This window comes from Anser cygnoides, chromosome 7, assembly GCF_040182565.1.
Source record: "Anser cygnoides isolate HZ-2024a breed goose chromosome 7, Taihu_goose_T2T_genome, whole genome shotgun sequence".
NCBI classification, from domain to species: domain Eukaryota; kingdom Metazoa; phylum Chordata; class Aves; order Anseriformes; family Anatidae; genus Anser; species Anser cygnoides.
The window spans coordinates 17,206,737-17,495,094 of NC_089879.1; the positions used below are offsets into that span (position 1 = coordinate 17,206,737).

Here is a 288,358-nt window from a genome sequence, read left to right on the forward strand (position 1 = left end):
GGGGATGTCATAAAGAACATGGAGCCAGGCTCTTCTCAGTGGTGTCCAGTGACAGGACAACAGGCAATGGGCACAAATTACAATACAAAACAAAACAAAACAAAACCCATTTAAACATATATATTCTTTTCTGTTTTTTCAACTGTGAGTGTGATTGAACGCTGGAGCATGTTACCTAGAGAGGTGGTGCAGTCTCCATCTTTGAAGATGTTCAAAACCCCAAAGGACACAGTCTTGAACAATCTACTCTAGTTGGCCTGCTTTGAGCAGGGGGCTTGGCCTAGATGACCCTTCAAGGGACCAGATATGCCTACCAACCTCAGCCGTTCCATGATTTCCAAACAACTCTGAGTTGACTATGAGTTTGAATGAATGACCTGGGCAATGAACCTCCTTGATGCTGTAATGATCATTTGTTTTATGGCATTCATGCGCAGAGGTGAACTGCTATTACAATGCACTTAAGAGCTGGATGCATTTCAGGAGCTGATCTATTTTGGTGCTAAACCTTTTCAGAAGGAAAGTAGCAAATGCAAGTTTTATTTACTGTGTTGCTTTTTTTGCACTAGCCTATATTGGTTTTAATGAATTTATTGCTAGACGACTTCAATCTCAAATTAAGATCTTAAAATTGGTTTTAAAGAAGTAGGATTTTTATAGAATAAAAGCCATCAGTGCAAATTGCTGTTTTTATTTAAATCTTCTACTATTTTTGTAGCTTAAATAGTTTGTAACTGTGCTGGCACAGCTGTGTTAAAATCACACTGGGCTAGACATAACTGGGGGTGTTCTGCATGCAGTACCCAGAAATCCAACCTGCTGCCTTCTCTGCCTGCACTATGCGGAGCAAATGCTGCCCTTATGTGAGGCGAGGAAGGGCTAGTTCAGTTCAGGACTAACTGGGTTTATATTTTTTAGTTCTCACTAAACCTCCACGATGCAAAAGTGCTTCAAAAAGCTTATTTGGATAACTCAGAGTTGGATAAAATAAATGGATAAAGTTCTTATAATCTCAAAGAAAACTCCCACGGCTCTCCACAAAACTCACATAATTGCTTTGTCGTTTGTACCTGTTTCTGTTAGAATTTCTGAAAAGTCACTCTGAAGAGTCAGAGACAGCGCTTGCAGGCAAGGTGATGGAAACCTAACACCAGAAGATTGCTCACCAGGCACACAGACCCAGACCAGATGATTCATTACAGTACTTTACTGTAAAGTACCTGTCAGGTTTATATCTCAAACTGTAATGTAGCACTGACTTGTTTCTCGGATTTATAATGACAAAAACTGTCTGCTTAAATTCTGGATGAGGACTGAAAAGAGTATTTCTTTGAAAAGAATAACCCATGAAAACTCTCTGTGTGACAAGTGCTGGCTATACAGAAGGTGGCCCCCTCTCTGCACTTACAACATGAAAAGCAACTTAGATGAATACCACTCTAGCTGGTATTGTAGTTTATTTTTATATATGTGAGTATATAGCTATGTATTTTCTATATGTGAGTCAGAACGGTCAAATTGTCCAAGCTCCGTACAACTTTTTTTACAGACTTTGTGCTCCGGTAAGATTCTATAGGAGGTGCTTACTGCTCTACTGCTGGCTGCAAGCTGGCAGCGTGCTGGGGAAAGGAACAGCTAGTTCCTAGCATAGTGTTACACAGACGAGGCTTAATCTGTACTTGAAAGAACTGCATAAAACATTGACTTGTCACATTTATGCAGCTACTTAATTTTCCAATCTAGGGCAGTCTGACTGCAAATTACATTTGCCTACTGGTTAGTTTGGGCAGCTGCGCTGTCATTTTGGAAGCGCTCTCCTTATTCAGAAAAGAGGGCTGTACTTTACAAACAGAACGTGGAAGCTTTCAAGTTGAGACAAGCCTGGCAGTTTCACTGGCAGTTTGACCAGGAGCAAACAGAACACTTTATGTATCTTGGCATAAACAAGCACTGCCCTTAGTTGTTCTGTTCAAAGCCAGACACACAGGGCAGGAAAGGGGGGGGACAGAGGAGGGTGTTGCAGTCTCCTTGAAATTGTCTATGGTGCAATTTTGCTTTGGGTTTAGGAGTGGCAGAATTGTAAAATAAATATAAAATCTGTATATTTAACAAAATATAAGGCTATAAAAAATAGCCCAAAACCATGAGAACACATTAAATTTCATTCTGTGCCTGTAGTATGGATAAAATGCTTTGGCTGTTTTTCCTTACTAAAAACCAAGTCAAAGTGCTGCTTCTGCTGTTGCTGGCTCCAGAGGTAAGCTACCTAATGCCGTCATTAGGTAAGAGACAGGACCTTTTGTGGGTGCTTGTGCTGTGCAAGCCTGGCCAGGGAAGTGCCAGGTCTTCCATCTGAGAGATTGCCACCCTCAGGATGGTTGAGAAGCACGTTTTCCACTGCTGCTCTTCAATGACACTTCTCTGGGGAAGGATAGCTGCGGCTTCTTGTGGCGATCCAAGAAACAGTGACCTATAAAAGCTGTCCCAAGGTACAGCAAAGTGTAAGCTTCTGGTGAAAGCAGTGGGCTTCCAAGTGCATTTGCACTTCCTTCTAAATTAAGTTAAAGTTAAGAATAATTTGTGAAATAATTCTGGCCATATTAATCAAATGCTAGCTCCTAGATAATGAACTACTTATAGCCTCTGGTGGATTAGCATAGACTATAAAAAGTCCTACATCAGAGACAAGGAAAGCTTGAAATAGTTTTTATGACTATCTTGTGTGAAAGCTTAAAATATTTTGTGTGAAATAGCTTGTATTTACCATGGAGTACTCATTTTGCTAAAGGTATATATTTCATTTCCCTTTGTTAAAAATAAACACTAATTATTTTATGCAACTAAAAGATTAGTGGGAGGGTAAATCTCTTATTGGAGATTCCTAAAGATAAATTCCAATTTCAATTATTGATAACAGCTCAACTTGCTCAAAAGGGGAAGAATTCTAGAATTCAAAATTTATTGTGTTTCTTTTTCTCTGTGCTCTTAGATGGGTATAGGGGCTGCTCTACTTCCTATTTGTTTGGGCCAGCTCCCCCTTCTGATTCTTCTGCGTAAAAATACAGACAGCATTGCTTTATTTAAGGAAAATATACTATGAGGAAGTGGTTAAATGATGTTCCTATCCCGCTAACCACTCTATAAGGCTTTCCATATGCACATTGAATGCCTTTCCCCCCAGACACCCCCTCCGTCTCCATTTTGACCTCTGTGGATGCAGCTGGTGCACGCAGCAGCTCTTTCACAGAAGTGCCACTGCTCGTAACAATTAAATTTTTATGGGCCCATGGAAAGAAAGCTGAGCTGTTCAAATCGGTGCAGGACTGGGCGAGCAGGGCTTCAAACCGTGCTGTACGGAACGGCTGAAATAAAAGGTCAGTTATATCGGTTAAAGTGCAGCGCAAATCCTCCCGTGAGCGGGCGGGAGGAGCTGGTACCATGAGGCAGCAGTCTCGTGTAAGCGCTATGTACTTTTTATTACGGGCTCTCGGGTGACGTTTCGGCGTCCCTGCAGAAACTCCCCGTCATCCCTGCCCGCACGTTTATCCCCTTTGAAGAACGCCGCCGCGCCAAGTCTGCCGGCGGCGCCCGCCCGCGGCCTGCACCGCCGCTAACGGCGGCTCCGCGAGGGCCCCGGGAGGGCTGCGGGAGGGCGCCGGCAGCGGGGCCTGGCGGGGGGCGGCCCCGCCGCTCTCTCCGGCGCGATGCGGGCTCCCCCTCCCGAGGCGCCGCGGCCTCGCTCCGCCGAGCCGAGCCCCGGCCGCCCGCCCGGGCACGGCACGGCACTCCGGGTCCCCCTCAGGCGGCCACCGCGGTCCGAGGGGACCGCGGGGCAGAGCCGGCGGCGCCATCCCGCCTGCCCTGAACGGGTTTGGCTCCCGCCGCCCCGCGGGCGGGGACGGGGACAGGAACCCGCGCCCCGGGGGCACCAGGCGCGGTTCGGCCCTCATCCCCCGCCCCTCGGGGGCACGGCGCTGCCGCCCCGGCCGGGGGAGGGAGCCGGGCGGTGCTGGGCGGCGGCACCGCATGCGCACCAAGCCAGGTGCCTGCCGGCTTGCGAGGAGCCGGCGGCATCGCGCGCAGCCCGGCGTCCTCATGGTGCTGTCTCAGGCTGGCGAGGTTGCTGCTGTCCCGGCTGGGACAGACAAGGAGCTGGAGGCGCCGCCGGGGCTGGAGGACGATGCGGGCACGGGGCAGCCCTGCCTGCACCCGGCACCCGGCACGGAGGCGGCGGGCGCCGAAGAGCGCCGCGTTTGCGGCTGCTGCTCGGGCTCGCCCTGGCCGCGCTGCTGCGAGGCACCCGGTGAGGAGGGCGGCAGGGTCTGGGGCTGGTGGCAAGGGGGCAGCGCCCTCCCGGCGGGGCTGCCCGCCCGCGGGGTGACATTGCCGCCGGGACGGAGGAAGAGGAAGCGGCCCCGGGGGCCCCGGCTCGCACCGCACCGCACCTGGCAGCCGGCGGCGGCGCGGGGCACGGGGCGAGCGCCTTCGGCCTCGCCCTCTTCCTCCTCTCCCCGCTGCCTGCCGCTCCGGGGCTAATACAGGTGTTGGGGTTCGCCTCTTCTTGTGAAGTGAGGCTGATCTGGGGTGAATCCAAGCTGACAGGCTCAGCTTGCGGCGCTGTACATGTTTTGAGAAGGGACATCGCTTCCCTCCTGAAAGTAACGGGGAGGGACTCTGCTTACAGCAGTGACTTCCCTGGTAATGCTCACCGTACTTTTGTGTGACTGTATTCTTCTTCTCTATATCAGTCTCTCACTTTACTCTGTTATTTTGAATTGATGAAGCCATAGCTTTAGTGCAAAATATGCAACAGCGTGTTTTTGTAGGCTCGTTGTGGCTTCCATTTAAAACATAAATGCTAGCTTAAAATAATTTTAAGTCATCTGAAGTACTTAAGCATGCTTAATTTTTAAGCAACTACATTGGGGAATAGTTCCTATTAAATATGGACTATAATTAACTTTCCAGTAGAAAATGTATAGAATGGCAATGCTTGTTAAACAGGGAGCTATGGAGAGACCAAAAGGGATGGCAGACCAGTGAAGTTTACATTAGTACTGAGGCAAAGCTTGGAAAAAACAATATTTGAAATCCCAAGAAACTTGCAGTTATTTGCCAAAGAAGAACTTTTTTTTTTTTTTTGTGTAATCTGTCTAGCAAAACGTTGAGTCAATGGCTGAACTTTATGACTCATGCCTGGATCTTGTCTGCATGACCGTGGTTAGTTCATAAGCAGGCTGTTGTGCCCCTGGTGCTTTCTTGTGGTCCGAGAGAACTGTTCTGGTCCTTCTTGTGTGAAGAACAGATCACCTTCTCCTGGCTTTTCTGAAGGTCTGGGAGAATCAAGTTCTCACTGACCTCTTTCCATGTGGCCAGTCTCTGCTACCGCTCTTAAGGTGCGCATGTATGTAACAGGTGTTGGGTTTTTTTTGCAATATATATTTTTCAAGTACAAAAGATGTTGGAAAGCATGACATTAAAATGCAAAGAGAATTTGCACAGGTGATTGCATGCAGTGGGAGGCATTTGACTAGGACTTCAAACAGGAGTGGAAGATCGTTTGAAAGCCTTATGCATGGAGATAGCCAGGGAATGAAACTGGAATGCCAAGTCTCAAATCTATAGCCACTCAGAAGAGAGGATGGGTACTAATTGAAACTTTTTATTTTCAGACAGCTACACTTTTAATAAAAAGTGTGAGTGCTTGGGTGTCTTGATAGCATGGGATTAGAGTTTGGAGGCCTAGCATTCTGTGGGGTGGGAATGTTATCTTAACCGAACTTTGTCTTAGAACATGTTTTGAAATAAGTACTTTGGAACTGCAGTTCTTGTTTTTGGTGGAAGAACTTGCACCATTTTATTTTTAAAAGGAAATAAAACTCTCACTGTGTTGAGCATGTGCTTTGGCAATATGAAACGATGGTTTAAATTCTAGTATTACAAGATACCCTTTCTGGTAGGTTAGGTGTATTGGGTAGCTTACAGAAATGAATTCCTTTCGGTTTTTCTTTTAATCCAAAGCTTAATTCTGGGTGTAAGATCCTTTTAGCTTGCTTTGCTGTAATTTGACTGGTTTTCCATTTCAACGCTTCCATTATTTAGATTGGCTTCATTCTGTAGTAATCAGGCAAGCTATCGTGCCTGAAATAAGATAATAGCTCTGTTTGTGCTGTGTTCTCCCGTAAGCCAGCCTGCATTTGGATTTCCCATTTTGGTCATTGGCCAGTCTGATTCCCCTTGCTTTAATATTAGCGACTTTGTTGATTTTGTATTTCTTTTGCATGACTGCGTGGATTAGGACATTATGTAATTCACGAACATTTTAAAAATCTGCTCTGTTTGATAGCTGGTAGACGTCCACGACCTGTGTTGGTTAGTGGCAATTTTAATAGTTCCTTTTATGTGAGTGACTGTTGCTAAATAGAAATATTTCTATCTAGTAGAAACTGCCATTCATTTTCAGCTGTCGTGTGGCTATATTTCTTGAAAAGTAGGCCTTGTGCCTATATTAAATCCTGTTTGCAGTTGTAAAGGCTGGGTCTTTAGAACTGTTAAAGCAGGAATCAATGCTGTACCGAATGTGTCAGCCCACAGTTACAGCTCTTAGACAGTAAGAAACAGGCCCTCAGTCTTGAGTGCTGATCTCAGGGAAGATCGAAATGGTTTGTGACAAGTTCTGTTAATTAACAAAATACAAAACAAAAAACAACCCTCAAAACCATATGTAGTTGCTAAGCAACTCACAGCAGTGCCCTGCTGATAATGCTTCAAGGGATCCATGAGGCTCCGTGGCTGCCGTGCTGTGTGAGATGAGGCATCCTTTTATCAAAACACCGCTTTGTGGATGTGGAGTTCGCTGTTATCTTTAGAGGGTGTTGTAGAAGAAAGGGCAACCCCCGATATTTTAAGCAGACACAAAGAAAAAAGATAGCGAGGTAACATCCCGCTTTAATCTTGAGAGAGGTTCTCTTTTCCATGGCGCTCACCTCTGGGTTCGGTGGCAGGACTGTTCCTCTTATGCAGCAAAGTAATATTGAGGAAAAAAAAAAGGCTGGTTTCTTTGGAGACCGCATTGAGGTAAGCAGAGGCTCACTCTTTCTGTTTACTTTCACTTTTTCTATTTTCTTTTTATAGTAGAGGGTGGAGAAGATGGGTGGAACGAGGAAGAGTATGTCACTGAAGTGAAGTAGGCCTGAGGCAAGCTTGAATAGAAGCCATTAGACTTAGGAACTGCTTCGGGAGGAGGAAGTCTGATAGATAAGTGTAATCAAAGGTGAAGCTAAGGTCTTCATGGAAGTTTTATAATTATCAGCACTCTGTAGGAGGCCGACGGTGTTTTAAAGCTAAACACCTTCATTTCTTCTGGTTTAAAAATGTATGCTTGATATTTATTTGAATAAAAAACTTATATAATATCTTGCTGAAAGAATCTAAAACTGCTGTAGTTCTAGATCAAATTTAGGGTCATCTAGCTGTAAAATATGTGTGAGGTATAACAGAAGTGTGATTCTTTACACAGTTTTCACATGTACGCATGTGTGAGAAAGGAAACTGAATTGTTGCTTAGGAACCTTAATTAACTTATTCAATAATCCAGTAATGCCCTGATAATGAGTTTTTGTATTTCATAATCTGACCATGGGTCGTTTTGCAGTCAGTTTCATTTAGTGACCATTGGCGCCAGTCAGAATCACACAACTAGTCCTATAATGGATACCCCAAAGTGCAGTCATGCCTCAAAGAAGCCTGCTAACTGACACAGGGCTATGAGAAATGTAGGAATGGTTTTGTATCCAAAGTGTTTTAGAGTTCATCTTTTGTCTCCAGTTTTAAGGAAAAAAGGAGGGCTGTGGTGATTAGTGGAACATGTTTTCAAGGTAGGGCTGGTAAATAAATGTGGTATTTGCACTTGTTGCTTTTGCTTACCTCTTTGTGTACTGCAAGAATGGCTACAAATGTACACAGCACTACAGTATGTAAAGACATCTAAAAAAAATCCACTGATAGCTGGACAGATCATTACTAACTGGAGTTTTATCTGTTGCAGGAACAAAGAAGAAAGCTGCCTGTCCAGGACTGGGTCTCTTTTATACCTTACTGTCTGCCTTCCTTTTCTCAGTGGCCTCTTTATTCCTTAAAAAGATAGAAGATGTACATTCAGTGGAAGTGAGTGCATTTCGATGCATTTTCCAAATGGCATTTGTTCTTCCTGGTTTAATATACTACAAGTAAGTGTAGAAAAAATATAAATTTAAAGTTATTTCTTAAAAGTAGATATTGGAACTATCATTCAATAATTTGGATCTTAAATCAGACTGTGATATTATTATAATTCTGACTTTGTATGCTTAACTGCATTGTTTTGGATTAATTGATAGTTTCTTATTTCAATTCAGAAAACTGAAAATCTTTCACTCCCTGAATTGTAGAAATTACTTCATGGAAGACCAATACCTCTAATATAAACCCTGTAGAAGTGTTCTTAAAAACAGGAGATAATTTGTAAATAATGTTGGGGTTATTTTGCAAGCACAAAATTAATACTAGAATAGGTTCCTGACACTAAATGTGATTGGCATGTGGTGATGGAAGTAAACAGCTCTGTGATCAAACATTTAACAGTATTTTGATGTTTGAGATATGTCCCTCATTCGGGAAGTTTTGTACATTTAAATGTAAATGGATGTTGGTCATGAAATAACAAAGCCAATGACATTAATGTGACACTTTTGTTTTTCTTAATTTTCAGAACAGGGTTTTTGGGACCAAAAGGTAAAAGAATTTTTCTTTTCTTCCGAGGACTCCTTGGCTCTAGTGCAATGATTCTTCTCTACTATGCTTTCCAAGTAATGCCTCTAGCTGATGCCACAGTTATAACTTTTAGCAGTCCTGTTTTTACATCGTTGCTGGCATGGATCTTTCTCAAAGAGAAATACAGTATTTGGGATCTTCTGTTTACCCTCTTCACAATCACTGGAGTGGTTCTTATTGCCAGACCACCATTTCTGTTTGGGTCGAACGTTATGGGGATTGAAGGAAGTTACACAGATCATCTTAAAGGAACTATTGCAGCAATTGCAAGCACAGTGTCATCAGCTTCAACTTTTGTTATACTCAGAAAGGTGGGAAAATCTGTGCATTATTTTTTGTCAATTTGGTATTATGCAGTCATTGGTTTCATTGGATGTGTTATAGCACTGTTTGTTATGAATGAATGGCGTTTACCATATTGTGGTAAAGACAGAGTTTTTCTAATATTGATAGGCTTATTAGGATTAGGGGGTCAGATATTTCTCACAAAAGCATTACAGATAGAGAAAGCTGGACCTGTAGCCATAATGAAAACAATGGATGTGGTATTTGCTTTTATTTTACAGATTCTTTTTCTCAATCATCTACCAACTTGGTGGACTGTGGGTGGTGCTCTTTGCGTAGTAGCTAGTAGTTCTGGAACTGCCATTCGTAAGTGGCGGCAAAGCTCAAAAAAAGCTAAACAAAATGAAATCTAACTACACAGACACTTTCATTACAGAAATTAGCAATCTTGAAATATATAAAATATTTATTTTTATTTATTTTAAATATTTCATGAAACTATAGTATCAAACTATACCCAATAAAAGTTGATTTTTTTAAAACAAAAAAGAAAATGCTTTAACAACTGATTAGGTATATGCTTTTTTCTTATATTTAGACATGCAAATATGTGAAGTAGGAAAATATTTAAAGGTTGCTTGCTTTCCATCTAAACGGGACAACAGTTGCTGGGCTTTTATTTTCCTAAACTTCATGTACCTACTTCTCCACTTTTTAGGTCCTTTCTCTATTCTGAGCTGTGGAAATAGAATTCTCCAAAGCTTATTTGGTACTATCCTGTGCTTGATTACCAGAGGGATTGCAATGCAAAGAAGTTAGAAGGAAATAAAGAATTTTAATCCTAAAACGGTCAACTTTTTTAGAACAGATAAAGCTTGCACTCTTACAAGCTTTGTAATTTATTTTCACAAAACAGAAACCAAATATATAGGGATTTATTTAATGTAATTCTAAAAGAACAAATGATATTTAATCTTTCCAAGTCATGTCAACAGAAATAATTTTTGAAACTTAATTTTTCAGATTTGCTTTTTAAAAAAAAAAAGTTTATACCTACTTTACAGACAATGAAACAATGTAATCCCTCTCTTTTAATATAATGTTCTCAGTAAACATGACTGTAGTTGCTGCAGTCTCGGGAGAGACAACAGTTAGCTATATACCACTGGTAAATGAGTAATTTCTTGTGGTATGGAATGTTATGCTGTAGCTGCACTTTTCTTTATTCTATGCAAAAGATTATATTTTTTAGATATTTAATATAGGTTATTTTAAATGCTAAGACTGATTTGTTTAAATTATTCTGTACAAAAATTCTTTGTGAGACCAAGTTTGTTTTCTTGGCCTTCATAAAGTTAGGCAAATGCTTTAATGTAAATCCTCCTGTTTCATGAGAGTTTACAAGAGAATGCAGACAAATTGAGGTCTCACAGAAAATGCAGATTAGCCAAGGTTGTGGCAAAGGTTTTATAGAACAGGTTTGAGGAGAGCTTGGTGGGAGGGTGGAGCTATGCATATGCATCTGCTGCATGTTGCATCAGGCAGTGCTAGTGGGCAGCTTCAGCCTTATTTCTCCAGCTGGCCTTTTTAAATCTGCATTTAGTTATTTCTCTTACGCAGCTTTTCATTTTGATAGCTTTTATCATGATGGTGACAAATACTAAGGAAAAAAGCTTGTTATTGATCTCAGTGTCCCTCCTGTTTGAGAGGTAATACATGTTTAGTGTAAGGTAGGGGTGTTTTCCCAAATGAATTCTTGTGTATTTCTGAGTCATGTTTCAGTAGTCCTTAAAGAAAAATTTAAGTTGGATCTTTATTTGATCCTTTGCTTCACAAGGCCTTTCAGATATTTATTTACACACTCTCATGTCTTCTAAAGGAGCATGTTGTGGCCAATAAACATTGCATCCTGGCACAGCAGCTCTAGGGGAGTTAAGTCCTGAAGAACTGGAACATGTATGGTACTTTGGGATGTATTTAGATAAGAGGAGCTATCTTTGTGCAAGATTCTGTACTTAAACCAACACCCTGAATCTATGTATGTTTATGGACACGAGCAGATTCCATCCTCGTGATCCAATCAGTTTCTGTGTATGGCTGTCTGATCTGTTTCTCCTGACAGCTGAAGTTCAGCTACTCCTTACGTGGTCAGGAATAGTATGAAACTTGCTTTCACATCTTTTTAAAACATGGTCTAATAATAAAACTTCCATTTTGGCCTTCATTTTACTTAATACTTGAAATTGTAGACTGGGATTCTTTCTTCTGCTGCTCAGCCATCACTGCCATTGAGTAACACCTTTCAAGGGAGGAACAGAAAATAGACTGCATTTTTTTTTTTTACTGCTTCACTTCATGTTTACGTACATGTATTTATAAGTTAACATTCATAAAGGTGCAGTTCCAAAGCAGTTCGTATTGATGTAAATTTGAGTTGTCAGCTAGTCTTGGTTCCTCCCATTGGTTTGATGCTTGTGGTTATGTGGTGAGCTGCTTCAGCTGAGTAACTTTTTTGTAGGGTTGTTGGAGAGGGCAAAACCAGAGTGTCCTGAACTTGATCATTATGTCAAAACACCAAGAAGGGGAGTTAGCCAGTAGTTTAAATTGTGGTGTGTGAATGCTACGTTGTCAGTACAGAATAAAAATAAGCTTATATTGAAAAATCTTTAGCTCATGTGATTTCAATAGTTAAGAATCTTATTTACACATGGTTGAGAACACACTACTGAAGAAAGGACTATTTTCTTGCACTAAGCATATATGTAAGTGCAGAAAATAAGCTGACCTAAAGTCAGCAACTTGGCATAGTAACTGGTAATTCTTTTTCTTGAGTTGGTAGCCCTGAATAGAATGAAATTATGCAAAAGGACAAGGATTTTTCTTTTTTTTTAAAGTAATTGAAGGTTTGGTGTTTTTTACAATGGCTAGTAAGATGGTCAAATTCTGTTCTTCCCTTCCCTGCCCCAAGCTTACTGTTTGAGAATCTGAAATGAAATTGGCTGAGCCTTGATTATTTCAGATCACTTTTCCTCTTTTTCCTTTCTTCTGATGTATTTTTTTTCCCCAGTTTTCATATAGCAAATTCCTCAGGGTCAAATGTTACTTTTTTCTAAGCTTTATGTCAGAAATATATTACTAATGTTCCTCACCTCTGTCTTACGATCTTTACAGTATTTAAGTTCAATAAATGTGCTTTCCTAATAGGAAGCTTTTCCTTTGTAATACGATGGAATATTGTTGCATTGTAACTGCTGTTCTATAAAGTTACTCTGGAATTACAACTTAATTAATTCAACATACTGATTTCAGTGGATCTTGAATATAGAAATAAGTAATTACTGGTTGTTTTGCACATAAACACAGTGTTAAAAGATTTAGTTGTTACTGATTAATCACAAACGTGTTTTTTATGTTCTTTACTATGCAAATCACTGTAATCATCTGTTGTCTTCAGTGAGACTTTATAGCCTTAAAGCCTTATGTATCTGACTCTTATACAAAGCTGGTAGCTGAAAAAGCTGTGTACTGTCACTGTGCAGCAGCCATTTTCAGGTTAAGCTGGTTGTCAAGGTATGCTCTAAAAGCCCTCAAGGTATTTGTACACTAAGAATATGACAAGTTCCTTGTGTGGACAAGTGCATTAAAAAGGATTTCTTGCAGTTGTCAAACACCAGACATGAAGCAACCTCAGCATAACAGCATTGGTGAAATGACTAATTCAGTGTGCCATCTTCTGAAACTAGGCTCTTTCCCCATTCCAAAAGCTGTTCTAAGGTGCATCTTCCTGTAATCGATAACGATAAGATGGGTAACACATATTTGACCATCATTTAGTATAAAAACACCCCTACTGCCCTAATTTTCTCTTCCTTGAAGAGCTCTGTTCAGGAGCTGTCTCTTGGAGGAAAGTTTATTTCTAAAGAGACAACCTCCTAAAAAAGTTATTTCCTTGCTAATTGGCAGTAATTAACCATGAAGAATCTGTTTTCCAGTTCTCTGTTAACTGTTGTAGGCTCATCTGTCATCGATTGCACAAGGACAGTAGAAGCATGATCTCTGTCTATGTGTGTATTCAGGGTTCATAATGCTGACAGATGTGCAACACTGACTTGAGCAGGGCTTTGCAGTTAACAATAGAATGTTTTCATGGTCATAACTGCCTGTCCATCCAAAGAAAAGTTGTGGCTTTATGTTCCTGCAGATGCAGGTAACTTTGGGACGAAACATACACGTTTCTGTAAATCGATGATGGTAGCACTTCTGTATATCAGAATGAGCAATTTCGTATTTTATGTGAACTGTCATTTGACAATAATGAGGTATAAATACCCTCAGCATTAATTAACAGATTTTTACTGTGTCCTATATATTGTTAAATATATGTTAAATGATACGTTTTGTAGAATTTACTGGCTTTGTTATGTAGTAGTATATTTTTATAGATATTTCTTACATATCAAAATGTCAAGAATATTTTCGTATGAGATTTATATTCATCATTGCTAATAAAATGAACTTGAATTAATCTCTGGCTTTGCATTGATTAGTAGAACATACTTGAATGTAGTGATCGTAAAAGCTTTGTGAAAGAACTGTTAATGAAGGAGTCCCTATTAAGTATGAACATACGCATCAAATCCTGCTACTACTTGTTAGCATGCTGTGTCACTGTTAATGCCTTAAAAACAAGCTGTAGACAAAAAGAAGCTCTATCAGCTTTCTGCATACGGTAATATCTCAACTGGAAAAACTGGCATGGATGGGTCAGTAAAGTTGTATTTTCCTGTGTTCAAGTGGCAGTTTTTTTCTTCCTTCGTACGCATCTTGATTTGAATTCAAGTCTCGTCCCTTCCATCAAGTGGTAATACTTAATGCATCCCAGTACTTCCCATTATCTACTATTTCAATAATTAACTTCTCACCAAGGAGGAAAAAGCAGAAGAAAAACTGATTATCTTGTTTGCAAAATTGCCACCATTGTTAAACATGACAAAAAGATTATAGTTTTTTTTTTCTTTTAATTTTTATTATAACAGATTCCTCCTACAATAGTGTCTGGTTGTGTAAGAGCAGAAGATAGCAGATCTGCACAAGAGTATTTGCCTGTTTGAGAGATTTGTCCAAGTAATGAATCTTTATTTCTGTGTGTGACTTGGCATTATAGAGGGGAAAATAGAAGAAGGAAGACAAGTTCCATAATGGGGAATTACTAGTAGTAATTCTCTGTCCAGCCAGCACCCTCTTCTTCACTATATATACTCAAAATTAACTCACTGTAGGATGACTTGACACCATTTGTTTCTTGGGCTGTAAAGAAACAGCAGTACACTTCCATGAGGGCTTACTGAAGCAGGAGTAAGCAGAAGACTGCTTGTGAAAGAATTTTGTGGAGAAGCTCTGCAATTTTCTCTTGGGGGTCAATTATATATATACACTGTATAGAAATTCAAGTTTCAAGGGAAAGGAGGAAAAAGAGTTTTCAATAGAAAACATTTAAAAACCTTCCGTATTTGCAACCTGATAGTCACATATCCCATTAAGTGATGAGGGCTATTATGAAATACTGAGACTTTTGGAGCATGACTCTTAGAACAAAATTCTAGAATTATGTCTACGCATTCCATGAGAAAGGATCCCAATTATTACTTGGAAAACAAACTTTTGCTGAAGTTACAAAATATTTCAAGGATAACTCAGGCGTCTCTTTATAGACTAAATAAAGCAGTCTTAGAAGCCTTAGAAGGAGGTAAGAAATGAGATAAAATATACAGATTGACCGTTGAAATAGGTTCCAGTTGGTTCTTCTGTTTTCTTAATTAACTTTGTATTGAATTTTATTTTCTGACGCTATGCATTAAAGTTCCTATGTTATTCTGTAAAGTAGGAGTAATTTCTGGGAAGGATAATAAGAAACTACTCTGTCATCTGAGCTTAAATATTGAGCAAAGGGAAAATGAGAAACTTCAGTTATTGCCCTGCTGGTATAAAGCGATTCTGGGGTCTGTATGAAAGGCAGTTGGAAAGAAAACTCATGTTTTCTGGCCTGCAAGTATCAAGTTAATTTTTTCCTGGGTACTGTGGCTGTTCTGTCAGTAGGTGGGGCTCTATTTCTTAATTTATTCCTTAGCACCTAAGATTAAATCATGTTAAAAACTCAAACCCACAATTTTAGACAATAAAAGCTTCCATGTAGTGTGATGTACACAATGTTAAGTAAATATCATTATTAATACTGGATTTTTCTGAGTGTTGTACTATCTGTATATCTAATGTATGTCCTAAGTGTTCTTAAAAAAATAAAAAAGGAGGGTAGGGGACAAGTACATTCTCCCACTGAAATTCTTTGGGAGTAGTGTTTGATGGGTTAGACTGAGTTTAGAATAATTCTAGTTTTGCATGAAAGTAGAGCAGGTGTGCTGTCTGAGCAGTTGACAAGCATGTTGTATCTACTGCTCTGTTTTTCTCCTGTTTAGGGGGGTTGCAGAAACATTGCCTGTTTGGCCATGACTTTTACTGGGGGGACGGGGATTGACACCTATGAGGTTCCCAAGCAGATTCTCCGGTGCGGGTGCTCAGGCAGAGTATGTGCATCTCTTTGCTCCTAATCCCCAGGGCCCCACTCCCGAATGTTTCCAATGTCAGGGTTCTCCAGGAGCTGCTACGCTGGTGGCTGTGGCACAGGAGGATAGACAGGACCAGGTCTGCTGGATGAGTCTCTTCGTCAGACCCACTGATGGAATGGAAAAGTCAGGCAAGCTTTTGAGCACAGCAGCGCAGTGCTTGAAGCGTGCTTGAGTTCAGGAGCAATTGTTCCAACTTCAATTTAATTAAAGGCAGGGAAATATTAGGAAGAGAGGAGGCGATACGTTTAACTGCTCTGAGCTAGGAAAAATACTCGTCAATCTGCTTTCCATTGAAAGGTTAGCCGGCAGATTTTTCGCTGGGGTTAGCTGGCACTAGTAGGTGTTCTATTTAATAGGAAGTACTGTAAAGTTTTGGGGAAGCTAAGGAACATTAAAGGAGAGATTTTTTTTTTTTATATAACTTGGAAAGGCTATGTGGCAAATCCCTTTTCTTTCATATAAAGTGCAGTGTGAGTCAGATACTAATGTTTATTTTATACTTTCCCATTTGTAATTTATTTCTTAAAACAAATGTTCCTTTACATTACTGTGAAAGCTGTTCAGTCACTATCATGTTCTGATCAGGAAGTGGAAGAAAAAGTGGTATACTTTTCAAAAGTAATCTTGATTGTGTACTGCTTTCACTCTACCAGAAATATTTTATGCCAACCAGTGCCTTGTAATAGATGTATTCAATTTCTTCATTAACATCTTTATATGGTGTGAATGAGACTCTGCTTTCTGCTATTTGTACTAATGTATGTAGGAAGTCCATATGAAAACACTTAGCCGACGTTCTTCACTCTTGCCATATGGCAAAACATTTCTTCATTATTAAAAACGGTGAATGACAAAGAAATGCTACAATCCAAAATCTCCCGTGGGAGTTTTACAAATAGCAAGGTAGGCTTTCCTGTCCCAGAAGCCTGGTTTGCTCATGTCGTTCATCTCGCTATTCTGCTTCCCTTGCAGGAACCACACAGTTGTATTTCCCCTGCAATTCATTAGTTCTTAATCTGAAATAAAAAACAGGTAGCTGATTGCAATTTATGATGTTATTAGCGCAGTTAGGCTATGTTGTATTTTTAGGGAAGGCGGGTGTGAAATATACTTTTTTTTTTTTTTTTAAGATAAGGAAACTGTAGGAATTAAGGATTAACCATATTTCCTGCATCAACAGAACTGTCAAATATTAATGCAAGTTTCTATTGTACATCATTTTGACACACATACCTTTAGCCTGCCCTGTCTCATCTTCACTAGGAAGGGTTGTGGGGAGAAAGAAGGGAAAGGAAAAGTCAGGGAAAATCTTTGTTCTTTCAGTGGCAGCTCTCTGTAGCAAAGCCCTCGTGATGAGCCCCGTCTGTCTCACTGGGTACAGATTTAGGGAAGAAAAGGAACAGTTCGTTCAGTTCGTTCTCTTCTGATTATATAAGAATACCCTTGACAGTGTGTTGCTTACTTCAGATTACAACTCTTATCCCAGGATTAGAATGGAAGAAAATAGGAAAGCTAGTGTTAAACACTTTTTTTTTTTTTTTAATATGCCTTTCTTGAAACCTGGAAACCTTCTAGGTTTCTAGGCAGTGGGTGTTATTTTATGTTAGCCTGTAACATTCTAGACGTCAGAGTTTTGCTCAACAAACTCGTATGCTGTTTTCCTCAAGGGGAATATACTTGGCAATTTGATTTAGCTCTTTAAAATTTTCTAGAGGACACTTGTCTTTCCAAGTTCTGTGCTTCCACAGACATTTTGTAATGTTTTTCTAATGTGCCTTTAGTCTCCTGTTATTGGATATTTAGAGCTTCATTTCAGGATTGAAAGCACTTCTCTACAGTCTTTGTTGATCAATTTTTGAGAGAAAACAGATGTCCTCTTTCATATGTACACTTAAAAATATCTTCCAGATAGGTAATTAAAGAAAAATCATTGTTCACATTTAATTTCCCTCACATAAGTCTTGGTGTATTAGGAACTTCTTGACAGAGGCATGCAGAATTAAGCTGCATTTTTTTAACATGCAGCCTAGTTCTTCCCTTGAGGTAAAGGGATCTTTTTAGACCCTCTGAATTTTATAGAGATCATACTGTGCTTTCATACAACTTCCTCTAAAGTACACTGGCCACTTACATCTTCTGAGCTGTGCTCCCTGTTATCTGTCAGAGGTGGGAGTGAACGCAGGGTCTTGTGCCCTCCAGGGTAAGGGAGCACTGTGTGTGCAGAGTTCAGAAGCTGCTGGTGTAGTCCTGAGCTTGTGTTTAGTTTTATCCTTTGCTTAACATCTTTACCTGTCAATTTTGTTTTTGTGGTAATTTCAGGTGCACTTACGTTGATGTGTTACCACGCTTTGAAGAATTTTTGGCTAGATTGTTCGAGATTTTCAGTATTAGTTGTCTAATAACAGCATGTATATATTTTCTTAGCCCTAGCATATGATTCAAGACGTAATTAGTGCCCCAGTATTACAGGGTAACAACATGTCCATAAAACACAGTGTATGGTTGTTTTGATGAAAGGAAATTTGGAGATATTGCTTTTATAAACCTGAAAGCTGCAGAGCAGATGTGGAAGAATTACTGCAAGGAATCTCAGCTGGCATATAAAACAGAAGCTGAAGTTTATTTTCTTTTTATTATAGAAGAAAGAACACTTTACTAAGGTTCTGTTCTATTTAAGATTACACAGATCTGAGTTGTTCAGGACTAGCTATGAAATTACGTGCACTGATGTGGCACTTAATGGAACAAGGCAACCTTTTTTTTTTTTTTTGCTTTAAATAGTACAAGAAGTTCACACATTGATTGTAAAATGCATATTTTTAGAATTTACAGTAATTTTAATAATGTTCCCCATCCACGGAGAAGGATGTAATAGATATTGAAAAGTTCACGTCCTTTTTTAATTCTGCAAGAAATGAGCAGAATAGTAATTACACTTTTTGCAGTCTGACTGTCTGGCTACGTTGCTGGAAAGTCCTGGTCATACATACTCATTTCTGAATAACCATTAAGTTAACCACAAATACTCCCATACTTTCACATTTTCAACACCTAATCAGCCAACCTGAATTTGTAGAAAACAGTAGATTATTATTTACTTGTCTTTTAACGATCTCAATAAAACATTGAAGTGCCAACCAGGATAAAACATGGGTGTTATGACAATGCTGAAAGATTTTTTCTCGCTTTATTTTCTTTTTCAATTAATTAATAAGTGTAATGCTACATCAGAATTGCAGAAAAGTGTGAAGTGCTTTTTGTGACTTTTCAGAACAATTTGGGCAGTTAATGGACTTACTTGCTTTTCATAAATCTAAATTTAGAGCAATATGATTGTTACTTTTTATTCTATTGTTAGCACTTCTAAAAAGATGGTATGGTGAAACCAAATCGACAAATAATAGGTTTCCACATACATCTTTTATGCCCCTAAGTACCCAAGAAATTGCAATAAATTTCTGCACCAATCAAGTGCTGCAGGTGGTGTCACTGTGTTGCTGGGGCAGCCACAGCTGCAGGAACTTAATCTAAGAAGTGGATTGCTTAAGTGTAACATCACAGAAAGTAGTCTTCCATCACTGATGGAGAAGACGGATACCACCTGTCAGATGTTTATTTTGTCCAGAGTTCCCATGTGCTAGCAAATGCCAACCAAAGCTGCCACAAAAACCAAACAAGAAGTAATTGGTTGCACATTGGGCTATCTGAATAGTCCAAATGTATGCTTTCTCAGTAAAATTGATACAGTTTTATTTTTGTCAAGCTGTAATAAACTAACTGCTTAAATACATGTTTTGAATCTACCTCAGTTTTATTGTTTCAAAGGAGAAAAACAACAGCAATGCCTTCTCACTCAGGAGATACGCTGGAAAAAGACACATGAGGGGCTGGGCTCCTCAAGCGCTGCATTGTGCATGCAAACCCGCCTTGGTTTCCTGAGCACCATGTGTGTTATGCTCCGGGTTTGGAAGCTCTCCATGCATGACAAAACGGGGGATTCCAAAATGCAGAGTGATGAGGGGGAAACTGGCTAGCATTAGGTGAACTCCTTGTAAGATGGAGTTCCCAAGTTGCACGGTGGAGACAGGACTCAGCTAGCTCCATGAAGGGCTCCCTCACTTCCAAATCCCCTTTATTTGTAATTAATTCCTTGTCAATTTACTTCCTTTACTTCCTTTTGTCCTCTTCAGACACTTTCGTCAACATCCATACAGATCCCTGTGTTTGTACTGCCTCTTTTTCTAGGATGTTAGTTCCCCCAAACCTTTGCGTGGTCGTATTCCTAAAACACATCCACTTTCCTAACGTAATGGCAGAGTTAGCAGTCATTCAACCAACCAGGGCATTAGTAGCAGATCAAAGTGCCTTACATGTAAGGTCATTCCTCAGAAAGAGTAAAATGCCTTCTTTAAAGTACTACACTCAGGTGGGAGAATATGATAAATATGAAGCAAACACATGATGAAGACATTCAGAGTATGGGGTTTCAGAAAAATGCTTTGCAACAGATTGAACATCAAAAGCTGCCAGTTATTTTTATTTAGACTCTATCCTAATTCATGAAAATGATATGAAAGTTTATAGAAGATAACTCTGGTACATTTAGACTTTATTACATAATACTTAATGTCCCAGCCTCAATATTAGAACAGGCTCTGAAAAGCACTGCCTCGACGTTTACTTGTAGGATGAGGCAAGCTTTCACTGAATTGTGTACGTCAAAATTATATAGAGCTTTTCTCCATCCTGTGGACTTTGAATGACAGCAATCTGAGTTATTGGAGAGGTAGAAGGAACATATATGTTTTATATATATATATATATACATACACACATACACATGTAACATATATCTATATATATAAAAGGTTTATAATTTCCATACTGAAGTAGTCTTGGAAGAGTTGGGTAATGCCCACGTTAGCACCGTGGAACAGTTGTCAGTTTCTGCAAGGCACAGTTTCATTTTGATATTACTAATTTCAAGAAGGTCATGTATTATACACGTGTCAAATACCCTATTTTGATGTGAAGATTGCATAGTGTTAGCAAATAAGATTTGCTTTTTTCAAGTATTCAAACTTATAAAAGATTTCTCTTAGTCTTGAGCTGATGAAGTTTCATTTACAGGCATGTCCTTTAAGAACAGCTGGAGAAGAAACAAGCACAAAATGTTTGATAACATTGAACTTTGTGTGTATGTGCAATAAATACATAACTGTGGCCTTATTTAGCTGTAGTATGGACAAGCTTTCTGTAGCACAAAAAATAAGTGATTCTAGTGATATTAATATCAGAATTAAGTCCTATGAGAACAACAGCCTATTGGAAAAGGCAACAAAACTCCTGGCAATTTACACAATTCCATTCCCATTTCCTCCATGTTATTAATCGTTAAATCTCTGTATGTGCGTGTATTGTATATCCATGCAAAGCAATAAGTTTCAACAAATTTCAAAGGAAAACACTACAAGATTTTGAGATACACTTTTTACATAGTGGGCACTTTGAATAATCCTATGTGAAGTATCTGAACGTTAAGAAGAACAAAAGTATTAATTCTGAATTTTTAAACTAATTTAAAAATATTTTATGGCTTTAACAGCTCTGGCTGGTTACATAAGCAAATTGTTGCATTGGTTCTTGAATTTGCTCAAATATACACTGTGGCAGGTTGCCAATAAAGGATCTGAATGCTAAATTGGCCCTGTAGACAGGTTGTTGTTTAGACATGGGCATTAAAGAAAATGGTTTTATAATAGAGGTTTTATAATTTATTATATGAATAACATATTGTGCTGGCTGCTTGTTTAAAGTGATGACAGAGCACTGGCAAGTTAGCTCACTTGTTGGTTTCTGACAAATCCCTGCATACAATAATAATTTTGAATCCAAAGTAAAGGCATAATTAGGAGGTGATAAAAAACTGCCTTTTGTTAAAACTCCTTTGAAACTGTAAATCAGGAGGAAAAAGCCTAAAAATAAAACACTGTTCAACAGGATTAGTCAGGTGAACTTGAACAGTAAATGGGATTGTACAAAGATAGATGAATCTCATTAGCTTAGACAAATCAGGCTTTATTGTTTGGATGCTCGGGACAATACTCCATCCTGGTTGAAACATGTAATTTCATTCAAGAAACAACTCACTTTATAATTACTAATTTATCAAAGACTTTCCTGTGCATTTGAGAAACTTTAAATCTGAGACTGTATGAGGAAGCAATAAAGCAGCCATCTCAATACTGAAGATTTTCATTACGGCTGTATAATTTGGTCTGGAATGTCAGTGTTGATTACTTACTACTGCAATATTGCCAATTTTTATGTACTATTCTTTACCCCCAAGTTCTCATAGATTAGTCCATTCATCAATATGCATTTTCCATCTTTTGTTTTTAGGAAAGATTAACAGAAAATTATGGTGTAATGCCTTTATTCATTTGGTAGTGTTAATACTTTGACTTCCATTGTTTACAGCACGCCCTGAATTGTAATATGAAGTAAAGCCAAGTTGTTCCTCTGGTGTCTAAAAGACTTGTATTCTAGTACAATTTCTAGCTTTAAAAATAAAAATAATGAAATAACGGTGTAGCAAAAAATCATACCAAAAATAGATCTAAGTTATATGGTAAGAATATAGCTGAGGCATAAAAGGCCTTGTTAATTGGATCTGTATCAGGAGTTACTCCACTGAAATATGAAAATTGTCAGATTAAAACTTATGTAGCCCTCCAAAAAGCCATAATGCAATGATTCCATATTTATAAAGTTATCCTTAAAAGAAATACTTTTTCTTAGTGATATGTAAAAACAATGCTGATTTTCTTTCAAGTTTACTTCAAAATATTTTGTAGCTCTTCCAAAGATTAATTGGAAGACAAATTCGCTAATGATTCAAAAGTCAAGCAGCTAATGTAAATTCCAAAGAGCTACATTAAGCATTTCATCGTATTAGTGATTTTAAGAAGTTATTTATTTTATCATTTTTATTCTTTCTTCCTAATTGAAATGTCAAAAATTTTCAAGCGTGGTCATTCAGCTTTCAGGATGACCTCTGTGGCAGCTGCTGTTTATAACAGTCAGCTGGGCAAATCAAACCTCACATCACGTAAAGGGACACTAAGTCTTTAATATAGTCGCAAAGCCCCTGGAACATAAGAAACCTCCAGTCCAGAGTTAATCTTTTAAAATCAGTTCCTGAGATTCAAATATTTTGTCTTCCCTATGTTAATTTTATTGAATCAGCAAAAAAATGACACAGATTTTGATTATTTGTCTAGCAAGCACAATAAAGTAATTTCAATATCAGGCATTTACTGAAATAATAGCTGTTTTAGAGGAAACTGTCATTCCATAAAGACTTTTCTGCTGGGGCAGAGTCACCATCTGCTGAAGACAGGGCTGTGCTTTGCAGAGAGTTGGGCTGTGCTGCCGGAGCCGTCTTTGCAGTGTTTCTGCTGCCTCTGTCTGTGTAGACCGAACCATTGGGCTGAAAGAAGTGAGGAATTCACTACAGATAAGGCCTGCATGTTCCTTCGTAAGAAAAAATGCCTATCCATTAGTAAATCACTGATTTTTTTTTGCTGTACTGAAACCAGAGTGCAGTTAAGAAGACAGTCCTTATTTTCATGTGTTTCTAATTTTCTTTTAGAATTCATTTGCATGAGTGCGTGTGCGTGCTTTTCTGCAGTCCTAGCTGAAGGGTGAATTTTGGAGCTAAGCCTGAGGAAAAACCTTTGGGCTTTTTTTTTTTTTTTTTTAAATTAAAAACATATTTTACATGTTTTTTGTAATTTGTTAAATAAATTGTTTGAAAATATTGTTACAGAATACCATGATTAAAGACAAAATACCCCTTTATACATTAGGTTTTAGGCAAGTGAAGTCGAGTTCAGAATGTGCACACACACACACACACAAAAAGCCAGGTATTCTTGAGCACTGATCCTAGCACTGTAGCTGCTTTTTCTTCTGGATGCTGCGAAAATTGCCTGAGTAAGCTTGCACAGCTTTGGTTCCCCCCTCTGTGTAATGCAAATAATACTTACCATCTTGCAGGGATGTGTAGAATTTAATATTTATGCATCACTTGATGTTGAACTAATTTTTTTAACTCAAACTCCAAAAACATGGTGGGTTACTTGTTAAGAGCTAAAAGACACATCAATATTTTCTGGAAGTCCTGTATTTTTCTCTAGCTATAAATATTCTGTAGAACCCTAGATTAATAAAAAAATGTATCTGAATCTCCACCTTGAGCGTATGTGGTTGCTTTTTGTCACTGGTGGATCTAGCAGCATGGTCAAACGGAAGTGGATTTGTTGTCTTTCTGTGTTGTCAAGCCAGATAGAGAAAGGTACAGTGTGATGAGTAACAGCTAGTTCTCATGAAAAGCTGGGGAACTCGTGTACAGTGAGAGAAAAAGGAGAACTGAAGCATTCTTAAAGCACTTTCTGCTTGGTCAAGAAAGTTAAAAAGAAACCATGCTCCACAAGTCCAGTCTGGTTCAGCAAAAAACATAGTTGCTTCATATGTGTAGTGCTGAGGTCATGCAGCTCAAAATTCACTCCTGCAAAGCTGGGTGTTCCTAAGGAAATCTACTTGCAGCACCTCAGAGGACCACGTACTTCAGCTGGAATGGAAAGGAGATGACTTGCTTCAGCCACAGGTGTGTAATGACTGCAGACTCATCTTTCTCATGATTTCTGTATAACTTCTAACTTGGATTCGAAGGAATAAATCACATTAAAAACTAAGTAGTTTTTAACTGGCATGCTCAGTTGTCCCGCTGCTGTGTGTTTGAAGTTACACAGACGCCTAATTCTTTTGATTATGATCAAAGAATCCTGAGTCAAGGGTACGGTGACTTCTCCAAATTTTCCATTCTGTAAAATGTATCACTTTCTTTTCAGTACAGTATACCTTTTATTGGTGGAGTATTGCAAGCTGAGAGAAAGTGCGAACACATTGTGAAGGAAAATTTATATATATTTTTTTCCACTGGAATAATGTGATAATAACTTTCCTGCCCTTTTAAAACAACTGGAAAAGCAGGGAGAAACTGGAAAAAGCTTTCATGGAAAGGTTCCTGTTGCCTGTGTGTTTAGAGGATAATTCATTGTCACTGTTGTAATGCTGAAAATACATTGCATGATTAGTTATAAGGTAGTTACTGTGCCTCTGATACTAAAAAATGTAAAGTACAGTAGCATATTAGTAATGGACTGTGTTCAGGGTCAAAATTCAGTATACTGAAAGAATACATGAAAAAATATAGATTCTACAGAACATGAATTGGAAAGGACTGACTAGACCAGTTTTACTTTTTGCAAACTATTGTGTTACAGCATTGCTATGCAGTGAATGGAATCTGGGCCACACTGGAGGCAAGGGGAAGGCTGCAATTTTTTGAAGGACACAGATCTTATCCGATATGTACTGTACTACAGTACAGAATGATTAATATTACAAGTTAATTAGCTGATTTAGGTCAGATTGTCCATGTCTCTTCTCCTAAGCAGCAACTGATTTTGATGTTTTGCTGCTAAAAAGATTGAAGTGTTTTGCCTTGGTGGACATTTTCTCTCTTTATTCTGATAATCAGAACCTGTAGGCCACTGCAAGAACCAAATTGACTAAGTGTAATTCCAGGCAGTGTTGAGCGACTAAATACAATCACACTGTGTCTGGCATGAGTTATTAAGAGAAACAACATAAAGTCTTTGAAAATACATAACTTCCGTAGACTTTCTGTGGGTAATTTCATTGGCTGTTTGACATACTTCTTCAGCTGTTGTGTTATCCTCACACAGCAGTTATGACAATGAGGTGCAGAGTGTTTGCTGAAGTTATGGAGTACAACGTATAGCAGTAAATCCGCCTTTCCAGTGTTCAGATTTGTTCTTCCCTTAGAAAACAGCATGACGAGCTCCTTGCATTGGAAGGGAATGAAGTAAATTAACTGTAAGTTTTACAACCCTGTACTAGGACACAATCTCCACATACCTTAGCTATGAGAACTGGTGCCCTTCGTGTAAAAACGTCCAAAATAAAACCGTGTTATCTATGGCCAACTTACACCTCTTAAAAAAAGTAAAATAAATAAAAAAGGGAATGCTTCCTTCAAACTGAAACTTTTTGAGAGTTTTTGTTCTTGTTTTACCCTGCATGGAAAAGATCGCATGCAAAGATGCACAGCTGACTTCACCGAAACTGTATTTTTCCACCGTGCGGCTGGAAGCCGTGCAGGGTTTCCCCCACACCCCTTCCACAGGCTCCGCTCTTTCTTCCCGGAGATAATGGCTGGCACGGGCGCGCAGCGCACGGTCCCGAACCCGCTCCTCAGCTGAGCCGTTGTTTCCACTCCCGCAGCCCGCGCTCCTCACCGGGCAGCGACCAGGGTGCTGACGAGAGACAGAAAAGAAAATAACAAGAAGGAAAGAGAGCACCTCGTGGGCTGCTGCCGGGCGGGGGTCGCGCCGACATTCCGATGCGCTGAGGCAGCCGCGGCCCAGCCCGCCCCCGGCCCAGCCCCCGCTCCGGCCCCGGCCGCCGCTGAGGGGGGGGGCGTGAGGCGATGCCTCCGGGCCGGCTCCCGCTCAGCCACGGGCTCGGGGCCGGCGCCGGGCGCTTAGGCGAGAGGTAGGTGTCGGGTCTCCCGCGGTCTGCCCCTCAGCGCCCCGCTGCTCGCAGGGCTGGGGAGGGGGGGTGGGTAGATAACGGGACCCCCCGGTGGGTACGGCCGGCCGCAGCGCCGCCCCCGGGGCCGCGGAGCGCACCCCGCCCGCTGCCGGACACCCGCTGGGGGCGCGGGGCGGGCGCTCCCCGGGGATCCCGCCCCGGCGGCCCCGCGGCTGAGTCAGCCGGCGGCGCTGCCCCGGGGCACCTCCCTCCCTCCTCCTTCCCCCCTTCCCTCCCTCCCTCCGCCGCCGTCCCGCAGCCCCCGCCCCCGGCCCCGTCCCGCCGAGGCAGGCGCTGGGCTCGCTCCGCCGCCACGGGCAGCGGCGGCCGTGGAGCTGCGGGGGCGGCCCCGTCCCGCAGAGCCCGCCGCTGGCCCCGGGAGGAGGAGGAGGAGATAAAGAAGATGAAGATGCCGGGGGCACGCTGAAAGGTGCGTGCCCTGCTCGCCCCGCTTGAGCGGCCGTCGGGCTCCCTTTCGGCCATGTTCCTCGCCCCCCGCGGGGCTGCGGAGCCCCCACATTCAGCCGCCGCCCGGGGGGCGCTGCCCGTGCCCTGCGAGCCCTTGCGGTTCCCGCTGGCTTTCCGCTTTTTTTCCTCTTTTATCCCCGCTCTTCGCTATGGAAGCGCGGGGGTGCTGCAGGGGCCCTGAGCCCGCAAACACTAGGACAAGTGCCTTGGGTGAAGTGTTTGTGGGATCGGGGCCGGGGAGGCGGGTGCGGGGCTTATCGGCGCTGCCGCACGCTCTTGGGATGCCACCGGCATAGGTGGTGTGGGGAGGAGCCCGGGGAGGCGGCTCTGAACCGGGTTTCTGGGGAAGGAGCTGTGAGAGCGGGCTTGAAGGGTACGGGAACGCGTAAAAAATCAACCGTGCTTCAAGGATCAGTCAAACGCTTGGTGTTCCCCAGTTGAGGAGCTTGTGTGAAGAGTAGAATTAGGCTTGCTGTTGTATTTATGCAACAAAAGTTTGCTAAATATTTTAATCCCGCGCATGTTATACACTTGCGTGTTTGAAAGGGTGTTGGAGAACCCGCCGGTTGTGGAAGAGCCATTCAGCAACTGTTGCGGGGCAGCGATCGCTGTGTGGTTTAAGAAGTCATGTGTTTCCAACTACAGATAATCCCCTCTGATCCCTGATACCTCATCCTGTGAAAAGTCAAAGGCAAACAACCTGTGTCTGTGATTGTTACGAAAACAAAATGAAAAACGCCTAAACAAATCTGGGAGCAATCAAACAAGGTGAAAGCAGAACCAGATGCAACGTTCAGCGTGCTAAGAAGTGCTTGGTGTTTTGTATGGCCAGTGAAACACTACAGAGAGAAATTCCCAAGTCATAAAAGACTATGTCCTCTCTGTACATAAGTTAGTAAAGGTTTACTGAAATCTCTTAGTTGTATAGAGTCTATTCATGTTCTGCCATTTTGAGGTATTAATGTAGTATGTCGAAGAGAGCTCATTCCTGTTTTCGCCCATGCTAAAAGTTTGTTCTTAAGACTCTTTGTGACCACAGACCGGAGGGTGCAGCTCCTGGCCTCTCAATTCATGATGATTTCATGTGATTTAACTTACCCAATAAAAGTGTACTGTTCAAGCCAGGGTTCTGATAGTTTAATAAAGGGAAAAAAAATAAAAGTCTCACTTTGTTTGAGAAACTTGAAAGCCATACTACAGAATGAAAAGTTTCTGAAAACTTTGTCTGCTGGAAATCATAGAACAAGTTCGTGAAAGAGTTGATGAGATAACTTAAGGTTTAGGAAACTTATAAAATGAGGAAAATAAATTCTCTATAGTAAAAGTTAAGCAAAATAATGTTGTGAAACAATTTGACCACTGTTTTTAAGTACCTGCAGAAGAAAGTTTTTTTTTGTGTGTGTGTGTGTGTATGTGTCAAGGGACAATTTTATTTAAGAGAAATGTGAATATTAAGATCCAGTGAATAAAACTTGCACCAAAATCCAGAATGGAAGCAAGACATTTATGGAGAAGACACTGTGTAGCTGTTCATGAAGGACTGTGGTAGATATTTGATGACTGGAAATATTTAGCTCAAGATAGCAACTCTTTTTTGGAGAAGAACAGTTGTAATTTAGCAATAGTTCTTGGATTTGAAACAATAATTAGCTAAAGGAAGACTTGAGTTATAAAGGAGGCAAAAAGTAATTAATCCATGTCCATGGTTTGCATAGAGATTTTTCATTAAAGATTGCTTAAAAATAGTTTAAATCAGCTTAATTTACCTGCATGTAGTGGTTCTTTGGTGGTTTAAAAGAAGAAAATCTTAAAGACAGCAATTTGGAAGAAGGATTGTCATTTTGTTTTCTGTTTGTATGGCACCAACCACAAAATGGATGCTGGTTCATGACTGGGAGCCCTGGACTTTATAAGTGACAATAGTATTATTAACAATAATTCACATCTTTTTTTTTTTTTTTTTTTCCTTTTTCCCATGTACTTTTTGAAAATTCCACTAACCCAAACGCTGGAGTGAATCATGCGGCTCCAACAGGGACAGACTTAGCGTCTCACCTGTTCACACTGTAGCCATTGGTGGTTTCATTTCAGCGAGGGCTATCAGGTTGTGTTGGTACCTTTCGTGGGCAGTCTGATTAATTTTTAAAGAACGCTGGTCATCACGGCTTCGTTATAGAAAGGTAGCATGCTAACGTGAAATCCATGTTTTTCCTTAGGTTAATTTGGCCCCTTCTCGAGCTGCCTTTACTTGCCTTTAGAAGAGGTTGCTGCACGTGTACTTGAGGGCCTTTGTGGCTGAGTGCATATTAAATGAGAGCTGTGCCGCTTACTCTGCCTTCTGCTCTATTTGTCTTGGCGGACCTACACGTGTATCTGCTTGTGGGTGGGGTTTCCATAGTTGTGGTTCTGCCAAATATTGGTCATATTTCGCTCTTAGATTTTCTTGAGCAAAGCTTCCTCAATTTACGGAAAATACAAAAAAATAATGGGATTTGTGTTTAAGAGTTGAGGATAAAGTGGTGGCATTGGCATTTCCCTTGCATTTCCTATATCGGGAGCTCTAATATATTCACACCCCGCCCCCATTCTTGAGGTACAGGATTTTGTTCTTACTTGAAACAGTGGAGTTAATTTTTTAGATACATCACTGTGGGGTGAAAATCTGTCCCTTGGTGGTCTCATGTATATCAGACCACTCTCCGTGGGACAGAGTGGCATGCTGACATCTTTGTGCAAGACGTAATTAATGTCACTGGTTTTAAGCTAGGCCATCTATGGTACTCCCTTCTTCAATGCCCAGTCATTCATAAATCATCCAACATGTTCAAACAAATGCTACACGTGCTTGCCATCAGTTACCGAAAATGGGTGAACTGTCAGAGCTAGAAGTACTGAGCTCAACTTTAAGTTCTTTCCACCAGATGTATCCTTCTTTCAGATCCCACTACATTTCTTGAATTTACAATCTGCCGGTAATGGAGCCTCAGGTAATCCTGGCTCTTTCAGTGAACAGTTTGAAGTAGCAGAGACCCAAACCTTGTGAAATATGTGACGTGACAGAGAGCCGCCTTCTGTGCTCTTGACATCCGAAATTCTTCCCAGTATAACTTCTGAGTACTGTGACGATACAGGCTTCAGTCTTGTGCAAGGAAGTATATTCTGTAGACCAATATATTTACTGTAACATTTCATTCATAGTAGTTTGAGGCATGTCTTAATAGTTTAAGTAGGCTGTCAACTCTTGGATACTTTTTGTTCTACATTGCTACCACTAATTAATACTTAATTTGGTATAACATTTTCAATGGAGCAGCTCATTTAAACAAATTGAATATTATTAGATTTTACAAATGTTGTACCACTTCATAAGTAAAAAAAGAATATTGAAAATACCTGAATATTTCTTTTTTCTTGTTGTTCATACTGAAATCTTTTAAATTAGACAGAAAAAATGCAAACATTGAGCGCAAAGGCAAAGCTACCATTTAAAAACATTTATTTTGGGGGTAATGGTTTTATTCCATTAGTATGCACAAGTGCTGCATAACTTGCATCTAATAATAGTATGTTTTCTTAAACAGATGACTCTCCAGTTGCATTGACCTTGCCTTGTGTCGTAGGACCTTGCTGTCTGTTGTTTCAGACAATGCGCTGATGTGAGACCTCTCCTCCCACAGTATTTTTCTGCATCTGTGCTACAGCACACAGCAAGAATGCTGCTGCAGCGATCTCTGGTATTTGAGGTTTTCGTTACACTGCATCTTCGTTCTAACATTTTTATAATGCATTCCTTTATTCCAAATACAAAACTCTATTGCTTGGATTAGGTGAAATTCTTCATGTAGCAGCGCAAGGATCTTTCAGCAGTATTAATGGCATTTGGTTTCCCTCTGGAATTCAGCAAGATAAAAAAGGGTCATGTAGCAGAGGAGCTACTGCTTTGTCCACTACCAGCAACTCGCATTAAAGAACAACCTGTAGATTTCCTCTTGTAGAACTTCCTTGATGTGAATGCCTCCTTTTAAATTCCCTCAGGATTGCTATGATTGTTTTGAATTACAGCTACCTACCAAATTGAAAAGGAAAAACAAAACCCAGTGTTTTAATATCCAGGCTGAATTGCCTTCTGAAGACAATATTCTATTTTTGTTCTAATTTTATGTAGTTTTCATACTCTTAACATTTCATACCCTTAACATTTTTCAAACACATTTTTCTAATGTGTAAATGTAGATTATAGTTAGTTATTCAGTTTATGTTAAAATGTATTTATAATCTGATTATGTTGTCGGTGGGCAGAGATTTCTAAGAATTGGTATTACTACTAACTTTTAGCAACTAAAATTCTGATATTTTTCAAATATATTGGATGTTCTGTGAAGGTCTGCTTTATTTCTTCTGAAAGCTATGGGAAAAGGATCTAACTGCAGGTATTTCTTGTGAAAACTTCAAGTCTCTGCTCAGTCTGTCTGCACCCATTTTAGTTCAACAGGCTTATGGGAAGTGGTGAAAAACGAGGAATATCTCTCCAAGGCTGCAACTGCCCAGATCCCAGACTGTAAGAGAGGCCGTCTCCCTGTTTGTTTCTGTAATTCGTGTTCACGCTTTAGCTGTGCTGTGAGCTGCTTTTCTGTAACATCTTGAGTGGCAAAGGTGTCAAAGTGTACCAGGCAGATAATGTTCCTTGAAGTCTTTCATATTGCAATACTTTGCATTTTTCAGATGAATAATACTCCGTAACGTGACTCCTCTAGAGCCCTTGACATTTTTCAGTGTAGCTGTTACTTTTGTGAATGGTCTGTTGTTTGCATGTTTCCCCAGAGAACAAGGTGGGCATACAAAACGGGGGGAATCTTACATAACTACCTTTGATTTGTTGTGATTGCACCTTTTCTTTTTTCTTTTTCTTTCTTTCTTCTTCTTTCTTCTCCTCCTTTTTTTTTTTTTTTAATAATTGTGCATTTATGGAAGAGGCAGCAAAAATGGGAACTATAAAATCAAACAGACAGCTGTGTATATTGGAAATATTTTAATCTTAATAACCACTCAAAATGTTGCTGTTATAAGTGATTTGAATATACATCTGCTCTTATTCTGTGCTTTAATTTAGCGAAGTATAAACAAGAAATCCCACTTTGGTAGTGGTGTTCACTCAGTAGACACAGAAATGAAATACACACAAACATTTTATAAAAAAGAATGGCTTCATACATGTCTTTAACTAAAATCTCTATGGCTGCCTGTTTAGAGACATTCCCAGTATCATCAGTCTGAGCAATTTAGGTATGTGAGGCCAATTACAGGGCTTTTCCTTTGTATGTTTTATTTTCCTAGGATGAATTGGGAAAGTAGCTATCACCATGTCATCATCTGCCACTGAAAGACAATTCTGGCAAGTGACACCATCCAAATTAAATACACTAATCTTTGGATGGTCTTGATACCAATATGCAATATGTAGACTCAGTGGTTCACTTCCAAGACTGTGTGTTTGGCCTTGTTTTACTTTTGTTTGTTACAGAATGATCTGTTCTTGTAAGGTAAGGCTGTTGGGGGGCACTTCTAGTAAGTACTGCGTGGTGCTCCCTGCACACCAGTAATTCATCTAGTTTCAAATTCTGCTCATTCTGCATTGCTTTCCAGCTTCACCTTCATCTCCATAGTGCCAAATCTTGTGTCCTTTTATCCAGAGTCAGATGCTAAGCAGGCGTGGTTGATACTGGAGGAGGGTGACACCTTTAGATTCTTTTGTCTTTGGTACTTTTGGTTTGACATAACCGCAGTGTGGTGTTAGTGTATTGCCAGATGTTACTTCAGACTGTGTTATGTGGAGTTAGAGATGGCTTTCCACAAGAGAAAATTCAACGGTTGCATGCTGTCAGTTCCTGCAGCGTGACTTTCGGTGAATGGAAGTGAGGAATGTCTCTGTTTCCAGGGTGTGTTTCTGCGTGCCTATCAGGGATGCTTGCCTCAGTGAGCACGCCTTTGCATTCCTGCAGACTGGACACCTGCAGAAGCTGGGCCCAGCTTCTTGAGAAAGAGTCAAATCTAGTAGAAGGTTGTCTGTGTGTTTACACACTGCGAAGTCTACTCATCCAACAAGCATGTCGCTTGACAGCGCTGTTCCCGCTCCCTGCACGAGACCTTTCAGGGAGCCAGTATCCAGCCAAGCAGCTCAGTCATGCCTTTCCCCTGTGTTGCAGAAAGTCTGCAGTGTTTCCGAAAAAGCAGAATTATCGTATCTTACTGTGAAGGAAAAAGTAGACATCTTTTTCTTTCCTAAGCATTGAATCTGCTTTGTGTGTACTCCTCGCTCATACCTAAAAGCGCTTTGCCTCCCATAACTTTGTAAATACGGGATCTGCTATACCATGTCATAGAAACCCACAATCCTTCCTGTATTTTGGGTATGTAGTTCATGGGATATGCCTTAGTTTCAGTCAAAATTATAGAATAGTTAGCATGAAGATGTTACCATTCAACTAATTAATCATATTTAAAGATGCCAGCTGCATGTATAGTGTTGCCTTGTATCTGAAATGTTGAAAGGGTTCCTGACTTTATATGAAGTCATCATTATGACTTTTCAGATTTTTTTTTAAGCAAGAGTAAACCTTGGGTCTGTGCTGTGTCTGTCAAGGTATTTCTGGATAGTTTCTTCTTGTCTCTATTGAAAATTATGCTAGTTTAGCCCAAACCTATGTAACATAGGATGCTGTTCTTTTTATTGTGTTACTTATTCTGTGTTGGCTGAAATACAATGTATATAAAAACGGTTTTTGCTATCCCATCCCCTTTTGGTCTCCTGTTAAAACAGATTTCAGAGAGTGTTATAAGATTCAACTACAGGGTTGGAACAACTTGCAGTCTGAAACAAAAATGTTCTTTTTTAATTTAAAAAAAAAAAAAGGACACAAAAAATGAAGGAGAAGGGGCTTTTTACTTAAGCCAAACTTCCTTCTTAGTACTTATCCAGAAAACATTTGTAGATGAAGATCTAGAGTTTAAACTTGTTTGGGAATACAGTTGAATCCCAAAGTGCATGACTCAATTTTTTCTGTTCACATCTAACTTTCCTGAAATCAGATGTAAGTTAAGTATGTCCATAGTACCCAGGTACCAGAATGTCGCGTTCATTAAAAATTGAGATTTAGCGGTCAGTTTTGCTGTATAGCAGCAGTGTCAATTTATTAATGTTCTTTCCTGTTTGTGTTGAGCAAATATTGCCAGCTACCAATGTAGTTGTGCAGATTAAACTTGATACTGCTTATATATAGTTATGGAAACATTTTGGATTTGTTATGGAGACAGAATATTTATCTTTTAAAATGTCAGTATAGGTAAGAGGGACTTATGAATCTTTAAAATTATTAAATGCATTATTTTTCTAGTGGTCTGCTGAGGTTCTTCTTGTTCCAATGAATTCTGAGCTATAGTAGTGTTTTATTTGTAACTGAATTTCTGTCATTCAATTATGAACATTTTTTTGAAAAGTGTTTTGCTCGTTGTGATTATGCTTGTGCAGCAAATTCTGTAACTGCCTTATGTCTTAAAACTGTGTAACAGGAGGTATAATCAACTGAGGTTGATGCAGAAAATATGAAATATTATTTTTTTTTAAGATTTACATATATGAAACAATAGGAATTTCTTGGAAATCAGCAAGAATTTAGGCTGTAAATGGACCTTTCCCCTTTTCCAAGATAAGAAAATACTAAAATTTTAGATTTCTTTGGTAGAATCAGAAAAATAATAGGTAATTTGTGATATTAATAAATGAATCATATTTACACTTGAAATTAATTTTCACAAATTTTTAGTCACTCTAATCAAGTCCATTCTAGGGGTATATCAACAAACTGATTTTATTATGAAAACTGTGTTTTCATAATAAAGAAATAAGAATATTTCATAATAAGAAAAGTGAAACCTTACTCTTTGTCTTAAAGCCCTTATTGTTCCCATTTTCCTATTGTTTTTATAACTAAATATTCTATTTTTAAAAGTAATAGTATGAGTAATTATATAAAAGTACAACTAGTGGCTTCTAGAAAAAACAGTGCATTTTACAAAACTGAGTACATGACTGCAAGAATTAGCAGTACTGTGGAGCCTATTTAGAAATTTAATTCTCCACACTATTTGAACCGTGTTCCAGACTTGCAAGCCAGGTTCAGTAGTGGTTTGCAGAAATAAACAGTTCTCTAGACAGCAGGCTATAAAACAGGTCAGCATTAAAATATGCAATAACATCTTTCAAATGGCCATATAGTAATGGACTACTATGGCTGCCTGAATTCTTTTTCAGGATCCAGATCATAACATCTGTTTGGCGTTTTGTTACCTGACAGGCATAAGAATGGTGGTGGGGGGGTGTAGACAGCAGTGGATTTTCAGGGTGTCTTTGCAGCCACCCCTCCAGAAGAGTAAAGTTCGTGTGTTCCCTTAAAATTTGAAAACGGCATTCTCCACTTAGCCAAAAGCTTCCTCCATGTTTGTGTCATCCACTCGTTTTGTCCCACATACTATTTATTCTGCTGTGCAAGTTGCTAATTAATTTTTTTTATCCTTAACAGGCAGTTATTCCAAGTTGCGTAGGTTCATAAAGGCTGTTCTTGAGGCCCAAAATTCTGAGGACAAAAGATAATGTATGGTAGTTATAATGGTGCAGCACAGGATTATCCTGTGTAACAGCTATGCGCCCCTGGACTTCATCTCAATTGAGTGCTTTACAGAAAGGTGCTTGGGTTTGATTTATGAGTTGGGGGAGAGCTGTAAAAATACCTTGAGGAAGGTGTGTGCAAGGCAAAATTGTTTGGTATAACAGCTTTTGAACTATGACAGCCAATAAAGTTTCTAATCTGTACGTGAGTCATTCTCTGCTTTAAACTCGTGTGCCTTCCTCTGATTTGACATGATGCTCTGATTACTATTCTTTTGTGTGTATATATATATATATAAAATAATAGTTATATAATATATAATATATATAATCATAATGCTATTTTCAGTCTTTTATCAGCTTTTCTGTTTTCCCGAGCTCTAAGGACAGTATTGTGGATACCAGAAAGTCCCCAAAGAAAATAAATAAATAAATAAACGCCAAAATAATAAATAAATAAATGAAACCCAAACCCTTCCTTACTCTCCTTGCTTGAATTTACATTTACTGTTTTTTTAAAACATTTCATGTGCACTTAAATTATTAATTTCATTGAGTCAAAAACCTGATAGCCCACTTCCTGATAGTTTCATGTTTTCCCCACATAACCCATCTTGCTTACAGTAAAGCTCTATTCTGTTAGCAACCATATGCATCCCAATAAAGGTTTTGAAGTTTGAATTGAGACAGAGACTGTCTCAGCTCTTGGCCAGCAAATGCAAAGGAAGTTGGCCATGTTCCCTCTTCTTGCCAGAAAAGCAAGAAAGCTGGGGCCCTTCCTCTGTCAAAGAAAAAGGGAAGCTCTGATCTTTCTTCGTATGGATTTGCACGCACTGAGTCCCTGACCTAATCTTGGTAGAATTTGTCAGTCTCCTGCTTGCGAGATGTGGCCCAAAGCCCCCAAGAAAACAGCTGTCACGTACAGGAAACTTGTAGAGCTCAGTCTGTGCTTTCTCCTCTGACTACTGGTTTGACAGTGCTTTTTCCTCTCTAGTTAGTCATAACATATCAACAAAAATCCTCTCTACACTAATATTATGGTTTTTATGCATGTTGCTTTACTCTGTTACTCTTTATACTAAATTTTACTTCATTTTTTAGTATGTAATGTACACATGAATGTATAATTAAAAGAACTCAGATGTCATCATCTAGTACCCTACTATTGTGGGTTTGGGTGTAGGCAATTTCTATGTCTGGTCTTCTCCCATACATAGCTTTAAAACTTTCACTATTCAGATAATCTGACAATCCATTAAATGATATGTGACCATATAAAAGAAAGTAAGAACATTAAGAAAAAAGGAAATTATCAGTAAAGAGTAAAGCTTAGGCTCATTTTTAATATATACTGGTACGTTTTATGAAGGTTTCATTCATTATTGTCAAACATTTTTTAAAACCTTAAAAATCAGAATGTTGAGTTTAATAATTGTACAGTAATAATAACTACTGGAATTTATTGCTGAATAGAACTGACAGATAATCTGAACCCGTTCTGTCCATATATGTTAATTACATGCTGGAAAGTAACTAAAGCACTGACATGGAGATTTGTATCTATTAATTCTATGAACTGACATAAAATTTAACGCATGCAAATGCATGACATGAAACTGCAGCATGCAAACCATCAGGATAAAGGTTCCACACTTCGTTGTTGTTGTTGTTTGTTTGATTCCTGTTTCAAAGAGTTCAAAATACAATTTAAAGGGTGAGTCTGCTGCAGAATTTACTTTTCATTTCTGTTTCCACTTTGTATATTTGGTCTGAGCTCTTAAATTCAGAGTACTTTATTTCTGCCACGCTGATTATCACTGTTAACAGTTATGCCAACAGTTAATTGATCTCAGACTTTTTCTAATTGTTTTGTGGCTTCAGAGCCACAAAAAAGTGGCTCTTAAAAACTATAAACTTATTTTGTTAAAAAGGCAACTGCTGTTTGGACTATGCACAAGAAGCAAATTGGTTAATTATAGAATCATATGATACCTTTTTTGTGCCCTTCTTAACATAACTCTACTGAAGTACATATTGAATTTGCCATGTAATTTTTTTCTGGTGAGTGAATGATGAAACCAATTTTTAGGTGTATTTTGGCCTATGAACCATCATAATTATAGACAATTATGTACACCTGAATTTCATACAACCATTGCACAGTTATATAATTAATGGACACCTGACTGCTGGCTTCTTCCTCTACAGTTATGTGATTTTTTTTTTTTTTGGTGAAAAGCCTTTTTCACAGAGAAGTTACATGCAAGATAAGTGATGAGATGCATATATTGTAGTTTTAAAAAAATATGTTGAAACATTGTAGTACTATTAATGTTGCTTCACTTCCTGCTTCTGCTTTTATAATTACATTAGAATGCTTAAAGTCAGACAGTGTTAATGAACTGTTAATAAAGCCAGAAAACTACGCAGAATCCACTAAGACCTTTGTGGGGGGAGCATGCTGTCTGGTTCTAATTTAGCCTGTTCTCAGGTTGCTCTTGGGAACTGCTCAAAATTTGTCAAAAACTCAGAGAGACATACAGTAGATTTTGGTTCTGGAGGCAGAGCTTGCTTTGCCTAAATTAAATTTCACTCTACTGATTTTCTTTTTCTTAAAGGAGGTAAAAAGTGAAAGCATTTCTAATAGCTTTGGAAGTCAATAAAAAGGTATTTTGAATATATAGGGGGTCAGTGTGTGACAAGGTCTCTGTTGACAGGAGCAATAAAAGCAGGTGTAAGGAGGTACTAAACAGTTTGCAACAGAAATCCATTATAAAACAGGTGCCTGTTTTGAGGTGTGGCAGTAGCATGCCTAAGAGAACAAATGAACAAGATTTGAAATCTTAAAGGACAGGTTAGTCTGCATTTACCTATGCTGGTTTTATATGTTGTTTTTTCATAGTTCATTTGCTGTTATCCATGAACTTTATTCTAGATTTCTAGATCGTATTATTTTCCTTGTGTATGATCTGCTTCTTCCTTGTTGGCTTCCCAACAACAAGCAAATGACATACAGGAAAGCAATGGCATCCATAATGCAGATTTGTGTCATAGTTTGAAAACCCTAGATAAGTGGTGTTTCCTTATTCTGTTCTTTTGAGGGGTTACTGTTAAATGTTCTGAATGTTTTACATTTTCTAATTGTTCCTAAAGGAGACTAAACTATGTTAGCTTTTTTATTTTTTTTAAAGAGCTATTAGTAGATTCTACTTGTTGAAGAAGAGCAATATTTTCCTTTTATTCTCTGCACTGAATGCTTGATATGTTTTGTTTCTTTCACCATGTTGGCTGTTTCAGTTAACATTTTTGTCTTGTCAAAGGTGCTGTTGCCCGTTATTTTGACCTGTTGTTTTCTTAAATGTATAAATTTTTTGGCTGGTGTTCTCAAGAAACTCTTCTGTGGGGTTACTTTGTTTTATCTTTGTTTATTTATTTTTAATTCTGTAGCACACAGGTAGCCTGTTTTTAATCAATTACATAAAGTTAATCTCATAGGGATAAGTCGTTGCTCAATTCCATCTTTCTAGAGACAGTCTAAATTTCTGCAGGTCTATTTGTAGACTTTTTTTTTTTCCTTTTCCTTTAGAGAGAAGGATAAACTAATCTCCCTCCCTCCCTCCCTCCCTCCCTCCCTCCCTCTCTCTCTCTCTCTCTCTCCCCCCCCTTCTCTCTTTTTAATTGGTTGAAAGGTAGAGAGAAGTATCAGTAGTGTAGTAGTAGCTGAAAGTTCAAAGCTGAAGTTTGTGTTATCTTCCTTCTCCATCAGGGGGTACAGAGACTGCTGTAGTTCAGCAGATTGACTGAATAACTGTAATACAGATTTAACTTGCAGAATTTGTAGTGTAATGTCTCGTGATTGATTTTTGTCAATGAAATCAATAAGAAATCTGAAATCTTTATTTGAAGAATAATCTCTGAAATCTTGATTTAAATCTGTATTCAAGGTGGTAAACCCAAAGATTGACTAGATAGAAGGAAGACTACTTCATCATAGTAAGTGACTGGGAGATTAAGTTATTGCTGTAATCCAATCCAAATAAATAAATCTACCTACATAAAATAGTGAATAAACTCTTTAAATTATAAGAGTTCTGTAAAACCACAAATAATTTTATCAGCAGTCAAAAAACCCTAAAATTGTTGTTATATGAAGCTGTTTTTTATTTTAAAAACACATGAGATACTAGTTAGAAAAACTGAGAGCTGTTGAAGGCCCAAGAGATAATCTGAAGTACTGGTATAGGTGGTGCTTCAGGTAATAACCTCCTTGAGTAATCATTTAAAACCACTTTTTCTACTTAACTTCAACAAATTTGACAAGTTATGGCATGCAGCTGATACATGTTGCATTACAAACTGTTTTGAAATGATTTTGTTTTTATACTGTTATGAAACATTACATACAATGTTTTTGTTGTAGGCAAAGCGCTGTTGTTAGCTTAAGCAGATTTTTTGTTGTTTTGTTTGTTGGTTTTGAAAACCGTGTAGATCACACAGACCATTAGTTTTCATTGCTGCCTTGCCTCTCCTCAGGGATTTCTCTTCATTCCAGATACTGTTTCATAACCCTCTCAGCTGCATGCCAAGGTCACTGATTGCTCCAACCATCAGTTCCCCAGGTGAGCCTGGGTATCTAGTGTACAGTTTTTTTCCTTAGCTAGATGAAGTCATTATTGCCATCTTGCACAAGAGAAGCTGGATTACAAGACTTTGTGCTGCTCCTTATCTTCTAGTTTGCCACCTGATACCGGCCTGATAGTGTTTGATTGCGCACTTCAGAATAACCTCATCACTGTTCTTGGCCTTCCCGTTGCTGGTGACGTATAAACGTCCATATTCAGTGTGCTGTTCTGTGTTACTACATCATAAGTTTCCTCAACAGCATCTTATCACTTGCCAGGAGAACATGGTCCTAGCTCGCAATGGGTCAAAGACCTTCCTGGCAAGGAGCCGCAGGCGAGGGCGGCGGGAGGCCGAGCTGGGCCTGGGGCCCTGTCAGCAGATGCTGAGGGCAGCGCGAGCTGCGGGGTCGGGCCCGGTGTCAATCTGACAAGTCTGGTTGGAAGGCAAAAACTGGCAGAGGGCTTTGCCCACTGCTGACTAGGACACAGCTCAGCCTGGGGGGGACAAGCCTGAGCTAAAAGGGCACCTGGGGTGGCAGGAGGGAGTTGCAGGTGAGGCCGGTGTGACAGTTAAGTACTTGGTGCGCACAGGGCCCTGACACTCCTTCTGAAAGAGATTTGTGCTGTCCTGTCCTGGGTTAGCATCACAAGCTTTGTGCTAGTCGCAGCATTGGTTTGTCCTTATCATGTCCAAATATGCTACAGAAAGCAGTAGTTTTATCCCCATTAACTGTTACAGCCAAAATAACCTTGAGCATTTCAGCATGTATTTGCTGGTTTATCTTTTCCCGTACTTTTGTGGTTGGGTTCTTTGGCTTGTCTGACTGTGCCACTGTTTTCTTTCTTGTGCTTTCCCTTCTTTGCTGGATCTTGGGATATCTATTGGGCATGTGTATATGACTTCTGCCTTCTAGGATCTTTTTGGGCTAAACAGTAAGTAACTTGTTATCAACAAAGATGCATAATCAAATGGACCTAAAATAATCTTCCTGCTTGACTGAGAAATTGTAGCCTACATATGTAACAATCATTTAACATAATATCTTATTACCTAAGCATATGGCTATTCGAATATACTAGATATGTATATCTAGTTCAGGGGAAGAAACGAACATTCCCTAGTAGCATTTTCAAATTTTAATGAAGCAGTGTTGTTTGGATACTAGCAGAGTCTCTGGCACATATTACTGCTTATGTCAAAATAAAATAGGGTGTTCCAGAGAAGGAAATGTCCTTTTCCAAATGATGACTGCATTTTTAGCCTGTTTTTTTTTTTTTAATGACTTTACAAAGTCACACTGTGTCTCTTTATGTCTTTTCTGCCAACTTTTGAAGTTGGCCTGTAGCAATCAGTTTTATTACAAAAGTACAAATCTCAAAGATGCTAAAGACAACATATTTCATGTCAGTGTTATTCAGGTACAGAAGTTCTATAAATTATTCTGGCTATGAAGGAGTTGCTCTGAGAGTTCACACTAAGATAGCACAGGGTCCATATAGGAGCTAGTCCTTAGTAATACCCCAGTTGTAAGAAAAGCTTCAGTTGGAGCAGGTGTCTCCTTAGACATAATTATTCAACTTAGAGAAAAATCTGAGAAAAGCCAGAATTTGTTACTTTTAGAAGTAACTGAGGTATATAATCCTGTGTTCTGTTGTTTTTAGCTACTGCTTACTCCACAAGGACGTCAAATATTCTCTGAAATTTTTGTCCATTAATTTTGCCAACAACTTCACTGTGTTAAAATCGCCTTCCATCTATTCAGCTAAAAGTACAAGATCTTTTAAGAAATATAACACTTTGAACAAGCGATTGTTTGCATTAGATAAATATAGAATTATCTTTTGGCACACATTCTTATTCCAAATAACTATATTGTGAAGACTGAAGTAGACTAAAGATTTGGGATCAAGTCCCATCTTATCAAGGGAGATGATTTTCATGTTTAGAATTCCAACTTCTTACTATTCTTGAAGCAAGGAGCTTGACCTTACTAGCCAAAAGTGAGTTGTTTTATGATGACTGCACTTGTTGAACGCTTGCTGAAGGTTTTTTTTTCTCCCAAAAGAAAGGATGAAACCCAGGTGCACAGAAATAAGTCACTGGTTCTAAAGAGGAATCTCACAAGCAGAAGAAAATGCTTAATGAACTACTTCCATAGAGGCTCTGCAAGATAACCAAGAAAAGCAATAAACGTGCATTTATTCAGCAGGAATGCAGGAATTCGTTGCAATTATTTTAAAGATCCTCAAATAAAGGATCGCCTAAGTGTATTGTAATTGTATATGGAGGCAAGCTACCTTGGTCTTCAGATGCCTCTCCTTCAGAGGTTAAACTGTTAAAGAAATACAAGCAGAATTTAAGGAACATGGAAGTTGCTGTGAACATGCAGTTTTCTTTGTGTCTTATTCCATTTATATTAGTGTGACAGCATATTATATAGAAACTTAACTGTCACCACACGTGTATTTCCATTTTATATATTTATTGAATAAGATTGAATTACTAGTATCTATAATGAGAGCTCCAATGATAGCTACAAGAGCTTTTAAATATCAAAGTATTTAATTTAAAATGATCACTTAAAATAATTATATGGGCAATGACCTCTTATGTTAACATAGTAAATATCTTGGAATACTACTTAAATTATTTGCAGTTGCATGGTAATTTGCTGCTTGCACATTTAATTCTAGCAAGAGCCAACATCTTAGAGATTACTTCATGGCTTGAATAAGTCAGATGTCAGGGTGGGCTTTCTCCGAGGGAATGATGTGGTGGATAAAGCCATCGTAGGCCAAAAAAAAAAAAAAAGGCAGTATGGATTTGCTGAGCAAATATTGTTTGCTGTATTTGGGTAGTAGTGTTTTCAGTGTCACTGTGCTTAAAATGTAGAAATGTTAGAACAGTAGCGGTGGTATAGAAATTATTTCCTGTGTTTTCAGGGATGCTTGATCTGATGAAAGTGACACTTCTCAAGCAGATAACTAATCACTTCTTAAGCAAAACGACTTTTTTTCTCTTGCGCTCTCTATAAGACATGATAATAATATGCAGATGAGATGGCAATAGTCTCTTAAAATTCTTTCTTTCTTTTGAACATATATTAAGATACTTGAATGAATGGTATGAATAGGTCAAGAATGATACACAAAGAAAATAATTTTGAGAAAGGACAAGTCTAGCACAGTAATTTCATAACATTAGTCTTCACCATTTGAAACATTTTTGTATGCTTTTCTATAATTAAAGTATAAATGTATAGCTCTGACAAATGACCGAACTCTTTTTCACTTACAGATTATCTTTTCATTTTTATTTGAAACACATACTGAGATTCCAGTTTTAATAGACTTCCTTTTGTTATAGTTATGACAGCTGGGCTATAATATATGTTATTACTCATGTAAAGGTTTTTAATGGGACTACTGTAGTATAGCATAATATGAATATAAGTGTTAGTGTAGATTTGTAGAAGATAAACTCTGGTGATGTAAGCACTTCTAACATGCCATCAGACTTTGAGCAGTTAGAAATATTTTTATTACAGATTTGTTCTGTTCTCATCACATGACTAGTGGCATACATGCAGGACTGTGAGAGGGGTTAATGAGAGGATACTTGAGTGCTCACACAAAAAAAATGCAGCAAGGAAGGAGGAACAAGATGAGGAACCTGAGGTGTTCTTTTTTCATCATTGTTTGACCTGGCTTGGAGTAATATTAAAGCTTGAGTAAGGAGACAGTTTTCATGGCAATGTGAAGTAGTAGTTTTCCAAAATGTGTCACTGTGTCACTTCATGTACCTTAAGAGCATGGTTTCCCATTGGGCAGAAATGAAATACTACATGAGCTCAGATGGGAAGGCTACCTACCAGCGATGCTTTATTGTTAACTGGACTAGATAAGAAAAGGGATTGCCAGAACTGGAGATTCTTGTTAGAGGGGCAAGTATTTCTGTCTTGTGATGCTAACCTCTCTGCTACCCCTTCAGGAGAGGGGAGGATGAGAGATAATGGTGCTGGTAAGAACCATTTCCTAAATGCCTTGAGTCTGAAGTGTTGCTCAGTTAAAAGCTGCTGAGCCAAGACTTGTAGATCCTTAGGATTAATACTTGTTCTTGCAGTGTCCAGGTAAACAAACCTACCGATGTGCTTGTTTCTTTCACTGCCGAAGCTTGGGTGCCAGTGGAGACACAGATGGTGCTTCAGGCAGAGCGTGGAGTACGGCAGGCGTGCTGTGATGTCTCAGCCCTGTCCACAAGTCTGAAAAGGTCAGCCTGCTGTAGGGCTGGGCTGGTGGCTGGCTAGCCAAGGCACTAAATTCTGAAGGCTTGAAGCAACTTAGACATACAGTATCCTTTGATTAAGGTGACATCTGTGAAAGCATCACTGTACCAAAATGTGCTAGCAAGAGAACAGGTTCTGAGCATGAAACACCAGTTCCGTCACTGGTTTACATTTCTGAAATTGTGTGTGTGTTTTTGTTTTGTTTCATTTTGTTTTGTTTTTCAAGTGAGTGCCTGCAATCAGTCTCCTACTTAATTTTCCTTAGTATTCAGGACCTCATCTGGCTTTCAAATAATGTAATCTCTTCCTGTTCGCAGGAAGAGTTTGATAATGATTCTTTGAGGAGTGATAGTTTGATAGGAGGGAGTATGAATGTTTACAAATGACACTTGTATGCAGTCTGAGGTTCCCGTTGACTGTTTATTGTTGTGAACAGTTAGTATTTCAAAGCGGCAGATTTTGAATCTGATAAGTTCTCAGAACAATAATGCTTGTATGCAAGTTATTCTGTTCTGAATTAACATTTTGAGGCCACAGAGGTGACTGGCAAATGACAGGAAATACATACAGTCATTCTTCCCATATTTATTACTTCTATTTTAATGAAAGTCATTGTTGTCATTTGTATTTTAACAGAAACACCATTCACAGTATTTTGAAAGATTTGAGATTAATTGTGTACCAAACTCTTGCACCTCTGCTTCTGTTTTCTGGATTTATATTCTTTTTCTGGATTTTATCTTTTCTTGCGTTGTGTTGTGTTCCCCACAACATTCTCCTCAAGAAACTGGCTGCTCGGGGCTTGGACTGGCGTATGCTTCGCTGGGTTAGAAACTGGCTGGATAGCCGGGCCCAGAGAGTTGTGGTGAATGGAGTCAAATCTGGTTGGAGGCCGGTCACTAGTGGTGTCCCCCAGGGCTCGGTACTGGGGCCGGCCCTCTTTAATATCTTTATCGATGATCTGGATGAGGGCGTCCAGTGCAGCCTCAGTAAGTTTGCAGATGACACCAAGCTAAGTGTGTGTGTCGATCTGCTCGAGGGCAGGAAGGCTCTGCAGGAGGATCTGGATAGGCTGGAGCGATGGGCTGAGGTCAACTGCATGAAGTTCAACAAGGCCAAGTGCCGGGTCCTGCACCTGGGGCGCAACAACCCCAAGCAGAGCTACAGGCTGGGAGATGAGTGGCTGGAAAGCTGCCTGGCCGAGAAGGACCTGGGAGTATTGGTTGATAGTTGGCTGAATATGAGCCAGCAGTGTGCCCAGGTGGCCAAGAAGGCCAACAGCATCCTGGCCTGTATAAGAAGCAGTGTGGCCAGCAGGTCTAGGGAAGTGATTGTGCCCCTGTACTCGGCTCTGGTGAGGCCGCACCTTGAGTACTGTGTTCAGTTTTGGGCCCCTCGCTACAGGAAGGACACGGGCGTGCTCGAGCGAGTCCAGAGAAGGGCGACCAAGCTGGTGAGGGGTCTGGAGAACAAGTCTTACGAGGAGCGGCTGAGGGAGCTGGGGTTGTTCAGCCTGGAGAAGAGGAGGCTCAGGGGCGACCTTATCGCTCTCTACAGTTACCTTAAAGGAGGCTGTAAAGAGGTGGGGGTTGGTCTGTTCTCCTACGTGCCTGGTGACAGGACGAGGGGGAATGGGCGAAAGTTGCGACAGGGGAGTTTTAGGTTGGATGTTAGGAAGTACTTCTTTACCGAAAGGGTTATTAAGCATTGGAACAGGCTGCCCAGGGAGGTGGTGGAGTCACCATCCATGGAGGTCTTTAAAAGACGTTTAGATGTAGAGCTTAGCGATATGGTTTAGTGGAGTACTTAGTGTTAGGTCGAAGGTTGGACTCGATGATCTTGAGGTCTCTTCCAACCTAGAAATCTGTGATACTGTGATACTGTAATGGTGAAGTTACTGCTGTCAAAAAGTAGGTTACTTAGCATGAAATGCAAGTAATCACTGAACAGAAAGACTATTTAAAGATGTTATTGCAGATCAGATCTAGAAAGAAATAAAGAACTGACACTGACAGTAAGATAAATTCAGTCATGGGTTCTCTCAGTGCTTCTCATACAGAAAAGGAAGATGTACAGTAAAGAAATGAAGTTTGGAGCTGGTATCTGGCAGTGACTTCAGATTCTGCCTGATGCAGTGGTGAATGATGAGGCAGTTGACCACCTGGCAGCCATTTGCAAAGCGTGAGACGTCTAATAGTTGATCATGTTTTGATTAGTATTCTAGAAATTAGAAAAAAAAACACAAAACAACAACAACAAAAAACCTCTGACTTGACAGGATATACAAATACTGTAGTTCTTCGTTTTTTTTTTTGTTGTTGAAACACAGACACTGGTGGTAAATCTGAGGTTCTGTGTGATGCTCTGTGCCAAGTAAAATGTTGTTATAACTTGCCTCCAACTGCTCGAACAGAGTTTGTGCACATCTTGAATGATTCTTAAGAGTCTGGCTATTTCCTCCTTACTGTTGCCTTTGGTTCCCTGGGCAGAAGAAAAGTTCAGAAGACTGATAATGACATGTTGGTGCCCTGTTCTTGTACTGGTCTGTTCTGCTTGTTTCTGAGATAAGGCACTATAGTTAAAAACTTTAGTGTGCATGCTACAGGGTAAATTAGAGGTGTTAATAAATGTGGTTTTCTTATTATCTCCAAGAACTTTGGGACAAACTATAGTTTACTTAAAAAAAAAAAAAAAGCGATAGTTAAATTTACTTTTATTGCAAGTGGATAGTTGTAGTATACTAATAACCTCATGAATCAGTTGTTTTCTTAAGAGCTTAAACTGAGATTATATTGTTTAAACACAGTTTTGGGGGTGGCTTGAGATAATGATTTAAAGTTTTGTATCCGCTTACCCTGTGCCAAATTCTTCCACTAGTTTGCTTTTTCCAAAGAATCTCTTACTCGTTGATGGTTTATACCATGGGCACTGTATCCATAATTATTAATTTGAACTAATTAATATAAATATTTGATTTGTGTGTGTTTTCCGTGCTGAAACTCGATTTAGGATTGATAGTCACCAAGTATATGTAACCTGTAGGATTCAAGTTGGATAAATAGCTATAGACATCCCAGCATAGACTAGGAAGAAGGGGGGATTTTCAGGCAGTTTCCACGTGCCCCTCAGCTGTCTTGAATTACTTTTCAGCCCAGTCTAATAGCAGTTTGCCCATGAAAACCATCAATGTGCATTTCATATTCTCACATATCTTGTCTGTCAGTCCCCCTCTTTCTCTGCACCTTTGGCCCCTACCAGGCATTCACCCAGTTCCCGGTAAATCTCCCACAGCATCCCGCATACTGAATTGAATTCGGCATCTCCGACAGCATGCAACTTCTCTAAATAATTCCCATCTTTACCCTTAGTCCTGCTTGCCAGGGTAAAGAGGCAGTTGCTGCTTCTTCCCACAGTCCAGCCAGCATCCTCAAATACTTATCTTATCATCTTTCCCTTGACAGCGTAGGGTTAAAAGGCTCTAATTTACCGCATTGTGTGACCGGTCTGATCCTTTAGATGCCTTTACTTAGACTAAATAGTGCAGTACTTGACATAATGTTTTCTTCTCTGAAACAGCATTTCTCTGGACTTCAAAAAGAAATTAGTCTGAGTAATGTACTGAAGGTTAAATTGATACTAAATTAATACAATTTTATAGTCTTATGTTTATTGTATTTTCTGCATCTTAGATTATGTTGGAAGTTTTTTTACCCAGTCTGTTATCGTCTATAATCCCAGATAGCTGAGGAATAAGGAATTATTAAACATTATTATTATTAATAGTAACTAGAACTGGCTTGAACATTGTCTTAAAGTGTATGCAGCAGTGAAAAAAAGTAGACAAATTAGTTTCATGTCACATGTTTTCAGACTTAATACATTTTGTGAATGTGTGTACTGAAAGGTCACTAGATTGTTTATTTTCATTATTTGCCTGTCTTTGTTGGCTGACCTCTGAAGTCAGGATGATTCACTAGTGCTGGATCTAGTTTCTTATATTTTTACTTTCCTTTACTGGTCAAAGGAGCACATTACATTTCTGACATAACTTAAGCCTTGTAAAATGAACCAGTGTAGTTATTAATGGATTTCATCAGCTAATCTAGTGGCTTTAGAAAATGTCAGCATGTGTTGAGTACAGGGTAGGTTTAATCATCTAGTTCAAGTGCTTTTACATGCAGATTTAACTGTGGATCAGAGTGCTTTGAGTTGAATGTGCAACAGGAAGAATATGGTTTTGAATAATTTTATATGCAAATGCACCCATGTTTGTATGAAGCTTTTATACGAGGATCTAGGCTTTGGCCACCCATGTGCAGACATGTGAGTATAGGAAGCCAAGGGGAGTGAAAGTTCTGCAATTTTACAGAAAGTTACAAAATACTATTTTATCGGTTGAGCTTATGAGTTTTACACTTGATAGCATTTATTGCACTGTTAACACGCTTCATAACAAGTTTAATGAATTCCAACAGTTTAAGGAATTTGCTGGACACAGTGAATTGAATTCTGTTGATTACAGTGGAAAGCAGAGACTGGGAAGAGAGTAATGGGGGACACATGAAACCCTCGTCATCTGTTCAGCCTAGCTGCAGCTTCAGATATTTTTGCAGTTGTCCATAAATCAGAGGCTCTACCATCACACTTCCTACTTGCTATTTTATGAGATTTTGGCATACTGATACACTAGATAACTTCTCTTAGTCTATGATTTTATCTTCAGAGTGTGTTTAGACAGCATAGCAAACACTTAGACATCAGATCTAAACTGAAGCTACTACTGGGATGTGTGGTCCCTACCAAGCATTTCTAATATTTCCTTTCCTCCGGATGTAACGATCACATGGCCACAAGGTAAGTCAGTTCATTTGGATGAAAAGAAGAATTTCCTGACAAACTGGCTGGCTCAATCAACTTAAGCTGGTGGATTTGTGGTGTCAGATGTGTGAGATGAGGGGAAATGGGGATGGAGGGCCAGGTGTGAAGGTAGAAGGGAATCTGCCAGGTTTGGTGGTAGCCAGCTGCTAGAGTGACATACCTGAAACATCAAACTGCATTTGCAGATAGCAGAGGTGTGTAAACTGATTGAAGCAGCCTTTTTCTCCCTTTCCCTTGCTGCCTGCTTTCCCCCGTCGTGCTGTTGTAACACACATGTTCATACAACCATACGTGTACTGGATTGGGAAAATGATCTAGCTGTAAAGTAACTTGAGCAAAAAATTCTTGAGGTGGATCAGTTCCCTATCATATTGCAGTGCCCATTAGAGGATGGGAACAGCTGGACATAGGCAGGGAGCTTCTTATGCAGACATGATTCTTGAGGAAACGTATTTCAAAGAGGGCCCTAAAGAAGAGTGATGGTGGTGTATAGAAGGGGCAGTCACATAGCCTCTGGAGCTAAGGAGAAGGGTGAGCAACAAAATCTGTGGTGGGGAAGAGTTGAGATGAAAGTTTCTAGAAATGAAAAGATCTGAGAGAAGTGGCTTGGAGGGGGCATGTGTGGAGACTCTAATATAAGAGAAACAGGAGAATAAAGTTGAAGGAAATTTTTGGGAACACTGTGGAAGAGCAGTCCTGGCCTCTGAACGAGCTTTGTGGACAGTGTCCGGGATATAAATGGACCTGTGGTTATAGCAGCTTTCTATTTACAGAAGCAAATCAGCAATACATTTATTTTTTTCAAAAAAGTTTTTCTGTTAAAGAATGATGTAAAAAACGTCAACGTGTATGGCTGTTTTTGTGATCTTGAATTCATTGTGTAGTTGGAGTTGTGTAATGAAATTGTTGTTTTGTTTTCCCTGTAGAGTGGTGATGTTTTGTAAGAATTTCATTCAGCAGTCACCATGATAAACTATATATTCTTTGCAGTAACAATCCATTCCTTTAACATCTATTCATGGCTCAGCAATATTACAGGGAGTACATTTATGAATATATTTCAATTATTTATGTTTTCATTGGATTGCCTGGAATCTTTCTGTAGCAAACAGGAAAGATGAATCAGTAGACTGAGATGTTTTGATTAGATGAAAGAAATCCTTCAAAAATCAGTACCGAAGACTAATACATGTATGTGTTTTTTACCTTTTACAAACTGTTATTGTTACTTCGTATAACAACAAAGAGACTTAGGAGTAAAATAAAAGATCAAGAAAAAACAGTTTTCTCTTGTCCAGGACCTGAGTCCCATCTTGACTATCCTCTGGCTGCTCTGGCATGCACATGAGTTTTGTAATGCATGGAAAATGTAAAACTTGTGGCTCTTTGTTCTGTCAGCATCACTTTCCTTTATAATCCTCCCGGGTCTCTCATCTGTTGTTAAACCAGTAAAGTTGAAGTCTCGATTTAAATATTAATTTTTTTTTTGTGTGTGCGTGCATAAACTCTAGTGACTTTCTGGAAGAGAATGCTCTTCACTGGCTAGCAAACCTTAAGTCATCCAATTTATAGCTAAATGTAACTTTTCAGTAAATTTGTTTTTGCTTTCTCCTGAGATGGATCAGGAAAGCTGATGCATTCAGTTACACTGCTGCGTTTCTTTGTGTAAGAAAACGGCATGTTAAATATCCTGTTAACTAAAGAGTGTTTTATCTTTTGATTTGCGCCAAACTACTTTAGGATATAAATCAATAATAAAATGTCAACTTCCCTTTTTTTTTTTTTTTTAAGGTCAAAACAAAGTTGTTTTATTTATTTATTTTTTAAATGAATATGGGTTAGTCTCTTGGCTTGCTGCTTGTCTTTTTCAGTGATAAACTTATGGCAAAAAAATGTGTTTTGTTCATGATTGGAAGGTAACTTTGTAAAGGTTACTGAGAACAGAAACCATGTAACACCAAAGCAGTTGCAGTTGTGATAGGGTTCAATTCTGAACAGGAAAAGAGTTAGTTTTAAAACACAAAATAGGTTTGAAAATAATATATTTCTGTTGTATTGTCCTGGCTATGAGTCAGAGAGATTATATAAAGCACATTGCCTTTTTTCTCTTTATATACATTCACTTGTATGTTCAATTCCAGTATTACAGTTTCAGCAAAATTATTTTTCTGCAGTTATGTAGCTTTCCATAGTGATGTGAATTCAGCTTTTTGAACATGCAAAATGTGACTGGACTTTTTCCAAATTGTAAATAGAAACTGTAAGACATTTACTTGTGTATTTTGTGATTTTGTAGGTCTCAGTACAATTATCTTCTGTTGTTTTGTGTTTCTTCTCTTTACATAAAAGCAATTTTTTGTTATAATTGTGATGATGGATTTTGTGCCATGGATTCTGTTCAATACATATAATACATATATATATATATATTTCTTTTCTTTACAGAAGACCTCAACTTCTTGAATGTCCCATGGGGGGATGCATCTCTGGAATGGATTATGTGTTTGGTCTTTTTCTGCAACCTGAGGCAACAATGTATGTGCAACGTAAGGTAGAAGAATTAATTTTAGGAAGAGACGAGTCAAACAGCTACATCACATTAAGAAGCTGTTTTTAAAAATGTTTGCATCTCGTGCCAGTAATCCACAACTGGAAAAGCCTGGTAGTCCAGTAGTTAAAACAACAACAACAACTTGTTACTTTTTTTCCCGAATTCAAAAAGAACAAGTAGTCAGTTTGTATTTTACCATGTGTTTCTTGATTATTTAGCACTGAAACTTTTATTACACTGAAATCGTGGTGTGAGGATTGCTAGACACTCCCCTCCCCAGCACACATCCAGCAACTAAAGACTGTGGCAAGATGACCTCTGAGGAAATGACAGCTTCTGTTCTTGTCTCTGTGGTACAGGGTAAAGTGATACCTGCTCAGTCAGCTGGAGATGAAAATACTGAAAATGCTTTGGACACCAGTGTTATAAAAAGACATACTGCCAGTCCAGGAAGGCAAACCACACGCGCGCTCTCATACTTACACAGACTGGAAGAAGAAAGTCTTCGGGGCTCAGTGCCCAAAATATTCACTCTGGCAAATGAACAAATGACTGATGACAATAGTAATGAAAACTTCTGGGAGAGAAACAGCTCCATCCCTGATTCAGTGGAATTTCTTAACATTAACTGTAACATTGTACAGAAAAACTACAAGAGCAATATCCCGTGCAGCCAGATGTATAAATCTTGTGGCACATTAGCAGGGGGAGAGGCATGCCTAGAAACTGGAATTCCTGTTTCACTGGAAAGAGCCATGCTTGCAGAAATTCAGTTGAAAATGAATGGACCTTCTTTAAGAAGCCAGACAGCAATAAATAAGAATGACAGCAATGATACTGATAAAGTAGCCTTTTTTCACTTTCATTGTGCTAGTGAAAGGAATATATCAAAGGCTTTGTGCAATTTACACAACAGCTTCATTTTGGATGACTGCTTGCAGCCAGTAAGTGTTGGCGGTAGTAACACCACTGGTTCCGCGGCCTGCACTTGCACGTTAGTGGAGTTGACAAACAACTGTGAGGATGAAAATGGGCAGCAGTTGTATGACGACGCTTTAAGGGATAAGTACTTCTGTCTGGAAAGAGCACCACGAAAGGTTAAAGTGGCATGCTCAGGTCACAACTTCTGTGGAAATAACTTTACTGGAAGAATGCCTTCAAAGCCCTTTCTGAGCCATTTTGAAGACTGTAATGATAACTGTGAAGAAGAGATGGAGGAGGATTTTTTTAGAAACAAAAAAGAACGTTCCACATTATTAATAAGACGTTTCTGTAAAAATGATAAGGAGGTTAAAAAATCAGTTTATACTGGAACGAGAGCAATTGTTAGGACTTTACCTTCAGGGCACATAGGAACTGTTGCTTGGAATTATGTTGAGCAAAGGAGAAACAACAGTGGCTTGAAGTGTTCTAGGATTACGACAGAACAGCTAACTATAATTCAGTCCTTAATAAACTGGGAATTTAATTCCTTTCTTGAGACCTCTTTATGGCACGAGGTAAGCTTTTCATAGTTTCACTTGTAAGAGTTTTGCTAACTTGATGACCTTTCATTTAAAAAGATGCCTTCAAATAGTAAATATATGGTAACAATAGGACATTTCACTTAACCATTGAACCTTATATTGAGCACTGCTTTTCAGAAGAATGTCTTGTCCTTAGAAACTCATTTTGGTTTAAGATTGGCATGAGGGAAAGTATAATTTTATATTTATGTAAAATTTATACGTGTGTGTGCATATATATACACATTCATATGTGTATTTGTATAAAATGTTTATAGGCATGTTTTTCTCTACATATGTATGTATAAATTTGACTTGATAGGTTTTTATATAAATAATGTGTGATATACCTATATACAGATATTTCTGTATACATATACATTTTATAAATGTTTACATATAAAATATAATATACATTTATATTTATACATCTGTTTTAATATATATTATAGATATGCATACATTGAATATATGTGGCATATTTGTGTTTATAAAAATCAATTGTATAGAATGATATATGGTAGTATTGGATCACAGTGACAAATTTTGTTGCTTTGAAAAAGAAAGCATAGTATTTTCCCTGAAATTACAGGTATTTATAATCCTTCTACACTTGCAAAGAATTTAAGAAAGAAATTTCTTAAATGTTATTCAACTATTATGAATGTGCTGTTATTGCCCTAATTCTTATTTTCTTAAGATAATACAAAAAAAAAAACACAATTAGAATGAAATCATAAATGCCTGAGATATTATTGTAGAAATGACATAGCACATCTTCTGTATATTATTTTTATAAATACTAAAAGATTTTCTGTGGTGGTAGCAATGAAATAGTTGTCAGTGGGATCTATAAAAGAGGGTTTTGTCTGTTGGTACTCAAGAAGGATTAATCTGAAACATGACTACTGAGAAAGAATGGCCAGCAGGATGATCACAGCAAGAGAAACTGTTCTGAGAGGAGTAAGAGAAGAGAGGCTTCCTGAGCTTAGCACAAAAAATAGGGTGTGATTCTTCTCCATTAAAATGTGTGAATAAGGTCTAGGGAGGGGAAGACAACCATGGTAGAGGAGACTGCGGTCGGATAAGCAGCCATGCTTATAAACTGGTCCTGAATAAACTTAGGTTGAGAATTGGGAGAAGCATCTACCAATTAGTAATGAGACTCTGCAACAGCTTTCTGTAGGACGGAAATGGTAGAAAAATTAATTACTTTCTATGGTGGAACTTGTTAAATTGATGAAATGGGTTGTATGAAATTTTGTCAGTGATAACAGAAGAAGGGACTTGATAGCTCAGGAGCTCCATGACAGTTTTGCCCTCCGGTAATATTCCTCATATTCATCCAAAACCTGACACTTTTCCATTTAAATAGACAAATGAAGAGTTGTGCAAACAGGTATACACTTTTATTTATTTATTTTTTATTTATTTATTTATTTTACTAGGTGGCAAAGCTTTATGGTGCAGTTTATTCTTGTGATAGTCACTGTCCTAAATGGTGGAAAGCACGAACTTGCTGGTACAACATGTGCCCTGTATGGTGTGTGGTCACACTTCCACAAAGGAATTAAGATGAGCCACATATTTACCTAATGTGATACCTAATGTGATACCAAATGTTTGCATTTACATTATAAGCTTTTTTTTTTTTGGAGTAAAAAGGGAAAATATTTTGTAGCTGAGGTCTAGGGTAACTTCTATTTACATACATATGAAAAGGTAAGGATGCATTTAGGTTTCTTCACTGGGCATTTCCAATTTGACTTGAATTCCTTGGCTTTAATATGCTTGAATTATTCACTAGTTTACACCACTGCCATGTAATACTGAATGCATATCATCTTAGGGTTTGATGGATTTAATTAGAAGACTTCTGTGATATATAAACTAACTCAGCAATAAATGTAATACATTCTTGCTGAATAATAACTTAAATAGGAAATATTCTGTCTCTGAACAAAAGAAACAGGTACAGTGAAGCAGTCTGCATAACTCCAATTCAGAGAATGTTTTATTGTCAGAAAAAGTTTATATGTGCATATTTCTAAACTTTTTTTTCTTTCAGATGGTGGCTTCAAATATTTTCCTTCTTACCAATTGCTGTATTTGATTACTTTATGTATAATGTGCATCAAGCATTCTTAGCGTTTTTTCTGTTATTTTAGTATCATGTTATTTTTGTAATAATATGGCTGTATTTATGGCTTATATTATTAGTCTTATAGATTTTTTTTTTAACACAAACATGGAAATTAACTCAGTGGACGTGACAAATACAGACCTGTTGTCCATACACTGTGGGTTAAAATAATTCAATGAATTATGGTCATTTGTAGGAAGCTTTCATACCAATAATCAAATGAAGGATAAAGTAGTAAATGAATGTAGTAATTTGTTCTTTCTTTCCTCTTATCTCACCCTTTGAGCATGCATTCTGTTTGAAACAGCTAAATGAACAGTAGTACTGTTCTTTTGGGGGGGAAAAAGTCAGAGAAATTAAGTTTTCATAGCAGTGCTGGTGTAGCGTGGAACAATAGAGACCTTTATGTTTTAAGTAGGAAAATGTGGGTCTCATTTGTGCATATCCCTTACATAAAAATTCTAGTGCTAATAAAGGAAAGACACTGAACTCTTTCCTTGCTACTTTTTTTTTTCTTTCTCTTTGTAGGAGGGTCGAGATGAGGCTTTGAATTATATAGAAAACATGTATATATTTAATGTATTTTTAATGATTATTGTTTAGAAATATTTTATATACAGACTTAAACTCCTCTGTTCTGACCTTAATGTATGCATTGCATAAGAGTTTTTTTTTTTTTTTGAATTATTTTGAAATTTTGCATTAGTTTTTGCAGCTGTATATAGTGCAGGGTTTACCCTTATCAGGTGGATGCACGTAATATGACTGTTATAACTCTGTGAGAAATCTACTTTTCAGTGTTGAAACAGGGAATGAGTAGTAGTAGTTCATCATAAAGGTGTCCCAAATATGAAGAATTTGTTGTAGAAGCAAATACTGAGAGCACAAGTATTGGTGTCAGCTTTGCTTGGCCTGACTGCTTCTTTGGGCCACCTCAGCTGCATCATATTAGCAGTCTGCATAATCCTAAAATCCAAAGTTTCTAGAATCATTGAACCACCAGCATCTGTGAGATGTTAGCTTTGTAGTGCTGAAGTCGGCTTCTTTTTCTGTTGATACGCTGCTTTTGTGGTGGTTGCAATGCACTATGACTCAAGTATCCACGTCCACCAACGACTACGATGTTAGACTCGAGTAGCTCGCTAAGCTACCACTGGGTGATTCTTTCAAACAAGGTAGGTGACCTCAGGATCTCCAGATGACAGCTGCAACAACATAGTTGCAATCTGTAATAGCTGAATTCTGCAGCTAAGCTAATTTTGTAGGCGTCAGGGCCGTCTTTGCTGTGTCATTACATTCCTGATGCCAGTAGCTTGAGCTTTAAGAAGCAAGAATTCTGCTGGCTGTCTTAACTCTGGTCAGCTAAATGTTAGTGCAGTAGCGTCGGTAGCGCAGTAACTCTTGGTAGAACCTAACATCTAAGAACGTCAGTCATGGAAATGACATCTGTAACATGGTGTTTCACTCAGATGACTGATACAATTTTGAAAGCTTGTGAGCGTGGCCACATGAAGGCACGTGGTGATAGGAGTTGTACTAGTAAAGTTATTCTGCCAGCCTCTGTGAGTTTCCCAAGCCACAAAGCAGAAAACAAACAAACAAACAAAACCCCACCACCTTATAGGTTTTCACTTTTCAGATTTTTTAATTTGTTTTTGTAGGAAATTCAGATCTTGGTTTGCTATGATAGCATCATTCTGATATGATTATGTGGTTTTCCCACAGTTTTTTTTTTTTTCTTTCTTGTTCCATACTTAAAAGGTTGGAATTCTTTAAATGGACTCCCTCCCAGTTTGCATGCATACCTAAAATGCAGCACTGCTCTTTATACTAAAGTTTATGCTATACTCATAATTCTATAAAAGAGATAATCCACAATAATTGCAAACTATTGCACAGATTTGGGGTTTGATTTTTTTGTTTGTTTGTTTTTTGACTTTGAAATAAAATTTCTAGTCCAACATGGAAAAGAACTTACAAAAAAAATAAAATGACATGAAGCAAATAATCTGCAAGCTGTTGGGGTCCCTTCCACACTGACAATAATTTTTTCTCTGTGTATAAGGATTTTGCCTGTTACTAGTGTTGGTAGTGTTGGTATGTTTTTAAACTTAAAGGTTTATGTTCATATTCATATGTTAAAGTAGTTAGCATATATGAATGAGCTGTTTGCTATCTGGACCTGAGTTTCTTTTTTTTTTTTTTTTTTTTTCTTTCATGGGAGTTAGTCTTTTGTTTAAAGAAAAAGAAAAGTGAGCAAAATTGGCTGTTTAGAAAAAAAAAAAATTCAGGGAAGCAAAAGAGAAGCCAAATAGGCAAGAAATTATGTTTTCCTTTCAGTAAGTGCTGTAAAAATATATTGAACTTTGTTAAATGGAGCTCTATGCTTATATTTGCTTTGGGTTGAGTTACTTCAGTTTTATAGGCTAGCTTTAAAAATAGGAAATTTAGCCTCTGTCTGTAGAAGTAGTCAATGTTATTACCATAATGCGTGATAGAGTTAGAGATAAATCTCTAGATAGTTTGTGTCATTTTGTAGTTGACTTAGAGCTTTAACAATCTGGGGCCAAATGATGAACAATAAGTTTTAGCTGTGAGCACACTTAAGTATTCAGAGCCAATAGTGTGGGAGTCTTGGCAAGAGCAATGTATTATGCCTTCAGTTTTTCCACATTTTCTGACTTTCCTTCTAGTGACTGCTCACCAACTGTAAAGAAGCATGAAGATCTGTTTTAGAAAATCTCCCTGCAGCACATTAAAGTGTTCATTTTAGAGTGTTAGAGTGTTAAGGTTGGACACTGTTCTGAATTCTTTCTCAGGTGAAACTAACTTATCTCCATTACGTATATGAACTGTTGAAAAGTTTGAGTAGCTAACTCTGGTATGCTTGAATAAAAGCAGTGACATATAAAGATCACTCTGGCAAGTGAATAATTAAAATCTGAACTTAGGAGGTTTCATTTATATTTTAATTTATCCTGCAGTCTTCTGGGACATTTTTAAAAAGTTTTGTAAAATAAAATAAGCTTGGGTTGACAGTAATTGGTAGGCATATAACTTATTGTTATGAAATTTCAAGAAAACTCTATATTGTAAAATGATACTTGCCACAATATTTAAGGCATCTTCCATGAGATGTAAGGCTATATGGTTTATTTATGAAAAGCGATTTGATATCGTATGGTTATGAGCCCCTGGACACAAGGAATTTTGGCTGAAAACACAGACTGGTAACAGCTTGAAAAAGGAATAAAAATCGAACATAATCCAGCTGTCAGGTACTATCCAAAGACATACGAGCTGCAGTGTTAAGGGGCAGGAAAGCTCCGAGGGTGCTCCCACAGCAAGCAGAGCCAGTGACATCAGTGCAGCGGCTGGATCCGGGGTGACTCAGGGCAGCGAGACAGCACACAGCTTTCTGCAGGAATGTCGGAAGTGGGGCAGTGCTGGAAGCAAACATTCAGCCCTCACATTTGTAACTACATTTTTTTCTTCTAATAATTTCACTCAAAAATTGTCTCATTAAAAGCTGTTCCCTTCCTGCAAAACACGCCTCAGTGCTGTGAATTGTGTGATGGTATCCATTTTTAATATTTTGAAACTGTAACTGGATGCAGTCATTTTTGAGCTGAGATTGAAGCCTCATTTTTGAGATGCACTCATCAATCCCCTAGCTGAGAGAGGAAAATATGTTGGATTGGCTTGTGATCATTCTTACTTACCGATGTTATTCTTGTCTTCCCATTTGTATAAGATTCAGAAGAGTCTTTTCATCTCTGTAGTCATAACCGTTGCTGTACAAAGTTATGATTTCCTTAGCATAATAAATAGATTCCTACAGATAAGTGTGCCATCACAGTATGGGACGTGCAGCAGTAGCGAAAAAAAAAAAAGATTGAAATCATTTGTGGTAGGACTCTGAATAATTTAACTCCTATGAAAATAAAAGCTTTTTCTTTGTTTTTTCTTAGCATTTCCAGTAACTGTAATATTTGTTTATTTTTGCAAAAATTTGGACTTCAATTCTGTAATAAAATAATGTGAGCTTCTTTTAAGATGATTAGAGGTGATTCTTGTAGTCTCCATGATTATGGTGATTTTATTCTCCTGACACTAAAAATTGTTTTCAAGTAATCAGCAGTTTTACTTCATTAGTAAAACATGGGCAAAACAAAGGATTATTATTGACAGCACTAGTTTCATGTTACAGCAATTTTAATTCTTAGAGTTCAGGAATTGACTTCAAGTATTAGAGAATGGGTGAAATACTGGTCATATTGAAATCGATTTAAAATCTACTATTGAGGTAAACTGACTTGAAGGGAGAAAAAGAAGTATGTGGATAATGGAGCTATCGGTTTCATGGGATCCATAATTTTGTGTCAAATACTTTAAGAACAAGACATACACCAAACTTATATTAAGCAGTTGTTTTAAAACTACAGTTTTAAACAACAACAACAAAGTTGTTTATATGAATATTGAAGATGAATTGTGGAAGCTGCAATTATTAACTTGGTGTATAAAACCTCTTTCAGTACGCTTCCATTGCACATAGCTACTTACTGTTCATGTTACCACACTGCTTGGAAGCCTTTCTTCTGGATTTGGATCTGTTGTCCTTACTGTTTTACAACCCTTAAAGATCTCATCTGCTCTGCAGACTTAAAGGCACTTGTTAAGGAGTTCACTCAGGTGCTGGAGGAGACATATTGCTCCCAAGCACTTCCCTGTTGTGGCTAAATTTTCTTTTATCTCAACAAGCTTAGGTAGTTGTGCCGCACTGTAGTCTGCAGAAGAGATGTATCCTGTTTCCAGTAGTTTAAAAAACAAAAACATTTTTTTCCCCACTCATTCCAACTTTTAATATTTGGTAATTTGAGATACATGCATAAAAGTAAAGAAAAACCAAGGTTATTGTTGTTACTTTTTAATATGTAGCCAATCAACACTAAAATACTTGCAGGCTGAGTAAAGGTCTAAATGATTATTCTGAATAGTTTGTCTTTCAGCAAGAACTTAAGAAAGTATCTGAACTGTGGAGAATTGTTTTAAATATTGCTGTGAGATGGATCAAGAAAAAGGCCCCTGAGAGACAAGTCATCAATCTTTTCTGTTTTAAAATAGGAATTTATCTGAGTAACTTTGCAGACTTAAATCATCATGCTACAAACCTGGTGCAGTTATAGTCCTGACCCTGTGCGTATGTCAGCTATTTCACTCTATATAAGCACATTACAGTTGCTGTGGGAACCATACCATTGGACTTCCATTCTGTTGTTTACAGTCTGAGAATTGCACTGGGTGAGTTGTGTTTTAAATGTAAATGTATGTGTTCCTAAAGGGGAAAATATTATTTATAAACATTCAGAATGGCTCCCTGTTTTGAAATTTACTTGTATTCTGGCTCACCTACAAATCCTTTTGAAACTTACAATACAAAAGAAGGGAGAACCATAGAAGTACAATATATTCTGATACGTGAGCATTTCTTTGACATCTCAATGGTTTACCATGAGTGTAAAGGAGACTTTGGTCTCTGCTGGCACGAAGTCACCCAACAACTTGAGCTGTGTAAGTGATACATAGGGGTAACAAATGATACATCAGAGCTAACAAGTGGGAAGTATAGCATGGATCATATTTAAAATGGCAATGTATCAATTTTCTCAATTCTCCAGCAGTTCAAAAATATAAGTTTATTTTTGTTTGTTTTTGTTTTTTACTTTAACCAGCAGGTTGAACTTTCCTTTGAGCAGCAAAGTTCTTTAGGTTTTCTGATTAACAGGCATTTGTGAATCATTTCATATTAAGTTTAGCTTGCACATTGTTTCTGTGCCATTGGTTTGGGAAGACTGGAGATCCAACCTTTGTAAATGATGATAATTTTTGACTCATTTTTTAGTTTTGAACACATTTCTCATCGCACTTTAGCTCTGACCAGCTGTTTCCTGTTTTTCCTCCCAGTGGTTCAGCTATTGAGGAGATAAAATGCATCAATGGTTTGTTTCAGAGTTAAAATTACCTTTATAAAATGATGGGAGATTAAAACAAATAACCTTAACTTTTAAAGGTGTCCAACTTATGAGAAAAGTTCAGATGAAATTCAGAAGATGAAGGTTTGTTTGCTGTGTCTAGGAGATCTTTCAAAGATCACAAAGCTTTTGATACACAAGGAGCTCTTTTGATACCAGAAAATTAATCCATCATCAGAAACAGCAGGGTGAAGCTTGTGTGGGGAATTTGGGTGTGGGAGACTGAATTTTTCAGGCAGTGTCAAGGTTTTTTTTTGTTTGTTTGTTTTTTGTTTTTGTCCATATGGGAATATTTTGATTTATCTGATCTATATAATGACCTGACCATTACAACATAATTGTTTTTCCTCCCTCTCCCCTAGTTTATTAGACTGATTTGGATTGAGAAATATATTTGCTTTTGTAATTTTTTTTTTGAATTCTAGAACTGAGTTTGTACATATATTTTTCCAGAATAAAGCAGGGCAGTTCTACCAATAAAGATGGCGCAAGAGTTGGGATATTACCTTTCTATTAGAACTGGCTTGTGCAATACACTTTGTTTCTTTTTGTTTGTGGTAAAGTTGCTCTGTGTCCAGATAGCAGCTCTCTTATCCTCGCTTCAGACATCTTTCTTCAGTACCTTTAAATGAGTTATAAACACCCTTTGGTTAGTAAATGTGTTTTAGCATTTTTCCTCTTCCTTTCCATGTTTTTTTTCTTTTTTTTTTTTTCCCCATGAAGTTTACTAAACAGGGTTTAAACTTCATATTGAACAACTGAGGTGCACATGGTTGTAGTATTACACTTTTAGACTGGAATCAGCTTTCCAAAAGAACTGGTGTTCTTGGCTGAAGTTAACTGTCCATTTCATCATACTATTATAGAGAATAGTAAGTTTGTTGCTTCTTTTTTCTGTTGTACTCATCAGGAAGTCTTTATATTAAGCATTAATGATCAGATTCCTCTGATACTTCCTAATTTTAATTTCTCCAGTCTGTCATGAAACATAAGAAAAACAACAGCCAAGATGAAAGCAGATTCACAGGAAATACCCATGTGGTTGTGACTCAGTGGATCTAAGAGAACAAAAAAAAAGGAAGAAAACTTTTTCATTAAGTGAAAGAAGTGGGAACTGATTTAACAGTACAGAACAGAATTTGCTAATGAGATATAAAAGATAGTTAACTGAAAGAACTAGTGAGAAGGAGCCAGGGTTCTATGAAAAACTTGGAAGGAAAATAAAGGACACTGTTCACAAAGAGTCCTTTGAGTTTTGGGACTTTAAAAGTGTAGAGAGAAAAACAACAACAAAATCCTATTTCTAAACCTACCTTTCAAGCTAACAAGAAATAAACCTATCTAACAAGAAATAAAACTTTCACAGGTTTTCTATTGAAATAAGACCTATGTAAACTAGTGCTACTAGTGCTACTGTGATGGTAAAATACAAAGGTTATGCTTCCAAGTAGAAGTGCTAGGAAAATCAAAAGAATTTGGAGAGAGATTGTTAGTCATCATTTGATTTCTAAACCATTATGGACAGAAGCACTCTGTCAAGGGTTGGTATGACAAGGTCAAGCATGTGTGGCAAGGCTCAGTTGGGCTATTTTGCTAACTTCTTCGTTTTTTCATTATATGATACTTCATAGTGTTGCCTTTTTTATTTTTTAATTTATTTTTATTGTTTCCCCAGCAGTGTTTTTTCCTACGGAAAGGATCTGATGAAAATAATGTACTTCTCAAAAAATGGTTGTCGGTTTAAAGAATTCAATTCTGCAAGATGAGCAAATGGGTTTCAAAATATCATGTCTGAGAAAAATTAGTTTAAAATTCTTATCTGGTAAATAAACAAAATCTCTTTACAGTAAAAATAAACTTAATTTTGGAAAATTTAGAATAATAAAGATTATTAAAATACTAAGATGAGGCATATCAGAAAATTCAACACTTCAATTTGATATCTTGAGTCTCCATGCTTTCCAGAAGCTTAGACGTCCATCTCTCTCCCAGGAGGGGCAGAGATCCCAAATTCATCATGCTTATATATTACCATTATCGTGGTAACAGCAGCACTTGACATGTGTATGCAGGAAGAGTTGTTTGGCTGCTGAGGTGACATTTAAAGTATATGCACCGCAGTTTGCAAACCCATGACTGGATGCACAATTTAGTTAGATCAAATATTGTAGTTTTCAACTGAGATGAGTTTGTGCTCATGTTCTCTTGGTAAATGTTATATTGCCCTAAGTCTAAGACAGACTAGACTGTACTACTTTAATTTAATTTAATTTTTTTTGAAAATGGAAGGAAAAGTTGATGTTAAGTGTACTTTTTAAAAGAAATTAAAATGAAAAGCCCCCAAAGACCTTTATAAGTAGTGTCATCATCTTGTAGTCTAACTCCTGCCTCTGCCATCTCATCCTGTTTCCTCACCTCCCTCTCCTCTGCCATACAACCTACAGTCTAGAAAACTTTCACCTTCAGATATTAAACTGCTACCTTCTGCCCTATGGCCTTCTTGTCAGATGCACTGATTCCTTTCGACACCGTGAATAGGCTGGGGGCCTTTGAGCCCACGGTCCAATCCCGCTAAAACTTTGGTTTGCTGAAACTATGGATCTGAGTGATGTTATTACTGGGGGCTCACAAACCTTTTAGAGCTGCCATTTAATGTCCAGATTTAAAAAGGGGAAAGGAAACGATATTCCACTCATCAGCTGCTCATCTCTTAGGCTTGGAAGAAACACATCCTTGAGCTTCCGTCTGGGCTGTTTGTCCCTCTGTCAGCTTCAGCTACTCAGGAGGGGATCCCACAGCTGTATTAGGGGTCTGGAGCAGCCACAGCTGTTAAGTGAGCAGAGGTTGGATGGCACAATAAGCCTGCAGGATAGGAAAAAAGTTCAAGTTTTCTAGATGTTTATTTCTGGAAAAACAAACAAACAAACAAACAAAAACCCTTGCCACATTGCAAGGCCACAGTGTTAAGGTTTGAATATCTTCAAGACTCCTTGAGATTGGGGAGCAGCTTCCTAATGAATTGTCAAGATTACCTACCATTTGTGAGAAAATAAATAATTTATGGCAACTGCCATATAACAAGAAATAATTGATTGGAACATATTTCTGTAGAATAGATTGGTCATTATTGTCTAACACTGAAAGGCTTTTTTTTTTTTTTTTTTTTACCCCTTCTACATACTTGCCTCATTCTGAAGGCTTTTTTTTTTTTTTCTTTTTCTTCTTGCAAGAAGAAAAGTCCATAAAGTTATGACTTGTCAGGGCTTAATGCATTTTAAAAGGGAAAATTGAAACTACACTGTTTCTTTAATGTATTGGAGTGGTGTTGCCACTGAGCATCCAGCAGTCTTAATTTCTTCTTTTCTGATGTTTAACTCGCACATTGTATAAGCAAGCAAGCATTGTAAGCAAGTCGCTGAAATCTGTCTTTACTACAAAGCTTATTGAAAAACATTACTTGTTTTTCTTTATCTGCTCTTCTGTAATAAGAGGTTCTCCATATTAGTTAGTCTGTTAACACATCATCTAGCTGTTGATCCTCCAGAAGACTTAGGTAAGAATTAAGGACATAAAAGCAGTTCTGTTTTGTCTTTTCTGCCAAAAGCAAGTTCTTGCAAAAGTCAAGTAGGACTTGCTGGATCAAATGGCTCTAGGACCATGAGACTTTGTAGATCATCAGCTCAGAAATTTGCCAGTGCAAATTGCTACTGTCCAACCAGCTGTTGGCATGATGTCTAACGTGGGGTCTTAGTCATCGCCTAATACCATGGACAGGTACAAGTGATCTGACCAACATCAGTCAGTCATTGAAAGCAAGGTAGTTATGAACTATTCTTTATCAGAGTTGATCCCCCCAAAACAGGAGGGGGATGATGTGAAAAGCTTTGTAATTTTCAATATACTTTTTGGAAGGTAGAATCCACACTTTAGTGTACTATTCAAAAAAGCTACAGCTAACGTTTTTAAATACAGGCATTGAAATTGGACACTAAAGATTCATGATTAATTTACTGGAAAAACCATCATGACTTTAGAGGTGCTGGATGCCTGGTATTTTTCATATTCAGACCATGAACATTTAGGACTCTTAGGGATTTTTAGGAGGCCAATTTGAAAAAAAAAGATGGGCCTACATTCCACTGAAACACTGTCTGAAAATGTTGACCATACTTATTTCTGTTTGGCTACAATATCTGCATAACTGTCATCACTGTTTCCCAGTTAGATCTGGTTTGCATATGTGTATATGTATACACATGCACATACAAACAGATAGGTGTAAATATCCAGATCACAAGTAATTTTGAGTATGATATCTGTAACAGTAAAATCTTTGTCTTGCTGTGGTCCTTTGACAATACAACTTGTTTAATTAGAGAACTTGGACAAACTGTAGTCGTATAGTAGTATATGTTCTTCTACCATCTTTATCCTGAACCACATCTCTGCAAGGATAGTTTTGCAAGTATAACTTTCCTGGTAGAACTATATTAGCACCTCCTTGCTTGGAGAGAAAAAGCTGAGGTTTCAAAAGAGCTCATGACTGTGGAGTTTAAGTGTGAAAACTCATCATTATTCAGTACCTTGGCTACAGCATGTCTTTTATTTTGTCTAAAAGTGTATAATTTCTAAACTGTCATTGAAATTTTACATTAGAAGAAAAGAAATTGGAAAGGTCTGATCTTCATGCATATCACTGAAGTTGACTTTATTAGAAGCAAAGTGTGAGGCATATGCCACCTGGTGGATAAAAGTATTCATACAGTTTTATTGGAAATTTGATATATTTAGAAAGCAGCTTCTATTAACATTTTAAATTTCTGTGTTATGCTGTGTTATCACTTTTAATTGGCATTGGTGGATATTTCTGTAGTTGGAAGTAAACAGAAAAAAATGTGGAAACTGAGTTCCTTTGTTATTTCAAAGGCAAAATGAAGTTGTAAGCTTGGCTTTGGTGTATGACTAATGAACTGCTTCTTACTGTTGCTAGGAAAAAAAACACAGAAAAGTAACCCATTTCCCCAAATTTCAATATTAATTCTAAAGGTTTAAAAATATTTCTTATTCAGAGACTCTGATACGCCTTACTGAAGCTTATGCGTTATTGCAAACTGTAGTCTGTCTGACCTGTTCTTTGCAAAAAGACTAGATGTTGCTGTGTGTCTGCACTGACATGGCAGATGAGACTGGAGTGGCCTTTCAGAGCCCCTAGGCTCACGTCGCACAGCTGCCTTCAGGTTCTGCTGCCTGCAGAACAGAACTGCGTCTTTCCAGCAGTTTGGGGCACTCGTTCATGAAGCACAGTTTTATACAGAAAGCTGTGCTTTTAAAGATGTTAGATTGCTCGTGGATGTGAGTGTAGACCTGAGGAGTATTTGAAAAACCTGGATAAGTCAAATACTGTAAAGAGTATGTGGCTAGTGTTCAAATACTGCTCTTCTCACACAGACAGACCTGTGGCTTCAGGACTTATGTTTCAGAGTTGTTTGCAGAGTTAGCATAGTGCAGAGTAACAAGCAGCAGAGTGGTCAATGTATATGGATTGTGTTATAGAACTTATGTTATTTGTGGGGATAATTTTTATTCTCCATTTTAGTAGACATGGAGGAATCTAGCATCCTGTTATACACTGGAAGGCAGATATTGTGACTGCCTCATTTTTTTCTTTAGACTGAACAAACCTAGTATATTCTCTATATTTTTTTTTCTAAGCTTATTCTTAGCACATAAGGAAAAAAATCGAAAAAGTACTTCACGCTGTCCTTCATACCATAGCTTACTACAGATTGGATCAAATAAAAGCAAGTTAGTGCTTATAGTCTGAAAAGAAATAAATTACTGAAATACATTGTATACAATGTGTGTGAAGTGGAATTGTCATCACCATGTTATGTACAGTTATGTTTCCATTAGCTAATGTAATGGCAAGGAGAGAGCTGAAATATGACACAATGGAAAAACCAGGTAATGCTATGCTTCGGTGCACCCCTGGCCCCACAGCGCTGCTTCAGGTGCCCGCACCGTGCTGCGCTGAGTTCCCAGCTCTGAAGCGTTATTAGTTCAGTCACGGTGCGCAAACAAGATGGAGATTTAATGGCACATGGAAACATTCATGGTTTGTTTTAATGCGGGAAGTAACTGGCTTCTTCAAAGTATTTAAAAAGATGCTTACTTCTTGACAGTAAATTTACTTCCAGTAGACTCAACAGATCTGTTGTATGTGACTCCAAACCTTATGGCTCTGTTACTACTCCTGTAACTAGTTTATTTCTTAACATTCAAAGATAAATAACATTTAAAAATCTAGAAGAAAGCACTCACATTATTGGCAAAAATTACAACTGTACAAAAATTACAAATTACAATTTTATTCTTTTTCTTCCCACCTTGCTATAACACAGCTTATTTCTGAACTAAGCTTCTTTGGCACTTTTCTGTGTCAAATACTTCATGAAGGAACAGCATGTACAAGCTCACCCCATTTTTAACTGTTTCACTGGTTGGGAAGCTCTCCTTCAGTGGAGCATTGCCAGCTTGGCTACAGGTTTATATATCTTCACATGGTCCTGTATTCTTTCAGAGACATGTATGCTACATTATTTCATTTTGTGCTATGACTTTTACTGTGTCTAAAAGGTTTTATGTGATTATTTATCCTAAAAGGCTCACAGCACTTCAAAGGGTTCAACAGACATTGGTGTCTGAAGTTGCTTTGAAAAGATCCTTTCCTGTCAATTTTTTAAAGTGTTTTCCACATATTGTTTTCTTCTTCCTGTGACATTCTGAATGACTCCTACCATATTACATTTAAAAAAAAAAATAATTCCCAGTCTGATTGGAATGGTGGTCAGCCAAAGGAAAAATACAAGTAAATTCTGGCATGAATTAGGCCAAGAGAATTAAAAAAAGAAGAAAGGGGGGGGGGGGGGGGGGGGGGGGGGGGCAGGGTAGGGGAAGGTACATACATTTTTCTAATGTTCTTGTGGGGTAGAGGGTAGGTATTTTTATGGTATTTAAAAGGTATTCAAGGATGCTTTCAGGCAAGTTCTGGTGAAGCACTCCTCCACTTTCGTTGAAAAGATGGGGAAAAGTTTTTTTTTTTTTTCTTGTTTTTATTTCCAACTTAAGAGGTACACTTAGGGAGCCAGGTCTTTTCCCATGCTTTGAGACCAGGTGAAAGAGTTTGGTCAGTCCGTTTTATCTTTTTACAGGCTTTATGATAGCATGTAGGTCAACCGGTCCGTATCCCTTTTTTATTTAGAAGAGTAAGGTCCATGGAATGGACCTTAAGTATGACAAACCTTAATTTAATGATTTTTTTTTTAATGAGATGAATATAAATAATAAGATTTATTCTAAGTAAATTATATGAATATAAAATATTCAATTTGCTTTTTGTTGCATCAGATATACTGTATATTCATACATGTATTTGAAAAACATTTAGGAAAGCTGTATTTATGACATTGTTGCTCTTGTAAAGCTCTTGCTTCATGTAAAGAGTGGTGCAAGCACTAAATAAGATAGATTGTATAAGATAAAATTTAAAAATTGAATTTATTTTTTTTCAATCTTCACTGTTCTGTATTTCAAACAAGTTTGCTTTTAAATCAGAAACTTTTACAAAAACTCAGATTCCCTGTCCAAAATACTCAGTTGTGTATTTTACTTTCTACTAATTGGATAAGATTGTGGGCAAAGCTTTTATGCTTGTTTGTACCATTGTCATGGTTGTAGAAAACAGTTTTCCTACCAGTAGGTGGAATCTGATGAAAATCTTAACTGTTAAACACAGTGTAACTGTTTTATCTGACCAACAGTAATCATCTGAATAGCTGCAGTTTCACAGTTCTCAAATAACAACAGCTTTCTAAAAAACTGTTTAGCTCAGATGAATGAAAATGAGGTTGATATAAAGTTAGCCTTTATGTTTAAGAGTAGTATAGCTAACTTTGATTCTGGTTGCCTGTGTGTACTTTTGAAGGGTGCTCCTGAATGATTTTAAAATGTTGTATTATCATATCATGTTTATCACTGTCAGACTGCAAACATCCATACAATCATGTTCTAATATTTTTGCATTGCATGAGTGAAAGAAAATCCTGTTATTTATTAATATCCAAAGCTGTCCAGTAGGCAGTTTCTTCCAAACATTTTTTTTCCCACCCTTAGAAATGTAGAACTATAATCTTCTGACTACAAATACTGACCTAGACCTATATGGTGGGGAAAAAAAAAGTGCCAAAAAACTTAGAAACATGTGAACTTTGTAGACAATATTTTAGAAAAGCATTCTGATCACCTTTTAAGTTTTTTAGAATTAGGTTTTCTTTCAGTTATTTTTTGAAGAAAGTTGGCATTATAATTTATTTTCTTTGTAAGTCTCAGCTGCATTCATTAAAAAACAAACAAACAAAAAAAAAAACAGAAAAAGAGGAAAAGGTAGTAAAGGTTTGACAGCTATTTCGTGTGTGAAAATGTTTGGCAGTATTGATTCTTTACTAATTTTATGTATAATTATTGAGAAGATAACAAGGTTTCATATATTTGCATGTGCTTTGAAAAATAGGAGTTTGTGCACAAAACCTTATCTAAGAGTGACTGATGCATACACCATTTTATCTTTACCCAACTCATCAAAAGAGGTATCTAAGGAAAGGACATACAGTAGAGAGTGGTTCATCTAGCCTTGTAATTGTGGCAGCTGAATTGTTGCTTAGGTAAGCAACAATTTGCAGTTGGTCTTTGTCAGGTATAAAAAGTGCAAGCTAGACTTGAGTCTGTTTTTATGAATTCCTCTAAAATGGTCTCCTGAATTTTTGTCTTCCTTCCTTCTTACCAGTAATTTTATGAGCTGGAGAGTTCCCATTTATGTTCATGGAGGAAATAATTTTTCACAGGAATGTTTTTCTCTTTTCACTGAGGAGCAGCCTTCCAGGAATGGTTTGGATCAAATCATGCAGAATATTTGTGATGAAAAGCATAAGTTACTGGAGCTCAAAACATAGCTCACTCTTTCTCAGCGAGAGGACAGGAGTACTTAGCATACATAGCGTACATTGCAAATGCTTGTCTTGGTACAGACCCAGGTTCCAAAACGTCTAAGAAGTTAAAGCTCTTTGGGAAAAACCTACATAAACAAATTTAATGAAAGGTGTGTAAAATTTGTAATGCCTATGTTGTGCATCTCTGAGTTTTTCTGCTTTGGGACAGACTTGGCAAGTAGACCAAAAAGGATTAGTTGGTTGTTGTCTTTGTTTTTTAATGTTTTTTTTTCTTTTCTTCTTTTTTTTTTTTTCCTTTATTTTTTTTTCCTCCCCCTTCAGGCTACTTCTGTATGCTGTAATACCATTCCTTGCAGATTTGTACTGTCCTCAGTTTCCATTCATATGGATAAGTAGAAAGCTAATAACATATGTATTTAATGATTTGAAGGAAATATGTACTTCCATGCTATAGCACAAATTCTCTGCTCTTTGCAGTGTCAAAGAAGGTCACTGTGAAATTAAAGCTAATTTAGAGTTGACAGGCTCTTAATTAAGAGGTAATGGAGTCAGTCTTCTGCCGAGATGGTTTGTTCTCCTTGGAAGGAGAACAAAGCTGAGTAATAGTGCACCTTCAACATTTTTGTAAAGAAAATCCTGCAGCTGGGGTGAATGTCATCTTCTGCTAAAGCAGGTTGCCCCATTTATGCCTCATGTGTTGGCAAACAAACTTTAAACTGTCATCCCTCAGGCATTTTGCAGTGGTTTGTTTACCTAAAATTCCTTGACATTATTGAGAAAATATAACTTTTCTTCCTGGCACTGGAAGAAAAACAAATAACAAAAAGCTGTTGATGTGGGTTGGAGGGAACGACATTGTTCATCTGATGAATTCCACAGAACAAGTGGAATCTATTGTAGATCTTCTCACGCTATTAGGTCCATATGTTTTGGCATTGAAAAAAAAAACACACCACCCTAAAAACAAACAAACAAACAAACAAAAACAAACAAAAGACAAAAACCCAAGTAAAGTGTATTTGATAGGAAATGCATTTAGTTTTCTTGCTAAGACAAAGAGAGCAAGAATGGTTTGCCACTGCCTGACTCCTGACTGGTTTAGGCATGTCATCCCTTACCTCTTGTCCTGCATCCGATACTTGGAGCTCTTGATGAGATCTTAGAAGCAGATCAGGCCTGAAAACCTAATGAGCATAGGCTTGTCAACCACCTCCCCGTCTTGCCTTTCTTTGTGTGTGTGTAAGGAAGGTATAAGCACTTTAGGGTGCTGTGAATTCAGTTAGTTCAGCAAGCCTGTTTGTGAAGAGAAGAATACGTTCAAGACTGTGGGGACACAATGATCTTCAATTCAGCTGGTAACATTACCAAACTATACATGGAATTTAGATACTGTTTTGATCTTCTGCATAAACCTTAAGTCTCTAAAGAGAAAAGAGAATTTCATTGTTTATCTGCCAGAAATGCACTTAAATTGTATTTGTTAGAAAATCTGTTAGATGTTTGTTTTGTTGGGACTGCCAAGAACAGATTGGCTGTCTTGAAGTGTTTCTTTGCATAGTGGATCACACTGTACATTAAAGAAGCTTAAAAGAGTAAATCAGTTTCTGTACTAGATGGTATCAGGGTTCACACTATCTGGGTAATGATGTGGTCATAGGCACTTAGGCTGAAGAATTTATAAAGGACACCAGAAGTTTGAAACTTTCAGTTCAAATTATACTTTTCATTCAGGTGCTGTGTTCTAAATTTTCAAAGAATTCTTTTGCAGCTATTGTAGAGTAATAGCTATGAAATAATGTGAACTTTAGCAGCATAGTATAGGTAAAGCTACAAATCCTAGAGCCGCTTAGCTAAATACATTGCATATTTATAAGTCATTATTTTTTATTTTAATAGTGTTTCTTATCACTTCCTTTTTTCAAAACCATTTTGCTAGCAGATTGCTAGTATGTCCTTTAAAACATCCATATACTTGAAAATGTTCATACTTGAACTAAATGTCTGTACATGTTTGCCAACAAACTTCAAGTGTATCTTTGAATAAATTCCATTGTAGTTAGAAAAAGCAATTAAAACTACGTGTATGAACTTTATTACATTCGCTAGTTCACTTAATTCAGGGTGACTGCTCTTCCCCTACTTTACAGGGGAAATAGAAGCTGCTGCTGGAATTGGAATGTTTATAGAAAAGTTGGGCATCTTTTCATTAATACCTCCTACGTAAACATGGGGCTACCCATTATGAAGAAAGAGGTTTCAGTGAAATGAAGGAACAGACTTGTTATTTAAGATGTTCAGTTAGGGGATAGAAATGAGGCAATCAGTAGACATTTCTCTTTGTTTCCAGTAAAACTTCTGGTAGGCCAGGTGAGGAAGAATTGCTGCTTTTTGTAGCTTGCAGTTATAGGGCACATAAAATTATAGAGGGAGCTAATCTGTGCTGCAAACCTCAGCTTGGTTACAAGCGTATCCGACATGTTTTCAGTGGGAGAGGTATCTTTAAATATTTGTATGTCTCTGTCTAACATCCTTAATTTTGACTGATACACTTCAACAGAGTATATCAGTAGCTAGAAAACAGAAAGTGAAGTCTATGTACCTACCCCATTGTTGTTCTACCTGGGAACAAAGTCCTTATTGGCATAAAATAGGCAAAGAAGGAATAGACGTCAGCCATCTCAGTAATGACCCTGGCTCTCCTTCCAGTGTATGTTTTCTGTTGCCCTTCTGCTCAAATGTTCTTGATCTATCCATATTTCCAAATAGCATAATGACATGGCTGCGGGTGGAAAAGGTGTTTACCCTGTCTTTTTGTGCTTGGGAATTCCATGATGGGACTTCAGCAAGTATTGATACTACTAAAATGAATAGTCTTCTAGACACAAATCCTGACAGGAAACGAGAGTCAAATTTTAGAATATCTTGTAGTCATGCCTTGACATACAAAAGTATATTTTTACTGACAGTAACAGGTAGGAAACTTATCCTGGTTTCCAATGCTTAAGGAAATAAACCAAAACTTATGAAATTTTGGGTGCCAAAGCAAGTGGTATAATATCAAGGAAATACCAGGAAATTAGTGAGTAGAAACAGAGAAACTATTTTCTTGAAAGAATAGTTTTCTGTATGCAGTCACTGATAGTTCATTATTTTAGTAAATGTAAGGATTCCATAGAAGCATAGATGCAGATCTTGATCAACAAAACCATGCGTTTGAAATCATTTATGCTTCAGTTTTGGAATAATGAGAAAACTGTATTGTAACAGCAGTTATAATGATAGAGCCTACACTATTTAAAGTGGCTGTGTTGTCTTTAGAGCATTTTTGTGATTTTTTTTAGACTATTTTAAAATGTTTTTACAGAATTCTGCTATTTTCCACTGTCTTTATGTTATTTGCTAGATGATTTGGTATATTGAATAATGATAATCCTGTTAATATTAAAATATTTGTTACAGGGCTTGTTTTTTTTCTTTTTTTTTAAAGTAATTTTGTGTGTTTTCAGTGGATAGGAAAGCCCTGGTCTTTGCCATGTGCCCTTTCTCTGTACTTGCTGCTGTCTGTTAGTTATTGTATGAGCACCCTGAAGGAACCTATCTGGTTTGGCTGATAGTTGGATATTTTCCATATTGTTCACTTTACCTACACTCTAGCATGCAACTGTAGCATCACCTTTTCATTGTTTTTCTTCTGCATTATTTTTTTTCCATAATAAAGTAAGGGAAAGTATTTTAAAGACAGTAAGGGGGTTGTGATGTTATTTTAAACATGTTTTCAAAAGATATGCAACTGTCACATTTCCTGCATTTTTTGCTAGCCAGTGGCTTTCCTACTACCTTTATTGTCATTGCCTTTATCACATATTGCTTTTTTTTTATTTCCCACCTTCCATGGCATGTTATTCTCACCTATCATTGCTCTTCAGTCAGTGTTTGTCTGCAGTAAAGTTATTCAAGAGTGGTATTTGAGGGTAATCTTAATAATAGCAAGGCCCGCTTCTGAGATAAAGTTACCCAGGTTACCAGATAGAGATTTATGCGAGAAGTCTATGTGAAGTGTGGCCTGCTTAAAGAGTCTTCATGAGGAGTATATGGCCATGAAGCCACAAAATACCCAGTGTGCTGTAGCACTTCCATGTTGGCTTCTTCATCTATACTTTAATCAAAAAGAAAATGAAATAAATGAATTTTTAATACTGCCTATTTCAGTTCCTGTGCTAGGAAAAATTCTCTTTTGTTCACTTCATGTTCCTCTGCAACTCTTAAATACTCTTCAGGTAGCACACGGTCGTCTATGGAATTTTTGAGTTTACAGAAATTACACGTGAAACAGGTCTTTGCTTTCCAAATTGTGCCCCCTTGTGAAGAAATAGGGTGGTGAATGGGAAAGGACATCTGCGACTTCACAGCAAAACACTGTGCAGCAACCTCAGCAGCATGCTTGGGAACTGTTTCAAGAGGATAGTAATTAGAAATCATCTCATTGTGCTGATATAATTTGGCTCAAAGTTTGTATCTATTAATCTGTGTGTTTTCTGCAATAATGTAATCGTATTAGTAGTTTAGAGCTGAGAAATCTAATGTGGAAAGAATTATTTTACTTTTACTTACAATGAGTTTGCATTGTACCAGTGACATTATTTTCTGTATTTGTAAACAATTTTTAGAAATTGTTTAATAACTAACATTGTAAAATATTCTTTATATAAATTTGTGTAATATCAGGAGTCTATAGCAATGCTTTCAGATAAATTTAGCATTGCATCATTTCACTTTGCAGTAATATAAACACAAACTCCAGCATGTCAGCACAATTAAACATAAAATATTTCAGATTTTATTATCTATGTGTCAGTGGTTAAACTAAAGTGCTTATGGAGTTTTTATAATGAACACATTTCCACTGACCGTTGGAAAAGTAGCCTTGTAGGAGCTGCAGAGGTGAAGCAGGACCATGTGAAAAGCAGTGAAGGGATTACGATTTGGCAATGCACGTCTTTTCTCTCTGGGCTCTTAATCAGTCTCTGTAGACGAGAACAGACTGTCGTCTTGTATTGCTGAAAGCTAACTTGCAGTTTCTGCTTGTGTCTGCATGTTTCAAGTTCTATACAACTTTGTCATTTTTACTACCAGTTAATAACGATATGGATATGGTGAAACACAAGGGGAAAAGGTATGGTTCATGTAAGATAAAATATTTAAAAGTTTTTTTTACTACAGGAATTACAGGAAAGTTTTCCTTCAGAAAGAAGAACGTAGAGCTGCAGAAGAATATATTCTTGGTGTATTAAACAGAACATTTATTAATGGAACACACTTCTTTTTCAGTCGGTACTTTGCAGATGTAAACTATTATTAATTTCTAAAAGTCTGTGTTGTTTCACTTTTGTTCAAGTTAGGCATACTGCGTGTGAATGTTTATTAGTTTGTTGTGGTTAAATGATTGTAGTCACTTAAGAGATGTTAGTATTTAAAGTTATAAAACTTGCACAAAATTTTGCCCACTTGTTTGCTTAGGATTATATTCTAACTCTAGAAATAATATATTTACAGTCTTTGCTTTTTCTTTTTTCTTTCGGTAAACAAAATTCTTGTTTTCTAGACACAGTTAATGATGTCAGCAGTGAAGCCCCTAACAAATACTTTGCTGTTACTGTATATTGATAAAGAAATATTGCATGTACAGTGAGGATTTATAGAAGATGCTTACAATTCACTAGAGAAGTGTATTGAAACAATAAACTGAATATATAGTGGTTTTTTTTGAATATTCAGTAAACAGATACATGAAAAGTAAATTCTATACCTATCGGTGTAAACAATAGAAAAAGAAGAAGAAAAAAAAAGGTTTTCAGTAGAAATACAATCAGGATAACATTTGATTATTGTGCTTGCTTTTATACATACTAAAAATATTCATCTTACTCTCACATCATATATGTATGAAACTAAAATTAAAGGCAGCTCACACTACACAGTGTGCTAGTGAGAAGTCATTCACTTTCCTCAGACGCACCGCACTTTTAAATAGTTGAAAAAAATTCAGAATTGTGTAGTGTTTAAGTATACCAGACTGGTCTTCCAGTTGAAGTACTGTATTTCAGGAATTTAAACTATGAACAGTGCTTTTGACTTGACCCAAGCAATGTATTGTGTGGGTTGGTAAGTGAGGAACACAAGTACCTACTTTTGGAAATAATGTAATAATGTTCTTTTTTGTACATGTGATGATTAGTAGGAGTAAGTTGTGTTATTCTTAACACTTGATAAATACAATCTGTAGCTTTGTGATACCTTGTCTCATTTTCACTCATATAGCGGGAGGAGTTTTGCCTCTCTAATGCTTCTGTAGTTCAGTGTTGTACCTTTGCTTTATTAAAATAAAATAGGATGGGAATATTATGACAAAGATTTGAGGTCTTCAGAAAAGGGTCCAAATAGCAATTTTTTTCTTTGTGCCACTATGAAGTTGTTGTCAGTAGGTTTTACAAAAGGTAATGGAAGGTTGATATATTATGATTATTATAAAAAGTCATGTATACTGTGTTAATTTCTGGTATCATAAGGCTGTGGGACTTATTTTACAAGGATCTGAGTAAACACATAGCAAGATAATTGTTTTGTTTTAAAGTGTGTACACAGTCAAAGAATTGGTAAGCTGTGGCATATAACGCTATTACATATTGTTAAATTATTCTAATGCTTAGCAGCATGTATGGGCTTTTTTTGTTGTGTTAGTAACTGCAGAGGAGTAATGCCCTGTAAAGAAAGTAAGTACAGAGGTAGCCCATCAGGCAATTAAAACAAAAACAAGCAAGCGAGAAAAAAAAAGAAAAAAATAAATAAATTGCAGTAACATAAGTTTGTCAAGTGCAAATTGAGAGTGCAGGGTTAGCAAAACCATCTTAATGTAGTTAACGGAATAGCATTTGCTTCCATCTTTACTCTTCACTTCTCTATTAGTTTTGAGAGAGACTTTGATTCTTAAGAAGTGACATTTTTGTATCAGTTATTTTAACAATAATACACTAGTGCCCAAACTTCCCATCTTAAATTTTGAAAAGCAACTGAACTTCCATCATTGCTTCATTTTTTGTTTTCATATGCTCTTTGACAGATAAATCTTCATAGATGGGTTTCATTGTAGAAGAATGTGTTAGTCCAGTGTGTAAGTGTTGACTTTTGGAATAAAAAGAAGTACATCTATGAAATTACTTTTTCAGTAAAAAAGTACATAGTGTACTTCAGGAACAGTATTGCTTTTTTCTATGCTGGTATTTTAATAGATTTACATAGTTTATGTGGATAAAATATTTTTGGGTTGATGAGACCTCTTATAAAAAGCATGTGAAATCTTTACCTTCCATGGGAATAGATTGCCCGTGATATGCTGCTGAGAAAATAGGGGTCTGGAAATTCTGTTTGTTTATTCTGTGCTACAGTAAAGATCAATTAGATCCACGTAACCTTTATAAAGGATTTTTTTTGTTGTTGTTTTGGTCCCTGATGCCGACTCAAGTTCTTACTGTAATGCTGTTTGAACAAGAAAGGATTCCTGCTTATTCTCAGAATGATGCTACTGTGACAAAAATGCCATCTAGAGATCTTAACAGTGTACTTGTGTAGTTTAGAGTGTTTGAGACTTTAGAAAAATGTTATGCTACCGCTGGAGTTTTATGGAAACATACAGTGCTTTCAAGGTTTTTCTGTCCTTCAGTGATAATTATTTAAAACTATAGAGCAAACAAGCATTTTTGCGTGTTCACTGAAACAATACTACAAATTCTCCTCCCTCAAGTACGTGCATACTTCATTATGCACATGAAACCTTGGTGCAGTTAATTCAAAACAAATCTGTACTCAGCTCTCCCAAAGTTATTCAAGAGCACTATTTCTTACCAAGATGAACCTTTAGAAAGTTTTAAAAATCTTAAATTGAGCATATGTAATTACAGATAAATGAGTCAGTTTTTTTTTTTTTTTTTTTTTAACTGCTGTGATGGTATTGAAGAAAAGCTTTTGGTTGGAATGTAATTTTTATCCTTCATTTTGAGAGGATAAACACATACATAGATCACTTATGCATGTAATTCAGTGTAATATAATTGCAATTTATAAAAATGATTGCACTGAGAAGGATGGCTATGAATTCTGGTAAGGAAGCTGTTGTATATACAAAGTTTAGTTGAAGCTAAAGCAAAATAAATCTCATGGATGACTAAACTGTAGTCCCTGGGTCTGTAACAATCCCCAGAGAATAAGGAAAGTTAATTTAAAATATTTCTGTTCTTCTGGTCTTAAGCCAGATGCCTTAAATTCTGAAAATCAAGCCTCAAGTGACATTCCACTCCAGTGGGAAAAGAAAGAACATATACTCTCGTCCTGCAGAATCACATTTACTTTATTAACAGCTAAAAACCATAATTTAAATACTAAACTAATGCAGTCTTGTTCCTGCTCTCACACCCTTGTTTCTGCTCCTGTTTGTTCATGCTCTCATTATCTCTCTGGTAAAGCAAGCATATTTACTTTAAGAACATCTTTTAATCTGATGAAGGAATTAGAATTTTTGAAAACTGCAGAACATTGGATTATCTATTTTGTGGATTTTGTGTAAGTAGAACTGAACTGGAAATACAATGAATGAATAATCATCCCTTGTTTAGATCTTGAAATTGGTTTCCAAAACTATTTGGAGACAAAGAAGAAACTCAAGAATTTTATCCTAATTGTAGTGTTGCTATCATTTCATCTTTTTAGCAGATTTGGATTAAATTCAAAAACTCTTCTAGTAACAATTATTTCCATAAATACAATTTTATTCTGGTATACATTTTAATATGAGTATGGCTATTAGTGTATATTAGGTATCCACCATCAAGGTTGTGTACCATACAAAATATTATGTGAAAATTGAACATACTGCATTCTGCAGTGCAGTTATTTAGTTTAAGGGAGCATTTGAACTTACCAACTGAAAATGAGGAACAGAGGAAATTAATTCTTTAGGTCATTGCATTGTGTATTGCCTGTTGACAGCTGCCTTCTTCTCTTCTTAAGCTCTCTATTACTTGAGATGTGTTCTATAGATACGGCATGCTTTTCCTGAGCAGCTAATGGCTAGGGAAGATAAATAGTGTTGAAGGTACTCCTACTGATTCAATATCAACATCAGTACAATTGCTTCATTGTACTACTCTGGATTATTACAATTGTTTATTTTTAGCCAAAAGTTTTCTTCTGAAAATTTACAAGATAGGACCATACCCCTACCCACTTTTTTTTTAAAGGATTTTTATTAAATGTTCATTTTGAGCAGTAATGAATGAAGACTCACTCTATTAGTAAGCTAAGATTAAAGGTGTTATTTAAAAATTAAATTCAGTTTATGAATGTTCTGTTCTAACTTTGGTCAAGGAATAGTGCCTTTTCTATTTCTAGGTAATTTAAGAAAAAAAAAAAAAAGACTTTAAGTGGAAAATGCCTCTTTATAGAACAAAGTTATTTTGTTTCATGAAATCATGTTCTGTAGCCTGACCTAAAAGTCTATTAAACAATTCAGTCATGAAAACTCTGAGAATTTCCTGGCCCCTAAGTACTATCCAAAATAATCTTATAATTATTCATGTGACCCTATGAACCCAACAGCTGAAGTACAAGCAAACAAATAGGCATGGATTCAGCGTCTACAAAATTAGAAAATGAGAACTAGATTTCCTGTGCTAAGGAAAATGCTTCAAGTTGCTCTTCTGTTAGCTATATGCCATGATTAGAGATGCATAAATTTTACAGCTGTAGTAATATACCTCTGAGTCTTTTATATCAATATCAATTATAACAGGTTTTAAATGAAAATATTTAAAGATACAGCAAAGTTCTGTAGTACTTCTCATTTATGAAATACTTAAGTTTCTGATAGGTTGTAGCTCTAAATTGCAGACTGTTTCTGGTGAATTTGGAATGCTTTTCCTTTCAGTATAAATCCACAGTGTATGTTAGCATGAGTGTTTCATTGATGCAAGTAATAATAGTGGTTGTATGAACATGAATATGGTTTTCTTACAAATATTTTATCTTAAAATTATAATCATTTAATTATTAATTATAAAACTTTATTTTTAAGATGGTTTTTCTGATAGGAGATATTTTATTTTTCCCTTGTACTGTGGGTTATCCCTCAAACTTACTATCACTTTGTAGCTCAGAAACATGCTGCGAAGCTCATCTTTCAAAGCTCTTTAAACAGTTAGTTCACATGTGTGTGGGTGCAGTTATTTTTAAGTGTATGAGTTCTGTGGGAGTCTTTCCTCAAATGGGAAGACTGCTATTAGTAAGGTACAAATGCATATGGATTTCTGCCTGTATCTGACGCCTGGTTTTGTTGTTTGTTTGTTTTGTTTTAAAGAAAGTGTAGGCACACTATCACACATAGAATAAGTGCTGAAAAAAAGCAGAGGTGTGGGAAGTGGGCTGTTCGGCTCCCTTGGTGGGCCAGACGGTGGTTTTCTCTGCATTGAATGCTCACCATTCATCTCTCTTGAATACACCTATCATACTGTCAGTGTTTGGGAGACAGTAAAAATGAACATGAGGCTTGTTTGAACTAATTAACTTATCGAGATAATTAAAATAATTAATTTATCTAGCTTTGAAAGAAGTAACCCTATAAGAAGGAATTAAATACATTTTTGATGGTTTCTGTTAGTATTTCTTCTTATTTTTATCTGTGTTTGAAAAGCTCAGGGAACCTATTTTAACAGTTGCATCCCATTACAGTCTGTTGTTCCAAAGATGTATAACGAGAGGTGGAATTTACAATGAACATCTGTGTGATCATTCTTCAGTTGAAATTATTCAATCATGGCACATTTAATTTCTAACATCTAAGCAATTTAACTGTGAATGATGTCAGTTGGCTTTCTGACATGGAGTTTTAAACCTAGTTACTGCCTATTTTAAATAATGTACTTAGCTACAGTAAAATTCTCTAATGAAGAGTTGACCAGCTAGTCTTTTCCTTGTTTTAAATACTTTTATAACATACCTATACTCTTTTAAATGAATAGAATATCTTTGGTTTTAATCAGTAAGTTACCAAAAGACATTATTAAAATATAAAAAAGGTAATATGACTTAAGAACAAAGGTATTTGCAGCACTCATGCTTTTGTGTTAAAATCTTAGTAGACAGTTTGGAAGTTGATAACTCAAGAAATTCCATTCTACATGATAAGGTGTTCAAAGACACGAACCACATCAGAGTAGTACAGCTATGATCTTGGTAAAGAAAGGTATGCATTACCTTTGTAGTTGCTTTTAGACTAAAGCTGAAGTACCAGAAATGTTTGAGCACAATATAGTTGATTTCTTTTGCTACAGATTGTTTGTAAGTGAAATTGTTGGTAAAAACTCAGAGGAATTAAATAAGCATTCAAAATAAAAAGGGAAAACTTTCTGCAAGAAGAATTAAGAGTATTCATTTATCTCAGAAAACTAACTTAAGAAGTATTAGAAAAATAGAAAAATTATGATTTAGACTGAAGAAGTCATCAAGAGATCTTAGCAATTAAAAGCTATTAAGAAAAATATATTTTCATTTATTCGTCTGTGTCAACAGAAATATGAATAGAGAAGCTGACCAGAAGGTGACTGGCCTTTTCTGGGTAAGATTAGAGAAGTCTCTCTTGCTGATAAGGGCATTGTTTCATGTTGCTGAAAAATGAGGCTGCGTTTTGTTTGGTGTCATCCTTTCAGTTTCTCCTTGATCAAAACGAGCTTTCAAGTACTTATAAGCAATCTTTTGAATGACAGTTAATTGATGTGTCTTTTTGTCAGCCTCTGTTTTACATCTGAACCTGACTGTTCTTAGTAGTTACTTGGATCTAATGTGTAGTACCTGCCATGAGAAGTAACAAGCTCTGTTGTACTGATCCTTCTGCAGAGGACTGACCATTCTGTAGGAGCGGGACATTCTGGGGGTGGAGATGCTGAGGTAAATATCTGCGCCATTTATATCACATTGTTTTTGTTGTCTTCCAGGTCTGTAAGGTTCATTTGTAAGATCTTTGTCTGTATTTGTTCCATGCTAATATACTATGAGGAAAACCATTGAAGTCATTATTGTTTCTTGAAGATCTTGAGAATTTAATCACTCAGTGAAGTAACAGCTGCCCATGAGACGATAATTTACTTTGAATGTTTATTCCTCTTGCTGTTAAGGAGATCATCTTAAGAAGCCCATCCTTCCTTTGGTAATGGCTTTTTAAATACTTAGCAGTGTTGTCTTACCAAAATGGAAAATTGGTAATAGCAACCAGGATTTATCGAAAGTGAAAATGACAACTTCTTAGAAGTTTAGTCATGACTGTAATGATTTACTAAGTCCAACTCTCAAATGTTCTTGGGGGAGGTGTGGTGTTTTGTTTTGTTTTGTTTTCCTGGTGTTTTAAAACTCTATCATCATTTTCAGGAATTAAAAGATTTCCTTACTAAGGCACTGATGGTGTACCAGAACTGCAAGAAGATGACTGATATAATTTCTGAAAAATGTTGAGTTACGTTTAAGGTTTGCCTCTGCAAGACAGTTTGATACTCGTTAAAGTCAGTTTCTGCTCCTTGAAATGATCTCATCCTTAACAGGATGCAATTCATAAGAAATATTGGCGGGTGAGGTAATGCACATCCTGTAATTGCAACTGAAGCTGCAGAAAGTTCACAGAACATCAGTTAATGAATATTACCATTTGAGCACATCTGTGCTTGTTCGCTGTTGGCAGCCTTCCAGCTGCCATTGATGCTGCTTCCCATGTTGCCAGGACAAACTCATCTGTTTTCATGTGTGTCTTCTGCTGCTGTGTGCTGCATTGCCCAGTTAAAACTTACTGTGTAAAATTTAATACACAGCAAAATTGTTGCTGAATAAGTGGACATTATTGCTCTATGGAAGGGTACTCTATCTTGTGCTCTGTCCTGGCATTGTAAAAATCTGCATCTTAAACATTGAAGAGACAGAGAGTTTGAAAAGCCCTAGAGACAGACATTGCAGACATAGCAACAAGGTTATGGACAAGACAATTGCTTGAAGTGTGACCAAAGGATACAGGTCACTGCAGTATTTCATCAAAATTATTAGAACCTAAAGCTCAGACAGGAAAGCAAAGGAAGACATTTGTGCCTCTTACAGTGACTGTAGCACTGGCTGTTGTTAGAAAAGCAGGATTTTGTCATGTGCCATGAGTGCATTAGAACTTGTAGTGAGTATGCTGGAACAAGCATTGACTCCTATGATGAAGAGGTGCCTGAAGGCCTTTATTCCTTTCCTGTGATGTGTTCTTTCCTTCAGAGGTATAAAGGGACCAAAACAGACACTGCTGCCCATATCTCATTTGTAGTCCCACACACTCTTGGGAGGACATCTTCCTTTAGACTCAGTAAACTGATCCCAGTTTATTCCCTGCACTCTCTGGGTTTCTGGGCAGTGAAGGTACAACATACAACATGTTTGCTTTTACTCACTACCTGCAATTGCAAATGATGCTAGCAGAGGTCTTTTTTGAAAATCAGAGTCAGTTTCAGCACCACACAAAAACCTTACTTCATTTTACCATGTTTACTTTCTTTCCTCTTTTACCTGCTCATTCTGTGGACTGCATTCAAAACTTCATCAATGCAGTGATATTTAAGTCCTTACTACCTCAGTTATTGACTGAGAAATCTTTCTCTTTGCCTTTCCTGATTGTTCCTGTTTTTCTTCTTTTTATTGTCCCAGAAAATATGAACAACGCCCTGAACATGTCTGTACCACCCCATAGAAAATAGTGCACTTGTCAAGTACTGGGCAGAATAGTAGCATCATTGATTACTGTGTGTTTGTGACATTTTAAGCAACGTTTTCTTGCTCTTTTTTTTTTTTTTTCCCCTCCCAAGTCAGACAACAGTGTTCCTAGGATGTTAAGAGGTAGTTTTCAGATTGTACCATTGCACTGTATTCTAGGCATTCTTTCAAATGCAAAACAGCATTTCAACAGTCCAGAGATATTTTAAGGAATTTTTCCATTACGACAATTAGCATCTCAGCAGTCAAGATATTCTGTTTAAGCACCATGTGAAAACACATAGAGATAGCAAGATATGAGAAAATTAAGATGTAGAGAACACTGTTAACCCCTGATGTTCTGAACAGTCTTTGCACAATTGCATATATTTCACTGCAAACGTGTGTTTATAGCTCCAGCTTTCTTGCTGATAAGCTGCTACCGCAGTTCTGAGATGACCTGCCTACAGACCTCCTGAGGCTAGTCTTTGTCATCCTGACATGCTGTAGTGCATGATGGCCGTGTCACACTGTGCCAAAACAATCCTTTACTGCTGTTTCTTGAATGCAAACGTGCCAAATGTCCGTGTTTCAGCAAAAGTTCCTTCAGGTGATGGCAGTTCTCTTTCTCCTATGGGTAAAGCTGCAGACAGCCTAGATGGCAAGTTATCTATTGCTGAAATTGCTACCAGCTCTGCTTTCTAGGGCCGTCATTGGCTTAGAGCCAACCGAAAGGCAAAATTCAACTATATCTCCAAAACTTCTGAGTGTGAATAAGTGTCATGATGTGTAACACATTTCATTTTATTTTAATTTATTTCATTTCATTTTATTTTATTTTATATCTGAGATGGTTGTTAATAGTTTAAGAATGTTGCCTGTTAGCCAAAAAAGATGGGTCATGAAATTCCGGGAGAGGATTCATGGGAATTTTCGAGCTTGACCCCAACTCGCTAAACTGCAGTTGCTTCCAGATAGCTTTTCTATATTTGCCACAGTATACCTAGGGAGAAACCCTGCAACAAAGTGTTCTGCCAAACAAGAAATCAAAGGATGTTGGGATACGTAGTGAGTCTCATGCAAATCTGAGTGGCGGTACAATTTACTAATGCTCGTGGATGACTTTGTCATCATCTACTTCACCTTGAATAGTAAATTAGGAGTGGAATTTAGTTAAATATACTTTTTATCTTTTGCACTATTTGTCTTGTAAAATACCAGAACCCTGTGAGACACATGGCCAAAAATTTGATTGGCTGTATGTGCTTATTTGGTCACAAGCCATAGATAGCTGAGTGCCATCAAGAAGGTAATGCTTAAGGAGTCTAAATGTTTAACTTTTTATTCTGAACATTGAAAAATACTTAAAACAACAACAACAACAACAACAAAACAAACCAAAAATAAAAGCTCAAATCGATTTCTCAAAAGGGTTCTAAAGCCTTCACATATTTGGTTACTGATGTGAACAAGACATGTCAGTGAACAGAGCTCTAAAACAACCCTGACCCGGCAGACATTTTGCTGTTTGCAGCATCATCTCTGTCAAACACAGTAAAATCCTTTAGCTCTGAACTGCATACATAACTGTTTGGGATATGGGGCCCTGACATATCTTCTTGAGAATATAAGTACATGATAGAGATAAATATAGATATATACAATATTCTAGACAAAACTGATGTAACAGAAAATGCATTCAGTGTTTAATATATTTCTGTTCTCATGTTTGATAATTTAATAAAAAATTGTTGTAGCAGATTCATGTTTTAGACAGTCCACTAATTAAAGATTTCCTTCTTCCTGTAAATCAGGAAAGTATACATACTAAAGTTGTTACACCCTTGTTCTTCAGTCTTCTTCTATGAAAGTCATATAGGGATCATCAGTCTTTTTACGATGCAGAATATTTGCAGTGATAAACATTTGAACCCAGTGTCTCCTGCTAATATCCATCTGTACAGAATCTGATTTTTTGCTGTTGTCTTAACCAAATTTTGTAGTGAATTTCTCTGCAGAGATGCCAGAGCATTATGAGAACACAGAGAGGAAGTTGATAAAGGAAGCATAATAACTAGATTCTGTAGTGCTGGAAGCAATAACCATGTACAAGCAAGTAAGCCTGCCCAGAAGCGGGATCTCTTGTGAATACAGTGCTGAGAAATGGGTAAATTGTCTTAAGCTAGCTTAGGCCAGAAAGCTGCAGTGCTTTTCCAGAGCTGTCCTACAAAGTGTCATCCTAGTGTCTTTGTACCTGTAGCTTTTACTTAAACCAGGTAATTGTAAATTACATAGAAAAGTAGAGAATTGACTGTATAAAATAGTGTGATTCCTTTCTCTTTATGCATAGCAGAAACTATTTCTAAAAGTATGTGGTGGATGAAAAGCAAGGTCAGTGATGATTCCATATTGGTTTAGAAATCTGTTTGACTTGACATGACCTGACTTTAAATCCCCAATCATTGGCAGACCATTTTTTCATAGATTGGTCTGATTTTCAGTATTTTTTCAGATCCTGTTTGGCAACTGTCTCTTCCGATGTCTGTGAAAATCAAGTCATTAGCAAATTAGCATTGTAGTGTATAGACAGTAATGCAGTGACTGATTCTACCACAGTGAGTTAGATCAATTGATCCATGTTAAAAGTGATGTCCAAAATGGCTTTTGCTTTTGTAGCTAGAAGAAATGCTCCTCAGAGTATGGCCTCACTCTTTTTTAAACAGAATATAGTTGGGTAGTATTTTGAGGTGAATGAGGTAAATAACTTTGCAGGTAAAAATGTCAGGAAAAGTAATTTATTTCCACTTTTAAAATAAAAAAAATAATTTTCCACTTTTAAAATAAAAGCATTTTTCAAAAGGTGATAATAGAAGTAATAATTTCACTTTGTTTTCTTAAAAAAAAAAAAAACAAAAAAACAACTAAACAAGAACAAAAACACCTCACAACATCTTTACAAGAAAGCTTTTCTTAATCTATTCTGCAGTGTTCCTTTAGCAGTGATCTTGAAACATCATGGGCTAACCAGTGTAGTTAAGACCATAACTTGAATGAGTTTAAGTCTGAGAAAATGTAAGATTCTTCAGAAAGAAATGTGACTGACAGTATCACCCTTTTTTCAGTTTTATTAAAATCAGTGCTCTAGAGCGTGATGTTGGCACGCAATGTTGAAAGACATAAAATTGAAGTATTGAGCAAGTGCATTAGTATGTCTGGTTCTTTTTGTTGTTCTGAGCAAATTCTCATTCTAGTAATTGCTTTCTCTTTCAGTCACCGTCTCATCTGCCCAAGTTTGCTTTACATATTCCTTTTTCTCTGCCCCAAATGTTTTATTGTTGTGGTTTTGTTTTTGTTTTTCACAGCAGAATGCTATCAGATTCCATGCTCTAGATACTTGAATTGTACTGTTGTTGAATAAATACATATAAAATCTTATGGGATTGGTCCTTGGACATGACATCCAAGAGATCACTGTTAACTTCACTGAATCAATATTTCCAAGGGTATAGTACTCTTCTGAAAATCCTGCCGTGCCAAAACAAACAATCACTATCAGAATTCATTCGTATGAATGGAATTTTTCTTGGAACAGCAGAAATTTTGAAAGAGCAATATTTCCTGTGGTGTTAATAGTTGTGTTTAAGCTCCCCTGTTCTGTAAATCTTTCATGTTTTCAAAGGAGACATTTAAGTGATCTTTGACACATGCTGTCCTGAGAGTTATTACTTGCTAATCTGCCATTCTGGTTTACAGGCATTTAAAATGGTTTTACAAAACTATAACAAACAAAGGCGTTGTGTTGCAGATACACTGCACAAGGGCTGTAGGCAGCCCTTCCATCGTAGAAGCGTTCTATAGGTGGTGACTTCAAGAGTAAGTTGTCAGTGTGTTACCCAGAAGTTGGACTAGAGTGCATAGTACCATCTGAGCATATGCGTACCTCTTTCATTTCAATGTTTCATTTTGATCATTCTGGATATATCAGTGAAGGTTTTTTTTTTTTTAAACACTGGACAGATACCCATCAGAAACAATGCATTGAACTGTTAAAGCCCCTTTAGGGGAACATTTTCTATTATTTTTATAGCATAGTAGCAATAAGCATAATTTTGCATGGCTGTGTGCACTATTTGGGCTCACGTATTCTTTATTACTATAATAAAGTTAGAGAAATTAAGCTTGTTTCATAGTACATGGGGATCTTTGGTCTGTTCTTAATTCCAATTTCTGGAGTTCATATGGGCTGAGCAGCTGCTAGATGTTTGGCAAACTGATTACATGCCCTGAGGTTCTAAGCTAAATACCTGAGGCAGAAAAAAAATACAAAATGAGAAACAGCAAAGCCATTACAGTAAACAGAAGGAGATACATGTAAGCTTAACTAAGAAATCATAACAATTATTTTTGTGAACTTCTATATCGAATGTTTCCAGTACAGCAGTACCCATGAACTGCAGCTTCATTTTTGGGGAATATCTGTATTAAACTGTAAGACTAAGAATGGCCGTGGTATATGGGTTTCTGCCACTTTTATATGGTAAATCTACAGTAATGTGTGAAGAGAAGGACATAATGCAATTTGCATTTGCTGTGATGATTAATCAGAAGAAAAGACTATAAGAGAAAAATGCTGAATAGTTTCAAGGTCAGCATGAATTCCTTGTTCTTATAGTTATTTTTAAAGAATATCTTAACAAAATATGTCTGTTGTCATTGTAAAGAAGTTTTATCGCCTGAAGGTTATCAATAAGTTAACTTGCAGATACCATTTTAAATTACTAGAAGCAAAACTGAGTTTTCTTAAAGTTCTGATGATTTATTAGATACATTAGTAACAGCTAAAAGATGTATTTTGTTTCCATGTATTTTCCACATATGGAATTTTTTGAAAGCCAAATGGATGGAATTTGGCCTGAATTTAATCCTTATTTTAAAGCTAATTTTCATTTCTTAGTTGGAGGGCATGTTTTTCTTCTGCAGTCTTGTGGAAAATTTCATATTGCAAGTAATTTTTGTATTCTTTTTATTTACCATTAAAATCTTTTAGGCTTTAAAAACAGAAGAAAGTAAAAATCTTTCATAGTCACAGAATACTTTTACTGGAATACTGCTGTATTAGTACATAGAGTTGCCTGCTTTAGCTCATTTATTTAAAAAGTATCATGTAAAAACATGAGAAAAGAAAAAAAGATTAGAATGTATTGCTTTTATTTTCTAAAGTAAAACTTGGGGTAATGTAGTTGCATTTAACTTCTACCATTTACACATGTGCTCATTACAGTGGTACAGAGAAGAATGTCCACCCATACAGATCAATATAACTGCTAATAAATGTCAATGCTCTTTTTGAAACCACTGATTTATGTTACTAGTTAATAAGTTATTAAATTTTGAATAAAAGTTTTCTATTCTTCCCAAGAGGTCATTAATACAAAATTAAACTCCATCCTGTAATGAAATTAGCACTTTACTCTGCACTATCTACAAAGAAGCTTAAAGTATGTTTAATATTGCAACACTTTTCAATCCAGATACTATCCTCAGTTTCTTGTGAATTACTGTTTTATATAAACTGTGCGAGATATGGCAGCATCAGACTGCAGATGGCTTTGAGAAGGCAAAAGTGAATCAGGAGTGATATGCCCTTAAGAGATATTGTTTTTTGGTGAGTGGCTATCAGTTTAGTGCTGCATTTTATCCTTCTTGGTTCATATTCATTCTTAATTACAGTAAACATTCTTCGGTGGAGAAAATAAGTGATACAGATCAATATAACTGTATCTGTCAGGATGAGCCATAAGCCCTGGTTTGGAATCAACTGTTTTATCTCCCAGGCAAAATTAGTCTTCTACATTGTCTGGTGCAATCTCACTGAAAGAAGATTTTCTATATCAATTACCTGAGATAAATTAGAATAGAATAGTTTAGTTTAGTTTAGCTTTTAGGTGAATTGAGTTGAGTTGTGTTGGCAGGGACCTTCAAAGATCACCAAGTCCGACTGCCTGACCAATTTAGGGCTAACCAAAAGTTAAAGTATACTAATGATTGTATAGTCCTAATGCCACTGAATATGTTCCTATTGTGATGGTTTCCGTTCATTTCAGTGGCTGGTAAGTACATACATTGTAAGTCTATTTTTTATTTTTGTTTTTTTGTAACCTCATCTGTGTGCAGCAGCAGTAACACATTCAGAGCTTTAACACATCAAAACAGACACTATTTGAAAATGTTTTATGAAGCGCAGAGTCTTTGGAGACAGCTAGTGCCCTGAAGTCTACTTTATACAATAGAGATTAACACCATTATTCTCTGTATAATCTCTCCAGCAAAACACTGTCGCCTATTTCTGTCAACAAATGGTTTCTTTGCTTTGGCAGCTGAAAGAACTTTTAGTTGTGTAGGCAACAAAACATGCTTTTATAAGTTGCAGAACCCAATTTTTAAAATATTTTGGAAGGTAACTGTGGTTTTGAGAAGTTATTTTCATTAACTAAATATTTTTTAAACAAGCTAAAAAGACTAATTATGTCTGCTATGTGTGACATGTTCATAATTTATGAATAAGGCAAGTTCACTATCTCACAGTGCACCTTATGGAAAGGTGCATCATATGGACACATATGCCACAGTTCCCTGCAGGCGAATAGCCTGCAGATTAAAGGTCTGCACATATCCTGTCCAGATAGCGTACGCTCTAAGAGTGTATTTTTAAAGGTGGACATGAGCAGTGTTCTTAGTGAATGAGTCCATAAAACTCTTATGTAGCAAAGAAAAAAAGATAAAGAGGCTCAAGTAAAGGCTTAACATTTCAAGAAGCATGAGACCAAATATATTTTGGAAAATTAGCAGGAAAAAAAAAGTTAGATACCACAGCATTTCACTATGCAATGAATCACAGAAGCTGTATTTCCAATGGAATTGAGTTATATGTCATAGTCACCGTGCAAAAGAAATTTCTTTTTAAATGTATGTGTATGTCAATGCTCTTTTTGAAACCACTGATTTATATTACTAGTTAATAAGCTATTAAATTTTGAATAAAAGTTTACTATTCTTCCCAAGAAGTCGTTAATACAAAATTAAAGCTGAGATAAGAAATATGTACATTATTGCATAGTGTTTGATATTTTGTGTTCTGGAAAAAAAAAAAAAAAGAAAGAAATTGTCATTGAATTTAGTAGCTGAATCAAAGCTTCTGCTATTCTCACAGGCTTTACCTGAGCAAAAGAGTTATATCACCCTTCACAGTTCATTGAGGGTCAGATACCTTGTGGGGATTGGGCATTGGAACCTCCCCAACTTAATGACTTGGGATGTGCAAGGTTAGGACAGAAGTGTACAAGTGCAGATCTGTGCACTGGGGGCTGCTGGCCTCCTTTTTTGTGTTACTGGGCATGGATCTGTCCCCTGGTGAGAGTGCCAGTGCTGCAGCCATGTGACTTGCACAGACTGTGCAAACAGTGTCTGATCATTTGCCTGAGCACATGTGCTTGCAGTGTAGGATTGGATGCGCTTTCTGCCATGTCAATGGATATCTGTATTTTTTTATGTGAAGGGAAGGACAGCAAAAAGAAACAAGCCATTAACCAAAAAAAAATAAAATAATAAGGCATCAGCTTACTCCCTGTGCACCTCTAAGGACTGAAGACAGCAATATTGTACATTTTGATTTCCTACATTAACAATAAAGCTTGTGAAGTTGGATGAAAACTGAGTTTTAAAGTAACTATTTCAATCAAAACCAATTTATTGGCTTATGTGACAATACTGATTTAACGATAAGGTGCCATTTATATGCATTACTGAGTGTCTGGGCAACAACCCCCTGAGAATTGCCTCGGCACCTGTCCCAGCAAGAGTTATAATGACCATTTCCTATGTTAATCTTTTAATTTGGTAGTTTACACTATGCAATTAGAAAACACAGAACATTGAAACAAATTATTAATGTTAATCAGTAAGTCAGCATGCAAAAATGCAAAGAATCAAGTCTCTCCGTGCATACGAAATGAAAAGATTTCTTCCAGATTCTTGCTTTGATCATTATAGTCTTTTAAATAAGCAAACATTACTTAGTTGCTAAGCCACAGACTGAAGTTCATTAGTGTGTTAGTACAAATATTGGAAAAAGAGTACTAAAGCAATATTAGATAGAGGACCCGTGCGTAGGCTGGAAGTAATGCAATGAACATGACACCAGAACATTTTGAATGATTGCGTACAATGATTAAAACCATTTCTGTTTACAAAAACCCGCCCCATTCGGCAAGCAAAAGTGCAAACCCTGAGTGGATCTGTTTTTCTGCTACTGATAGCTGTAAGACTTTACTGGAAACACAAAATATTTGATAGTTTTGTAATAGATTTTGTGTATGTTCTTTATTTGAAATGTTGACCACAGATGTCTTGCTGTGGCACCTTTTTGTGTAATGATGATCCTTAAAATTGATTTTCATTAGAATGCTATTAATCATAGATTTAAAGCCAGAATGTTATCTTATTTAAGTAGACAGTGTGGAAACCTGACTCAAAATCTTTGCAAATCAGTTCTGGATTCTTAGAATCTTTAGGTTTAATGCATAAATGCAGTGCTTTGACACAATGCCTTCTTGCTATTGATGTTTACATCAATTCATGCTAGCTTGGAATTTTCTGATATTCAGTTTATTATCCTAAGCAAATGAACTAATTTCATACTTTTGTATTTCTCACAGATCTTCAATACAGTGAGAGAAGAAGGAGCAGAAGACAGTTTTGAATATTTTCCTCGTATTCTGAGAAAGCTCCCAGCTTTAGATACAGACTATGTATGCAAAGGTGATGGTTTTTGTGTAGAACCATGTGTAGCAGGTGCTTACTCTCGATATCGTGCCACTTTACAGAGGACTGCTCTCTCTAACTATATAACTGGTGCTTTACTAGAAGCAACTACATCATTGGGAGCAAGAAGCGGTCTTCTAAGTATCTTCGGAGGATCAACTGGAAGAACAATGCTTAAAGGTAGGAAAGATTTAATTTTTTTGAAGCCTGTCCACTTTAAATATAGCAAGTATTGCAAAATATATACTACCATATAATATTCTGTACTTTATATACTCATATATTAAATTAACAGATAAATAGATTTTCATGTTTTCAAAGATTTTTCTTTACAATTCATTCTGTGTCATAATAACTAGGATTATTAGTTTAATAAAGTAAAAATGCATGCAAAACTGAAAAGATTATTATAAAACCAGACAAGTTTTTTTTTTTTTTTTTTTTTTTTCTTTTTTGAAATGTTTCTGTTAGTGTTGAAATGTTCCAAAGTTAATGTTGAAGCCATTGTAGTTTTGGTGTTCCTTTCTGTAATATTTGTCATTTATGTAGAGTCCTGTTCATGGTCTGACTTGGTTTAGGACTTCAGAATGTTGTATATACTACACTCAGTTCTTGTTGTTGTCATTTAACAACTAGTTGTCAGCAGAGCAATATGTACTAAGTATATACAATTGATAACTGATTTACTGTTGGTCTTCTACTGGATTCCTCACCTTTCTAGGATCTGATCATTTTGAATAATGTGGGTATTGTCTGTTTGGATAATACTTATTGAGGATGGATGCTGCATAATAACCTAAACCTAAATAGTAAATAATAAATACCAGTAAATAATAAATAAATAATAGCAATAAATAAATAAAAAACCAATAGTAAATAAATAATAAACTAAATAGTCTTAGTATGCAATAAGGATACCATACTGTGATTTAGTTTGGTCACTTCTGGAAGTTAAACAAGAAAAAGGCATTCTTGGTATGAATACATTGCATTAGAGCAGGATTTTGTACAGAACATTAACTGCATTTTATAGTAATTTGTAATTAATTCCTAGAATATTTCCTAAGGTACTCAAGCATCTGGGGATTTATCAGCATGTTATCCTGTAACTAAAGGAAGTAGTATCTCAGTTGTAAACTGTAGAATTGAAGCATGTGGATATTACGTCTTGTTTAAGGTTTTATAAGAATATGACAAAATCAATAGAATTCTCAGTGTAGTTCCTTAATGCAGATACTGACCTCATTTTTTCAAACAAAAAGTCTTATAGTTTGTACTCCGATCAGGTTATCTGATGTGTGGCACTTTCTAGTTTTAATTAGTCTATCTTTAGGTAAATCAAATGACAAAGAATATGTGATGGTAGAAGAACAGGTACAGATGGCAGACTGTAGCACCGGAATGAAATTCAGTAGTACGTTTAGATGCATGACTAAGCTTTACATATCCCCAGAGAGACAGAGGTATGTACAGTGTGGTATCCTATTTTGATAGGTTTTTTCTTTCCCTTTTGTTTGTTTTTTATTTGTTCTGGGGACAGGAAGATGATTGCTTTAGAAAAATAAACATACACATTCCTGTGACAATGATGGAAGTCAAGGTTGAAAGAACTGAACCGCGTTCTGGGTGGTACAGTGTGATGGACCTTCTTCCTACAGACTGGGAGAAGAGAGCATGTCTTTGGAAGGGTTTGATGTCCTAGACCTGCCTGATACCCTAAGGATGCTCAGTCCCCTGATTACCAATGTCATCCTCCCATGGGGCATGTTGGTGCGGTGCTCAAAAAGCCCAGCTGGTGACTGTCGTCCCAGAGCTGAGGCAGCACCAACTGAGTTCTGAAACTGGAAGCAGCAGCAACAATTAGCTCAGGCTCAGACATGCTAATGTGGTTGTACCTTTTTTTAGAGCCTGAGCTAGTACCTGCACTTGTGTGCTTTGTGTACCAGCACACTTCACACTAGTTTGGGGATCTCTGCAATCCCCATATTATATGGTATATGCTTGTGTTGATATTCTGAGCCCAAGCAATTGAGACCTTGAAGAAAAAGACCAAGATCTTGAACTTGATTTACAGTTCCAGGGGAAGTCAGTGTAGAAAGCAGAGGTTAGATTTCATTTGCTGTAGCTGTCTCTGTTGAGGAAGATTTGTATGTATGTGTTGTAGCTTTAGGATATTGACATTTTCTGGATGTGGAAGGTTCATGTTCAGGTATCACAGTGATATAATATACTTGAGAAATGTCAAATATAACAGTAACAAAGTCCTTTCTAAAAACATTTACAGAGTGTTACTTGGCAACATTATCACCTGAGACATCAGCATCAGCAAAGAACCCAACACTATTTTGAAGTCAGGGTTGCATTTATCATTCATGGGTGTGTGTGTACCTTTCAAGAAAGAAAATTGTCTTGTACATGCTGGTTCTTAAAGACGTTATTATAATCTGTCCAATGCTTTCTTTTGCTCTTGGATTTAACCTCAAATTTAGATGGGATTAGTTTATGGTTGAAAGGTTTTAATTGATGTTGATAACAACTCTGATGTCAAATGCAATGGAGGATTTACTACAGGATGCAGCATGTCATCTGACCAGTTCACTTCGCTGTTGAAAAGGAAAATAAATATATTGGTCCTGGTGTGGTTTAGTAGTAAAGGTAAAATTTCCACTAGCTTGTGTCTCTTAGCCCTCCAGAAATGGTTCAAACTGTTCTATCTAAGCCAAGTGTGATAAGTTGCAGAGAGGCCAGGGAGATTAAAATAAATATCTACTTTGACAGTCAAAAGTTGTGAGTGCCCATGTAGTAATTTCAGTGTTGTGTACAGCTCTGAATTAGTAATAGCAACAGGAAATTAGCATTGTATCTCTTTAGGTTGTATTTCTTCATGTTGCTTAGGCTGCTGAAGAAAGGAGAGAAGACTCCTTGGATTTTGTTTTTACTATTTTGATCAGGAATAGCAAAATCTTTCTTGTTACTATATTTCACAAGCTGTGACATGAAAGGACAGATTTTTCAAGTGTTGTGTTAGAACATAAGTCTTACAGCTCTTCCTTTAAAACAGTGTTTGAGAAGGGATTTACAGTTTAGGAAGATGTGATAATATGATAATATATTGAAGGTCTGAGCATAAAGATCCTGTTAGAAGTACAGGACAACACTGATTTGTTTATTTCAGAAAGAAATTACAGACATGTCTGGTTTGTGCAGCACTGTGCAGTATAGAGACACTTGACCTGTTGCTGACTCATTCAGACACAAACTGGAGTGCTCTCATGATGCAGGGAAATCCCCTATAGTGATTGGTTTGAAAACAATATAGGCAGCTGCAGCTAACAGTCCTTCAAAATATGATCCTTTCTGGTGATGGCAGCAGTTGAGATGGTGGTAGTTTGAGCATTATGGCACCATATTCACTGTATGGAAGTAGGCGTGCCCAGAAGCCCAATTATATTAATCACTTGAACTAAGAAAAAGGGACCACTAGCAAATGAAAATTTAAACAACAGCACTGACATGGGTGGAAGTAGAATATCTTATGAAAGCAACGGATTATATACATTTATTTTAGTATCTTCATAAGTAATTTGAGATGTTACATAGGCATAAATAAAAATTGGTGGACTACCTAGTTACTATTCTGCCACTCTGGAATTTGAACTCAAAGTTCCTTTCTCTTATAAACATTGTGATATTTAAAGACATGCCAAATAAATGCTGAAAGAAATGATAAATTATTATGAAGTAATTATAATAAAACATTTTGTGGTGAATCTGGTTTGATAGCTATTTTACCTTGGGAAAATTAGTTACATAAAGGTGCTATTGAAGACTTGCCATGTTGCACTTTACTTCCAGAATTTGACAATGACAAATACTCTTGCATATTAGAGTAAAAGCTTACATATGTGAGGCTCTTTACTGCCATTGTAAGTGGCAATTCCAGTGTCAACTTTCATCACCCCTGTCTTCCTCCTGGGTTCTTGTTCCTAGAAACTGATTTCACTTCAGAAAAATCCTGTAAATGAGGGGACAAATAGGGGCAAACTCACCCTGAACTAATATTGCTACTGAGTGCTTCATTTTGTCAAATCATGTTCTGAGTTTGAGATCTCTAAATTGCCTTAGGTATTTGTATACATCTTGTGCACTTTGTTCAACTGGACTTCATCAAAATGTTTACTTGTAACATAGGCAAAATTCTACTGTGTTAAATACATGCTGTGATTAATATTTTAGTTTTCAATGCCTATATACATCCTCATGCATTTTATTTAAACATATCATTACCTCTGTGCAGGCATCGTCCAAATATATTCTTAAGTGGAAGAGAATTAAATTTATATTTGATGGAAGAGTATGGATTATCTGGGTAATTCTAATCTTATTTTGTAAAGCACTTGGGAGTAGGAGGTTGCATATGCATCTCACTCTAAAATTACCTGTGACAAATGATTTTGAGTAAAAATGTGTTTTAATAAGGTATATGAAACAAGAACTATTCTGAACTAGGAAGCAGGTTGGACAAACCCTTTATTCAGGGCTGGGGAGTATTGTCTACTGACTGTGTTCTAAGTTCTTTTCTTTTGCTGTCAGAGAAACATGACATGCTGGAGGAAGTAGAAAGCAACAAATGTATGACTGTACTGAAAGGAAAAGTTGAGTAATCCACCTATGTAGTTTTTTCATTGAGAGTGACAGCTCTCTGTTGAGAAAAAGTTTCCATCTGAACCTAAAAGGTAGGATTTTTATTCTGCTTGTAAAAATAGTTATCACAAACAAGTTAGTTAATCTTTTAGTGCTGATGGGTTTTGTTTGTTTGTTTGTTTACGGAGTTCATTTACAGGTTCAGTGTAGTCATATATTTAACTGCATCATTGTAAAGTGTAGTAGAGTGTCAGTGGACGTTAGGCTAGGCACTAGGTGTAGAACCTGTTTGCTTCTCCTCATGCCTTTTGATTTTGTGGGTACTACCTTTTCAGTGCCATTTTTTTGACTCAGTGGTACTCAGAATTGTGCTGAAGTGCTTCACTGACACAACCTTTTTACTGACTTTTTCTGAAATTGTGAAAATATACAAAAATATACTTATTTTTTGTCTAGAGCACAATGACTTACTGCCATACCTTAACAAAATGTTTAAAACAGCCATCAGAACTCTTCTACCATCTCATCTAGTCACAGAAGCCCTTACAGTTTAGCTGGGAATAGATTTTTTTTTCAAAGGTGAGAGGCCCTCATGAAAAGTGCTCCCTTTCTCTTTACAATAAAACAATTATTGCTTGTACATGCACCTATGCCAGTCACTAGTACACCATTATGAGGGTGAAGGAAGTTTTTTTCTGGTAAGTCAGAAAACATTTAGAAAGTTACAGCTCAGACTTCAGTTCAGTGTGAAAACAGTAGGAAGCTGATGCACATGGGATGTAGGGTGGGTGGATAACTGAGTTCCACACATCATAATTTCTGAACTGCTCTAAGGAGCCACCACATACAGATTACACTGCAGTACATCCAGCCTTATGCCAAAGACATGGTACCAAGGTTCATGTCAAGTAGATGTGTATCTTCTGCCAGGTAAAACTATTCCTCAGCAACAGATTAAGTTTCAGTACAGATCTGAAGCTGTGGACATAATTTAGGCATGGTTGTCCAATCTAGAGCAATTATTACTGCACTTGGAATGTTTTTTTCAGACAGTTCCTGAAAAAAAAAAAAAAAAGGAAAAAAAAAAAAGCTCCAAAAGCAGAAGTGTGTTTAAAACCTATCTGTACCAGTCAGTCTTGAAAAGATCTCACAGGCTGTTGGATTTAAGTCTGGAGGACCTCTTCTAGACCAGGCAACCTTCCACTACTTTTGTTCCAAAATGTGTGGAATTCCTGGAGGTGAAGTTCAGCATGCTCTTGCACGATCTGTTTAAAAAGGAGCTTATTACTTTAACTGGAGTGTCCTTTCACGATTTAAAAGGAAGATTTTTCTCAAAACATTTATATGTTCTGTATTTAAGCATTTTATGTCATGTTTGTCCCAGAAATGGGGAGCCTCTAAATACAGAGTCCTTAATTCAGGGATAGGCCCCTGGGATTATGTCTCCCTAGCACTAAGAGAATGGCAAGTCTTAGTGTTCAGTCCTTCAGGAGTTCATTTGGTGACCTGAGCAATGAACCTTGCAGTCACAAGTTGTCCAGCTCTTGGAGGAAGACCTCGTTTGAAGGTTTTGTTCAGTAGCTAAAGACCCTAAATGCTCTGAGTCCCCAGGGTTACGATTGTCTTGCTGGCAGATGTGTTGTTGAGAGTTATAAGATCAAGTGAAAGCTTCCAAACATGTCAAAGCTCCAAAACAGAATTCCAAGTCACATGAATCTGGGAATGAGTCTTTAAAAACCTGTGTAGGGTCTACTTTATAGGAAACGTACTTCTTGGGCCTACAGTACGGAGCCTGGAAGCCCTGCTCTCAGACGGCTCTCTGCTGAGGAACTGCAACTTGGGTTCTGGTAGTCCAGGGACAATCTGAGAGTGGACTCTTGGGAACAACAGGTGCCGGGAGTTCACACAGCTAGTCAGTGAATTCACATACTTGTTGGCATCTTTGTTAATACAAAGAACATGATTTTCACTTATGAATACTGAAGACATTTCAGTTGCACTGTCTTAGTGTCTGTATGTAATTCATAATTTCTGGTTAATAAGAAATTTTGAGATCATCTTTCAATATGGTTTGGATTGAAACCAGATTGCTTCCCCTGGAAAGGAAATCCTGCTTTTCAGCCTGTTCTGTTTCTTACAAATTAGTTGTTATAGAGGTTTGTTCATAGTTGTTAATGAGCCAGAATTTTCACTAGGATCACATCTGAGGATAGAGTCATTGTTGCAGTTCATGCGTTGTTGACCTTTTTAAACATAAAATAGAAGAAGTGGTGGGGTCTTTTTTTGTTGTTCTTTTCCTTCTTTTAATCATAAAGTAGGAACTAGGGTATGTGAAAATGTTTTTGCTTTTTATTTAAAACCTATACCCAGCACCCAAAGTCATTGTAACATAAAAAAGTTGTACCCTTCTCTCTCGCCCCCCACTCCTCCCATTACAAAGACAACTTTGTAGCTTTCTAAATCAAAGAAAAACAAAATGGAATTGAAAAGACATGTCTGAGAATGAAGCACGTGGCAAACATTTTGTCAATATTCTTTTCACTGTAGCATCTTTTAAATTTGCTTCAGTCAGATGGTGCTTTCTTAGTTGATATATATTAGACTACATCCCTGACCACTGTTGTTCAGATTCCAGAGCAAAGTCATCCAGAACTTGCTGGATAGACAACAACAATTTTTGACCAAGAGCAGAAGAAAAGTAATTTGTTGTTTACATGCAGGCAGACTGTATCATTCTTAACCTTAGGAGGGTTTACATGTCAAGTTTTTGGTAGTGGAGGGCTGCAGGGGTGGCCTTTGTGAGCAGAGCCCAGTAGCTGCCCCATGTCAGATCAGAGCCAGCTTCAGCTGGCTCCAAAAGGACCCGCTGCTGGACAGAGCCGAGCCAGGGAGTAATGATGGTTGGGCCTCTGAGAGGGCAGATTGAAAAAAGGGGGGGAAAAAACCTGCTGCACAACAGCAGCTGGGAAAGAAGGGAGAGAAATGTGAGAGAAGCAACCACGCCTAATTCATTCATCCCCCAGTGTTCAGAGAAAACTCTTTTTCTGTAATCAGACTTTGACATCAGCAAAGATTGGTTAGCAAACAAGTCTCTATGGCTTTTCCCACTACTGTTTCTTGTACCCTTTGCACAAGGCATGTTTTTACAGTAACAGGGAAATTCCACAATCTCTGAAGCTGAGGCAGTTGTATGTTAGTGTCATGGGCATTATCAGCATCATGTACACAGACTTGGGAAGGCCAAAATAACTTAGTTTGTCTATGTGTGTGTTTGTGCCCAAAGGTTAAGGCCAGCTAGAGTGAGGGATAAAGCCAAAATATTGTCAGAATGAGCAGAGGTTCACACCTGGAAAGATGGGACATATCTCAGGCTTAGAATCTAAGGCATGAAGATGGGTCAGGCAACACATTGCAGGCAGAGAAATCCAGGAAATATATCAGACAGTAAGTAGATAATGTGGCCTGAAGCAAGGGTGTGGGCCAGGAAACCAAGGATTTCATGCTGCCTGCTTGGCTCCAGGACATACAGCAGGAAGACAAGGGCAAGTTCAGGTCAACTGGTCCAGGGTTAGAATTAGGGCTGACGTGGCAGGAAGCACAGGCTGAAGAAGAAAGATCTGGGAGGACAGCTTAGCCACGGGACACCTGGGACAATCTGGAGCTGCCTGTGGGGGTGGTCTCCATGAACTGGCAGAAGGGGACAGATCACCACAGTCAGCCTCCCAGACCCATCGTTGTCTGGTCAGGCCCAGTTGCAGGCAGCTTGGCACAGCACAGGCAAGAGGAGTAGGACTTAAGGAGAACCCTTGCCAACATTAATTTAACAAAAGTTTCCTTTTGTCCTGCTTGTTTCATACATCGTAGGCACAAAGAATTACGTTCTGCCAGCATAGCTCATCTCGTCCTTATAGCCATCTCTCTGGGTGCAGCAATGTGTTTACTGCAAGATGGAAAGATAAATAATTGAGCTGGGTAGTAGATTGAAGAAATTAACTAATGTAATTAAGAAAAAAATATAAATATAAATATAAAAATTGGTCCTTTTGACAGAACAGGTAACATGGGTGCAGGAAGGTACATGGTTATATGAATGAAGATAACGGAACTAATGTATAGAGCTAAGCAGTTAAGAAACAACTGAATTTAGGATAGTTTTATATAGATTTTAGATCCAATAATAATATTTGGTCCTTTCACTTGTGTAGGTGAGTCTGCTTCCTGCAGTACTTTTGTTGGTGGTCTTTGGCTGCTGTTTCCACCAAAAGACAGAGGGGCAGTGAGTCTGCCCCTGCTGTGAGAGCTTTGCTGTGGAGAAGAGAATGATATATGTACTAACGTGTGTGTGGATGGAGGCTGAAAGATCAGTAGTTAGTGCAGTGATTATAGTTTTAAAACTTTTTTCCTTTTTTTTTTTTTAAGAGTAATTAGTCTTCAGAAACACTGAAATGGGATTCTAAGTGCAGATAGTTAATCCTTAAACTATTTATTATTGTTTATTGTTTTAAAAATCTGAACATTTGTTTGAATGGGCCTTGTAAAAGTAATGTCCATGGGAACTTTTGAAGTGTAGAATGGAACTTTTTGGTATGTTTATGTTAGCATGTCACTCAGAAGCAAAAAAAAACCCCAAGGACCTCAAGCCTAAAGATGACTCAAGAGTCATCTCCAAAGATTCCCTTGAAGTTTTGTTTCTAGGAAACAAATTAGAAGAAAATCAACAATTATAGAATAATGCTGTTCTATTTATAACCAGACACATTTTTTGGTTAAATTCTAAGGTACACTTTATAGTTTTCTTCTTAGAACCAAAATTCTTCTGATATTTTTCTTTATATTTTCAGGTGGTAACTTTTATAATCAGTGGAAAAATCTTTAATATTGACCCTATAATGATGAGAAATATTTAATCTAATGGTTTATTTTGTATTTTTGTAGGGAGATAGCATTAATGAAATTGATATTTATGAATAAAATTAATTTCAAAGTTCTATACTGTATCCCCATAATGGTCCTTATACCATCACATTTAATAGGAATTCTTCAGAAGTCTAAGCGTACTAATTTTCAACCAGAACTTGGAAACACTACTAAATTGCTGCTCCTCCAATTAAGAAAGAATATGTTGGTGTTGTCAATGAAAAAATAGCGGTGCACCGGCTGTGTTCCATGGTAGCTTCTCCAGTAGAAGTTTTTCAGACAAGACAGAGTCACCGTATAAACAAAGTGACTCGAAGTGTACTACTTGCATTCCAGTTCTGAGCAAATCACTCCTCAGACTTCCTGGGGAAATGGAGAAAGGTTTCTTGTGGCAGTGTATTGTTTTTCAACCTTGTGTACTCTAGCAAATTTCATAACTAAAATTTCACTGATGTAGTCCTGCTGTTTGTGAAAGTGATGTAAACTGTGTGTAGACAAGGCTTAGGTCAGAATGAAGAAAAGTGATAAAAATGCCAGAGCCAGATATTGACAGCTGCTTGGATCAAGGCATCATTTTGGTTCCTATGTAGTTTACCAACATACAGGCAGCCTGGAAAACTGTGCTGTCTTTTTAAGTCCGTCACTCTGTAAATTCTTTACAGTTAAACACACTTCTGGAAGCCTCAGGGAGGTTTTCTTCTTCTTTTCCTCTCAAATAAACTCTTTTTGGGTTGTGCTAAGTCATATCCCTTTGTCCCACTAAAGCCAGTGCTATTGCATTTTATTAGAGACTCTAGTGCAGAGCACATAATAGCTGTGAAGGTAGGGCTAATAAAGAAACCCATGCCGCAGTTTTTGTAATGCTTCAGCTGAAGTTTCCTAAAACAAAACTAACTCAGTTTATTACTTTTGGCCTGTTTAAACAACACTGATATAAATATAACTTGTGCAAAAGCTTGGGTGTAGGCTAACTTATTTCTTAATATATTTGAAGACAAAAATCCAGCAGAATTTAAATGGTTCTTGTTTATAACTCTGCTGTCAAAATCAAATGCTTTTAGTCTTAGCAGGATGTATGCTAGTCCTTAATTTCTAAACTTCCTTCCATTTGAATCCCAGTGTTACAACTTTTATCTGAGGAGGTGGGTAACCTGACCTTTTAGCTAGCGAGCCAAATGCATGTCTTCTTCATGGCTTACACAAGGCACGTCAGTTATGCATTTTGCCACAGTTTGTAGCTTTAAACTGAGCAGCTGTTGCCTGACTGTTAGTTTGGACAAGTGCAGTGTGCAGACTTTCTGTGGTGTTGGAAGTACCTGCTCTTTTGGCATTTTAGGAGGAATCTGAGATTCAATGGAGGACACATTTGCTGGTAAGATTTACATTTCTGTGGTCCGTAATACAACTCTCTGATTATATTGAGGTAGCTAAAACAAAGTAAAAGTTTTATTTCCAGTGTTAGTAGATTGAGTGGGTGTGTTCTAATCTAACATTGTATCTATAATGTCTGCATTTAATACCAATGCTTTAAGGACACTGAGAGCTGTTGCTAGGTGGAAAATGAATTTTGTAGGGATTTTGTTCATATTGAAACTATTTTGACATCGAGTTATGTAGTAGGGCATTCCTTTGTTTCTTGTTCTACAAAAATAGGTGACATAAAAATGCTGAACTAAATAGGAATGTCAGATATAATAAGGTTTTTAAGAGCACTAGAAACAGGTAATTTTTAATTTATTTTTTTTTTTTACTTTATAAATGATTTAGGTGTTAAAATTTAGTAACATATTTTTGAATGTAAATCCACTTCCGTTTTTTATTTCCCTTTTGCAAACCTGTGTTCTTGGATCTTCAGTATGCAGGTATATATGTTACTGAGTGTACGTGTTATCTCAGTACACTTGTAACCAGCTTGTGTTTTGTAGATGCTTAAGGCAGCAATTTTTTTTCCTTTCTGAATGACATGAATGCATAACAGCATGTAAATAAATGTTTTGTTACTAATTGGCCATAAAGAAACATGTATATTTATGTATGTTGAACTGTCATGTGTAACTTGAACGAAAGTTAGTATTTTGCTCTGTGTAAGGAATGTCTTTTATGTTCTAACCCTCCTGTTTCCCTAAACTGCCTGTTAGATAACGGCTATGAAAAACATTCACCATTCAAAGAGGTAGTATCTCATTGCAATAGAGAGATTGTATTGGTTGTCAACACCTTTATTTTCACTTCAGTGATTGAGAGAGCACAGGAAAAAAAAAAAAAGAAAGAAAGAAAGAAAGCCTGCTATCAACTGTATCATTATTCTTTGCAAAATAGTGGGATTTTTGATGCCTTTTATTCAGTCAGTGATAGACAATGTAAGATACCTAACTGGATTAAAAGAAATTTAGGGGAAACGGTGTTAGGTAATCTCAGCAATGTTAACATTATTAACTCATCTGAGATATCGGTTTTGATAGGCTGATTTGTGATGTTTTTAGTTTTGATTTGAGGTAGAATTATGCATACATTTTCTAGAAAATAAGCTGATACGAGAGTTTTTGCTAGTGCATAGTTTGTTTGGTTTTTGTTTAAGGAACTTCATATTGGCATAGTTTTCTAATGTTTAAGTATTTTCTTTGGAAATAGTTATGTATAAAAATGCATTACTGCACATTTTAATAATTCTGAAATAAGTAAATTACGAGTTAGATTTATCAAGCACAAATTGAAAATACTTTTCTTACAAAATACCAAAACAGTAAGAAAAGAACTGGAAGTACAACTTGAAGCTAAAAGAACTTTTAAATGTTTCTTGTGAATACTTTAAGAGCTTTGCACAACTGTACAGCAATTAAATAATTTTATCCTTAAATTCCCTTGGACTGGGTACAACAGATTTCGTGCACATCTTCAGGTTTCTTTATGGAATCAAGTGTTCAGATCTTCTAGAAAGGGGATAGGTCTGATGCTGCTGCATTAGTTTCTGCATTCAATTTTCCTTTTCTCTGATATCTTGGAGTAAAGCACAGGTACATGCCTTTTGATGTAACCGTGTTGCCACAGGGAGAAGTTGTGTCCTCTAAAATCGTTGTTCATTGGGGAAAAAAGGAAGTCTCAATCTGGAAAAAAGTGAAGCTTTGAATACCTTTTAATAAGTTACTGTTACATTTAGAGAAGATTTGATCGGAAGTTGTTCACCTGTATTTGCTTGTTCAGAATTAAATTGCAAAGCTCAACAAAGAAATTGAAAAAAGATTTCTTTAACATAAAGATTTCCTTATAAAACCAGAATAGTGCATAAATGTGCACAACCTTTTCTATAAATTCTTTTAAGATTTTTTTTTTTTAAAGAACTTGCTCTTCTATTGGGCTTTCAGAAGTTGAAGAATTTGGGTCGGTGACTGTCTTTGGACCCTAATCCTGAAAAATAGCAATGCCTAAAGCCATTAACTATGTGGGTTTATTTGTTTGTTTTACTACACTTGGTTTTGTAGAATATTTGTATTAGTACAATTTCCTACTATCTCCAGGCAAGGAACTACAGCCATTGGAACTACACAGAAACTTCTACAAATCTCAGAAGGCGACAATGTGCCAAACATCCAACCTTATTTTTTACATACCTAGTCATCCAAGTTCATAAAATTTGTAGGTTAAAGACTTGACTATCTTTTTAGAGATCCTTAAGAAGTCATTTTTATCAGTGAATAAATTAAACAAAAACAATGTTAACAAAAAACACAATAGGTAATTATGGCATGAACAATTCCAACTAAGAAACCAGTACAATAATTAATTTGAAGTTTAAGGGATCAAAAATGGTTAGAGTAGTCAGAAATGAATGATTTTGCTGTATTTGCCAAGAAGAGTTATTTTATAATAATTGAGTTTTTGTGTCAGTGTAGGTACTTTTATGAACTTACTTGTGGTGTCATGCATTAAAGCACCATGAAATGGTTTTGTTATTATTTAAGTTTAATAATGTTTCAAGAGAGAAAATAAGCATTAAAAGTAAATTTTTCTTCTGAGTTTCAGATTGTCATAATATGCTGTTCTCTAGCTGCCATAAAGTAGAAAAGATCAAATTAAAACATACAGTTCTCTTCTGCATCATATGTAAAAGGTTTGTGAATATAAAACCTCCTAAAAACTGTCAACAAACCATCCAAATATGTGCACAGAATCTAAAAAGCAAAGAGGGGCTGACCACAGTGAGTTGGTCATCTTGAATGTAGTATCAGAAGTAGGATTTTGCATATAAGCTTGGTGCTTATATGCTTATGCAGGGGTAAAAGGCTTTGGGAGTTTTCTATAGTCATATATAGAGTGAGTTGCTTTCAAAAAGATAACAGAGGAAAACTAAAATGCAATTAAAGTTATTGTATGCAGAGATACAACTAGAACTGTGTCTGTAGCTAAGATTATTTGCTGCTAGAACTAAAAAATACTATATATTTTTTTGTGTGTGTATAAAAGAAACGGCCAACCCCCCCAAAAAACAAAACTACTTTTGAACACCAAAATGAAAAAAGTTGTGTTTTATATTTGTGGAATTATATAATTTAGAAAGAACAAATACAGATTAGTTTCAGAATGAAAAGTTGATACTTTTTATTTTGAAAACATGATTTTCGCAAAAGTTGTCTACTAATTGGCCAGAACATTTGGATGAATTCAATAAAAATTCATAAACATTTTAGTCACCCAAATACAAAAATTTCAATTGAAATAATTTTATCCTAAAATTTTGTGCACTGATTTGGTGTTTAATATGTTAAATTTTGCACTTCTGCAAAAATGCATCTCTAAAATATATTTCTTCTTACAGATAAAATGTTATATCTTTTGAAAAAGATCATCATTCTCTTTGCGTTTTCCATAAGCCTGAAAATGGTAGTTTTACTTTCACATTTTATTTGACTTACAGCAGACTCTTGTGGACTGCATTCCTGCATATTTGACCTCTCTTTCATGTGACTGTAAGTTAGAGAAATACAGGCATGGTGGGTGGCATGTGCTGATTAATACAAAATTATGTCTTCAAGTTCCATTTCTATTAAAAAAAAAAAGAAAGAAAAAAAGAAAAAACAGTATTTCTGTAGTTTAGAAAATCATGTTTTTTCAAACAGAAACAAAATTGCTCATTCCATTACTTTTGGATGCCACAAAGAATGGAAGTTGCAGCCACTTAATTGATGTTAAAATGTGGTCAGTATTATAATATTTTATTTCTCATTTATAGCGGTAATGACAAAATAATTCATGGAATCATGTAAGTAAGATTTTTCTGCTTCTGCTGTATGGAAAATTGTCTTATTCTTTGTCAGAGTGGAGGGGCTGGTGGGAAACAGTTGGCAAAAAAAAACACTTGGTAGTTACAGTGCATCACAAGCTGTCTGTTGGTTAAGTATGGCATGTTGTGGTAATGTGTTTGCTGCTTGACTGAGAGGAACAAAAAGAAAGAAAAAAAAGAAAAAGAAAAGAAAAAGGAATTATAAGTAAAAGCCACACAGTAGTCCTCTCAGTCTTGTCACAGATGACTGTACAGTTTGGAACCAGATGATATGGAGCAATTGAAGAGAGTGCAAATCAGAGCTGAAAGAGAGCAAATATACAGAAAATATCAGAAATAATCAATGAAGAAAAACTGGAAAAAAAAATGGGTTGCTGTATAGAGAAAAGTGTGGAGATGCATGATAACCTCCAGATAGGTAATAATTACTGTAAGGAGAAGTAAGCAGTGTCCTTCGTGTCTACTGGGAATGTGACCAAAAATAATAGATCTGAATGGCAAATAGCAGGTATCGGAGATTGATGGAGGAAGGGATCCAGTTATATCGAAGAACTTCTCTACACAGATGACACTTGAAGAAAATGGACATAGGCAGTGTTGGCTGGCAAAGCTAGCAAGACAAAAACAGCAAGGTGCATGCGGCTGAATACAGAGGGACTGATTTCAGAAAGATCTTACATGAAAGAAAAGTCTTGAGAGGCAAAAAAAAAAACACAAAAAACTTAAGTGATTGAATGGGTGGTGGTACAGCCAATTTCAAGATAGAAGGGCTATAGGTAATATTATTTTACCTGATGTTAGGTAAAATAAGACAGTTTATAAATTGTAAAGCCTATTGTCAATAGAGACTTCTAGATACAGTCTAACATCCTTTATAAGATGTCATTTACTTTAACACAATAGTCTCTATTTTAAGCTCAGTGGTTGCAACAGTGTTCATGTAAAGCCTTTGGAGGAAGCCTCGGAACCACCACCCATGTGCATAGCTTTTTCTCATGGTCAGTAGTGCTCAGAGTCAAAGGGGTGTGACTTGTTTCTGGTTTGAGCTTATCTGTCATCAAGTACCAACTGTTTATTCTTGTTAGTCTTTTATTCTGCTGGATTAAAGTATTTAAAAACTGATATATTTTCCCTGCTGAAAATGCTTATATGAATTCTACAGTCAAACCACCTCTCAATTCTCATTTGGTGAATTAAAGCTATGTATTTCTGATCTAAATCTTTCCCTCCAACTCTTACCATTTGACCCTGGAATAATTTTATAGCTCTTTTCTGCATGCTCTGTGGCTTGTTGACATCTTTAAAAACAAAAAAGATACTGTGTTATTGGTGTCATCAGTTTAATTAATGTTTAATTAATGCAGTTTAATTAATGCAGAAGGATCTCTTTTTGCCATCTCCTTTTTTTTGCCATCTCCTCCTCCTAAAAAAAAATAAAAAAATAAAAAAAAGTTTGTTTTTAGTGTCATGGAGTCATTCAGGCTGGAAAGGACTGTGCAGGTTATTTAGTCCAACCTATTTAGTCCAACCCTCAGCTCAAAGCAAGGCTGAGGTGTTTTGTTTTCCTACTATGCGAACAATATGGTTGTCAAACTTGGCCCTAACTCTACTTTAAACTTTAACCACGCCACAGATAGCGGTGATGCCACAAGGAAGACAAAAATGGACAAATGTTAATTTTTATTAGGTACTTCTAGAGAAGGAATTAGTTTCACTTCACATTAAGAGATGCCTCAAAATCTGAGGAAGTCATCTCAGATTTGGGGGTTGTTTTCAGATATCAAAATAATTAATTTTTTATGTTTTCATGTTAGAAAAGGATGTCAAGCACCTTTTCCGGTATAATCTGCTAAAAGCTAGTGACAAAGACGCAATTCATTAGTTAAATAATGTGACTGTTTAGAAGAGCTTTTGTGTAGTAAGCATATTAATCCTGGGGAAAAAAAAATTGAGTAAATACTTTCATTTTTACAACAATTGTCAACAGTAGAATATATATACTCACGGTCCATTTCCTTGAACGCAATCTTTTATAACCGTATCGTTCCCAAGTCAGTTTACCCTAATTCCCCAGTGACATGCACCAAACAACAAAAAAAAAGATAAAGAAAATAATTACTTATAGCCTAGCAGAAATAGAGATAACTACTGAGGCTGTAAAAAGTCTTAGATAAATAGTATTTGAAGCTTTTATATTTAAGGTAGTATGAAATAAGTGATATTGAGGCAAGCTGTAGGTGTTGAAATTTCTGTTACAAAGTAAAGGTTTGTTTAATGCTTTATGTAGTCTGTTGTTTTCACTCTCAGCTTCCAGACATGTGCCAGTCCTGTTCTCTGCAGTTTGCTGAATTTCACTAATCCTTCCATGGCTTAAACTTCTGAGCCACTGAACAGATTTCAGTTCCAAGGTTAAATCAGACAGGCTCATCCACTCTGTAATTTACATACATCCAAAGGAAAGAAACAAAAGCTTTTCAGCTCTGAAATCTCATCAGTTCTTGTGATTTTGTTGAGTGTTTTTCATTAAGCTACATCATATTTTCACTGTCTCAGGACTATAGATTCTTCTCTGGACTTCACAGTTTGTTAAGCACACTGGCATTTCCATCGAGATGAAAGCATACTTTAGAACTTTAGAACTGAGGCTTCTGAGTGCCTCAGTGAATTTCAGCAGACAACATAGTTGTTCTGTGACTGTTAGCCTAGTTAAATCATGATGTGGAATAAACTGAATTGAGACAGCTAGTAAGAACTGAATGGAAATTTCATAAGCCAAATAGGCTATTAACAAATGGTAAATAAATAAATAAATATAAAAATAAAAATTGCAGTGTATCTAACTGCTGGATCTTATTAAGAAATTTATTCTTAAAAAGAAGAAATATCAAATTGAGAGATTAAGATATTTGCTGTAATTTTTCAGGAAATCTGTAACATTCCCTCAGATCTGGGCCCATGCCACGTACTCTAAGTCAACCAAGAATTCAGCTTAAGACATGTTGTTGCTGATTCTCCTAATAAATTTGCAAATCAACTTTTATGTACTGATATGTAGATCTATAAATAATTAAACTAAAGAAATTACTTAAATTACTGGATCTGAATGTTAAGTAATTACAGAAACAGTATTCAAAATACTTATTTGGTGGTTCATGGTCTGCTCTCCATTATGAGTGCATTATATGAGTGAATACATCTACTTACATATATTAAGAGCAGCTGAAAATCTTTTGCATTTGTTGTTGATTGCTATAATCTGCATGAACTTGAGTATTTTGTTAAGTGGAAATTTATAAATTGGTACAGAGCTGTGGTACATTTATTCTGTCACTAAGTTCTTTGCTCTCTGGTACCTTTATGGATTATATTAAAATGTTCTAGTTTGTTCATACAGCTGCACTTTTCACTTAGTGAGATTTATCTTTTATTGTAGGAGTAGCAAAAGTTTTGAAAATTTCTAGCAAGTTTAATTTTAGGTCACACCATTGTATTCTACGGAGTTTAAAAGAAGCCCTAGCATTTGCTGATGTATTTACAGGTGAATTGCTTTTGACATTTCACTAGCTCATCAAGAAAGATGTACAGAAAGATTTAAAGAGTGTAGAATATGGCATTATATATGGCATGTGGATGTACAAACCAAATGCAATTCTGAAGTAAAATAACTAGGATTTTATAGAATCTAATTTTTGATTAGGCAATTTCTTTCTTTCTTTATTGTGTTTGGAATACTAATTACTTCTCCCCCCAAAAAAGTATTTTAACTTCAGAGAGATTTAACTTCATACAGAATGCAAGTAATAATTTCACAAATAGAGAAATAATTTTGACTAGTTATATATTCACAAATAATAATGCATTTTCTTAATGTTTACTGTCTTTCTATTTCTACACCTATTGGCTGTACTGTCAAGAAAAGTATCTTAAAAATAATCTTTCTGTCATAGATGGACTTGTTGAATATGAGAATCTGTTGCTAAAACACACAGGCAAATAACTAGAATTAGAGGAGTTTCTGCAATATAGGTTTCCATGAGGAAAATATTCACAAGGTGCTATCTTGGCCCTGTCAGTTGCTGGCAAAATTGCCAATGACATCAGTGGAGTCAGGATTTCATGCAGTATATTTTTATATTTGAGTTAATACAATTTTAAGAATGATTCCCTCCCTCAATGTCATCTCAGGATTGATTTCATTACATGTAGCCGTCCTTGACAAAAGTTCATCTAGGCTAAATTAAATTACCTTATATCATTATTTGATTTCTATGACTCCTCTTTGCCGTTTGTTTCATGACTAATATCTGTCAGATTTGTATTATGGTCATTTTACAGTAACATTTTTATAGTGTATACTTACTGAGCTCATGTCAGACTAGCTGCCTTTGATCCAGCAAGTAACTGGCTCAGAGAATTACTTCTTAACCCAGCTAGACTGCTCCTTATATATAATTTTACAATTTACACTAAATTCTAGTTTGTCTTTGGTAAAATTCATGAGTACCTGGGTGGCTCACCTGTCTGTGTCTGGACTGTACTGCAGTCATGGTTCCTACTGGAGTGGCGAGGTCCTTCGGTCACTGGTATAACCACTGAAACAAAGTGACCGTGAATTTCGTGTGTTCTGTATGTCAGTGGAAGGACTCTGATCATATTGATCTGACCAGAACACAGGCTTTGCTGATTTTCTCTCTTTTCTTTTAAAATGCCTCCCAGCATTCCTTAAACTGGGCTCCTGGCACAGCCCTGGTGATTCCAGAAAGCTTGCTAAGAAAAGCTTGCTAGTAGCAATACTTTCTTAAAACAAATACTAGCATGATATAACATCACAAATATGACATACTGTGGTGGGAAGTTGTAAAATCATGTTACTCTTTTATAAAAATAGTATATTAATTTCCCTTAGCTTCCTGTCATCTTCCTCATATGGGAAAACGAACTTGCCAAGGATGCCTGCTGTTACAACTTGTTTGAAAGTTTTCTGGTAATTGGTTTAATTAGATTTTTTGCATTAAAAGATACCTTCTAAAATTCCCTTTTAAAATTTGGAAGTTGCATTCTAAAAGGAAGAAGTTTTTTAATAGCTTCTATCATTTGTGTAAACATATTACGCAATCTTGTTCTTAGTGTTAGTTATGGGAGCTACATTCTTTACCAAGTAGTAACTGTTCTACACTGGAAACATGCATTCAAACTGCAGTTTAGGAAGAAATGTGAGACAGGGATAACTAAGAGAATTGCTGCTATTCTAGTCAGAGAGATTGGTTTTGCTTTTCCCAGGTTAGATGGGGAAGTAATCTGCACAAGCAAGAGAGCTGAATTACTTCCCTTCTGAAACAACACTATGGCAAAAAGTAGATTTTATTCATGTGTAGTTACATGCTTTCCTTTTCTCTGGCTGGATTTCTGTGTTACAGTTTAACCCTACATGGTAAAAAAAGAACAAAACAAATAATAATAATAAAAAAACTAATTTGACATTATTTGTAAATGTACAGTAATCTAATTTTAATAGATATTACATATTTGCCAGTGAGCTTGGAGGAAAGACTGTGTCTGAGGGAAAAAAGAAAGAACGTACACTGATACACCCAAAGTAAACAATAACCGTGTTAGGAAAACCACCTGTTCTTTTTCTGTACTGATCCCTTTGTGTATGTTGGAGTTTTATATGTGAGATACTCTCCGTGTCTCTTTGACTACCTGGGTTGGCAGAGACTCATTAAGCTCCCAGAGCTTTCAGCTAGTGTACGTTTCAAACTGCTTGGATCTTTGATAGTACAGAATGTACATGGAAGAAATGTGTTACATGACCATCATATTTTTAAACGTTTCTTGTAAGACACTTGTAAAGTAACAAACTTTTTGACCTGAGAGCACTCGTAGAACTTAGCCTGTGATATATTTCTCAGGGAAAGAGTAAAACCTGTTTCTAATTCCTTGTCTTCATTTTATATCCTTTTTTATTGTTTTTATTATGTCTCTCCTTCCCAGCCAATAAATGTTGAAGACATTTATCAGTTGTTAAAATCATTTTTAAGCCAAAGTACCTTTTATACTGCCTCCAAGTATTTTCCTTTAAAACACACGTGCTTAACTCAATGAGACTCTGCCTGTATATTCCAAAATTGGTTTTACAGTAGTTTACAGATGTGCCTCTATTAATACTAGCTTTGAAGATAATCCACACTTAACTCCAAGAAAAAAAAAAATGTAAATGGAATATAGCTTGCCTTAATTTCTTTTAATCCAAATATAAAATGTTGTATTTGTATTTATCTATGAATTTATGGAAGGATTACAGAAATTACATGGGCTCTTATTTTTCTTCTGTGTTTTTACACACTCTAAATAGGTAAAATATTATTTTGAGTGTAGCACAGCTCTGGTGTGTGGAGGTAGAGGTAGCTGGCCATCCTTCGAGTGCACAGCAGAATGTGTAAGAAGAGCCATCCACCTACCACACAGCATTCCCAGGAAATATTGTGGCTGCCGCCATGTTATTGACTGGGTCACTAATGACTGAAGTTTCTATGGGTTTTCATGTCTGCTAATTGTGTATTCATTTTCACATCTAAACCAATGTCCTCTCTTTTTGACCAAGTCTAGTGAATACTCTTAAAATTTCAAAGTACCTGTATGCTATTTCTTTAATAATGAAGTGCAAGTGCTAAATGAATGTTGTTTAAGAGTAGTATCTGCTCTTCACACTGTTGTGAAACCCACCAATTTATTTTCAGTTCATCATTCTTCTTCACTTTTTGGTATCTTGTTTAAAAGTATGTATCCTTGGTTCCTTCATTTAGTCATGGATGAGAGTCCTTTTAAATTTTCCTTTATATAGTGAATTTTGAAATAAGGAGTGGAATTACTGCATTGTAATAAATATATCTGTATAGCAATACAGAATTCACTATTATTAACTCTTTTTTTTAGGAATCTTTCTAAATCCTGGTACTTTTTATAACAGCAATTTGAAAGACCATACTGGTTTTAGTAGTTTTTTCCTGCTGCCCACTGCTGACTTGTAAAATGAAATTATTTTCACAATAGTTGAGTAATATTCTAATACATTTTTTTGACTTATACCTTAGTATATTACACTACCTTAACTATTAGGCATGTTTAATGTCTTAGGACATTTATTCTGTAAGTTTTTTATTTATTTATTTATTTATTATTTTAATACAGAAAAGATTTCCTGGATTTTATATTCATTTGCAATGTAAAAGTCTTGGATATCAAATTAAATTATAGCTTATGCATTAACTCTCATATTCATAAGTATTCTCCTTGTGGAATGTTCAGATCACACGGTAAATTAGTAAGAGAATTCTTCCCAAAACAAAGTGGCGAAGGTGTATGTCGGAGCATTTCTACTACAGCTACAAGGATGAAAAGTTGAATTTGTGTCAGATAAAATGCAATATAAAAGAGTGAACATGGTTCCTTAGCAAATCACACAAAGATACTTTGAACACAATGTTAACAGTATTTTCTGTTAGGGGTTCTATTCTTTGTCCCTTCTCTGTGAAATAATTACGTAGAGGACAGAACTTGACCTAGTGTTATAATCAGATTCAGTTTAAGTAACTTCCGAGAGCCAGCCAGAATGATGAAACCTCTGAATTGATCAAACATTTTTCAAGCGCCTTTACATTCCTTTAAAATTCTTTCACTGCTAAGCTTCAGGGTTTAAATCTGGAATGTTTAATCTAGTGTTGTTTTTACTGGATGTGACTTGGATTCGTTTTATTCCAATAATCAGAAATAATAGCAAGCAAAATATCTCATACAGCAGATTTGCCCCTTTTGGTTTATGTGGAAGCTCTGGTAGCATTTCTCACGCACCAGATTATCTTTTATATGATGATTCAAGAGGAAAGATTAATTAATCATTAAGACTACATGTATTCGATCTTACTTAATTCTTATGTTATTCCTTGACACAATTATCATTAAAATCAATTCCTCCATTTGACATCTAAGTCTTCATCTTGTAAATGCACTTGTAAATACACTGATGTAAAAATATCACTGCAGTTTTGCTGTTTGCTTCGCTCGGTATGATACTGAAGCTATAGTGAGCGCCTTTATCATTTTTACCTTAAAGGACTGTATTTAGGGTTGGTTTTAATCATGATTTTAATGATCGACAGTGAAACAATTTTAATTGAAATAGTTCCTTGAACTTAGGATTTCTTATTCTCTGCAGTATTTGGGTAGCTGGACAAGGTGGGAAAAGATGCCTGTCTTTCCCCCATATCTTTAAAGTGTCTGTTGTCATGCATAGCTTGGCATTCAGGGTGAGACCAAAGTAAGGAGAAGGATGCTTGTTCTGAAATGTATTTCTGAGGACCTTTTTTGAAGGCAAGAACGCAAATTGGGGTCGTGTTTGTGACAGCTGATAAAAGTTGTGCAGCTGAGGAGCAAACTGCAGCAGCTCATTAACTAAATACAGGGATAGGCAGTGTGGAAGGCCAGTGCCCTCAGGCTAGAGAGGAATGTTTCAAGGCTGTGGCTTTGAAACATTGAAAATGTTTCAAATGTGAAATGTTGTGGTTTTACAGTCATTTAGGTTGTGAGTGCTATGGCTTACTGCAACTACACTTCGTATAGTCTATAATAATTTAAAAAGGAAAATGTGAAAATTTGAGATGATGTGCCTCAGCTTTAATGGGTATCTGAGTTTATATACATGATATGTTTACGTCCTTGTTTTCCACAGGTATACATGTACTGTGAAAATATATTTTTATTTAACTTTTCCCCTGTTCTCACTGATTCATAACAGATTTGTTTGATTCTTAAAACTGAAAAAATATTTGTGGAAAAAAATAAAATAAATTTAATTTTCATCCTTCTTGAGCAAAATATACAAATATTGAAACCTGATCTGAACTTCTGGTGCTGCCTTTAACCACTGGGTATTTCTCTATTGCAGAGTTAACTCAGAGCTGTGTGTGTTTTATTTTAATTTTTTTCTGTCAGTGCACAGAAACTCTTCTTTGATTTTGGAAGTATTTTGTATCAATTTTTGTGGACAAATGTTAAAGAATGGGTTCTGCTTTAACTCAGGCATAAACTTGTTCATTTTGCAATGAGAATTGTACAGTTCTTTTTCTAGAACACTTTTCTTCCAAAGTCAACTCATAAATCATCCTTTCTGACTGTTTCTTTCGTAGGTGCTGGAACTTATCTAGTAATTTATATATACGTTTATTTAGCATTTGAACTTAACATTCCATGTGGTACAATGTATTTATATCTAGTACTTTTAAAGCTCTTGAAAACATGAATACAGATGCTGCATACAGAACTGTCCTGCTAGTGTGTTGCTAGATTGCCAGAAGCCCAAGTCAAGATTCTGATGGACTACTAATGTGCCAGCTTTTAGCAGAAAGATTTGTGAAATGTATGTGAAAGTAGAATATCACTGAAAAGATCTCCAGAGGATTGGCAGAGGAGAGGATTCATTAGATGAGATTTTACTGTAGGAAAATAATGAAAAACCAGAAATAGTTCAACAAGAAGTCTGGCAGCATACCTATGATTTCTTTCCACTCAGAGCAGACATAATCTGAGCATGGAGCACCCTAATTTGCTGGAGAGATTCTTCAAAGTAATAGCTATTACTACATGATTTGAGGCAGCAATGTGGAACAGTGGGACAGATATTTATTGTTGTGCAAATCTGACACTGCAGTCTTATCTCAGGTTACCAGAAGATTAGACTTCTGTATCTACCTGTAGAAAGAATTCAGCTGAATGGGCACAATTGCTTCAACCCACCCACAATTTCTGATTCGCAATGAGATTTTAAAATTCAAAGACACAGGAGTTCAGGTTAGCACTGGAAGTAGAGATGGTCCTCCTAAGTAGCCTGGATAAAAAGTGACAATAAAGCCATTGCCACAGACATAGTTAAGTAGGTATATATGTTCATCTTTACTGTTGTTATGGTAGATGAAATATCAGTATAATTAGAAAGAATTCAGATATTATGCCCAATAAAATTATTTTGTTAGGAATAGTCAGTGCAAAGAAATGCCTTTAGCTTTAATATCTTGTGGAAGCTAAAAAAGAAAAACCAAACCAAAACAAAACAAAAAACAAACAAAAAAAAAAACAACAAAAGAACAATACTCCACAAGTTCGTCTTCCATCCCACAACTGTCTGTCCACAATTGTTGATCCCAACTAGATTTCAGATTTGTGTGTGCACAACATCCTTCAACATACAAATCATATTTCATTTTCATTGTGAAATTTACAGGGTTTTTATTTATTGACATTAATGTTCAGCTAAATATGAACTTTGTATTTGTACACACTACTTGTTCTTGTAACCCATGACGCTGAGAATGATAAAGAGTTATGTTGTTGCTAGCACTCAAATAATGCCCCAGACAGCATGGCTTATGAATTCCAATTAATATATTGAAGAAAAATACCTCTTTGAAACAGGAATATTTGACTTCCTGCTCTTTTCTGTTAATACTGTGATGGAGCAATGAGAAAGTTAGGAACCAGCTGAACCTGTTGGCAAAGCCCTGCCCCTTAGTTGACCGTCTTGTTGAGTGTCTTGTTCATCTTCTGTCTTTGAGAATTTTTCATAGAGTAAGAACACAGACTTCAATCAGTCGTTTGTGAAGCTTCCTGTCCCTTCCCGTTACCTTATATGCTGTCAAGATGCAATCTCCTTTTATAAACAGATGTAATTCCACAAGTGGCTTGAAAAATTTTATGTTTAAGTTGGATATGTCCAATGCTGGGTTCACTAGCCTGAAATGAAGTTAAAATTCTATTCTTAATCTGATGAGGAAACTGAATTCTCTTATCCTTCCTCTGGTCCTTAAAACACCTCTAAAAATGTTGATTTAATGTTATTTCAAAGTAGAGAAATCTGAAATCTTTGCCACTTTAGGGATGTCATCTGGCAAGGTGGCTAGAAGTTATTTTTAAATAGAAATGAAATAAAGGTGTATTGACCTGTAGACTGGCACGGCACATAATTTTAAAAGGGGATTTTATTTATTTATTTATTTATTTATTTATTTATTTCTGTGGGCAAAAAGCAGTATAGTGTGCTCTGTTCTTCTTAGGATGTTATATCATAGCTGGACTGAGCAAGTCACTCAAGCGTATCGATGGTGTGCTTGAGCGTGACCTGCTCTGTGCAGTGGATGGCAATCTTAGTTGTGTGTGGTATGGGTACCTGGACTGCCAAAGAAGAAATGAGTATCAGGAGATTAAGGAAGGAAGGAAGGAAGGAAGGAAGGAAAGAAAGAAAGAAAGAAAGAAAGAAAGAAAGAAAGAAAGAAAGAAAGAAAGAAAGAAAGAATTTAGAATACAGTGGTATATCTGAGATGAGAATAAGGGAGAGAGCAGGACTCAAAAATATCTTTATGAATTAATCCAGCCTTCATGATTGTAGTTACCTCTGAAACAATAAAACCTTGAGTCTGCTGTTGCAGTGTGAGGTGCAGTGTGCCATGTTGTGTCAAACAGCTTTTTGGATCAAATTTTCAACTAGCTGAACGCACACTCACTGCCTATCTACCAAAATTGTAATCAAACTTTCTTCTGGCAGGTGTTTTGAAATCAGGATATAGTTTCATGAGCTACAGCAAGAGGTAAAGGTCCCCTAAAATAGCAGGGCTTGGGTGGCCCATTGCCAAACATGCAGAGTGGGAGCAGTAAGGGTGCTTTCTGACTGAACATGTAGATGGCGGGTCTCCTCAGACTTCTGGCAATACACACTGCTGATTCATCTCTCCTTAATGTCTGTGAACAAGCCCTTGTGTTCAGCCAAACCTTGCATAAGACCCAGTGCCCTTTGTAGCTGAGGTATCCATTTGCTTCAGTGGTAGCCCTAGGGTCATTTTTTAAGGTACTGCCTTCAGAGCCTGTTATTTCAGGCACAGTAGAAATGTTTGCTGTCTGGGTTAAACCACAATATCACACTGATTCTTATGCAGATATTTTGGAGGCGTTGCTAGTCATCCTCATGTGTCTGTTGGAGGATGCAGTCCCAGCATTTCGCTAGTTGCCTCGAACTGGGAAGGAATTAGGAAATCAGAACAAAACAGGACTTCTGCTCTGGGAACTGTTACTGCTTTTGCAGAGTAAAATATACCGTTAAAATGCCGCTACCTATGTCCTCTTTTTTTTTTTTTTTTTTTTTTCCCCTCCAGTGCAAATGCAGCCGGAAGCAAAACCAACTCATCCATTTCTTATGGATAGGCCTGGGATTGTTTCTATCAGCTGTAACCAGTACCAGCCATGTGGAGCTGGAAATGGTTAGTCAAACGTGTTGACAGTATATGGAAATTCAGAGAGAAACTGCCAAATTCTTCTTTGGTACAATGCAAAATATTTCTGTCAATGACTCAAGCTAGTGGAGTGGTAAAATCTCTGGGATACACTGCCAGATATCTGAGCAGCAGTGTAGATGTAATTACACAAGGTGCCTTGTTGCTGTCCGCTTTGGGTGTTGGAGGCAGGCATGGCAGGCTCAGGTGAAGTGAGCTCATGGTGCTACTTCACTTCAAATTCCTTCTATGTATTGAGTTGTTGTGCATATATATACATAGGTTAAAGCCAAGATCTTCTGAATCCAACCATAAACACAGTTTAAATGGATTTTCAAGTTCATGCTTGTCAGTAGGAACTTTTGAAAAGTGTAAGGATTGTTATGTACCTGTTAATTTAAAGTTCAATATTAATAAAGCCTTCATACTGGTTTTCTTTAATCAACTTTAGAATTTGAATTAATGTTTCTCTGTGCATAGGTTTTGCCCCGTGAGAGTATTTACGCATACCTTTTGTGGAAAAAAACAATTATTCTTTCCCAGGCGTATACATGTCTCACCTGTGCTAATAAGCCATTTGTTTAGTCAACTTAAATGTGTTTTCAGTCAGAATTGATACAGGCAGATTATATCTCTACCAATACTCCTCAGTTTTTTTCTGGGGTTTTGTTTTACTTATGCTGTAACTGCGAAAGATTTAGGAAGAGAGTACAGTTCAGTCTGGTTTTCAAAAATTTCTAGGAAAATTGTTTTCTATAGCTGATATCCATCTTTTTCTTCTTCCCTTTTTTCGGTGGAAACTAATGTTCTTTTCACCTAGCCTGTTGTGACCTCACCGCTGCTGCACTGGAAATCACCTTTTCCAATTATCTTGTTATTACCATGATCAAATTAAACTCAGAGTAGGTATTCTCAAACTAGCTATGGAGTTTGTTCTTTCTGTTCCGAACCTGAAAAAGATCTTGTGCATCTGGAGTATGCCTGTGATATCACTTGTCCTAATGAAAGATTATTTTCTCTGCCGACCCTAGCTAAATTCATTCTCTCTTCTTCAAATAGCCATGTGGGATCTCCCTTTGCTCAGAGTATTATCTTCTGTTTACTGATGCTCAGGTCATACTGAACAACGATTTTATTTAACACGAGTGTCCTGTAGTTACAGAGCTCCCCTGCTAATGATTTAAATTGCATGCTGATACACAGTTTTAAGAGGTAACTCATATTGCTAGATTTAGGGATATGGAGAGAGAACATGTAGGTTTTCGATTCTTTGATTACATGACTCATATGTAAATTTGAAGAAGAAATGGGGTCTATTGATTTCAGTTACTTCTACAGTGAAATTAAATTTGCACTTGATCCTGTTCTGTGGCAAGCTTCCCACCGAGTTTAATATCAGGCTCTTTGATATCGGAGTGGGTTGTTTGCATTCGATGTTGATAACAGGGAATTCATGTTCATTAAAAGATAGAGATATGTTTTTAATTATACAGAAGAAGAACAGGAAATTAATAAAAGCTTGTTGGTTTGGTTGTTATGGTACTGCGATACATTGCAGCTGAGGGACACCAAAGTAACACTGTCCCGGTTATGCTGATCTGTATCTGAAGCTGTTGTTCAATTAAACTGTCATGTGCTACATATCTAAGGGTATTCTGCTGGAGAGTTTTTAATTGTATTTTTGCTCTTTTTTGAACAGAATGTTTCAATATTATTTATATTGACAGTTGTTCGCCTTTGGCTCTTCAGTTTTTCTGTGGTCTGCTTTTATTTTTTCATTGAAAACATACTGCGTGTTCTCTTAAAGCACAGGAACAGTTCGGATGATGTCTGTAGCATTGTTTGTTGAAAAGGCTTCCATTAAGAGACACATATTGCAAAATATTGGTACAATAGGAATATGTATATTTTTTTTAATGATGTAGATGTTTACCATTGTAGTACACATTACCTTTTAATATAGCTTTTCCCTGGGTATACTCTCGCTGTAGTGATGCATAACGCAATCCTGCAAGTGTCAGATTTAAGAGCTGTGGTGTTCAAGTTTGGATGAAAGCAATTCTGTACCACTGCCCATACTTGGTCAGAACTCACATGGAAAGTGATGTGATATTATCAAAGTACAAACTGCAGGGTTTGCAACTGTAATTTTGAGCAGGATTAGCACTTCTGACATTGGTGTGATCACAGTCAGTGCTATATTTATTTTCCTTCTGTATCTCTAAAAATGCCACTTATTTGCTCAAAGCCAGTACTGAATTTCTGCTAAGGGAAAACTTATGGCAGCAGCCCAACATTTATAATGTTGTGTATTAATAAATCATCTGGGTGCATGATGAAATAAAATTTAACAAACAAGCACATTTTAGCTTTACGAGTAACGTGGTAAATATATGATTTTGCTTTTGTTGTTAGGTAGTGTCACGTATGTCACGTAACTGTTGCTTTTAGTAAAAATGTCGAAAAATGATAGGAAAGATTACAGATAATACTAGCCTTCTAACAGGAATTTTTGTTTTTATTTATGAAATCTTCTTTTCATTTTTTGTTAAAATGAACTCCCTGTTTTTCATATTCAACAAATCCCAAATCAATCTCTTGCTAATATATCAAACACAAACATAAGAGTTCAATGAAGTGAAAACACCAGTAAAAATCAGGTCTTCAAGACTGTCTTGAAACTTTGTGTATACATGTACACACACACACACAGTTTTTACATACGTGCATACTTGAAATTTGTTTATTCACCATAGCTTTTATAGAGCCTGCACATATCCAGGATGTATGGAAATTCTAGGTTTTATAATAATAAAGGTTGAGTTAGTCTGAAGCTAATCTGTTGATAGAGCTCCTTACTAAAATCTTATAAAAAGATTCTTATAATAAAAAGAACGATTCTTGAGACAGTGTTTTTTCAAGAGTCTATGATGTGCCTAGGCTGAATAATACCTCAAAATCAGACATTCTGCATTTTTCTCTCATTCTTAAATAATTTATTCTTTTTATAGAGAAGATGAGGCACTTTCCCCCCATGTGTATCAGCAGTGATTAAGTCAACCCATGAGCCCTTTTTTAATGCTAGGTTATCTTGTTTTGATTAATGGCAGCAGTGTTTGCTATTTAAAAGATTATGTGCTTCGGTTGTTTATCAAAAGGATAAACAAAGATATCAATTCCAGCATTAGACAGCTTGCAAATGAATACTCAGGGTCCTTCTCATTTTCTTCTGCTAGCTTTAGCATTAACTTGATGTGGCAGCGCACAAAGAATAATACAACTTGCTGCTGCAGCAGGTAATTTTACTGAGGATTGTATCTGCCTTAACTCTAACAAAATATACTGTGATTTTGGCCTGAAAGCGGTTCTATTCTGTGAGTTAATCCAAGAACCTTGTCTCTGAAGCACCACAAGATTGTTTCCTGGAGAACATAAAGTGACAACACAAAGCTCGAGGACTTGTGAATAGGACAGCACAGGGGGTTTCACGGCAAAAACTAGCAGACAGAGCAATGCACATCAATTGCTGGCATGAAAAATGACAAAAGTCATATACAGGAGAAAGAGACAAAGAAATAGTCCAGAAAAAAAGGCTAGATTAGTGCAGGCAAATAGAGGGAGAGAAAGAAAAAGTAGGAGGAGACTTTTGTGCAGTGTGTAAGTTATGGATGGGAGGGTGGGGAAGCTGAGAGTGAGAATCCTGGATTTTCTGTGACAGTGCAGAAAAATGGAATGAGGACAGATAAAATATCAGACTCGGGAGAGTTATGTGTATCAACGATGAAAATGTGCTAGGATGTGAATGAAAGAAATATTTATAGCTGTAGAAATAGTCAACAGAAATTATATTATATTTCCAGTTGTTCATTTCTATCCACACTTCAGCCATGAGCTATGAGCCTTTATAATCGTGCTTGGCTTGTGATCCTTTCCTTGGATATCAGCTGCACTCCTGCTGCAGCAGTTTCTTCCATGGACTTTGTAGGAGTTTCACTGACAGATTTCTTGATATCTGCAGATACTGTACAGCAATACTTAAGTGTCCTTGAAGTTGCACCTGTTCCCCACTATCTAACCACAATATTGCTTGTTGCAAATTAAGTCCATTACCTTTTTCCTTGCCAGTCTAGACACAGAAACGATTATTCCTTGGCTCTTTCAGAAGCTTTTTAGTACTTGGAAGTTTCTCAACTGGTTTTGTTAGCCCGAAGGCTTTATTTAGATCTGCTATAATTTATCTTTTGACTTTTAGTGAACTATTTTAAGAAAAGGCAATTTTCTTTCTTTTTAACTTCCCACTGGTTCATAATAGAGTTTGTGTAAAATGAATGTAACAAGGGAAACATCATGTAGCGTATTTTGTTTGTTATATGAGAATGGATCATAATCAGTCATTATGAACATTTTTATTTAGAGAACAGAAAGGATATTTGCACCCTGTATAAAATGAGAGTTTATTGATATATAAAAGATCAAGGTAAAAAAAAATATTTCTGGAGTGTATAATCCATTATGTGTGCAAAAAAACCTTTTAAAGCTATTTTACGAAGCAACACAGAAAAATAAACTGCTTTTCCTGGGAAGGAAGATGAGTACAGAATATACTACTATGACTGTTTATATATTTAAGTAATTCTTGAAAAATTATTGTTCAGAATACCCATTCTAAACTTATTTAGTCGGAAGACTCATACTAACTATTTTGGAATCATTGTGTTGATATTTCAGGCTTTCTACATGGTCTTACAAAGCTTGGCTTCTTCCTTCTTAGGAAAAGTTTTATTTTTCAAGGGACATTGCTGCTAGGATATTAAAAAAACTTCCATGAATCTTTTGTAATAATGGATAAAACATGCATACTCCCAAATATATGCATTCTCCCAAAGGAATGAAAAATGTTTTGTAACTTCAGACATTTAGTTTTGCAATGCAGTGAGTTCAGATGAGTTGTGTCTTACAGCAAGAGGAATGTGAAGCAATGCAGTAACAACGTGGGTTGTGCTATATTATTATACATTATTTCTTGTGCCAAGAGAGTCCTGCTGCCCCAGTCTAGGCCTCAAATCCCTCTGTACTGCTGACTCTAATATGGAGTTGAAACAGAGCCATACCCTGCCAAGACGATCCTTTTATTTGGAGTTTTGGCAGGACTGCAGATGATGGAATCAGGTGTTTGGATAAGTCAAGAAGCAAGCACATTTTGGCAGGTAACTCAACAATCTCAGAAGCCCCAGTTACCAGCTGTCTAGCTAATACCAGGTGTAGTTTTATAGATGTATATGGAAAGACCCCAACTAAAAGAATGTGTTAGGTTGTTTAAATATAAAGTAATTATAAATTACAGTATGGCTGAGTAAATGAATGAATGGTTTACAAGAACAAAAGGAACAAGATGTCTTACTTTTGCGCAGCACAGTCGGAGTTAAAGGAAGAGAAACATAATAAAATTTTTATTTGTTTTGTTTTAGAACGCCAAGTGTGTACATCTATGGCCAGCTCCAGTGTCCTTCCCTCCAATGTGGCTGGTATCAGCAAAGAGCTGGTGGACCTGCAGCACCTCATTCAGTTCCCAGAGGAGGTTGCCAGCATTCTGACTGAGCAGGAACAGGAGCTCTACCGCAAAGTCTTACCCATTGACTACCTCTGCTTTTTAACCAGGGATTTGGGTAATGCTGAATGTCAAAGCAAGCTTCCATGTATTAAAGCTTCCATATCTGCTACTATCCTTTCTTCCCCAAATGGTGAACATAATGCTGTAGAAGATCTTGTGACAAGATTTAATGAGGTAAGACCAAACTTCTGAATTACTTTTCATAAAGGTTGTTACCTGTGGGTTAGTTATTTTTTTATATCCCTCAGAGAAGAGTTCATCTGTAAAGACAGTTTTTTAAAGTGTAAATGAAGATGACCAGGGAATTTAGCCAAATAACTTCCACTGAATTTGATAGGAGTTATGTGACCGATTTGCTCGGTGAATTTTGAAACCTGCAATCTAAGTTTTTCTTGCATGTTGCAAAGTAAACAGGAAGAAAAAAAATACAGCCTTGTATTTCTTTGTATTTATACTGACAGTGTTGGGTATACTTTCAGTCAGTTTATTATTTTGTTCAGGAGCTGGAGTTTTATTTATTTGTTTTGGGCTTTTGTAGACTAAGCATGATCTTAGGAGTCAGCACAGAAGTATTATAAACTAGAAGTTTCTGTGTTCTGTATAATATAACTACACTAACCTGCACTATTTATTTATTTATGTAACCACTATGTGTGTCTTGAATGTTATTATACAGGAATTGTTGTTTGGCATGACAGATTTCCATGAGCCAAATCCTGAACTGTTTACTAAAATTTTTAATTGTTCTTCATAAGGTGGTCTCCTGATGAGTTTAATAGAAAAACAAACAAACAATAAAACAAACCAAAACCAAACAACAACAAAAAAAGTCTGATGAATAAAACCTCAGGTTTCAGCTACAGAAAAATGGAACAGTTTCTTTTGTTTGTGTGTATGTGAACCACATGCAATATTAACAGTTTTAAAAATCGTAGAATTGGAATGAAATAAATATAGTCTTGACTTCTGCTTTTTTAATTGGTCATCCAATGCATTCTTATGCTTTAATAAAAGATGAAAATTGTGCAAGCATCAAGAAGACAGCACAAAATTAAGTAGATAGAGCAGAGTATGTATTAACCCCCAGTGAACTTCCTGCTTCTTGGGCAAATAAGAATCAGAGACCGAATATATAGCATGCTTCAAAGTGTTCCTGCTTCTTGCGTGTTACTGAGATACAGGAACTAAGATACTGTAAATATGTTGGCTTCTCTCACCTAATTCTATTATAGGAACATAAATAAAAATTGCAACTGCAATATTCAGTCTTTAGACAGAGCCTAGAAAATTTAGCTCTAGTTACTGTATTTTAGAAAATACTGTGTCTGGTGCATAGCTGGAGGGGAAATCAAGCTTCTGATCCAGCTCAGGTCCCTGTGGTATTTCTCTTACGGCAATCACTGTAGGGAGGGCAGTGGGAAAAAGGTGAAGTGCTCAAGCTCCTGTGTGCTGTGGTGAGGCATGGTGCCAGAGTAGTTGGTTGGAACACTTCTGTACAGATGAGACTGACCTTCATGTGTTCTGCCACTGAAACAGTCAACAAGATGGAAGGGCAAATAAGTGGTGAAGAAGTCTTGTCAGAATTGACTAAGATTATTCCATGTCAAAGTGAAGTTTAACTTCCAAGTTGTTACTTGGTAAAATATTCTACATTATCTTTTAGTGTTAGAGGTTTGTGACTTTGCAATTTTGTAGTCTTGCATTTTTTGTCTATTAATGCTACAGGATAATTTTTCATATTTTAATTAATTCCTGAATATATGGTGCATAGTTCATATAATGTTTAGTGCAGTGGATTATTTTTGCAATCTGCTTTATCTTATGGTGGAGTGTATCAGTTGCCACAGCGAATCACAGGCGTGAACTTCCAAAATGTCTTTGTTTATAAATGGCAAGAAAATTCCTGTGCAAAGAGTCATGCTTTTGTTGGCAAAAGTCAGAGAGTGCCTGCTGATTTTTTTTGGCATCTCCTATAGAAATGCTGTGGTGTATTTATAATGTGGGAGCCAGAATGAATTTTAAGATGACGGGCTTCTGATACATAATGGGAAAAAATAATTTCATGGCATTGTTCTTTTAAATGAGCAATTCTAGTATATAGAGGATTTTTCATATAGCAATATGCTTTTTAGTCATTTTTCTGATATATATTAATGAGGAACACTTGTTTGTAACACTTGTTCAAAACAACAATCAAAACTTGCCATTTTGTGATACAGAGGAACTTCGCTTTTATTTAATGGAATAAATGCTGACATTTTTATGGAAGCTTTGAATGAGCACTGGAGTACTATTATAAAATAAATTATTAATTAAAATAATATTAATTTTAAATTATTGAAATATTATTTAAAAAGTGAGCTTTGGTGAAAAGTAGGGAAAATTCTGGTCTTAGAAATGTAAATTTTACTAGTGGTATTTGCTGCTCAAATTCCAGTAACATCATAAGCCCTGCTCTTCAGTGAAGTTGCAAACTGCCATTGACTAGAGTGCGTGATCAAGCTGTAGGTGCTGGGAAACATCACATGGTTCCCTTCTACTTTAAATATTTTTACTGTTACAAAACTGTTGTTTTCTAGATGTAAGTAATTTAAATATTGTCACTGGTGAGATATATACATATTGTGAAAATTTTCTAATATATATTTTTTAAACCTTTCTATTTGCTGTTGGTTAATGTTGCTTAATATAAATTATTGGAAGTGGAGATGGAGGTGTTGGTCTCTTCTCCCTGGTTGCCAGTGACAGAACAGCAACACAGTGGAACAGCATACAGCTGTGCCAGGGGAGGTTCAGACTGGATATTAGGAAAAATGTGGTGGTGATCAAACACTGGAACAGGCTTCCTAGCGAGGTAGTTGATGCCCCATGCCTGTTCAGGGGGCACTTGGACCACTTGGACAATGTCCTCAGTAATATGCTTTAACTTTTGGTTAGCCCTGAAGAGGTCAGGCAGTTGGACTGGATGATCTTTATAGGTCCCTTCCAACTGTACTATTCTATTCTATTCATTTTTCCTGGCTCTTATCTGCAGGGTATTTCAGTAAATTTGTTTGTTTGTTTGTTGTTTTTTAACACTGATTACAGTATTTAGACTTCAATAGAGTCTAAGAGACATGGAAAGAGGACTTACACAGGAGAAGGTGTTTGCTATCAAGAATGATAGGAAAAAAATAGTAGTAGTAAGTAGTGTAGAGACACTGAAGATGGATAGCACAGATTAAAGCTACTGTCAAACACTACATGAATAGTAAGTAGCACAAACGTGCAACTGGCAAATCCTGTACTTTTGAGGCTAGAAAACAGAAACTGCCTTTGTTTAAGAGAGCATGGTTATGGCTTAGATCTGGCATAGTTACTGGAGGGTATTCAGATGTAATATATTTCCCCCTGTTTTATCTTGTCATGGGTTTCCAAGCATCAGTTTATTTCCTATGTGTTAATAGAGATGGCTGCCACAAGGAGCTTGAACACTCAATGACTTGTTTCAAAAGTATGTTGGGAGAAAGGTCAGTTGTGAATGCTCTGTGAAGTAAACTCAAACTGGAATCACTTTCAAAGGCAAATATATTCTCTGAATACATTTCATCTGTATTCTAAAAAATTTGGGCTGTTCCAGCTCTCAAGTTTGTACAGAAATTCAGAGGGAAATAAAATATTCACAGGGAAATAAAATTCTCGTAATCTGTTAAAGTTGTAGTTTGTCTGCAGGATTTACTGTGATGGAGCTTTCATACAGATTGAAGTTCATATGACATCTAGTCCTGTCACTAAAAAATTCCAACCTTTAGATATATAGATGTGTAGATACATAGACTTCCCTAGAGGTGGCATAGGAAGATGATAGTCATGGTGGAGATTGCCACTGAAGTTTAAATGATTTCTGTGATGCTGCTATAGAAAGGCTGGTTACTATTGTTTAAGAAATAGTTGAAAAAATGAAATAATTAAAAAATAATGAAAGAGTGAAAGAACTTTTCAACATGTGGAGTAGATGCACTAGACTTGAAAAAAAACAAAGTTAAAAATGATGAATAACCACAGAAGGATAAGAGATGCCAATGAAAAATATTATGGAATCACTATGATTACATGCTACATTGCAGAATGAATCCAGATTACTCTAAAATAATTATGAGTTATTTAATGAGGGGCAGAAAAGAACTGAGGGAAATGAGACCATGCTCCTAATGCATCTGCAATGAGCATATTTCAGAGTTAACAGAGCAAATAAATAGTTTTTTCTGCTTAGGAAGAAAAGCATCCTGGTGTTCTTAATTAACAAGGTGCTAATACACATGTGAAGAACAGATCCAATCAATTGCTTTGTTGGGGTAATACAATAATGTGGCATCAAACACTGAAAAACAAGCAAGAAATTTTGTTGGATTTAGGAAAACATGAGAGAAAATTATATAACATTGAGAGAAAATTATACCTGTATTGCATCTACAGGTCTTCTGGGCAGTGCATTCTAGGTCATCGAAATGTGGCTGAATGGAGACTTTGTTTATAGGAAATGTTGTGCTATATTCCTATGTTTTATTCCTTGTGTTCTATTCCTATGGATTATCCGCTTCCCTACCTGTTAGTATCAGCATCTATTACTTCTTTATAACCATTTGAAGAAACACTGCTTCAGATACAGTGAATGCATTTAGTTCAAATTTTCAACAATGGCTGCCTAATAAGAGTTTACAAAATAAGTTTGGTAGAATATTCTAAGTTTCTTCCAATTCTGTTTTTACTACCACAAGGTAGTAAGGGAAGCCTTCTTTGAAATGATGGACTTTTCCTGTGTTTTTAAAAAGTATATAGCTCCAAACTTGGAAGTGTTGCAATAGGGGATTAACACTTCCCTAATCTTTTTCTGGTAGAGGAATTTTTTTCTGTGTATTCTAAGGATGCATAGTATCCTTATATAAGTAATAATAAATATATTGCTAAACCAGATGTATGTGAGAAAAAAATGCGAGTCTGTTACTTGTACCAGTTTATAGCATGTAACTTTGATTCAGTATTTATTTCAGATTTAGAAGAGTAGAAGAGGCAAATCTACCTGTAGATACTTCAAATAATGTGAGATGATTTAGCTTCTTAGATTATTTTTTTAATTATTTTTACCGTGCTAGCAGAATTTAAAGCTGAATTATAGCTTGTGCCATGTATACACAGATAATTAAGAAGGTATTTTGCTATTTTTTTTTCTTTTTCATGAAGATTTGGGGCTATACACATTCAGTATCACCAACTAAATAAAGCCCATATTCTTAAAAAGTTTCATTAAAACTGTAGGTATGTGATAATGGAGACTTGGGCATAACGTGTACTCATCAGCTGGGCACAGCAGATATTTCATTGGCTTCTAATAATATGGAATTGATTATAGAGTTTTGTAAGATTAAGGCAGTGGATCAAGCTAAAGACATAGTCTTTCCTGTCATTAAGCATAATTAAGAGTTGATTGTGAATTAGCAGCTATCGTGGAAGGAGGAGACTGAAATACAGTAGTCTAGCTTTACAAAACTATTGTATTTTGAGGCTTTTTGATTTTCTAAGACTGTACATGTAACAATAATAGTCATATACTTTTCTGCTTTGATAGAGAGACGTTCTCATTTATCTGTGCATTACATTAAAAAGCGGGTTATTTCAGTAAACATAAACACGTTTTTTAAAAAGAATTAGAGATGACTGAAGAGACTATTCCAGACTATAAGGAAAGGAGGAGAGGAGGGTGCCATTCTGAGTGCCTGAATGGGTATGAAAATGGCTGAAAAATTATGTGAGAGAGAAAGAATATGGATCTGGGTGCATCAGTTGTTCATCTCTAGATCTTTAAGGGAGCTTTCAAGGAATAATGTTTTTTAAAGATGTTATAATATGAGTCAATACTTAGCAATTTATCATTTTTTTTTTAATGATTACCAGAATCTTAGTTTTATTGGGTATATAAAAACTATGGGACAAAACTATCAACGAGATTCTATAGAGTTAGCAGAGCCTTGGTAGCTAGGAAAAGATTAGGAGAATGGTAGCTAAGCAGGTTTTAGGACCCTGAAAATTGTAACAACATACTTTTTTTCCATCTCTTTTTTTGATTCCTGTGCATTACCATGTATTCTCCTTTGTGTATTTACCTTTATTCCACACTCTTCCTGGGCACCTCCTTTTATATTTTTATTTTTATTTTTTCCATATCCTTGCCCTTCCAGTCTCTTGCACGTTTATGGTTTTTACTCCCAGCCTGTCTCTCTCTACAAAAGCAACACAATTTCAATTTATATGTTGAAAGCATATGTTTGCTAACATTTTAAATAACTTCGAGCATTGCTTTATACAAACATGGAAAGAGGCTGTTTTGTTAACTTGACCTTTTCTGGCCACAGCTTCAAGTAAAAGAAAGCAATAAAAAGTTAGAACGAAGCATTTAATATTCCACGCTGAGATATTCATATGAAGCAATTGTGACATTTCAGACCGAAAGTTGTACCAGATTGAAAGATCATTCAAACAGCTAGCCTGATCTTAGTCTAGCTGTAGAAGTGAGAATACAAAATAAGAAGTTCAATACATAAGGTGATTTTTTGAAAGACTAAGATGCCAAAGAAGAAGGTTAAAATGTCTGAACTACTCCAGAGCAGCACTGCTATGGATGTGATTTCAGCATTTACTAAGCTGTTCCTGGATTCAGTAAAGTTAATAACAAATCTGGCTATTTGGCAAAATAAATTATAACAATAGTTTTATTTTAATGGGTTAAATTTGTAAGTTTTCTTCATTGTCATTCAAGACAAAATTTAAATCCCCTACTCACAAAACAGAGACATATCATTTTACTGAAATTATGGAATGTAAATAAATATTGCGCTCTGTCTCTTAGTTCAGCATTTTTTTGCAGTGCCTAAATGGGTTTGCATAATACTTTTTAAAAGATTGTGTTTGTACGAATATCAAACTGTTTCCAGTCCTTGTTTGGAATAGTGTTTAATCAGATTTAAAATGGTAAATGTTCTTTGTAAGGTTATATAATTTCACTCAAGCATGTAAAGTGAACCATCTGTTCATAAGACTTGCAATTTAAAATACACAGATTTTAAAAACGCATCTGAAAATTATGTTGCATATTATACTGAAAGCCCAAAAACTTGATAAAGAAACTTTAGTGAAGCCTGTTTAGTATAAGGCAATGCTGTGTTCAATTCTTGGACCCTTACAATCATCAGTATGCACTGATGGGTTTGTGCCTTTTGCAGTACAAAGGAACTCATGGGTGCCATCTGATCAGTGCTAACGCTGCATACTCAGTTTTTAAAAGCCTCGTAAACATGAATTTGCTCCATATAGTTTTAAGAATAACTTCCCTTAACAATAATTTTAGTTTCTGGAAAGAATTTTTTTAATATTGTGAGAGGTGAATTATGTTTTTTTTAAAGAGGGAGAAATCAGGGTACACTGATATAATAAGAATTATACTATTAAACAAGATAATGTAAGTTTCTTCCTCTTACCATAAATACTGCTTAATTGATGAGGGTTATTGTTTTACATGGATTTTTCGTGTTTTTCAGGTTTTACTTAAATTTCCTGGTTTGTCAAACAAGATCATTACAAGCAGAATAGCTTGGCTAAATGGGTTACAGATTGTCGTGCTTACCCTTTGGGTAACTGCAAAATCAACTTCTTGTTTTGTATTCAGAGACTTCCCATACAGAGAAGTCCCTCATGAAACTCCTCAGTTAGTCAGTATTAAAATTGCTATCTTTCTTGCTTCGGTGTAGGTAGTAGTTGAATCAGTTACAGTTTATTCTAGCAAGAAGTTCATGGCTTATTTTAACACGGTTGGTGCTAGAGAAGGTATGTATTGTAATCTTTTTTAACTTGGTACCAGTGGTAAATGTTAAACTTCAGGTAGACAGCTGCATTAGCTAAGTTCACCTATGAAAGCTGCATCTCCCAAGTATTATGAAGTTGCTAAAAATGTAATATAAAAATAGAAGACATCATTTCTTCCATGTAGCGTTACCCTCTGAAGTATGTAACATGGGAATTGCTGAAAAAGCCTTGGAAACATAAGAGCTGGGGTAGTGTAATTAAAAACAAACAAAACAAAACAAAACAAAAAACACCTAGAATTGTATAGATCAATATGTGTTACTGTGCCTGAGATCATTCATCAGCTTCAGTTTGCATTGCCCACTTGTCTGATGCAGATACTGTTGTGCTCAGGCTCAAATTTAAAGGAGGCTCTTGTACTTCTGAAAACTTCTTAATGAGGCTTCTTTACAAACTGAAATTTGGCATAATGTTCAAGTGCTTATCTGTATTTGATGACTAGAAAATACTTAAATCTTCACTAAGTATCTATTTGATACTTTTTTTTTTTTTACTATTTAATATTGCAGTGTAGTAACCCTGAAAGACACTTGTTTTTATCCATCTGAATGGGAAGACGGATGTTATTATCAACTTGAGTGGATTGTGTTTCAATTTATGACTTTTCTTGTGTCTTGCTGTCATGTGGATTATAGTAATGAAGCCAGGATACATTTTCTCATACTTTTCAGACTCATCAGCACTGCAGCGGAAATCTAATTATAGGCTTGCTGTGATGATTTCTGTTCTAAAGGGAGTTTAAAATGAGTTACGTAAACAGAATTATATAAGTAGACTGTGAAAAAAATAAACTAAGGAAATCATCTTAAAAATATCAATATGTAGATTGTGATTTGGTGTTAATGGGATATCTAACACAAAAACTTGATCCAAAAAGTGTTACTGCTGATTCTGAGGAATACTTGCAAAGTATTTTGATCTTTTTGGCAAGGCTGCTATTGAACACTCTTTTGGCTGGGGTGTACTGCCTCTGGTCCCAGAGCCGGTTTGTTCAGGCATCGCAGCAGCTGCAAAGCCTTCGTGCTGCCGTAGCTGCAGCCTGATAACTAGCTGGCTGTCTGATGGGATTTCGTCCTTGGGTGAGGTGCTCCTCGTGTGCGATGCAGCTAGTGGCTCTGCAAGCCACCCAGGAAGGAACTGCTGGAAGAAGAGGTTCCAGTTCTGTATCCAGCTAGCTGAAGTGTCCAGAAGTCAGTGTCTGCTTCTGGCCAGGAAGGAGCCTCCTATTGCTCAGTTCCTCATGCTGGAAGCCCCCTCTTGGAAGTAGAGATCACACTTGGCTTTAGCAATAGAGAACAAGTCCACTGCAAAACACAGTCTGTGCTACTTGGCGTGCCAAGGTGGAAAAACAGGGTTTTCGTTACAACTTCCAGGTAATTTCCGTACAGGGCTGTTCTCTGCTCTTCTGTTATGTGAGATGCAGCTAGCTCAGATGAACATAGACAGCATCTGAGGAATGACACTTCTGAACCTTCATTTGAATGAAAATCTTGAAGAGCTTGTTAGTTCATAGAATTGTAGAAGCACAGAATGGTTTGGGTTGGAAGGGACCTTAAAGACCACCCAGTTCCACCCCGCCTGCCATAGGCATGGACACCTCCCACTAGACCAGGTTGCTCAAAGCCCCATCCAGCCTAGCTTTGAACACTTTCAAGGATGGGGCACCCACGGCTTCTCTTGACAGCATATTCCAGTGCCTCACCACCCTCATAGTGAAGAATTTCTTCCTTATATCAGATATCCCCTCTTTCAGTTTAAAGTCATACTCCTTGTCCTACCACTCCACACCCTTGTAAAAAGTTCTTGAATACCATCTGTGGAGAGGAAGCTTTATGCATCCCAGGCAGCAAAAATGCATTATATGCATTATAAGGTACTTTGGGGATCCAGCATACAGTTGTTTGAGAATGTCAGTGATTCCTATGGAGGCATACCTTTGAGCATGTTCTCTGGACAGCTCACATATTTTTCAGTAAATAGCAAATTCAGGAGTATGCCTACTGAGTATAGTTTAATGTGTGTATGTTTTAATTAACATACCTAAGTTTCTTCTCAGCTGTCATACATGATGTTTCCTGAAGATGACGGTTCTTTCAACTTACCTGCATTCCAGTGTTGGTTGCATGTGGTTCATTTTAGCTATGGCCATTATGAATGATCACATCAAATTAATGCCACACAGAAGTTATTTCAGTATGCATTTAAGAGCTTCAGAATATTGATCTTCAGGATAAAGTTTTTGGATCCATCAGTTCAATCTGCCTGGGCAGAATAAAATTTTCAGGGCATTTAGAGCTGGGAAGTGACCTCAGTCAGCTAAAGTTCAGCTTCAGTTTTCTGCTCCTTTAAAGCCTTCTGATTCAAGCAGATTTCCCACCTTCAAAATTTCTATGATAAATGTCCCCTGTGGCATTTTAAATGGATAACTGATAGTTCTGCTTGTTAATTCTATGCTTGCTTCCTAGCTGGGCTCCAGGGCAACATTTAATTTGGGAGTAATGCTCCCTCAGCTCTGTTACCTGACTGAACTCTCTTCCTTTTCCAGCTGTCCTCAACTTGAAAAGCACAGAGTAGGAAAGCTGTTGCAGATATTAGCCACAGTGCTCAGCAAAAACATCACTGAATGAAATGAAATGGCCTTTGTTCACAGCTCCTTTTCTCTGCTGCCTCCTCTGTGACAGTGCTGTTGCCTTTTAGTGGCCTCACTTCTAATCTCAGTGATGAAACCTCCCAAGAAATCCATTTTGGAGTACTAGGCTATTGTGCTTTTTAAGAAAAAAATACCCCTTTCTGGGTGTTATATGGTGCATTCAGATTAATGAACTAAAAGTCTCTTCATAATTTGAAGAAAAATTTTATGGAGAGCTGATGCTATTCAGAACCACCAGAAAAGTCAATTTATACTCCTGGCTACTACTAAATATGACATAAAAGCCATATGAAAATTAAATGCAGCCTGTAGCATACACAGAGGGACAATTTTATTTCATTCCTAAATTCAGCAACATATGAAACAATATGAATGAAATTTTCTCTTATCTGCCTCTGACAGAAACCTCACAGCCTGCTCCTCATCTCCAGAAAATTTGGAAATTCTGCAGATTCTAAAGCAGGCATGTTCAGTGTTTTTTGGTGGTGTGGTGCATCTTTAGACGTTCAGTTCCGTCTCTTGAATCTGCCCAGAGCTTTATATTTTCCTTTGCCCATTATGTTTTGTAGTTTGGATATTCAGACACTTTATTTTTCCTTCTTGTTTAGTGAAAGATTTTCTAAATGTTTTCTGCTCTTCCTGTAAGTCTATTCTTGTCCTGCAGAAGGAGTGAGCATAAACTTCATGGGAGACTACTGCCTTTTGCACCCTTAGTTTGCTCTTACATATACATATGCCATCTCGAGGCTGCAAAGGCTTGCTCATGCTGACCTTTATCATTTTTTGTTTGTTTTACAGTGTTTGTAAGAGATCATCATAACTGTTTATAGCAGTTCTAAACTCTCTATTAAATAAAATTTCAACAAGTAACTGTCCTAGATTCAAGTTGCTTCTTAGTGAGGAGTCTAAATTCAAAAGCCTTTTTAGACATTCTTTATCAGTTTTGATACCGTTCTCCCCTGACCATTACATCTCTATTACCTTAGATTAAAACAGATCTGATTAAAATTATATTATTATCTAAAATAATTAAACACAGATTAATCAAACTGTCATTACCACACTTGGTTTTTCATAACAGATAAATGTTATTATTTTTTCTGTGTTATTATTATTGCGTGTTTAGCATTTGTATTCTCTAATAGAGCCATTTCTGGAAAGTGAGAATAATATCCAAAATCAACATGTAATTTTGTTCCAGCACACACAAACAGGTTTATGACAACCTTGAATCCCAGATTTAACTGGTTTGTTTCACAATTTCTGATTATTTTTATGCATTTACTTAATATCAGTTTATTCTGTATGTGCTCTTGTCTGACCCTTGTGTCATGCAGTTCTGTTTTTTGTATTTTTCCATACCCTGATCCTCTTCAGGTATGCACTTCTTAGCTGATTTAGTTTTTACATTTTAGGAATAACCAGTAGAGCACTTCAGATAAAATTTCAACCAAATTGAAGTTCTCATTCAGACCTGGTGCAGTGATTTAATGTATCTCTTATAGGGCAGCCAATATTCATAGCTGTATTATTTTTTTTTTTTGTGTGTTGTGGCCTCTATAACAACAGTCTGCATAAAGGCTGTGATTGGGAAAGCACCTTGAGCATATTTACATGTACAACATGTATCTCTGGTGTTTGTTCCTCCTTTGTTGAAAGCTCTGTACCGGCTATCTGCTTCTACTAAGTCTTTTCTATTGTTAGATGTTAGTTATAAAAACATACAGTAATTACTGAAGCGAGAGCTAACCTCTTATCTTTTGATTACTGCTAGACAGGAAGCGTGTTTCTTGCAGCTCCTACCTTCCATAACCACTTTGTTTGGTGAGGGTTGGAGCAGGTAGAACGCTGCTACTGAACGGGTCTGTTCTCTGATCCTCAGGTCCTGTTAGAGTGTCCCCAACCTTATGGTACGCATCCCTGAGGATGAGACAGAATGAGTTTATAGCCTCATTTCTTTGGGAATTCAATTTTATTCCTTTTTATAGCCATATACGTTGCATATGTTGGAGCTGGGGCTTTTCTCATTTGCATATTCCTCATTTGTTGTTCTCAGTTGGTTTGGGTGTCAGGAAGATTAACTAGCAACTCGTATTTTTCATATTCTTTGGCTGTTCTCCCTCAGGAGTGAGACTCAAACATTGTGTCTGTGTAGACTTGCATAAATGGAAGTCCTATCTATATATTTTTAGTGGTTCTCTTTTCTTATAAATGCATTTTCATTTTATTTCTTACACTTTTTTTTTTTTTAAATAAAACAGTCTATGCCCCGTGAGAGGTAAGCTAGCATTTTCCAGTTTTTATAAGCCTCTCCTTACACTACTATTGCCTGTAAACACTTGAGTCCTTCAGGACCAAAGAATAGAACTCGATGTCAGTAAACAAATCACGTTTATTGCTTTCTAAGTGTTTACACAATGACAAAAATGAAGCCCTGGGGAATTATACTGTAAAAAGGAATAGATGATTTGAATTAGGTTGCCATGTGAAATATAACTACTCTTTATGGATGTTGTGGGAACATAAACTGGAAAGAAAATCTGCACACTGTTAAAATGAAAGTTTAACTTTTTTTTTTTCTTAATACAAATAGAATCTTGTAATAAGTTAATTCCTAATTCTGGCATTAATTAATCATCAAACAAAAGCGAGTAGAATGGTCACACTTAGGAAACTGAAATTTCTTATTTTTTACTTCTTTTATAATTTTGCAAAGAGGTAGTATTAATTATTTTAAGCATTTAGTGCATGAAAATAAAAACACAGTTTATCAACTTTTCCATGTTGTAAGAACAAGGGTGAGGCTGAGATTTGTAAGCTGGGTTAATGGGAATTTACATTACAGATCTCTCTGACAGCTTTCGAAATCATCACTAGCTTAAGCTGCCATCTTCTTCGGTGACCTGAAAAATATCTGTTACTGTATAGTTGGTTTTTTTTTTTGTTTGTTTTGTTTTGTTTTTTAAGTATTATCAGAATAGTTAATGATTTAACTGTGGAACACAAGTTTGTCTGTGTGTCGGGTGTGTTTGTAACGCATGTGAGATATGGCCATAAGTGCATTCATAGTCTTTTCTCGGATACTGTCCTTGCAGAAGGAAAATGAGAAAAAAGATATTAGATGTGCACAAATGCTCCAAGTAACATTGCTCTGGCTGACTGTACTGTCCATTTTATTTTACAAGGTGAGCTCATGGGTTACCTGGCTGATCCTGACTGCAGGTTCTATGGAGGAGAAACGAGAAGTCTTCTCATATTTAGTACATGTGGCAAAATGCTGCTGGAATATGGGCAACTACAATGCTGTAATGGAGTTTTTGGCAGGGCTAAGGTACTGGCAACTCTTTTTTAAATGGCTTTTCAGTGATAGATTACACTGCAACTTCTGTTAAGCAGATGTCTCTGGAGAACAATGGACTGAACAGAAATCTGTTGGTAAATTACATCATCTCACCCTGTGACTTTCTAATAATCCCTTTTTAAAAAAAATTAAACATGCTAAAAGGCATTTTTTTCAAAATGCTTGGGAGACACCATCAGTTTTTCTGGTAAATGTTAAATATGATATGTTAAAAAACATACATTTTTAAACAGAAATTTTTTAAATGTGGAAGGAAGATGGGAAAAAATTTATGGTTTGCCTAACACTGACTAAAGCGAATGTAACTTGGGGTGGGAGTTTCCAGAACACAAGTCAAAGATAATCATGATAACGTTCTAACAGAGTCAGTCTTAAATTGTAAAATGAAACAATAACAACAAAAAATAATAAAATAAAATAAAAAACCTACCAAAATACCACCCCCAAAACAGCTAGAAGTTGTGTGTTTTTTTTTTTTTAAACTCTTCAAGTTTATTTACACTGACTGATGCAGGGGTCTTGTGCTGCAATGTTCCTATATAGCCAGACCTGCTGTGTCTCCAGGAGAAAGACAGAGTATGGTGTTAAAGACATGTTGGTAGCCTTCCCGCAGAGCTGTGGGCTTGTATGGGGCCAGGTGGGTGGAAAGGCGCTGTCTTTGCTGGGCTGTGCAGTTTACTGGGCAGCAAATTAGACTGAAGAGGGAAGAGTTAAGATCAGATTTCCCATCTCTTAGCTCTGACCCTCCTTGTATTTCATGTTTGTGTAACAAAGCTTTAATGTGTTTGTATTGTCGGTCTTTGTGGTTTAGTAAGGATTCTATTGAGCTATTTATTTACATTCTTGGTATATAAAACACATTTGAAACACTCATAGACACAAGGAGTCTTTTTCAGCAGAATGCATCCACAGTCTCCTAGCCATGTAAGTTGTGAGGAAAAATGCAAAACAAACTAAGGGCTTAATTTTATCTGTAATGCATCTACACAGCAAAAGGGAAACCAAAGAGCAAGGCTGGTGCACAATTTGCGGTGTTTCCAGGATTAGGACAGAAAGCAGGGTTAAGGACATTCAGCTGTTAGTGTTTCTACAAACCTTTTGGTAAGTGTGGGGCCAGGGATGGCCATGCCTTCACACAAACATGCAGCTCAGAAGGGGGGAGACCTCCAGCAGTGCTAGAAGTCCTTCTCAGGGAGCACCAGGAGCCATTTCTGTTTGAAATCAAAGATTCATCTGCAGCACTGCATTGGTGCCTGAGAGATGGAAAATGATCTTGACTTATTTATTTCCATGGCAGAGTTTGAATGAAATGGGGAGAAGTCAATGTAAAATATTTTAAATATGTATATTTACTTTTGTTCACTTTATTGATTATTTATTCATAATACAGCTAAAGGAATTTGTAATAAACCATCTGATTTGTCTTTATGCCATTTCTTTCATTTTTTTCTTATTTTTCCTAGGTGTTTGATAATTCAAAGGGTAGAAGTGGCCTACTAACCAGAATTTTCATAAAAATAATTAGCTGAATGTGATTCATTTCTGAGTAATGATAATAATTTCCATTATTATATGTATGCTGCAAGTGTTGAACTTCAGTGTACTTTTTTTTTAAAATAACAGTTATGATCTCTTTTTGCAATAGATCCAGAAAAGTTTTAAAAATGTGGCAATTTATGGACCAGTCTGATATTGAAACTATGCGAAGTCTGAAAGATGCTATGGCACAACATGAGTCATCATCAGAGTACAAGAAAGTGATCAACCGGGCACTCAATATTCCAGGCTGTAAAGTAGTTCCTTTCTGTGGTGTATTTTTAAAAGAGCTTTGTGAAATTTTGGATGGAGCATCAAGCCTCATCAGACTCTGTCCACGGTACAATTCCCAGGAAGAAACATTAGAGGTAAGTAGGACTGATACTCTAAGAGGTTATGTTCATAGCCATCCAGTGCATTATTTGATATTATTTATTATTTTATATGAGATCATCATCTAATTAGAGTTTCCTAAACCACTATTATCCATAGCTCAGTTATATGGACCTCTATTTAATTCTGATAGTAACTGTAGCAATATAAATTTGGTTATTTATAAATAGTTTGATATAGGTGTACTGAGAAATTACTATCTGTACCAAAGGACGATGTTTATACTTAGGTAAAATAAGTATGTAAATACTTAAAGGTGCATCTATTTTCTGTTAAATGCTCTGACCTCTGCATAGCTTATTGGGAATTGGAAGGTTTTCAGTTCCTTAAAAACAGAGTTCAGAAGCTCAATGGATTGAGTTTTTCCTTTATGAAACAAAGCAATTCCTTTGATTTTTTTTTCAATTTTTCTTTTTAAAAAAAACCTCCCTGTTACATAAAAAGATTAAAGCCTAGGCTTTTAAAAAGTCTACAGAGAGTTATTGAAACTTGTTACTTGATTTATGCAGTGATTTGGTCCATTTGGGATTAGAATTAGGTATAAAATCCCATTAGAAGCTACTTGGAAATAAATATTCTTAATTCTTGTAAAAAAATCCTCCAGTGAGAAGTAGATGACAGTGTTCTAGTGTTTCTGTTGTTACAATACTAACCTTATAGACATCTTTAGTTTGTTTCAGATTACAGTGGACAAGATAATTTCTTGCAACGAGTAGGCCAAGATGGTTTAAATAATCCAGAAAAAGAATCAACAGCAAACAATATATTCCAAACTATTCGGAGCTGTAATCGCAGTTTGGAATCTGAAGAGGGTGAAGAAAATTTTAGTGAAGGAAGTGATTCAAGAAAAAACTCTTTGAAGGACAGAAACCGGTACCAGTAGGTCTCATTTTCTGTCTCAGTCTGTATATTTCACATTTTTCATGTTTAATTTCATTTTTATCAAGGCTCATTATAGAAACATAGGCGACTTTAACCTCTTCCCTTTTATTTATCGTCTTCCAAGTCAAAACCTTTTCTGCCTGGAATTATGCTAAGTATCTGCTACTCAAATGCTTGGGAACTCTCTGTATAGTTATATTTTCCCTCATGATGTAATTACTTCCTCTAGTGATAAGGGTAAATCCCTTTCATCTTACACATAGAGCTTTAAAAATCCACAGTTACGATTACAATTTTGATCTGTGGTGCCAGGAATAGCACCGGGACATATCTGTTATCAGAGCTCAGAACATTATATTCTGCACACTAGAGCAGCGTCATGTCCTTTCCAAAATAAGGGTTATTTATTATTGCTCATAGGACCACTTCTTTTAAGGTCGTGTTCATTTGAGGCTTTAAAATTATGACCAGAAGATGTTTGTAAGTAATTCCAGATTTTGAAATTTCATTTTGGTTTAGTCTTGCTATTTTGCCTAGATGTTTACTTGATTGTGCCCCGTTAAAGAGCTCAGTGTTCAAAAATCCCAGATTTTCGCTTTGAAGACCCAGTATATTCTGTACTATTCACCAACAAGAAATATGCTAAATGCAAAGTTTATGATGTCACTTGACTGAGTGTTGCTTTAGTGAAATTGCAGCCCATATAGACATAGGTAGGTCAGCTTTAAACCAGGTACCTGTTAAAATAACTTCAAACTGAGTATCAGAACCATACTGTTCAGAGGTGAAGTAATGTAAAATACCCGTATGTTCAGAAATATCCAACCTATTTCAGCTACTTACACAAAAAATCTAATAAGTGACTGCCTGAGAAGGAACTACCCTCTTCCTGTTTTAAATGCATTTATTTCATTAACATGCAATTGTAAACCTCATTTCAAATAAATAATGATTATTTCCTGAAAGAATGGTTTCTAATAGAATTATTCACATCTGGCTTTGGTTCCTTCTGGACAGTGGCACAGTAGATTATGCCAAGAAAGACAGTTCCACTTTGTCCATTTATGTTGTCTCTTGACCTACTGCAGTTTAAACACTTTCTTCCAGAAATTATTTTTTTTAATTAATATACTTTGAAATCTGCTTTTAACTCTCAGTTCAAATAAAGAATGAGCTAGGGAAATCAGCCTTTCACTTGGATACACAAAGCAGAATTTAAATATAAAATAAAAATATGGGGAAAATAAAGTTATCTTTGTTACATGTTTATGAAATCAGTTCTTGGTAAATTAGTTATTTATGCTTCATGTTTAAATATAAGTTAGTAAGTTCCACTCTAACTAAAGTAGGAATTAATGTTAAAAAAAAAAAAAGTTAATATGACATAGAAATTAAAGTTTCAAATTGAAATAAACAGAACTGCAGCTTCCTGATTCAAGTCATTGGCTATACTGTTTATTAGTGCCTGTAGTTCTGGTGCAGTAAGTGCTGATTTCAACGTCGTAATGACTTGTAGAAAAATGATCTGTGAAAGTGTTAATTTACTTCAATTCCTTATTTTCTTGCCATCTCTTTCACGGGCATTGAGAGCTGGGTGAGACAGAAATAAATTCCTGTAGAGAGGCAGAAGAGCTTTGTGCTCTTGTCCCTGTTGTATGGAGGCTGCAATATTTGATTCATTTTTAATGCTATGAACAACTAAAAGCCTTTCTTTTGAGATCTAAGCTATATTTCCTATAAAGTATTATATAATCAAAATTTTATAAAAAGTATTTATTACCTGATAATTGTATTATTGTGGCTATAAAAGCTGAAAAATACACCTTATAATATAATTGTCTTTTTTTTTTTTTTAATTACGAGGAAAATTTTCAAGTAGTTTGCTTTTTGCTGATTCAGATTAATATTGTGGAACATGAACCCAGCAAAATTGATTAGTTTGATTTGAAAAAAATGAAAGGCATCTAAAAAAAAAAAAAAGTGGGTACTGGGTTATAGCTATTATTTTCCCAGCTGTGTTTGCAAATAAACTCAACGTCACTCTATAGTCAGAGACTTGTCTAATCACCCTGAGTTGCCTTATATGCCCAGCAAATATCAAACTTTAATTTCTGTTAGAAATCTTACTTGACAATTCTCAAAGAAATAAAGGCAAATAGGAAAAAAATCAAGTTTGAAATACAATTTTTATAGAAATGTTAATCAAATGTCCTAGTAAGATGCTCTAAACTTTGTCACATCTCTTTGTTGGCCTGAACCCATCTTCCTTTTTAAGCTTTCTTAATTATAGTAAGTATCTTTTACAATAATAGTGAAAAAGAATCAAGTTTTTTCCTTTTCATATCCCATGCAATTTCCCCCTCTAAAACTGCAATCTGTTTTAATGATTCCTTTATCCTTTCTTCTCATTTCCTTGCATCTTAGTGCAGCACGTGTAAAGAAAGCTTCTGATTCAAACCAAGTTCTGTAAGTTTGTTCTCAGTAATTCATAGCTACGTCGCTTTTGCTAGCTAATGTCAGAGGTTTTGTTTCTGCATACGATTGCATGCATTCGCTTGGTTTACCTACTTCTTGTGCATTTTAATCTGCAGCATGCCAGTGCTATCAAATGTGAAATAAGGCATGAACGAAGCTCTGCCATTTTGGCCTCTTGTATACAAAATTTCTTTGGCCATGCACATTTAGTCTCAGAATACATTTTCTGGGATTTTTGCAGAGACTTTTTTAATTATTTTGAGGGCATGGGGGAGTGAGACACTTCAGTTGTTAGTCTCATTTGAAAATTTGAATTTTGCATAACCCAGGCAAATAATGTATATAGCATAGTAAGACTCAGCAAATTTAACACCAGTTTGTACCTGCTCAGGTATACGATATGACCATTATATTTAGGAAGATTTCTTAAGGGAGTACAGCTACAGTTAAGGCTGATACAGTTTTTCTATCCTTGTTTGTCAGTCTCCTCAACATCACCAAAAATCCCTCAGCCTATTGGCTGAGAAATCATTGATATCTGGAATAAGGGAAAATTCAAGTGAATTAGTGCTCTGGGGAGAGAAAAGTTTGAGGAAGACCTAATGGTTATGTGTGGTGTTTCACTCAGTGAGATGGTGTATGTGGCTTGGAACAAGTCATAATGTGAACTGCCTTTTACTCAGCTGGTAGGACATGGGCAGGAGCTGAGAGTACTGTGGCGATATGAGGGGTATTGAGGGTATTAGGACAGGATGCCTTGAAGAATATGCAAAGCAAGCTGGTTTGGGTATCTTCAGGAAAATGTGCTTCATTAGTTCTGCTGTACGTGGAGAAGCTTACTCTTTTTATGTTCAATTTAAAGCAGTATTGAATTTTTGAACATTCATTCATTCATACATGCTAGAAGCTTCTGTACAGAATAATTTATATTTAAACTACTTCATTTATTAGTGCAGATATTGTTGTTCTGTATCCAGTGTTTCTTGTCATAAAATATTTCAAAAAAATAATAAATGTTTCATGTTAAATTTTATTTACATAAAATTTAAATTTTCTAATGGGAAGTATCTGATAACATTTGTGCTGCATTCTTTTGAGGAAGGCATATATTTTAATCCCTATTTCACAAGTGTTAATAAGAGAAAGGTCTGCACATTAAATCTGCATATTAAAGGGATTAAAAATCTTGTCTTCCTTCCACTAGATCTTGTTACCAGCTTCCACATACAATACTTATTGATATTTCCACTGAAGTGATCTTGTGCTATTGATTTAGAAAGTGGAATCACTTGACTTTAAGATCCAAACTCAACTTATTTATTATTAATGTAATCTTTGGAAAATTCTAAGAAAACATATTTATATTTTTACAGGAGTTATAAGGAGTAGCAACATCTTTTAATTCAAAATTTCAGTAACATAAGTTGTAATATTGTAAAATCTACAGATGTTCCTGTAAGTCCGTGTATTCTTTTTAATTTGAACTGTACGAGAAAAAGTATTAATCAGTCATAGCATACATCTGCACATTAATTATGTGCTTCACTAGGTAGGAAGTGGGTTTACGAAACTAAATATAAGTCCCTCATCTTTGTTCACATACAGATTTATAATTGGAGATCTTTCAGATTCTGAAAGTGATATATTTGAGCAGTTGAAGGAGTGGGACACAAACTCAACAGAAGAACAACAAAAGGCTTTCTGCCATGGCATAGAACTCATTCCCTGGTACGTGTTATCTATCAGAGCTGATGTCCACCAGTTCATGCTGCAAGGGGTGACTGTCATTCATTATGACCAGGAGACGCATCTTTCAGCACGTTGCTTTCTTCAGCTTCAGCCTGACAATAGTACTTTGACTTGGACAAAACCCACAACAGTTTGCCCTGCAAATGCTAAGGCGAAACTGAGTGTGCTGGGTAATACTGCTGACCTTGGTAAATACCAGTTTCTTGGCAATACTGGACTAAATGGACTTGTGGAAGGTTTTCTGGATTTGTTTTCAGCCAAGGCTGTGTATATGGGACACTCTGGCATTGATATGCACACTGTGTGTGTTCAGAATAAACTTTGTAACATGTCCCTTGAAGAAAATGGTATAACACTACTTTATGGACTTCAGACTACTGATAATAAATTGCTGCACTTTGTTGCTCCAAAATATACTGCCAGAATGCTATATGATGGATTGCTGGAATTGACTAAAGCTGTAAGAAAAATGAGGAGATTCCCTGATCAAAGACTGCAGTGGCTACGGAAACAGTATGTCAGCCTTTACCAGGTAAAAAATGGTGTGATTTTATATAAAACAAGTTCAAAGATAGCAACAACGTAATGTCATGCAATTAGTTTCTATTATAAGTAAACGAAGACTAAACTTGAATGCCAAATCTCCAACTTTGTAACATGGCTTGAGTAAACAAGGTCTGGTTCTCCACATAATGTTTCATCAAATGGTGCATATTTTTGATACACTCAAGTTAAATCTTTATTATTGTCATTATTATTATGAAATTCTTTGTAAATTTGGAGCTTTGGAATAAGTGTTTTACTAAAGAGAAAGCAATGACTGTGCATGTAGAGGATGCTGAAATATTGAATGCTGAGAGTTAAGGCCAAAAAAAAAAAAAAGCAAACAAAATAACCCTATTGCATTCATGCAATAAGTAACAATTGCCTACTCTTGTTGTTTTGTCTTTCATTGGTTCCTTAGAGATGTCTGTATTGTTGCTTAAGAAAATGTGTCTGTTTTTTGGCAGTTATTCTTCTTGTTTTGTTAATGCTGAGAATTTTTGTAGGAGGATGGAAGGTTTGAAGGCCCAACCTTGGCTCAGGCTGTTGAACTTTTCGGAGGCAGACGATGGAGTGCAAGAAACACAAGCACAGGAACGCTTACCAAAAGCGCTGAGAAACCTAGTGTTCAGAGAAACAACACTCTGGGAATAAATGCAGCTAAGAAAAAGAAGAAAGTACTTATGAGGGTAGAATATTTTGTTATTATTGTATTTTGTTGCTTATCTGGCTGATAGGTTTCCTTCCTACAGCTACTGTGTAGCTAGCTAGCTATATTGTGAACCAGGGCAAAGTTAGATGATAATTTTAAAACTGCTTATTGCAGCATGGTTTTTTTTTTTTTTTTTGGCTTGTAGTTTTCCATTAGTTTGTGTTTCTTTTGTCATGCTTGAAGCATTCTCAGGAAACATTGGCACTGGGGCTAGCAGATGGGGGACAGAATTGTATTAGGAACTTTAACTGCTACCTTAGTATAAAGGTAAGATATTGTTAGTAACAAAAATAGTAACCTGCAAAGTAATGTTTGGAGTCTGTAGTTGGTTTCTTTGCTCCTTTTTATTTTCACGTTGCTGAAAACACCACCTCAGTTCTTCTGCCTTACAATTGCATACAGTTTTATCTTACATGGCTGACAAGAACACCGGACTTTGGCAATTTCCACTTTCTTTTCTGGACCCAACGACTTCCAGCAGTAGCCAGGAAACAGAGAAAAATGCAGGGTCTAGCAGCTCAACACTATCCACTTTTTCTAGTATGCAGGTAGGGGAGATCCAGATAACAAGATTGATCCTCTTTAGGGCACCCGTGCACCAGTAGAATAGTGTAAAACCATTTGGACCAGTTTAGAGAGGCACAATCATTGTAGTCCTCTGTGAGATATCAAACTGAGTTAGCACCTGATGTTCCTGCAGTCATTATGTATCCTTCATCATGATTAAGTTGTCTCTTTTCTACTTAGATGGTTTTACTGACAGCATAGTTATTGGCCTTAAAGAAGTAATTTGGCTGATAATAAAGAAGTAATAATAAGTAATTAAGTAAATAATAAGTAATAATAAGGCTGATAATAAAGAAGTAATAATGGCTGATTCATCTCATGTTCTAATTACAGATTGCACTGATAAATAATGAAAAAATAGTGTATTGAGGATGTTTATTATGGTGCTCACTTCATTTCTAGGGTGAAAGTGGAGAGGCCACTGATGATGAAATGGCCACTCGGAAGGCAAAAAGCTGTAAGGAATATCGTAATAGAAGTGGTTCGGATCCTCAAGATATTGATGAGCAAGAAGAATCAGGTAGACACATAGCTTCAGTACCTAAGAGTCCCTCAGGGTTTTGCTTAAAATCTTTTTATACAGATATTTTTTACGGTGCTAAAGATATGTTTATGATAAGAAACTACTTATACAGTCAAAACTCCAAATGCTATAAAATTTTAAAATTATTATTTTTTTTTTTCATGATTGCTCTTTCATTTAGTTTTAGTAACACTTCCTTTCTTGTCAGACTAAATGCATATATAAGCATTATTCAGATCATATCTTTTGACTGTCTTGGTACAAATCTAGAATCCCAGCATCCCTTTAGTGTTTTACCGAGCATTAATGAATTATGAACATCAATGAAATCATTTTTGTTGGGCCTGAAGCTGTAATAGTGCTGCAAACTTTTGTTTTCTCCATAGATCAAAATATTATTATTAATGCTTCTCCATCTAACACCTTGTCGTCAAGAAGAACACACTCTCTGACAACATCTGGATCTCCTAATTTAGGAGCTGTCACATCCTCACCAGCCAGACCAGTCTCCTCTCCTGTAATGTCTTCAAGCAAGAGTCAGTCTAGGTAAGGACAAAATCAGTGCTTTGATTTTAAAAGAAAAAAGTTACTGTTATTTAATTATGATCAAATGTGTTTTTCTTGCCCAACTGACAAAATCTGACAAAAACAATGCCAGAAATGCAATTAGGCTTTTGACAGACATCTGAAACATGTTGTAGCATAACATAGGGCATTTAAGCTGAAATACCATGAATCGGAGGACAGCTTTGTAGACAGTCCCTGAGCAGCATGCTTCAGTTAATAAGTCTATTACAGAAGCACATTGGAATCCATCCCAAAACTCCACAAGTTTAATTCTTTCTCCAGATTGTCTCCAAAGCATAGTTATAGACGTTTTCTATATAAACTCAACAGAAATGTAGATGTGTGAACTGAAGTGCTGAGGTTTCTCAGCACAAGTCATTTCTACGTGGGGGATTATTAGCTTTTGCTGACATTCCTGGTGATGATTGCAATACTTTCTCAGCCAATTGGAGGAACAGTTTTGAAATGTTTCTTCTCTTACAGGCCCCTCTCTTCTCCTATAATATTCACCATTTTTCTTACACTTACACAGTTCAAAAGGTCATGCTGTGGCTGTGCAATGACATAATGGAGTAATGTATTAATTCTATAAATAGTAATAATGGTAGTAGTACTAACAGTAATAATAATATAGCAAAAATAATATATCAGGGTTGCGGATGGTACTTGATGGCATACAAGAAGCCAGTCTCAACGGAGACTTTCCAGTGCCTTTTAACAGAATGAAGGCTGTGGTGTGGGCATGAGTGTGAATCTTGGGGTTCCCTGGAAAGCAGTGGTAAACAATGGAAGAGATCGATGCTTCGGGCAGAACATTATTTTTGAAGAGACATGTCTTATGTAGTGGTTTATATTGCCTATTTCATAGGGATTTTTTACACTTAACATGGTTAGGTTTAGCAGTGGAAGTGAGTAGTAGAGCCAGCTGTGGGCATCTGTGGCTGGGTGCTTCTCCTTTTACCTCTGCTTTCTGAGACTCTTATTATGTTCTTTGCTTTTTGTTCCTCGCTGTCATACACAACGATGGGGTGAACATGCCAGACTAGGAGTTATCTCTTTAAGACATATATGGTTATTTTGTTTGTTTGTTTATTTTCAAGGATCAGAGAAATTTTATATTAAACTGAAGAAGTACTGCATTAATACCTCTGGAGAATGTTTCTCTGTTTTGCAAATCTGCTTTTTGCTTTTTATGCCAAAAGAGTAGTTGTTCTCTAAATGAGATTAAAAGGCTCTACTGAGAACTCACATTCCCAGGGGAAAGGGCAGCTAATGTTTCTTTAAATCTTCTCAGTCCGTCCTGGGCTTCTCTACAGATTCCTGCACAGCTTAGCACTGTAGGCATCCCAGAGTTATGTCAGGTTTTCCCTGGCAAAGTTGTTTGAAGACTCCACAGTGTTGCCTGGTAGAGCTCTCCCCAACTTGATAGGACCCATCATGCTAGAATTTGCAGAAGGTTACTCTGGATGCAGCTATATGGATGCTTTAATCTGTTCTGAGGAAATCTTTCTCAGAATTAAGACACTTGGAGCACTAGAGAAAGTCTGAGTCTTGGTATTTTCATCCCTTGATAAGCCCAAATTGTGCTTGCAAGGTTTCAAGTGTATGGACATTTCACATGTACTAAATGAAATAATTATCTTTAGTTCCTCAATTGCTAGCATAATCATAACAATCAATTTATATTCTTAATTTTACCCAACCAATTTTGTCAGTAGTATCGTAAATTAAGATAAAATGAGCAATCCATTTACCAAAGTAAAAAAAAAAAAAAAAGAGCTGAAATGACCTAGATTATGAAGTAATCTAGGAAATACATGATCCACTGGGACTGAATTGTAGACGTTTCTGTGGCTCTGTACAGATCAGATCTAACAGAGCTAACTAAATCAGGTTAGCGTCAGCTTTGCTACACCTGGATGTAGACCCAAACCCGGAAGAGGCTTAATAGATGGAACCACTGTTGGCCTTCAGTGGTTGTGCAGCTGTAGGTGCCTGTATGGTCCCTCACAGAACCCATGAGTTAGCAGAGCAGGGAGAGGGTGCCACTGGGCTCTGCAAAAGCCTTTGCAGTACAGAAATATTAGCTGGCAACAAATGATTAAAGACGCAGTGTAGCAGCTAGGAAGATTTCTGGTTCTTTTTCTCTTTCCATATTATATATACATTAAAAATAACTTTCCCTAAACAATTACTTATATCCATGTCTACACTATGTAAGAAGCTCTGAATAAATCAAATTTCTTAAAGTGAAAAAATAAGAAAGAGCCGGTTTTGTTGTACATTTTAAAGAATAGTACTTCTTGCATGTAGAGAATGAAGAACTGTCTTTTTACTTATATAGCTCACACCCTTGATATTCCTTACCTCCTTACAAACAACTTACACTGAAAATAAATCCTTATGCAATCCAGATGTACATATGATTTCCACACACAGGTAGCCTGCAGCTGTCTTCTGTGATTCCTTCCAAGTGGATGTGCATGCAGCAACTTCCCAAGTTCTTTAGAAACCTAGTGCTGCCTGTAAGGTGGGAACAGGGTGCAGGGTAGTAACACCACTCATAAATATATAGCAGAACATGGAAACTTAGAGATGGGGCTTATTTATGAAGAAAGCGTGAACTTCCTCTCTCATTGTCTATATACCGGTATAATCTATACCATTCCTAATTACAGTTTTGATGGTTAGTGGTAGTGGATTTTTCTCGTTTGTTTGGCTTTTTTTTAACAGTCTTGTACTTATTACCTATGGAATTACTGTGGAAGATAATCTTTAGTGATAATTCTGGAGAAATGGTGAGCTTTCTCATCTGCTGCTGGTTTTCCTTTCAGTACTCTACAGTTCCAGTCTGTTTTTGGGAGTCAAGAGACTTTCTTCGTGGTGGTTTATTTTTCTTGTCTGATAAAAATGTTAGGAATGATTTTAGCCAAAAAGTTATATGCAGTATGTCAGTACTTGCCATAGTGATGTCAAACAAATTGAACACTATCAACCAAAGTAGATGGTATTTTTTAATACTTTAAATCACATGCTGTTTTCAATTGCATGCATGCACCCCAGGCCAGGAGTGAACTGAGGAATCCTATCTAGTATATTTATGTGAAAAGAAGTCTGCTTCTAACACAAATTTCCAGGGACTGCAAATGTCTTTAGGGACAGTGGACAACAAGCTGGTCCTGTTTTTCCATCACAGCTGTTGGAACTATTTGTACTGAACGTGATGGCAGTATTCCTAGACCAATGGATTTGTAGATTTGTACATTAGGGAGCAATAAAGTCTGACATACAGTCACCTAGTCTTGTACTTTGAAACAAAAACTGTAACTTCTGGAGTTATTTATGGTTTCAACTAGACAATTCTTGTATTGGCTGTTTAGGTACCTTCCTTTGCAGGATGCTGGTGCTGGTAAATCCCAGTCATGCATGTGTGGTCATTGGTGTTTAGGCCCTGGAAGGAATGTGGGATCTTGACCCATCTGGCTGATACCCTTACAAATTAGTACTTGAAATTTAGTAAGAACTTGTTCATACAGCTCAGGGGATAGTTCAAGGTGGGGACTAAGTACTAGTCTAAGTCCTGTAGTAGCCTGAAAACTTTGGGATGCAGCTTTTGCAAATTCATTGTTTTGCTTCAAAAACTATGTTCAGCTGCACAATTCAGGTTAACAATTGCAGTTATAAAGAAATTATTGTCAACCAAAATAATGAGCACCAAACAGCTAGTTATTTCTGTGATCATTTTCTCCCTTTGCTCTCAAGAAATTCCAGTTTGCTTTCCTTCCTTCAGCCCAAGAAGCTGAAAGGAGGAAATCATTATAACCTCATTTCTGGAAGGAAACGGCCTCCAGAGGCTACTGTCCAAGTCTAAAAGAAGAAGAGGACTGTAGCTTGACCTGTCTTTGAGGTATCCGATGATAATCTGGACTGTTTTTGGAAAGTATGTGAGAAGTCCATGTGGATGGGAAATGAGAAGGGTTGAGTGCCAGGGGAAGGGTTATACTTCTTAAATCTACACCTTTAATTCTCACAGATATGGAAACAAACAAACAAACAAAACCCCATACCTGCGCAGGATTTTTTTTTTTATTGTGTATCCAGCTGTAATATTACTGTCTTTTCTCCTTTTTTTTGACAGTGCAGAGCTCTAAGGAATTCTACATCCCTTTTATTTCTCCCTTAGAAAATCTTTAGTGAACCTCATGTACAGCAGGATATGGTTTTTAAAGCTTGTGGTACAAGAACACTGGCATTGATTTCTTTCAAGAAAAAATGAGAATGCTTTCAATTGTGCCATTTGCATCGGGCCCTTTTGCACATGGAAGAGCTTTAAATAGTATGCATATACATTAATTGTTCTGGCAAAGTTAGCAGTTGTCTTGAGGGGAATTAATAGCCGTTATAAAACAAGAAAGTACAAACAGTCATTGTAGATCTTATAAGATACAGCTCTATTTGCTTCTTCCAAATATTGCTAGTAAATACATTAAGGAGAATACAAATAAACTATTAATGCAGTAATGCATAATATTTCAAGAAGTGGAAATTTAACGTAACCAAATTACAGCAGTTGCTTTCTGATTTAGCACATGGAGCAGCAGTAGCTGGCATGGCCGTGTTAAAGGAGGAATGAAGGGGTTTCAGAACTTCATGGTTTCTGACAGCAACATGACTTTTGTGGAATTTGTGGAGCTCTTCAAATCTTTCAGGTAAAATAAATCTTTATTTGGTATTGGTATCTCATTCACCCAAGTTTATAAAAGAGCAAAAATTGAAATTTTCAACTCTTTTTGCAGTGTCCGTAGCCGCAAGGATCTGAAAGACCTTTTCGATGTCTATGCTGTGCCTTGCAATCGATCTGGTTTAGAGCCTACTCCACTTTATACTCATTTGAAGATTGATGAAAATAACATTGGGTTCCAACCTGATTTAGGTTTGTATAAGAGGAAAACACAGCCATTAGAATACTGAACAGCTTCATTTATTGGCCTCAAGTAAAAGTGTCCCAGTCAATCTCATAAACGGCAATCAATTATAAGTTCAAATACAGGATTGTTGCTGTACCTCCAGTAAGACCTGGTTAGCTGGATGTAAGACAGGTTCTCTGTTCAGAAATGAAGAAGAGGAAAAGTATTCCTGCTTTATATTAACAAGATATATCTGTAACTGGTATAGCAGAGGCAAAAAGCTTTTTGCAGATAGGCTGGGCCCAACACAGGGAGTATCTGGTTGCAGGAGCTCTGGAATCTGCTGTAGGAATAAAACAGAGAGCAAACATAGGGAGCAGAAATGAAAAGGCTGTGTGCACTGTGTCTCGTCTGGTTGATTTTTTCCTATCTGTTTTCCTAGTAGATCTGCTTCATGTGGGACAAGGGGGAAGGAAATCTCTGTCCCTCTTTACGTTCCCCAGTTACCATAATCTAAGTCTGGAGCTTTCTCCACTGTTAAAGAGCAGTCTTCATGCCAAGCAGCCTGTGGGAAGGGTACAGTACCACTGGTGTATGGGACTGGAAGAAGGAAAAAGTCTGATCACGCAGGCAGGATATGGGATTGCACACAGCAAAGGAAAGGCATCAAGACTGTACATGGTTGTGAGAGGAAACAGGAGGATCCTGGGTGACACCATGAGAGATTGTGCATCCCTGTTAAAATTGTAGGATTTTGTTTATAATAATTGAACACTTATGGCACTCTGTTCCCACTGCTTTATGTACACACTTAACACTCTTTCTCCTATTAGTGGATAGAAACAAGTTGGTTCTATTCAGATTTACTGTTAATGCTAAAATATTCAATAAGATATTCAAGTAATTTATAATTAAATATTATACTAAGTTAAATTCTATATAATGTATATAATACACATTAATTATGTATCTGATATTTATATTTATATATATTTTTTTTTAAGACTTGTTGACTAGGAATGTTTCAGACCTTGGTTTGTTCATTAAGAGTAGGCAGCAGCTGTCAGATAACCAGAGGCAAATATCTGATGCTATTGCTGCTGCCAGTATCGTAACTAATGGTACTGGAGTTGAAAGCACATCACTGGGGATATTCGGTGTGGGCATCCAGCAACTAAATGACTTCCTAGTGAACTGCCAAGGAGAACACTGCACCTATGATGAAATCCTCAGTATTATCCAGGTTAGTAATACAAACATCTTGCAGGTCCTTTTACTAGGAGTCCTGTTTACTTCTGTTTTCCCTGCTTGTCTTCCTCAAACTCAGAATAGTGTATCTGTGTCATCTCCTTTCAGACTAATGTTGTCACTACAGATTATTCTGTAAGTGTGCCCAACAGTATTGTTTCAGGTCACAAAAAGTGTTTTACTTTGTAGTCCTTGTTTCCATTTGGTGAACTTAACATGTAATTGTATCTTTATTGCAGGCTATAAAATTGTGCAGGTGTACATATATATACACCCATAAAAAGAAAAAAAAATCATGCAAATAAACATATATTTTTTTAGCTATATATGCTTTACCTGGGAAGGGACATCAACACTTGGGAAAAGTATTCATGACAGTGCATTGTTTTCTTCTTGTTTGTGATGACTTTTGGTACAGATTAACCCTAACTTAAAAAATTTTCACATATTTTTCTTTTATTGTTTAAAACAAATGAATGAACGAAAGAAAGAAAGAAAGAAACAATCAAAAAAACAGACCTTAATAAAACATTCATCCTCTCAGAGTTATTTTCCAGGAGCAAATGTGAACATCTTATTCCGTTATATACAATGGCTGAAGTGATTAGAAAGTATTTAGCTAATTTTGAATACCTCCAAATGTGTAATGAGTACAATCCAAAACCAAGCACCCACTTAGCAGTTAACTAAGGTTAGAAATTGGATATTTCAACTATCAATATGTAACATAAATTTTCAAAGTTCAAAAGACATAAATTCTAAAGGAATGTCAGGGTAGCACACCACAAGTCTCTAATTGTGTTGTATTTGAGCACAATTGATAGGAAAAGGGTGCATATTATAGATCCTTTTTAATTTCAGCCTAAGAGCTGACTCTGCTTTGAACAGGAGGTTAGATCAGATGACCCTTCAAAGTGCCTTCTAACTTGAATGATTCTATGATGCTGCAATTAATAGTTTAGATTGCTTGTTTAGTGATTTTTGAAACAAGCATGAGCATTCTGCAGACACCGCTACTACTTTATCCACAAAAAGACTGGTTTTAGATATACTAATTAGTTAGCTCAGTGCGAAAACTACACTATGAAAATATGAAAAAGCAGTATTTCTAAAAATAATTATTATATATCTCTTACATTTCTTCCTCCTTGTAGAAATTTGAACCTAGTGTGAATATGTGCCAGCAGGGGCTGCTATCTTTTGAAGGATTTGCCAGGTAATTAATTAAGTGATAATTTATATATATATTTATATGATGACACCAGTATATTAATGTTTGCATGACATTCACAAATACTCAGCATAGCATAAAATTTTTTGACATCTCACTTTTAGGTTTTTGATGGATAAAGACAACTTTGCCTCCAAAAATGATGAGTCACAAGAGAATGCTGAGGACTTGCAGTTTCCACTGTCATATTATTACATTGAATCTTCACACAATACTTACCTTACTGGCCATCAGCTTAAAGGGGAATCCTCAGTGGAGCTCTACAGCCAGGTATACAGGTTTAGATCACTGCATAATTTTCAACATGGAATTGTTTGTTTGACTGGCAAGTCGCAGAAACGTGACCTTTTTGCTTTGTAAATCTGAATGTTCTAAGACCCCGCTTGTAAAACATTGGAAAACATGACGTGTGGGAAAGCTGCCCGTAAGCACAGTTGTGCTCAAATGTCTTTTCTAAGGAAAAAAAAAAAAAAAAAAAAAAAAAAAAAAAAAAAGAGGGCTTAGTTTGAAATTCATAGCATCTAGACACCAGTCGGTCTGACCCAACCTACTAAAATTAGACTTTCCCACAGGAAAGACTGATCTAATATTTTAGTTCATTCAGATGTCAAAAACACTATTCAAATATTGTACATTGCATTGCAAAGACAAATATCAAATGGAACTACAAATTCTAAAAACATTACTTCTAGGAATATTCTAGAGTTTTTTAGACTTTATGCCTCTTTGGTTGTGAACAGGAAAAGAATGATTTCTCCCTAGGGCATTTGGTTCTGTGTGTGTTTGTGTGCATGTATATGTATTTGTGTGTTTGTATATTTACCAAATGCTAGAGAAAGCATCAACTTCCCTGTGAGCAGTGTTTTCATTACTCTAGATGTTAGTGACTCACCATTGAGAAGGGCTCATCTGGCATCCCATGTGCCGCTTAGCTTGGAGTTTTAAGATAGAAGGGTGAAGCTGTGTTAGGAAAGCCTGAATAACACGATTGTGTTGAATAATGTAGTTGCAAAGGAGGTTCCCATAACAGCACTGAACAGAGTGATGTGAGTATTTTATTGGGAATAGATTGGAAGCGAGATAGAGCTCAGCTGGCTCTAATATATGCATGATGCAGAAAAGCCTCTTCCTGTCCCCCAGGCAGTTGTCCCCAGAGGAGAGGGGGCAGTCTGTTCTGGCTCAATGTGTCTGGCTCTCACAGAAGTGATGGTGTGCCAGCCATAGACACAACTGCCTGAAACACAATAATTTGCATTTTGCATAGAAGTATTTTTTTGTTGTTGTTCATGAATGTATTTGCTGAAAATGATTTTGCTTGTAGAGATGTTAGTTTTCAGTAAAAACTAGCCCAGTCTCCCTCTGGACATTAAGAACCCCTCATAATATTAAAAACCCCTTTCTGCAGATACCATATGTTCCATAAAATACCGTGAATTTTCAAGCTTTATGGTATTTCTCCTAAGAACTTAAATGCTTTCTGCATTTTCCCACTAGGAAATGCAGTTAGCCGGGGACTGTAGCTTCTGTGGACTGTGTTTACTCTTCAGAGATTGCTCGTTCCAGCTCTTCTTCTGGATCACTGGGCTTTCATTAGCTCTGCAATGCTCGTCTTCTGCTTTGATGATATGAGTCTATGGTTTCTACATGCTCACACTGTTCAATTGCATTGTAGGTTCTCTTACAAGGCTGTAGAAGTGTAGAATTAGACTGCTGGGATGGTGATGATGGGATGCCTATCATTTATCATGGGCACACTCTTACTACTAAGATCTCTTTTAAGGTATGCTAGTAATTGCATATAAAAACAAAACAAAACAAAAATCTGTACTTTTTTCTCTAATGAGGTAAAAAAAATTGTCTACAGGAAATACAAATCCTAATAGGCTAAATCCTAATAGGATATAAACTATGTACTACATCAGAGACAAACTCCTTAATTGTAAACATGGTTTTCAAATTAGTTTTTGTAGCAAATGTATGTAATTTTCCATGTGTTTTTTGTGTCAACATAACTATAAGTAGCTGTTATCACTTCTGTTGTAACAAGATGCTAGACTGATCTGGAGGCTCTTATTATGGAAGCATACAGTGGATTCTTCTTAGAGGGGAAAACAAATGCCCCCTTTTCTCCCCTTTTAACTGAAGTAAGTTGACTGAATGCTGGAAACTAATCACGTTCTTTCGATGACATTTCATTCTTGTAGGAAGTAGTTGAAGCTATTGATCGCAACGCATTTATCGCCTCTGACATGCCAATTATCATATCCATAGAAAACCACTGTTCATTACCTCAGCAGCGCAAGATGGCTGAAATTTTTAAGGTAGACCATAAATTGTGGTAAATTATTCTAAGCACAAGCCTAGGGATTCTTTCATAATATATTACATTCTCGATATTTCAGAATGTATTTGGAGATAAGCTGGTAACAAAGTTTTTATTTGAGAGTGACTTTTCTGATGACCCCATGCTTCCTTCACCTGGCCAACTGAAAAGAAAAATCCTGCTTAAAAACAAGAAGCTCAAAGCCCATCAAACACCAGTGGATATATTGAAACAAAAGGTACAGTTCTTTCTTAGTAGGAAGCAGTGAGATCTAACTATAGCTAGAAGTAATTCATTTGTATTTTAAGTTTGTACTGCGGAATTACCTAATGCATTATCATGCTTGGAAGACTCAGAGCGGATTACAACACTTGCAAATAAGTAGACAGCATCACAAAATTTTAGTGTATTTTATTTTTATAATACTTCATGGTACTATGATTAGCACCACATGTTCTATGTGATGAAAATAAATGAAGTTTCACTCTGAGGCTATATATAACATGCTGTTCATGCATGCTCATGAGAAATAGTGAGGTGCATCATGTGTGTATATATATAGAATACTCAAGTATACTCATATACATGTATATATATGTATATATATAAATAGTATGTTGTAATTTTTAATAGAATTTGGCTTTATTTCCTTTTTCGTATTCAAGCCAGGCAAATATTTCCTTTTTTCTTCCCTTTTGGTGGGGGATGCTGTTTTTCAGATAGAGTGCAATTGGATTGATTCATTGCAAACTAATTGCTTTTACTCCAAATGTAAATACAGTTTAAAATAACAAATCTTAGGAGGCAAAAAAAGGGATTTTTTCTTGAATTTTAGGTTTTCCTCACAGAAAATCTTCCCCATTTAGATTGGCATGCTTGTATCAGAATAAGTAAATCACACTGATTGTACCAGTATATGGATGTTCTTCATTCTTTAAAAAAGTTTTAAATTGATTCTAAAACAGCATACCTCAGACTGGGAAAAGGCAGTCTTGTTCTGAATAATGTGCAAAATGGACATTTCCCTATAATTAATCAGGATTCATATATTTGTGTTTTTCTACCAATACATGTTTTCTTTGTACTGAAGCCCTTAGAATGGTATGTTGATTTGATCTTGACAATCTTACTTATTCCTCACTATATGTATTCAGTACTTTCATATAAACTAAATAAGATTCAAATACTGAAGAAAAGACTTTTGCTTTTTAAAAATATTTTCCAGTAATTTAATAAGTGTTTCTGATGTGTTAGGCTCACCAGCTGGCGCATATGCAAGCACAGGCTAGCAATGGTGCTAGCAACCCTACAACTACGAATGAAGAGGAAGAAGATGAAGAGGATGAATATGACTATGACTATGAATCTCTCTCTGATGGTAACAATATATATTTATTTATTACAGTATTTTTGTTAGAGAACTATAGCAATAAGACATGCACGTATCATTCTAGTTCAGGAACAATATAGGTAAGTTGATCTTACCTTGTGATATGTACTAAATGTCCTCAGTGGCACTTTGATGCAGTAGTGAAAATAATTTGAACGTATAGAGAATGTGAGTGTGAGTTTAATTCCAACCATCTGATGTTTTAACTGTGCAATGTATGCTGAATTTTAGTCTTTATGGATTATTTTTATGTTCATTATAAATTATGCAAAAATATTATCTTCATAGTGTACTTTATATACATTCACCTGTATTGTCTTTTCGAAGGAGTTGAGACACTTGGAAGTTCAAGGTTCGCAACAGGCTTAGTCCTTGCATCTGCCTGACTGCCATTAATCTAAGACGCAGATTCTTAAAAACCCTCTGTGGTTGATTTCTAATCCCAGAGACCCCTGAAATACCTATTTTAGTTCCATTTTCAGCGTCAGCTGTTTGCTTCATGCATAAAGGTAGAGAAGCTACTGTATCTGGGCTTGTTCAAGTGAACAGGGAATAACAGTTTATGAGTATTTGTTATTTTTTGTTGGTAATTTTCAGATAATATATTAACGTAGATCAGTGCATTTGAACAATCATAGAATCACAGAATGGTTTAGGTTGGAAGGGACCTTGAAGATCATTCAATTACAACCCTCCTGCCGTGGACACAGAGGGACACCTCTGTGGCTTTTGAGACCAGGTTGCTCAAAGCCCCATCCAGCCTGGCCTTAAACACTTCCAGGGATGGGGCACCCACAGTTTCTCTGGGCAACCTATGCCCAGTGCACCACCACCCTCTGAGTAAAGAATTTCCTCCTAACATCTAACATAAATATCCCCTCTTCTAGTTTAAAACTATTCCCCCTTGTCCTGTCACTATCTGCTTGTGTGAAAAGTCACTCCCCATCTTTTTCTAAGCCCCCTTTAAGTACTGAAAGGCTGCAATGAGGTCTCCCCGGAGCCTTCTCTTCTTCAGGTTAAACATCCCCAGCTCTCTCAACCTGTCTTCATAGGGGAGGTGCTCCAGCCCTCTGATCATCCTCCTGGCCCTCCTCTGGGCCTGCTCTAACAGGTCCTTCTTGTGCTGGGGTCCCCAAACCTGTATGCAATACTCAAGTGGGGCCTCAGTGATACAATAGTGATGCCACAAGTAATATCATGCTCTTTGGGAAGTTAAATGCTGCAACATTGTTAAATAATTCCAGATATGAGTCTCAAAACTGACCAAATGGACAGAAATTCATAGGTGTGCTTCAGTGTAGACAAATATAAGGTAATACATAAGATCATATATAAATATAAGTGGGAAAGAAAAACAAAAGCTTGCTACATGATTCGAAATTCTACACTGGCCCTAACTACTCGGGAGATCTTGGAGTGATTGAAAGTTCCCTGAAGTCCTCAGCTTGGTGTATGGTGGCAGCCATAATAGCCAATAAAATATTGGTGATCATCAGGAAGCGTACTGAAAACAAAACACCTTTTTGCTTCTGTATAAAACCTTGGTTTGCCACAACTTGAGTTCTGTGTGCAGTTCTTGCCTACAGATCTTGAGAAGGTTATTTTGGAGTAAGTCAGAGGAATGGCAACCAAGAAAGTAAAGAGAATGGGGCAGTGGCCTTGCAGGAGTCTGAAAAGGCTGGAATTCTTCATGTGGTAGAGAAGAGAACTGAGGGTTGATTTGGAGAATATTTATGAATGACAAAGTAGTGGATAAAAGGGAGTACAACACTGTTACTCATGAGGTCTAGGAGGCTCTCAGTAAAACAAGTAGATCGGTCTAAAAGGGGTAAAATAAAGTATTTTTTTAAAGTGCAGCTGGTAGTAAACATCTGGAATTTTCTGCCACATGAAATTGTGGAGGCAAACAGTATCAGCAGGGCCAAATATGGATTGGACAAATTTATGGACAGGATTATAAGTAAAAGTTATAAGTAGAAATGTACAGTCCAACATCCCTAATATTCAGCAATTGTGGATGTTGGGGTGGTCCAAGGGAAATAGACTATACATAGTGCTCTCTTTAAACAGCATCTCCTGTTTCCACTGTCTGAAACAGAATATCAAGCTATTGGTCTTATGCAGTTGGGCATGTTCTCCTAGCTAAAGAGTAAAATATTTTACTTATTGAACCATTAAGTCTTATACGTACCTATTTAAGTTCTAGATGTCATGTTCAAAGTTGTGATGCTTGAGCATATCTTGCAGCAGTCAGTCTCTTTACTTGCTTCTGTGTTAATGATTTTAAAAAATTATCAAAAATTAATGAATGCAAGATCTGACTGTTGCTGCCTGCGGGATTCATGCTAATAGAAAAATTACAGTTTAATTCTGGTGCTACCTGCAGTTATGTTTTGCTAGAAAGTAGGCCTAGCTGCCTATCTGAGTATTCTTGTGTGGGGCAGGGTAGAGAGAGCATAGCTGAAAATTGCTGTGAAAAACTTGGACGTTTGTTAACATGTTCGCAAGGAAAATATTGCAAGCCAACCGCAGTAAGTAATGTTTGAGCAATGTTCTAGTTAAGAGAAGATTTGAAAAATCTGAACCTAGCAAGAAACATTCACAGCGTGCAAAATATGAAGGAATCTGAGGCATGATCTACTGCCTTATTAGAATTATTATTCTTTGGGATCTTTATTTATGTTGATATTTTGACAAAACTAATCTAAATAGTCTGTAAACTTTCTAAAAGATTTTCAGTTTTGTATTTCTCACTGATCCATTAGGTTTGTGTAAAGCTAATAGTTTTACAACTGACACTTAATTTTCATTTCTCTGGCTGTAAATCTTAATTTCCTTTACTCTTATTCCCTCTCTGACTCCGTTTCCCTGTAGCTGATGTCCTTAATGCTTCTCCTGCTCCTAACAGCCAGGAAGGTAAAGGCCATTTGGTTGAGCATTTTAACTGCATGAAATCAGCACTGCATCTCCAGCCTGTTAAAAATGACCATGTGAAAATATGGTTTCTACTTCATATTAAAAATGTAATCAGATACTTTTATATTGCATTGTTAACTGGTCAGGAACTGTTAGAAGGCTGCATGTGTGACACTGGTTATGCAAAGAAAGAATATGGTCAAAGCATCAGAAATATCAGGAATAAAATAAAACCATTCCTTTTGTGACAGTTACAATATCTTGATCCAGAAAGACTAATTAGTTGGTGTATTATTCTCTGATAAATATCCAGCTATGAAGATGAATTCCTATAGATGCAAAAAAGTATTTGTGCATGGTGAATGTAAGGAGGAGAAAGCCAAAACATGCTGTTCAAAGACACATTATACATATTTGATGTGGTTACTTGTTTGGACCAGCAATTCTTTGCTGTTTGGGGGTATCAGCTGTTTTCAGATAGCAAGCTTGAAGAAGAAATTTTAATTCATTAAATTATTTTTTTTAAGCATCTTCTGAGCACAAAAGGATGGGCTTTTAAAAAGCGCAACATATTAACCAAAGCTGAGCATTAAAATTTTTAAAGTAGAAAGTTACTACTAAAAGAGAATGCTTTGACCAGTAAATGCATTATTCTAGCATCTGATTATTCAGATAAAATTCATGGCATTATCCACAGATACTGTTAAATCAACTTAAATTTCCAGGTGAAATTTTTTGGCTTTATGTTTATTAAAATTCCATTCATTTTTAGATAACATTCTTGAAGACCGACCTGAGAATAAATTATCAAGTGACAAGCTGCAGTTTGAATATAATGAAGAGACTGCCAAAAGAATAAAGAAGGCTGATTGTGCTACTTACAGTAATAAAGGAAAGGTAGTTCTGCTTTTTTCCCCCTTCCTTCTCAGCCCCACTTTGATATATAATCAACTTTAACGGGATTTGTACAGCTTAGATAATTGAGATATCAAATGGTAAATGCACTTTAATGAAGACAAATAGTAGAAGGCATGGAAACACAGCCGAGAAAATAAATAGAATAAACATTCAACATACCGTTCAAGTAAAGTGTTTAGAGGTTATTGGATGTATATGTCATTTGGCTGAAAATTTAGCTGTTGGTGCTGTCAATAACTGTCAATAAAGGACTCAATTGAAGCTAAATTCTGAAGGTTATTGAGATATCTGTTTTCTATTGACATTGACAGAACTGAAAATTTCATCTGAATATTCAGTGTCTTTGTGTTTCTAAATAATATAAAATGTTCTACTATGATATCAAATAGCCACATTACTATTTATTAGCCAAACCACTGCATTGCTGTAGTTGTAGTTTCTCCTGAAAACAGAATATTTTTTTCCTAAACGTGCAGAAATGACTCTGATTGAGGCTTTTGCACACTGTCCCAGTGTCAGTGACAGGAATTGATGCATAAACCAGAGATCTGTTAGGTGAAGACAGCAAACTATGTAGAAAGAATGAGATAAAAGATTTAAAGGACATAAGTAAGATACGCCAGAGTACTTCCATATGCAGTAATTTTATTGTTGTATGTTATTGGAATTGTCACTTAGGTTTACGATATGGAACTGGGTGAAGAATTCTACCTTCCACAAAATAAGAAGGAAAGCAGACAGATAGCCCCAGAGCTATCAGATCTCGTCATTTACTGTCAAGCTGTAAAGTTCCCAGGTAAGTACCTCTCTGTTTTACTGTATTAAACTTTCTAATTCTTTGAGATACTATGTTTATGTTTTGAATTGCTTAGCACAAGCTTTTTTAAATTTAAGTAGTTGAGGATATTTTTTTCTTGATGATTTGGTAATCTACAAAATAATAGCTTCTAGCTGAGAAATTACATGCTTAAATCCATCACGAGAAGATATACTGCTTGCCATATTAAAATGTTTACAAAATGGAAATTTCCCAGTCTTCACACTTTAGACAACTGCTTCATTACGGCATGACAGATGAAATAAAGCCTTATCATAAGAGCTCTGAATTTCCATGTAAAGAGGCACTAAATTAGGAAGGAAAATATCCTTAAAACCTTGCATGAAGAGCTTGTCACATTCTTTAAGTGATCTCAGTTTAGTGTTTTTCACTTTTACCTACAATCTGCATTTTCTGTCCTTTCCTAAGTGAATAGGAAGGGAACCATTTGTTGGGGTATTGCAGAAAGCTCAAACCTTTTGAAGTTCCTTAGATTTTCTGACCACTGGGCTGAAGAAGCCAGTGGGGATAGCTCCATGAAGAAGGAAGACAAAGCAGCCTTTTCATGGGGTGGGTGAGAACAGCTGACTGTGCAGTCACACACACATCCCCAAACACACACACACTATGTGGAAAGGGTTAAGGAAATAAGAGTGTCTTATTTTATAGGGTAGGAAAAATAATGTTTGCAAAGCAGAAGGAGAGGGAGTAACTGAAGAGATCACTGATAGTTACTTGTACAGTACTGAAACATGAGGTAGAGTGTGTTTTGGCTCATCCTTTGTACATAAATACTTTTAAATTGAGATTTTATTGTTTATTGAAGTGTTTAATGTTTTGAATGAAAAATCTACATTTTAATGGAATGATTCTCTGTGGAAAAGTTAGCAATTCTGCCAAATCATGATCTTATACAAATAGAACTACAATCAGATTAGAGAAGCTAGCCAAACATAAAATAGTGTCAAATAGGCAAGATAAACATGCTGAAAAATGGAGAGACATTCTTTTATTATCTTTTATAACTTTAAGAATTGTAGGTGTTACTTGTAACAATAATGACTTCTAAAAATTCAAATTTGATACTCTTTAATGAAGTCTACAATGAGATATCTTTCAAATAAAATATTTTCTTTTAAAGAATGATCTTCAAGATTAAACAGAGATAATTTACAATGTTCCAAGTATTTTGACACACAAAGAAGTTATGGTGATCTGTGATAACTTTAAAATATATCAGGTTTTTAACGTAAGTTCAGTTAGAAACAGAAATATTTGCTCTCTGTATCACATTTCTTCTTGCCTTAAAGGGCATACGAATAGAACACTTGAGAAAAAAAATGAGTTCTGTTCACAGATGAACACATGAAGCTACAGGAGTTAGTTTTGCAACAAACTCGTGTATGTTTCCCCCTTTGAGACAAATACTACCTTCTCTGCAACACATGTAGACATCAAAGACCACATGCTACTGATTTGATTCCTCTGCTCAGCTGGAGGTCACAGACATAGTGAATTTCCTTCCTCAGCTCAGAAAATGCAGGACTTTTGGAGATAGTGCGGGTAGGATCATTGTCTCAGTGGCTGACCAACAGTGTGAATACTTTATTTGTCCTGTCACCATATACTTCTGTTCTGTGTTTACAACTGTCCATGTCTCTGAGCGTTATTATTTGTGACTATAAAATGAGACAAGGACCATTATGTTCACTAAGCCTAGTCTACTGAGTAACATGGACTTCCCAAAGTGCTCCCTGGTTGAAACAATTCATCGTGTGGAGAAAAAACATTTCTTGTATATAAAATCTCTGGTAAGGAGGAACCCACCACTGCTCTTGATGTTTCAGTGGTATTTGACCTTTATGGTCCTTATTTAACTTCAATTTCAGTCTGTCGTGTATCAATGTGCCATTATCTAAGAGAATTAGATAATGTTCTTAATGTCTTTTGGGGTCACCCAAAATGAGTGCAGTGAAGTATACCTGAGCACAGTATTGCTATAACTCATTTGCACATGGCTTGTTGGCTTGGTGCTGAGGATTCCTATACAATGTGTAGAGAAAGTACGTAAAAACAGGATCCACACAACCAAATGCAATGAGCAGAGAGTCACGTAAGGTAACCATCATAAAATTCAGATACCATCTCCACTGTATCACACTATCTGCCAGTATGGTACCAATTCTGAAGAAATTAAGGTGAACATAAAAAATGGCACTGTACTGTAAAGTACTGTAAATTATTTTCAGGGTCTGCAAACCTGCAGACTAACTGGCTGCTCATCAGAAACACGTGGCGAGATAGTGACAATTATAGTTTGACCTGTTACTTTGGCATGGTTAGAATAAGAAGGGCAAGGGAGTTTGCCATCCTCTGGATTAAAACTCCAAAAGCAGTAGAGTAATATGCTTATGTCTAACAAGAGAGGCTGGCACTAAATTCTGTAACCTGAAGGATATAGCATAGGGGTTGTAGGGAGATACGAAACATTTGCTCTGTTATCGTGGTAGTATGATGGAATCTAAGTCAGTCCTGCTTTGACCAGGGGATTGAACCGGATGATTTCCAGGTCCTCTCCAACCTCCATTATGCTCTGAATTTATGATTCTATGAATAGGTGATGCTATACTTGGGAGCCCACTTTAAATTGGAGTGAAAAATGGAGCTTACTTCTGGGAGGAGGCCTGTCACTTGCAAAGCATGCCCATGGGAAAGACTGAAAGAAAACTCCAAGCTGCAGCTTACCCTGTGGCCATCACATACAGTTCATTTAACCTTGATGTTTTGCATTGCAGTCTCTGGTGATTTATGAGGTTAGTCTGTTTCCTCAGTGACAGTCTCCACAACAGGATTTTGAAACCTGGATCTTGTGTGCCAAATCCGTTTGATCCATTGAAAACTGGGATTAAATTATTCTGCATAACTCCTCTTTCTTCTAGTCACTTCGTATTCCTTGATCTCAGCTTCTACCATCTTCTATTGTTTATGTGTATGCTTTGGCCCAAAGAGACAGTAAGTCTCCAGCACTGAAAACATTTATGCACATACTAAATTTTACTAACCCAAAGCAGTTCCATTGAAGCTATCAGCATAGTTTTATGAAGTACATGTAGACGTGCCATAAAGATTGAGACCTGAAAATTTACAGCTGTGGGCTTGACTTCAATAGAACAGAGATCAGTGTATCCTCTTTGTGATTTATATTTGTAGATGAAATATAGGTATAAAGCCAGACGGTCTTTAGGCAGGTGTGAATTGATGGGAGTACATGAGGATCATTTTCTGAGTCACAGTTAGACATATAACAGTGTACTTTGTTATATTTTATATAAAAGTACATCATGGGTCTCTAAGAGCATCCCTCACCTCTTTGCTGTGTGTGTTAGAATGAGTATCACACGTTTTGACTTAGATTTTAACTTTGGTCTGCCATGAACTCTCTCAAAGTCAACAGAAATAAACTGACCTTAAAGGGAATGAAGTCTGTTTATTTCACAGGGATTTAGATCACGATTTTAATGATTATTTTGTTGGAATGTGTATACTTGAATAATAGCTATAGTAGAGCTTTCCAGCTCCGCTTCTAGCATGTATTGGCCACTACATGCTTAATGGATTTCACATACCTACCATATTTGTCATCAGTGAAATACAAATAATTATTAAGATAACTCTCAAAACACCTTGAGGTTAAACTGTTTAACCATCAGGCCTTTGGGGTTTTCCATTGCATTTTGTCTTTAAATCATATTTTTGCATTTATTTAATTGTGTAGCTACTGTATCCTAGATGAATACCATGATATTCAGTACTGTACAGATTTTTTGCTTCTGTAGGAAGGATATTTTTTGAAATTACTCTTAGGATGAATATATTGGGACTGTTATTACAGATTTTTTTTAGTATTAATTAGGACCATTTGGCAATTTGAGGCACTCACAACTTTCTGAAGCCAAAAAGTAAAATGGAGAAGTTATATCACAGAGATACAGGTGTATATCTATCTGTATTGCTTCATATACGTTATATAAATATTATATATACAAATACATATATTATATGCTTATATAATATATAAAGGCTTGTATGTATTAAGGATGTTAAAATTAAATTATGGAGGAAAATACACTCCTTGCCCTGTTTACTATATAACAGGAGTATTCATGCCTCAAAAAATAATGTAAAATGGGATGGAAAATGTCGTGCCCTCTTGGTCATGTTTTTTGGCTCATTTATTTTACATTTATGGGAACAGGCTTGTCAACTCTAAACCCATCTGGCTCTAGCAGAGGAAAAGAAAGAAAAAGCAGGAAGTCCATTTTTGGCAACAATCCTGGCAGACTAAGCCCTGGGGAGTCAGCTACTCTTGCCAAAGCATCTGGAAAAGGTAAAGTTAGCATCTTCTTTCATCAGTCACGTGGAATGACTTTGTACCAGACCAAGTTGTTAAAGATCATATACTTCATAATGTGCAAGATATTGAACTCTAGAATGTTTTTTTGTTAGCACAGCAGCTATTACAGTAACACTATTATAGCAAGTGTTGAGTGTATAGTAGTGGAATGTTAGAACAGGATTAATTGGTTGGGAAAATAACACCCTAATTTATAAACGATTCAAAACCAACATATATTTTAAGTACTCTATCTTCAAGTTCGTATTTTAGGAGATACGAATGAATATTTTTGAAGTACAAATGGAAGGCAGGACTATTGGGCTGGATCCCAAAAAGGATTTTTAGCGTCTGATGTAGGACTTAGTTACCTAAAATTCAGCCAAGTCCAAACGTGTAATTGTGCAAACTCCTGTGTTCCACCTTAGAAATATTTAGACTCCACAGGTGTACTCCAATTTGTGAACTTGGGAATTGTACTTCTGCATATGAACAGACGTAAAGAAACACAAAGGAAAGTATAGAAAAGGTCCTGGAGCAGGGATTGAGCCCAGATGGCCTGCCTTTCAATTGAATGCTGTAGATGGAAAGTTACAGATCTGTACCATTTCTTGTGCTCATTTTCTGGCCCAAAGAACATTGCATTTCTTTCAGCTCAAGTGCCTGGCTGCAGCAGACAGGTTAGGTTCCCTCCAAGAAACCAGTGACCTACAAACAAAGAACTCTAGTGCCTAATTCTTAAGGTCATAAGTATTTTGCTAGACTTGTCACCTAACTCTCTTAGGGCACCGTATAAACTGCCTGTTAGGTGACTTACCAGATGGCTTTCCATCTTGCCTCCCTTCCTAATGTAAAATGTATAAATGAGAAGAATGGCATAGTGTCTCCCAGAAGACCCTACAGCTGGGTAAGTATGTGATAGTTAGGGATGCAAATCCTACAGAGGCCAACCCTACAACTCCGTGTTTGAACTTTAGTGCTCTAAATCACAGTACCGTTCCAATATTTAAACATTGTTTCCTCTTGTGGATTGTTCTTACTGTACAGGAAGGAATGTGACATTTATACTCAATGGTATCATTTTCCAGGATCATCTTTTTCTACTATTTCCAAAGTACACGCAGACAGCTCACTAGAAAACATTGAGTTCTTGGAGTCTTTGCATCTGCAGCTGTGACTTGAGGGTATTGTTTATTTTCCAGGTCCTTTTGATGTGATGCGGCAGACATGGGAAGACCCTTGCTCTCCTTACAATTCTCCAGCTTCTCTCAGTGCTATCATAAGGACGCCCAAATGCTATCATATCTCCTCCCTGAATGAGAACGCTGCCAAGCGGCTGTGCCGGCGGTACTCCCAGAAGCTGATCCAGCACACCACCTGTCAGCTCCTCAGGACATACCCTGCTGCCACACGCATCGACTCCTCCAATCCCCATCCACTCATCTTCTGGCTCCACGGTGTACAGCTCGTGGCTCTTAACTACCAAACAGACGGTATGGGTACTGAAACACACAACTTTTTATACATTTTAAATGTGAATTAGGTCCTTGGAGTGTGAAACTGCATTTGACCTTCAAGGTATCTGTCTGTGCTCCCCAATACAAGCAGCTTCATACAATGGCAATCTAATTCTTAAGAGCAGCAATTCAGGAGCTTTATGCTAATTCAAACATCTCCTGATACCACAGAAATGTTGGGACCAGCAACAACTTCAGTTTTTATTCTACTGCTGAATGCTTTTTTCCCCCTCAGTATAAGTGGCTGTTGTCCTCTTATGATAACTTCAAGTATAAAAAGGTAACTCAAGTACAAAAAGTACATATTATGTATATATTCTGATAGTTTCAAGTATAAAAAGGTAACAGTTCAGTAACTGTTTTTATTAGACGTGCTGGATGCTGGTTTAATGTTGGTCAGAACATTTTTTTTCTATCCTATGTTGTGGTCCCACACCTTTTCAAAGGTGGATCTGCTAAGTTGCCTACAAAGCTAAACAGATGATGCTTTTTCATTATGTAGTTCATGGCAAATATCTAGATACTTCTCAGAGAACGGGTTTAGGCGGGTCCTACAGTTGGATAAAGACATCAGAAAGGGATAGGAGAGAATGAACTATTCTTAGAGTTTTGTATAACTTACAATTGGACAGATTGGGTACATAAACTACAACTTTCTCTGAAAACCAAGCAGGATTTGATAGTACTAAAATTGGAAATATATATATATAAATATTTAAAACGTGTTGTCTTCACTGTTACTGTTTTTCCACTGTACCATTGCTCTGTGTCAGTTCTGGCTGCCTTACTTTCACAGATCTTCCTCTGCAACTTAATGCAGCAATGTTTGAGGCTAATGGCGGCTGTGGATATGTTTTGAAACCTCCTGTTCTGTGGGATAAAAATTGCTCAATGTACCAGCAATTTTGTCCGTTAGAAAGAGATCTTGATAATAAGGAGCCAGCTATATATTCTTTAACAGTAAGTACATTAAAAGGGAATTTCATACAGCTGAATAGATTGAAATAGGCAGCGTTTAACTACAGTCTTAAACCAGCGTTACAGTCATGCTTCTGTGTGAAAAGACAGAAGCTTTAATTGTTGCGTTTACTTCTGAAGGACAATATATGTAAAAGAAATCGGAGGGGGAAGGAGCAAATGATCACCTTAATTTTACTTTATTGGCTGTTTTGTATCCATAGTTACTTTCACTGTTTCCTTCACAATGTTTGTCAAAATCCAGTCCTGACACCATTTTCTCTGGGACTACACAACTGTATAGAAGAACACTTGTGCCTGCATGTTTCACATTTGTGAACACTTGAGAAGTGGCACAGAAAGTCACTGTGAAAAGCTGTACTGAATATTAAAAAAATATTTTCAAAGAAGTTATATAATCCCATATATCATTTCACGGATTTATGGCAAAAAGTGCTATTCCAAGAAGCCAGTCCCTTCCAGGAAATGTTTCAGAAAATTGAGGTTCATAAGAATCAAAAGTCTCGCAGCCACGGTAATTGCAAACCTGATTCTTCTGCTGTGTATATCAAAGCAAGCCAGAGGTCAGTGCCATTACCCAGAGTAACTGAGAAGAAAATTTGATCCCTTTTGACTATGTTACTGGGACATTCTTTCTGGATTAACTTTCAAATGCCTTGAATGGTTACACTCATGATATATAGTATATTTTTTTTCAGAGGAAAGATACCATAGCAAGGGCATGTGGGGTTTAAGCAGTGCTGCTTCTGAAATTACTGCCCTGGAAATTATGAAAGTAGGGGAGCACTGTAATTAAATCAGTGTGGTAGCAAACTACTTAGGGATATGATAAAAGCAAAGTTTAGCTCAGAACTGTGACAGAAAAGAATGACTCAACTAATTCGTGTCTCTGTGTACTCCTCGGCTTCAGATCGTGTCTGGGCAGAACGTGTGCCCTAGCAATAGCACAGGAAGTCCGTGCATCGAAATTGATGTGCTCGGGATGCCTCTGGATAGCTGCCATTTCCGGACCAAACCCATTCATCGCAACACTCTGAACCCAATGTGGAACGAACAGTTTCTTTTCCGGGTTCACTTTGAAGATTTGGTCTTTCTTCGATTTGCAGTTGTCGAAAACAACAGCTCAGCTGTAACGGCTCAAAGAATCATTCCACTGAAAGCTCTAAAAAGAGGTAACACAGTTTGCAGTAACACCTTTTACCAAAATGGCCCAGCAGATTCCTGGACTGAATCCTGCCGGGGGGATATTTTTAATCAGCTGGTTGCCTTCTTCTGAAGGATTCAGGGAACAAATACCAGGCAACATACTTCACCTTCGCAGTGTGATGCTGGTCTAATACTCACTAGGAGCTGGAGGATACCCAGTGGCTTGTGAGAAGCCCCAGATTTGAGATGGACCGCATGCTGTTGGGGGGCGTGTGCTGATCTCAAGCTGTGGTTGTGAGAGCTGAGGCTGTGTTCAGCTCAAGACTTGCTGCTCCCTTGGGAAGACCAAAGTGGTGTCACTCCACTACTTCCTTTTGCCCAAGAAATTCCTATAACTAGTCATCATCAGGGCAGAGGAAAATTGCACTTCTGGCAGCAGTGGCAGTAGGAGAGGTGAAAGAAAGGTGAACAAAGATTAGAGAAAGACTAAGAAGCAGCAGTAGTTCTACAACACCGGGGAAGGGAGTTCCCATAATGCCAGCAGCTCTTGAGCAGAACGGTAAAAAATAGTTTCAAGTTTACTTTATGCCACTGCAATACAACAAAACAGTCCTAGCATATGAGAAGATCTGGCAATATATGTACATTTCCTAGGGAGACTGTGTCCTTGTTTCATTCATATTCTAATATTTAGCTATTTCATGTATGAATATACTGAATATTACAGCAAGATAAGGATAGACGGCTATATGAGCCACTGAGCAGTTCAAAGCATTTGGTTTATGCTATTTTGCAGACAAGAGTGGTAATGCAGTATTTTTCCAGTGTTTTTAATGCTATAGATATAGAAAATTCTAGCTTTAAATACAGCAAATCTGAGATTTCCATTTCCAAGCCTTGTGTCCTAGTATGTGGCAAAGTACTTACAATTTTTTTTTTTCTTTTTAGGCTATAGACATGTCCAGCTCCATAACCTGCACAATGAGGCATTAGAAATTTCTAGCTTATTCATAAACAGTCGGAGGATGGAAGAAAGTCCTTCTGGAAACACTGCATCTATGGTAATTATTATTATTTTTTTTTCGTAAATGCCATGTATTTTTAATTTAATGACTGCTATGGTGTGGAGACTTCTAGAACCAGACTGTTCAAAGATTTTAGCCCTTAAACTTGCACATTTTTCAGAAGTTCCTGAATGCCTAATTCTTCTGGGCTTCAGTGGTAGTAAGTTTATCCCACTGAAACTGTGGGAGGGTGAAGATTTTCCAAGGCTGGCTTACGGTATATTTAGGTATAGCACAAGAACACCTGTGCTGGAGAATGAGTGTGGTTGAGTAGTAAGGTTCAGAGATGATTCCTTTATGCATGGGTCATAAGCAATGCATTCTGGACAAATTAAAAAAAAAAAAATGCAAACTACCAACTACTGTTTCCCTTGGCATAATGAGACTAAAATTGTAATCTGTTACAGTAAAGGGTGGAATCTGTATTTGCACAAATACATACTTATACATGTGTATGTGTTCAAATGTTAACGTTAAACATAAAACTTTATGTTTATATGTACAAATATGCACACATGTATACATAAATGCACGTGTATGTATGCAAATGTGATTTTATATATATATTAAGAAAGCCCTTAATATTAGGTTATCCGGGTCACTTGTGTTGCAGTGTTTTTAAGCACGTACATCGTCATTTTGCTTATTGCTGGAGTGTTGTGTAGCAGGTGTTATCTTCCTGCGAATATGTGCCAAACACCTAGCTCAGTGAATCAATAGGGAAGAAAGGAAGAACAGAAATGGTTTTGGGGAAAAAAGCTTTATAGGTGTTCATCCAGTCATTCATACTTTGAATTCAAATAGTCTGAGTTCACCTACAATGTTTCAACGAGTGATGGAGGTGTACCTGTTGTTCAGTGGCAGTTTATGTACCCTCACTGTAGAACTTCCTTTTTCTTCTTTCTCTTCAAGGTAGGGTGGCATGTTTTGTTTTTATGTTACATTTTTTTTTCCTTTAAACTCCTTGATCTGTAGTGTAAGAACCATGTATTAGCTAGATAGCTTTGCTCTGTTAAATTCATTACAATTTATGTACAGTTTCTCTTAATGCAACCTAAAAATCATATGCCTGTGTAAAAACAATCAGTAACCTGTTGAATATTGTCTGAACAGTTGTTTAGCCCAGGTGAAAGGAAAGCCTCTGTGCCTTACAAAGTGACAATTCATGGAATTCCAGGCCCGGAGCCTTTCACTGTTTTTAACATAAGTGGGGGGACCACAGCTGCACAGCTTCTTCAGCAGGTAAGCTGCCCACGGTATTGCACGCTCTGATAGCAAGAGTCCAGGATAACTTCGTTCTCAACATGCATCTCCCTGCATGTCTCACATGAAGAATTGTTGTAGTTCATTCAGCACAGTAAGTTGTTTTAGAAATGTATTACTATGGGATTAATTGCATTGCGAACTCAGAATATCTGTGATTTTTTTTTTTTCCCAAATCTTGGCTTCAGACAATCGGTTTGTAAACTCAGAACATATTCCCTATTAGTATTTTAATGTTTGGGCATCTGAGAAAAATAATCTTTCTGACTGACAGAGTCAGTGGGCTGTCGTTAGAACAAGGGCAAACTTTTCTGTGCATGTCTTTGAACTTGAGCATCTTAGGAATACAGAGTAAAAGTTAGAGGGCTAAGTTCACGAGTAGGAAAACCAGTTAACTCAACAGGGATTGTTATTCCAGCAGTGGGAAAAGACTGTACTGTCCTGGGATTATGAATAAATTGTCTGGCCAGCCAAACAGAACAGAAGTAAGCTTAAATAGTACTGCCTTGTCTGGAATAGTTGAACTGCCTGGCTAGTCTAAAGAGAACAGTACATTACGCCCGAGTAAAATATCTGAATAATAAATAGCACATCAGAAATCTTGCCTACACTATCAGAATAGTTACTGATTCTTAAAGCTTCTTTATTCATATTCATTTATAAGTACTGATTATACAGTGTTTATATTTAGCATTCTAATTGCTGTGTGTTTATTGTGGTCTGTCTTAGCTCTTGGCTACCACAAAAGGCACCGAATCATGTGCTGCAGACTATTTTCTGATGGAAGAGAAAAGTTTTATATCTAAAGAAAAGAGTGAATGCAGAAAACCTCCATTCCAGAGAGTAATTGGTTCTGAAGAAGGGCTAGTGCAGCTTTTGAACAGCTGGTTCCCAGAAGAAGGATATGTTGGAAGAATTATCTTTAAAACCCGAGAGGAAGTAAGTCTGTTTTAGATTAATTGTTATTTACAAAGGTAGCTAAAAATAGCTGTTAGAACCAGGAAACAAAAGCGCATGGTGTTTGTTTCACTACTTGGCAAGTAATGTCAATGCTGTGTACACCACTTACAAACAGACATAGCTGAGGGAGCACAACTGGACTTCATGCACCTGTCAGTACGTGTACCTGTGCAGCACTAAGCTCTAATGTCAGCTATATGGTGTTTAATCATTGACTCAAAACTGCAATACCACTAGCTTACTGTTTTGACTGATGATAATTCTAATTTAATGTAAATAAAGATTTTGACATTATAGGAAATGAATATAAAGAATGATAATAGGATCATAGATAGAACTCCAGACTACACTTATCAGTCGGTTTAGATGTCAGCAACTTTTTCATTCAGAAAAAAAATTAGAAAGGATTTTACTATTAAAGAACTTTAAAAATCTCAATAGATTTTAATTTTCTCAATGATAGTCTAAAATAACGAAATAGGTGATTTCTTTAAATTTGAAGTAGGAAGATGGAGAGATTACTTTAGTTTAAACTATTGGCAAAACATCTACAGCTCGCATATATGCTAGTGCCCAGGCTTGTGAGAAACAAAAAGTAGGAGAAAGACACTTAATGATCTAATTTTCAGAGGTATTTCATTTGGCCAGCTCTGCATGTAATGTAATTGCTTCGTCTGAACATGGTGAATTATGTACACATATGTTTGTATACACAGAGTTTACATACACAAATGACAGAGACAGTATTTACATGAAAATTCTTCAGGCATCCTTTAGAATGAAAAAATATGCACAGCTATATTATAAATTTTATAAGATAAAGTGTTTTCAACTCTCCTTATTTTAAGACCTTTTGCTAAATCTTCGGTTTGACAAATTACTATTCTATTACACAAGTCAGTATTTTGTTTTCCTTCGTTTCTAATGTTTAGAGCCAAAATTACAGAGAAGACATTTGTTTGTACAAATAGTAGCTTACTTAATTCAGTTGACTGCGACACTTACTTTTTAAGTATAGTTACCCACAAATGTGTCACTGCTTGAACTCCAGTCTTTCAGAAAACACGGGTTAAAATCTGTGTTAGCATGGATGAAAATTATGCTGTGGTTTTGGCCTGTGATGCTAGTACCTCAAAGCATTAGCTGTACCTTTCAGCTCTTCTGCAGAGAGCAGTGAACTCATTTTTACATAATGCGGTCCTAAGCACTACTTGCCTACTATGAAAAGTACTTCAGACACCAATTTTAGAAACACAGCCATTAATTATGAGCAATATTGACTTGTCAAAACTGGTTTTATATAGAAGACTTACACTTAATGAAATGGAGCCAGGGCAACAGCACAGTCTCTGATTTTCATGTAATGAAAACTTTTTGTGACCACCAGCTATTAATTACACTTTGAAGTAGTTGAATTTGGCTTTTTTTTTCCCTCTAGAATTTAAATGAGAGAAATGTCTTTCAAGAAGCAAAGGAAGATGTAGCCATCACCTCTGAGGATGACAGTTTCTTTGTTCAGGTACACGATGTCTCCCCAGAGCAACCACGCACCGTCATCAAAGCTCCCCGCTTTAGCACAGCTCAGGATGTCATACAGCAGGTAAACAGCACGCCACTTCCATTAACGGGTCCTGTAGTGTGTAGGCTGATTTCATGCAAGAGAGGTGGGTTTTGTTCTCGTCACTAGCTGAGGAATCTGTCTAGTAAACTGCATCTGAAGTAATGCCTCCTTTTTCTTTTCCTTCTTTTTCTTTCTGCTTTTAAACAGACTCTTTGTAAAGCAAAATACTCCTACAGCATTCTGAGCAATCCAAATCCAAGCGATTATGTCCTCTTGGAAGAGGTGACAAAAGAGCCAGCAAACAAAAAGTCATCAACATCTAAACCATCTCAGAGAATTCTCTCTGACCAAGAGTGTGTGTTTCAGGCCCAAAGCAAGTGGAAGGGAGCAGGAAAATTTATCCTTAAACTCAAAGAACAGGTTCAGGTAAAAGATCAAATACTTTGCTGTAGGTTTTATAGATGGTACGTGATCGGCTCAATGGGAACGTACTTTCCGTAGAAGGGAGACACCGAAGGGTCAAATGAGATTTTAACTTACTTTGTTTCTTGAGTCAGTTTCCAGACTTCTGTCAGTTCTACAGTTTGCAGGTTTTGGGTTGTCATTTGTTTTTTTCCCCCCAAACTAACTGCATCACCACAAGACATATGGCTGCAAAAAAAAAAAAAAAGAGTTAAGAGGTGCTGCATTTAAAAACTCTAACAATTGTTTTAGGTCTGAATATAGTATGATTTTTTTTTTTTTTTAACAAAGCAGAGCCTCTTGCTGCTATGCTTTCAGGGCCATGCTGCCACCTCTTGTACTTGTATGCCTGGCTAGTAGGAGGGACTCAGTACTCCCGCCTCACATTTTTATCAATATTTATTCAAGCCTAAGATCAAGAGGTACACAAAATCTTGCAGGAGATGCCTTAAATCTTTACAGGACTGGCATGAGGCTGGGTGGAGGTGGCAGAGCAGAGAAGAGACTGCAGCAAAAAAGCAGATTCCTGTTTTCTCCCCGCCTCCTTCATTCTTTGCTAAACTGTATCAGTTACATTCCGCAACATTATTCTTTTTTCTTTTTTTCTTTTTTTTTCCCACCATAGTAAGACAGACAGAACTATTAGAAGGGACAGAACTTAAAAATGACTGAAATGCAGTCCCCTTTTTTCCTGTCCTGTTGCTTTACCTTGGGCTTTGGAAAATGGAAGGACTGACATGATTGGGAGAAGGAACTGCAGTCTCCTTCCCAGTATATGCCACCCATCCATGGCAGTTGCTGCTTTAAAGTAATAAGCATAGGTTTTATACAAGTTTATACCAAATTTGCAACATATTCTTAGTCTTTGACAACACACAATTTTCGATTAATCTAGTCAGAACAATCAGAACAATGCCATTGGCTATGAAAGCACAGCCTCACTGAATTTCAAAAGGGATGCCTGCTTAGAAAAATGTTGTAAGTTTTCGTGTTAAATTCTGTTTTTCATAGCTAACAGTCTACTAAACTATTTCTATCACCTGTTTTTTGTTTTTTTTTTTTATAGGCAGCACGAGATGACAAAAGAAAAGGCATTTCCTTTACCAGTGAACTCAAGAAGTTAACCAAGTCAAGTAAGCAGTATCGGGGATTTATATCACCACCTCTGCAAGTCTTGCCAGACAGTCCACAGAATAAAGACGAACGGTCTGCATGCAGTTTGACTTTTAGCGACGTTATGGAATAGTAACTGCCGGTGCCTACAGCATGAGTTCAGGTATGAGATATAATTGCTCAAAGTTAGACTCAATTTAGTACATAAATTACAGAGTATTTTTTTCAAAGTTGCAGTTGGTTAAACCACCGAAAGGCCAGGGGAGACTGACAGAACCCTAAAAACCTTACTCATTGGTGTGCACAGGCACAAAAAGATCAGTAAAATCTCCAGTTATTTACTAGGGCATTAGATACAGTGAATCAGAAGGGTGTGAAGACTGGAGTTTCACTCACCTTCTTTGCCCATTTATAAAACAAAACTAGAATGCTGCATACTGCTTGATTTTACAGTATGCATTTTAATCAACTAGCTGTGCTTAATTATCACTGTCCTGTTACTCTTTTGCTGCTCGCCAAAGTAAACAAAAATATCCAGTAGAGATTTTGTTGTTAGTTGTTACATTACATGCATATAATAAAATCATTCAGATTGATGAGCTCCTTTTTAGCTAAAACAGGTTTATAGTGGTAATGTCACTCTCTCTGCAAAATTTTTGCCAGAAATGTTTGAACATTTTTACTGTCCTTTCTGTAGCTCTTCAATTTCTTCTTGCTTGACCTAAATAACCAATGAAAGGCACAACGTAAGACTGTACCGCTTATATAAAGACAGTACATCTAACTCGCCCACTCGTTTACACTAACCAGATATTTGCATAGTGCTACTACAGCATTGAGCTATCACCAGAGAAGCTACAGCTCATTGTAAATGAAGAATAAATCTGTTGAGTGTCGATAATCCCATCTCACATAAAGTAAATTTAAGGAGATTGTATTTCTTTTTCACTTGCTTACACTTAGCTATTGAAACATTTTTGACATGCACTGTCACGCTATTGCTAAATCATCGTACTAACAAAATTCAAATAATATGTTCATTTGCAAAATACTTCAACTATGAATGGACACGTTTGCTGTCTTCTTTCTAGGTGACTAAGGCGACCCTAAGTCATCACAACAAACTGAATTCAAGAAAAGCAAAGTAAATTATGGATAAATCCCAATCACATTCCCTCTTCTTCAGCATTTGTTCTTTCATTTTTCTGAAAACTGGAATTTACAACACTGAATCCTTCTGCAGTGCCCTTGACGGAATCTGCTGTGGTCTGAACAGGTCAGCAATTGTTTGGCCTGTGCTTTAGATGCTTAATCTAGGCAGTGCTGCTGGATTAACATCCAGAATTTGGGAACGCTAAATGGGATGCTAGATTGGAAAACTGCCTGTCAGCTATGGGAAGATTCCCCTCTTCCCCTGTATCTTCACATCTGCAGATTCTTGATAGGCAGATGGAGAATTTTTCTTGGACTATATGTTGTAAACAAACATGTCATTACCCTCTCTCCCCACTTTTAAACGAAATATTATTTTAGCTAGTTGCCTTCAGGGAAAATGAAGGCAGAGAACCAGAGTGCTCTCTTGTGTGTATTATATTAAAATAATGCACTTTTACGTAAAGATTCCTGTTAAACACTGTGTTTAGTGATTGTAAAGAGATTTAAATATGCTGTAACTTCCTTGGCTTATCAGTTTAACTTTGGTGAATATACACAAAATGCTCAAGTTATTTATGGTTTATCTACTTTAACAAAGTAATGTACAATAGCTAAATACACCTAACTGGTAGTGATACTTTGACAAGGAACAACGTTTTCTTCTTATAAATTCTAGTTTTCCAGGCTTGTGTTTAAAGAAAGAATATTTATTATCATGTTCCAAAGTATGTGTCATTGTGTAATATATTTATCATATACTACCTTTTTAGAAACTGCAGAATTTCACCTCTCTCTGTCTTTAGAGGAAAAAAATGTTTGAACTTTCATGCTTCTTTCTTTTCAGCACAAGAATTTTAATACCCAAAACTGACCAAACTCAAACAATATACTGAAAAATGTAATTAACACTTCAAAATTATGAATTCAAAATACACTTTTCCATACAGTAAGGAAATGTCTATAGTTGTTTTTTACTTGCCTGTTAAACCCAGAGAGTATAACCTCGTTCACTATAACTCCTACCATTTTTGCTTACATAGAAACACTGCTATAAAGTTTAATGTTTGCTGAATTCACCTTTTGGTATTTAAGTTAGTTATGGTTGTCTTTTTTTTTTTTTTTCCCCCTCTATGGGAGTTATTAATGTACTTAATTAGTTAAAATAATCCATTCTAAGTTAAAGGGGCACAAATGAAACAACTGCTGAAATCACCCATCCCTTTGATTTCCCATATGAAGTTTATCTGTGGTGAATAAACTGCCCTGCATGTTTTGTCTCCCTACAGCGACCCCTGAACCACGTTGAGTTAGTTGGTGTGACTAAATTAAGAAATCCATGCATAGAGAGACTGGTTCATGCAATCAGAGCTTGCACACCAACTTTAGCACTCAAGCATAAAAAAACCTGCTGCTCCTCAGAGAGAAGCTGCATCAGGCAAAGGATAAAACTGCAGTGCAACTGAACAGTGCAACTAAAATGATGTTTACTTTTGATAGTACAAGGATGGAAGGGAAAGAAATTACAGGTGGTATACCTGAGACAACAACCTCCACCCCCCATAATTAGAAAATAAACCAAAAGAAAGCAGAGTCATTAACTTCATTAACTGACTTATGAACAAGCAGACAGAACCTACATTCTCTCACCAGATTCTTTTGAAGTCTGACTATACACAACAGAGAATTCCTATAAATTAGCCATTACCAAAGCAACAGGTGCCCCCTGGAGGTCATTCCCAACTCTCATGAAAAACAGCCACAGCCTTGGTCAAATTTCCCTTTTGCGTATCCTCCCAGAGGCTGCACACTTCCCACTCCTCATCCTCAGTACTGATGTAGCAAACCAGCAAGCTGCATTTCAGCAATCATTATCCAACTCAAAAACCCAAACAACTCCTGGCTCAGCCTCTCCACTCAGGTACTGCCCATTCTAACAACAGAAACAGCCCCTGGAAGAATAAGGTGTGCTCTCCCCCTGCCCACTCCCCTGGTATACACATGATGCAAGAACGATACTGCATAAAAATATGTTAGAAGCTAGGTACAAATTATCCCTAGTTTTATATGCCTAGTTTGCTTTGAAATACTCTGGAATTACTGGGAAATAACCTACTGCACAACTCAACTAGTGCAACAGGTGTGTTTCAATGTTAGTATCATTCTCTCTGTTATTTTTAACACAGTAGCAGTAACACAACACAATTTTTTTTTTTTCAATGCTTTGAGGCATTTTTAGAAGTAGTACTTTTCTATAGAGTTTGTCCTTACCTGTTTGGCCTTTTTTGTTCATTTTTTAAAAATATTTAGCAACGCTGAAAATAAAATTCTTACCATCACTTTTAGTATCACAGCAGTTTGGAATGCATGCTTGCTCCAACACAGGAAGTTGTTACGGCCATGTCATCATCCACTACTGGTTTTCTGTCACACAGATTTAAAAAAGAAAAACACTTGGGAAATTAGGGGATAGCAGTAGCCATGTCACAACTGTAAACACTAGCCTAAAGTCTAGTGGCAATTTAAAAACAGCACTTATATACTATGTCTGCTAATACAGTAATTCGCTAGTTGTGGGAGAATTTTATTAATGTAAGTCTTACTTATCAGTCGAGGTCTAAAGCTGCTTTTGCTGCTATTTGTCACAGTGAACCAGAACAACAAAATATTTGGTTTTCTATTATGAAAAGTCTTAACAGGCATACAGGTATCTCTAATTTTGTAAGGCTAATTATACTGTTCCAGTATATTATTTTCCAGTGAACATTACTGTACACATATCACAATCTCAAGTTACAGAAAGCTTGGTAAACACAAGAGTGAATTGTCTGTTGGATGTTGTTTTTGTTGTGATTTTTTTTTTTTTTGCTGTTGAAATGTGGTTCATTTTTGGTGCAGTTGGAAATGAAGAGTATGCTTCCATTTGTGCTGGTTCCAAATATCCTACTAATGAAAAATGTTGAAATGAAAACTTGAAGCATTAAACAGGTTTGGGTTTTTGTTAACTTTTAAAAAAGCCCAGTTAAATAGATTTCATGTGCTGAGTTATTAATTCTAACAGGAAACTTTATTCTACTTAGCCACAGATGATTTTCTTTCTACAGGAATACTTGTCCACACATTCCTCTGACAAGGCTGACAAAATAACTTTCTCCCTTTCTGTGCTTTTGGCTGGGTGTGGACATCAATTAGGAAAATACATTTATTTTCACATTACAAACTATTTACAGGAAGCAGCTTCCAGGATAAAGTCTGAAAGCAAGGAATGTAAATAATCAACACCTTCCAGACAGAAGCAGTCTCTTAGTGGTAGCAGGACCAACAGCGAACAGTTTACAGGTGGAAATCTCACTCTGTTGCATATTGGCCATATGGAAGTATTGTCTTTGATACTATTTTAAAACCACTGTTACTTTCCTACCAGCGTCTTTTACTTTCCTTGCATAGTCAGTGCTGCCTGCAGTGCTATGACTGGATGGGACAAAAGTCCAGGACCCTGGCCTCACTGCAATACTACTCAATTTTCAGGAACCAGGGCATGCCAGGAGGTCTGAAGAGCTTCCTGTTTGTATGTTACCCAAGTTTAACAGTTAGAAGAATCCGAAATACTATCTCTATTTTAATTTTTAAAACCTACTCATATTTTTATTTTTTATTGATACTATTGAATATTACTAGATGAAGGATCTCAACAGGCATCTTTTCAAAGCGGTCTGCTTCTGCAAATCACATGCTTTCAAGAATAAAGACTTACTTTAACATGGACATACCTAAATATGTCAAGAACGCATTCTCTTAAATTAATGGTTTGTCTTTAAAAAAGAACTTGCTGGTAGGTTTACATTTCAGTGACATGTTGAATTTGCAGCTTCTGAAACTGAACTGCCCATTCTGCTCTAGCTCTCTGAATGCTACTAAGCTTCAGGTAACATTTGTTTTTTAATCACTGGCTGTTACTAGTCCACTATAAAACTCAGTTTACTTTAGGGTAGCCAGCTAAATGTAACAATGGTGGAGTTTTTTTCTGTCTGCGATAAATATTTTGTAACTACAATATACATTTGGCAGAGTTAGCAAATTAAACACAGAAATAAATAGCAGTGAATAGATTTTGCTCCGATACTCATATAAAGTATTTCAGAATGACTTACTAATTAGTTGTACACTCATCTTCCACTTCCTCTCAGAGCCTATCAAAGTATTCTAACAATGCAGCATCACTATGTGCCAGTCTTTAGATTGTCTGGAAACTATGTAAAATTAACAGTTTTAAAAGTGACTTTCCACCTATTTTCTCTCTGCTGACTTGAAGAATAAACTTGTATTTGTATATGTTGCAAAAAAAACAATGGTTTAAGATGTTGACTCCTTGCTTTTGCCTTCTTGAACTGACAAAGTATTGGCTAATGGCACCCTTGGAATTTTTCAGAATTTATGCCACATCCATATTTGCAATCACTTAACAGCTATTTAGAACTACACAAAACCTATGGGAATGGCAACCTGAACAGACAGAAACACGTGTATTACCATCAGTATTATGCAGACTGTTTTGTAATCCCCATAGTAAATATGTATTTTCTAACCCATTAATGGATAGATGCCCATTGAAAAATTGCAATTTACGTTTAACCACTTGGAATTTGGTCCACAATTCTGATTAACACTAAAAATACATATTAATATCAAAATGAATTATTATAAAAGAACCTGAGAACCATAAATCAAGATAAAGCACTAAATGCCCTAGAGAAAAAGAAATATTTTATACTTACTGTAAAGAGCTTAGTGACTTGAACAAAAGCTTTGAAAAACTTTATTACAACACGTACATTATCACATCATAGACTAAATGCTACAGCATATATTAGCTGCCAGCCAGGTCAGCCCACCACACTGCCCAACAGAATGGAATTCATAGAAAATCAATTATCATTCTTCACTTATTTAATATATTTTCCTTACTGTTTGCAAAGCCAACATGCAGTTGAAAATGGATTCTAAAACATCAGACAATAACTAATATTTGTGTAATGGAGAGAAAACTACTTCCAAGATTAAAAAGATTTAAAATTCTTACCTTGAATTTGTCCAGTATTCTTGATAGCGGTGGTTTACTGAAGATACCGTTGTAGCATTGCCAATTATGAGGATAGCGCAGAACTGGAACGTGGTAATCTCGATTTGCTAATGAATACTGAGATTTCAGTGGAAGAAAACAACAAAACAAAACAAACACCAAAAGCAAAATCATTTCAAGACATGAAAAATGGTTAGGAGACATCGGAAGAAAAAGAGAAAAAAATGCAACACATATGCCAAATCTGCAGCTATCTTAAACATCAAAGAACTCAATACTATGTTAAAATTTCCAAAATATTTATTTATCCACATAGCCCCGTGTTTTCTCAGAAATACATAGATGAACACTCTATTACAAAAAATTAGAAAGGATATAAACAAAAATACTATAATGCGTGGTTTCAGACAATTTTAAAATGATTTGGGTTTGTATCTTTTTAAATTACTGATGTGACCATTCATTGTGGTTGCCAAGCCCTGAGAACACAGGCTAGATGGTTACCTGGAAAGGCCTCGTAACTGTAAAAACTGCCACTACTTTTTGTTTTCTTGTATACGCAAACAAAAGCCTACTTGAAATCGTTTAAAGATGAGTGGAAATGTCTTTCAACCAATCTTTCTCCATAATTAAGAAGCCAACTGAACATGATTGATAGATCCATTTATGACAATGATGATTCCTTTAAGTGTTTAGCAAAATCCAAGTTTTTGTGAATAACAGTCTTGCTGATGTGTTGTTGAAGCTCTTCACTTAGAAATGATTCCTTTTTTGAGAATGTATCCTGAAAATTACAGAAGATTAGTTACATCAATAAACAACGCCAGTATAATGTTTTCAATGGGTATCTTTAATTATCAGTCCTGTTTCTCATGCCCCCTGGTCATCTCCTAGACCAGACCTGTAGAACTATCTGCCTACTGAGGTCTGGCCTGCTGGTAAGTTTCACTTTGATGGCAAAGAAGTTTTATGTCCTGCAGTCCTTCAGATACTCATGGTTTTGGTGAGGATTTTTTTTGTCTGTTTTCTTTTGTTGTAAACTGGTTTCTAGAAGAATACCTATTACACATAGCCACAGCTTCCAGCTCTGAACAAGCTTACACACTGCTCCTGTTCAACACACCTTACAAAAATAAATACAGCATCTCTGACTGAAAGACGAGTGAAAGTGATAATGGAAGCAGTAGATTGAGAATCTGAGAAAGGAATGTCCTGACCCTGCTGCCTCAGGAGATTCCTTCCCGCTGGAGCCAGATCTGGAAACCTCCACACTTCCCTGGTGCTCAGGTGAGGAAGGTCACCCACATGATTTATAGCTCCCTGTTAAAGTTTTAACACTCACATACTCAAGTAGTTCATGCACTCGAGGACAAATGAGATCCTCTCTTTAGCAGTGCACAGGGAAAGAAAACTCCAATTTAGAGCCTGTGTCAGCAGGAGGGAGGTGCTGACAGACAAGAGCAGTATGACAGAAAAATTTGCAGGACAGACAAGGTAAAACTTAGATACTGCCAAAGTTTGTTAAATGAGTCAAACAGCCACAGAGTAAGCAACACAAACTAATTTCCCAGGCATAACCATTATAACCATCTAAGTCAGCTTGTTCTATTATTTTCTTCCTTTGTTTCTGCCTCCATAAAGAGCTTATGCATTTCCTTGTTCAAGTCCTACCCAATCTCTTTCCTATCTGCTGTTCCCAGCCTTGTTCTAACAGAACTGCTGATGTCCTAACAGGACAGACACATCAAGATGTCATTATAAAAGGACAGAATAACTACATGCAGCTAAATTTTCAGAAGAAATTGAAAAAAAAATGTGCTGAAGGCTTTAACTGACATTACTGAGTTAAAAACTGGAGGCACTGCCAAAGTTAATGGGTTATAATGCTTTCTTTAGGAAGAAAGAGAATTAGTTACCTCTTGTTAGAGGACACACTGCACACTGAACATTTAATGGAGGTTGGCACGTGGAACATATCCAATGCTGAAGATCTAAAAAGTGTTCACCCTTTCTCCTCTTCATATGTTAGCTCTTTGTTCAAATTTGCACTTAAAAGCTACTGACAAGGATCATTGTCCTAGGTACTGCATCAAAGGCTCTGAGAATCCAGCTGTCCTGACAACTATCAACACTGGGGAGACAGCTGTTTTGTTTTGTTTTTTTATTACTGCTTTTTATACAAACATTAATTTATTGGTACGGAAACAGACAAGAAACCTGCACTGAACCATTGCAAAGTGCAAAAGTTAAGTAAAACAGATACCACATGCATCTTGCTATGTTAACTGATGCTATAGGAAACGGAACTATTCATACAGCTTTTATTCCTTATTTTGTTGTCAGTGCTATCTTATGTTAAAAAATACTTGACTGAGAAAGTACACAAACCAGAAAGCCAAACTGAGAGTGCTAATACCTGGGCACTACATAAAGAACCTGCAAATACTGGTTGTATTGGTACATCATGTGGTCGAAAAAAGAACATGGAAAGACAGTACCTTTCTTCTGGGTGTTGCTGATGGAACAGGAGGATTGAAGGTCATTCCTTTCATACTGTATGCCTCAAAAAGTTCTGTAGCAGGCCTATAGCAAAATCAGTTTCCACAGGGAAAGAAAAATGTCGTTAGATACACTTCCAAATACTATACCACCAAACCAAGAGCAGCTTGTCCCCCCATACCATTCATACCCTTCCTCCATGCTTTAAGTGAACTCCTCAGAGTAATGAACATCAATTGGAACCGAATGGAAGCCAACCCCTTGGAAACAGGGTAAGTAAAATATGTCACAAATATGCCATTTCCCAGAGCAAGGACCAAGGACCATTAGATGATGCATGCTGCTACCAGCTTCAAAACAAAAGGTAGTTTTTAACATAATGAGGTGCGGGCTCATAGAACCCACACCAAGCAATGCTGTATTTGCAAAATGTGTACTTTGGTTCAAGGGACATGGAACACTTTTGAAAAGACAAAAAAAAAAATCCAGATATTTTGGGAAGAAAGCATGCTGCACTTGGAGATTTTTTTACTCCTGTCACAGCCTGGAAACAAGCCTCAAAAGACATTTAAAAACCAAAAATTAAAATAAAAAAAAAAAGCAGACAATTTTCTGTGCTAGCAGAAGAATAAAGAGAGTGAGTTCTGAAGAACAGAACCTTTTAATTTTATGGATAATTAGTTTTAGGTGTTCCTTTAACACAGTGTGAGCAACTGCTTTGCTATGGCACTATTTTTAAAAATAGAATCATAGATTCACAGAATGGCTTGTGCTGGAAGGGACCTTAAAGATCATCTAATTCCAACCCCCCTGCAATGGGCAGGGACACCTCCCACCAGACCAGGCTGCCCAAACCCCCATCCAGCCTGACCTTAAATGCTTCCAGGGATGGGAACCCTTTGACAACTCACCTTCGGCTCAAATCAAGCGAAAGTGCTCTGGAGCCTTCATCTGGAGCTCCAACAGCAAGGTGAGCTGCAAATTTCTTCACTGTTGGATGATAGTGCCTCTGAAAGAAAGGAAGGAAGAAGGCAGGTGAGTGAGCGATAAGAGGTAATGTATCTACCCATGCATTCTCCATTTTTTTGATTCCAGTAAGATGTGAGGCTCTCCTGTTTTAGATAGAGAAACTGGGCACCCCAAAATCAGTCAGTTTCTAACACCAAGTGAATAAGAACTAAGTCATACATTTACTCACTAGTAGCCGTCATGCTGTGAGCAAAATTATCTGCTGTTAATATAACTCCTCTCAGTAGGCAAGAGAAAGGGCAGAGGATACCCTCCCCACGCCCCAAACCCTAAACACTGCCTGGATTGACAGACTGAGGTGTAAGCTGCTCCCTGCTAGAGCAACTAGGATGGCTAGATCACCCGGGAACTTAACAGATTGAAAAAGTTTCCAAAGGAGTCTTAGTAGGCACCCTGCAGTAAGACCCAGTGTGGTACTGTGTCAGGCTAAACCCACAGGTGATGTGTACCACCCTCTTTTGAGTTTCTTCCTTCCCTACACTACCATGCTGCTGTTCCTCTCTGTAGTGAATAGGCTCACGTGAGCCAGATTTGATTGATAAGCCTGAAGAGCTCTGTTCTTCAGGTATTTACTGCTCACATTCCCAAATCATGCAGCTACTCACTAACCTGTAGTAAATGCAGCTCCCACAGAGCTGTGTTCTGGGCATTGCAATGCTCTGGTTCATCTAGTTCTGGGAGATAAACTCCACTGCCTTGAGATTCGTTGTCTAGTAAGAGGTCCATCTTTGGGAATGTCTAGAACACAAAGAAACGGACTGAGTTGCTTATATGACACATCCAACTATAACACAGTTAACTGAAGTCCAGGATTCATTCCATGTTATTCAGCCTTTAAGAATACATATTTAAGGATGCTCTGTCTTCACCATTCTTGCTTAAGATGCTTCAAAATATTTTGCATAAAATCAGTTTGTCAAAAAATAGCCTTTAACCAGTAAGCAAAAAATTCCAACAACTAAAACTTACTTGCATTAATACTCTGTTTGTTGCCAAGATCCCAACACTGGAGTTTGGAAGTACATGAAGAGCAAGCGTGGCAAGTCGCTTCAGGAAAGCGAGAGCTCGCTGCTGGGAAACTTGCTTTCTCCGCTTTGCAAGCATGACATCCAGGCACTGGAGCACAATCTTTATGTCATTGTTGGTAGCACCTCAAAAGCAGAATTTCATACAAGGAGTGAATAGTCATGTAAAGGAACATAAAACTACATATTCTGCTACTGACTGTACATCAGAACCTGAGAAACAGCATGAAAGTCCAAAAGGTTCTAACACAGCGCTAATGTGTAACACAGGCATAAACATTCACCCCTTTTTGGTAAAAACAGCTTTGAACAGAAAAAATGTATCATTGCTTCTGTGCTCCTTTCTAAGAAAATATTTATTCCATCAAAAAGTCTAAATAGCAGTTAGTGTTTTAACCCTACATGCACTCTTTGCATCATCTTTTATAAATTGTTAAATGGTGCACAGATGTACACTTTTGCCCATCCAGAACTTTTTTTTCTCAATCCTTCATCCTTTGTCAATACAAATTCGTGAAACTCATTAAAATATGAATTTCAAACTTTATGAGTATCTTTTTTCATAACTATTCAGCCTCAGAATGATTAGAAATTTTAGATTAATTAGAAAATTAGAAAATCAGAAATTTAAAACAAGATTTTAGAAAACAGAGTCTAAATTAGAAATTATTTTTTAAATATTAGAAAAATTAAGAGATTTTTCTCTAAGAGAAAAAAATAGATAAAATAAAGATTTAAATTGCCAGTGAGAGAAAGAGCTATAAGGAAGTCAAAAAACTTAAGCTGAGGACAGGATAAATGCTCATCCAAGATCCCATACTCAGCATTCAGAACTTTTCAGAACTCACATATCTTAAAATAACTGTAGTTTGTTAACATCATATTAAGGTTATAATACCAAACAAGCAGAATAAACATGATGTAGTTAGACAATACAAGTAAGAATCTGAAGTTACCTGCATGTAGGCTGAACAGCGTCTTGTAAAGATGTGTGTAGAATTTCATCGGATCAATATTAAGAACATCACCTATCAACATAATCCCAAATAAAAATGTTCACTCAATTTATCAGATGATATTAAACTAAAGTATTTGTTTTTTTAAAAGATCTCTTACCTTGACCAGAGAGTATATGAAAAGCACTGAGAATGCAATGAAGACTCTCCCGATAGCTTAAGTCCTAAGAATAAAAAACAGATTCAGTACACAAAAGAAGCTATTTTTAAGAAAACTTTAAGAAAACGAAGCTCTACTTACCCCAGATGCAATGAGAGAATGAAGAACAATCAACAGGTCATCAAAAAACTCCACATTTATGAGGTGGGCAAACCTTTAATCAAAGAGATTTATTTTTAAGCTAGAGATATTGCCTGCAAACTAATCTCAAAGCATTTTGACTTGCTAAAATCCACACCTTAAAAGCAGAGTTAAATCAAATGCTTAACATCTGTCATCTTCCCATACGCAGACAATTCAGCCCCCAACTGCTAATCACAGCTCCTCGATAGCACTAGAGACATGCTCAAGTTCTTCAGGAAGTAATCAGACAAAATGAGGCAATCACATCCTACCCCGCTGGGTTTGCATCACATCAGTGCTGTTGTGGCAATTTCACATCACACTGAAATGTTTTTAGAAGAGGTTGAGTATCTCAGCATAGAAGAATTCCAACAAATTCAACAGAGACAGTCTTCTCTCATTGCTTAGGGGAGTCACAAGTCCTTTAAGCACCTTATGCCTTTTCTAACACATACAAAAGAAGATGGATTTGGTTCTTACTTTGCAAGACCTTCTAGCACAGCTGGCAAAAGTGGAGACTTCTGAGCTTTCTTCAAGATTCTAAAGTATGTTAGAAATACAACGTTCAAGGTTTCTGTGTGCTGATGGAAAGAAAACAAAATAAATAAGTAGGTATGAAAAACAGACATTTCTAGTTCACTTAAAATTCCACTGAAAATGCACATAGTACTATTGTACTCTGTTCCTGGGTACACTGAAAAGGCTCTGCTTACTAAAATCTTGACCTCTAGCACAGGCAAAATGTCTGTAAGCTGCCAACATTATCTAGAGGTGTGGAATGCTGACAGTCTGGGATGAAGGGGAGACTCCTGATTTCTTGGTTGGAAAGGGATTAGGAGATCCTACTTTGCAAACATGGGAAAATAATTTCTAAATTACTTACCAACTTCAGTTTCTTTTCTTTACTTTCTGAAGCTTCTGCTTCCAAGAGTTCTCTTTCCAACTTCTCTTCTGCTTTTTTCCACTGAAAACATAAAGTTGATTTTAAGTAAACAAACATTCCAGCAGACTAAATGTTTCCAACCAGCCTGGATATTCAGGTTCCAAAGATACCCAGCAACCAAATCTTCTGTGCTTGGTGAGTACTTAAGTCATCCTGTGATGTTACAGGGTAACCAATTTAGGTATACTCCTCCGCAACAGAAATGTTGGATTGCATGTATTATTAACACCCCAAAGACAATCAACACAAAGAAGAGAACAACATTAGAAAGATAATTAAATTCTCTATAGAACCTCGTAAATGTTTCCAGTGTAATGCAAACACTAATCACTGATGCTGAAAGTTAACAACAGCAACAGAAGTACAATTGTTAGAACAAATTCCTACATAAAGCCACTGAAGCAGAGCATTAGGAAGCACAAGTCATACCTTTCTCTGCATTCTTGAAAGATTTTTTCTTTTCTCTTTGTAAGTCATAAACTTTTTCTTTGGTGCAATGTCTTCAGAATCCTTCTTTAATTCTACTTCCTTAATTCTTAAGTGAAGGAAAACTTTTAACACCTATAGTAAAAAAAAAATAATAATAAAATGAAAAGTAATCCACAACAAAGGAATGGAGAAGTTAAGAAATCCTGAATTCCATACCAGCTTGTGGGCTTTGCTGGTCACAGATTCTTCTGTTTACACCCCTCATATTCCTTCCCGTCTGTATCACTCATCTCTGTTCCCAATTCCTTCCCCAGCAACGTTAATTTCTATCCATTCCTCCACTTGCCTCGCACTTCAAGTCTTCCTGCTTGATTTAATCTATGTCTCTGCTGGGATCTGCTCTTTTCCCCTGCCCCCATATCTCTCTTTCTAACCCCTTCTGGCTCAGACCATTCCTAATCTTCCTCTGTGTTCTGGCAGAATGACGAAATTCTGCTTGTCCATACCCAGCAGCTGCACTACTTTTAACTTTCAGATTTTTTTAAACCACTGACAGAAGAAAATTGTGGAGTACAACATAAAGACTCTTACCTCAGGTCTGACGTTGTAATTTCTACCCTTCACAAGGCCAGAAATGACCTTAACCACACCGAGTGAAGCAAAGCCCAACTTGTCTTGTTTAAAGAGCTTCTGAACTGCCTCACAGCACAATTCAGAAATCTGAAAGGTCAATTCAAATTTTTCTATTAAGTCAAATCTATGACAACAGGTAAGTGATAATACTGATGCTATTTGCTAATTAGAAAGTGGGTGCAGGCTGTAAAACAGTGAAAAGATATGGCCACAAGATGTGGAATAAAGCTCAGAAATAAATTATTTTTTCAAGCAAAACAAGAACTCTTCTCCCAGTCAGAAAATCACTTACTGTTTTTGACATATCATTCATCAGTGGTACAATGAGAACAATGATGTTATTGTGGAAGTTGAAGTGGGGTAAGGCCACGAGCAGCTCACATAGACACTTCACTGCAATCTCTGCTAAACCTTTATATGCTTTTAATGAGATGACGTTGCTTTTCTTCAACTTCCTTTGTTTCCAATCTGCACAAAACAACATTTTTAGTAATTACTGTTCAAAATGTAGGGGATCTTCTACATATTGACACTTTTAGTTACTGCAGGCATTTTTACAATTATATAAAATACTACTTGCATGAAAGACAGGTGTGGTTTGCATTCAATCAGAGGAGGTAAACTGTGATGCTGAAAATTGCATTTACTGAATGCACTGAATTTTGCATTTACTTCAAAAAATCTGAAGTCTCGACTGTACCTTTAATAGTTTGTTCCAGATTTTCCAAGTAAAATTTATACTGGCTTACAAGGCCTTCTTCAAATTCTCTCAGTTTCTTAGTTTCTTTTTTAACCTGTAAACATAACAGAAGTGAAATTTTGTTTGGAGAGCTGAAGACTGAAATTAGCCAGTGGTGCATTAAAAAAAAAATAGTATCAAGTATCTAAGAAGTTCTTTTCTTCTTAGGTACAGGCATTCCTGGAAATTTATTAAAAATAAAATATTTCTATATATATTCTTGTGTTCAGAGGGCCTTTTCCAACTAGGATTATTTCATTTATAGGGACAAAAGTGAAATTTGGAACATGATGTTATTTTAGAGCCATGACTAAGCCACGCTGCCTATATTCAAAACACCCCCAAAAAAAATTGCTTACAAACAAGCACCAGAAAACAAGTTATTCCAAATTTGTTCAGCAAATTATGAACACATTTCACAGAAATCTGCACCAGTGAGGTGACAATGCTGTCTAATTCGCTTTCTTTCCAGCTTCCTAAGTGTAACACAAAACACTTATTCCAAGGTTTATGATGAAAATCACCCAGGTTTGGTATACTAAACGTATAATGTTATTTTCCTCCATTACCATCAGAACGTCACCTGGTTATTGAAGGTCTATGAGAATTAAAGGTTCAAAACAAACACCTCTGCCCCAGAAGTGTTTCAGAATTTCCTTAAGTGCTTGTGCATTTGTCACCTTTTGCTCAAAACCCTAAATTCATATCAAAAAATCAGTATTAGTATTTGGCATGATTTAAAAAATAAATTAAAAAAAAGAAGTGTTCAGAAAAAAATATGGAAATAGAAATTAAATACAGAAAAAAAATTGGTATTTCACCTTAGTAGCCTTTTCTGCTTCAGTCAGAGGCCGAATTTTGTAAGAAGGCACAATATCTTTGAATATCTCCATGAGAGAAACCATGACCAACTTCCGAACAATCACAGCCACGTTAGGATCCTGTTCCATCAGCATGGCACGCAATTCCTTCACCTTTTTAATCTGATTAAAAAAAAGAGGCTGATGAAATCAGCTGGAGATCACCCTTTAAACCAATTGACAAGTACAATGTACACTTCAGCAAGCTTGCCACAGGAAATGTGCCTCATTTTTAAACACTAGAAAAAGAAAAGCAATTAACTGAGTAGCTACTCAGACTCTACTTAGCACTGCATAAGGAACCAAGAAATGCTACATAACCCACTAAAGTGGATAATTTGGAAATGCAGTAGTTTGAGAATTTCAAACTATTATGCCATTACAAGCCTAAATAGAATTATAGCAAATTCCTTGCATATACTGAGACACTGACAACTTCTACATACAACCCTGAAATCAGAGCTGAAATAGGGGTTATGCTTAAGGAACAACATCGTTTGGATAGGAAATACCACAGACATTATTAAACCTATAGCCACTACTATTTAGGATCAAATGACTCCTGACTAGAGTAAATGCAGTTAACCTGGACCTTCACTTGATTCAAATCCTTTGTACCAACCTACAGCAACACTTTCACAGTTTGCAGTCCTCTGCGAGCAATGCAACACTGACATTTTCCCTTGTTATACTGATGTATTTTTCTACTTTCACTATTACTTGGTCACTTCTGGTCTTTATCTATTGACTTCCTGCACAACACAGGCATACATACGTGTGTGTTAAGTAAAAGCTACCTACGTTGTTTTCTGGGTCAGAGAGAATGGCAGATGCTAAGGCAGCAATGTGCATCTTCCTTTCCTGCAGCTTTCTTTTCCTTTGAGCAGACATTTCCTCAGGAGTGAGAACAGGCAGGGGTTCTTCACTGAAGTCTAGCGCAGTATGTAAGAGTTAAAAAGAAGGGTCACTGGGGAATCTACTAACAAATACCATATTGCAAACTAGATACTGCACTTCAGAGGGGCTATAACCCCATGCAACAATACCACATGCAGTTCCATGGTAAAAGCAGTTTTAAGAATGACTCTGCTAGAGCACGCAGTAACCCAGAGCTTAATTCTTCCTCCACTTCTCAACCTTATGCATGCAAAAAGAAATGGACCACATCTGTTTGAATCTGTAAATATTATTCCCCAAGTACAGTGATAACATATAAACTCAGCATACGATCACAACTCTGCCAAGAAACTGCAGTGCCCTGCAATCTGCAGCAAACTTTTCACCACTCACTTTTTCTTTTAACAATACAATTGATATTTGCACTTTCTGAACATTACTTTGCTATGACTACGTCCTTCCGCAACTTCACATTACCTTTAAAGAATAACAACCCAGCACTGGATAACTGGATAACAAACTGCAAACTGAAATCTGAATTTCCTGGTATCTTGATGTTTGACGTTAAATAAAAAAAATCCAAGGCAGTGTATTTTCAAAAACCTACGCAAGTCCATGTCCTGAACTGCATTTCAAAATGGTCTCAGAATAATCAATCCAGAACAACAGCATATATTTCTTAGGACTAAAATTTCCCTTCTCTCTAGCTAAGATGACACAACTAATATAAAGAACTTTATGGTAACATCATATTATTACAAATGTTATATTGTATATTATTATTATATAATTACATCACTAAATATTAAATGATTATATAATAAAATAATGATACTAGTTCCACATGAAAATCAAAATAATCTTAAAGAAAGGGCAGTTCTGAAGCCAGCTGTAGAGAGCTGTTCCCTCATGTCCTGGGATCCTAGCAGGTAAGAAAGCAAACTCTGACTTGCTGTTACGCTTTGGGGGTAGCATGGTAATGAACATATTCAAAAACACCCTAAACAAAATTCATTTAAATTACAAACTTCCTTTGGGAACAGCAATGGACTCTTTATATCTGCCAGTGATCTGGAAATATATATATATATATAAATATGATGCTTTATTACCCTCTGCTACTTCCGTTTCTTCTGCATCTTCTTCTTCATCTTCTTCAACACTGAGAACTGCAAAAACAGAGTGTCTATGGTCAAGCATGTGATAAACACTGTGGAATTTTGAAAAAATAAATATTTTGATTTTTGCAATAAATATTTTGAATATTTTGTAAATACTCTGATTCCAAAACCCAACTCTTACTTGGCTTTTCCACGGTTTGGGGAATAATGCCACCTTTGTCTTTGATGGGGAGAAGATGGATAAGTTCTTTTTCTGGTTCTGTCTTCATGCGTCTTGGCATCTTCTCGTATTTTTCAATCACACTTTCATGTTTTCGTTTCTTGATGTGAACAGGTTCACTGGAAAATACAAGGTAAATTAAATCACTTAACCATCTAATTAGAGATGAACCATGTATGACAGTATACTAGCTGGATTAAGTGTCCAGACCTAGAAGAACAAATAATGACTGATCATATTGGAATCAATATCAAGTGGAATGTTCAAGTGTATTCAGTGTGGCAACACCAGTCACCACTCAATCAAATGACGTTAATATGGATCTACATAGAACCTTTGAATTCAGGACAATACAGTACTTCCCATCCTTTTTTTTAAGAGGAAATTAAAATGTGAGATGAGCAAAGACAAAATGAGATTTATTTAATCTAGCAAGTCAGCCAACTTACTTGCTGAATATTGAAATGTTTGCATGAGTATAAACACACACACGCAAAATGCTCCCGTTGATTCTGAATTTACAAAAAATAATTAAAAGTTGTAACCTCTTATAGTGCAAGTACACCTATGAAGTGTGTTATCTGTTTATCTTATTCATAAGCTAAAAGCCAGGGATGACAAATCACCTTCTCGAAGGGAGTCAACCAGTCATTTTTAATAGGAACACTGCTTTTGGTCTTTTAAGAGGCAGTGTTTCAACTATGGAGCCGTGAAGGACTCTGAAAGACCTGCACTCCAGAGACTGATAGGCTTCAGAAAGGAAAATCACTTGTATCCAAAGTAGCTTTATATCACACAGTCACCCTACACATGCATTGTAAGGTCAGCACCAGCATCTGCTTTGCTGTCCCTGTGCAGATCAAACATTTCTTATGTGCTCAAATCCTACTCAACAAGCACAGCAACTTTACACCTGTGACTGATCTGTTCAGCATGAAGAAAATACGGCTCTTTCGAAAACAAGGGAAATTCTGGGACACACCAGAGATTTGGAAAACCTATTGCTAGCTGATGGTTTTTGAGATGGCACAGCTCGCATTCATGTAGCAGTAAGGTACTCAAGGGACCCTTCGAAGTATGGCAACAGTGAACAAATCAGATGAAGTTTGCAAAGGTAAACATTGTTCAGAAAGGTAATTTCTGCCCTAAAATATGGAAAAAAAAATGTAAAAGAGTAAGTAAAACAAAGAGTTACAAAGCAGAAGCTATTAGGTTCTCAGCACAGCCTCTCTCTCAGCTAGGCCAGACTGCTGTTTTATCTGCCTCCCTCCCACTGTGCTTTCCACTGCATGAGCAGCTAACCTGGCACAGCTAAGGCTCGCTGAAAACTTAGCCCTGAGCAGTTCTGCCATGAAGGACTACACCAGCAAGCAAGGAGGACTGGGGCCCTGCTGTACAGATTGTTTTTTTTTTTCAGCTTGAGGCATGCTACTTGTCTTGGAATCAGGGACCTCACAGGAGCGAACACTGCAGAAACAGCATCCTAAAGGTCAGGCAGAGCAGGCAAATGTACTGATATACCTCACCACACGAATACGGAATGCACCAACAAAGGAAACACTAAATGAACTGCAAAGGAACACCAGACTTAAAGTGACCTCTTGATAAATGTGTTACATTATCTATAAAACCAACAAAGCTGAATTACTACAAAAAGTAGACATCACAATAATACTCACGTAGAAGAAATATCTCTGGTTAAAAATGATGCTTTTTGAGCCAAATCTTCCATTAATTTCAAGTCATCTTCATCCATCATGTCCAACGGAAGCGCATCATCTTCCTCTTCTTCCCTTTTTTCAGCTATTTCAGAAATGATGTGTACAAACTCAGATCCTGTACATATATTCACACTTGAAAACCTAATGTTGCCTACACCTGAGAGACCATTTTATACCTTACTTCAACTTTGATCTCCTCAACCTTCATGCACACATTCAAGTTTCCCCAGAAAATTGCCCTTTTGTTGTGACATTCAGTAATGATTAGAGCAAACACATTTCTACCATCTCCAACTGTCAGATCTTGTCGTTAGAATGGCTAAATTTTCCATAACTCACATTTCTTTCTTTTAAACGAGAACAACAAGTATTTGTGCACAGTAAATAAAATGTCCTTTTCTTGAAACATAATTTTACGATGTAAACGAGCAGAATACTGGTAACACGCGCACCTTTTCTTTGCAGAAACAAGTCTGAACAAACACTTACCAACATGTTTTTTCTTGTATTCCTCCAATGGAAAAGGTTTTCTACAGACAGCATCTCTGACAGCTTGCCTAAGCTTCTTTTGTTCTTTTCGATACTTCTTAGCAGTACTCTGCTGCTTGTACTGCTTGTTCTTTAACTTGTTGTCAAGTTTTAGTTTACTAGTTCTCAGTAACTTGCGAAAGCTTGGAACTCGCTTTGTGTTTTTTCTCTAGGAAACAAACAGAAAACTACACGTAACTGACGCGCTCACATCACAGCCTTTGTGAATTTTAACGTTGTTAGTTCTGCTCTCATTAAGTTTGTGCTTCTATCAGTGCTGAATAAATTGTTTCTTCCAAACAGTATCATCGGTTAGCTCCACATTTACCCAAGTGCATTAAATTTATGACAAAAGAGGCGTGAAGAACGTTTTATGGAACCAACCTTTGACAACTCCCAAGCCCCGTGCCCATCCACGTTCAATCACAAAACGGACACGAACACTTAAAGCACCGTAAATAACTTGCTCGGGCACAGTTCTCTACCCCGCGTGCTCCCAAGCACCCTGCCTCCTTTCTCCACCGCAGTCGGGTCTGGGGCTCGTGTCAGAGGGCTACAGCTCTGGCCAGCGTTCTGCTGCAGCACAGGGACCCCTTTGGATACCACCGCGGTCACAAGGGCCCCAACGCCCCGATGGAGGCGGGCAGCCCCGTGCCAAAGCCTCAGACCGCTGCGGGCGGCGGGAGGGAATGGGGCAGCGCCGAGGGGGCACGGTCAGTAGGCTCCGACCGGGGACGTTTGCCCCTTCCCCTTCCAGAGCTGAGCGCCGGGGCTGCAGGGACGGGGGCAGCGGGGACCCGCCCGGCTCGGCGGCTTCTCCCTCCCTCCGCGCCTCAGCCCGGGCAGCCCCGCTCCGGGACGCGCCTGAAGGCCCTGGGCAGCCTGCGGCTGGCCGGGGTGCGGTGCCTGCCCCGCTTCACCACAGCCCCGCGGGCAGCCCGGGGTGGAGCAGCCCCCGCCCCGCTCCGCCATCCCGCCCCACAGCCCCGCGGCCTCCTACCGGCTTCATGGCGGCGGCCGCGCCGCGTGCGGTGCCGGCGACGGAAGCTTTGGGCCGAGGCGGGGCCTCCCCGCGGCGCCCCGGCCACAGCGGCCCCTGGCGGCGGAGGCCGAGCGGGCCCCGGCTCCTCCCGGCCCCCTGAGGAGAGGCAGGGCCGCCCGCGTAGCTCCGCCGCCTTTCTTCATGAGTAAATACGGCAGGAGGGCTCCACTTATCCAAAGATAATGACAATAATAATAATAATAATACGAGTCCTGTAATAATAAAAAAACCACGGCGGAGTTCTGGTGTAAGTTTTATTTACACAGGAAGTGTTACTAGTGGTCTTAAAGGAAGGCTTGATCCTTCTATTTACAGTTATATACAGATTTATACTTGAAAAGTAAGAAAACTGTACAAGATAACACAAAAATATAAGACAAATTGGATCCAATTAAAGTAGTGAATACATAAGTTAAGAAAAAATCTGACATTTAAATTGCAAAGTGTAATGTTATGAGTAGTATATATGTAGTTTTTAAACCAGATAGCAACGTTAGTTACACCACACTAAATCTTTACCCCAATTATGTAGACTCTGCTCCTGAACACCAGACAACCAAAAGCCTCCTGCTCTTAAAAACACATAATAATGGTAATTTCAACTTGATTTCCACATAGGGACCAGTTACAAAATCCACATGTAAGGAATTTATTTACATTAAATATTAGCAAAAATGGACCAAAAGAGTGCAAGTGCTCCTCACCTGCAGTGCTATCCATTTTAGACTTCCAACCCCTACAATCAAAAGTTGTTGTACAGTATCTTTGAGAAAAGGAAGTGTTGAAAACAGCCGCTGTGACACATACAATATGACATTTTTCACAGCTAAAAAGATGTTAAAGAACTAAGTATCACTAAACCATATGCTTTTGGGATTTCAGTATTGCACACTAACAAGAGAGTTTCAAAAACTATTGTTGACATTATTCTGAAGTGTTAAAAGTGGATGCTCCTTTGACAATACAAAGTCCACAAATAGCTTTGTCAGTTTCTAGTGTTTACTATTACATATATCTTAGTTGGAAATGGCTCAACAAAATAAAACTTCTGGTGGCAAAACCCTTTCACAGAATACCCACTCAATTTTTAAGAAGCTGCACAGCCAATACACCAAAACAAATGCTTAACACCACTCCTTTTGAAAGCTGTACACTCTGAAAATAGTAGCCCTGATCTTACCACTGTTTAAAATTCACAATTTTTGCTTTAACATGTTTGGGCACAATACTTCCACAGTTCCTGAGTTAATAATGTTTGCCCAGACTGAAGAATGAAGCTGCAACTTAAAAAAAACAAACAAAAAAACAAGTAAATAAGACAATACCCCTTCTCAAATTTTAACCATCTTGCACATAAATATACCAAACAACCTTATTTGGTCCTCAATACTTTTAACTGGTTAATTTTGGAGGTATTATTTGTACCAAAGCATTTGGTTTGGATAGCAGTTTTGGGGCCTTAAGATTTAGCATTTCCCTCATCTCCCCCCTGACCAAAGTGCCTTTGTGGTATTTGTAAAAAAAGTTATGCCTCAAAATTTTTTGTTTTAAGTACCAACAGAAGTTATTACAAATGTTTATTGCATTGAGCTGATTCTTTTAAAATATTAAATATGAACTCCCCCACTTCTCAGTTTCATGTGTTTTAGTATTCTGCGTGAAAACAAATCTTCCCATGAAATAAGCTAATACTGGCAAAAGGGTGAAGATTTCATCAGTTCATTACTCCACTGAGAGCTGTATCATTTTTCCTCTCACTTTTCACACTTTTCTACAGTGGTTTTCCACACAGAAATGATGTGAAAACTCCTCTGTCATCAAGTGGTTTTCCACATTTTCGGTTGACCTCAACATTACAATGATTAGCTTTTCAGTGCTGGGCTATGGTTCTTGTCCCCTTCTTTGTTGTCCTTCATCAGTGAGGCAAACACCTGGAAATGCAAGTTATTTAATGAATATAAAAAAGCTAGTCTTACAAAAAAAGATTAATTTTAACCACAATATTGAAACTCATTGGCATGGAAACTCATTTCTACAATGAGACACTAGGAAATGAATTACCTCTAATCCTTAACAAATTCAAAAGTTTTCCTCTGTCTTAGGAAATGGACCATAATAAAAATGATCAGGAAAAACCGATCTCATGGATATGGGAAGATACAGTGAGGTACAGCATTCCCAAATCCTCCTTTACTTCCTAGCTATTCCTCACAACTGTTTGCATCTGGAGTTGAGCCAAGAACACAAGCCAATTCTTCTGCCAAACCTGACTACTTGGCTCTTCTACTTTAGTGTGGGTTTTGTCAGCAGCAGTTCCAGTCATTTGTAATACAGGTATTTTCCACCAAAACTAGGAAGAATTCCAGTACAGTGGATGGAAGTGGGAAGATTATTTTAAAGGTCCTAACAAAGCTGTATTGAAATAAATAAATAAATAAATCTCTTCCAATGGGTCTTATTACAATTCACTTTAGACTACATTTGGGTCAGTTTCAGATAGAATGTGGTTTAAACATTCATCTGGCATACTGTCTTGTATTAAAAGCTAGAGATTCTTCAGCAAATATTTTAATGCTCTCAAACATATAGTGCTCAGTTTGTTTTCCAAGAGGGGAAGAAAAAAATTCTCAATGACAAAAATCTGAGATTCTCCTTAAATACAAACCAATATGCATCTCCCATCAGAGGTAAGTCTAAAACTAAGTTCCACATGAACAGCATTACCCACTGCTCTGAAGTCAGACATGCAGAGTCACTCAGAAGTGCCCCATGTACTCATGGGCTGACATGAGCCCCTGAGTTTTGATACGTATATCCAAGAAACTCACCTGTGCCCATTTTTTGTTACTATTCTGCATCTGAATAGCTGCAATACAACTAAAAAGCTTTTCTGATGTAATATCTTCTGGAAGTTTCGTTAGAAACTGTGCTATATGAATAAAGTCCATCTGTAGGAGAATATCTTCATATAACCGAAGGATTCCTAACCCTGTCCTAAACAAAAATTCTTCCCCATCTCTACAGAAAACATCCCAGACACGACAGGCCAGATCAAGTGGTAATGACTTGCTGTAGAGTGTAAAAATCCTACAATTGAGAAAAAAGGCACAGTTATAAATTTAACCTCTTTCAGAAACATGAAAATACATCCTCCTTTAAATCTGTTATATTAATAAAGAACAACCACCTGACAAGTTACTTCACGTGTTCTTATTTGTCCACGTTTCAAAGATACACACGTCTCCAGTTTTTCAAGTCAGAATTCTTATTCTGAAACCCACCTCTTCTCAAGCTACAGGGAATTCTCCATTACAAAGTCACATCCTTTAGAAAGCTCTCGCTTACAACATCTAGTTACAAACATCTTTGCATTCAAATGGTGTCACATAAATACTTAAGACAAAGATTTTAAGTGCAGAACTTGACCCTTCCCATTATTTAAGTCATACAGACTAACAGCTCTCTTCATCATTTTTTAAACTAAAGCTAGAAATCACCTCAGTAGAAGACTACATCTCACTGACAGGAATTCAGCAACTATATTTGGGATACATTTTGAATTTATATTCATGTTAAAACTCACTAAAATGTAAAGACAGTCACTATTTTTTTTAGTATCAAAGTCCAATTGTGTTTTTTTTTTTAATCGATAAGTTTATTTTAAGAATGCATTCATTATACTAGGGCAGAGCATCCAGTCTGCTGTATGCACCATATTGTAAAATCCCACTTTTAAATTTGTAGTGGTTCCTGTGATCCAAAGCACACATTCTGTTTTGCCTTTATTTCTACTGGGAAGTGGTTCAAGAACTGCAGAACACCACCACCAGCTACCACCACCTCTTCTACTCTCCCTTCCTAAGAGGAAGGTCTCACTACCTCAAGGCCATTTTCAGAACATGGGCAGGAATAAGAATCTATTTCTCACAGATAATCAGAGGCAGTGCTGCTCTGCAAAATCCTAGATTACTCTATTTCCAGACCATATGTACACCTCTTATCTACCTGAACTGTGCTGCAGCACACTCCTGGCTCACTGCAGTTATTGTATAACCCGCTCCTGCTGAGACTTACTGCTTACTGACAAGCTGCATCTTATAGCAGAAGTTCTTCATTCCCAAGTACTTGGATGACATGCCATTTCTGTATTTAATTCTAACCAATTCAATTAACACTATTAGAAATTTCTAACACATATAATAATCCTATGTGAACCGGATACTTATGCACACGTACTTAGGAAGAGAAACTCAGTATCTGGCAGCACTACAAACACTTGAACGATGCCTGCGTTATTGGCTTCCCTTACAGGCACATACCATTGTTCAGTACTCTCTGCTTTAGGGCATTCATTACTTAAGAGTGTTCACTGTATTTCCAAGTTTATCCTTTCCTGTACCAGGTCCTATATTTCATTCATCCTCTGCTTTGAAGTCTATATCCCTATACTCTTACTTTCTTCAGCAGATTATGCTCATTTCATCAAGTCACTTACAATCAGTCATAAACAGCTATGACATCGTAGCCTCCTCTCCTCTACTTATGTTATGCATAGCTGACTTACCTGCAACAATAAAAGCCCACAAGATTCTTGTGTGTCACATTTTCTGTCTGAACAGATGTCACTCCTAATCCCAGAGTCTATAAAGTTTGAATCCTGCCAGAAGAACTGCAGCTGCACAACAGTTCATCTGGATTTCAGGAGACCTAGAAAGCTGAGGTACACAAACATCTAACAAATGCTTTTCTTACACTGTATTGCTGAAAAGAGCTATAGCAAAACTGAAAGTGTTCCAACAGTTGTAAGATTCAATTTGCTACATTCTCTGAACTCACCAGTCTATCAAATATATGTCTGGAGTAAGACTGTATGATTTGAAATGAAGAAACAATTTGGGAAGATTTTCTTCAAAGAATACTTCAAAGGCTGCAAAGTATTTCAGCATCTGTAGAGATAGTAAAGCACCACATAAGCAGTCATCACAAGAAAGCCAAGTCATAAAATAACACAAATCCCACCAAGACTTGAGGATCTCAACACATCACAACATGACTACTTAGGATAAGTACAACAATTAAGGAGTTCTAGAGGAAAAGTCAAAATAGTATAATGTGCTCTACGGATTAGTATCTGGTATTCTCGGTTTTGTAATGCAGGTTAAAGTTCTCCGTTATTCAATAGGACAACAGGAAGTCAATAAATCAAATATGCTTCAAATCAAAAGAATGCTGAGGTTCAAAACCAGAAAACTATGTGCATACCATGCTGTGGTCCACACGGAAAAAGGCCAGCTGGCATGGCTTGTTTAGAAGGTTAGCAAAGGCAATGAAAGCATCTGCCTCCTCCAGATTGAGAATGAGCACAGCAGCAATGAAGGACATCCCTTGTACCTTCAAGTGGGAAAAGCATCAGGCAAATATAAGTGAGTAAGCTCAGTTCATCTTTGGAAGTGCAAGTATTTTACATTCTGCAATATATCAAACACCATAACGTAACGCTTCCATATGAGCAGAAACAACATGGATAAACCTTTATACATGCAATCAGTTAGATTTCAACAAGAAAATTGAATGTGTTTCTTCAGATGCAGGCTTCAGGTGCTTGATGGAAATTCTGGGTGGTCTCATGATTACAAGTCCTCAGGGACTTGGAATGCAAGAAAATTAAAACCGCACAGGTTGGACAGAGACAACTTGGCTTTAAGTTCATTCTTATGCTATGGGAAAAGCAGACAAGGAAAAACCTCGCATATGGGACAGTTTAGACCCAGGCAGATATGTTGGAATTGAGACAAAAGCTCTGTTCCAGAACAGTCAATACATATCTTCCCAGTGGCCAAACAGTATTTGTTCACAAACATAAAACTACTTTTAAGAGGTTAGCTACAAGTTTTTACATTTTTTCTGATTACTTTCTCTCAAAAAACACTTCAGTCTGCAGTAAGTGAAGATTATTCTTGTAGTTGTTAAGTGATGATCTGAATATTCATTATACTAAAAATAATTCTACGAATTTCAGCTGCAATTATGATCGTTCTGCTGTTTCTAGGCATTTATGCTGCCTGCTCCTTATTTTGAAAAAGGCACTTAGTATTTTAAACAACTAGGGAGGAAAGCATTAATATACATCAAAAACAGCTAGCAGCTTTCTATTTTTTGTGATATGGATGGGTGCAGAAATAAGATTACATTAAATTTACTATCATATTAACATTGAAAAAGAAGTATGATCAGAAACATCCAGGCTAGCTGTGATTGTTGTATTATCTTTTCCTGGGAGAAAGAGAAGATCTATCCATGAAAAATTACTTAATTGTCTTTTAAAACTCCACCCTGGGAACAAGCAGTCTCAGAATCTGCAGAGTTCATAATCTCATTTAAAGACTGATCTCCAAAAATGATGTCACAGATGACAAACTCAGAGCTAAAAACATTTAAACATGAAAAGCCAACTAGATATTGGTGTCCTAAGCATGTCTGACATGGAAGAAAACACACCCTGTGCTAAATAATGTGTTGTTGCATGGATCAGACTCTCTCAAGTTCTTGAGCTAAAAAGCAATTACAACTTGTGAAAAGCATTCCTAGGAACCCTCTGAAGCAAGAAAAAAAGCATCTGAGTTATTTTAGCTGCTTCTGTAAACCGACACCACTTTTTTAAGCACACAGTAAGTTTTAGTTGCAAAGAATCCTATCCTCAGTAAACTCAGATGGAGCAATTTACTTTTGATAGCAAAACCAACAAGGAGTTTCTGGATTTTAAGATGTGACTTAGAATCATAGAGCATCACTATGGAAATGGCAGCAGTTGGAATAACACTAGGATAGAACAGGCTGAGCATTTACTGGAAGCCTGCTGGCAGGTTTTTTTTCCTGTAGATACTCTTGGTTCGTCAGAGCTAGAATGCCTAGCGAACAAAATCAGTTTTAAAAATTTCCTGTTCAAGCCAAATAGTATACTTGTCCATAACATCCAATACATTTTCAGCTGTTTAAATAACTCTAAGAATTATTATCATTATAATTACTATGAAATGAGTAAGTGCCAAGGTTTAAATTTTTTTGAAGAGCTAGTAGCATGGAGTTTAGAGAATCTACGTATCTAATATATAAACATATGACATTTTAAGCATACGTAATATACTATAAATATTTTACAATAAATACTTACATATCCCACATCCGGTCTGTAACATGTATATGCTCCTAGAACACTATGCAGGAGATCATGATAGGGACCACCCTAATACAAGGTGAAGGAAGAGGAGAAAAAACTTTTCAAAAAACACAAACAAATAGGTAGGTAATGAGCTAGTATATTAGGATAAAAGTGAGCCATGGAATTATTGCTTTGTTCACATGTAGAACACCACCAGTTTTTACTCTAAGCATTACCTTATATGCTTTTGAGAGGTTAAGGGAAAAGCAACAGACCAACAATTCAGTATAAAATAATTTACTGGAAATCAGTACATAACAGAGTGAGGATACCTGATACACATACAGTTGGCTTTTCCTTTTGAGACACTGGATGTTTTAATTCTTAGTAATGCAAGTTACCGTAATACACATGTATATAAAGTAACTTTCATTATTGCATGTATCTGTATAAAAATCAAAGCCTGAAAATGTATACTAACATGCATCAGGATTTCTTTAGATGTGAGAATATTCACATATTGGTAAGTAAGTAATTTTGTAAGCAGTAATAGGAACTGCACGCAATTTTTACAGGAGAAAAAGCCTTATAATCCTTCATTTACAAGCATTTACAAAACCACTTGAATGTAGTAAGCATCCCACTTTAATCTCATCACATTTGCTGTTGTAAGTGGAAAAAACAAGTAATTTCACTTTTGTTGTTTTACACAAACAGCTTCTGAAAAATTTTCCATGCTTAGGTGGCCAGGTTACTCTTCTTTTTTTTTTTTTTTAATTTAACTATGCAGAAGTTCAAAGTTGTTATAACTAAAGTTACAGAACTCTCACCTTCTGGAAAATATACAGGGATGGAAATGTGCGTGATATATCCAACTTAATTAGTTCCAGGCTGGCCTCACGATCAGCAACAGATGCACTTGCATCTGCAAGCAAAACCAACAGTCATTAAAATTGACAGGCAATTCTACAGACTTCAGAATAAAGCTGCCATAGTATATGAAGATTTTCAGAGTCTGAGGAAAAAAGGTTATTTAGCTTTGTTCTTGGAACTACTTCTACAGTGCTAAGTTAACTCTCTTCTCAAGAGCTACATTAAATAGCCTCCATTGATACCTGGTATTATCAGGTCCAAGAAGTGAGGGAAACAATCAGCAATTCTTATCTCTATCTGTTCATTCTTTTTCAAGTCATACAGCTTGAAACCATTCAGACTTAAAGCCAACAGGTTCTCTTCTACTCCTAAAACACTACACAGGCCCAGACCACCACTGTATTTCACTAGAATTTGACTCTGCTCAGCCTATTCCTCAAAACGTTTTCTCCCGTATCTTCTACCATGGCCTCAGTTCCCGAGTCTGGGCAAGAACATGGAGTGAGAACACTGTTGTTGATCTAAACATGATGCAGCAAGACCTCAATTCTCAGATTTTTCATTCCTAACTCATTTCAACCAACAGCATTGAAATATACTCTGTACACTAGTAATAAAAAAGACTAATTGCATCATTATCTCAAGAAGCCAGCACTACTTCACCTACGAAGTCAAGCTTTTTTTTTAAAAAAAGTACTTGTTGCAAAATAATGGTATTTTCTCCCCCAAAAGAAAGACCATCTCAAAAAATATATATATTTCATAGGAGGTAGCACTAACAGTATTGCATAAGACAGCATTAAAAAAAGCTGTTAACTGCACAAGAAGTTACTACATGTGACAAGGATCTATCCATCATTAAAAATCCATTGGCGATGCTATTTTTAATAGGAAAAGCCCTACAGGAGATAGTAATACTCCACTGATAAAACTCCATTGTATATATAAGTATGCTAAAAGGCTCATTTAATAGGTTTGGGAGGAAAGGCCATCTGGGCAGCCTATGTGGGAACCAAAGAGTATAACAACTTACACATTCATCACCTTTCAGTTCCACAGTGAAAGTGGAGAATTATTTTTTTTCTTTCCCAAAATTGTGGAAGGGAAACCAACATTAATAATCTAAGCAGAGGTAAGCAACAGCACATGCTGTAGTTCAGTTTTGTATTTCATCTAAAGTTTTCATAGGTATAGCCTTAGAACTTCAGGACTCCAGAGAAACATTCATTTGAAAGTGAACTAGCATGTACAATACTTTAATGCACCTTTATTGATGCAGAAAATACTGTTAAGGTCCTCACTGACTTGTTATAAAACAACTAACATTTAAGTAATGAATAACCCAGAGGACTTAACAAGTATTCCTAGTGCTGCAATTGCAGCTAGACTCATGAGATTTAATGTGTTCATAAAAATAAATAGGGAGCTGTCTAGCATTCAGGAGATCTCACCTTCTACGTCATTCTCAGAACTTGTCTCACTGAAGCTTTTCCATCGTTCCTTAGCTCTAGATAAGAAAATTTCATAGAGTTCTGCAAGAAAAGAAAACAGAAATAAAAGAAAAGCACCCCTGAAAGACAAAAGCATGCTAGGTATTTTTGGCTTTGTTTTTCTTGCTTTGTTTCATCTTACCATGAAGGGGAGGGAGGGTTTTTGCTTTTACTTGGTTACTACTAACTACTGGAATACAGTTTTATAGTATGCACTGTATTATGCCTTCTGTGGTGAACATTCCAATTACAGGAAGAAAGTCATGTCTTAAAATCATCCAGATTTTTACCTCATGTATGTGTTAGTACAATTCCAGTTCAAACTGGGATTTCATTGGTTATGGAATAAAACAATTTCCCTTTCCACTCCCCCAAGAAAGTACAACTACAAATTCTCAATTTTAAACATCACCATTAAATTGGGGTGGGGGATCTGCACCTTAACCCTTACAAGACTTAAATGTTTTTATAAGCAGATTTTAAACCTTACTTTTATAAGTTACCAGGCTATGACTGTCCAATTATAAATATACAGAAACACCTGCTTCTAAGCAAATACATCCCAAGTTTCAACCAACAGATTTTTTCACTAATATGTATAATCTGTTAAGGCATACCAGGAGTGATATTTAACTCGTTTCCCACAGCTAGACTCCAAACCTTCCCACGTACACTTGGTGGTAATCCCTGCCACCACAGCTCTCGAACTCTTCGGGTAGCACGCCTAGAATAGGGATGCAGGAGGGGAGGGAAAAGCAAGCATATATTACACACCTTGTTTTATGACATTACTGGGCAACTTACAAGCAAAACAACATACTATTTCCCAAATTAAAATTCAGGGATCTCTGCTTATGTTAAATCCCCATTAGAAAAACAAAACTTTAAGCTCCCAAAAAGCACATTTCATGTTGCTCTGTAATGACCTCTTACTAAAAAGAACTTCTTGACAAAACAGAAATGAAAAGGAAAAGTACAGTTCCTCAGGTTCCAGAGGAGAAACAAGCTACACTTGCCTCATTTACACAACAAAACTTCACTTACATGCCTTCCCAGTTAGGTAGTATTTCATTGACCCAAATCACCATAGCGCTAGCAATATTCTCTTCTTGCTTAAAACGCTCTCTCATTATTTTTTTCCTTTTATGTGCTTCTTTAATTTCTGTTAAGCAAAACACATCAAAAATTGTTAGTATACATAAATTGTTAGATAAATCATTCAAATTATCCGATTATTTTGATTGTGTCTGAAAGATCAAGGGTAAACTACAGTTGCACATGAACTATCCAGCACTGTTTCTGATAACTGTAGGTAAACAAAGTAATTCTATAGAAAAGCTAGGCATTATAAAAACAAGTGAGATAAAAAAACGTAATATGTATCACATGTTCCACTCTGAAAAATTACAATTACAAAAAGCAATACAGCTACAACAGATGTGGAACTAAGATATTTCTATATCAGATATGCCCAGTTTGTGTTTTGCTTCACCTACCAAATATGAAGGTAATGTCCAATTGGTAGACCTATTCAGTAAGGATGAGCAGACTTACACCACTCTTCAGAGCAATTAAACAGGAATAAGGCAAGAGTATTTTGTCAGAAATAGATTGTCTGTAGGTGCCTCTTTATTAAAATAGCTAAAAAGGACAGAGCTTTGCCATCACTGAAAAATCATTCTGAAGTTGCAAGACGTTTTCTATTTCTGCGTGCATTAGATACATCAAAAAAGTAAACTCGTCATCCCTAATAAAGGGATGATACAGGGCTGAACAGCTTCAGCTTTGTGTGTAGCAATAGTTAATTTAATGAATACTAGGGCACACATACTAAAACATTACACATGGTTGGCCTTTCAAAAGTGCAGTTGGAGTATATAGCCAACAGATCACACCTTACAAGATTTCACTCTTCTCTCCTAGCGTGCATATGTTGTCATATGCCTTGGATTTCTCATTACATCTTTCAGAGTAAGCTGCTACAGATCTATATAGCGGCTCAATGAGTTCAGAAGCTTATATCCGACTAACAACAGACCAAGTAAAACATGCAGCATGAACTCTTAAAATAGCTTATTGCCTGAATACTAGTCATGAGAACACAGAAGTCCTTTCAACAAACTACTCATTGATTGACATAGCACCAAATGCTACAGACATTTAATTTAAAAAGTAGATCTAGTAGGAGTAGAAAGGTACACACAAGTACAGCTGATTGGTAAAACAAGGTTTTCATCTGTATTCACACTGTAATTGATATCAAATTCCTGGAAAAAAATAATCTTTAAGCAGTCAGCTTTAGTATATTTTGGTTCTCAGTGAAAACTGTAGCAACATTGCTTGAAAAAGGAGCCTGAGTATAACGAGCATAGAGAAAGTTTCTAGCTGATCACATTACACAAGTAGTTTAAAAAAAATCAAGTTTCTACTTAAAAAATAAGGAAAGTTAAATTGCGTTCTGAACCCAGTTACATTCACTGTGCTAGAACAGGAAACAAACTGAGAATTGAGTTTGATTTTAAATTGTGTACAGGGGTACCAGAAAATACCCTAAATATTAAATTAGGTTGTTCTCTACCTGCTAGCATGCAAGCCAGAACTTATTTTTGCTGCACAGTTAAATACAGTTATAGCAGTTACTTGCAGTTAACATACCTCGTTTCTTTGCCTCCGCCACCATTTCATCATATTCTTGTCGGTGACGTAAAGCCTCCTCCACTGATTTGGCAGGAAGATTTCTGAAAACAAGTTGTTCCTGAATTCAATACACACAAGTGACATTCTGAACCATTTCAAAACAAGTTTTAGTTTGGCTTCTCTGTAAGGTGAGCTCTGGGGTTGTCACACGATCAGTGTTTCAGTAACTGCAGTGGAAGACTGCTATTTATGCACAACTACCAGATGTTTACTGCTTCTGTTCATTTCCTATAGCATACTCCAGGGCATGACCAGAACACAAGAAACTAGCATGCTATCTTAAGTCACTGTGACATAGCCAAGATCTCCAATTTTCCATCTTTTTCCTTTCAACTTACATTAAACTACTGCCAGAAAAGTTTTTCTTACTCATCTGTCACCAGTCTCTGAAGCTATTTTATTTGTTGAACATCCGAAATGAAGTCCAAATGAAATTTGCATGAAGTGATAAAAGGGAAATACTGATATTCCTTACGAAATTATTCTGATACATTTTTGTACATGCATATTCTAGTCATTAAATATACCTACATGTCAATTCTTCATCTGTTCACACAAGAACTGTGATTATGTATTTTCAATAATATGTAAAGCTTTTTATTCGTTACAGTTAGGCCCATAAAATTCACAACAGAAGACAGATTTACCAAAGGAAGAAAAGATAGATCCCATTCACGTCAGACCTAAAGTTAAGGATGCTTGCTACAGAACTGGCTGTTAGCCAGCTTCAAATTTGTTTTTCCTTTTTTTTTTTTGGCTGCAGAGTGATCCCCCTAATTTGCAAATACACACTTCCTACTGACCATGCAGGATCATTCCGAAACAAAACAGAACCCATTGTTTGGTCTCAATCTCTTCCCCAATCTCTGTTCTACTTTGGTTCAAAATAAGCAGGAGACAGTTGTTATTTTAACATACAAAAAAAGTTTCCCTACTTTTATACAAGCAGAACAGATTGTTTTCTTAGAACTTCCAATGGAACTGAGAGTAAAATTTATTTTCAAGAATGACACTTGTGGCAATGTGCTATATTCTTGGGATAGCAGTCAAATTTGAAACAAGTGTCATTCTTAAAAACATCTGTAAGTTTGTAAAATTGTAAAATTTTGAAAGTATCAAAACATATCAGAAAGCCAGTTACTATATGCATTATTCCACCCAAACATTAAAGTAAATAACATTTACAAAATCTTACAGTAATCTGTACCTTTGTTCAAGATATTTCTGTCTTAGCACTGAGTGAGGTTATACACCACTTGAGAGAGTCTCCACGGAAACACTTTAATGCTATATACTCTCAATTTCCTAACTGAAATTGGTTAAAACAAACACTTAACAGTGCCACCACAAGTTTTCTCAGGGTGCCATTTGAAAGCTTTGATCTATTTGCTTTCTTCACAGCTTCTGTTACTAGTCAGCAGGTCCTCCTTTTTCCTTCAAATTGCTGAAGACAGCATAGTAGCTGAACATACTACCCATTTTATTACTAATTTTTCATTACTATTCTTATTTGTACCTAATGAAGTTTTTGTTGCATCTACAGGTGCTGTTTTATTGCCTTCAACTGTAGATTTAAGAAGCCAAGGAAAAATAACAGGAACATGGGCAAAGAACTGTTTCAGTGAACTCTATCTTGGTACCTACAAATCAATCAACTGTGCTGGCATAGTACCTTCCTGTCATAAATGCTGAAAGCTCATTTTTTATTTCTTGGGTTTCAAAGGCAATTCTTTCCACTTCTGCAGTTACTTACCTAATACTTTTTCTTTGTTTTGTTAATACACTCCTCTGGTAAGCTATCTCCAAGTTCACAAAAGTGACAGCTGCAATTGTGAAGTCTTTCCTACTGGTCTAGGAAATAAGTTTCCAGAAGGGGGAAGTATACACAGGGAAGAAATCCCTACAAATCTTCAGTAGTTTTCCTGATTAAGGGTGCATACAACACTGTCAAAAATCAGCTGTGATACACAGCATATAACTGACCAGTGGTCCCATTACGGTAAGAAAGAATTTCTCATATAGACTGTTGTATATTTGCAGGTTCTTCTGGAGGTACTCGTTAGTTTATTATCTGGGATGGAATAATACAGATACTTTTGTATAAGAATTATAAGAGTTAGCTTATCAGAAACACATCTAACAAATTCAGTCATCATCACTTCCACAGCAGAATCATACTTACGCTGGTCGATCCTCCAGAATCAATGCAGTAGTTGAAAGTGGTTCAAATTCCATGTTTTTACGTCTTGCTGATGGGGGTGGAGGCTTACACATTCTTCCTGTCCGTGCTTCATATTCCTAAACGACATTGATAAAAATTAAATTTTGACTTTCAGACTCCCCTCTAATCTGTAAGCGTATTACCTGTATAACACTTAATGTTACATGTAATTATTATTTAATAACTTAATACAAAGAGCTAACATTACAAGGTTGAATTTATTTATAGCAAGACAATGCAGTTTTCCAGAACTGCCAAACAAAAATGAATGAGAAAACAGTTTCTTGTATCAATTTAACACTTGATCTATTCTTGTTCAATATTACTACAGAGCATCCAAGGATCAGTAATAGTTAGGAAATCTGCATAATCTTCCCATACAAATTACTGAGCAAAAACATTTAAGTAATCTGTGAAGTTGAGAAAAAAAACACTAACCAAGAAAGTGTGTGTTCCCATTTCTTTCAATTCTAGCCCCTCTTGGGATGTGGTATCCCCTCTAATTTTTGAATCTTTGTTATCCAGAACTAGGTACTCAATGGCAATACAACAATATTTATCATTAGTCTGTTTCACATAATTTCACTCTCAGAAGTTAAAACATGCAATCTACTTAGAAATAGTTAAGAGCCTTTAATACACAGATGATTCTGAAGAAGAAAGAATCCCATTCTATTTTCTGCAGAGCAACTCATCAAAACAAATATGATGCACTCTTTAGGAAAAAGGCTTGTCAGAGGCAGATGAAAGCCTTAAATCTTACATATTGCCTCTTTTATAGGCTTTGTAAATAAAAGTTTACTGCCAAGTTACTGAGGAACACATTCTTAAAGTTCAGCAAATATAAGTTATCTGTGAGAGGACTTTCAACTTGTTCCCAAAGGGTAGGCATGGATGCTAGATACTAGTTTCTCTGCAATTCTTACACACGCTAGAATTCAATCAGAATATTAAGAGCTGAAAAATCACCTTCAAGAGAACAAATTCAAGATACTTTAGTAATGTATTTTCAAAAAGTCACACAATTTTCAAAGATTAAACACAGCCAAATGAGCTTGCAGAAGCTTTTTTTCCTCCTTCCCCTCAACACAGTTTGTTCTTGTACATCTGTTGCTTTAGTAACTGTGTAAGTAAATTCAGTCTCAGATTAACCAAAATATCTTATGTTGGTTAGGTCACCAAGAATAAAAATCGATCAGTTACTAGTTAGGTCATATCTTCTCAATCAAACAATCTTCTCTAAAACCTGCTCACAAATGAACCTTACACCTAACAGAGCTTCTCATATGCATTAGTTCTCCCAGGGTCAGACAGAGGACTTTGCACATTCAGTGTTCATTGACAGCATTATAGAAACATAGCTGACAATTTTAAAGCTATTATTTAGCTTAAATATTCAGTGCACAGTTGGAGTCCATGAATTTAAATGAGAAAATACTTCTTACAAAAGTGACAACACAGCCTCAGATTTCTAGACAAGACACTGTTTTCCCAGTACTAAGGTCACTAAAAGTTTTCTGCTCAACAGCCTCCTTTATCCTACCCATTTTAATGATCTCTGACAGGACTTCTGCTCTTCCACATTGGGCATAATCCATGAAGTGGTCCAAAAATCTTAAAGTCACATTAATCTCACCTCAAGAGGAAGTTACCATACCAATGAATCAGTGAGGCTAGATACCTCTGGGTATTGTCTAGTCCAGCTTCCCTGCCCAAAGCAAGGTTGTGTGGGGTCTTGTCCAGCCAGGTACTGAGTGTCCAACCTCTATTTCTGAGTCTGAAGGCTCTGCTCTTGCTAGGCAGAGGATATAGCACCCAGTATTCCCAAGTGGTTTCCCATCCAAGGGCTAGCCAGGCCCACCCCATTAGCATGTTCACAGTGCATTATATGCCACTATACTATTCAGATCTCAGGAGTTATCCGGGCTTCTGACACACCTTTCAGTTTCTAGTCTGTGGGAGTCAGAAGAACAATAGCTTAATGGATAAGAAAAGGCAATTACACCTCCACAAAAAAAAGCTAAAGAATAGTTGGAAACATTCTCAATTTCCCCCCCAAGTCTTTAGCTAGCTTTCCAGCTATCTACACAGCTATTAACCTCTGTCTCATACCCCACCCCACAGCAGTGTAACTTTTTAGTGCCCTGAGAAGTGCAAGCCTATCTATCTCAACTAGAGAAGTTCTGTCACTTTTCTAAGAAAAGCCCCACTGCGTACCTTGATGATAGCTGTGCTATCACCATTTATACATACTTTCACACTAAAACATTAATTATTTGTAAATGATTTTAAAGTTATTAGACAGCTCTTCTTTAATACAACTTTGTTCTAATATTTGTTCTATTTCTAGGTGTCTGTGGCCAAGAACAATAGGATATATAAATTTCCTAAGACATCTATTCCTGTCCTGAAGAGCAATTCCTAAGACAACTTTCAGTTGAAAACAATATGCAACCAATACCATTAGGCACATTCAAACTAGCGTCTTGAACTGGACATGCAGAAGTGTTAGAGCTCTACTGTAATTTACAGAAGCACAAGAAAAAATAGACAACCCAAAATATATTGTATGAATGAATATACATATTTAAGAGCCTAAATTAAGAGCCTAAAATGTTTTCATCCCACCTAAAACCATAAGACACTGTGTGTACTCTTGGCGTGATTTATACCTCAGGCTACCCTTGCATATTCTTGATTAGGAATGACAAGACCCCCTGGTCAGCACCCAGGCTGCATACTGAAGAACTAGGCCCAAACTGCTGGAGGACAGTAGCAGGGCAGTCTATCAAACTCTTGGTTGAATTTATGAGTTACTCTTTCCAGTACTTTGCAAAAAGAGCAACAAAATCAAGTTAATTTAGCAGTCAGATGAGCAAACTCAGATGGCACCAACGTTTTGGGCTTTTTAATTCCTACATACCCAATTTGTATGCAAGTTAAATAAAAAGCACCAGGAAGACAGATACTAGAAATGAAGCCACTCTCACCTTTATTACAGACAACACATTTGAATGGTGCTAATGCCTCTGGCTGTCATACATACTAAGAACTGATAAGCCATTCCCAAAGCAGAGACAGGTTAAAAAAAAAAAAGAAAAATCTTCATAGGGATCTCCACAAAAGGCAGAACTCATTATCAAACTATGCTTCTGGAAGTAAGGACACTTCACTTTAAAAAGAGTATTTTTTTTTTTGCACAGACTGTGAAAACTATAAGCATTACTAGAAAGAGTCCAAGCCGGCAATGAAATAGCTTCAAGCTCAAACTGTCATGGCTGCACATTCCCCAAGAAGAAACATACTCCAAAAGTATCAGAGAAGACATTTCTTGCTCAAGAAACCTATGCTCTATGAAACTTACTTGAGGATTGGATCCAACAACCATCAAATGTGCACAGAACTCGTTAATTTGTGCAACTAATATACCCATTTTTTTCTGGAATATGCCTCTCACATTTTGTGTTACTAGACTTAAAGATTCCAATAGCCACTTGATGCAGGATCTGAAATTCTTGGCACTGTCAGCTTGAGCTGCTGCAGATTTTCACTTCATAACATGTGAGCAAGTACTCTTCCATAAAAAGGTAAAAATTCAATTTAAAGCATTTGACAAGACAGGGGCTTAAGATGCAGGACACATCCCAGAGGGTAGAACTGTTGACAGCTAATATTCAAGAATTGAAAGACCTTTTTACATAATAAAAATAACTTTGGAAGTGTCAGTTTGGAAGTATAATAATGTTTTAGGAAATTTTGTTCCTAAGAATTCTTATTGCAGCACCTGGCATTTATTAAAAGTTACTGAACATTTCACAATCTCAAAATAGATGAAACAAATCTCTGCTTTAATAGAAAGTAAGAACTGTTATCTCCTTATTAATGCTGGAACTGCATCCTCTCATCTACTAAGAATCATAAACCTGCAAACAGGCTAAAAGTATGTTTTTTCCTGAGAAAAAAAAAAGCCATGACAACATAAGAAAGACCACTTTGATATATGAACAGACTGGTATTTCCAGTATTTATTCCACAGAAATACAGATAAGCCTATTAACCTACAGACAGGTAACAGGTAAATGGGTCAGGGCAAGACTTTTGCTTACGAAACTGCCTTTGTGCTTAAGATAAAGATCTCATTTCTTTTTTTTTTTAATAGTCTCTTACGAGGGTACCCTGCATCATCCTAGTAAAACTGATACCAAATTTATGTAAGGAGAAGTTCTGCTTAATGAATAAGGACTCCCTCCTACACCCCAGCTCCCCCCCCCCAAGTTAAGTGTTAAAACTGGTGCACTAGAACTGACTACAAGGTGCTTAAAACCAGAACAGTGCTTACAGCAAGAACAGTCATCACTGAAAGATTCTGAGAATCATAAGCTAGACTTTTTTTATAGAACTTAGAAAGCCAAATGCCATCAGGACAGATAGTGCATTCGTTCCTAACTTGCAGGTTATATAGGAAGAACCTATACTGAAACAGGGAAAAATGCTAATCTTCACACAGCAGGAGAGAACAACCAGATATACACAAATGCATTTCTAGCTCAGCCTTCCAAAGTAACGTCATCCATCTCCAATCTTTAACTTACTGTTTTTCCCTCAATTGAATTTTTCACAGTTTGCATCAAGTTTCATCTCTTGTTGCTTACAAAAAAAACATTAAGCCACAGGCTTCTGGGCCCAATGAAGAAGTGATGAGAGTGCCTGGACCATGTAACGTGAACCACAGGCATCACATATCCACTAGCAGTCACATTACTGCTCTATTTCATGAAGCCAGAGTAACAGATCCACAGAATAAAAAAAGTGAACTTGTACTATTCCAGTTAACATAGGGTATAGGATTACTTAAGAGTTTTCGATGTAACAGGCATATGCACTGGACCAATTTCAGAAGCATGCCAGTCACAGCAAAGGAAGACATAACAGCATATAACACAGGAGTTTCAATAGCTGCACTTCCAGTGCAGCTGCACTTCCAGCGCAGCTTTTCTACATTTCCAGTTTTATATTGGAAAGAATGATTAAAAGCACCTGGGATTCTGAACTGCCACTGTTAATAGCTTGTGTGACTTAGAGATAGGAAAAATATGATTCTAGGATATCAATTTTCCAAGCTAACACAAGGTGTTATAAAAATATTACAAATTAAGCCATTTTAACAACTTTTACCATTAAGCAAGCAGGCACAGCAAACACAGGTAACGCTAGAAGTTGACAGTAATTTACTTTACCTCCTGCTATTCAAGAACATGCACTAGGTTAATAAACAATACTCTATCACTTTAAGTTGTTAGTGAGATTCACGTGTGAAACTTTTTTTTTTTTACTAATGGTATCTAATGAGTTGATGGTTAGTGCCATAAAATATTCATGCTACTGTGAAAATGTGATGTTTGTTCTATTTTTAATGAGTACTACATTGTCCCATGCATGGCATTGAATACAACTAGAAAAAACATTAAATTCCATACCCCTGTGTTTAATAGACTGAGAGCAGATATTGACGCAAGACTGCCAGAACTGTCATCCTAATGAGAAAAACAGAAGCAAAGCCTTAGTGAATAAATGAAGGAAAAGACCATTATAAAACAGCAACATGCAAGCCAAAGTTTAAATTCAAACTGAGTATAAACATCTATATGTGAAGAATCAGATGCAGCTGTTCCCCCTCTTTCCACAGGGCTCAAAGTACACAAAAATGCATACAAAGACTTTACACTTGACCAAGACGTGTATAGACTCCCCCTGGAGTAATTTTCTATTTTAAGTGAAGTTCTTTACTTTCTACAATCAGCACCTTTTCCCAGTGGGAGATCTTTTTCCATAGTACTTTTCTCAAGTGAATGACAGAAGATGTTGCTTGATACACTGTTCCTCCCTAGACCACACCACCCATAAACATTACAGTTGCTTAAATGCTACCCTTGGCAGGGGCATTGTGAGAAAGAAAAGCACAGAACACCATCTAGGCTGACACTCCAAAAATGAATCACGAAGACTTTGCTTTCCTTCAACTTCTTAGACTGCATTTCATACCCAACTGGATCCTCACCTATAAACTCGTTAGCTTTATAGGATTTCTACATCAATCATTTGGGTTTTTCTATTTAGCATGAGAGAGCAGATTTCATTAAACTGCACCATGGCATACATTGGGCCTTTACATCCCCACCTTCCCCCTGCCATATCGTGGCCAGTATTTCTAAACTGAAAGCTCAGAAGTGAGCTACAGCCTCACAGATGAGCTGATGAGAACCAGAATACAGGGGCAAGGCTGTAAAACAGTCACTTGGATTACACAGGACAGATGTAAGACTCTAAATAACAATTTTGAAACCACAGCACATTTGATTCAGGTGATCTGGCAAAAGCATGCCCAGCTACAGGTATTCATTCTAGGCTAAACTCAATTTTCTAATAGAAAAATCCAAGCTTAAAAAGAGTGCCTAAAAACAGACAGCTGTTCCTTGTAAGCATTATATTACAGTACCAGAAAGAAATAAGTTTATTATGATTTCAGTGTTATTTCTGAACATCTGTCCTGTTCTTATACCCTACATACCCCAGACAAAACGAAAACACACAAAACCCCCTCAAATTTCAAAGGATTTCCTCTCCCTTGCCACATTGTCTCCTTTTCAGTACTGAAAAGCCATACCAGCCTCACAAGTATAAAGCTTATATAAAAGAAAGAAACAAAAGCATACATGAAAGACACCACCTTCACCACTTGAAAGGATCTTTTTGCTAATTTATATTCTTTTGGAATTTGATATAGCCTGCCTGAATGATGACTTTGCTATCAGTGCACCTCCAGTTCACCAGCACGTCTGCTTATCTCACAAAATCTCAATTCTTAGGAGGAGAAAAAATATTTAAAGTCTGTGTCACCCTTTGCTAAAGAAATTGGAAGCCCAATAGAGGGTGAGACATCCCGTCAAAAAGCAGAACCAGAAGTTCTCCTTGACAAGCTTTCCTTGTCAAAAAGCTGGTTAAGTCTTTTAGGAGGAGCTGGATGTCCTTTATGCAAACAAGGAAAGGCATTTGTCTCACTGAGGTCCTACCAGCTTCATTACCATTTTATTGACAACATAATCATTGCCCAAGCCTAAAATACTTGGGAAGGTCTTTGAAACTTTTAAACACAAGTGTTTTACCTGTAGTACAGCATTTCACTGACTACACGTAGGACTCTGGAAAGATGACAGACATTTCTTGAGAAGCTGACCACTCCTGTGCCTGCAAAGGGCATCACAGCCTTCTCACTGCTACCAGCAGACAAACTGTTATTGAAATGTTACATGTTTCTAGCAAGACTTAACACCACTTTTATCGTCTGTCCTGTTTTCAAGGCAGTTTGTTACTAATGTATTTCTACACGTATCTGCTAAGCAGGGAGAGTTACTTCTTTCTTTCCAGCAGTATGTGCTGAAGGAGCCAGCATGACCTCTATCTAGATAAGAATCTACTTAAACTCTCATGGAAAAACTTCTAGCACTGTATTTACCTACTTCTTTCAGATATTCAATTTCTAGATTTGTTGACAAACACACTGTCACATACACTTTAAGTATTGAGAGCTTAATGCAGTTTAAATTGAAGCCACAAAGACTGGAGTGATGAGTTACTATAGCAAGTCAGAAATCCTGGGCTGTATGAAGACGGCTTCAAAACGCCTGTGCTCCTCCAAGGGGAACCTCAGATGGTTCTTGTCCCTGGGAGACCAAGGGAGTTCTACTGATTGAGTGCAATTTCACCATTAGATTTCAGTCAGGAGATAACGACACTGGAAAAATATGCAAGTGAAGACAGTTTATTAGCTCTCAAGTACAGTATTTCAATTATTTTAAGATATCTGAACAACCCAAAAGTAGTATTTTCAGATGTTAAAAGAGTGACCCGGTCATCTAAATCAGAGTTAGTATTTAATTGTCTAAAATTAATACTTTCCATCTTGTATACAAGGTGGAAAAGCTTTTGGAAAAGATGATTTTACTTCACTTCTGAAAAAGCAATTAATTCCGAGTCACTGCAAGCTTCTCTGTTGTGTCAGATTTGAATAGAACATCCTCCCCTCTCTCTCCCCCCTCGTTCATTTAAGGCTGGGCTGTCACTGGCAGTACTTTGTTAAAACTGTTGATAAAGTGACTTATTTCACTTCTGTTTTGTCTTGAAAGACAAACATTAACATGTTTTGAGTTTACTTTAATTTGGACATATCAGAAGCAAAATCACACAACTTTATCTGAACGAATAAAAATATTGGAGAGTGCTTTAATAAAAAAAGAGCTTAACTACATGACCTGATATACAGAATCATTTTGATCACGAACACAAACATCTTTTCTTTAACCATAAGGACAGAAAAAAGTTGAGTTTGCTTTTTAAGCAAAACTTGCACTTCAGTCAGTACACACCACCCCACAAATCATTTTCTGCCTTAAACGCTGCTGTATTAAAGTATTTCGGCAGTGTAATTTAAAGCAGATTTCTGTACAGACTGAAAAGAATTTACCCAGCTGATCATTAATGACCACATACCCCTCATAATGGCCAGTTTTATTAGCTGCAGTTCATGAAAAAAGGCACACTTCCTAAAAGCATCACATGCATTTGACATTTGCAATCCTAAGGAGCTGCTATTTTCCCTTTTTAAAAAACAGCGAAGGAAGGAAGCCCAGAGGAGGGAGATGTCCAGCAAAAAAAAAAAAAGAGTTGGCCTCAATCACATCCTGCCTGGGCAGCTCTAAATCCAAGGAGAGCCGGGCGTGCCAGCAGCTGTGAGCTGGGAGACGCAGCTGCCAAGAACTTTCAACCTCTGACCCAGTTTGAGCTAGAGCATCTCGCCCAAAGCATGCTGATGGCAGCACAGCTGCGGGGGACTCTGCCATCTCCCGAAACAGGCAAGCCCTGCAGCTTGCTGCAGGCAGGGTATTTATCATCATATACATATGCTATGAAACTTGCAGAGAAATTTACGGTCATATTCATTAGACAGTCTCTGAAGGCAGAACTGGCTAGCATCATTGTCTGAAAAATGCCTGAAACGGTATCCCAAATTAAGTTTCCAGATTTTCTGGGAAGTTATTCAAGATACTAGACTCACTACCCGACTTCTTTGCAGAGGCATATATAGCAATATCTATTTGATAGACAGTGACCGTGAGCCATAAATACTCATTTAAATGTTACTATCAATTTACTTTATCATCCTCACCAGAACAGAAAACAAAGGAGGCTCCTACCAACCAGGATGGAAAGATGGAAATTTAAGACTAACATTAAAAAGGATCGTCACTTATTAAGCAGCAGCATAGAGCAAAATATTCAAAGTTAAATATTTAAGTTTAACATTTTCAAAGGCTGGAAGAATTCTGATGCATTAAACTTTATTTAAATAAATACTCACAATATCAAGGTTTTTTTTTTTTTTTTTTTAAATCGGAAATGTAGTCTTAATCAGTTTCTTACTGAAATTTTCAATTTTCCTGAAAGCAAAACAATTACTGTCACATAGCACTTCTGCAGTACCGCAGGCTATAGCTCAAGGGGCTCACATAGTAGATTCTCAGAGCAGACCATCTCCCTTCTGCCAAAGCATTGTCACACTACTCACTGAAGAAGTGATGCTAGATGAGCTGGAGGAGGTAGACCAAAGACCTTAACCCATAAAGGAGAATAAAGCAAACGAATCCTGAGTTTAGTCAAAAGGGATTTCAAGTAGGGTGAGCCAAACTAAAATATTCAGATCAAACTGCCCCAAAACAAAGTGTTTATTTTACTTGTCTTCTCTCTCTCTTCACTCAGAGAGGCATGGATTGGCATCTGGGACATGGAAAACTATTACTCCCCTTCCCAAGTGTTTTTACAAGCCTAAGCAGCATGCATGTTAAAGTACTGACAGCATACACATTCTAAAAAAAAGCCACACACAAAACAAACACACAACCCCAAGAATTTTAGGTGAACTTTGTCTTAGAATGGCATGTGGGCTCTACCACCTTTTGGACCATAGGTATACAAGGATGCATTTTTGTTTCTTGTTTTACGAATAGGAAAATCCTTTGAACTACAATATTGCTAGAAAGCTGTGATATAAGCATTACCCTTAACCAGAAGGCTCTCCTTTTACGAATTAAGATTTTCCTGTCATGATTTAGTTTTCCTGCAAAAGGGCTTCTTAGGATCTCACCTCACATCTGAGGGATACTGACTCATTACTCATTCTCCTTAACCAAAGGTTTAGTCACACCCCCTCAAAGCTGGCCACTAGCATAAGTAAAGGCAATGAGCTTTGTGTTCAACCACAGAGAATGCCATAGCTGTGCAGGAACTGCAAGAATTTCTGCCATAAATAAACGACCATAAAATCCCTCTCAGGCAGCTTACCTACAGCTTAAACCCATTCTACTTGAACGGCCTTCCATTACAAACTTATTTTACACTGGTAAACAGTCAGCAGCCATTTTTCTGACTACAGATGACTAAAAAAAACCTTGGAAAGTAAGTGTTATTTTATTTCAGCTCACACTCGAACCCCTGACTTCAATTTAGGAAGTTAACACAGAAGCCTGCAGAGGCACTGAAGGGGGGGGGGGTGCCTCACCTACATTCCTTTCGGTCACATCTCCTTAATAGTGAGGAACTTAATCTAGGGACCTCAGTCAGCCATTCAAAAGTGCAGATTCTATTTTCCACTGATCTTCAATAACGAAACGTGCTTATATTCATTCTAGCCCACTGCCAGATCAGCAAATCTGAATGGTTTTGAGAAAAAACACCTCTTCTTCAAAGGCATGCACAAGAAGCTATATTGTTGATTTTAAACACACATGTAAGACATTTGATATAAGTGAAATATGAAGACATTGAGTCACCTCTCAATTTAAGAATCAAGTTCTCAGGCATTGTAGACTTAACTCTGTGCAGAATATACACCAATTTGCACCCCCCCTTTCGTAAGGGGGAATTTTAGACCTTGATGCTTTATGTAAAGACCATGCATGGTTTGTTGAAACTAGAAGTTAAAAATATTAGACATTACTGACACACCACTCAAGATTATATAAATCCAACACTGATCCTAATCTGGCAACCATTATAACTCAAACCACATGACTAATCTCTAGGACCAACTCAATCACGAGTAAAGACAATACACTGTTTTAAGATTTTCTGCCACTTCAGAGAAGTTAAAAAAAATGGCAATACTACAGTTTAAAAGGAAACCAGTAACTAAGAAACAACAGGATAAAAAATAAATATTTCTGCTGATTATGACTTGTCTGTCAAACATCTTCATTACTAGAAAATGGGAAGCAGATGACTGGTAAGCATTGTGCATATTCTCCATTGGGACGGACGAGACATCTGGATTTTTTTGCACAGTATTTTCATAGCACAAAACCAACAGCACTCATCTGCAAGTAAACTATGAGCACCTGCCCTCTCTCTCCTACCCAAAATAGAAAAACATCTCAATAAGTAGTATTTGAAAGTGTTGAAAAAGTATCCAGTTTAATTCAGAGTAAACAGCACTTGCTGCAATCTCATCATTTCCTTATTTTCCTAGATTTCATTGTGTGACAACTCCCATTACAATTATGTCCTTCAAAAAGAACCTCTTATTTTTCACTTTAGTTGCTCCCAAAAGGCCCTCTTCACCATGAAACTCTTTTTAGAAGATGGCTGAACACTGCTTTATTCACAGCCATTTGCACCTGCCAAACACATCAGCTCGTGGAATTTAACAGAGGAGATGAAGCAAAAGCAGCTCAAGAGATTCAAGTTACTGTTTTCACCAGCACAAGGGACACTCATATTTCTTAGGCCAACAAATCTTTCAACTTTAGTATTGTACGTTAATATTAGAAATATTACCAATTACTCATCTTTAAAGACTGAGGTCTTTTTATATATATTATTATTTCAGCAAATCAAAGACAGGAATGAATATTTAGAAGTGATGCTGTGGTACAACTTGGTATTAGGGGTCAGAAAATTGAATCACTTTTCTGTGGAACACCAGTAAATCCCAAATAAGTTCAACCTATACTGCTACAACTATTCTGAAACAAAAATACCCTAGTGAGCTTAAAAACTTAAGTGAAATATTACATGTTTCAGAGTTCTATGCAGTTTGTCACCAGTTACCAACACAGCAAGTCTTACAGGCCATAAACAAGGACTACAGCAAGGTGAATTAGATCCAAAAAAAAATCAGTCTTGTAACACTGCAATAGTCAAGAATGCTTTAAGAGGAAATATTTTACTAAATTAATACCTAGCCTGAAGAAAAACTGAATATACAAGCATAACTATGGTTTTATTGCACAAACCAGGCACAAGTAACTCAGAACTGAACCTCAAAGGAAGACTAGAATATTTTGCAATCACTCTACCATAACAAATATTTAACATGTTAAATGAGGCAGCATTTTATGGAAAATTAATAGAAGTGCTACTGTTTTGATCTAAACAGCTTGAACAGTTTTTGAACACATCAACCTTTTATTAGCACTAAGGTGTACAGAGGAACATAATAGATAGTCATAAAATTCAAACTCTTTCCTCAGTAGCTCTATCCTTTAGAGACTACCTTGTAAGAGTCTTCTTCCCAGAGGACTCTATGGCCATATAGTAGTGATGTGGAGATCACTGCAATACTTGTGTGTTAATTCCTATAAGTTTTATGTCTAGACTTGTGTGATGTTTACTCACCTGCTGAATTATTTTGGAATCTTTCGGAAGGTTTTCCCTGGGGGGTACTTTTCCAAACAACTTCCAACCAGGAGCACTTTGGACAGCAGGTTTGAGTTCCTTTGTCCTTTTAGTGAAAAAGTTTCTGAAAAAGAGGAGGGTTTTCTTTTTGTTTATTGTAAGTACATCACAAGTTATATTTGTACCCACTTACAGCTTAAAGTGATTTCACCATTGCAGAGATTTACTGCTCAGCAAACACAATGTGCTACCTCAGTTTTCTCTTTAAAGTAATTAATTTGAAGTGAAGCAGCTTTCATTACAGGTGCTTTGATGCTAATATATTTATACTTCACATTCCGTTTTACCTTGGAATTCCAAGGTACTCCGGGCAACAGTAATACTGGACACTTTCTCAAGTGTAAGTTAGGAGCATTCAGCAGCTCTGACTTTTGTTTGGAGTTTACCAAGCTATTTGGAGATTGAAAAGAAAACAGCTGGAAGTCTCTGTGCAACATACAGATTTAAAAAAGAAATGGGGAACTACTATTTCCGCTAACATTTTCCACAAACTTTGTTAAACGTTTTCAAAAGTTGAAGATCAAGAAAAACAGGGAACACACACAAAACTTCAGTTTCACCGATATCCTTTGCTAGTCCCTAAAGCAATTACAATCAGGCAGATGACTGCATTGCTTCACAGAAAGCCATCAGTCAAAAGTTCATATGAGCAACCTTATTTTTTCCCTCCTCTGTTTGAGGTCCTACTCCAAGATTCTTCCTGATATGCTTTATCTAACTTACACTGCATGTCTCTTCCTCTCTTGTTTTCTTCTACCCACTGCTTTCTAAAATACTTGTCTGCTGTTTCAGGCCTCTAACAGTGGTTTTAACTCAGTTTGCTAAGCACACAATATTTTGTTCATTTGTTCAGAAGCGTATAAAGTTAACGTTATTAAAAAACTCAGCCGAGAGGCTCTTAAATATGCTCATGTTAAATTCAACCTCATTTAAGAGGTTAACCCACAGCAGGACAAGAGTTGACTTCTGACTAAACAATAAACAGGATCAGTCTGAACACAAATACACACCCCATGTTCTCACTGCAAAGCACTACAGAAGCTCTAGAGGACATCCTGCTCCACAGGGCTACTAAAAAGCTGGTCAAGTGCTCAAAGGATCATCAGGGAAACAAGCCAGACAAAGTATTCTGTAGGCCAACAAGACACTAAATAGTATGCTACAGCCTTATCCTGAAATCCAAACTACTACAGTGGCTGACTTTGGACTTAACAGGAGAAGACGCTTGTCCGAAATGCAAGTGTGCAAGAAGACACAGCCTGAGTACTATTTTTGAAATACAAAATAGCTCACGCATCCCAGCTTCTGCAACAGCAATACTGCTCAGTCCCTGCACATAGTATGGGATACTGCCAGGATTACCCAACAGCTCAGCCTCACTGCTCCTAGCACTTGTAGAAGCTGCCATCAGTGTTAAGGCTTACATCTTCCAATCTATCACTGTATCAAAGCTGTTTTATGATTAACCAGGAAGCTGGTAGATTTAAAATGAAAAAATGTGTAGACATACAGAAGGTTGTCACTAATATTTCTGTACAAAAGGTTAAGGCACGCTTGTGGCTCTTGAGACTTGATTTTAAGAAAAACAACCATAACATTAAGACAAGCCTTACAGAATAGTCCTCACCACAATAAATCTTGGGCTTTTTAAAAAAAATACACGCATTCATTGGTGTACTGAATTAAGCAAAGGCTTGTTTTGCTTTTTATGAATGCACAAGTGAAAAGATACAATTGTATTTAGAGCCAGACTTCCATTAAAGTCTGCTTCTTCTGAAGGCAAAAAAGCTGATCAAGCTTTGTATCATTTGTTAGAATAAGCCTCCCATAGGAATTCTAATCCAAGAGTAATTAATGAGAGGTTTACAAATAAGCTTTGCTTAACTTAGGATGGAAGGACACTTTTAATACATTGTTTTGGCAGCTAACAGTATCACATCTGATGTGCCGTTGACAACAGTAAAGCCTTACAAAAGCCCTGTTTAATGAACAGCATCTGTGAACGCTTACAAATTGCATTCACTGAATTGCAGGAAGTGTACTAGATTTGATATATTTGTTGCTGCTTAGAATATTCATGAGCTTCACTGATCCCAGAAAAAAGTCAACCAGAAATTAGCAATTCGTAATGAATCTCAAAATCCATTTGAAAACTTCAAAATTCCTTTGAAAATAAATCTACACTTTAGAACTGAGCGATGCTTTGCTGGAAAGGGATAGAGGCATTAAATTAGCTCACTAAATTACACTCTAGTTTACAGAAGCCCAACGAAAGTCACAAGTTTTTCTCCCTTTTAGTTTTATGTAGCCACAATGTAGTACACAGAAACACTCTCAAGCAATCCTCTGAAAAACACTGCAGTAGGCGCACTGAAGAGCACGGAAAGTAACAGAAACATGAAAAGCCACAGAATAAAAACTCATTACTATCACCTATCAAGAAATCTATGCTTAGCATTGTTTGGGCTACACTAAATAAAATCCACGGGCTCTCACAATCACACAGCTAAAACACCCGAAGTGACAGCAACAAGTGGCAGTTCTTCCTTCCTGAAGAAGGCTGCTGGAAGCGCTCCTGCCTGTGCCCACCACACTTTGTGCCAGAGCTCCCATACCAACGGGATGCTAACACAGAGATGCTCCTACAGGTGGCATTCACATTGTGTTCTAGTAATGTAATTGCTTGTTTCCACACTGCTTTTCTCTTTCAAGTCATTTTTCTTGCTAAGATAAGTTGGTGAAGTCTGAATGCAGACCAAACATCATTTTGCTACAGTTCTTACAAAATCACACATGCTTATCTTCCCTCCCTACAACTCTACTGCGTGCCAGTAATAACAGGCTATGAGTATTTCACAGCTTTGTGCATCCCATCAAAAAATGAAGTTGCTTTCCTGCCCACTCCGAACACACAGCCTTGTGTTTCCAATCCTAACTTTGAGTCTGAAAGGAGCCTGTCAGAAGAACCATCACAGAGAACAGGTCTGGTGTTGATGAGTGATAGTACTATACTATTGGAAACAATTAACTTCATTTTTCAATTCCCGTTTGAGACCAGCATTTCTAACAGTAACCCTAAGAAAGCATTCACAAGCCTTTAGTCCTCTAGCTTACATCTAACAAGACATAGGTTCCGACTCCCCCCTTCACTCCTACCACAAAACCGCAACCCGTAGCCTTTACGCCCATGCACTAAGCGGCATTGGAAAGTGCCAACCACAGCAGGGTTAGTCCTTAAATGCCCACAGAAGCAAGGAAGCTGCTTGGTAGCCCAGGTATCCTGACCAGTTAGAGAAGCAGGAGGTGGTAATTGTGATCAAACCACAAAGAAAACAGCAAAATGCAGCTAAGTTGCAAGGTACAAAATGGAAACGCAGCCCTGGTGTGTGTAACCTACTCTGCATTGTTCAAGTACTTCTAGTGTGATTGCACAGAAAAACACCCCAACTGCTGAGTCAGTTTAGTGATGCAATTTCAACCAGATTTTAAGAATGCAAAGCAGCCAAAGTACACAGGTACCCCAACAGGGCTTTGCCTCCTCCCCACTCAAGGAAAGGTTGCAGCATCATTCTTCTACTTATATCGGAGAATGAAATCACCAGAACTCCAACTAGGGAAACACTGAGAAAACAAGATCTGAAAGCCACAAATACCAAAGGAAGCGAGGGCTGATCATATTTTCCTTTTTATTGAGTGCCCTAATACCTAACGGTGAACACTGAATACAACAACCGTCTCGTATTAAATCCAGGGAAGACAGACACCAACAGGAAAGAATCAGCATCACATCAAGTCATCAAGAGCTTCCCCACTCCTGCCAACATAACTTTTCCTCTCAGAATCATAAAGGCTTAGAGGAAAACCAGCATGAAGTTAATGCTGCAAACGAGCAGCACCCTGTTTGACTACAAACAGTTCAGGGTTTTGCTTTGTGGTTTTGCTTTTGGTTTGCCTTTTAAAAAAACTATAATTAAAAAAATACAGTTAAAAACCCTGGAAAGCTGCTTTACTCTGCAATACATTAAGAAATCCAGTAACTCCAATAAAATCCCTAGATGAGTAAAAGAAATATGAAGTAACAAGTCAAACTCATAAAAAATTGTTTATGTACTATGATAAAACTGATTTTGCACCTCCACAAAGAACAGTTCTGCTTGTATACACTGTCTGTTTTCGCTCCATTCCTATGTTAATTTTTAAATAAGCTTTGTAGATATACAAAATAGGTCTGTTTGAAATCTGAATTAGCTGAAAGAAACTGATTAGGAAGCTACTTATGTACCCAATAATGCTTATCCAGATAGCTGCATCAGTGACGAGTCAGAAGAGATATATCCCAGGAATTGTTACAGACTTTTTTTTTTTACCCATATAGCATTATATTAATAGTTTTGACTTAAAACCATACTTTCAGAATGGTCTGCACAAGTTCTGAAGACCCCTGCAAGCCTACAACTCCCTATTCTTTCATGGCTATAATTGAGAACATGAACTACTACGTTCACATTGGCATGTTTTTTACCATGTGTAAAACACAAGAGCTGGTTAAGAGCACAACAGGTTTTTCTTCATACTCAACCTCATCCAGTCTATTAAGGTTTTATTTGCAGAAGTTTGGACATAGCAGCATAAAAACATTACCTGGCTATAAACGACTAGCTCTATGCTTTAAACAAGACTTCTCAATAATTTACATACAGAAACAAATGCAACTCAACTAAGCATAAATAATGAATCATTAAAATGAAATAAAACCTTCTTGGTTAGCTACTTGTTGGACTGCAGGCTTTGTAAAAGTAGGATTCTATTTCTATATTTTACACTGTTTATATACAGTGCACAATTTGTAGGAATTGTTAAAGTGCCCCAAAAAGTTCCACAATATATGTCCCAGACCACCCAGCAGGGTGTCACTGCTTTCCCGCTATGATAGATTTAAATTTTGCAACACTACCCAGCTGCTACCTGCTCACTTTCAAATGCTCTGAAGTGTTTTCTCACATTATTATGTCTGGGAAAGTCCCATGGGCATAAAAAAAAATTAAGAGCAAAGACCACCTACCTTACAAATACACTTTTCAATTAATCCTTTACTCTCCCACCTCAACCTTACTCTGTGTTAGATTCAGCAATCGGTTAACATGCAAGTGTTTTCAGACGTAGAATTCCTAATGTGGAGATTTAGAACAAAACAACTCACCAATAAATGTAGTACTTACTGAAACTAAAAATGTGGAATGTATGATAACTTAAAACAGCATGAGCCTATTCCAGGCCAGTGTATATAGACAATTGTTCCAAGCACAAGTTGCTAATCTCTGCCTAGACTGGAGGAGAGGGGACCCAACCAGTTTTACGGTTCACATCCTCCACCACTTTGCTACAGGATGAGCTTTCAGGATGGTGCTAGTTTCAGCAACTTTCAGCAGCATAAAGCTCTCCTCTTTTCAAACCAAGACAATCCAAGAAGTTTCCCAAACCACCTTCTCCAAAGGAACTTCAGTGTTTGCATCTGTAATACTCAAACAACAGCCTTCAGTACTATACAAATGAGTTCTTGGTTCCTCTCTTCTTCCCTCAAAAAATTAAAATAAAGAAACCAGAAATGCTAAACAGGAAAATATGCACCTCCCAACAAGACCAAGCTTGTAGTTTGTTTGTGTGTGGTGTTTTTGTTTGGTTGGATATTGTTGTTGTTTTAAACATAGCGATGACATTCCGATTGATATTACTGGTAAACTAAAGCCTCGGCTAGGATTAGGTAAACCTGAAACCCAATGAATGGCCATGGAGTAGCTGCAAAGGGCTGAGGGGTAGAGAAGGAGGCTCCTGACCTCAGAGTAGACACCAAGATTAAGGGAATTGTTGTGGGACTGCACTGAAGAGACTAAGTTAGATCAGCCGTACTGCTCAAGCTCCTCTTAAGTAGTGCCAGTCCATTTGCGAGTGGACTCTCAAATTCTGGTGGCAGAACAGTTTTACTACAGGTACACAAACACTTGGAAAGCTTTAAGAGCTGGAAGTGTTTAGCAGCATTACAGAACACCCTGTCCAGCACACTTACTGGCAAACAGCACTTTAACAGCCTAAATGGCGCTCCTAACAAAGAGCTGTTGCACAGGCCTGCTGTCGGACAGCAGGCTCACCTACTGAGAAACATACGTACACAAGCAGACATGTGCAAGGTAACTGATTAAATTTCAGGATGCTCAAGTACAAATGGAGTAAAGGAAGACAATCAACACAGTCTCACATTTACTTTTCCAAGTGAAATAGCAAAACAGAGCTCCAGGCGAAGGCACTGTATCATCTTCCCATTTAACCAGGCACTTCAGCAACTCTTTTGAGACTACACCAGACTCCATGGTCAATTTTTTTTTTTTTTTTTTTTTACAACAACAACCAAATGCCACTTGCTCATGGAGCCTAACCCCAAATCCTGGATCACTGGGCTGCAATAAGTGGAGAAGTGACCACCTGACTGCTTATGGCCTGCTGTTTCCTGCGTGGCCCAGAACACCTGCTCCTGCCGAGTCACAGGCGGGCAACCAGCAACATGAACAAAACAACATGAGGGGAACCAGAGCCCTTTCCCCCACCCACAGGATGACAGAGCTGTTTCAGCTCCGCTGAGGGGAAGCCCGCCCCTCCTCCTTGCACCGGTGACGTCCTATGTTTTCTCTCCTGTCTTCATCCCCAGAGTCTCCATACTTTACAAGTCAGTTCAACTCATCTCACAGAAAGCCACCCGAGCTTTTCGCTCCGTGAACTACAGCAGCTTACAGGATCAAATAAGTACCAGAAGCAGGGAAGAGGCATTCCCTTTGTTTCCTGACAACAAATTCTGAAATCAGCTCACCAAGATGTCTCATGCAAGTACAACCTAATGAGGCAAACTACCTAAAACTGTTCTTGTTGCAACTCATTTCCAGTTAAGACAGAAGTCAGCAGCTTCATCATCACCACAGTCACTAAAGTCTAAATGCTCCATACAATATACATTTTCAAGACAAAGGTGAGAAAGATCCCAAGCCTTTGGCAGAGCCCACAGATCAGTGAACTGAGTTCAAACAGGACAGTTACTTGATGACTGTCCCATGAGCTCGTGGTGCCTACTGCTGCAACCAGCCTGGTTAAGCCTCAGTCATGAGCCTTCCCTTCAGGTCCTAGAGACAGTGCCCGTTGATTACCAGATTGTGCAGTGCACTACTACAACACACTACTGTGAATTGCAGCCAATATATATACCAGGTATCTAACGTGGTTAGCGATTTCACAATATATCCAATGTCTCTGCTTTCATCATAAGTCACAGAAGTACTAAAAGAGCAAGAATACATTTTAGATCTGTTATACTTCTGATGTTAACATGCAGGAGACTTTCAGTTTCGCCTGATGCCTGTTTTACAAAGATACTCCTCAATCCAGCACTCAGCTGCCTACAGAACATGAGGAACAGCAGTAAGCAACCTGCACAACTCCTAAAGCTTGTAACAAGCTAGAGATACTTTGTGCTCTGCAATCTGCACTGCTTCTAATTTCACAGCTACAAAATCACCCAGATACCTTTGGTAGCTGATGGCCTGTTTACTTCTTAAAACGATTCTGGCATCCAGCATATAAACAGCCTCATTAATGCACAGCAGCAGGACAGACAAGATCCTACATTAACGGTTGTATGGGGCAACTGCAGCAGCACAGAGAGGACTGAGCTTGCTGGGGCTGAGACCTGGCCCTGCTGCAGAAAGGAGAGAAGCTGGCATCAGCAGCTTGGTGTGCTGCTCGTGCAGCACCAGCAGGATGTGACAAGTACCATCACCCTTCTCCTGGAGCACCTTCCTCAGTACATCAAACCAGACTTCAGCGATGGAGGTGGCAGCAGCAGCAAGCCTGGTTTTCTGCAGCTCTAGCAGATGGAGAAGGGCTACATAGAGGTTTTGTTACTCTCTGCATCTCTGGCCTCTTTTCTCATTTAATCCTGCTCCAGACAGTCACTTAGTTTGTCTATTCCTACCACTGGCCTTCAGGTTTGTTTAGATCAACACAACTCCCCCAGGGGAGGGGAGCTAACAAGGCACTTGATTACACAACCTGATCAGGAAAGACTTTCACTTACCTGAGAGCGCATTAAATAACAGTTTCCAATACAACAATGGAAGTTGAACATGACTTCTTAATAAAGGAGTACCTTGGTGGAGAGTGAAAAAAATGGCCAGGAGCTTCCTCCCAGAGACTACAGGTGTTATTTTCAGTCTCAAGATAAGAAAGGAGGACAGGAAATTGAGAACACTTGCCTGAGTGCTTGGCCCTCATAAGGTCTAGAGAAATAAACTCAGCTATGACCAAAACCTAGCTTTCTACTAATTGAAGTCAGAAATTCATGCATACACTGCCCATCTACCTCCCACACTGCTACCCCAGTGCGGTGCCAGGTGTCACGTGCTCTGCAGTCGCTCGTTCTGCCCATCATGCACTCGAAAACCTGTAGGGTCTTTATATTCAAGTCCTCTCAGCCTCAGAAATTTGACAAACACAGCCAGCAGACTGGAGTATTACAGACCAGGCAGTATCTGCCTAAGCTTCACTTCCCTAGGAAGCGATACCAAAAAGCCTGAGAAGCACAGCAGCATCACGACCCCAAAGAAGCTTAAGGCAATACCTACCACCCAACCTAACAACAGACCTGTCTCTTCATAGCTGAAGGACAAACACTACCACTAAGGGATAAAAAAGGGCTGGGTTCACATGATAAACACTTCAGCAATTCCCAGAAACTGAGGACAGGGATAACCATTTATTCATCCATGTGAATGAAATGTGGTCAAAAACCTTAAATTCCTTTTGCAGTCTTAAACAATCAAGACAAAGTATCCTAATAACTGAACAGTCTGAAGAGTAAAAGCATAAAAGTGACTTCAGGAAAAATCCTATTAGGATTATACAACTCCCAGTGCAAATACCTGTACCCACACAGAATATTACACTGTCTACCAAAGACAGCAGAGAAATTGCTAATAATATTTGGAGTACTTTAAACTGCTGAAGATTATACATACAGCTTTAAAGTCTTGGAGGTACAATCTGTTAAGTCAGCTTTTCAGGAAAAAAATAGCAGGCTGCAGGCAGAAGTTGTAGCCATACAGCAATCTGATCCATATCCAGAGTTAAATCAATGTACGTTCTTCCACCTGTGCATGTGCACATGAACTTTGGCTCGCTACTCAACAGACATCGCTTTGGCTAGGATAACAGGTATACAACATCCTAAAAAATCGTGGTGAAACACCCACTGCTCATGTTTTTCAGGAACAAAAAGCTCTAAAAGCTATATAACATGAGGCCTAGGAGTAAAACTTTCTCCAAAAGCCATTTTCAACTTCTAGACCCTGAAGATTTGCTCATTTTCTTGAGATGCTTGGAACTCGTTCACAAACAAAAACAAGGCTGCTGTTCGTACAGACTTCATTTGCTACAGCAAGACCTGCACTTGTAAGAGAACCTTTAAATATGCCGAGATACAGTAAGATCACACACCTCCGGTAAAGTTTTCCGTGTGAACGGTTATTTAAAAGGTTGGGAGCTGAAATGTTTATTATAGTTTGTCTTTCTCAGGAGACCAGATTTACTTAAGTTGCCAATACGTTTTGTCACTCATATGACTGAAAGCCAGAAACCAGTCACGGTGTCAACACAGCTTCATACCGCAAATCGTTCTTATTGAACGGGGTGTGAAAAATCCATGGAAAAGCTTCTGATTTTGATAATATGAACACTTGTTCTTATTTATATTGAGTTAGTTATGCTTGTAACTCAGGGAAAGAGAATGCTGGTTGAAGTTAGCCACAGCAATTCTTCCAAGACTTGGGCCCAGGTGCTCTTTCCTACTTTCACCCAGCAGCTGTAATTCTAATCAGTTACAAGTATCTGCTTCTTCACTGAAGTTACAAGACTGCTTGCAGAAAACAAAAAGCTACATTTGAGAGACAGAAGGGTGAAGAGTGCCCTTGCAGTTTCTGGGGCAAGCTTTGTTTTAACCCTCCTCTCTCTTTCCCTTTCTTAAACATTGCCAGTGTATTTCCCTGTTAGAAGCTCTGTTCTCTTCCACAACCCCCACGTTTTTTTTTTTATCTGGACAGAAAAAAGGAAAAAAAACACAAGTCTTTCAGGATGCCAGCAAGAGCTGCCTAGGATAAAGGCACAGACAATACAGGAATATAAATTAATCACTGAAACTCCATCAATCAGTTCCTTGATCTTTACACAAACAGAAGGTTTAGAAGATCTGTGGCAACTAGGAGTCAAGTGGAGAGTGAGCTGCCCTTTTTGACAAAAACCCCACAAAAGAGATGTGCAGCCCTTCCCCCAAAGTTCATGATGATTTATGAAACTGAAAAGCTTTGATATTTCTATTTGTATACAATTCTGGCATTAACCATTCAGGAGGTGCAGGCATAGCCCAGGTGTGCCTATACAGTCAAAAGAGCTGCAGGTGCTGCTTAGTAATAAATTGAAATGCAAGCTACAGATCTCCGGTACACAAGCAGCAGTGCTCAGGAGTGAGCCTTTCCGCAGCCCTCTGTCAAGGACGTTTTTCAGAGCAAGGAGAGCAGCAGCTTTTGAAGGCCTACCTACTTAGCGAACCACAGAGCCGTGCTTACAAAGCTTACAAAGAGGGAAAAAGAGGGAGAAAGATGCAGGCTCAAGTGAATCCTCAGTTCTTTGCTCCTGCACATACCAGCTCCATCCAGCTTCCCACCATCCCCAAGGGTAAAGATTTGTCAAGACTTCCTGGCAGCAAGGGCAACCACTCCCCTTGAGGAAGGAAGGATGAGACTAATGACAGTTTTTATAAGCATACGCACGCCAACTACCACACGCTTGCAGCCCTTACCACTATAGCTCACAGCACATTCTGAAGACCTATGAACAGCAGCAGTTTTGATTTAAAATCTTTGTGATTTTACCAGGAAAAGAAAACTTGTTATATGATTTCTGGAAAACAAGGATTTGGGAAAATGGGGCTTTGCGATAACAATGTATCACTGCTATTGTCAACATTAGGCTTTGACTCCAGGAACCACAAAGCAATCAGGAACTTTGTCAGCTCCCAGATACCTAAATTTATCTAGGTAAACACACAATTCAGAAAGGAACAATAGCTACACAAGCTGAGAAGGTGCCTGGTACGCGCACGTAAAAATAGGAAGTCCAAGTCACCTTCAAAAGAGGTGCAGGATCTCTGGGGCTCCATCTCTCCCCCAGGACATTTACTGCTACGTGCCCTGTTCTGCTCTAGAGGTGCTGCTTTGGGGGCCAAAGCAATCCTCACTGCCCTAATTGCAGTGCCCACACAACACTGCTCACTAAACCCTCCCGTACACAACAGCAACCCCTGGGACTACCCAAAAGCGATCGAATAACCCAAGAAGAGAACGCCATGCTTGTACGCTGTTACTCAAGACCTCAGACCGTAAGAACAGTGGCTATACATGACCAGGTTATGAATCACACACAGGAGCACAAAGCAGTGGCAGGCGGCTTTCCAGGTGCCACTTAATGCTCTGACCATAGCAGCGGCAGAGTGGTGACACGCGACCACAGCCGCAGCTCGCCTTGCCACAGCGCTCCGCTCCACGCACCTCCGATTCGCTTGAGACATCCCATTTCATACACGAAGGCACATAAAGACGTGGAACCAAGAGACAGCAAAAACAGTTATTTTTCCAATAAAAAGCTGTTAGCACTGATTTGACAGGCTTCCTAATGTTACACAAACACAACTTTAAGATCCCAGGACCAACTGTTACACCCCATACATACAGAAAAATAGCTGCAAGCACTGTCAGTAGCAATTATTCTAAGACCTTGGGCAAATTTCTATCAATCTAGAGGGCTCAGCCACTCTCCCCATAGCACAGCAGGTAAGAAGCTGCTGTGCGCAGCTGCCTGCTTCTCCTCTGGCCTCCCTTCATCAATTTCTCCTCAGTTCATTCACATGAACACAGTTACCTCGGCTCATTTCACAGAGCTGCAGAACATGCTGGTCGGACAGCTAAGGAGATGGGAATAAGCAGCTGGACAGAGCAGCCCCCTAGCCCCGACCTGCCAGGCCAGAGGAGTTCGTCTGACTGGGCAGCTAGAGAACAACAGAGCCTTCCCACAGCAGGCAGCACGACTTCCCCCATGCCTGCCCTCTGCTTTTAACCAAACAGGAGGAAGAAACATCCACCTTTAAAAGAAAGTGCCATATAATTATGGCTATAGGGAGGGGAAAAAATGGAGCTATCAAATTTTAGACAGCTTATGAACTAGGCAAAGAGCATTACAAGTGTGAAACATCTCATACAAGATGCATCAGACCACCAAACCACCTGTATTTAGCACAGCCACCACTTTCGATAGAGCACCACCACCCAGTACAGCTGAAAACTTTGGGGAACAACATCATTTATGGCCCTATGCTCTTTTAAAAATTCAAACAATCACCTGGTGAGGAACTTCACAAGAGGTATTATTGCTACAAGCATTCAGTCACAGGATTATTTTCAACAATTTCTATCTTTATTACTGAGAGCCGAGGTATTTCTTTTTGAGAAACTCGAGAACAACCAACTCACAACAGCAACTGTTAGTTTTATATTAATCTGAGACTTTTAATAAAGATGTTACAAGTCTAAGTTTTTGAAGTATCAGAAAAAGATTAGAAGACAAGAACTGACTGCTAAAAAAGTCATGAAAAGAAGGTTATCACTTCTCTAAGTAATGGAGGACATGAACGCTAGCATTATTCTACCTAGAGATAAGTCTATCAAGTAACAGAAACTTGAGTTTTGTTTTTAAAAAAAACAGTAAAAGTGTGCTTCATTAATAGATCTCATTTTGGCTGCTGAAATGATATCGGCTGCAAGCCTGGCACTCTCACAGCTGTATGTGCGGAGCTGAAAGCAGAGCCTCTGAAGCCGCTGTTGCTGCCCAGGCCAAGCGCACGTGAGGAGCAGCCAGCCGGGCCAGTGATGGGCTGAGAGATCAGCTCCCTGGCAAACCCTTTTTTAAGCAGAAGTGTCAGCACTCTAGCTTTTGCCAGCATAGAAACAATTAAATTTTTCCCAGGTATTACCTAGGTCTTCACTGAAAACTTAAGTGAAGCGTCACTGTATATTGACAACTTCAACAGCACACCGAGTTCAGCCTTTTCTAGGAGCCAAAGGGGAACAGAGGCACAGCTCTCGGTCCACCTGTGACACAAAGCAGTGGCAATAACCTGGCTCTGCAAGTGACACTGACCCTAAGCTCAGGCAGGAACCCATCCGTCCCTTCCCTGAGGGCTGGCAGAAGCAGCCTGTTTCTCGGTTTGGGGTCATGCCTCAAGACCAAATCCCTGCTCTCTCACATCAATTCTTCAGTCAGTAATTTAATCTCATTCTGTCATCTCAAACCACTCAGAGACCTGCTGTGCTATCAGAGCAACTACCACACGACTGTAACACCAGGGCTTGGGGATTAAGAACTAGTGGAAACTGGGAAATTTAACTCCCATTGTTAAATTCAGAGAAGTAACACAGAGTGTGCTGTCAACTGTTACAGTCAAGAGGCACCTCCCGAGTGGTGCTCTCATTAAAGAGAGAAACATGCCACAAAGCAACGCAGGTGGATGCCCCAAAGTTCAAGTTCCTGCGTCAGAAATTTAGCAGGCACCCCGCTAATTTGAGCACAAAGCCCGGCGGTGGCGGCTTTCCGCCCCGCGCTGTGGAATAAGCCACCCCGCAGCACCCACACCGCCGAGAGGAAGGCACCGGAGGAGGGTGCCCGCCGCCCCTCGGGGCCGGGCCCCCTCCCTCCGGCCCGTACCTGCTGAAGAACTCGGCCAAGCCGCTGCCGCCCGCCGCCCGCCGGGCCCGCTCGGCCGCTGGGTGCGGCGGTCCCGGCGGCGCCGTCCCTCCGCGGGGCAGGTGCTCCGGGGCGCTGCGGCGGCGGCTCACCTCGTACGTGTTGCGGGAGCCCAGGCTGACGTCCGTGAAGCCCGGCGGCGGCCCCGGGGCTGCCGGCGGGGGGCTGCCGCCGCCCGGCCCCGCCTCGCCCCGCAGGCAGCAGCTCCGCAGCGGCTCCTCCAGGGCCGTCCCCGCGGGGCCGCCGCCGGGGCCGGGCGAGCAGAGGAGGAAGCCCCCGTTCTGCACTTTCGCTTCCTCCTCCTCCTCCTCATGGCGGCCCGGCGCGGCCCGTCCCGACGCCCGGGGGGCCGGCGGCGGCTCGGCCCGCAGGAAGCCGACGTCCCCGTTGGTCATCGCCCCCGCGGCGTGCGGGGCGGCGCCGTTGGCCGGCTTCTCCGGGCAGCGCCTCCCGCCCGCCGCCGGGCCGAGCGCCGCCAGGTACCGCTGCAGCAGCAGCCGCTGCCGGCCGGGCCCGCCGCTCCCCGGCCTCAAGCCCCGGCTCCCATCCCGCTCCCCGTCCTCCTCCTCCTCCTCTCTCTTCCTCCTCCTCCGCCGCCGCCGCCTCCCGCCGGCCCGCGGGGAGCACGCCCGGAGCCCCGCCATCGTCCGGCCCCACCATTTGCCGCCGCCGAGCCCCGCCGGTGCCAGCGGCGCAGCCCCCCCGGCGCGGCGGGGCGGGGCGGGGGCCCGGGGGGCGGGGCCACAGGGGGCGGGGCGGGCGGCGCGCGCTTCTCAGCACCGGCGGCGCCGCCACCGCCCGCAGCCGCCGCTCGGCGTGAGGCAAGGCGCATGCGCGCGGCGCCACCCCCCCCCCCCCCCCTCCGGGAAAGGCACCATAGAGAGGCAGGGCAGGGCAGGGAGGGCGCCCCCGCCCGGCCCGGCGGAGACGGCACCTAGAGGGGGGCCGCCCCGCGTTACCGTATTGCAGGCGGGCACCCGCACCTCCCAGCGCGTCCCTCAGGGGAAACAAGGCGCTCCCGTGAGAGAGCGAGGCCAGGAGGCACTGGTTAAAGAAAAGGCAGAGGGCTTCACGCCCCTACTGCAGCCCTAACACCACAGCCACCACACCGCAGCCGCAAGGCTGCCGCCCCCAGAGGCCAGCCCCAGCCCCTCACAAGCGCTCCCGTCCCCGCCGCGCTGCACTCACAGCCGGTAGCAGGGGAAGCGCAGCTCCCCGGGGAGCCCCCGGCCCTCACAGCCCTCCATCCGGCCGCCCCGCGGCACCTGAGGGCCCGGCTTTTAACCGCCGCCAGCTGCGGCGTGCCCGGGGACAGGCGTCGGCCCTGAGGGGGAGTGGGGAGGGGGCCGGGAGCTGCCAGCAGCCTTAAATGGTTGTGACTGACCTGAGGGTGTCTGAGGAACAGGGGTTTTAGGTAGGAATCTTCACCAAGATAAAAAGCTGTTGCATTTCATTATGACTTATTGTAAGGACTTTGCAGTCTGAAGTCTTCCAGGCTTGTCTTTAGCAAAGAAATAAATAAAAAATGGTCTGTGGTGTGTGTTGTTTGTTTTTTTTTTTTTCCCCTTGTCGCTGTACTTCTGAGGTCAGGCATGCAGCACTGCGTGTTTTCCATGGAACAAGCAACTCCGATCTCAGCCATTTTGACTTGAGTAGGTAGCAAATACTTGGAATCTCAGAGGTTAGAGAAGACACACATTGTTTTGGTTTGTTTTTCTGCTGCCTTGCCTTTCTTGAGAGGAGGTACACGGCCTCATCCAGTGACAGCTGGGTGAGATGAAGGACCATTGGCCTTCAGCTGCTTGGAAAAATGCCCAGTGGAGGTTGCCAGCGTTACCTGTCCCGTGGTATGCCACCTGGACTGCTTGTGGGAACGCTTTGTAGGCTACTTCAGTCAAACCAAACCATTAGAAATGATGAACTAATTAAGCTTTTTGGTTAACTGTTTTTTTTTTTTTTTAATTAAGCTTTTTGCTGCTGTAACTAAGATGGTAGGTTTTCTGTTCTGCGCTGTGACACGTGGCCTGATCAGCATGGCTGATGAGTGGACATAGATGACGGGTGCTACGGAGGCTCTCTGTACTCTGTGCAAATGGAACATGCAGCTTGCGCAACACATGCCACGGATCCTCTTTTAAAGTAGGGGTCTGGGCACGCGGCTCATCCATCCACCTTGCATTTCTTCTAGAGTATTTGAAACTGATGCAGCAAGCAGAATATCCCAAGGAGCACCTGAGTAGTCAACAGCTATGGGCAGCACAGACACAGTGTCTTCAAAAGTAAAAAAGGAGGGGACTGGGTAGTGTTCTATCTGTCTTAAACTGGAGATTTCATACACAGTAACAAGGGATCAACAGTGAATTCACTTAACGTCTATATATTCATTGTTACCCTGGGCAATGTGCTATAAAGCGAGCTGTTGTGGAGGCATAGCAGCTCTCTTTGCCTTACATGTAACAAAGTAGTGGGTGCAGTGTGAATCCATAAAGTATGAATTATCCAGGAACTCATTCTGTGCCAGAACAAAATGAAAGAGAAAGCTGCCTTGGTTAAAGCAAATTTTAGGTTTAAGGAAGCACTCAGAGGTCCACAGAGTATGTTGTGTGGATTTTCAACTGTTTAACTGGGATGCTGCAAGATGCAGTGTACACTGCAAGATGCTGAGCAAGCTAAGCAAAAAGTAGACTATATAAAACTAAGAAGACTATATAAAACTATACAGACTAAAATGTTACTACATAGATCCTCAGTATCCAGTATTTTATATAAGAAATAGCATAATTTGTTAGTGAAAAGAAAATAGATGCTTAGATGAATATTGTAAATAACTTACGGGGCAGTAGTTTTATATTGCCCTAAAACTGATTAGGGCAATTTGCATGTAATAAAATCATTTGTGCTCCTGGCTCTCTCAGGTGACTGTTATGAAGGGGAAAACTTTACCAAACAAGTTTGTAAAGAAACAGTCACATAACAGATTCATTGAGCTGAGTTCTTTTTCCTTCGCTAAGACCTTTTATGCGAGAACAAAGCCTGTAGCTCAGTTTATAAAATACCTTAACTGTGGGGAAGATATTCCAGGTGTTCTGGATGACAGAAAAAAGAGACTTTCTTTTCTACCTTAGAAGGCTGTCAGCTCTGAGTGCAGTGCCAGTTGTGAGGGGGTAGCAAGAGAATACACATAAAACAGGAGCTAAGCGAGAGAGTCTGGCTAGTTTGTTTTCACTTTTAGCCACTGAAAGAGAAAGAGAGCAATTGTCACTGGTTTCATTACTTTATGTTACAAAGAACATGTGCAAGTTCCATGTAAGCAAATCCCCGCTGAGATGGTGTACAAGTAATTAATGCATGCAGACTTTGCTCCAACGAGTTTACAATTAAAATACCATGTAAGGAACAAGCCGGGCTTTACAGTACTCCTTAGTCAGGGTTTGCACAAACTGCAATGTTTGCAACCCTCGTTCCAAAGATTTATAGCATGCTACAGTGACCCAGTCTTGATGCCTGAGAGGGCTGTTAAATACACAGGCAGCAGAGAACTAGACCTGTCTGCATCCTTGACTGTTTTTGACAGCTGACCTTTCAGTACGGTCCCTCATTAGGAATAGCCCCTGTCTATCACTGCACCCTTTCAAAGGTCTGAACGCTTAGGAAATGTCACATATCTCTCATATAATTAACACAATTCTAGGTCACTAGTTTTAGTTCTGGTTTCCATTTTGATTGGTGTTGCTTCATATGGTTATGGATTTTAGTGCTACAGACCATTTTTTATTCCCAAGTCTAAAAAAAATTAGGAATATCCTGCAATAACGTAGGGATCCAATGTTGCAAATGTTGCAAATGACAAGGTATGCTGTGGCCAGTGCTGAAAACACATGGCTATGAACTCTGCATATTTTGGTGAGTGGTCCTTGCAAAACAAGCCTTACACAGTGCTACTGGCAATACTGAGAAAAATACAGAAAGATATTTATTCAGGAGCAAACCGTACAAACCCTAAGCCAATGCCCATCAGCACGTTCTCGTTTTCAAAAGAACAACGTAGCTAGGCATCAGATGTTAGTTCACCTCTTACGCCAAACAACACTGATAACTTAAATACACATTTATTAGTTACACACATAACCTACATGTAGCTGCTGGTTTCCCTGTGTCATTTCATTACTTCAGTAATTAAAAGATGGAATGGCTTCCTCAGATCAATATACGGGAAGAGCCGTACCCTCAGGCTCCCAAATCCTCAGGTGTTCTTGTATGTGCAATACGGTTGTGCTCTTTGGCAGTTCGCTACAGAGGCTCTAGTTTCTTTGGAAATGCTACTTTGGCAAGAACCTCTTTACACTCCACTAATAGCAGTTTGCACTTTTAATACAATGCCTTCTGGACTAGATTTCATCACAGACTATAGCTAACAATTAATTAAGACTTCAGAGACGTACTGTTTGGCAGACTCCCACACACTGCAGGCTTCTCCTTAGAACATTCCCAGTTGTGCTGCAGTCCCAGAATTAAACTACACTCAAACATGCTGTGTACATGTATTAAGATAACTCAGCCTGTGGTGCTTTTGCTCGTGTATGCTCATGCTTTCTGTATTGCAAATAGTGTCAAAACCTCCCTGAGCATTGGAATGGGTTAAACTTTATTTTTTCCATTGTTCCTCTAGGGTCTAGAAGGCTTTCCAGTTGTTGACAGGCACTGGAAGACTCTCCTTCCATGTAACCTCCATGCTGCCCACTTCAAGACTATCCTATGTAGATGACATCCCTATGTAGACACTTAATCTGTTATCCTCTGGATATCACCATCAAGATACTGCAAAGCTAGACTGCTGACATATCCCAGTATTCCTGTTTTAAATGTAACTAAACACATAGGGACGGAGAGATAGTTACCTAGAAATCACCCTTACCTGAAACCAGGTTAAGATCAAAACAAATAGAAGTATTTATTAATGTATTGTAAATTAATGTAATAACCCTGATTCTTAATAGAATAGAAGAGAAATTGAAAAAAAAAATAATCTGCTTCTGCTAGGATCCAAAATGTTTTTATTTTCCACTTTCTATGCAGACAATCAATGAAACACTTACCTAATCCATAGGCTCTGTCCATCTATGTGCCAGAAACCTCAGGTTGTATTCACAGACACTGAGAACTTTCTCTTTTTGTTCACATCCAGCCTTTGGGATCCACCCAAAGGAATAGGTGCAAGCTGGGAGAGCACACACAGACAAAGCAGAAGATAAGGAAAAGGAGAGGGTAAAGAGGCAACACAGGATTTCACGTTTCTCAGCCTGGAATCCTCACTCACTCAGGGAATAACCCAGTGTGGTTAGTAGAAGTATATTTTTGGGGAAGCTGCTGCAACAAAGCAGAGATCTGAGCTTATTTCTTCCTTCCCCGCTAGTATTTTGGCCAGTTATTCTCCATCTAAGTTGTTTCGGGGGTATTTTAGGACCAACAACAGCTCTTCCTTTGCTTGCTTCATCCACTAATTAGACCCATTTTGAATTACTTATATTCAGTCTCAGCACTTTCCTACTTTCAGGTGGAGCGTCATCACAGTCCTTAGACTACAGCAGTAAATATTTTTTAAGCTAATATGTAGTTGATAAAGAGCTGTTAGTCCTTCTCCATGGAGATTACAACATTATCACAAATTCCTGTCTCAGTCTTGTGCTCTGTTTACTTGCTATGTCATTAATAGTAATAAAATCACTTATATGGATAATAAAATAAAAGCAGAAAAAAAAGGAAAAAAAAAGAGAGGATTGTTTGGATTTTCCCTTTAATTTCATTTATTTATTTATTTTGCCAAGTCATATTGGATTTGTATTCTATTTTCTTTGTGTTGTAATAGACTTTGGGGGTTATGAGAACAGGACTGTCTTTGCATTCTCTAAACACTGTAAGCTATGTTCACAATAACTTTTTAGGAATAATCTAACTGACCTGATTTTATGCTGCCCTGACCCTACAGTTGTTACGCAGGCATACACAGAATGGCTGTACAATGTTTGCTGAGACTGAGCATCAGGTCCTGGGCACCCTGGAATTCCATCCACTAAATTTAGTGGCAAGAGAAGTCCTCTAACAGATGAAACAGTCCTTCCTCTTGACCTCAGTAAGAACTGAACTGGGATTAGAACTACGTGCAGATGAAAAATTTTAATTGAATTTCATTATAAACTATTTTGTTGAGATTTAACCAGCATAGAAGCTTTCAAACCTGTCATGGAAAGTTGAAGAAATTGTCACAGTCTGTAAGAGCAAATGGTAGAAAGAGGAAATAATTCCCCAGCGGCAATGTTGTCGTGAACGACACCTTACTGTACCCCAGCTCCTGGTCACGCATTCACCTTCTTAATCCTGCCTGTTGTTATGCCACCTCAGCTGGTTGTGTGGCAATGCAAAGAATCAGACTGATGAATTGATATGGCTGGAAAATATCTTAATTTTTTGCTGTGTCATTTTACAGCCCCAGCAGTTCTGTTGGTTTTGCAGCACATGAAGCTGGGTGAAGCAGGCATGAATAAATAGCCAGAAGCAAAAGTTGCCTGCCTCAGTTTACAAAGTGCTGCTTGTGAATGCTGAACCAGGTCCTGAGCAGCAGTAAACAAAAGTTTATCCTTAAAAGAACAGGCCTCCCTTATCTTGGGCAAACAGAATAACAGGGAGCGGTTGGAAAGGGTAAGGTTCAATTTACTGCTCTGTGCTTAAGCTGTGCAAAACTGGCAGACGGGCCCTTAGGAAATGGTGCAGCCAGGCACAGCCAGTACAACTGGGGCTAATCACAGGCCGGGCAAAAGGGGCGAAACTTCTAAAGCGCATTATTTCTTAAGGCTACTTGTTGAGTGTATTTACTAAGAAATGTTTGTCTATCTGTAAAAAACAACATGCAACATTTGGCACCATGGACGGATAGGAATGAGGAAAACGAGGAAGAAAAAAAAGAGACATATATTTACTATGCAGAAATATCACCTCCTATTTATCCAGCGTTGCATCCTACGCATATCCTGAGCTATTTTCCAGACCACACTGAAAGCTTATGTTGCTGAGTTATTCTATACAGGTTTTTATGCTCTGTTCATCACTATGGTATCCCAGCCCAGCACTGCATTAGGGAACGGCTGTACGTACAGCCATTAAGAAATGGCTATGTCTAAACTGTGGGACAGAGGAACACTTCTCATTTCCCAGTTCCAGAGGTATACCTCATTTTACCCCAACTTGATGTCAAGAGCTAAATGTGTATCAGGCTCCCCACTTTCTCCATGCACGGGTATGCACAGAAGGAAAGCCAAAGAAAGGCTGAAAGGGAGCTGGTCCCCAGCGTAAGCAGCTGGAGCGTCTCACGGGAAGTGCTGGTCATGCAGTCAAGATGTAACCAGTGCAACTAATGTTTGTCATGTCCTACCACAGGGAAAGGAGCACATGCTACAGGTAAGAGTTTTTGGTTGTTTTATATCTGAACGCAGATTTTCTCCACTTTTTGCTAGAGAAGAAAAGCAGAGCACCAAGTGGCTGGAGCTGCTGGGGATAACACCGCGATCAAGTGACTCCTGCAGGATGAATTTTGTCTGAGCAGAGAAAATTCCCAAGTAGATATTAACCAGGATCTTCACTGCGAACATTTCATGTGGTCTTTTCAAGCTTGAAGTCTAGGAAAGCCTTGAAGATAAAGAACTAGAATGGAATCTGAACAAAGTCCTGAGGTAGCCAGAGTCGGCTGTGGAGGCCTGATTTTTTTTGTGCCCACGTCTGTGCCTGCGTGTCTCTAAGTGTCCTCAAACACCAATGCCCTTAAATGCAATGACCTTAAATGCTATAGTCCAGTTAGGCTCGCAATTGCTTGCCAGTATGGGATAATAACCTAGCTTAGATAAAAGAAAGTTTGTGCTGTCAAATGAGTGTTCAGGAGGAATCCTAGGATTGTTCCAAAGTACAGGTTGGATAGATTGCAGGGATGTGGGATCTTCAAAGAAAGGAGAATGAATGCAGGGTTGTGAAGCCTTCAAAAGGCTTTTGTCTGTCTGCTGGCATCACTTCTGTCTTACTTATATTCTGTGTACCTAATTGTTGTTATTCCTCAAACACAGGTCATCTTTACAGTTGGCAGTGGTATGGCCATCTCTTCAGGACAGAAACAATTGCACATCATCTCTGTGTTGCCTTACCATGTACTCCAAACACTTTGAACAGCGGCTGCATGCAAACTTTTAACAAGACTAGAGATCAAAATGGTCCTTGTGAAACACTAAAATACAGTGGTTATTGTGTGTCACATCTGCAGGGTGCTAGAAAGCTTTCCACGTTGCTGACAAGCACTGTTTCACCCAAGTGCAGAACAAAACAAAAAGCAATGTCGTGGCTGTCTGAAATTCTTTAAAGTCAAATCATTTTGAGAACAGATTAAATTGCACTTCTTAATGCTGAGTGCTGGGCACTATCCCATGTAGACAGAAAATCCATTTTCAGTCTAGCCTCTGAAAATACCACATATCTTCTGTCTATTTCCACATTTCTATTTCCACATTGTGGAGACTTGGACAAAACAAAGTAAGAAAAACTCACATTGCTTTTCTGAGAAATTGAAGTTTGCATCTTCTGAAGCAAACCAAGCAGATACATTCCCAACCTAGCATAGAGCTTTTTGTCAGAAGTGGAGCACAAATGATTAATTTCTACAGGAATCTGAATATGATTTGGCGATAATTCTGCCACACCAGTTAGTACGAGTGGGTACAAACAAATTTTTATTCTGCAAAGTACTGCGTGTGCCCTCTGTTGGAAACTTATGAAAGATTCCTTTTCTTAATTTTAATTTTAAAGCTTGCTTTATAAACGCAATGACAGTCAATGAAACATTTGTATCCTAAAGAATACGGAGGTAACATTTTGAAATAATCAACACTTTATTATAGACTGGTTTTCACATTGTTATTATCTTGATTACTTTAATCTAGACTAAACACTGGTTAGAATAACTTAAGTAGTGATTTCTATAGCAATGTAATGTACTTTGCATTTCTGTTTACAAAGCAAAATCAAAAAGCTCTCTGCTCTGCCCTGCCTCTCTGAAAAAGGGCAGCCGCTGTCATACAGCACCCGAGCAGCTGGAAGCGTTGCTTTGTTCAGTGAAGTTCTGGCTTTTCTGTGGTGGAACACAAAAATACAGCTCAGACATGAGGGTAAAGATTGCATCGAAACCATCTTTCTGCCTCCTAAATTATGGGCTGTGTTAGGAGCCAACTCAACCCAACACGCCTCCAGGCAGCCTTGCAGGCTGTTTTACCTTCCAGCAGCGCTTCATGCCTGCCAGCAAATCGTGTCAAAGATCAGAAAAGCCATGAGCCCTGTCCCAAGGCTGCCCAGGCAGCAAAGCTTCTGGATTTTTAGACCATACCTAAATGTCATACTGGGCCTTTCATCCGTGCTGGTACTCAACTTAGTTATTAAATGGCAATTATTAGCACCTGCATGAAGGTATTTGCATTTGAAGGTGCTGAGTGAGAAATACTGGGGTTCAGTCACTGCCGGCCCTCCCAGGACAGTCCAAATCAGCAGGCCGGGGTGATGTGCTACCAGCCAGCTCCTTGGCCTGAGCTGTCCCCTGAATGCAGCAAACTGCAGCTGTGCTGGGCAGGGATGAACCAGGGAGCTGGTAAAAGTTGGGCCACTGAGAACAGCAGACAGAAAAACAGCCAAGAGATTCACTTATACCAGTTCTGGACAGTAATGGGAGGAACAGCATCCTGATAGAAGAAAACTTGGTGATGGCACTACCATGTGATATCAGTGCAGAAAGTCACTGGAGACAGGGCTGACTTACTGAGGCTGATCGGAACAGTGCTGGAAAACATACAATGCAGGATGCTCAGAAGATGGATTTTGCCTTTAAACTGAGCCTCACCCAGCAGACTAAAACAAATTATTTTAGCATTACCTGTTTTGGAACACAAACATGATTTTTCTATTTAGTAATAAGTATTCACTTGTTTCTTGGCACAACACTGAACTCACTTGTTCAATCACAATAATATTCTAATTTATTCTAAAGCTATGACCTTTTTTGAAGGAAAAGGTCTAGAAATATTAAATTTCTTTTTGTATATTTATTGCTAACAGAAAAGATCAAGTAGAAACAATTGAAGTAAGATAGTCCATGTTAAATGCACAGTTATGAAATGTTCATTTGAAAAACAAGCTCTTTGAATTAGTTGTTTTCTTTCATGCTGTTCACATTAAAACTGCAATTTAAGTGATACTTGTTTGGACCTCCTACACTGCTTCTGCCTGCTCAAATGTTAATTTCTATAGTTTTAAAAAGATTTTTATATCTACCTATTTTTTTAAAAGTTTATCACTTCGATACCTTTTGTACTCTTGCTATTTACAGTATTCAGTAAGTACTGTATTACAGTATTTATTATTTACAGTAGTCATTTGCTAATCACATTAATTATATGTGAAACAGTAGACTTATGTCAAATGACAAAATTAATAAGAATGCTCAAAAAGGGGAACAGTGAAGAAGGCAGAATTCTTACCTCAGTGCTACCTATTGCCCAAAGAAACAACAGAGACATTCAAAGAGGTGAACTTCTGAATACCAGGAGGTACTGTTAGCAAAAACATGCAACTTTTGTGTCAGACCTGGATTGTGAAAATAGTGCACCTGTGTTTAAATTGATTGTGCTTATTCTTATATGCTGAAAAATCCTTTAAACATTATCCTTCAGAAAAAGTCTACTAAAAATATTAAGAAGCTTCCCTTTATCTCTCATGGAAATCTGTTTAACTGCTTAGTGGCCCAAACGTGCAAGAGGTGGCATCTTCACTGCTGAGTACCCGCTGCATGGCGATACCAGCAAATGCTGTGGAAGAGCCGTTTGCCTGTTCTCCCGCTTCTTGGTCCAACACCCTTATGCAGGAAATCTCCATGGTGAACAGGGACTGTCTTCCAAATTAGATCATATGAGAGCATCACGGCATCACCACAGCCTGGTTTTCATGAGCTATCGTGTATGGTGATGCTAGGAGGGCCTTTCCAAAAAGTGAATTTGACATCTCTAGCCTATATAGCCGAGAGAGAAGACAGGCACTTCTCCCAGAAAAGTATTTCAGTTAGGTGTACATCACTTTTATTACCCTTACTTAACCTTAAAGGTATTCCAAATTCAAGAGCTGATTACTAAGCAGCTCTCAGTGAAATCGCTTTAAGAACTGTACTAACTTCAAATGATGTGAAGAGCTACAGTGGACTCACGGATTCAAGTTATTTCTATTACGCCTGAGCAGACTAAGCATGCTTTTGATACTTAGCTGTTGATTTAGTTATTCTTTCTTTAACTTGTCTAGACAGTTTCTGAAACAATGAATTATTCAGTGACTTCCAATTCTATCATACGGCTAATCCATATCTCTGTAACAAAAATATCATTTGTATGGCTAATCCATATCTCTGTAACAAAAATATCATTTACTTTCAACGGTAAATGCTGGATTCATTATGCCAATAGATTGGCAGTCTCAGTATATGATCAAGCTCATAAAATTCACATAGCAATGAAAGCAAGAATAAAACATCTAAAGGAGGGTGATAGGTACACAAACACATATATAAGTACACACCTATGTGCAGAATTGGATATATTCTTTAGCTACATGGAGCAAAATAAATAGGTGGATGGATAGATAGGTAAGAGATGATCATATTTGTTTCAGATGTTACATTATTGCCTTCAATGCTATGTGACATTTTCTTGCAAGACATTTAAAATCACAAGCACAGCTGTAACAGTCACAAGCAGTAGCTGTAAAAGCAACCACAAAACCCAGTTTAGTGTAATTCAGACACTGCCAGTGGTTTTTAAGAATGCAAGGAAGACAACTTACTTGTTCAGGGCATCATTCTGCCAACACCTTAATACAGCTTTACAAAGTGTAATCATGTACCATTTAATTATACTGCTTCATGAAGTTGGTTATAATAGTGCTCCCCCCTCTGGACGAAGTATCCAAACCAATTGAACTCTCCAGCTGACCGCTGTTGGTATTACATTCACTTGACAAAGCAGTGGCGACTGGCACTGGAAAACGGACACGTTACTGACCTGCTCGAGGCCGCTGCTGCCAGCGAGGGCTGTGGTGCCCTCCCAGGGGACACCTCGTGCCTTGGGCTGAGGCACCGCAGCCTGGCAGAGCGCTCAGTTTCCGCCCGCTTCAGTTGTCCAGCCAGCTGGAGCACTGGGGTCCTACACAGAGGCTTGTGCTCCAAATGCAGCAACAGTACACTATGAAAGGCTTCATTTTAAGTTCTGAATCAGATCTCCTCTTAATCATAATGTGTGCTACAAATGTGTGAGCTCTCAGTCTAGGATGAGAAAGTTTCACAAGGGAGAAGTATGAGAAAAAGAAGGGAAGGGGAGGGAGAAGGCAACCGGTTTTGGTTTCTTGCTAAGGTCTCGCTGACCAGACTTCCTGCTTTCCATTCTTGGAGGCAGACAGCTTTTCAATATGATGACATTTTTAAAATGTACAATATAGAGGGACTATATACATTCATATGCATTGCAATATGTTTTACATTTGTTCTCTGGTAAGTTTATTTTTTCACAGATGGAATGAGCTTGCAAATATTCTGGAGTCACAAGAGGCTGTTTATCCAGTCAGTTAGTATCTTCTACACCATTTTGCTCAGACCCTTCTCATTCTGCCCTGAGTAAGCTTAATGCATGAAACATCTACACACTTTAAAGACCAAGTTTGCAGCATTTTCAATACACTGCACACACCCATTTTCACACAGCATTGTGTTTTTCACTGTCTCTCTTTCCCCTCTCTCCAATAAGCTTGCTCTCCACTCCACTATGCCCAATATAGGATATGAGTAGGGCAATGTTTCTATTCCTGTCTTTGCCACTGACTCACTGTACAGTTTCTTAAGCATTTACATCTTGCAGATGCCTCCTGGTATCTAAGAAGATGAACGCGTCTGTCGATGTTTTCTTTAGGATCAGGGCATTCATAACATCTCCCTTTGTGTGGATTCACTTGTGCCTAATAAGCATTTAGTCCATGCAGAAGACTTCTACCAGTGGGGATATTAGTAGGATTTCTCACTTCTAACCAGATTCCTACTTTAATTACAATTATAGGAAATTAATTTTTTGAGAGCTCTACTTCTCAGTTACATTTGACGTCAGCCAGCAGCCTCAAAATGTTGAGGTAAGGCACTTGCATGAACACATTCACGCACAAAACAGTCTGATTGCATTCACTTCCCTGTTTATGAATGCTAAACTGGACATACAAAGAGACAATGAACACAGTTGTTTTTATAATGCTAGCTACCTTCTGCTACAGATCCCGGTAGCGCTGCTGTCTGCTGAATATATGGAAGCACTGCTCTTTACTTCTTGGTATTATGTTGCCTTAATTCCAGCTACTGTCACATTTACAGTTCTGTACAATATTCTGATCTTCAGGATTTTTTCATTTTTATTGATTGTTAAATAAGAGTAAACATATCGAGTAAAATTAACAAGTGTGTAGCTAATTCTTACAAACAAACCTTTAGACCTTAGTATTGGAATGAAAGTCAGAGACCTACTATGCCTTCTAGATGTTGGTAAAATCCACATACATGGAAATGCAGGTGGCTCCAAATAAGACAAGGTGTGCAGCCCACGCGTGTCTTACAGCCTACACTACTTTGAGAGCTATTGTAAATTTTAAAAAGTGTATATTTTTTTCAGAGATAAATTTATCTAGATAAATTCTTTAAATTATGAGTTCGTCTTATAGACAAACACAGTAACAAACAAACAAACATATTCCAATTTCCAGTGCCACAGCAGAAATAACACAACGGGCTGCACTATGACGACTGTGGTCTCCAAGGCACAAAGTGACTTGGATCTTAAAAAACGCGACCAAATGTTAGCAATCTGTTATGAACTGACACAATCCAGCTATCTTATCCTAAATATGCTAATTTTTACAGGATAAGCTGCCAGCTTTACTATTCCAAATTTGTTTTAAAAGGTCCAGCCTTTAATTACCACGAATATCTTCACGATACAATGGAAATCAGATGCCTTCTGGCTTGGAAATTATTCATATTGACACTAGAGGATGAAGCAGTTTTAATTTGGAGGTAAAAGAAAAAAAAAAAAAAAGAAAATCTCCAAAGATTATCATGTTAAGTAATTACACGAGTTGATCTTTTCGATTCACACCCCAGTCTCTTTTTATTCTCTTAACAGGATTACCGTATTTCAATTTCAATAAATTCTTCCAGAATAAAGGATTACAGCCTATTTCCATCAGGATACTTTCTCTAAAGTAGGCTGTAAGCATACGCAAGACACGTTTACATGACAGCACTTATATAATTGTAAAAGCGAGCAGAAGGCTGTTGAAATAGACCCGAAAACGCCTTGGGCTGAAACATCCAGGTGCCGGTCCTGGGTGCCTGTGTCTGAGGGCACGCACGAGCAGCCAGGACTGAGCAGATCCAAACCAGCGATGTCCGAGGTTCCCGTGCCCGGGTCTCTTTCCGCAGGGTTTCAGCCTAGAACAAAACCAGCAGCAGCAGCAACGAACCGGCGGGACGCTGCGAAGCGGCGGCTCGCACGGCTCCCGTCAGGCGCGATGGCACCGTGGGCACGGGCGGGCACGATGCCGCCGTCTGACGGCGGTGCCCGAGGGCAGGCGGCGGGGCAGCGCGGCTCCTCTCCCCTCATCTCCCTCACACCCGGGCTCCGACGGCGTTGCGGGACCGTCCCCCGGCTGCCCCCGGCCCCTCGGGCTGGGGGCGGCCGCACGGCGCCGGCAGGCGGAGGCCGAAAGTTGCCGCTCGTCCCGCCCATGGCGGCGGGCGGGAAGCGGCGGCTCCCCCTCAGCGCCAGGCGGCCGCCGGGGGCCCGGCGCCGGCCCTGAGCAGCGCCCCGCTCCCCCGGCGGGGCCGTGCCGCGCCGCGGTGAGTAGCCCGGGCCGGGGGGCGGCCGGCGATGCCCCCCCGGGCGGCGGAGCGCCCCCATGGCGAGCGCGGCGGCGGCGGGGGGCGGCCCGCGGGCGCTGCGGGCCCTGGGCGGGTGCCTGCTGGGCGCCCTGGTGCTGGGCACGCTGGCGGGCAACGCGCTGGTGTGCCTGGCCGTGCTGCGGTTCCGCCACCTCCGCGCCAAGGTCACCAACTGGTTCGTGCTGTCGCTGGCCGTCTCCGACCTGTGCGTGGCCGTCCTGGTGATGCCCTGGAAGGCGGTCACCGAGGTGGCCGGCGGCTCCTGGCTCTTCGGCAGCCGCTTCTGCGACACCTGGGTGGCCTTTGACATCATGTGCTCCACCGCCTCCATCCTCCACCTGTGCATCATCAGCCTGGACCGGTACTGGGCCATCGCCAGCCCCTTTCGCTACGAGCGGCGGATGACGCAGCGCCTCGCCTGCGCCATGATAGCCGCAGCCTGGGCCCTCTCCGTCCTCATCTCCTTCGTCCCCGTGCAGCTACACTGGCACAAAGCCAAGGACGGGAGGCAGCCGGGCTCCCAGCCGCCTGGGACGCCGCGCTGCGAGGTCAGCCTGAACCGCACTTACGCCATCACCTCCTCCCTCGTCAGCTTTTACATCCCCGTGGCCGTCATGATCATCACCTACACCAGGATCTACCGGATCGCCCAGGCCCAGATCCGCCGCATCTCCACCCTCGAGCGAGCAGGAGGGCAGTGGCCAGCCCCCGGCAAGGAGCCCACCTCCGCTCTGCGGAGCTCCCTGCGCAAGGAGACCAAGGTGCTGCAGACCCTCTCTGTCATAATGGGAGTCTTCGTTTGCTGCTGGCTGCCCTTCTTCCTGCTCAACTGCCTGCTGCCTTTCTGCCAGCCGGAGAGCGACAGCGAAGGGCAGTCAGCCTGCGTTGGCCAAACCACCTTCAACATCTTTGTGTGGTTCGGCTGGGCCAACTCCTCAGTGAACCCAGTGATCTATGCTTTCAACGCAGACTTCAGGCGGGCTTTCAGCAACCTGCTGGGCTGCAGGTGCTTCTGCTGTGGCACACGTAGGTCCACCGTGGAGAGGGTCAACTTCAGCAACGAGCTGGTTTCCTATCACCATGACACCACCTGCCAGAAGGAAGGAGGCGCCTCATCATCAGTGCCGCCCACTGCTGTCACTGCCTGGGTGCAGCCTGTGCCCCACGCTGTAAGCCTCCGGGGGGAGGACAGCAGCGAGGAGCTGCCTGCGGAGAAGAAGCCTGGGACTCCTCAGACAAAGGCTGCCCCTGGCAGCAGCCCCAAGTGTCATCATGTGCCAGCTATTTTGCGATTGGATTGTGGGGCAGAGCTATCCCTGGAAACTATTACCCCCTTTACGGGGCTCGGTGGACGCGAGGGACCTTGTCATCCTGTTCCAGAGGGATGATAAGCAGCTGCGTGTTTCACCCATGCAGAGCCATCCCACGGGGGAATTCGCTCTGCCTCCATGTAAGGTGTACCCGTCCCCCAGCAAAAAAACATCATGCCTGAGGGATGCTCATGCTCTTACCCCAGAGGGGCGACAGGCATATTGAGTCCATTCCACAAGTGTATAGCAACCACATATTAAACTCTTTCCACTGCTACCTTCACCCCTTACTATTTTTAATAGTAGGCAGACATTTCCTGTAAATTCGTTTGCCCTACTCTTTTATCAAACTTGTGATATTTATTAAGAATTGTGAGATAATTAGATCAAAATAAAAACAGCTGATGAGGCTCTATAATATGAATTTACTGAGAAAACTTAGATTTAGCTGCATTTCTAAAAGCAGCTCTCCTCCCACCCCCATGGTTTCATATCATACAGGTCTGAAAGTTGTGTTTGGTTTTATTTCTGTGTTTACTTCAAAGCTGGATGTCTGTATTTACATATCTGAATCTGTGTTTAGACTCTAATAAAAATTGCTCAATAAAAACATCATCTTATGCTGAGTCCAAAGACTGCTCAAAACCCTGGAAAAATCAAGATGCTTTTATGAAGGTCCCCAGACAGTATCAGGTAGTCTAACTCTGGTATCAGCGCTTACTGATATTGACCTAGGTTCTTCATGTCCAGTTGTTAGATGTGTTACTGCATTAGGCTGAAGTTACAGCAGTAGCTAAGCAGTGCAGTGTCTGAGAACTAACACTGCAGGTCCAAAGCGATATAAGCTGCTGCCAGCTGAGATGGCTGCAATCCTGCCTTTCTCCTACTAGTTCAGGCAGCCAGTCCTTCCAGAAATTAACCTGGTCCCTAGCATAGAAAGTGACCAGGTCACCTCTCTGAATGCATTCACTACTTGTGAACATGAACAAGAGGCAGAACAAAGGGGTGGTGAATGGCTTACAGGAGGGAAAACACAGGTGGAACTTAAATTTCTAAATGTGTAAAAGGGTTCAGCAGATGGTAAGGGAATACGGCAGCCCTTCACTGTTCTTCACTTCTCTGTCCATCACTTATCAGCTCTGCTGCTGACCATTTCATACCATGCTCCACTAATCAGCATTACCCCATTTTTCTGTCACCTATGATGGAGTTGGTTGACCTTGATTCATCTACGGAAGATGAAGATGCAGCTGTCCAGAAAGAGGCATCAGGAAAGCTTACACTAGAAGAGCTATCTGGGACATTCGGTCTCATAGATAGCACAGCTGATATCTTTCAGAAGGGTGATCCATGCTGAAAAATCAAACTCTCCATCTAGTGATCCTGCTCCTGACCCTGTGGATTTAAGTTGTGTGTAGCTCTTAAGCCCATGGACACGTTCTACATGTCCATTTTCCTTGCTACATTTCTTCCTTCTTACACAACCAAAACATCGTATTGTAGGGGCACTGGCATCTTTTATCTCCTCCAAAACCACAAAATTATGTCCTAGAGCTGAGTGACTTCTCATCTCATTAAACCCCATCCTGGGGAGGTCCTGGCACACCTGATAAAACACCATGCTGAAGCACAGCTCCCTCTGTGCCTGCTACTCTTCTGTCCCTGCTGCAAGAGCTTCAGCTCACTGCGTCCTTCACTTAGCTCTCCCTGCCCAGAAACATCTTTATTCTTGCAGGCAGGCAGTCTTTGGCAGTCAAGGACACACAAGAAATTATTATTCAAATGGAGCTTTTTTTTTTTTTAAGCCTACTCCAAGTTTACCTACTCACAAGGTTTGCCTTGGATATGGGGCCTGTCTGGCTTGGGAAGACTCTTGGACTTAATACGTATACTGATGAAAATTTAACATTTAAATATTTAAAATGTAAAATATATTAATAAAGTTTAACCAAATGGGCTGCAGAAACTAAGCAGTGAATATATGAGTAACTTTTTCTTAGGATTAATCAGAAATGCCCCCTCAGCTTCTAATCGTGAAACTATATTTGTGTTTAGAACTGAAAAAGCTATTCATATCAGTTCTTGTGGCTATATTTAAAATAAAGTTCACCACCAGGTCAGATTGTACCTGAAAATGAATGGATATTGGCTTAAGAAAAAAATCTGGCCTTACAGAAGCTTTTTAAAATGAAAATTTTAAATTGCTCTTTGTAAGTGATGCTGGAAAGATTTGTACTCAATTCATAATGGTCATTATTGATGTGCAGATATACATTACAACATTTTACAACTGTAAGAACTGTTGTAGTAAATGCAGTGTAGCTCTCAAGGCTGTAATAAATTTCAGAAATTGCATATTATCAACAGTTTATACTCATTTTAAGTGGCATGTTAGTGCAGGTACTTCATATGAAAGCCACACCGCATAGTCCTTTGGGCTGCATCTTCTGCTGTTGATTTAATAGGATGTAAATATTGATATTGTGTGCATTTTTTTCCTAAACTGGGAAGGCTTTTGAACATTACTACAGACCAAGTAGCTCTGTGAACAGTAAATTAGCAAGACTTGTGTTCCTAGGATATTGTTATAGTGATGGACTGTGAGTTCTGATATTTTTCTCATGACAGGGCAAGCTGCTGAGTTAGGCTGGGCAAGATTCAACTAATATTGGTAGGCTCAAGTCTGATGAGGTGTATTAAAATTATTACAAGATGCCAAAGGTTTACTTCAGCAGAAATAAAGAAACAGAATTATTTCCTACTTACACCACTGCCGTCCCTCAAAAGAAACACCTTCCGAAGCAAAACTTCGGCAGGACTTTGCTATCTATTCCTGGGCCACAACTTCCTTGGCTTAGCAGGACAAAACAAGTCACAAATAGCGAAGGTGTTATTCTAGGGACATTATTATTTTAGGGACATCTGCACTGAGCTATTCCTCAAACACATTTTTGTAACTCAGATCAATACATCCTCCTTTATGCGTGTTCACCATAGTATGAGGTATTTTCCTGAAAGCAGTTCAGTTCCCTGCCTTGCAGTTCCACATTTACAATACCATTAACGTCACAACGACCTAAAAAGTAGCTTTTAAATATCCTTGGTGTCAAAACAGTCCAACCTGGCAAATACCTTATCTAAACATTCTTATTAGCCAATGTCTAAACATTGTGACCAAAACATGTTCCAGTTCAGCGAAGTATACATTGCAGGGCTTTAACCAACACCACCTCCTGGAAGCTCCTTCTTCTTTGTCACCCAGCTGAGGTGAACACTCACTCCTTGGGGTCAATTAAAAGCCTACCCTGCAGCCCTCCTTCCTCACTGCCACATTGCACATGAGAAACAGAAAATGTCTGCGTACCCTGCTTGGGTGGCTGTAGAGATGTGTATCCAGCAGAGACCTTCTCCCTGCTGTCAAATTTCGCTGAACTGCTCATTGAGTTTAAGAGGTAATCATGAGGGTAAACAGAGGCAGAGTCTTTGAAACTGGGCTGAAAAGGAACCCATATTCTTCAAGGGAAAGGAAACTTAAGCCCCAGGGCAGAACTCTCTGGGTCTGGAGATACAGTAGGAAGAGGATGAAGACTCTTCTGAGGGAAGACCAAGGCTGGTTCCCACACCCCTGCATGGCAGAGGCGCCAGGTGACAGTTCAGTAACCAGCCATCAGGGTGCTGCTTCTAAGACCAAGCCTGTGCCTCCAGTTACACTCAGCACCTCTGCAGTGCTAGCAGGAGCTCACAGGAAAGATGCACTTGAACACCATATTGAGACAAAGTTTATTTTTGTTTTCAAAGCAATGCTTTTAAACGATTAACTATAACACGTGCACACACTTGGCATTACGCTTACATTTGTGTTGTTTTTATAGCTTATCTGTTTGCCTGTCATCTCATTTTTGTAGCACTATTTTGCATTATGCACGAACTTTCTGAGATTGTCATTGACTAAGAAGCATGTTCCAGCTGCAGCACTGCCTCTATGCACACCAGCTCCAGGAGCTAGAAGGGACTGAAAAACCACGCGACAGCTGGCATGAGAGAACACAGCCTTGGGGCACCGCTGCAATTCAAACCTTAATAACAGAAAAATAGTCTCAAAGAAATGCCTCATTAGCAAAATCCTAAAATGCAAAGCCTGAGAAGAGCAGATCTCCCTCCCAGCATCCCACATCTACCCTGATTAGAGGTCTACCCATATGTCCAACCTGTAGGGAAAATCCTTCCTCTTACCTATCACCTTTCTCCTTCCCAAATGCACACAGAAGCGCAGATATTGCAGAAGGAGAGGGTGTCCAGCTCTAACTCTTCCCACAGCACATTGCTACGTTGTTGGATAACAAGCAAAGCAGGACAACAGAAAATCAAAAGGAAACCACCACCAAAATAAGACACGATTCCACCATCTAAAGTCTAAGCAGCCACTTCATACAGCAAAAAACTGTAGAGTCACATATTCAGATTGATATTTATATGAGCTTTTCAATTTTTTCCACTTGGATGTTTTCATGAAGGGTGTTCCACAGAAGGCTGTGACAGTTATATTAGCCTTAACATATTGCAAAAAGTATTTCCAAGCTATTGGAGATGTTTTTCCAAAATTAGTCTTCCCTCCGCCTCCTCCTTTTATTTCTTCCTTAATTGCCGTTGTTTTGCTGAGTTGAATACAGAATAAATATTGCACCTGTCCTTAGAAAGTTCCTCTAAATATATGTACAAATGAAAAAAAGGATGTAAATAGCTCTGATTTAGCAGCTATTATATAGACTTCGTGTAAGTAAAATATTATTGTCCACAAGTTTATAATTAGCTGTAACTTTAACAAATGCTGAATTCAGTGGAAATATCAAAGTAAAGGAAGCCAAGATAATACCTCAATTGTATATAACTATATATTTTATCTAATACTAAACGTTCCAGTTCAACTTCAATTTTGGTGAAAAACAGCTGACCTAGGTTGCAAAAGAGAAATCTGTTATACAACCCGCTTGTCACAAGCATCTGTTGTTTTGCTTTTGCCAAAATCATGCCTCCTGTGTTGGATTTCAAATGCTGCACCTACACACACCATATTAAGTACATTTCAATCAGTTGAGTATTACTCAGCTAAAAAAAGTGAAAAAAAATATATTTTTCATAAACTGTTTTTTTCTCAGCTGGGGTGGGGGGGGGAGCATGCTGAAGTGGCTTTCCAGGTCTTAAGCACCATCTGCTTGGACTCTGATGTACGTAAGTGGTTTCATCCCCACAATTGCATGACTCCCACCACAAAGCTCCCAACTCCATCTACCCCACTGTTATAATTTGATTCAATTTTCTGAATCCTCTCACCTTTCCTCCTGCTAAGGGACATGCAGCAGAACATACCCCCTGGGTAGCAGCTACCCCTCAAGATTTTATTTCTCTTAAATTTACACCAAAGAAATATCAGGTACAAAGACATTAAAAGACAGATGTTTTTCCTAATTTATTAATATTTAAAAATATTCCAGTTATCTGTTATCCCTCCCCAATCCTTGTCTACTATCATTCAAGACACTACAGAAAACCCAGTGAACCTGGCCTATACCCAGATTTCACGTTTTCAATGCTAATTATCTATATAAAATAAATGCCTATCAGTGGAACTACAACATTAAATGAAACGTGGACAGGTATGCAGGATCTTTATAAGTGCATAGTGTAAAGTGAATAAAGAGACTGGAGAAAACGTGTTTTTGTAAAAATCAGCTTTCTCCACATGAATAGCTCTACTGAAATCAGCAGGTTTATCTTCAATCAGAAGAAAATTCCATCTTGAGCCAGTTTTATTTTAGTTTAGGTAGTGAGAAGACATTTCATTTTTTAAAATTTGCAGAAGCCGTTGCTAGGTTCCCCTTTTTCTTTAAAGATAATTTTCAGAGATTTTTTTTGCAGTTCAAATTTTCATACATTTTTAACCAGTTCAGTTTATCTTTGTGCCTGCCCTCAGTGAGAACACAAAACTATCTTACTCCTTTCATATTTAGATCTGAACTAACTGAATTCAGTTTTATGTGCGATGTTCAAATCTTGCGGTGGCTTTCCCTGTGAACAGGAACTAAACTCAGTTGGATTTGCTCAGGTGTGAAACTATCGCAACGTAAAGGAAACTATATTCCTGATGACTTCTGTGATTAACAAAAAGTATATCTAGCTTTCTGGGGTAAAATAACTGCTAGATAGTGAAAAGCGGTAGACATATCCTGATCCATAGCCCAAGAAGAATTCAAAGAAGGGCTTGCATTGCCTTTCATGAGTGATAGCTCCCAGTAATGTTTTGGTGGATTTGTTTTCTTGCTTTTCTCGCAGCTACTCCCCAAAAAGTATGCTGTAACAGTTTTGTGCCAGTTCTTGAATGAAAGTTACCCTGGCATCTTCTTTACAGCTATTCCACTAAAATTTGAATCCTCTGGCTGTGACACGTAACTCCTTCATCCAAAACCTGTGAATAAGAATTGTATTTAAGCAGGTGTTGAAAGAAAAAAGCATCACGCCATTTAAATGCTGTCATCAAAACTACCCTAATGCACCACATGCAAGCAAATTGATCTCTAGCAAATCCCCCATGAAGATGCTCCCTAATGCTCATCGTGGTGGTTTCAGCAACCGAACAATCACACAACTGAAGAACACTAGCAGCATCCTGGTGGCCAGTCCCCTTAACACACAAGTCACGCCTATGGCTAAGAGCCACAAGACACGTGCCACATGTACATCAGAGCTGAGAAGAAAGCTCTGGAACAGCTCACGGGCAGGACATGAGCACTCTCCTGCAGAACAAGACTGGCCTTGCTGCAGCCTGGCGCACGTCACTTGCAGCCATACTTGCTGATTCACTTCCGCAGCCAGCAGTGATCCTCGTTCTCCAGCAAATCCTGTGCAAGAAAAGCTCTAGCGGTCCCAAGACAGGAACTGTACTTGGAGTGCGTGAGAGCTGCACACCTGTGGATGTTCAGGGCTGTGACACCCAAGAACTGGCATTTCATACATATCACCAATCAGTCTTGATGCTGAAACAGCCTTTAATCATAAGTGACTTTTAATGTTCAATACGAAAGACTGCACAAAGAATAGACCCACAACCAGAAGAAAATAACATTCACCAAATTAATATTTAGGACATTGTAAGTTTGCAGAGCTACAGCTGGAAGCTTTGTATTGCTGCAGCAGAAAATCCCTTCCTAATTTATTACCTCCCTAGAAAGAGATCTAATTCCTAAGTGTTTCATTTCTCGCTGCTATCTTTTCTTCCAGATGATCAGCAAAGGGGAGATGATTTAGGTGGGACTGGAGGTGTCACAGTACGTGCACTATTCTCCAGTGGCATTGAAATACCCTGACAGTGTGAGTTCTAAAGACCAGGCTCTAGATTAGGTAAGCACTTTCAGAATAGCAAGTTTCAAATCAACAAAGGTCACTGGTAGACAATGTGTTTGTGCTCTGTACTGTTTAAAAATTATTTGAGGAAGAACAATGACAGATTTCATCCCCACAGACAGCATTTTATCATCCTTCTGTACAGCTTTATGTTTGTGACATATCTTTAGAAGCTTGGCACAAGGCAATAAAATCTATTTCCGTGCCACTAAGACGCCAGAACCCATTGTTACAAAGGTATTGCAATATACAGAGGTAGAACTTTCACAACAGGGAAGCTTAAATTATATGATATAATTAAATCATTTTACTTTGGTATAAACGAAGGGAATTAAGGGAAAACATCTTAATAAAAGACAAAAATCTGAAGAGTATAGAAACTTTGCTTCAGCTCTGTCTATTCTACATTAATAGCTTTTGATGAGTCTTCTGGATAGGGAAATTGCAGAAACGCTCACAGTGCAGGCAAAGAATACAAACTGGTTCTTCATCCTTCACCCTTTCCTTATCCCATTCTGCTGCTTACCATTACTCAAAATCATTTTCCAAAGTAGGGCAATATCTGTAAATTAATGTTTTTTTAATGCATCTGCCTTGGTGCTGTGGCCAGCCTGCATCAGACCAGTAACTGCTCAGACTCCTGAGCTGGTAGATTGGACTGGTAGAGCAGCTGGGGCTGGGACGTGCCCATGGGTCTGACAAGCACTTCTGTGCTCTGACTGGTGTCTGCAGGCAGAGAAAGAATGGCTTCCGCAGTGATTCAAGCAGTGTATTTCTGCCATTTGGCACAGATGGAAAGACTTCCAGAGCTTTCCTAATAGACATTAAATTTTCTTCTAAGCATATGTTTCATAGAAAGATCCAGATTTACTTTAATATCTTCTCTGCCACAAAAAATAACTTTAATAATGATTCAAGCAAAGGATAATGAATAAAAGTACAGCATCTGAATGATTAACGAGGTGATTATCTAGCATTCCAGCAAGATGCCTTTGACTACCATTATCTAATTTTAAACCATGCAGGTGCCATGATGGATCACTCGGCTTCATTTTCACCAGAACACTGGCTTTCCCAGGCTTGGCTCTGGCATTTTCTTTAACATCCAGTGAAGAAAAAGTTGATCATACTTATATTTAATATCACCTCTCCACTCTAAGAAAGGTGACAGCTACACTTTAATTTGATTTTGGTTCTGACTTTAACTTGGAAAATATGGTGAGAATTGAGAAGTCAGTCTAGCTTTTAAGAAACTCTAAAGGGGTTGCAACATTTCTGTTCCTAAAGGACCTTTCCACAGCAGGGATAAAAAAAAGTCAGTACTATTTAGTAAGATTTATTTTTGAGGAGCTTGATTTTACCACTAAAGTAGTTGACTTGCCCATTGACAGTTTCAGTACCACATCACTTGTGAGAGAACAACATGCTACCTGTGAATATTTATAGCTTTCTGTGAAAAAAATGTTTCCTTAACAGTTTTCTCCTTCTTGTATTCTTTTTTTCCCAGGACATCCAAGCTTTACTTACACAAATAATTGGAGAAGGAATTTCAGACTCACATTGTTTGAAAACTAATTTTAAAAGTGTTGTTATTCTTACGCTGGGACTTGCATGTCATCCAGTCAGCAGAAAGGTTATACTTGGAAAGCTATGAAAAGAACAACAACAAATCACCTAGCCTTTTCAAATGGCACTTTAAGGACTTGCCATTTTCTTACAGCACGAACCACATTCTCAGCTGCTACCGGCTGACAGTCTCAGCCGACATCACTGAAGCACTACTAGTTTAAATGCAGCACCCAGAGATGAAGCTCTCACTCATCTGAGAAATTGCTCTCTTGGTATCCTAGGCTTCTGGCAAAGTAGATAACTCCCAGGATTTTACTTCATCCCAAGCGTGAGCAGTCTGAGGACTAGCTGGTGCATACATCAATTCCTAATGGTGCATCAAGAATTTTACAGTTCTCACTAGAAGCCACATCAGATTAAAGGTATGGTTGTTTGCAGAAATGGGAAACCCAGAAGTGACGCTACCCATTAGCTAGGTAGCATCTTGACACAGATCAAGTTGTACTCACCTGACTTCACCTTTACGAAATATAAGCAGCACACGGATGACACTGAAGGGTTTGATACACAGACTTTGGAGATCACTAAGAGAAGGATTCATCTCAATTGGTGTTCTACGTCTATAATAAAGAGGTATCTACTTGTAGGTCAGTTGTCAGGGGAGATCTAGGCCAAACAATCAAATGGTGTCTAGAGCGATTTACTGAATGAAGCGAAGATACCTACTTCAGGATGAGAAACTCCCGAGACTCTGACTAGCTGAAGGGAAAAACAGTGATACAGGATAGAAACACGGGACAATATAATCCAGTTTTGCACACTTGTTGACATTTTTGCTGTTGGTAAAGCTGAATTAATCAGTTAGAAGTCATACTAGAAAAAATACAACAGGAAGTAATATTTACTACCTATGCAGAACTGGATTTGTCTTTTATTTGATGATCAGTCTGAAAAGTCTCTAATATTCCATGTAGATTCTGGGAAATAAAATAAAAGTCAAAGTGCAAAGAACTATCAGTTTTCTAAAGTAATTTAAATAAATGCATGTAATAACAGCAGAGGGAGTTTACTAATGACTGAATTAGTAATATAGTCACCAGAGGCATTATCATGGAAAATGTTCTTGGTACGCATTTGTTAACAGAGGCAGGCAGATATCTAACAGAGCTGGGGTTCAAGATAGCAAACCAGTAATTAGATATTTGTCTCTTATGTTTTGGATTAATAGCAGAATATTAGTGCTGTCAAGCTAAATTGTGCTAATAAATTGATAATGGTAATTAATAACCATATTTTCACTCTAAGCAAGCACATCATGTAGTCCATTACCCTGTGCTTCCAAGCTACGAATTACAGTAGCACCAGACTGATAATGTCTCCTTGGTGTGCTGCCAGCCTTCAGTCTAAAGCTTTTTAAGAGCTTAAAAGAGAGAACAGCTGTGCTATCATAACCCAAAAAGTCCTCCATTTCAACAGCTCCCACTATTAAGCCTTTTACACCCACAGCAATAGCTCAAAAGAAATATTCTGTGTAGCTAGGTGGGCCTCCAAAAAAAATATAGGCATTTCAGGAAATGCTCATTGTTGTCTCCTAGGCTCAGCTGTAGTATGGCTTCAGCAAAACAGTTTTTCCTCACCAGCATTGCATTCTGGCTTAGACTACAAGATTTCAGAGGCAGAAGACCCACTCTTGGCAAGGGATATCAGGTGTAGTAAGAAAGGAAAAGACATGGCATATTGCTCCAGAACCAAGGAAAAGTATTTTACAAACTATTCTTGAAGCAAACACTTAGCAAACAGGACGCACATTTGTATCAAACTGGAAAACACTCTTTCAGAAACAGTGGCCGATGTAACATCAAGGCAAAAGCACCAGCAAGAACATATAAAAACAGCTGAGCAGTGTGCAGTGGGTTCTTCTCCTTTTAACCACAAGTCTTTCCTTGATGTTTCCTTTTAGTGGTATATATATTTTTAAAATTCTTATGCATATTATAGTTCTATTAAACACAATATCAAACTGTTTTAATTTTGTAAAACAAGAGCAATGAATCATAGGTTGACAGAGTATACATGGACTTATATAGCCTGTGTATTCCTGCTCCATAAAAATCACTAATTTATAGGACAGGGCCAACTTCATTTTTTGTTAGCGTATAATATACCAGCGTTATCCCACTGCTTCAGATCTTTAGGTAAAACCACAAGATAAACATCAAAACAACACACCAGTCAAGGTGGTTGGGTGCTTGGTTGTTTTTTTTTTTTGGAGGTGGGAAGGGCAGAACCCCCCATCTTTTAGATACATGACGTCTTTCATAATTATCTCTTGACATTCACTCTTCCTTGTAATAGCCTTCGTATCAGCTCACATCATGGAAAACCAGTCTCCAGCCTTCAGATTGTCAGCAGTTCAGTAAAAAGTTTGAGCTCTGAATAAACCAAACGTCTGAACTTCCTCCAGTTTCAGCTGTTGTACTATACTGTGATGACAGTGTTATCCATGTTACATTTTTCTTTGGAAAAAACAGACTATTTCTATTCTTCAATTAAGTAAAATTAACTCTGCCAAGTCAGTTTGTTGTATGTTTCATTTATTTGCCATTTATGTTTTCTGGAATTTTAACTGGAACCTTGTATATCAGACCTTTTGTTCTAGTAAAGAAGTTTTAAAAATTGTATTACAAATATGGTTTTGAAATTATCTACTGTAAGCATAAAATAATCTATTTAAGAAATCAGTCTTCCAGTTAAAACTTGTTTGTCAAATAATTATAATTTTAGCTTCCTTTTTGAAAAGCTCTGCAACCACATTTTGTTAATGAAACCTTCACGTTTGTTATGTTAAAATTCCTCGTATTTCACAAAAAAAAGATACCACCCCTCTAAGTTTTCTCAGCGATCTGTACAACGTATTTCCTCCCCCATATAGAGAATCGGGAGTTTGTGTTGCAGTACTGGGTTTTACACTAACATCCTTCTGCTGCTGTCCTCATGTTGTGCCTGCTGCTTCTTGAATAAAAATGCTCTCACACACCAACTGATACAAATAGTCTGTGTGGACTTTTTATTGGCTGATGTCCGGCATCATTTTAGCTCTTCGTCCCCCCTTTTTATTCTTGAACTCTCCTCAAATGATGAAATACATACTTTTTCATAGCATGGTGGTCATCTCCACCACACTGTCTCTTTGGCATCTTTCACAGTCTCAATATATATTTCTTAAGTTAAAACAAACACTTGATTTTTCTAGAAACATCCAATGATTTTCTTTCCAAAATAAATTGTAAAAGTCAATTTAAGAAGGAAACTTTTTTATTCTATAGCACTTGTTTAAGTTTTTGACTTGCAGTGTAGGCCTGTGTGTTGCTACAACAAGGAATAAATTTTCTTCTTTAAATGAATAGAAGAATGACCAGCTGTAAATTCTTTTGGAAAAAAATGTTCTTTTTTCGGTAATCTAACGAGGCCCTCTGTTAAGCAGTAGTAGAAATCAATTATTTCTGTGATTTCCTTCACTATTAGTGGGCAAACTGATTTATTTTGAACCGACTTAAATAATGGAAAAGGCAAAGCTGAAGCTCAGCCTTACACAAGACTTCAATTTTTGATCAGCTGAAAGTCTGGAGCAGTAGAGGTATTTTAGCAGACCTCATGCTGAGCTCAACAAGGGGCATTGCCAATGCATGGGTCAGTCCACTAACTGTGGAATGAAGAATGAAGGTAGGAAACATACATCTGAAAAACAAAAACTTCTTCACTTTTTTGGAGAGGAAAACTTACAGTAAGCATGATAACTTTCACATAATTGAAAAAAGAAGCATCCTCAAAGACAGATAAAAAATTTGAAATAGATAGGGCTATGAGAAAAAATACACACTTAGAAAAATTGTTATGTAGTTATCTCTCTTATCAAAAGTATGACAAAGTCTGAGTAGAATGTTTGTCAAAGCAAGGAAGGAATATACAGGATGCAAAGAACAAACCAACTGCTATGCAGCGATGGAAGCACTACCAAGAACAACAAACCACAAAGATTTCCTGAACTCCACTGTGAAAAAACAAAGCACTGGAGAACTCCAGATGAATGACTCAGACCAGCTTGTGAAAAGACCTGCAGGGAGTGAGAGACAAAAGATGGTAGAAACATGAAACACCTTTGTTCAGGCAAATGAACTGGGGGCAACACCACATTCTAGGATTTCTTCATGAAGAAATTGAGAAATCTGTCTCTTCATGGCTCTTCAGCCACCATTTCTTATCTTTTATACCATTCAGAGCTTGGCTTGCCCTGAACAGAACCAGGTAATTGAGAAGACCAGTCTACCTGCCTGTAGCCAATGTTTATTACCACATTAAACACGATTTTATTCTCTTGAGCCAGTAGAAAAAATATTGAAAATGGATAGCTCAGACAAGTAGGTTAAGTACAGCTATTTAATATTGTATATTTAGAACAAATTAGGTTGATGAATCATCACCATTCTTTATACCATCCACTTTCCTGAAAACAAAACGCACCAATAAAACATTCATTAAAACACAGTAATATTTCCCTCCAAATGTGATAAGCTTAAGGAAACCTGCCTTAAGTGATCTCAAACAGGCAACTCCATTTCACGTTGCACAAATGTGAGTAAGAATGCAGAAAGTGGACAAGGAGCTCGGTGTAATAGTATATAGCGATTACAGGTGGCCAGACCTTAATCCGAATGCAACATCGACGTTTGGTGGACTAATAAGCTAAGGCACATGATGTGCCTTATGCTCACTGGAGCCACAGAGGGTCTTACAAGTCACAATGCACTTCATTATGGTGCTTCCACATCCCTAGGTTAGATGCCAAGATCCCTCCTGCAGCCATAGTCCTCAGCACCCATGAATGGGATTTACATGATCCAGCATACCAAGCTGAGAGCCACACACAGCTAACAGTCAGCTCAGCCTGGTCCTTCGGAAGTAGTTACGTACTTAACTCCTGGACAGGTGATACTGGTTTCTACTTGAGATTCTTGGTCATACACCCTCTCCTACGGCTTGCTGCCCAGGCTCTATTTCCTTCTCATGACCCTCTCCCTCTGCCATTTCCCACCCCAAAACAACTAAATAGGGGAAGTAACATCCCCTTACTTTAAGTATTAAATGCATCTAGGAAATGTGAGATCTGAAAATTTCACAGCTGTTTTCAGACTCTGCAGAGAATCTTTCCTTTTAAAGGCCTAAAGACAAAAGATAAATGAGTCAATATCAGTCTCCCCCTGCCCTCATTGAATCCCACTGTAAAGTAGTTGAGTAGTCACTCGAAACAGGAGAGGTTCATCACGAAAGACAAGAGTGGTTCTGGTGCCCCTGAGAACCCCCTGAAAATGCATTCTTTCAGGGTGTTTGGGGGAAAGTTGCTGCTCGTGATCAGGCCCTTGCTCTGACCCATCAGGGCAGCTGCCCCACGAGCCAGACTTGGAGGCAAACCAAAGCACCCTTGGATAAGACTACAAGAGCTGGTGCCTTGCAGAGACCTGGGCAGCAGTGGGTGGCTGAGGGGAGACAGGGAGGGAGCCACACTTAATGTAACCTAAAATGCTGATTAAATCACAGCTGCAGCCACACGAGGATTTAGAACAGAAACGTGTGTAAAAGCCGATGTCTGAATGCCTGCACCTAAGCACCCGCTACTTTGTGTCTGTAGCCACAGATGTCTCTCCAAAGGATACCTACTGTAACCGTGGGGGATCTTTAAAGAAGTCACCGTAACGGAGAGGTGACAGGAACAAAGCCTAAAGCAGGCGTCCCTCTCCCAGAGAGCCTTCATTACAGTAACAAGTACCTCCCCGCACGAATTAAGCCACGTTTTAGCCGTTCGCTCTGCCAGCCGGTGCCGGGCCGTGCCGCTGGGCGTCCCCCTCGGGCCGCAGGAGCTGTCCCGGGGCTGCGGGCACCGCCGGGACGGGGCCGGGCTCCGCCCGCAGCTCTGCCTGCTCCGGGACGGCCGCGGTGCTGTCGCGGCGCGACATATCGCCACGCCGACACACACGGGGATGCGCGGGTCTGTGTGCGCTCAGTAGCGATCCTTCCACGAGCTTGCAGCCTGAAGCTGTCTTGCAAGTGCCCTGGGCGGGGAGCAACCCCGGCGTGCGGCGCCGAGCTCTTTGCCGACAGCGGGAAGCTGCTGGCGGCCTGCGGGCTCGTCTCGATGTTAGGGGGAGGGCCGGAATGGGAAATGGGAGTTTGGAGCGAAGGGTACATCACCCAGGAACCTAAGCACGTGGGGACTTTAAGAGCTTAATTCCAGCCAGAGGTTGCTAAAAGTGGTGGCCCATCTTGCATCCCTAACCGTGCGGTAACACCAAGCTCTAGGCAGAGACGTTATCTTCAGCCTCCTGGCATGCCCCCACTAGAATCCTGCCTCCACATTAAAGAAAAAGCAACCATCCCAAGGTTACTCACACCGATATTTTCCTGCGGAAGTGAGAACCCTTTTCTCTTTACCCCGATTCTAACCCCATGAACTCCAAAGGAAAAAAAAAAAGTCCCTTTCCGGAGCGAGGCTGCCGGCAGAGCCACCGGTGCCGGGCAGGTTCCCCCGCTCCCCCCGGGCCGGTTCCGTGTGCGGCTTCCCCGAACAAGGCGGGGGGATGCCAGGGACCCCCCCCTCCCTCTCTCCCTCCGGTGCCGTCGGGGCACGGAGCGCCCCGCGGGCGGCGGCCGGGGTGAGGAACACCCAGCGTTGTGCCCCACACCGGGGAGGGGCGTCGCTGGGGGCAGCCCCCGGCCGTTGATAAGCCCCGGGCCGGCCCCGCCGCCGCACACGCCGGGGCCGGGCACCTGCAGGCAGCCGGCCGCGCACCGTGAGTTGCGGCGGGGGGGCGGAGGGGGGCAGCGGGGAAACCCGGGGAGGGAGGGAGGAAGGGAGGGGGGCAGCGGGGCGGGGGCCGAAGGGCAGCGGCGGATCGTGCGGAGCTGGCTTTGCCTTCCCACAGGCACCGGAGGAGGCTCCCGCGGCGCCGAGGAGATGCGGCAGCCCCTGGCGCTGCTGGCCCCGCTGGCCCTGCTGGCCGCGCTGGGGGCGGCGGGCGGCGGGCCGGGCGAGGCGGCGCAGACGGGGCGCTTCTCCACGCCGGAGCGGCACCGCTGCCAGTGGGAGCTGCGCTGGGCGGCGGGGGCCAGCGAGCTGCGGCTGAGCTGCCGGCCGCCGGCGGGCGGCGGGGCGGCGCGGAGCTGCGTGTACCGGGGGGAGCCCCGCCGCTGCCCCGCCTACGGCGCCCGCAGCCGCCGCTACTGGCGGCAGGTCCTGGCCCACCTGCGCCGCCGCCGCCGGCCCTGCGCCGAGGGCGCCCCGCTCGGCCCCCGCCTCTGCGGCCCCGGCCGGGCGCCCCCCGAGGCCCAGCTGCGGCTGCTGCAGCCCGGCCCCGGCCCCACGCCGCCGGCCCCGGCCTCCGCCGAGCCCCCCGAGCGCCTGGCGGAGACCTACTGCGCCCAGCGGTGGCACTCGCTCTGCAGCTTCTTCGTCGGCTTCTGGCAGGGCTGAGCCGCCACCTGCCCGCCTCTCCCCCTTTGGCTTTTTTTTCCCCTCCCCCAATAAAGCGCTGACTTTTTTGTACCACTCTCGAAGCTCGCCTCTTTTCTCCCCGGAGCCCTGCAGCGCCTGCTGGTGCTGAGGGGCACCCACCAGCCGAGCGCCTGAGGAGATGAGGGCAGCCAGGGACAGTCCGTGTGGCTTAGGACATCAACATTTCCCGAATTAAATTGCCACTAGAACAGCTGCTCCCTCCCCACAGAACAATTTCTGTAACGGGTTAAAGTTGCACTGAAATTTACCAACTAGAAGACCAGACATTTACATCAAAATGAAGCGCAAAGACTAAAGTAAGTAGTCCTAGGAAAGCTTCCTCACTTAAATTTCACAAGTTAGACTGATCCTGTTTCCACGGAGTAGATGAAGGCAAAGATCAAATGTGAATGTGAATGGTTAGGTGAGGAAACAGCTCTGAAGAGACTGAGAAGCAGATGAGTTTCACACAAACTGTCTTGAAAATGATATTGAATGATATTTTACCTAGCTAACGAGCTATGGCCAAAGCAACATTCCCACGTAGAGGGAAGTGCTGTTCTCACATTGATTCTGCATTATACAGCATTCTGAAATAGGGATTGCTTTGAAATAGGTTTTGGACACAGAGTGCATCAGCAGGCTGAGCACAAAGGATCAATATCCCAGCAGCAGCTGAGCACTTGTGGTCTGCTCACCCATGATCAAACACCAAGTCCCTAGCAGGTACACAAACACAAGCTGTGGATGAAGCACACCGTGCAGTGTCAAAAATAAAACCCAGTCCCTTTCAAACAGTGCTCAAAGGAGCAGTCACCTCAAGAAGCACCTCCCAACCTGGAGTATCTCCTAGGACAGCAGTTTGGTTAGAAGCAGCAGCCAACAGTATTTTTTACAAGGCTAGCAGTCACTGTGACCAGCTCTCTGCCTCAGGAAAACACACCTTTGTCAAAACTCTTAACATTACAAATGAACAAGTGTTTAGGCATGTAATACATATTTCTATGGCAACATTATTTACCATGCTGGATTACAGAGTTTTTGGATTACAGAGTTTTACTTTTTCATACAGACAAAACGATGACAGTGCGTTGCAAAAGTTTGACATTCACTGCTAAGTTGATGGCAACTTTTGCTAGGACAGAGTTATTCCAGGTGAGCACAGCAATCTACAGACATACGAGCCAAAGCAGAATTTTAACAAATTTAAATGGAACTTAATCCTGACAAGAGAAACAGTTTCTGACTTATGGCCTTCACAATTTAGGTGCTCAAAAGCTGGGAAGATAACAAGTAACACTTCCCTTGATGTAAATTCACAACACAAGCATTCAGTTAGACTTGAGACTGATGAAATACTGCCTAGAGACATTTAATATTGGTTTTGAAATTGTATTTTACAGTCTGTATTACAGAATGTTCAAAAAAGGTTATTCAATGAGAGCTACTTTTTACTTGTCCTAAACATGGCCACTTCATATTACATCTAAACACACCCAAGCTACAACTTACCATGCTTGAAGAAAGCCGCATGGAAACAGTAGGATGCTAAGAAAAGGACCAAAACAGAACTCCTCCTCGTGTAGTAGCTCTGTAAGCACACGTGCCTCAGCAGTCTATCCTTTAGCCCTTCTTTTGCACCATTAATCTCCATGTTTAACAGAGCAGCAGTATTAGTGTTGAATCCCAAGCTTGCAGCCCCTAGACCTGCTTCAAATACCGAGTGCAACAGATCCACCTGAGTGTGGTCACAGCACTGGTGAACACTTTAGGAGAGCAGCCACCAGCAAACCCTGCTCTGCAAACCATCCCTCAGACTGTCCCCCCAGGCATTTAGGCATCTGTGGTCCTACACAGCCCAAAGTGCCTGCCCGTGACTGGGATCACTTGCAGGCTATGTGGCTTCAGGGATGGCCATGAGGAGGCCATAAAGAGGCAGAAAGGATCTGTCCAGTTGCTTTCACAAGAGGACCAGGCAGTTGTACACAGCTCTTAGTGCTGAGGCATTCTCCTTTACAGAAAGTAGCTTGAATGCTCAGCAGTATTATGCAACAGGTTGACTGTCAATGCATGACATGCACAAAGTTTTATTTTTTTAAATTACAACTCACTTTTCCTTCATGTGCATAACGCACAAACAGCCATATAACAGGCTGTTGGCCATAGCATCACATGGTATCTTTTAATCACACACAGCTTTGTTTTACCTCCATGGCATTGGCACAGCAGTTTTGTGCAGTGCCTTTAGTTTGCCTTGGGTTTAGCCTTGGGTTTCATTCTGTCAGATGCAAAGGTGGAACACCATGACAACTGATCTAATTATCCACATTGCACTACTTTTACAAAAACCCAGTCAGGAATTCTGAACAAATAACACTGTTTTACCCTAGAGAAAGGAGAAAGAAGAGGATCCCTCTCTCAGAGTTTTACCACATTATTCCCCCTACTCTGCAAAAGAGCACAAAGTCTTTCCTGCAGCCTCACAGAATAATGAGATTTTAACAACTCAGGAGACCATATTCATTGCATCTACTATGGTTAATAACATCAATGCCCAGAGTTGAATGGCAACAAATACTGAGCTTTTGTACTTTGGGTATTAGAGACACTAAAGGCTAGAAAACTAGTCTGAGCCTCACATTTGTTTTTAAGGGGGAAACCATGGCTCTTCACCTCCTAGCACAGTGTTTTCACCCTCTCCCATGGTAAGGTGACAGGTGACACCATCAGTTAATTCAAGGAAACACAGGAAGAAACTGTAGCCAAGATCTTAATCTCCAAGTGATTCTGTTCCTTTCCAGCCCTGGGACAGCTTCATCACATGCTTGTCACACACAAACACACACCCCCAATCTAATTCAGACACCCAAATCTATCCAGGCTTCCACTCTGCAGCCAGCCTTACCTCTGCTCTCCTATTGCAGCTGTAGGAGTCTATCACCAATCCTCCAATTCATTCCCTGCTTGGGTGGCTCCTCCCATCATCTCATCCTTCCCTCTTCAGCACTCCATAGCTGCCCAGTACCTGCAGCAAGAAGAATCAGCCTGATCAGGCTACAGGGAGCAAACCCTGACCACTTGCCCTACAGGCTTTATAAGCTCTCCCCCCGCAGAGGCAGGTGGTTCCAGGCATCATTAACGAGAGGGCACCTTCCCCACATGCAGCTGCTGGTTGTGTTATCATTACAAGGGTGTTGCCAGCTGAATCTATCAGGATAATAGATCTGTCTGTCAAGGAACAGAATGAGCTATCTTTAAAAATAATGAATCATTTGAGTTTTTAGCTTCTGGATTTTGAATTTTGGGGGCTCTAACTCTTCGCAAGCTTTCAGGGATTAAAAAAAAAAAATCAGCTTTGTCCCATATTGTACACAATCAAAATTGTTTTCTTTCCTTTGGCTGCTCTGTAGAGGTGGCAAACAGTTTGAATTCACAGTTCATCATCCATTCATGAGACCATAAAAACAAATATCCCCATGTCTAGAATTTCCAACCAGATTTAAAGAGCTGACAATACTGCTGCTTGATTTTCCTTTGGAGAAAAATCATGATGCTGAATCTGGGCATATTTTTAGCGCAGCTGGCTTTACTTATGATTTTTACACATACAAAACCCTTGAGCTTATTAAATAGCAAACTAACAATATTTCTTTCACCACTTTCTTATTTTGAAGGGACAACTACAAGATGTTACTCTAGCAGACAGTAAGCTGTCTTCCTGTTTGCAACAATCCCTCCCATAAAGTGACATCGCAAGATCAGGAAATGAAATTAATCTTTCTTCAATAACTGAATAGAGCTGAACTAAGAACAGGAATCTGCGAATGTTCTGCATAGTGGTGATATTCACAGCAACAGCTACTTTAGGGCTCAAGGTGGTTGTTGATTGTTTTAAAACATTTCCATTTCTGTAAGTTAGTTTGACACCTGTGAGTTAAGTCTAGACTGAGGTGGGAGAACAGTCCAATATCCACAAAAGCAAAGGTGGCAAATGTGCTCTGCCCTATGGACAACACTAGCTCTTGTTTTGAAGTACCATCCATCCATTTGTCCTTGGTTTATAAAGGAAAACTGAAATAAGCCAATGCATGACAATATACTGCAATATATAGTGTACATATTGCAAATATAAGATGCTACACTGTCCTTAATGTTATTGAGCTGTCAGATGCATATTTCAAATACTTACAATTTTGACTTGACAGGCACTGGCTTCTGTGTATCCCTAGTGTACCAGTTACTGCAGTGTGGCGACTGGACCCTCTTGCCCACATCTGCCTTGCCAACATTGACTCTGCAAGTTACTTTTCTTTGTCTCCTTCTCATTTGCCACACTTAGGACCTGCAGAAACTGTCCAGAGCTTTGTTGAGGCTCCTGCCCACTTCTTCCCAAACCATTTCAAAGACGCCAAGCCAGATGAGGAGTGCTGACAGGCTGCGAGGTTGTGGTGCCTCAGTATCAGCAAGCAAAGGACAAGGCTATGGCGGTGGCACTGTGTGGCTGCCACCACCAGCATGGTGCTGAGGGAAGCAGTCTGTGAAGGTCACTTGGAAAAAACCCTTGAAGTGGCTGAGCCACAGAGTGCTTCATCCAGAAGCTTTGGTGGCCATGAAAGCTCGGATAAAGCTGGGGGCTGCCGGCGGCCATTGCCTGGAGACGTGGTGCCTGCCTCCAGGCAGCAGCCAGCCCTGTGGCGGCTGCTCCCATGAGGGCCCTGGGTTGTAGGCCCCAAATTTTGGTCAGCTTGCTCCTTTGTTCTGGTACACAGCTACCACAGCTGGAATTACCCTTTCCATGTTTCCATGTTGGGCACTTTGGTGTGGAAAATGCCTAATTTTCAGAAAAGAGCAGGAGGATGGAGCAGAGAGGTGTACCCGAGGAGCAAGATGATGTTATTTACATGTGTGACCATGCAAAAGTGTACCTAGCAGCTAGTGCCTCAGGAGCACAGCATTTGCTGTGGCAGCTATGTCTGCAGCCAAGAGGATGCCTGAAAAAAAACACCACATTAATTCACACTGTGGCTCTCACCAGAGAGTGGTGTTGCAGGCCACTGCCACACTGCTCGGCACCCACAACACTTTGACTTAAAATATGCTCATGGCAACTCAGTAAGGCCACAAAGGTCCTTCCCACAAGGTAGCTTAACGCTGTATGCTCCAGTGTCCATAGGCCTGGCAGGCCTGGCACGACCAGCATGGCAGGCAGGCACAGCAGGGCCCAGCCCCGCCTTCGGCACCCCCTCAGCGCTGCCTGTGGCCTCCAGCACTAGAGGCCCTGATCGCTCTGTGTGGAGATGTGTCTGCCTTCCTCATCCACACCCTGGTTAAACCGAGGCCTCAGCTAGGCTGGAGACGTCTTAGTTATTGCGGTTATTTGTGAGAAACTGGGTTTTGGAAAAGGAGATGAGGCCAGTGTTTTGGGCTAAGGTGACGCATCAAATGACTTGGCATTGACATTTTCTACCTGGGGTTAAGACCAACCTATCCTGGGGGGATCCTGCAGAAGGAAGCTGTGTTTTTGAAGATTTGTGGCGCAATTTAAATGTAATCGTTGACAAAGAAGAATAAGACAGAGTACCAAAACAAACAAACAAAACAAACAAACCAACCATTCAAGTGCAAGCAAGTTTGATAAGAGAATCTTAAATCTTTGGGAATTTTCTTTAAGTGATTCCAGCGTATTCTAGGCACTCCCTTGTGCTGTGAGCCCTTTTCTGAAACCCAATGTAAAACAAAGCAGGCAAGAGAATGGCAGGTTTTGTGGTTTTGCCAAACACCAGACCCTCTCCTTTGTAATAATTTGGATTTTTAAGAATTCTGAGCTCAGTTCATAAACACGGTTACATGAAAGAGGCTTTTAACCATACAGTATTTCAGAGCTTAGATTAACTCTCCCAGCCCTCACACTCTTTCCTTAAGTGGGAGAGCTCTTTCTAAGTACAATCATGTATAAGATATTGACGGGTTTAGAAACAATTCTGAGTTTTAGGGCTTAACCTCGCTTGGTATGTGCCTTGCTTTGTGCAGTGCGTACAGTCTGCGTTGGCCGCTGTGAAGGCAAATATTTTGCCCAGTGTTTTTCAAGCATTCAGAAGGTTAATGATGCACGTTTCCCCAAGGGGGGTGAGGGCGTGAGAGGGGCGGCAAGCGGCAGCCCCGACTCAGCCCACATTCCCGTTGTGAATAGCAGCGCGGCCTGACCGCCGTGGTGTGATTTCACCCGTCGGCTCCAGCCTTCCCACGGGAGAGCCCCCCGCGCCTCCCCCCGGCTCCCGCACAGCCCAGCTGCAGGGAAGAGTGCCGAGAGACGGCCCGTGTGGTCTCAGAGCACCAGGGAAATGTGCAGATCTTTCTTTGACAGCAAGAATATGAGACATGATATATGTATGTGTTTCAGAGCTCTGTCCTTGCTGCTGGCCCTTGCACTCTGGATGGGTGCATGCGTTTCATGACTGCTCGCTGCCAGCGTGTGCGTGCTGGATAGAGAGCTCTGCTGCTTGCTGTGTTGGTACCAGAGGTGCACAGGACCATCGCCACATGAGTGACTGTCTTATAATTTACTCTAGGAAAACCGATAAAAATAAGCGTGTAAAATTATTGAATATATAGAGCTAGCCTGTTCAGTTTTGCTTTGTGTCATGCAGAAGTGTTTTGTTATGAATGAAACGCAGTCAATAGTTCTAACTTTATTTCCATTTTACACCCACCGCGGAGCTATTGGATCAGCTGGAGAAGTATTATATTCGTCTCTCAGAGAAAATGTTATTCGTTGTGAAGTAAATCTTCTTAGTATTAATTCAGACTCTAACATAACATTATTTTCTATTTAAACTGTCATAAAATGAGAAAATGTTTGATGAAAGGATCATGGTGAACATAGAATTTCATCATTTCTCCTTAAACATTCACAAAGTACTGAAGATAAAATAACTATTTATCAAAGGGAATACAGTATCTCTTTAACAAAGAAAATACATAGAACAGATTTTTTTTTTTCAATTAAAGAGATCCAAGCCCTAGAATGTAAAATTGATCTACTTCAGCACACACAATGAATTGAATAAACACCAAAAAAGTTGTATAGGATCTTTTCTGCAAATCGTATCTAGAGACACTCTTTAGTCTGAGTGGACCTACTGGATTGAGCAGATTCTGTTGCATGAGCAAGTGAAGGTCTCAGGTCCCAAAATGTCTATAGGGTTAGAATTGTTGGTTGAGAAAGAGCAAAAAATACTATTTTTTTTTTTAAGATTGCACATGGAATTAGAAAATAAATGAGACATCATCCTCTGAAGTAGTTTAATGAAAAGCAGGGGAAGAAAACATAGTGGCTGACTTTTTTAAAGCTGTGCTTCTTTTCAACTGAAAAAGTATTTTATGCTTCCCAAAGTCACCACCCTTAGCAGCAGCATGATTTTCACAGGAATAAGAACAGAAACAGGAATTAATACAGCCTAAAGTTCTTGTATTTTCTTCTTTAAAAAAAAAAAAAAATAATTTTAAGAGCAAAACCTCCCAAAAGTATGAATAAATTTATCACTAGTATTCTTTTGATGGGAAAAAGGTAACAAGACAGCCACACAAGAGCGTATTATTTCATGTTAGTAGAGACAAGATGTTGAGGATTTTGAGCTGATCTTTTGTCTCTGCTCAAAGACAAATGGTATAAAATTTATATGCATGCTTCTATCCTGACAGCAAAGGGCTTCGACAGGACTCTCACTGAGAGCTAATGGCTGTTAGGGATTCTGCTCTCTAAAGTACCCTGGCATGAAATGGTCTCTTGCGATTCATCTCCTGTTAATAGCAGCTCCAAGACTACAGTCTCCCTCTTTTTTTTAAAGTTCTTTTATCCCCAGTTGAAGCTGTCTGTGTTTTCATTGGATCCGAGACCATGTAGTGCGGACGCTTTCTCCCCTCAGCTCTATTCTCTCACAGCCCTCAGCAGACGTTTAGGCAAACTGAAGGCCCTATTGAGAGCAAGGCCTGATGTCATCCCACCCAGCGAGGGGCCAATGAGCGTGCTCCCGCGGCCCGGTGCAGCCGGAGATGTACATATCAACGGCATTTTAATAGCTTCTGGGAGCTTTGGAAATTGTTTATAGTCCATGGTAAATAGCTGAGGTAACGTCGACGGTTTGTTGCAATGGACTCGTCTTAGCCAAGAGCTTGACAGCGCCATAGTCATGTAGCAGAACAGTACCAGGAAACAAAAAAACACTAGGTTTAACCAGTTATTGTAGATCTAAGGGAGATAAAGGCTCCTATTTTCTTCCCTCGGAGACGAGGCAGCTCCAGAGCCAGGGCCAGCAGGATGTACCTGAGGGGACAACACATCACTGGGCCACCAAGAGGCCTTGGGCTGACCCTGTCTGTCAGCACTGGGCTGGCAGGGATAGCCCAAATCACCTGGTGCTGGCAGCTTTCCTGGCCTGCTTCCAGCAAGACATGAGCACCTCAGCCAAGCCACGCTACCCACTCCTCCTTTTAACACGCCTGTGCAGCGAATGTAGATTAGTAACAAAATAATGTCACAAAACTATGAGTACACAACCACTAGAATATCATCCAGGTTGTTCTGCCTCTTTTGTGTGTCTTCACCTGCCATTCTTGTGCAGACATTTTGTGGTCTTCTTCATGTGCCTTGCTGCCCAGATAAATGAGACTGATGGCCGTGTACATTTCTGCCTTTCTCTAGTTGCTCTGCCCACAGTGGAATAGTGTGGTGGGAGTTGCAGAGATGCCAAATCCCTTCAAGTTACTTAAACCAAGGTGCTAGAGCAGAGCAGACTTCTTGTTAGAAATTCAGAGCTAACTAAGGTTAATGAAAATACTTCTGTCCTGCATCGCTCACAGCAAAAGTAATTGGCTCTAGAGAGAAGATACCATCTAACTTTATATCAGAATGGAAGTGAGTGTAAAAAATGGAGCAGGGACATCAGAAGATGATGCTGGTAAAAGTCACTATTTCCTGAAGATGAATAGCTGATTTATTTTTATTATTATATATTCCAGGTAAGAAGTACATAAAAGTACTATTTGCAAATTTTAAGTAGTGATTTGTTGGATAACATCTCTTTTCTAGGCACCTTGGAAATCCGTTTCACCACGTACCCATGCAGTTAACCTGGTCATCTCATGCCAGCAAACCAAGGCTGGAGAACATTGCTTACGCCATGCAGAAGCTGCCCTTGTGGCTGAAAGAGGCGGCCTTGTCCTTCTGTCATTGTTTCTATTCCCCATTTTTTTAATACCAGTTGAAGTGTTTATGCAGCCTCATTACAGCCAATATCAGGGATCCAATCCAGGTTAAAGCATTCTGGGGCAGGGCATTTTCAGCTGGCTCTGTTCCCCCAGTGGTCCTCGCAGCAGGGAGGGGATCGCACAGGAATGAAGTGAGTGTCCAAAGCCAGGCAAATGTGGCTTTCAGCAACAGGCCTGGTGAAGTCTCACTGAAAATGGCTATGAGTCTACAGCATAAACTGTTCATTTCTTGCAAGTGAATGCAATTAGGAGTCCACAAAGATCCATTCATTCATCTTTCGCTAAACCTGGTCTTAAGAAAGAGTGATTTGAAACTAGCTAATGGCGGTGTATCCCGGAGCATCATGTGCAGCGAATTATACAGCAGAGTTAAAGCGACCCACCATATCTTCCAAATTCTCCGTGCACATTCTCTAGTGGATGAAGAGGATGCCAGGCTGTCCCCAGCAGCAGCACAGAAATGATGATGCCACAGTTGTCAGACAAATGAGATTTGGATTGTGTCTTTCGGTGGTGAACTGACACACTGCCTGGAAAATAAAAAGATAGTAGCAGTAGGCCTGAAACTGCAGAGGCTTACTGCAGCTAAGTTGTGCTTGGGGTCTACATGGTGAAAAATTTGTGATTATTGCTTATCATTTGTAGTATAGCAGCACCTGAATGACCCACCTAGGATTAATTATATACATCTGGGTAGAGACAGTGCTTAATCCATAAAAAAAAATTGCAAGCCAAGAAGAAAATGTGTGAAGAAAGGAAGTACAAAATATTTAATTTTGAGTCAGTTTTAATGTGTCCCAGAGAATTCTCTCTGACCTAGACTGATCACTCAGAGATGTTCAGCTAGTTAGATTATTGAAGATTATTGAAGCAAATGTGTTTGCTTTTTTTTTTTTTTTTTTTCCCTGTGATGACAGAAATCATGGCCTCACTGACATGAGTTTGTAGCTTCTTTGCCGGTATCTTGATCAGAAGCTGAGATGAAAACATTTATTGGCCTTATATTTCATGGGCCTATAGGGTGTGTCTAAGCTGCAAAGCCTCCTTTGGGTCATTTTACATCCACCATCACTTCTGCCCACCCTTGACGGCTGATAAAAGTGCATTAGTCATTCATGTATGTGTGTGCAAGCTCATCCCAGGTGAAGCACAGCCTTCCCCAGGTAAAGGTAAGAGTTTACTGCAATTGTTGCTGCCCCTGATTTACATTAAGATTTTGACTGGAAGAGGTCAGACTGTATGATTCCTGCTAGGTCTATTAAACCAACACATCTGTGTCACTGCCAACAGTGAGTGAAAAATGGTAGGATGTAAAGGGAGAAAGCCCCCCACAAAAATCTATTAAAATGAGCTGTGAACACAATACCAGTGTGGTAAGTCAGGGCAATATGCAAATGGCTGCATGTCCCAGAAACCCTAATCCTATCAAGAATGCAGAAGATGTTAATTTGACCATCTTTCACAGCTCATAAATCTATCTGTAGCAAAGCCAGGCTGCCAGATGTCATCAAGTAACGCTGCTTTGAAGCTGGCACTTTCAGCATAGATGCTGATCATGCCTCAGTAAAGACCAATAAAGAGCATTGTATGTGTGGCCTTGAGAGCAGCTTCTCACATTTTGCTACAATAGAGGAAAACAGTGGGAAATGTGAATGACTGATTGTCAGAACTGGTGGTCTCCCTTGTGCTGCTTTCCACATGTAGAACTATAGATTTCACATTCATTTTACAGTGCTACTATGCTGATTACTCTACCTTGTTTTTAACAATTAGTGGTATGTGCTCCTCAACTTAATTTCTTGAATTCTAAACTAAAAATAGAAGGTGATCATAGCTTCTGTCTCTGAGGCAGATACTCCGTATTTTCTGGAAACTATGTAAAATACCAAACAGCTTTTATTATGGTGTGATCTTACTCTCATACTTTTAACATCGAGAATGGAAATATCCTACTTCAGAGCAAGCACAGTTTTTAAAAATAAAAGGCCTCTAGAAATATATACATGCTCTTATTCTTCTCAAATACAAGGTTGAAAATGGCCCATTGCAATTTAGGTTCTTTAGTATTGACCCAAATTAATTCATTTTGCTTTTACAGGTGTACATTAAAGAACAACATCAGGTATTTTTGTGTGAAGTTCTTACCCAGGAGTAAGCTGGATAAATCTTCCTGCCATCTAAGCTGAAATGCCCTTCAGCTTCTCTGTGGATATTGAGGCTATCACAGAACTCTGGAGTGAATCACCATATTACGCAGTTTGGCCTGAAAAAGAAACCAGTCAAAATTATAGGGAATGCTGTAGAGAAATGGAAGAATTTCCAGCACTAAAAGTGATCTTGGGTTGTCTGACACCTATAGGTACAGAGGCCCTCATGGAAATTACTGTTTACTTAGGACACGTACATTCCTGTCATGAGCCATCCAAACCATCACTGAAATATTTTTAGATCACAAACCTCCAACCACACGGAGCAGACTTCTCGCTCTTCTTCAGATCGGGTGTGGTTTCCATAGCAGGACAGCCCTGAAAACGAGACGTTTTGGCTTTTAGGCCAGCAAGTCCCTGCGGTCCGTCACGAGTGAGAGGGTGCACAAGGCCGCCAACGACACCACGTGTCTGCCAGACGCACACAGGCTGCGATGCGCTTTGGTGACGTCTTTGACAGCGGGGTTCTCTGGAGCTACCCAGAGCACTGACGATGGAAAATGTGATCGGGGCCCCTTGTTGTTGCTGGGTGAAAGGCACGGGTGGGTCGTCCGGCCTCCTGAGCCTTGTCCCCCCTCCTGGTGGCAAAAGCTTGGTTGAGGAAGTAAAAGTATAGACAAGATAGATGTATGGCTTTTTCCCTGTAGTACCAAAAGCTAAAATCCTATTCTGATCTCAATGTAGGGGAAAATTAATAACAACACAGCAATGCTTATATTTTTTTTCTTTAGGTAGGCACAGTTAAATTGGAGCTAGAACAGTGCAGTTCGAAAGGGCCTGCAAAGATCATTGAGTCCAAATAAATAAAGTAATTCCACTGGTCAAAAGAGAAAATACGTTACGAAAAAAAAAAAAATCTGAATGAAGTTTTTAAACTAAAGGACATATATCATGAATTTCTTGGGAAATCCTGGTTACATTTTACCTCCGGAATTAGATACAGAAGGGACAAGTGAATTGTGCCTGAGTTTGAGGAGCCAACTGTTCCAGTTAATAGCCTTAAAATAGCTGTACTGCTAAATCAGGGTAGGTATAAATATAGTTCTGATGATTTTTTTTTTCTGAAAATACTGAAATTCTTAGGCAAATACATGGGATTTCATCATCCTTACCAGTATGAGATCATTCATTATACTAAAACTAGTAAGTAGGTCAGCAAGCCCAAACCCACTATTTTTAAGAGTATTTCAGGAGGTTAAAGATGCTGAACCACAAACTCTCCAAAATCTGTACTTTAAAATCAGTCCAGTGAAGGAGACATATTATGCAGTATTTTTATTTTTTTAAAGGAAAATATGTTATTTATTGATATTGCAATAAAACATCTGTAATACATAATAATGCACCCTATTACACAATAAACAGTATTTAAGCTATTAATTGTACAACATTGTATCATTACTCTTTGTTCTTTTCACAGAAGTAAACATAACCAAAGCATGATATACGAAATATTTAATCACGCATTGTGTTAAACTCCTTTACTGAAAAGCTGGCATTGTCTGGGAATGGGGATGGCTCAGAAGACAGAAAGCAGGCATGTATGTAAATGCCAAACTATTTGATTACAGACCATTTTTATGGGTCCTTGGCTACTAACAGTTGCAACGTGTACAAGATTTTCACATTTCTTGCCAATTATTTTCATGATTTCAGTATTTCTAATGGACTACTTCCGTA

At 38.4% G+C, this 288,358-nt stretch overlaps 6 protein-coding genes and 1 long non-coding RNA gene across 17 annotated transcripts; 4 read left to right on the top strand and 3 right to left on the bottom strand.

Moving 5' to 3' along the window:
• The first annotated feature begins 2,858 nt into the window (after positions 1 to 2,858).
• Positions 2,859 to 14,090, top strand: SLC35G1 (solute carrier family 35 member G1). 2 transcript variants are annotated; one of them, XM_048069320.2, is made up of 3 exons: positions 2,859 to 3,374; positions 8,048 to 8,228; positions 8,750 to 14,090. In XM_048069320.2, the coding sequence occupies exons 1-3, from the start codon at positions 3,287 to 3,289 to the stop codon at positions 9,507 to 9,509; spliced, it is 1,029 nt and encodes a 342-aa protein (XP_047925277.1). In that variant the 5' UTR covers positions 2,859 to 3,286; the 3' UTR covers positions 9,510 to 14,090. The 2 variants fall into 2 exon arrangements, with proteins under 2 accessions (XP_047925277.1, XP_047925276.1); XM_048069319.2 differs by lacking the exon at positions 2,859 to 3,374 and adding an exon at positions 3,675 to 4,303.
• Positions 14,091 to 26,210: 12,120 nt separating this feature from the next.
• On the top strand, positions 26,211 to 184,197 carry PLCE1 (phospholipase C epsilon 1). Of its 10 annotated transcripts, XM_067000779.1 has the most exons (37): positions 26,666 to 26,832; positions 51,764 to 51,853; positions 52,229 to 53,368; positions 82,498 to 82,548; positions 93,084 to 93,369; positions 125,811 to 126,127; positions 139,685 to 139,830; positions 141,506 to 141,764; positions 142,460 to 142,668; positions 145,096 to 145,137; positions 146,752 to 147,427; positions 147,945 to 148,127; positions 149,120 to 149,237; positions 149,627 to 149,786; positions 154,394 to 154,516; positions 154,604 to 154,740; positions 155,719 to 155,957; positions 157,117 to 157,178; positions 157,298 to 157,463; positions 158,866 to 158,973; positions 159,398 to 159,514; positions 159,596 to 159,754; positions 160,771 to 160,894; positions 163,781 to 163,822; positions 164,595 to 164,719; positions 165,419 to 165,536; positions 169,813 to 169,944; positions 171,153 to 171,443; positions 172,264 to 172,427; positions 173,356 to 173,617; positions 174,540 to 174,652; positions 175,769 to 175,897; positions 176,648 to 176,857; positions 178,317 to 178,478; positions 178,647 to 178,865; positions 179,968 to 180,177; positions 181,106 to 184,197. In XM_067000779.1, exons 3-36 carry the CDS (start codon positions 52,418 to 52,420, stop codon positions 180,145 to 180,147), a joined length of 6,780 nt encoding a protein of 2,259 aa, XP_066856880.1. In that variant the 5' UTR covers positions 26,666 to 26,832; positions 51,764 to 51,853; positions 52,229 to 52,417; the 3' UTR covers positions 180,148 to 180,177; positions 181,106 to 184,197. The 10 variants fall into 10 exon arrangements, with proteins under 10 accessions (XP_066856875.1, XP_066856880.1, XP_066856874.1 ...); XM_067000774.1 differs by lacking the exon at positions 26,666 to 26,832 and adding an exon at positions 26,211 to 26,363 and having other exon boundaries at positions 51,764 to 53,368; XM_067000773.1 differs by having other exon boundaries at positions 51,764 to 53,368.
• On the bottom strand, positions 176,939 to 183,657 carry LOC136791285 (uncharacterized). Its single transcript, XR_010832933.1, has 2 exons — positions 183,501 to 183,657; positions 176,939 to 179,090 (listed from the first exon to the last, which is right to left on the bottom strand). It is a non-coding gene; the product is annotated as an uncharacterized lncRNA (long non-coding RNA).
• Positions 184,198 to 186,528: 2,331 nt separating the features above from the next.
• Positions 186,529 to 201,284, bottom strand: NOC3L (NOC3 like DNA replication regulator). The gene is made up of 21 exons (XM_048069317.2): positions 201,190 to 201,284; positions 200,151 to 200,358; positions 199,620 to 199,743; positions 197,902 to 198,059; positions 197,712 to 197,768; positions 196,504 to 196,634; positions 195,664 to 195,825; positions 194,804 to 194,897; positions 194,396 to 194,571; positions 194,062 to 194,190; positions 193,471 to 193,602; positions 192,982 to 193,062; positions 192,579 to 192,679; positions 192,057 to 192,129; positions 191,916 to 191,979; positions 191,756 to 191,827; positions 190,744 to 190,925; positions 190,384 to 190,512; positions 189,657 to 189,754; positions 188,745 to 188,829; positions 186,529 to 187,030 (listed from the first exon to the last, which is right to left on the bottom strand). The coding sequence occupies exons 1-21, from the start codon at positions 201,196 to 201,198 to the stop codon at positions 186,911 to 186,913; spliced, it is 2,385 nt and encodes a 794-aa protein (XP_047925274.1). The 5' UTR covers positions 201,199 to 201,284; the 3' UTR covers positions 186,529 to 186,910.
• A 187-nt stretch (positions 201,285 to 201,471) lies between these two features.
• TBC1D12 (TBC1 domain family member 12) lies at positions 201,472 to 243,053 on the bottom strand. Its single transcript, XM_067000780.1, is given in 15 exon segments — positions 201,472 to 203,162; positions 204,060 to 204,318; positions 206,068 to 206,177; positions 206,494 to 206,622; positions 208,403 to 208,474; positions 209,221 to 209,315; positions 210,715 to 210,795; positions 211,371 to 211,477; positions 211,798 to 211,915; positions 213,409 to 213,491; positions 215,633 to 215,748; positions 221,149 to 221,205; positions 228,398 to 228,521; positions 242,306 to 242,919; positions 242,921 to 243,053. Coding segments are annotated over 15 exon segments (2,118 nt in total). The 5' UTR covers positions 243,005 to 243,053; the 3' UTR covers positions 201,472 to 203,093.
• Positions 243,054 to 257,081: 14,028 nt separating this feature from the next.
• Positions 257,082 to 259,311, top strand: LOC106029839 (D(1)-like dopamine receptor). Its single transcript, XM_013171185.3, has one exon. The coding sequence runs from the start codon at positions 257,399 to 257,401 to the stop codon at positions 258,767 to 258,769; it is 1,371 nt and encodes a 456-aa protein (XP_013026639.2). The 5' UTR covers positions 257,082 to 257,398; the 3' UTR covers positions 258,770 to 259,311.
• A 14,560-nt stretch (positions 259,312 to 273,871) lies between these two features.
• FGFBP3 (fibroblast growth factor binding protein 3) lies at positions 273,872 to 275,236 on the top strand. Its single transcript, XM_067000670.1, has 2 exons — positions 273,872 to 274,503; positions 274,636 to 275,236. The coding sequence occupies exon 2, from the start codon at positions 274,668 to 274,670 to the stop codon at positions 275,181 to 275,183; it is 516 nt and encodes a 171-aa protein (XP_066856771.1). The 5' UTR covers positions 273,872 to 274,503; positions 274,636 to 274,667; the 3' UTR covers positions 275,184 to 275,236.
• Positions 275,237 to 288,358: the final 13,122 nt, after the last annotated feature.

Coding starts and splice junctions, on each gene's coding strand:
- SLC35G1 (XM_048069319.2), top strand. CDS start 4,027: ATGCGCACCAAGCCAGGTGCCTGCCGGCTTGCGAGGAGCCGGCGGCAT. Junction 4,304..8,047: donor GCGCTGCTGCGAGGCACCCG/GTGAGGAGGGCG, acceptor TATCTGTTGCAG/GAACAAAGAAGAAAGCTGCC. Junction 8,229..8,749: donor CCTGGTTTAATATACTACAA/GTAAGTGTAGAA, acceptor CTTAATTTTCAG/AACAGGGTTTTTGGGACCAA.
- PLCE1 (XM_067000774.1), top strand. CDS start 52,181: ATGACCTCTGAGGAAATGACAGCTTCTGTTCTTGTCTCTGTGGTACAG. Junction 139,831..141,505: donor GAGTTTTTGGCAGGGCTAAG/GTACTGGCAACT, acceptor TTTTTGCAATAG/ATCCAGAAAAGTTTTAAAAA. Junction 141,765..142,459: donor CCCAGGAAGAAACATTAGAG/GTAAGTAGGACT, acceptor AGACATCTTTAG/TTTGTTTCAGATTACAGTGG.
- NOC3L (XM_048069317.2), bottom strand. Junction 191,828..191,915: donor TCATATACTCTCTGGTCAAG/GTAAGAGATCTT, acceptor TTATGTTGATAG/GTGATGTTCTTAATATTGAT. Junction 187,031..188,744: donor CAGCAACACCCAGAAGAAAG/GTACTGTCTTTC, acceptor TGTAATTTTCAG/GATACATTCTCAAAAAAGGA.
- LOC106029839 (XM_013171185.3), top strand. CDS start 257,399: ATGGCGAGCGCGGCGGCGGCGGGGGGCGGCCCGCGGGCGCTGCGGGCC.
- FGFBP3 (XM_067000670.1), top strand. CDS start 274,668: ATGCGGCAGCCCCTGGCGCTGCTGGCCCCGCTGGCCCTGCTGGCCGCG.